The 283,350-nt window shown below is 42.0% G+C and overlaps 21 protein-coding genes across 54 annotated transcripts; 14 read left to right on the forward strand and 7 right to left on the reverse strand.

The window, feature by feature from the left end:
* The first annotated feature begins 4,901 nt into the window (after positions 1-4,901).
* zmat1 (zinc finger matrin-type 1) lies at positions 4,902-9,978 on the forward strand. Its single transcript, XM_080460960.1, has 7 exons — positions 4,902-5,054; positions 6,385-6,491; positions 6,583-6,663; positions 6,760-6,895; positions 7,027-7,311; positions 8,008-8,098; positions 8,255-9,978. Exons 1-7 carry the CDS (start codon positions 4,916-4,918, stop codon positions 9,258-9,260), a joined length of 1,845 nt encoding a protein of 614 aa, XP_080317086.1. The 5' UTR covers positions 4,902-4,915; the 3' UTR covers positions 9,261-9,978.
* Positions 9,979-10,951: 973 nt separating this feature from the next.
* cd8b (cd8 beta) lies at positions 10,952-16,685 on the forward strand (the record flags this gene model as incomplete). 2 transcript variants are annotated; one of them, XM_080460853.1, is made up of 7 exons in its annotated part: positions 10,952-12,311; positions 13,435-13,782; positions 14,408-14,494; positions 14,715-14,810; positions 14,978-15,011; positions 15,118-15,171; positions 15,338-16,685. In XM_080460853.1, exons 1-6 carry the CDS (start codon positions 12,239-12,241, stop codon positions 15,134-15,136), a joined length of 657 nt encoding a protein of 218 aa, XP_080316979.1. In that variant the 5' UTR covers positions 10,952-12,238. The 2 variants fall into 2 exon arrangements, with proteins under 2 accessions (XP_080316979.1, XP_080316978.1); XM_080460852.1 differs by lacking the exons at positions 15,118-15,171; positions 15,338-16,685 and having other exon boundaries at positions 12,175-12,311; positions 14,978-15,015.
* Positions 16,686-20,490: 3,805 nt separating this feature from the next.
* On the forward strand, positions 20,491-22,917 carry cd8a (CD8a molecule). The gene is made up of 6 exons (XM_080461387.1): positions 20,491-20,737; positions 20,818-21,123; positions 21,213-21,311; positions 21,402-21,509; positions 21,684-21,723; positions 22,234-22,917. The coding sequence occupies exons 1-6, from the start codon at positions 20,689-20,691 to the stop codon at positions 22,283-22,285; spliced, it is 654 nt and encodes a 217-aa protein (XP_080317513.1). The 5' UTR covers positions 20,491-20,688; the 3' UTR covers positions 22,286-22,917.
* Positions 22,897-56,722, reverse strand: cast (calpastatin). Of its 24 annotated transcripts, XM_080461360.1 has the most exons (35): positions 55,777-55,926; positions 55,053-55,148; positions 37,199-37,267; positions 35,195-35,320; positions 34,736-34,816; positions 33,501-33,629; positions 32,852-32,962; positions 32,551-32,592; positions 32,364-32,465; positions 32,180-32,260; positions 31,708-31,746; positions 30,834-30,920; positions 30,563-30,682; positions 30,333-30,362; positions 30,142-30,246; positions 29,912-30,028; positions 29,700-29,798; positions 29,524-29,604; positions 29,018-29,074; positions 28,817-28,921; positions 28,610-28,726; positions 28,361-28,474; positions 28,058-28,171; positions 27,782-27,886; positions 27,499-27,615; positions 26,743-26,856; positions 26,538-26,645; positions 26,334-26,438; positions 26,138-26,230; positions 25,480-25,524; positions 25,259-25,393; positions 25,030-25,116; positions 24,815-24,844; positions 24,453-24,551; positions 22,897-24,338 (listed from the first exon to the last, which is right to left on the reverse strand). In XM_080461360.1, the coding sequence occupies exons 1-34, from the start codon at positions 55,798-55,800 to the stop codon at positions 24,462-24,464; spliced, it is 3,075 nt and encodes a 1,024-aa protein (XP_080317486.1). In that variant the 5' UTR covers positions 55,801-55,926; the 3' UTR covers positions 22,897-24,338; positions 24,453-24,461. The 24 variants fall into 24 exon arrangements, with proteins under 24 accessions (XP_080317486.1, XP_080317504.1, XP_080317507.1 ...); XM_080461378.1 differs by lacking the exons at positions 55,053-55,148; positions 55,777-55,926 and adding an exon at positions 56,540-56,722; XM_080461381.1 differs by lacking the exon at positions 34,736-34,816.
* A 6,393-nt stretch (positions 56,723-63,115) lies between these two features.
* Positions 63,116-76,177, forward strand: pcsk1 (proprotein convertase subtilisin/kexin type 1; the record flags this gene model as incomplete). Its single annotated transcript, XM_080461767.1, has 14 exons — positions 63,116-63,304; positions 64,911-65,015; positions 65,100-65,222; positions 68,245-68,391; positions 69,767-69,843; positions 70,677-70,765; positions 71,404-71,576; positions 71,902-72,114; positions 72,234-72,334; positions 72,449-72,682; positions 73,721-73,878; positions 73,975-74,108; positions 74,776-74,937; positions 75,442-76,177. The coding sequence occupies 14 exons, from the start codon at positions 63,116-63,118 to the stop codon at positions 75,865-75,867; spliced, it is 2,331 nt and encodes a 776-aa protein (XP_080317893.1). The 3' UTR covers positions 75,868-76,177.
* Positions 76,178-79,012: 2,835 nt separating this feature from the next.
* LOC308109122 (globoside alpha-1,3-N-acetylgalactosaminyltransferase 1-like) lies at positions 79,013-84,165 on the forward strand. 2 transcript variants are annotated; one of them, XM_080462498.1, is made up of 4 exons: positions 79,013-79,263; positions 80,639-80,701; positions 81,017-81,197; positions 81,351-84,159. In XM_080462498.1, exons 1-4 carry the CDS (start codon positions 79,230-79,232, stop codon positions 81,967-81,969), a joined length of 897 nt encoding a protein of 298 aa, XP_080318624.1. In that variant the 5' UTR covers positions 79,013-79,229; the 3' UTR covers positions 81,970-84,159. The 2 variants fall into 2 exon arrangements, with proteins under 2 accessions (XP_080318624.1, XP_080318623.1); XM_080462497.1 differs by having other exon boundaries at positions 81,017-84,165.
* A 2,515-nt stretch (positions 84,166-86,680) lies between these two features.
* On the forward strand, positions 86,681-104,272 carry ell2 (elongation factor for RNA polymerase II 2). Its single transcript, XM_080461908.1, has 12 exons — positions 86,681-86,918; positions 89,734-89,781; positions 90,620-90,744; positions 90,865-91,028; positions 93,895-94,154; positions 94,478-94,602; positions 94,944-95,013; positions 95,096-95,762; positions 97,481-97,553; positions 98,325-98,496; positions 100,980-101,024; positions 102,414-104,272. Exons 1-12 carry the CDS (start codon positions 86,745-86,747, stop codon positions 102,528-102,530), a joined length of 2,040 nt encoding a protein of 679 aa, XP_080318034.1. The 5' UTR covers positions 86,681-86,744; the 3' UTR covers positions 102,531-104,272.
* A 5,039-nt stretch (positions 104,273-109,311) lies between these two features.
* On the forward strand, positions 109,312-117,053 carry glrx (glutaredoxin (thioltransferase)). The gene is made up of 3 exons (XM_080461003.1): positions 109,312-109,631; positions 112,947-113,078; positions 116,772-117,053. Exons 1-2 carry the CDS (start codon positions 109,425-109,427, stop codon positions 113,058-113,060), a joined length of 321 nt encoding a protein of 106 aa, XP_080317129.1. The 5' UTR covers positions 109,312-109,424; the 3' UTR covers positions 113,061-113,078; positions 116,772-117,053.
* Positions 116,793-142,329, reverse strand: rhobtb3 (Rho related BTB domain containing 3; the record flags this gene model as incomplete). Its single annotated transcript, XM_080462330.1, has 13 exons — positions 116,793-116,911; positions 118,324-118,420; positions 118,684-118,850; positions 122,832-123,005; positions 124,283-124,388; positions 125,727-125,836; positions 133,713-133,909; positions 134,065-134,260; positions 136,749-136,857; positions 137,177-137,334; positions 140,462-140,654; positions 141,531-141,762; positions 142,184-142,329. 13 exons carry the CDS (start codon positions 142,327-142,329, stop codon positions 116,793-116,795), a joined length of 2,004 nt encoding a protein of 667 aa, XP_080318456.1.
* A 4,292-nt stretch (positions 142,330-146,621) lies between these two features.
* Positions 146,622-148,943, reverse strand: rfesd (Rieske (Fe-S) domain containing). Its single transcript, XM_080460870.1, has 4 exons — positions 148,828-148,943; positions 147,801-147,979; positions 147,492-147,526; positions 146,622-147,240 (listed from the first exon to the last, which is right to left on the reverse strand). Exons 2-4 carry the CDS (start codon positions 147,955-147,957, stop codon positions 146,953-146,955), a joined length of 480 nt encoding a protein of 159 aa, XP_080316996.1. The 5' UTR covers positions 147,958-147,979; positions 148,828-148,943; the 3' UTR covers positions 146,622-146,952.
* Positions 148,944-151,348: 2,405 nt separating this feature from the next.
* Positions 151,349-153,954, forward strand: nudt2 (nudix (nucleoside diphosphate linked moiety X)-type motif 2). Of its 4 annotated transcripts, none has more exons than XM_080460723.1 (4): positions 151,366-151,469; positions 152,255-152,292; positions 152,782-152,923; positions 153,031-153,941. In XM_080460723.1, exons 3-4 carry the CDS (start codon positions 152,797-152,799, stop codon positions 153,351-153,353), a joined length of 450 nt encoding a protein of 149 aa, XP_080316849.1. In that variant the 5' UTR covers positions 151,366-151,469; positions 152,255-152,292; positions 152,782-152,796; the 3' UTR covers positions 153,354-153,941. The 4 variants fall into 4 exon arrangements, with proteins under 4 accessions (XP_080316846.1, XP_080316847.1, XP_080316849.1 ...); XM_080460722.1 differs by having other exon boundaries at positions 151,368-151,469; positions 152,255-152,318; XM_080460720.1 differs by lacking the exon at positions 152,255-152,292 and having other exon boundaries at positions 151,349-151,469; positions 153,031-153,954.
* A 7,030-nt stretch (positions 153,955-160,984) lies between these two features.
* ube2r2 (ubiquitin-conjugating enzyme E2R 2) lies at positions 160,985-169,904 on the reverse strand. The gene is made up of 6 exons (XM_080461413.1): positions 169,304-169,904; positions 168,753-168,942; positions 165,330-165,416; positions 165,097-165,194; positions 162,950-163,084; positions 160,985-162,825 (listed from the first exon to the last, which is right to left on the reverse strand). The coding sequence occupies exons 2-6, from the start codon at positions 168,927-168,929 to the stop codon at positions 162,540-162,542; spliced, it is 783 nt and encodes a 260-aa protein (XP_080317539.1). The 5' UTR covers positions 168,930-168,942; positions 169,304-169,904; the 3' UTR covers positions 160,985-162,539.
* Positions 169,905-171,321: 1,417 nt separating this feature from the next.
* ubap1 (ubiquitin associated protein 1) lies at positions 171,322-178,721 on the forward strand. The gene is made up of 7 exons (XM_080462646.1): positions 171,322-171,479; positions 172,909-172,955; positions 173,108-173,232; positions 174,270-175,088; positions 175,194-175,352; positions 175,915-176,016; positions 176,112-178,721. Exons 2-7 carry the CDS (start codon positions 172,916-172,918, stop codon positions 176,250-176,252), a joined length of 1,386 nt encoding a protein of 461 aa, XP_080318772.1. The 5' UTR covers positions 171,322-171,479; positions 172,909-172,915; the 3' UTR covers positions 176,253-178,721.
* A 1,475-nt stretch (positions 178,722-180,196) lies between these two features.
* dcaf12 (DDB1 and CUL4 associated factor 12) lies at positions 180,197-188,692 on the forward strand. The gene is made up of 9 exons (XM_080461871.1): positions 180,197-180,629; positions 182,071-182,361; positions 183,458-183,736; positions 185,115-185,175; positions 185,304-185,497; positions 186,534-186,599; positions 187,024-187,186; positions 187,549-187,727; positions 187,899-188,692. Exons 1-9 carry the CDS (start codon positions 180,570-180,572, stop codon positions 188,055-188,057), a joined length of 1,452 nt encoding a protein of 483 aa, XP_080317997.1. The 5' UTR covers positions 180,197-180,569; the 3' UTR covers positions 188,058-188,692.
* A 1,490-nt stretch (positions 188,693-190,182) lies between these two features.
* ubap2a (ubiquitin associated protein 2a) lies at positions 190,183-207,858 on the forward strand. 4 transcript variants are annotated; one of them, XM_080462513.1, is made up of 28 exons: positions 190,183-190,351; positions 192,025-192,163; positions 192,452-192,529; positions 194,025-194,135; positions 196,244-196,406; positions 196,494-196,574; positions 196,663-196,726; positions 196,934-196,993; positions 197,409-197,506; positions 197,600-197,658; positions 197,754-197,824; positions 197,973-198,135; positions 198,239-198,509; positions 199,082-199,386; positions 199,586-199,812; positions 199,903-200,188; positions 200,771-200,810; positions 200,904-201,078; positions 201,306-201,357; positions 204,462-204,774; positions 204,902-204,993; positions 205,238-205,288; positions 205,395-205,488; positions 205,564-205,980; positions 206,073-206,177; positions 206,265-206,332; positions 206,419-206,610; positions 206,987-207,858. In XM_080462513.1, the coding sequence occupies exons 2-28, from the start codon at positions 192,068-192,070 to the stop codon at positions 207,080-207,082; spliced, it is 3,828 nt and encodes a 1,275-aa protein (XP_080318639.1). In that variant the 5' UTR covers positions 190,183-190,351; positions 192,025-192,067; the 3' UTR covers positions 207,083-207,858. The 4 variants fall into 4 exon arrangements, with proteins under 4 accessions (XP_080318639.1, XP_080318641.1, XP_080318640.1 ...); XM_080462515.1 differs by lacking the exon at positions 196,934-196,993; XM_080462514.1 differs by lacking the exon at positions 196,934-196,993 and having other exon boundaries at positions 206,933-207,226.
* A 2,129-nt stretch (positions 207,859-209,987) lies between these two features.
* nop56 (NOP56 ribonucleoprotein homolog) lies at positions 209,988-214,725 on the reverse strand. The gene is made up of 12 exons (XM_080461229.1): positions 214,626-214,725; positions 213,850-213,939; positions 213,657-213,771; positions 213,264-213,428; positions 212,856-213,054; positions 212,516-212,703; positions 212,114-212,265; positions 211,824-211,924; positions 211,338-211,486; positions 211,008-211,129; positions 210,715-210,831; positions 209,988-210,482 (listed from the first exon to the last, which is right to left on the reverse strand). Exons 1-12 carry the CDS (start codon positions 214,626-214,628, stop codon positions 210,183-210,185), a joined length of 1,701 nt encoding a protein of 566 aa, XP_080317355.1. The 5' UTR covers positions 214,629-214,725; the 3' UTR covers positions 209,988-210,182.
* A 14,295-nt stretch (positions 214,726-229,020) lies between these two features.
* Positions 229,021-231,565, forward strand: mlnl (motilin-like). The gene is made up of 5 exons (XM_080462178.1): positions 229,021-229,114; positions 229,664-229,794; positions 230,994-231,095; positions 231,204-231,309; positions 231,453-231,565. Exons 2-5 carry the CDS (start codon positions 229,675-229,677, stop codon positions 231,458-231,460), a joined length of 336 nt encoding a protein of 111 aa, XP_080318304.1. The 5' UTR covers positions 229,021-229,114; positions 229,664-229,674; the 3' UTR covers positions 231,461-231,565.
* On the reverse strand, positions 230,127-241,905 carry LOC308108885 (retinol dehydrogenase 12). The gene is made up of 6 exons (XM_080462177.1): positions 241,091-241,905; positions 239,433-239,672; positions 237,441-237,530; positions 237,123-237,311; positions 234,822-234,931; positions 230,127-232,087 (listed from the first exon to the last, which is right to left on the reverse strand). Exons 1-6 carry the CDS (start codon positions 241,245-241,247, stop codon positions 231,908-231,910), a joined length of 966 nt encoding a protein of 321 aa, XP_080318303.1. The 5' UTR covers positions 241,248-241,905; the 3' UTR covers positions 230,127-231,907.
* Positions 241,906-251,640: 9,735 nt separating this feature from the next.
* aqp7 (aquaporin 7) lies at positions 251,641-256,450 on the forward strand. Its single transcript, XM_080461456.1, has 6 exons — positions 251,641-252,036; positions 253,485-253,611; positions 253,713-253,850; positions 253,919-254,037; positions 254,192-254,409; positions 254,546-256,450. Exons 1-6 carry the CDS (start codon positions 251,899-251,901, stop codon positions 254,721-254,723), a joined length of 918 nt encoding a protein of 305 aa, XP_080317582.1. The 5' UTR covers positions 251,641-251,898; the 3' UTR covers positions 254,724-256,450.
* Positions 254,880-259,238, reverse strand: tpgs2 (tubulin polyglutamylase complex subunit 2). The gene is made up of 8 exons (XM_080461455.1): positions 259,048-259,238; positions 258,871-258,950; positions 258,698-258,785; positions 258,288-258,428; positions 257,998-258,111; positions 257,748-257,911; positions 255,526-256,669; positions 254,880-255,484 (listed from the first exon to the last, which is right to left on the reverse strand). Exons 1-7 carry the CDS (start codon positions 259,121-259,123, stop codon positions 256,451-256,453), a joined length of 882 nt encoding a protein of 293 aa, XP_080317581.1. The 5' UTR covers positions 259,124-259,238; the 3' UTR covers positions 254,880-255,484; positions 255,526-256,450.
* A 148-nt stretch (positions 259,239-259,386) lies between these two features.
* Positions 259,387-275,293, forward strand: kiaa1328 (KIAA1328 ortholog). Of its 3 annotated transcripts, none has more exons than XM_080460708.1 (12): positions 259,387-259,472; positions 259,903-259,932; positions 260,044-260,300; positions 260,439-260,539; positions 260,643-260,758; positions 266,268-266,392; positions 267,926-268,302; positions 268,397-268,618; positions 268,869-268,964; positions 269,059-269,147; positions 269,358-269,457; positions 274,722-275,293. In XM_080460708.1, the coding sequence occupies exons 1-12, from the start codon at positions 259,418-259,420 to the stop codon at positions 274,945-274,947; spliced, it is 1,794 nt and encodes a 597-aa protein (XP_080316834.1). In that variant the 5' UTR covers positions 259,387-259,417; the 3' UTR covers positions 274,948-275,293. The 3 variants fall into 3 exon arrangements, with proteins under 3 accessions (XP_080316834.1, XP_080316835.1, XP_080316836.1); XM_080460709.1 differs by having other exon boundaries at positions 260,643-260,704; XM_080460710.1 differs by having other exon boundaries at positions 269,358-269,481; positions 274,722-275,287.
* Positions 275,294-283,350: the final 8,057 nt, after the last annotated feature.

The raw sequence follows: 283,350 nt of genomic DNA on the forward strand, positions 1-283,350 counted from the left end.
GTTTGGAAATTGGTCTGAAGTTGAAGAGATTGGGTTTCTTTTAAAGGGGTTGGACCACGGCATGTTTAAAAGCAGAGGGAAAGTGATCAGTGCAGAGTGAGCTATTGATAATTAGTAAAATACTGGGCCCAACCGAATTAAAAACATCTTTGAGAAATTTTGTGGTAAGAGCATCATGTCTGCCCGTGGTTGATTTCATTGTCAATATCAGGTCAAGGAGATGAGTCAGTGAAATTGGATCAAAATTGTTAAAATGGCTAAGAACAGGCTGGGTCTCATGTAAAACAACGTCAGGGGGTGTAACTGACCAATGTCATTTATTTTATTTTATTTTTAAAAAGTTTTCACACAATTCCTGGGAAGGATCAGCAAAAACACAGAGGAAGGGGGCAATAAGAGAGTTCATAGCTTTAAAGAGAAATCTGAGGTTAGAGTTACCGGTTATTGGTATTGGCTTCTTTAACTGCATATGGATAATTATTCAAAGCGTCTTTCTCGATCTAATAAAAAACAAGTAAGCCCGACTTCTTCCATTTTCTTTCCTTTCTTCTACAGTCTGGCTTCAGTTCCCATGTGGATTCATTAAGACAGGGCAGTGGGCTACTGTTGGAGACTTTGGTAGAATTGCAGTGACGATAAAAAAAAGAGAGACCAGCTCTGCTGTGTTTAGATTAGGATTAAAAGCAGTTAAAGAGGACGCCAGAACGAGCTCAGAAAATGTATCAGCAGACATGGGGTTAGAAACACGGTGGTGGACTGGCGTGCTGTGGCAGGCTGGTTAAAAAGTGATAAAACCACACTAAATAAAACAAGTTTCTCCAGAGCCCCGGAGTGGCCATAGAGAAAAAATAATAATAAAGCATGGGAATGGGATAATAAGTCATTTCCTCAAATCAATAATGCAAAAAGAGAGAATATAATTCTCTGAGGCTCCAAATCATGTATCTTATGTATCCCCTCTTTACCCATAAATGAATGAGCTTGGGGCTTATGTTTCAACATTTTGGCATTACATTGTGAATTTCTGCTCCTGCCACTTTATTTCTGGATGTGTCTGAATCAAATGCTTCAACATCAGGGAGGAATGGAGGTGTAGAATGGTAGAACGCAGCTCGCAGTTTTCAATGACAACCTACATAAACACATGCTGATTAAAGTTCTCTTTCACATGAAGCACCATTAAGAGGCAAATTGTAAAATCCAAGCATTCGTTTACAGAAGTATGTAGTTTTGTAGTTGCTGATGACGTAATTCATTATAACAATAATAAATAATAATAATTAGTAATAATTAATAACAAGTAATAATAATCTATAATTTATAATAAAACAATAATTTATAATGTCTATGACTGTAGGCATAGACATAATATACATAGACATAATATACAGAGACGCCTCATTGACTGGTGCTGCCTATCAGAGCTGACGTTGCAGCGCGACGCCATCTTGGATGGGGCACCCTGCGCCTCAAGTCCATATAGTTCTACTGAAGATGGTGCAGTCCAACTATAATAATCATCACTCGCCAAATTTCCACACACAATAATTTGAATTATGCTTCTTCACAAAATCTGACATATGAAATGACATATTTATAAAGGTAGAAATTAAGGATTTAACAGGTGGTTCTCGCTCTCTCTCATACACCTGTAAACACCAATAACACAAGTCTTCCTTTTTTTGTTTTGGTGGGCCGAGTATATTAAATTTTTTGTAACATTTTCAGGCACATGCATGGGTGCAAACCCCTTCACACATGCAGACTGCCCTTCCACTGGTCCAGTGGTATCAAATTCCACAGGAGCTAATTAAGAGAAGAAAAATAAAATAAACATGGTGAGAAAGCAAAAGATGGGTTAAAGTCTAAGTAAGATTTTTAAGATTTCAGGCTCCGACAGCAGCAGAGCCTGTGGAATCAAACATCAGAAAAGAAGGAAGGAATGAAGAAGGATGATGGGAAAGGGAGAGGAGGACGAGGAGGGAGGGTTTGTTGTGGAGGCAGGAACAGAAGGGGTGTTAATAAATAAGAGCGAGTTGGACACCCCCCTCCCTGTGTGACAATCCGTTCTCAATACTGATCAGTGTGGCCGCCGGGCGCTGCTCTCTCTCAGCACCAGGCTTCGGCTCTGCGCTGGTCAAAATCAGCGATGAGCCTCTTGATGTGGGCCAGCTTGTTGTGCAGGTATTCACAGCGCAGCTTCTCCTTGTGGTAGTTTGGACTGTGCTGTGATTAGGAAAGAAGGAAACAAGACACAAACAAACCAGCTTCAGAAATTGACTGAAGAGCAGAGATAGAAGATGCATCTCTTGTTTTCAACACATCGACGTGTTCTTCACATAAGAAGCACAAAGCAAAGGCCCTCTTCAAATTAACCAGACGATGTGTGGAAAACAAACTAAGAACCCTCAAACCTCACATTTCTCTTTTCTCACAGTCCTCGGATGAAAATCTCTGTTCTTGATGACGATGTACAAACCTTCATCCCCGTTTACTTTCCTCACTCACTGCAGATTTGCAACATGTTGATCTTTAGGGCAGTCCGTTTGTCCCATTATCCTCACTTAACTTCCCAGGTAACAGGCTAAAGGCACAACCCGAGGTCAGAGTGTTTCCACCTTTCCACATCACTTGGTTCCAAAGTCACTGGTCCAGATGTCCCGTTTCTCAGCCTCACGGACGAGTCAGAGGAAGTTGCTGGTTGTGTTGCAATGCAACATGTCCCTCCTAATGAAATCTTGTTCAAACATTGTTGCTGGACTTCCTCGAACGTTGCAGAATCTCTTCTTTTTAGTTTTCCTGGCATTTTGTTTCGTCCTCCACAGACCTGCAGCTCTCGTCTGATGGCATGTATTGAAGCTTTTCTACCCAGGACTGTTTAAATCGCCTCACTCTGAGTTGTACACACTGCACAGCATCAATCAGTACTTCAGAGGAACTCGGGATTCTTCAAAGTGACAGCAACGACACTAAAAGTTAGGATATTTTGCTCTTGAGTGAAATTTCAGGAGGAACCTAAAAAAGCACTATAACTTTTACCAAAGCCAAATAACTAAACTTTTTATAGTGTAATTTAGATATAACGTTTATTAGCTGGTAGATCCTGGTGCTTCAAATGAATTTACAAATCTTTTGCACTTTGTGCTTATTTACGTTTTAGAGCTCAAATATAACATTAGAAACTCACAAAGAGAGACTATGGATGGGAGGACTAATTTGACATTTCAACCTTTGCACTGTTTTCATTGGCTGACATCTCTGCAGGTTTGAGCTTGAAGACTTTTTTACAGAAGCTCTGAATATGAATCTCATATGAATGAGTCGGCAAAACAAAAGTACTCACCTCTTTCATCTTTTTGTACTCCTTCAAGACTTCTTCTTGCACCTTCTGTAAAAACAACAAAAAAGTCACAATATATCATTGAAAAGTGTTACAAACCACATATTCTGTCTGTGTTGGTGTAAAAACAAAAGTGCATCTCCTACATTTAACTGCACAAAAACCAAGGTGCAAAAATTCTTTTCATAAATTTGTCACTATTCTGACATCGGTGTTGCAGCTCTCAGGGAACAGATGTGGAACGTTGACAACACAATTATTTATTGTTGATTATGAACAAGCGTTCCCTTCTGTGTGGCACTACGTTCGATGGCAGCCCATTAACAATGATTCAGTTGTGAATGAGAATAAACTGCACGTCTCATTACATTATGCTGAAGCCAACTGAGGCCAACATTAGAAGTAAAACAATGGAAAGATGAAAGTATAGAAAAGATACTTTTTCTCAAAACAGTGAAACCAACATCATTTACATTTAATGATCATTAACTGAAACAATCTTTCCTCCCACCGATCCTGAGAATTTATGTCTTAAGGTTCATTTTCTGTTATAAGTGAGTTTTATGGCTCATAGATCTTCATTTTGTAGCAGAACCTTTAAAATAGAATCAATAACGTTCACTGAGGGTCAAACACTTTGCAAAGCTTATTTTGCAAGAAAACAGTGAAGGGACAAAATTTACAGAAGATAACTTACTTAATTAGGAGCTTTGTAATTAATCACATGTCAGGATTTGACATAAAGTCATTTTAATACAACAAAAACAGATTTTTGTAGAATTTTTTTAACCTTCTAATGTCAAGAAAACAATTGTTGGTTGTTTGAATAAATCCTTTGGAATTAAATTAATGTTAGTCATGTTTGTGACTTCTTGTTAAGAATTGAGGCGATACCTCGGTGTTGGACAACTGAAAATCTTTGATTAATTAAGATAATAAATTACCAGCACTACAGAAAATAGCAGATGTGCAACTGCAAGGAGTAAAAAAAAAAAGAAAGAAAGAGACAAAGACAGAAAAAAGACCGCATACTATCATTGATTTCTATATGACCTGGTGCTCTTTGGTGCAGGGTGGCAACCTCCGAATGGGCTTAAGTACTTCTCAGATTTACTCATAGAATATGAAACATCCAGACCCAGGAGGTCCTCATGAAGAGACTAACAGAGTGTTCCAAGAGAGTCAGAAGTAAACAAGGTGAAGCAGCTTTGAATTCCTCCTGACACACTCACTTCTTCTAAATGAGGATTTAAAACAATATTTTTTTATCACATTTAACTTAATGAAGCTTTTATTGTATTTATTCCTCTTTTTATGGCTTTCTTAATCTGATTGATGCTGTATAAATAAATTCGCTCTGCCTTCAACGGCACGGCTGTGCGACGCGAAAAAGATTGTTATAATATGCCACTCTGGATCCATGATGGCTCTTTCAAATAGGGTGTATGTATTGTGATGCAGCAACAAACACAAATCACGCAAACAGGTACTTTCCAAAAAGTATCTCCACATCTGCAGCGCGAGCGACGTAGCACTCTGACGTCATCACGCAGGCCCCACAGCGCTAGGGAAAACATGGACGACAGGAGCGTCTGCACTCCGCTCAGCGTGGAGTCAGACGCTTCAAACTATACTTTTAGTTCCCCTCACGAGGCCTCTGTCTCAGATGCTGACAAAGTAATAAACACTAAATCAGATAGTACCCAGGTCAAAGGTGAGTTGTGTCTAGAGCCTGAGAAATTCAGCCGTGCGTCGCCCTGACTGCCGAGCTAACGTTAGCATTTTAGCTAAAGGGCGTTTGCAAAACATTAAATATACTCACGTTACTTTAGATCAGCCTTTTTTGTCGATACAAGGTTATTTACTATAGGCCACAATACAATTGTTGACTTTTTTTTTTTTATCTTCCTGAATACTCATGAGCCATTCTTTACCTTTATTTGAATCTCAGGTAGTGTAGTTATGCAAAGTTTTAGTAAAGACACAAAGCTCAGCCGTTTGAAATATCACAGCAGCTCAACTCTCGTCTTTTCTTTGTTTATGTTATTATTATTCAAGCTTAACACATAGTTTTGAACATGACACCAAAAACAATCTGTCATCTTGTTAAGTGCTACTGTGACTTATTTGGTAAGTACACCATCTGAAGTGTGTGTTTTGGGATTCAAAATATTTGGAAGATAATGCTCTAACATTTTGACCTCTTGATTATTTAATGTAGAACCTACTTTGATCAAACAATGGTAACCACTTCAGGCTTTGCAACACATTTTTAAATAATCACCAGTCACAAAGCTGCAATCTGTAATATCTGGATAAAATAAATCAAAATAGACATGGAATGTATTTCTTATAATAATCTGGAATAAACAGCATGGTTCTTATATTTTTATTGATAGTTTTTCTCTTAAATTCTTAAATTCTCTATTGCAGCGGCAAGCCTCAATGTGTAGTAAAACTATATATTTGATTTGAAATACATCAGACTATTATCCACTACATTGTTTTTCTGAAAACATAAAATACCCCCCCCCCCCCCCCCCCCAAAAAAAATGCCGAACAAAATATTCTTAGTAACTTGGGCAGGGTTTTGTTGGTTAGAATTGTCTGTATTGTTAGGCAGTACATTTCTCAAAATTTAATTTCTGTACAAAGTGACGGCTGTTCCTGGTCTCTGAGGTGGCATGACTCGGTTACAGTGAATCAATACAGGATGGATCAGGAGTCAAGCATGACGTCCTCCTTTTTCCCCCCTCCCATGATCAGTTTGGTTATGTGCTGCTGGCTGGTTTTGTGTGTCTTTTTCATAGAATTTAAGCAGATTACAAGATCTAAAAAAAAAAAACTTCTTGATATTATTCACCATCCCAAACAACATTGTTAGTGATGGTTTACAAAAGTAACATACAATAAGAAAGTACAGCTCTTGCACACATTTCCATCAGATTACCAAAAAAAAAAAAAGGTAAAATTTGTGAATTTGTCTGAGCAGGTTAAAAATCAAACTTGCTTGAATCTTCAATTTGTTTTCTTGTGTTACGCAGGGGGTGTGAATGAGGAGGAGCTTCTTAAAGGCATCCTCACTGACAGTTATTGTCATCTGTGCGAGGCTGTGCTGTGTTTTGAATCGCAGCGCGTGTCTCACTATGAGGTGTGTGCCTTGCTTTTTACTCCCCTTAATCACATTTCATTGACCTCAAGTGAGCCTTTACATTAACGCCTGAAATCCCTGCCGTCCACAGGGAAAGAGACACGCTCAGAAACTAAAGGTGTACCTGCAGGCTAAGAGAGCAGAAATGAACAGAGACAACAAGAATCCCCAAGTCAGTATTTATTTAAAGATGTCACCTTTATACTATCAAAAATTATCTTTCTTCACCAGCTCATCTCTTGCATGTTTGTTTGTTTGTTTTCCACAGTGTGCCATGGTTACTGATAAAGACCATTTTTGTGAGTTGTGTAATATGGTGTTTAGCTCCAGCGTGGTGGCAAGATCACACTATGGAGGCAAAGTCCATTCAAAAAATCTCCGCAAACAAGGCCTTCACCTACCAGGCAAGTGTGGATTTTGGAAAAGCATCGTATTGATCCAAATTGCATTATTACAAATCCCCAGTTACTTCTGTTGACGGTGTATTCTCTGAGGAATGAGCACAGTTATTAATCAAAGGCCTTTGCTTTTACAGAGAAATGTGGCGAAGTCCATGCTTTACCAACTGATACTCAAGATCCAGATTCTGACCAGAAAACACTTTCAGAAGCGGGTGCTGGGCCTCCCACACAGCCAACTGCTCCCACAGTTCCCCCACTCCCTGAAGTTGATCTGAAAGACCGAAACAAGTACTGTGCCCTGTGTGCTGCGGTGTTCAACAACCCACTAATGGCCTTGCAGCACTACAATGGACGCAAACACCAGAGGAAGCAGGCCAGACAGGAGCTGCTCAAAGAGTTAGGCGATGAGACACAACAAGGTAACACACAGTCTTTGTTTTATCTGATATTACATAACTTAATTCAAGATTTAATGATGTGTTTCATTTATTTTATTACGGAGAGGAAATATTTGGGGTAAGACTTGAGTCTTGAGCTGCTCCTTTTCCTTTTCCTCCCACTGCCCTCTTGGACGTATTGTCGGTCGCCTCCTGAAAAAAATCCAGTTCACAACAGTTTGACACCCACATGTGTACATTTCACAGAAAAGAACCCATTCATCCACTGTATCGTCAGAGACAGAAAGCCAAACACTTAAGACATTTGCTATTCCCTGTAAAACATCGCTGGTGCTCGGAGCAGCTCGTCCCCTCTGTCAATAACATTTTATATCATCTGAAGTGGAAGTAGGAAGCTCAGCAGAGAGGTAGTTCTGTGTAAGAGTTCTTGTTTCAGTTGGTCCTAGTTGGTAGTAGGTGTTTTGAGTAATGGCATAGTAAAGTGTATTTAAGTTTGAAACGGTCTTCACTTTGTCCCTTTTAAAAAAAAGTGAATTTGTCCTTTGCTCTGTGGCATCAGCGCGTAGAAAAAGATTTCAAGTTGAGGTTGATATTACACTTGGACACGAGTTCGGCCAAATTATAGCGAGAAAAAAACAACAACCTGTGAGTGCTTCAAAAGCCACCTTTTGAATAGTTATATGACGTTATTATTATTGTAATTTCCATTATTTTCAGCCGGCTCCCTGATGTGTCGGACGTGTAATTTGCAATTTGACTCAGTGGAGATGTACCAGGCACACATGGAGGGAAACAAACACCAGATCCGGTAAGGCCAAGCATTTTCTAACAGGCACTTTCAGTCATAGATATCACAGGCCAGATGTTTTTGTTGGCAACGTGGACAAAATTCCAACCAATGTTAGTTAATTAATTAATTAAATAGAATATTGGAAGTAATTCCACTTTATGTGTTCTTCACCAGAGAGAAGAAGGTGGTTGACTTGTGCAACTCGCAACAAAAAGTCTATGACACATTTGCAGATGAGCTGGCGGATTATATTCAGGTTCAGAAGGCCCGAGGAATCGCCGTCAAGACCAATGAAGACCTCCCTGGGGGCGGTGTCCTAAAAGAGGATGAGGAAGCTGAAGATGAGCGTCAACAAGGCTTAGAGGAGAGAGACATAACTGAGTTGAAAATTCCGATGGGCGCACAGCCTCCCATCTCCAACCCTTTTTATCAGCCCCATCCAGGTTGTTATTACCCCGCTGAAACCTGGCAGCCGTCGTATCAGGGTCCACCGTGGCCAGCGTGCGGCTGGGAATACACCTACCCTCCTTCACTGCTGGCGTCCGCAAGCTCGCCACAGTTCGGAACTCGGCCAGCAAAAAGGAAAAAGCTCACCAACGACTCGAGTTCCTCCTCGTATACCTCTTCCTCTTCATCTTCATCGTATTCGTCCGATAGCAGTAGCACCAGTGAAAGTGATGACAGTGGGAAAAGGCGCAGGGAAAAGAGGAAGACTATGAAGGCGAGAAGACAGAGAGGCAGGGGCAAAAGGCATGCAGGGTCGGATAGAGAGCGGTTCAGAATGCATCGGAAGAGGCAGAGAGAGAGAGAGGATGAGTCAGAGAGGAAGGGGGAGCAATCTGTAGAGTCAGCTGAGGAGAGGAGAAGAAACAAGCCGAGACATCATGGAAAGCACAGAAGAAAAGAAAACAAATTCCAGGAAGAAAACCTTGACGTGGAAAGACCTCAAAGGGTGACGGATAAATTGAAACCAGAAGACACAATGGAGAGCAGAAGAGAAACTAAACTACATATTCAGACTGAAGCAGATGTTGAGCAGAGGGAGGGGGGGCAGGAGGAGGGGGGGCAGGAGGAGGCGTCCAAGGCCAAATATAGGAGAGATAAGAAGAAGACGAGAGAGAAGCGGGACACCAGAACAGAAGAGGAGAAGCTGTGGGATGACTCCATTTTGGGATGTTAAACTCAGTTTCCCTAGCTGCCATACACTGTCAACAGAACATATTTAAAGCTGTCGTTATCGTCCCAAACGACTGAAGAGTGGGTTTGTCTGTGGGCGTGCTAGCTGGCTAGCCATGTTCAGTCACCATTTGTAAAGAATTCATATTTATCGGACCCTGAAGTCCGTGGGTTTACTTTTCACCTGACCTCATGCATTCAGCTAATCCCTCACTGTGGTGTCGGATCTCCCGTAAGAACCTACGTTTAAGTCTTCTTGACCCGTTTGGCACATCAAGCAAAGAAAAATCACTCGATTCTCAATTGATCGTCTCAGCGGACAAGAATTGTGATTCCTTCACTGACCTGTGGTTGATGCTGTGGAGCTTCGCTCAGAACACCGGTGAAGTCAATAGACGTCTGCAGGCGGTGTTGTCCTGGCAGAAGGCTGTCCGAGAGGGGGACTCGCCACAGGTGTAGCGGCGTGGCCAATATTAAACACAGGTCATGTGCCAGTGCTTTCAGGCTGCACATCAGGAGTGTTGACACACGTGTGCCGTGATGGTGCTACACGGAGCACAATAAACACTTGGGGGGGGGGGGGGGGGGGGGGGGGGGGGGGGGGATGGTCATACAGGTGCAAAGGTTAAAAGGAGCACAGTTCTTCACAGAACCTCGAAGTTTAAGTTTAGAGTTACATGTGATGAGTTGAATAAAAAGCTTGTGATCTGGGATCAAGACATAACGTCGGCAATGCTTTATTTACTGTCAAAATATAGAATCCACTGATATGATGACTCAAATTGTGTTCTAGATAGTGAACCTATCACTAAGTCGGTTCTGACACTGGGCCTGGTTGCTTTGGTACATTTGTAAAAATGAGAGATTACTTACACCCATTATCACAAATATAAATCAAGGAAATGAGCAGCTTGCTGTGTTTTAGTCTGAATAAAAGCACAACCATTTAATTGCCTTACAGGAGCCTTGGAAGTGTTCCGATAAAATAAGTTCTCGAATTAGTACGAACTCAATCACTACATCTAGAACTCATGCAGCTCTCTCGAATGCACTGACGAAGTGTCACAAAGTGTGAAAAGGGGCTGAGAAGAACAGACAAATAGACTCAAAGAACTTCTCAGCTCGACAGAAATTTGACTTGAAGCGACGAAGCTGAGAAAAAAACCCAACAAAGGCTTCTCGGCTCAGCGAGCGTACAGCGCAGCTCCGAAGCCCCCTGAGATCTCCTGTTTTCAAAGAATCCTGTGGTCTCCTTCCTTGTCTTGGTTGAATGTTCGACCCCCGTAAAGCTGTCGGGTTCCCACATCCTCTCGCTTTCAGACCCCCACCAGGCTCTGCTCCGCCCTAAACCTCCAGCAATGTACAGAAAACAGAAATACATGTTGGAGGGCTGATGAGCAGTCAGCACTGGAGGGAAGAATAAAGTTTCTGTGGTTTTTTGGGCGTTTAAACAGTTTCTAGGTTTAAATCCTTTTTTTTTTTTTTGTAAACAATTTTAAGGTAATTTGGCATGCGTTGTATGTATATATAAAGTATATTTACTTATGCAAAGTTCCAAGAAGAGATCTGAGTGTGACTAAAGTGTCGGCCTCGCACCAAAACATTGCAAGATGTAGTTATAGTATATAGTTATAGTAGTGATCGGTTTGCTTTTTAAATTTGGAGTTTATTTTTTTGTTTATTTTTTGTTGGGATTAATTGTGATATATACATGGCAATTATTTTATGCTTCAATTTCAGGAGCTCTGGACAATCTTCTATTTTATTTATGAATCATATTGATGATTTGACACATTGGTCATGAATGAAAATAAAGCATTTGTATACGTGTCAGTCTACAATTATACCCAGTATGCCAGGGGTTTCACATTGGACAGAATTTAGACGGTTTATATCGTAGCCCCTTCAGTTGTTTATATAAAATAAAAAAAAAAGGAACTTCTTATCTTGTGTTCACATGATTTTTCAGTGGTTCGATCATCAGTGTTACAGACGGAGAAAGGATTGAGCGAGAGCAAATGTCTTTTGCAGACGAAGGTAAGGCCATTTAATTTAAATAAAAGCTGAATTTAAGGTACTGCTGCTCATCTTTACTGACATTTCATCACAAGTCATGCAAAATTTCTTATTGTCTTTCATTTTGACTGACGGCGTTAAAAGAAAATGTAATGTCATGCATCCAAATGATGGGACACATTTGGAGCCAAAACACACGGTTGTATGAACGACGCCAGCCTCACTTTGTCCTCATGCTTTCTCGACCTGTATCCCAATGCACCTTGTCCAGAACCTCATGAAGCTATGAGAGAGGACTGTAGCACCCCACTGCCCGGTGTAAATATTTAACACCAATTGAGAAACTTCTGGTGCACTGTTCGTATCTCCACTTCTTTCCAGTTGACTTGTCAACACGGTTCTTACCTTCTATGTTGGTATTCCTGTTCTGCTCTGCTGTTTAGAGCGAGGCGATGTATGTAGGACTCCGCTGTAGGTCATGCACCTGGGCAGAGACCACAACACTGCAACCTGCTTCTCTCTGAGAACACACAGCCCTCTATTGTTAGATTTATTGAACCATGTCTGCTTTCCCGAAACATCAAATTCTCCGTATGATCCCCCGAGTTGAAAGACTTTTTTTGTGTTTGCATGTTTTTTTTTTTCTTTGACCTGGATCTCGGTGGTGAAAACAACGATCAATCTTCAGCTGTATTTCAGAAGAACAGACTATAAATCGTCAAATTGTTTTTGAGTTATACACGTTTCGGCACATTTCTTTTTTCTTCTGCAAGCTGATGTTAAGTCTTTATCTTTTGTTGGCTGGAGGCTGGGCCAATCTGACAGGTCCTGTGTGTCACTTCGGGGTGTTACCTTGAAGACTCAGGGCCGTGCCTGTGCAGTTCCTCCCATCATCTCTGGCAGAAAGACAGATAGTAGGAACAGAAAGCAACGTTACTCTCCCTCGGCGACCGCTCATATTTACGCATGCTTACGCTGGAAACTGGACAAATGATCCCCCTGACATGGACACTGTTGGCAGTATCAGTCTGGACATGTGGTAAGCACGTTTACACCTTCTCTTGTTTTTAAAACCTGTAATTTGCTCGGCATCATAAGTCGACGAAGGGCCGATAGCGAGGGATGTGCTGTTGTGCAGTCAGTGATTTAGTCTGACGACATTACATAATAGTCCTACATCAATCAAGAATATCTGCCACACTTTGGGCCAAAAGGTGATTTTTCCAAGTTCATCCCAAACTTTTTAGAAAGTGTGTTGCCGTCATTTAGTTCATATATTGTTACAATATTATTCCCACGTCGGGTACAATCCGCCCTCGACTGTTAACGATTATGTCATTATCCTCACTGTACAGCTGACTTAGTTTAATGTCACTGTCCGTTTCATATCAGTCATTTTTGCTTCATTTTGGATTTATTGCAAAGGCCTCAAAATATGTCGTACTGAATAGTGCAACTCATCAGATGAAGGCTCAGCGATGATTCGTACTGTGAAATGTCACAATGTGAGCATTTGACTTGCAAAATCCTTTTTAACCTTCAATCTTCAGACAGCGTTTGAACAGTAGCTTATCTTTACATATTTCATAACACTAGTGATTGCAACATGTCAGCATAGCGGTCTTGAAAAAGCACAAAATAAGCATTTGTCTTTTTTTTGTCTAAAATTAGACAAAAAAAAGTCTCAGATTCATTGAAGGCATTTTTCAACATGGTGTCAATGTCTTCTGTCTGTCTTTGGAAAAGAAATTGAAATGTCAGTTTCACAGAGTTAAAATGTGGTTTACGACATATTTTGACTCCATTCCTCCTCTTACAACATATTTTTGTGCTTCCAAAGTTGCATCTGCACACACTCCCAACTTATGTGAACTTTTCTTTTGTGCTTCTTCACGCAATAAGTCTCTAAAAGTTTCTGTCAGTTACCCTGCGTGTCGTTGAAAATTGTGCTTCATAAAACCTGTCTTGACGCTAAATGAACATGTTGGCTTAGAGACAGTATAATGACGGTCCGTAATTTGTGGGGAAGGACTTTATTACTTCAACAAATCCCCAACCGCTATTAATCAACAATTAAAAACTGATTGTTCTGTACTATTGGTGTGTGAAGATGGTGCGTGTGCTGAAATCTTAAAACAGTCTTTTTCTTCTTCTTCTTCCAGGTTCAGGACAGACACTCCTCCAAGAACGCACCAAAGTTCTTTATCCTAAACTAAACGGCGTCGAAACTGTCGAATGCGACTGTGCTAACTTCTCCTGTAACTCTGTCATCTGGTTCCGCAGTGTTTTCAATGCCGACAAAGTAGAATTCATAGGCAAGTGCACCAACGCTGAACGTGTGGCCTATGGGGACGTGGACCAAAATCAGTTTGTACTAAACAAAAAGGGCAACTCATTTGCGCTGCGCATCTCCAGAGTGACAGAGGCAGACGCAGGCATTTATTCCTGTGTCCTAATGGACAGGAGTAACCATGAGATGTGGAAGCCCGGGACACTTCTTCGACCAGGAGGTTTGTATGCCGATTCCCTGAAACGCTTCAAACACGCCGAACGGCAGGTCGCCGCTTGATTCCAGAAGTAAACGTGTCGCTCCTGTCACTTTTAATCAGCTGTGTTATACATGGACAAATTGTACAATGTGTACAAATGCTGTAAACATGTTTAAAAAAAATTTTTATTTTACGTAATACAGCACTTCATGGTTTCCTAGTTGTCCAAAATAGAAATGTATACATTTACATTTACAAACAACTGTACTGTGCATTTGAGCGGCACAAGTATCACTTGACCTGTTGACCTGTTGTTAAAGTATGACCTCAGAGACTTTTGGCACACTTCACTTGAACAAAAAAAAAAAGCATGAAACTGATCGGCTGCTGTTTAGAGACCTGTAACGTGTCAACGGCAAACGTTGTTTTCACTCTAATTTGACAATACGTTGAGTTTATGAGCAACAAGTTATTGTTGGTCTGAACAGTAAATTCATAGATTATTAATTAGATACAGTTGCAATGAGTGAATTTATTGTGTTTCTACAATAAGATTGAACCCTCTGTACTATTTGTAAAAATGGTCATCATATATGTTTGATGTATGTTTGCACATGGTTGTGTGGTGGGTTTTTTTTTTCCACAGTGACCCCTCCAACTGAACCCCCTAAGATAAAACCAAAGCCGCCAGTCAAACCAGTCTGTCCATGCACTGGGAAAAAGCTTAAACGAGGTGAGTCCTATTATCACTATGATAAACTCATCTGCAGCAGCTCAGATGAAGCTCTCGCTAATTTCTGCGTCTTATAATAACGCAGTGATTTAATTGCCATGGAAGAAATGTTGAAGTCAAACATGACGCTGACAAAAGATGCCAATCAGTGTGCTGATTATCTTCGATCGTATCAATGAAACGTGCTGCAACATAGTAATTTAAAACACATGTGTTTTAGCGCCGGATGGCTGTGGATCGCTGGTTCTGTGGCCATCGGTTGGACTTATTACGGCCTTGGCTCTTGCTCTGCTCTGCGTGCTGTACTACTTTAGTCGTAAGTACGGTTCCCGTTTGATGCCATAAATACTTTATCGTAAGGTAGATAAGTAATTATTTCAAGTATGCGCATACTGATTGTAAAACGTAACATTTTCAGTATTAAGGGTATGAAAAACTGTTCCAAAATCTATCTTGTGAGTTTGAACGTGTTCCCCCTTGCAGGGCTTCCGAAGAAATGTCGGCACCACTTTGTGAAGTGAGTCAAAAATCACTTTTAAAGATAAAAAAAAAAAAGGAACGTTTATTTTTTTTTTAGCAATATTCATATTTATCTTCTGCTTTTCTTGCTTCTCATTCTTCAGGAAGCGGCAGATGACCTAAAGCTTTACTGACTTACGGCTCATATCTCATTTATAGTAAGTACATCATTTACGTCGCTTGTGTTGCTGTTTTTGTTTGTTATCGTGTAAAGCAATCTGTGCTGCGTTGCCTTTGTATGCTCCACAAATAAAGATTGATTCATTTAATTTGCATAATTTATGAGTTATTAGAAGTTAATCAGTTCTGCTCTTGTAATTTCAGCGACTTTGCGGGACAGAACTCACGGTGAAGAAACTTCCAGCAGCGGCAAGGCGTCTTTCTATTGCAGTGAAATGTGTCCTCGGCCACATTACCGTTTTATTCTACAAGCAGAAGGAACTTTGTAAGATATTGTTATATACTGAGAGAATTTTATGACTTTTTTTTTTTTTTTTTTGTAAAACTAAGTTCAGTCCAAAGCCCCCTGCAGTAACTTCTCATTTGTGACATTTTGATTTATTACTAATCAAAATGGATCATTAAGATTCAAGAATAAATATTGTTCCTCATGGATGCATCGAAAGAGACATTTGTCACGTCACCAAACAATTTATTTATTCAGCTGACGGTTCCAATCAAAATGTTTCAAACAGATACCAATTTATTTCAACATATTTTGTTTGTCTTCTGTTGTTATTTGTTGTCGTTGTTTATTTTAGTACTGCAGTGTATCGCTTATCTTCCCATCTTGAAGAAGAAAGTTTTGCCATGTTGATATTTCTGTTGGATCAATAAATGTTAGGATTTCTAATCGGTCGCAGTGCTCGATGATTGATAAACCAAACTGCCAAAACTCAGCACGACCTCCCAGATCAATTGAAAAGGTTGTATCAGCGGGTCACACACCGTGCGTATAGTGACTTGTACATTAAGTTTTTAGGCAGTAAGTTTCAAAGCTCCATCTGAAGATGTACGTGCTTGTGTTTGAAGAGGAGAAAGAAAGATTCTGGAGTGGGTGTTGTACTTCCATCGTCAATATCGTGTCTGGCGGAAGTCGAGTAGGTGAGCGACGGGGTTTGGTTTCTTACTTCACTTTTGATATGTAAACATGCATCGAATTCAGTTTCTGCAGAGCCGCTCCAAGTCATCTTTTCTTTTATAAGTCTGACTAACAGGCTTATTTTATGATAAACTCTCACTGTGGCACTTTTTCATACACACAAGGTTATGCACAACACACACACACACACACACACACACACACACACACACACACACACACACACACACACACACACACACACACACACACACACACACTCACACCTGTGTGACTGAGAAGTGCGAAGGCAAGACCGAGTTAGAGGTTTTCTGGTTTCGCAGGGAGTGCGTGCAGCTCTTTCCTGTGTTCTGGAGAGAAGGAACCGTGTATGCTGAGATGCTATCGCTTCGCGTAGCTTTGAGCTCTCCAACTCGTCTCTGAAACAAAACGACCACAAAATGTACCACAGACTGAACCACAAGCACTGACACTGTCGGTAAAAGACAGGACAGGAATGGAGAGACAGCCCTGGTCGTGGTGTTGTGAAATGAGGATATCGGCGAATAAAAAAATTCAATGAAACCCTTGATGCTTGAATCGTGATGCGTTTTATTGGTTATCATTCATTACAAATTTAGGAAAATATACAGTGAACATGATGAAATATATGAATACATTTTTGTGCTTTACTGTATGACAAAAAAGTAAATTTTCTGCATAAGTTCCTAACTATGGCAGTAATATTGCTAAATGAAGACAGGTACAGCCTGTAAAGCGAGTTGACACGGGGAAATTCAGTTTTACCAAATGAAAAACATACAAAATGAGTAATACTTGATACTTCAGCCTGCTTTGTTTCTCATACGCAGCAATCAGCATATTCAATCTTTACAGAGAAACATACATAAAGATTTTATTTTGATGTTTCACTTCCAAAAAATGATTGAATACAATTGACACAGAGTCAATTCCCCTGTGTTATATGGAGCCCTACACATTGAGTGTGTATCATATATTACATTGGATTACACATAAACATTCAGTGGAGTATCAGTTGTATTGCATCGTTAACGACATCGTCATCTCACGGCAAGTTACGTGAACAAAAGATGGCAAACTACACACAGATTCCTCCGCTTGTTTTTCACGAGGGTTTGTTATAATGTCCATGTGTTTATGACGGTACTGTAGATCACTTAACTTGTAAAGAACAGGAATCTGAAAGGCTTTACTACATTTTTATTATTTGTGTTGAAGTCATTAGTTAATAAACACACACACACACACACACACACACACACACACACACACACACACACACACACACACAATTACAAAAGGTGAAAATGTCTAATAAAGCCTAATAAAGTTTCACATGTAAAAAGAAAATGGCACATCTCTTCGGCTCCTCCATTACAGATCTCTTCATTTTACTTACTCGTCTCGATGTTCTCGGCTTCCATAATACAACTCCATATCCCATAATGCCTGAAACGGCCGGTACTGTGGCAGGGTGGAAAACGTGAGTCGCGAATAATAGCACTCGTCTTGATTTACAAGTCGTCAGAATGCTGTTTATTTCCAAACGGTAAGAACGTGTCCCGTGACTGCCTTTTGGTGTCAAGCTGTGCAATTTAACAGTACACGATATTCGTTTTCTCATTGGTTTCCCCCGGTCACCCACTACACACACGTTCACACACACACACACACACACACACACACACACACACACACATATGCGCAGTTTTCAGATTGGAGAACCCCTGTATGACTAAGATAGGGAATCCTATGCAGGTGTGTTTGAGTGTGACTCAGACCCGAAAGAGATATGGAAAGGTGAAGTGGGCTTATCGAGAGCGTCCTGACTGGGTCTCCCTTCCGGCACAGAGCATCAACAGAATCCCCTGCTTACTGAAAACGATGCAAAGACCTGAAACCAGCTTGGTTTCCATCTGGGTTTCATTTGAAATCATCTCTCGAATAGTTTCCGACAATCGGCACACTGAATAACTCCTCACAAGCGTCTGTATTTTTGAGAAGATCTCACAAGACAACGCCAAACAGCCGATGTCAATAAAATAAAAAAAATGGCCTTGTTCTCACTGTTATTGCTTTCAGTCTCTCGCTGTTGTTTTTTTCCTCTATCTCCTCCCACCAATGGAACAGACACATCGCCCACAATAAAACAAACGTCAGCGCTGTGGGCAAAGGCCCATTACCAAAACGTTTTTATATTCCATCACTGAGCACGGAAGACGACGTGCCTTGAATTGCACCTTACCAGCTGCATTTCAGTCTAAAGACGGTTCCAGTTCCTTTTAAGTGTTTGACCTGCGGCCATGCGGCGACACAGGATGTGGTTCTTAATTGTTGGTGTGACTTCAGCGCTGGGCTCCTTTGTTGGTCAGAGATTTGCTCTGGGTAATTATTCAAAAGTTGCCTAATATTTCAATATATTCAATCACATTTGTGTGCTCACATTTGTTGCAGGTTTCAGGTGGAAACAGCATTAAATCTTTGAACCCAAGAAGGAGATTCCCACCACTTCATTTCATTTGTAGTGATAATAACTGTATCTGAACCACCGAGTTAAATACCGCGTTGAAAGATCGAGCAAGCATTTCCACGGATCCAGTTACAAACATCACATTTGAATTATGAAGAATAAATAGTATGTATTCGTCTACTCCAACACAGCTCTCTGTGCTCAGTTACTGAAATCCTTTATAGATAGAAGCTTTAAGAAAGGTGTGACAATGCTCGACCTGACAAGTGAGATTAACCAGGTGATTTTTCAGTTTAGCAAACGGGGCCGACAATTTTTTGGGCGGCTTTATTGGTCTTTAAATTTTTGTTTGACTTTCCTAATTGTTATCAATCTTAAAAAAAATTTTTTAAATCCAGGACAGTCTATTGGACAAGAGTAGAGCTGATGACATTCAAACAACATTGCTGTGTGTTAAAAACCCATGGTTGCAGTCTGGAATGTTTATCTTACAAGTTTCGGGCAAAATATCTCCAATAGCAAAGATGTTTGAGTGTTGACTTACATTGTACCGTCACAAAGAAAGAGTTGAGAGGTGTTGAGCTTCTGCTGCTTCGCTCTCTCTGAGCATAAACAGTCAACACCAGGTGTTTCCCATGTGATGCTTTTTTTTTTTTTTAATTCTCGATTGCTGGTCTTCGCTTACAAAGCTCAAACATCCTTCGTAACTTCAATTGTGTGCATGTGTGTGTGTGTGTGTGTGTGTGTGTGTGTGTGTGTGTGTGTGTGTGTGTGTGTGTGTGTAAAACAGATAACTGTTAATAAAAATGGCAATCAACAATAAATTCATCGCTCTTAAATGAGAAAAATACAATTATGAATTGTGAACATGTGACGGCTGTGATCTAAAGGGCTGCAATGAAAGTCACATTCAGACGCCGAGGCAGGAGAAAAGAAACCACTGAGAAGGTTGATAGCTCATGCGGCACACGGGTCTGTAGACCATTTCCGCACGCCTTTGCCTGCAGATGAGAGGAGAGAGAGAAGCATCGCTAGAGGGCAAAGGCTGAAGCTGTGGTTTATTGTGTGGACCATTTCTCAATGTCCCCATGTACTCTGCGTTGAGTCCTCTCAATCAGGAAACTGAACCACATTTAACAGCAGGAGAGGAAGGAGGAACGTTATAGTGGCAGCTTTTTGTCAACATTAAGTGTCGTGTCCCACTTTCACACACATGTTCAGAATATATTGAGGTTTTTATCTCTGATCTCATTTTACTGTTCATGCTGGTCCTCTAAATATATTTGGAACTTCCGTGAATTTACCAATCTCTCAGAACAAAGTCAGACTCAAATTATATTTCAAATTGCTCTGAGAAGCTAAATGAAGCGGTGTGTCGGTCGAGGTGCCAAGAGGCTGAGAGGAGCACTGGGACGTCGTTCAGTGCTTTGGTAGTTTTTAAATTATCGTGGCCCGTGCTTGTGTCGAAGAACATGGTTGGTTTATCATATATTAATCTCAAAAACACCTATTCTATATAAGAAATAATATTTTTCCTCCCATATCCTCCTCTGCTTGTGTATTTCAACTCTCTTTAGGACTATTATATTATCTCTTAGAAGATTTAATAGCGTAGGGAGTCATTTTAGGAGCTTTGAAACAAGTCGTACTTCAAATTCAACCGGCCTGTGATCACATTGCACCAGTTGGCGGCAATTTGTTTTTTAGTTCTGACGAGTTTGCAAAAGTTTAGTATTTCATTTGTTGCAGTTTTAGTCATTTGCCCTCATCCCTCACGGCCTACATACAGTGCTCCGTACGCCGCCGTGCTTCTCTGGATGAAGTAATGCTATATGATGCGCTCAACCGGAGACAGAGGAGTGAAATTCAGGTCGGGTGGTCTCCACTTCAAAACATGATGCAGACCACGACCCTGCTGCAGCAGGGCTCTGCAACGCTCCACTGCAATGATCCCATTTGACACAGCAGAGAAAAAGGTTGCAGCTGGGGCGTGGTTTCATATCTCGCCGAATTATCTCATGACTACTTCCATTAAACACCACAAAGACGTGCTAAACAGCTATTGTCGTCGACAAAATAAAAATGAGCCAGAAATGGATTCAGATACTGGTGATTATGGCGTTCTATCAAGGTAAGAGTAAGACTGAGTAGGAAATATTCAATCTCTTTGTTGTTCTTTTGTTGAGTTTTCTCCTGGTGTCACATCTTCAGGAGCGGACAATAAGAAACTAACCAAGGAGGGTGTCCAAGTTCCCATCAGTTGTGAAAAGGTCACGGGGTCCTTGATAATCTGGTTTCGAGTCCTGGACAATTCTGGCATGGAATTCATTGCATCTTTCACCAGTAATGGCGTCTTGAAATCAAAAGGTCCCACATTCGAGCAGCTCTTCTCTGAATCAAACGGTCAGATAACGTTGCGATCCTTCAACAAAGAAAGGGACAGCGGCATCTATAGCTGTGCATCTCTTTACAAAGGCAATGAACTGAAATTTGGAGATGTCACCCGATTGGCAGGAGGTGAGTTTGGTTCTTTATTTGAGTCTGGTTTAGACCTCTTGACCAGGTAATAGGTAATAACGAGTCCCTTGCACACTTTTCTCCTCAAGAAGAAACAATTAAACCAACGGCAGCGGCACCGCAAACAAAGGCCACCAAACCGACTGTGCCTGTAACGACCACGCCATGCGCCTGCAAAGACAAGAAGGGTAAATGTCCCAAATCGTAGTGGTGATAAATACTCATCTTTACAAAATGTTTGGGAGAAAAAACGTGATGAAGAAATACATGTTTGACAGGTCCAAGCAGTCCTTCCCTGGACTGTGATCCTTTCATACTGGGCCCTCTTGCTGGAGGCTGTGGTCTTCTTCTCCTGCTGCTTATTGTCACCGTCCTGTACTGCAACAGTAAGTTCATCGAATCGATTGAGCCTAACAAAAACTTCGGCTGTGCAACCGGTCCGTGACAGACGAGCAACATACAGCCACCAAATGAAAGCTATTTCATTAGAAGCTATTTTAAAGTGAAAACGGCCGGCATTAAAGAGCTTTTTTTTGTTTGTTTTTCATTTTCTGTTGTAGAAATACGAACACGAAGATGCCCCCACCATTACAAGAGAAAGTAAGTTATTTTTTGTTTTGTTTTTCTCTGCTTTCCTAGTATTTAGGAAAAAATATTTAAAGCCGTGTTTAGTCAAAGTTCCACGGCATTAAAACAAGTGGACATATTTTCTGTAATTTTATTCTTTTTTTTTTTGTTTTCATTGAATTTTTGTCAAAGGTTAATCTTTTGAGTACACTCTTAGTCGATTCATTGTTTTTCTCCTCACAATTACCAACTACAAGTTCCAGTTTGTTCTCAGAAGAAAAGAAAAAAAATCCATTTAAGAGTTTTAGAGGGCCTAAATGAGTTTTTACATGCTTGTACAATATGACTGAAAATGTGTACCTGTGTCCTAAATACAAAAAGTTAGCTCAGTGGTTAAAACAATCCTCGTAATATACATTGTGTTCTTTATGTATCTAATTGGAAACATAATTAGATACATGAGCAGTGTATTATTTATGTTTCTAATTGATTGTAGGACTTTTTACATATTCAAAAACATATTAATTCTAATTTCTGTTTTAGGCCGCGGGCGGTGGCTCCTGAGAAACAAATGATGACCAACAGACATGCCTGAGCGAAACTGTGCAGGTTCACACTTTTAACTGGTGGTTGTTGCCGGTAGTTGTTTTTGTAGAAATATTTTTTTGTGCCGTCTCAAAATGATATGACCTTGTACGGAAGAAAGCTCGACGCGTGAAATTCTCCGACGGCACGTCGTTGGGAAGATTCAGTTTTAACTTTACGTTGCATTGAGATTTTCTGTTATATTTGTCTAAACCCGGTAATTCTTTGTCATACTGAATCATTGAATACAAATATATTAGGTCAGTTCTTTTCTGTTTATTTTCCAGAATGGATGAGACAATACATTGTACATATCGTTTTGCTTGTTTAGATTCCATTTATCATTACGATCAGTGTCGTCCCATAATTATTTCTTCGCACCAGTTGTCCTGGTTGAACCTGGGCTTACCAGCATCATCTCTGTTAATGTTTTGATCCTTTTCATTCTTATTTAATTGTTTTGTTTTCATTTATTTCTCTAAATGTAACGTTTCCCAAAGGGGTAATTAATTTAAAAGCATTTTCAAACAGATGTAAATTTCATAAAATCATTTGAATGTTTTAATTTTGTTCAAAAATAATAAAATAAAAATGTCAAAAAAGGGGTCAGACAAACAGTCATTCTGGCTTGCAAGGCATTTTATTTGTCTTTATCTTGTTTCCCCCCCCCATACACACATCAAACCCACTCATTTGCATCTGCATCAGTCATTCAGGATCCTGGCACAAAAAAAAGAAGGTTGATATGAGAAAAAGTAATTTGTGTTTTTCGAAGCCCCTCTCGAGTCAAAAGGAAGTTGGGTGCAAGAACTGTATGCAGAGTGACGAACCACAAGGCAGGAGGAGAGAAAAATACTTCGGGGAGATTCGGTTCCCGCTCACTTTAATACGTACACGTTACCCTCGCGCCTCTAAAATGCTGCTTTTGTTTTTCTTAGATCGCTTTTGCATTTCCCCCCCTCGTATGACGGCTCTTCGCGTCGGCTTTTATTTCCCCATTCTGGGCACCCAGGAGAAACCAGATGCGCTTTATTTCTTGATGCATTTCATAAACCGACCTCTACAGTATCTTTCAATTGATTCACACTCACATAAAGCCTTTGACATGAATCACAAACTCAGGGAAGTTATGGTGACTTTTGACTTTACAGCTAAAAAGCGACAGCCCTTTGTAAATTCTACAGTGTAGTTTTATATAGAGCAAAAACTTTCTACAGTATACAAACAGTGGCAGTTTACAAAGCCCGTAAACACCTTGGTTCATTAAGTGCACTTTTGAACGCCATTAATATATATATATATATATATTTTTTTCTCCTCGAAGGACAAACATATTTCTCCACAAAGAAAAAAAAAAAAAAGCCAAACCCTCTGATACAGAAACAAGCAGAAAACCTCCAAGAGATCCTCCACAAATTTGATAATGAAAACTATGTATTGTCCAAAAAAAAAAAAAGAAGAAGAAGAAGAAGCAAACTAAGCTGTACACTAGTGTCCTAAAGGCGTCTGATAGAAAACTTGGCTTTTCTGTGTACATCAACATTGCACAGACATCCCGATTCCACACACACACACACCTCCTCCTCCTCTGCGGTGCTTCCACGCGAGCTGACTGTCGCCACTTCTCCAAAAAACGTCATGCGGTTTTTAGTCTGTCATTTGAAAGAGTGGAAAGAGTCAGTTGAGATGTACATGCGCGACTCCCAGCGCCGGGGCCCTCACCCCCACATTATTCTTTCTGTCTTTCTTTATCTGGTCATCACTCATTCATGGCACCGATTATATGGTTTGAAAAGTCTCTCTCGTTTTCTTCAAAGACCGCCTCATCTTTGAGTACGAAACCTAACAAGGAAGGCTGGGTATGCAGGTGCGATCGCTTGTGTGTGTGCGTGTGTGTGCATGTGCGTGTGTGTGTGTGTGACGAGCAAGTGTTATGGGCATTTCTAAGTTTGTCATTCATCCAGTATACATTCTTGGTGATTTAGAAAAATAGATTCATTATCCAGAGATAATCTTCTCTTCATGTCGTCCCTGGGGCCTGGAGGACAAATTACACCGAAAACCTGAAACGTAAAACAATCAGAGGTAAGTGCAGGAAGAACTACCACCTAGAAAATGTTACACGCACTCACAGCTAAAACCATAGGACAAATTAAAAAAAACTAACTAAACCTCACCAAGTCCCTCTATCTCTTGCCTCCTTTCTTTGTGGATGTAGACACATCAGTGCCTGGCTGAGCTGGAAGGTCAGAGGCAGATGGCTCCTCTGCATGTTTCTGAAAGATCAGGTTTGAAAGAGTAAGCTTGAGGAAACACAGAGGAGAAAAAGCACAGAGAAGAAAAAGCATGCAGAACTTGTACATGCAGAGTGACGACAGCCTATTACATGCTGCTGGGCTATTTTCAGTCAGTTTAGTGGGGTTTTTTTTCCCCGTTTGTTTTTAATTTGGATCAGTTCGAAGCACGCGTATACAACATGCAATTATATTGTGAGTTTCCAGATTAGTCGAGGTCATCATGCAGCAGGCAATTTGCTTACTTTAGACTTTGACTTTGACTTGCTCTTGCCCTGTAACAAAGGCCACAGCTTGGTTAGCCTCGGCAGCTCTACACTGCTGCGTGAGGCAGGAAGCACAGATGACAGCTACCAGACCTCTTGTAGGAGGTGCAATGTAACACTGCCAATCACACGTTCATACTTCTGGAGAAACGTCAGTGAGGCCTCGCCTGTGAGATCAACGTGGATCTTTTTACCTTTGGTTTGTCCGTTTTTGGTTTGAACTCTGGGGCGTCTGGGAGCAGTGTGCTGGACAGGTTTTCCAGAACAGGACCAGGCATGGGCTACGATAGAAAAAATAGAATCATTAACCTCGGGACTGAGATCAGCTTGTGATAAAGTAAAGAACGCCTTCATCTGAAGTTGAATTTGAAAGCTGCCATGAGTTATCAGGTGGAAAAAGTAGGATTTTCTTGTGTCAGCTACCTTCAGGGGGTCCGAGTCCAGCGCCGGTGGTTCCAGCTTTGTTGTGACTGAACATGAAGTGGTTGATGCTGGAGGTTTGGGAGCAGTGGAGAAGTCCATGGACAGCAGATCCAAGGCCGTTTTGTCATCCAGCGTCTATATGGCAGGTTCACGAGCATTCGACTTGTTTTACACTTTCATTGTGTTGATGGAAAATGTAAAAAAAAAAAAAGAAAACCTACCGGTTTGGGTTTTGCGGCTTCTTTTTCTGCAGCTTCTGCCATTTTCTTTAAATGAAGCAGATGTAGTAGACAACAATAATATAAAATCACAAAACATCTTCTGCAAACATTCAAATGAATTTCAAGACGCTTTGATGTTTTTGTTTTGATTGCATTGTCATGTGAATAAAGCTTAAAATGTAAGTTAAATACTTGTTAGGAGTACTAATTTAAGACTTTCAAGAGTAGTATTTATAGTGGGCAATACCCAAATGGAAAAGTAATACCAGTGAAACAATATTTTAGTGCCTAGTGAATGGTAGAAAAAAATAAACCTGAACCTGTGAATATTTTTGAATTCATGATTGGCTCTACTCTACGTGAGTTTAAGTCAAATGAATACCATTTACATCACTGGTAGTTTGATAAGTAACAATTTAGAAAGTGATTATATATTTAATATCAAGCACGCACTAGGTTTAACCTCAGACCGTCTACTTTCTGTTACCTTGTGGTTTTTAAAGCAGGGCAGCCAAGTTATTCATAAATAACAAGAGCAAACACGTTTGCCCAGTAACGCCTGCTTATCTGGTTACAGCTTTAACTTTATCTACTTTTGAGTGGAGAGCAGTGAAAGTGTTGGTAAATTTCCACTTTGCACGCGCGGCTGTGGGTTCACCTTGAGGTCTTCCTCGGTGGGCCGGTACTCAGGTGGCAGTGTGTCGTCTCTCTCTCCCATCTTGATTAGTCTCTCCTCAACGGCCTTTTTCTCCTACGGCAGGCAGACGAGTACACACGATGAAGAGAGCTGAATACACTGAATCACTGCTAAAACTGTGATTTAAAATGCGTGTGCATGTGAACCATTGGCATACATTGACAATATTCTTGGGAAGAGGGGGCTCAGGCTGAGGGGTAGGTTTGATATCCTGCAAGGTGTCCGACAGAGCATCCAGGGCGCCGTCAGCTCCGGCTGCCAGCTGAGCGGACACATGCACACATCCCACAAGAACATTAAAATGTAGCAGCACAATGGGAGAGACGCACATAAAAGGCTCGAGTTGTGACTGTGCATTTACCTCCAGGTCAGCATCCGCAGGGAGGCTTGAAGCCGACTCTACTTTTGCAGCAGCGGTGGGGGTAACAAAGTCCCCGGCCAAGGCGTCCAGGGCAAAGTCTGCGGAGGACTATGGAGAGAGACACAGAAAGCCATTAAAAAATAAATAAATCTAAAAAATCCGTGTCTGCAATGTGAAACTATCAATAAGTGGACCTGATTTGTACCTGTGTAGGGGGCGCTGTGGAGCAAGAGACAGCAGCCTGAACAGTAGGAGCTGCTTTAGGTGTTGTAAAGTCACCAGACAACATGTCCAGAGCTTCATTGGTGTCCAAGGTGCGCTGAAGGAGGAAAACAACTAGCTTGTTATTACCGCGAGCCATTTCCAGAGGTACAGTGTGTCTGAGCTTTCTCAATGCAACTGCAGAAAAAGATGTTTGGAAAATCTGCAGACTACAAATTGTTGTATTTTTTTGTGAACAAATTACTAAATTAAACCACTGAGCTTTTGTAGCGACAAGCAGCTTGGAGTGAGGAGATTTCTATTTTCCCAGCATGCTGTACCCTACTATTTTTTTTTTATTTTTATTTTTTTTAAATAATGACATCATGATAAGGTTAAAAAATATACTGATACATATTATTTAAACATTTTAGTCCTGAATGTAACGGAGATTTACCAGAGACAGAATAGAATTATAAAATATGTTCTTGTGCAAAGCTACATAGAAACAAATCTAATGATGTAGGTGACTTTTCACAAGCATCTATGGCCCCCAGCAGCTGTGGACAATACATTTTATTGTGAAAATACAGGAAGTCCAGCATTACTTCCCTAGTGTGTGTGGCCTGTGAGTTTATAGTCGGCGAGTTTCACTATTGAATGATGTTGAGCTGTTAAGTGGACCTAATCACTATAAAGAAGAGATATTCATTTAGCAAAGAGGGGGTGCAGAGACAGGCGGTACGTGAAGGAGTCTGACCTCAGGTTTTGGAGCAGGTAATTTCTCCAAGTCTTCTTTCTTAAACCTGTAGTCTGGATGAATGGTGTCATCCCTCTCTCCTACAAGCACAGCGTCCTCCTCTTTGTGTTTCTTCTCCTGAAAACACACATGGCTCAGTCAGAAGATATCTTGAATCTACTCATCTCTCTCGTCAACAGAAACGAGAGAACCAGTGAATAGAATGGAAATCGGTCACGACAGTGCATTGTGCACTACAACTAGAGACTTTTCATTGGATTGTCCGTGCGCGTGCATACCATACCGAAACAATGTCTTCAGGTCTGAGCTTGGGGGATTCTGGTTTTGGCACATCTGCTGGCAAAGTGTCGCTGAGAGCACTGAGAGCGTCAAAAGACAGAGAGTCTCCCTGTGTTTAGAGAGGACAAACACGTTTTGTAGGACAAGTGAAGTCATAAAACTGAACTGAAAAGGTTAAAAACTACCAACAACTGGTGTGGTATTCATGTATTTCAGGAAAAAATAAGTTTGCTCTACAAAAATATTTGCATGTGAGCACACTGCAATGCAGTGGCTTTACCTCGAGGGTCTTCTTGGTAAAAGAAGGGAGAGATGCTTGAGCTTGAGAAGCTTTCTTTGGAGCCACAAAATCTCCAGAGAGCACATCCAAGGCTGACATGTCCTCCACACTCACCTGGAAAACAGCATGTTGTGTTCCTTTAAAGTGCTAATCTTGACTCAATGTGCAGACAGTTGAACGAGAACACAGTTGCCGCTGTCATGGTCTGTACAATACAGACTGAGCACTGCTGAATAGGTCTACAGGTATTAGTCTTATTTTCTGGTAATGTGGTGTGAAGTCGCCAACAGGTTTGTGGTGTACCTTTGCATAAGGAGCTGAGGCGCTGACGACAGGAGCCTGGACAGCAGGAGCCAAGTCTGTTGTCACAAAGTCTCCAGACAAAATGTCGAGAGCATCACCAGTGGCCATGGTCGGCTGCAGGGAGAGAGAGAGAGAGAGACAGTGGAATATGAACAAGTTTTACACTATTTTTCATCCTAAAATATATTTTCCACCCCCAAGTCATCAAAAGTATGTGTTTTGCTTTGTTTCGTCTTTTCCAGGTCTCACCTCAGGTTTGGGAGCAGGCAGCTTTTTAAGGTCTTCCACAGTAAACCTGTAGTCTGGATGAATGGAGTCGTCCCTTTCTCCGACGAGCACAGCGTCCTCCTCCTTGTGTTTGGCCTCCTGTCAGATGGAAAATGAGAAAACAAAATAAGCATCTTGTGAGATAACAATTTTATAAAAGGCCTGAGTTCTCGTGATTTGTTTTCTTACTGAGACAATGTCCTCGGGTCTGACTGCAGGCTGTTCAGGTTTCGGCACGTCGGCAGGTAACAGGTCACCAAGAGCACTGAGAGCCCCGTGAGACATGGATCCACCCTGAAATTTAAAAACGGACACGGAATTTATCTTTCACACACCAAAAACTTTTATGAGAAATGGGAGGAAAAATGTGGATGAAAGCATCTGACTGACCTTGGTCTTGCTGCCTGCTGTGGTCGGTGCAGGAGGACATGCGGAGGATTCCACTTTCTACACAAAACGAAACATAGCTGAGTTCAAACAGCGTGGCACAAACTCTCTCTCTCTGTCTCTCTCTCTCTCTAGACATATTTATTTATATATATATATTTTTTTTAATGGTACTTTAATAACCAGCCGATAATGTAATGATTCATTTAACTGTTGATATAATGTCGGGATGATATTGTCTCAAACATTTTATGACAACACTAGCAAGCCATCACACTATTGGCTTTATTACATTTGTAAAGAGCCTGAATCATTACGTTATTGGCAGGTATCGACATAATACTGTGGTAATATTGTGTGTTTAAATCTTGATCATTTAAAAAAATACAGGAGCAAAAAAAAAAAAAAGACTTTCACATTTGTAAACGTCTGCCTGCAGTCAGTGGTGCTTAACATTATGGAACCAGTCAGGGGGGGAAAGTGGGCGTGTCGGTGCTGCAGCAGTTTACCTTGGCAGTAGTAGAAGTGAGTCCAGCCTCCAGAGAGAAATCATCAGCCACACGAGGAGCTGCTGCGGAAGTCTTAACTTTCTGTAATAGTTGTGATGTCAGACAGTCAAAAGGTCAGAGATTCTTTGCGCCATTACTTGATTGAACTGACATGCTGTGATTTCTGTCTGTTCTACCTGTGCAGGAGGTGCAGGGGAGCAGACAGCAGGAGCTGCTGAGGAGGTCGTAAAGTCTCCAGACAAAATATCAAGAGCCTCGCCTGTATCCATGGTGGGCTGAAGAGGAGGTGGAGAGAAGGACATGCTGCTGTTAGTTTCACGCCACGCTACATAAATGACACACAGCAGTTCGATGTTAATAGCTTTAAAGTGTGTTTTTGTGGTTTCACCTTGGGTTTTGGAGCAGGCAGCTTCTCAAGATCTTCTTTCTTAAACCTATAGTCCATGTGGATTGTGTCGTCTCGCTCTCCTACGAGCACAGCCTCCTCCTCCTTGTGTTTGCCCTCCTATAAAAAGGGTTAAAAAGAAAAAAAACCCCACAAAGGCGGGATTTATCTGGTGCTCAAGCCCAAATGTGCCTCGAGGAAGGATGGAGTAAAGAGAAGTTTGTGGCTCATACCGAAACAATGTCTTCAGGTCTGAGTTTAGGAGATTCAGGTTTCGGTACATCTGCTGGCAGCAAGTCGCCAAGAGCACTGACGGCATCCAGAGACAAAGAGGGACCCTAAGGAGAGGAAATAATGTTTATAATGTGATCTAATCTCCCGGGTATTGTATACCAACATGAGAGGACAAAGTCACATTGTTCACCTTGATTTTCTTTTCAGTAGGAGGAGTTTTCTGTGAGAACATCACAAAACCACACACAATAAAAAGGATATTAATTAGTGAGTATAACAATATCAAGCAGCGAAATGATTGACTTTCTAGTACATTAAGCAGATTTAATCATTTTCAAATAATGTGATCAAACCAAATTTGCAAAGATTTCAACACAAGAATGCGAAAATTAAAGACACCCTCTGAACGAATGAACATACCTTGAATGGAGTCGCAGTGATTCCAGCTAAACTCCCCGTGCCCTTCTCCATCTTTGGCTTCTTATCAGCGGGAGGTTTTGCGAAGTTAGTCGGACCAGTGGAGACAGTGCAGACATTGTCCTATTGGCAAATAATTCATGTTGGAAAAAAAGAAAGTGTCAACATTAACTATGAACCCGTGGACAATTCTAACAGAGACGCAAGAAGATTACAGCACCAACACGCCAAGAAGATGAACAAGCACCTTGGTGCTACATGCTTGAAGACTGACCTTCGGCTGGGGAGGGGCAGATGGGGCTGTGGACGTCATGAAACCTAGTGAAAGAGAGTCCAGGGCTTCGTCTGTGCTGAGTGGTTTCTGAGAAGAACAAGAGAGCGAGTGTCACCACAAGATAACAACGTACAAAGCCTAAATTCCATTATTTTTTTTATTAATTTACATAATTTGATTTCAAATTCCACAAACAGCCACTCATTCCTCCACTAGAGGGCATAACTGACTGCATCAAAAGACAAAAGAAAAGGGCGAAATAATGCAAACCAGACTGCATGTACCGACAGAGGAGGAAAAGTACAGACACACCCTTCACATTCCAAGAAGAACAAAAACTCACAAATAAACCCCTTTGAGAGACATAAATCGCACAGAAAATCCTACTGAATCAGCAAAATCGGGACTAAGATGAAAGCTGCGGCTGAACTCACACAGGAAGAAAGTTATCTGTGTGGAGAGGAGCCGGTGGGAGCGCGGACTCAAGAAGCCTCCTCAGCGACAAGATGACAAAGTGGGAGTAGGCTATGATGCAAATGTGGGTGTGTTGCGGCTGAGTAAATAACACTCAATGTAGGGGTGGGTATGTCAAAGTGTGGCGTAACGAATGCATCGCTACACGCACTGCCAGCGTGTCTGCGCGCAAGTTTTCGGTCCAACGACGAGCTCAAACGGAGAAGGTGGGTCAAGTCAGGCCGAGGCAACACCCACCAGAGCAACGCAACATTCCCCTCACATCAGTGGAAAAACCGTGCCCTCCTGCATGTGTGTTTAACATCAGCTCATTTGGTTACACGTACTGAACAAAGCTAAAAAGGTTTTATAGACAGAGAGTGCATGACACAGGCTGTAGGGCAGTGAAAGCTTTACTTACAGGAACATCCTTGGGCTTCCAATCTGCCGGAGGTGGGCCCTAGAAAAATCAAATAATACATTCAGGTTTGTGAGAAATATTTCATTTTTAACTGAAAGTGATGGAAGAACAGGCGTTCAATTTCAATTTTAAAAATAATTTTATAAATCTGTCCATTTACTATTTTGTTCAGGTTATAAGACATTCCCCAATAGGTTTTTTTTGTACCACTGCAAAAACATTTAGTTTATTTTAATCAAAACTATTGCTGGAGAATGGTGTTAATCAAATTGCCTGAAAGTAAAACGTACTCAAATTGGCACCAAAACGCACAACATGCACATGAACTAAACAGAAATAAATAACAAGTTTTTATGTTCCACTCAACCACTTTCCCTAGAGACAACCAACTCGCAGAATGAAAGAGTCACAATGAGAGACGTGGACAGTGAGAAAGAAGTCTATCAGAGGGCGTTGTGAGGCTCAAACTGACCATATCTTCAAATCTGTAGCCCGGAGGCAGCGTGTCCTCCCTCTCTCCACAACGCACACCCTCCGTGGATGTGATGCCGCTCTGCCACACATGCACCACACGGTTAAACATGCCAGATCCATGCAGCTCGGTGAGGAAACTGCAGTCGTGAAACATTTATATGCACTGTGTGGCTACGCTGTACCTCTGTGACCTCGGGCCCGGTGTATACAGGCTCCGGGCGTACAACAGTGTCAGCTGAGGGTAAGATGCTGGCCAAGGCATCAAAGGGATCCGCATCAGGTGCCTGCACATGCAACACAACTCAGCACACTGCTGCAAGCAACATGCATGTATGGAGCAAATTCACAAAGTTTTCGGGAAGTCCTTACCTCTTTGACTCCTGCTGCCGCAGAGGGAACCTCCACCTGCACCTGCAACACAAGTCCAGAGTCAAAACACCCGCTGTGCTAGTGTTAGGGTTACGGTAATGTTTATTACTTCACAAAGGAAATAAAGAATATTTTACATCAAGAAAGTATCAAGAGTGTCTCCAATAGAAGAAAAACCTTTGGCCAAGTAGTAAAGGCGTCTTTACAGTACACCAATCAAATATTCAAGAGAAGTACTTGATCCAATCCGTTGGAATCTTTCCATAGAAAACAGAACAGCCTCGGTTCCATAAAGCTCTACCTTTTTTTGTGTTGGTGTCGCTTGATCTTTCCTCTCCAGCAGAGATGCGGATGTTAAAGGGGTTTTAGCTTTATTCAAATCAGGTTTGACTGTAGTGCCAGCAAGCAAGCTCTAAAACACAATGAATTTACATCAATTATAGCCAAAGTCCAATGCAACAACTGGTTTGATGTTCTGACAAACCCAATAACACACCCAGGGAAGCGAGTGAAAAACCGGAAATGGAGAGGCCAACTTCAGCAGAAGAAATCCTCCACCAACCATATGACATTCACTTGTCGGCAGGTGTTGTGCAATAAAATGGGCAAACTTCTGGACTCGCCTCTTCACTCATTTCCCCTCTGACTCACACGTATGATATATGTGGCGTTGTCAGTGGACAGCGCGAGTAAATACAACAAGAAGAGGCATGCCCAGCAAAGAGTTACGCACAATAAAAAGGACTTTTTGTCTCCAAAAGGAAGGGTTGTCTCCAAAGCATGAAATGGAACACGATGATTGGTTTCACAAGGAAACTCCAAGAGAGATCTTCGAAGCACGTACATGAGCGTTCTCATAGGAGGAAACGAAGAAAGCCCGAAAAAGAGACGCTTCAAGAGAGTCATGTGGGTAGCAATGATGGAGAGGAGCCTGTAGTGGTGGAGTCTACCTGAGCAGAGAGTTTGGGAGACTCTTTAGTTTGGGCCACTGTGGTGCCAGAGGCGGCGGTTCTCCCTGATGTTCCACTGAGAGCAGAGGGAACCGTGGTCGGAGCTCTGACTTGGGACATGGGCGCCGTCTACAAACATTTAGCCAGGTGATTACTCGGGAGCAAAAACAAAGCAAGGATTCACAGCAACTTCACAGTCAGCACATGTAAACAAAGAATCATTTTTAACTATAATATTGAAAAGGTTAGTGAAAACCAAGCAAAAGAAACTAAAACCCTGTGATTCCTTCTGATCAAAGAGATATGAATGAGATCAGTGCATCTGTAGGTGTGAAACAACCAATAATGTACAAATTCAGGCTATTTTGATTGTAATAAAGCCGTAATAACTCGCTAATAAAATGGTAAAAGATTTTCTACAACCATGACTGAGATTTTGCAGAGGATGAATCCTCAGTGGATGAATATGACGTCTATCAAATCCACTATACCCATCTTTGATGGGCAAACAAAACCTGCAAAAAAAAGGCTTTTATTTCTAAGAAATGCAGCTTTAATTATGTATTATTCCATTATTGGCTGCAGTTATGACATTTTGAAAGCTTTTTTTTTTTTTTAATGCCACTTCACATGTTATTAGTAGCAAGTTATTACATTATGGATTTTGTTACATTGAAAAAGGCCAACATTCTAACATCATTGGTTGTTACAAGATGCCAATGATTTTTTTCAAACATGTATATTTACAAACCACATAGAACATTAAAAATCTAAGAGGCAACAGATGGAAATCATAAATTCATACATTTTTTATCAAGACAATCTACAAGACTTGAAGGAAAAGTGACAGCCGAGTTGATTTCAAAGTGCGGCTCCCTTGGGGGAAGCGAAAAGGGCGGGTATAAATCTGTGGGTCAGGCGTTGCGTTTCACCAGGAAGATTAGTTTCATTTTAATTTTTGAGAAGGAATCATGATAAAACAAATGGTGAAGGGCAAAACTATTGTTGGTAGAAGCAAATTGAAATGATATACTAAGCATTGGTGTAAAGTGAGTTTTGACCAGTAAAGTACCAGAATAGTACCAGCTCTGACAAATGAAGTGATTCACCTTTTGAAAAAAACAAAGAACAAAACAGTACTGAAAGTATGAAATCGTCTGAAGAGAGTTTATACTCGATAGGATACTAAAAACTTAAACACCGCCGGGTGTCTTTGGCCTTGATGATGTCTTCACCTTTGTCATCTGTTTAGAGCCGTCCCGCACCGCTGCTGACGACATGTCAATAGCAGTGGCACCGGCCAGCGCAGTGTTAGTCTAAAACCAAGGAAGAACATGTTTAAAGAATGTCAGAATAAAAGTCATTTGATGTAGCCGGCAGCTTCCTTAAAGCGCTTTCATCCAAAGCGTGGCGATGCGGCAGCTCGCTAATGTGATGCAGCAAGCACTCGGCGTCCGGCGGAAGTGAAGGTTCAAGACAAGTGGAAGGATGAGCCAAAGAGACAGGGTGCACACAAGATGAAGGCAGTGAAGAAGAGGAGGAGCAGCCCTGGGATTTACACGCGCACGCACACGCACGCACACGCACGCACGCACATCTCGAGTGTTGTGACAAGAAGAAAAGCAGTGATTCATGTTGCACCCAGCAGCCTGAAGCGCCCAACAATCCCATTCAGACATCCACAGTCTGTCTACCTCTGGTATGCCCGCCATTCCAGCTGTGGCGCTTCCTCCCACCGTGACGCCACGGCCAGCGGCGCCACCTGTTGCTGTGGTAACCTCTCCAGGCTTTGTAGCCATGGCACTTCCTGAGGATGAAGTCTGCAAACGCACCAGGAGAATCTGATCACCTACAGCTCTGGACGCTCGCACCAAAGTGTGGCCACCATGATTAGCAATTCCATGAGCGAACGACGGGTTCAAAGGTCAGTCCTACGATTAACCTGACAAGAGGAGCAGCTCGCGTAAGTTCGATTTCATTGAGGTAAAGAGTTTCAGTTTATGTGCGATTGTGGACGTTTCAGACAAAAGAAACAATCATGACAGTATGTTGGATCGAGTATTAAAATCTGATGAAAGAAAGAAGTGGCAAACATCACAATCATGTGTCCGCAGACATCCTGATTCTATTTCCCTAACAGCAGAAGACTACACCAGCTGTAGCACATAGCAGCAGTATCACTAACAAGCAGTAGACAATAGCAGGACCATCAAAGTGATACCAGGGTTGCACCAAAACAGCAGTTAGCAGATTCATGGGAGGGTAAAATGATCAACTACGTCCACGTTCTCTGTTCAAACCAAACCCAGTCTCTTGTCACTTCTTTTTTTTCATTTCCTGAATGTACTGATGGTGTATGGCGATGAAGTACAGGATATTATTATTTTTGCAGAGTGAAGGTCTTTGCAGCAATCGTCAATTCAGAATTGGTGGAGAGCAACTGTGCAGGCAAACTTGCTTTCCTATTGAAGTTTAACAATTCCATATTGCAGCGTTGCAGCTAATAGACTTGTAAGGCTGCAAAAATCTCTGTTGGAAGAAAAATTCATGTCAGTCTACGTGACAGGATCTCTGCGCAAAAGGATGTAATGATTATTAAGCAAGTGTTATTTGGTGATTCTATTGAGCTGATAACTTTTTGACTTTCATCTGCACGATTGCACTCGTCAGGCTCTTTCGCCTCCACATTGACAGTTTTCATACATTTTTATAAAATGCAGGAAAGTACATTCAAAGTAGAATAATACAAGTAGAATAATAAAATATACTAATCCTGAAAAGTGTCTCATAGTTGGGTGAATTGCACAGCACACGTTATAGGCTGCAAAACGCCTTCATGGCAGCTGTACCGCACTTTAGAGAAGTCAACCATGAGGAATGCAGAGGGTCAAATAGGTCAAGAGCTCACCACAGGCTCTTATAGCTGAAGGTTAATGACTGTTTAATGTGAGCCCATGTTCATAAATAGCGAGGATTAAATGTAATTCAGCACCGTTTTGAATATCCTGGCATCTATTTTTGCACACATATCATGACGTATCCTACAAAAGCGGATTTTGGCAAGTAGTGAGAGTGCATCAGAGTATTCTGTTGAAACTGTGTCTGAGAGGAAAGAAAACATCGCGCTGACAGACAACCAGTCTGCAGAGTCTCAAAGAACCGACAGGCTGATACAAGAAAACACTGCTTCTGGAGAGACACGCACATTGGATGGTAGTTGACTGAACTGAGTGTTCAGTTAAAGACCAAAACCAGTCATGATTTTATGGTTTAGTCTTCATTTGTCCACGTCGTACCATTACGCATTTAATTTCCTCACATCTAGAAGGGAGTCCCATCAGCAACAAATAAACATAAACACAGGGGCACCCGCTTTCATCCATTGTTCCAGAGTGATTTTTATGAGTTAAACTGGGTGTTTCCTCTCTTGTGGTTGAATGGAAGGAAAAGGGAAATTCGCTTTTCTACGTGCTACCGAGGGCATGTCTTAATATATTCCTCCGCTCGACTTAAGAGGTTTTCGCGAGTAAAAGCAGTGCCTTACTGGAACAGGAAGGAGAGCAACAACAACACTGAGCATAGTTAAGATAATGGGGGAGGGTGGGGGAGGGGGGGCCAGGGGTCAGACCCACAGTTTCTTCAGAAAGACGGGACGAGGGTGAGAAGTGATTGGAAGTGTTGCAGAGAATAGGGAGTACCTCGAATTGTGCAGGCTTCACAGTAGAGACCTGAGCTGCCGGTTTGGGTGTGGCCTGGCCGGGCTGCGACTGCAAAGACAAAGAGAGAGAGAAAGAGAGAGGGTGTCACACATCTGAGGCAGAGATGACAAAGCGACATGGCTTAGACATCAACACACAGACGTCACAAAAACAGTGGAGACTAAACAATTTTCCCAAAAGACAGGAAAATACACACTTTTTTTCTTTTAATGACACAACTACAATGTCCTATCAGATGGGGAGACAGAGACACAAAGTGTCATGCTTCAAAATGCTCATGAACACCGTCCACCATGCTGACTCAAGCGCAGTGTTCATGGCTGAAGGGAGTGGCTGTTTTATTGACAACAGAGATAAAAGACAAAGGAGAATACGGTCACCGACGTGAAGTTTTCACTGACAGAACTAGAACCCGTGACAGCTGGTGTACGTTTCACTATTCGGTCCTCAGCTGAGGGAAACAGTGGAAAATGTATGTAATTCTCACCAACTAAACGCACAGAGGTTCGACTTCGGACTCGCATGGCTAAAGGGGAGGATGGAGGCGATCTTCATGCTCACATGTAAACAGCAGGGGTGTCCGTACGCTTCGTCACACAAGCAATATAATTCAGGCATCGTCACTGGTGCCGTGACCTTCGTCTCAGATTTCCTCTTGAAGAGCTCTTCCGAGATAACCTTTGACAGTGGCACTACACCAACAAGTTGCAGAGCTGACACCGAAATACCAAAGTATGACAAATTAGTATTTCATTTCATTTTAGTGACCCATTCTTTACTTTTTATCGTCAAAGGTGTCAACTATTTTTATCTACAAAACACGCCAAATGAATGCAGAATACTATCAAACCAATAAACAAACATGATGTAACAAGAGAGAAGACAGAGAAAGGAAACATTTGTTTTGTGTGATGAGATTATTGAAAACAAGGGAGGAACTTGAAGTAGTCAGTGTGACCTCCCCCACAGACACAGAGCCCTCTTAATACTCATTCCCCACATGCTTTGTCTCAAGTCAAGTAACTAATTTCTTGTTGGATAACAGACTTCAAGATAATGTCAAAGAAAAAAAAAATTCTTCCCCTGTCCTGCCAGTGAGACGCTTTGCAATGTCTGCCAAGTCTGCTGCCAGTATCACACTACTATCGCACTAAAGCTTGTTGCACGAAGGTTATAATGTCCTTTTTTTCCTTCACAAGTAAATTCAGTTATGAAAATGTATCTTTTAATGAAATAGATAAATGGTGCTAAAATCTGACCATCTAAATGAGCACTTAATTAGTCTGATAAAACTCAAAAGAATAAGAAAAAACAGCTAATTCTGACCTTATTGTGGTGATTATAATCAGATCAAAAGATCACAGCAGTTGTATGAGTTGGAAAAAGGAAAATAGTGCACCTTTATGAAGAACTTAAATAAATGCTTTTCTGATCCAAGCCGTTTCTATTAGAGAATAACTAAAATCCCTTTCGGTTGGCTGTCACATGTGCAGCACAGTATTTTTTGAAAGGCACAGCCTAGTATATTGTAGAGCAGAACCTCCCTAAAGCATTACCTGCTTGCGCCAATCAGTCCTAACAGAGCCTGATAGTAAATACGGGTGTGTTCAAATTATAAAACACATGGCAAGATATAAAGTCGCAAGCTGGTAAAACAAAACAAAAAAATCGTGGTAGCTCGTGGAGGGATAATCATCGGCGTTGTCCCGTCAGCGAGAGAACCTGTTGAGCCAGCTGTACATTTCAGCAAAACTGGCAGGAAGAAGAATGTAGACAAACCATGAGGAAAGTTCAATAAAACTGTGGGTGGAAAAAGAGTGAGCAGAGTGAGGTCCACCACTCAACGTAATCCGTAATCTGAGACCTCAGATTTAGAAATGACTGCATGACAGCACTGCGAAAGATTGCCTCACAAACTGCTGTCACATTCAACACAAATAAGGCCATAACCCAGCCCACTGAGCGCATCGTGTTTCCTCTGGTTTCACTTCTACTCAGTACTTCCTGGGAGAACGCCACACCTTTCGTGCACGACAGCACACCCAATCATCAATTTTAGGCGCCTTTGCATAAATTGCTCACCACTTGTATTTTACATTGACTGAGTGGGGCCTAAGAGTCATCATATTTGAAACGATTAGAGAGAAGGAGAGGAAGTGTCACGGAGGAGGAAGTGAGGTCAGGGCATCCCCTGCAGAAAGGAAGTCATGCTGTTACTGAGATGAATTTTGATCACTGCATCCCACCCTGCAAACCACATGCAGCTGACATCGAGAAAGGCTCATAGCAGAAGTTAAAGGTGTTAAGTGTCTTTTTCAGCAACTTGGAATAAATCGCTGTATTTTGTCATCGGTGAAAAAATGAGTAAGTCACACAGAGATAAAGAGATGTCAGAGGGATACCACGGTCTTGAGAGTAACCTTTCTCATCAATGCGGGAGATTGTGACATAGTTTGAGGACGAACTGGTACGTAATGGACACGTCTTTATGGAGAAAGCAATTCTGAACTTTGACCTCCACGATCTAATCAGGTTATCCTCAAGTACGGGTAAAGACATCAAAAGATGGTTACCTCCATGTTCTAGGTAGGATTTATTGATCAAAATCCAATTAGAAATGCCTTAAGCTTTCAAGTTTAATCACCACAAACATCTAGTGATTTCCTTCAGACGATGTTTTAATGGACTAAGACGGAGATGTGACCTTTGACCAGATCTTTGTGTCCGAGTTAACACGTTTTAAATTTTTCATTTAATTCTTGAGAAATTGAATAAATGATGAAACTGAATAAAATCTAAAAAAGGGGGTCAAGCTTCAGTGGTAGTTGGGATTTTCACTTTTTCTCCGACCACTTGATCCACACATTTTGAACACAAACTGAGGCTTTTTCTGCTCAGAGTTTATCAAAATTAGATTAAAGCAGTTAAAAATAACACAATAAGACACTTTTTACGGGCTAAAACATAGCTTAAAATCTGCATATTGCTTTTTTTGCATGTTCCCGAGAGAGTCTCCAGGATTTAGCTTCACTGTCATGTTTTGGCAACTCAGAGATCAAAAAGGCAGTCCACAAGTGTTGTCAGAGGTAATCTGAGGATACTTAAGGTGAAAAAAGCATTGTGAAGTATTAAAGATGACAACAAAAAATGAGCGAGTCTGTAATGTAAATACAACACCCCCTGAAGTGCATTTTTTACAAACTGAACATTAAGCAAATAACCACCAGCTTTATAGTTTCATTACAAGAAAACAAGAGTAATGTTGATAATGACGCACTATGATATTAAATCTGACCGATAATGGAGTTATAAATAGCATAGCATATTAATGCGAGCACGTTAGTTCCACATTTAGTCTCGTAGCGGTGGAGCGTGGTTGTCAGCATCTCGGTCAACACTGATGAGTCATTCAAACTTTTTTTGGTATTTAGATTACAGTTGATCAGGGGTGTGGAGGGAGTTGCAGTGTCATCTTTCTCAGCGTGACAAATATCAATATAGATGACACAATTTCTTGATTGACTTGACATTTACTTAAAAATAAGAGAGAAACCTTCTGGAAAACCCTAATCTCTTCAAGACCACATGATGTATTTTAAACCCCTCTTTTATAAAAAAAAAAAAAAACCCTGTGTTGGTTGATATAACAGGAAGTAGAGCCAGAGGATTTGTTGAGTCATTCCTATGAAGATTCCACAAAAAAAAACATACACACACAAAAAAACAAAAAAAACTCATGCAAACATGGGACCTGTAAGAACGTGCTTTATTGCACTCTGGCCTCTCTTCTGCATTTAAGCAAGTCATGCTGATGATTTAAAGTATGAGGTATCATACATGAGTGTTTGCATTCATGTCAGTCAGGAAGGATTCTGCTTTAAAGTGTCGACGCAGTAAACAAACATAATGGCCTCCCCTCCAGGCTCTGTCTGACATCAGAAAGCACATCTCAGACCACTGAACAAAGACAGGTTAAGCTGCACAAACCAACATGCTGACAAACACACTGCTTTTCAGAGCCACAATCCAACTAAATGAAACTGCAACAGAAAAGCAGCAGGTGATGTTAGCATAATAAAAAAAAGTGATACATGCAGTCACAATGAATAGATCATACATGGTCAGTGTGATCGACTTCGATTAATTCGCCATGTAAGAACACCTATCAAGGAGAAAAATGCCACACGGTGTTAAAATTCACTTTGTAGAATTCAGATTGAGTTATTGATACAACAAGTGATGAGGAAGATTCTAGTTGCTGGGTTTCGCTTCGTACTACAAGAGTCAAAGCAGCCGACAAGACTCAGGTGAGCGTGCTCACCTGAGAGCCGCTCACCACGCAACGCAGCTTTCCTGTCTGCTGACACTTTAAAGTGCTGCATTCCTACATTCCTCAGGCCTCCTGTCCTGCAGCAGCTCACAGATAACAGACTGTGCATCTTCACACACACTGCAAACAACAGCACAATTCACATATGAGGCCATTTCTACTGCCGCTTTGATTTAAAGTGAACAGTGAGGTCATGCGACGTTCAGTTTTCACCAAGTGACAAATGTAATCCTACAACCAACAGACCTGTGTTCAAAGTAAAATATTGATGCGACATATAAAACAACAAAACAACTCTCAATCCATGCCAAAGACAAATGAAACGGAGATAAACAAAGGCTCAGCATGAGCAGAATCTTTGAAATTCCTGCGTTGCTATGACTCCAAAACAAGACATTTTTAGCCCATGAACAGTCACTCCACAGTACAGGATACAGTTTCTCACTTCATCAGCAAACACAGAAGTTTTCTCACCAACCGCCAAACATGAACACATTGTTGTGGACTGTTCAAACAGGAACACCTTACAATGCGTTTTAAACCCTGCTGCCATTGCCATCGTTTTGAATCTGTGTTTCTATTGACACCGTGCCAAAGATTAGTCATTTTTTGCATCTTGTGATGCGACCTTAGTAAATAGCACTGTGAGACGCTCCTGCAGTCCTTCACACAGACACAATTAAAAGGGTGCAGACAGTAGAAATAGTCATACAGGGATACCTGGTGGAAACTTTGCTTGTGCTGTGGAAGAGGCCGGTACCTGACATGTATCTGTTTTATAAAAGAAACATTGAGGCTGTCAAGCGCACACCATGGACTCATTTTTATAAAAAGGTTGAGTTGAATTTCATTTAAACAAACAAATACATCATGTGAAAATCAGTGTAAGACTAAACAACAGCACCCAAAAACCAGATAGCAGGAGATCACTTCACCATGTGGTAAACAGATGATGCACACAATCAAACATTGTATAATACAAAAGAAATAAAAACACTGTGCCTCAGCAGCTGCAGCAGTAACCAGGAAGGTAAACAGTGACTGACCAGCTCAGAACAGGACACCGATACCAACATTGTGCTTTTTGTACTGACTGAGTTGGAAAAAGCTCAAGTGAGTGAAGTTAAAATAGACACAAGAGTTTAAGATCAGAGCCACATGACTCTTGAGCCAACAGCAGTGCAGCAGAGCAATGTGGGTAAGAGTGGCACAGTGTCGTTTGAAACCGTTCATATCCACAGGAAACTGTGTGCGCCTGTGAGATCCTGTTTCAGACTTGCACGGTAGCCAGCATGTAGGTGGATCCTGGAGACAGCTTTCTGAATGATGGTTTTGCTTGTCAGCGGTAAAAAAACAATGCAACACGTCCAGCAACTACTGTAGCAGCCGCTAGAAATTGTTATGAAAAGTGATGACTAATGCTGCGCCCCACCCGACAGGCCCCAAACACACACATGTGAAAATGGCTGAAAACGGCTGCTGAGCTCTTCCCCCTGCTGCTGCTTCAAAATACCACTGGCAAACTCTCCTGAAGGGCCAGCAGGGGTAATGTGGATCAACTTGGCTCAGAGGTGGAAATGATGAATGCTGCTGTCAGTGTAACGAGGAAAGAACGTAGAGCAGGAGTGTAAAAAGAAGCCACGAAGCGACCCAACTCGGCAGAGGGGATAAGAATTATTGTTGGACAGATGATTTCAGACAGCTGGGCAAACTCGGGAGTGCTGCCATTACATCAAGAAGCTAATATGGTGCCGTTTATACTCTTTGTTGTTACTGAAAGCTGATTTTACCGTGTGGCTTCTGTGCTGTGACCCGACGTGCACTTTACCGAGTTAGCAGTCAGTCTAACAGGACAGACACAAGTACTGATCACGAGTCCTCTCTGACAGATACAGATCTGGACCGTATGAACTACATTGGAACCAGGATGACATACGCAAAGATAAAAAAACAAACAATGATAGGACTGTATTAGTCAATAGATATCCATAGTAAACCAAGTGTTTACTGTTTATTTGGGTCGTATTTTGCTGTTACCCTAGCAACAGCTGCTTTCAGGCTTCAGAAAAGCAACAGCGACACTTCAGCGCTTTAGTGCCAGACTTTTTCAAACTCGACACACAACAGGCAACAAACTTTACCACCACACCACCATGGAGGATTGTGGTTAAAGGAGCAGTAAGGCGTCAATCCTCAGATCTGACCGACCACCCTGCCGCTCAGCTGTCAGCCATTCAAACTGATCTGACAGGTATTAGTCAAACAGGAAGCATTTCCACACAGCTCGCCTACAAAAGAGTGCACAAAAAGGCAAATATCCTCTCAATACATACCATAAGTGTGACTGTGTGTCTCCCTTATATGTGTTGCTGTGTACACGAGATGCTCTCCCCACGCGGCTTCACTTTAGAGGTACTTCAATCCACACCGTGTGTCACCGATGCACGCACGCACACACACGCATGTCAACAGACATATAAACACACACCCGGCAGGGAAAAAACCTTGTGCTCCGCCCTATTGCACCCAGCACAACAAACCCTGCAGTGTTCAGGCTCCTCCTCTCGTCATCCAGCAGGCTCAGTCAGGACGAACCGTCACACACACACACACACAATGACACACCCACTGCTGCCACGAACACTAAATAAGCCCGTTTGGGTGAAACTTTGCGCCATGTCAAGGCGGGATTCAGTGAGGAAGTCCCTTGTAGTTTGATTACAGACATGGTGGCCCACATCAGGCAGGAACAGCTGGACTGTGAGGCAGGAGTGGATTTGCTTCAGCAGTGCTGTTTTGCAGAGCCTGGGTGTGCCTGTGAGACTCACTCCTCAGGAATCTAGATTGCACAGCCACTCTAACAACAAAGACAGAGAGTGTGAGCGCAGAAAGAAAAGAGAGAGAGAGAGAGAGGGAGGAGGACGTCACATGTAGCACAAACCACACCCAAAGAGCAGCCAGTGCAGAGAAGTCAAATCTGTCAGGAAACGAATGGTCAACATTTTATTTCCCGGCCTCCACAGGTCATCAAAGTAGGAGCCGAACAAAGGATCAGACAGTAAACTCTACATCTGGACAGCAGCCAGAGGTTATGCAAGATCTTCAGAGAAACATGGCACAGTAAACTTTCCCCTCTCTGCACACACGCAGCATTCACAGCACTGCTGAGTTAAACACACGGTGAAGTTAATCCGGATGCTTTATACTTATATACCCACTCTACAAGATGTCAAAACAGGTAAAGAGAGGTGGGCTTTGAAAAAGCAGCTCCCCCTTGTGTCCAAAACTGTTCCTGTACGAACACAACGAGGACGTCTGTGTCATCTGGAACTCCAAACACTTATTGTGTCTGTCAACTGAAGGATCCGACTGTGGATTTGTGCTGAATGAACACAAGGCTGGGACGTGTGTCTATGTCGTATTTGTTTAGTCTCCTCACTCTAATACAGTATGTGAACTGAGATTTATTACAAATGTGCCATGTTTTCTTCTTTTGGCCTAAAATAAAATTCATGCCTCTTTAAGGGGATTTTGTTTTTGTTCTTATTGAGGTCTCTCTGACCTGAATATATGTGTGCTTGCAAAAGCAAAATCCTCAACATGTTGATGATTAACAAGCTGCGCCTTGAATAAAGATAAACGGAATGAGCAGGGTTGACATATTTTATTTTCCACAGCGCATGGTGGTCTGGCTTGTCTCAAATCTGTAGTGACTTAAGGACATTCACCTTAAAATAACTTTAAAAGGACAAACATGCAGGCCCCTCTGATCTCCTAAAGCTGTTGTGCAATCACCTCCCTGGTTTCTCTCTGACCGAAATATTTGAGCATGGGAAACTTCAGAATAAATCTCACAGAGTGCCGCCCCACAAACACAACAGAGCCTGTCCTCCGCTTTTGTGTCTTTGACTGCATCAGTGTTTATGTGTCAGTGTGAGAGTGTTGGTATGTGAGAAAACATGCTTATACTGAATCCAAATGCTTTGCTCAGTCGTCCCGGGTAACACTTATCTTTGTTGACAACAAATGAAGCAAATCAGACCCACCCATTGAAGGCGACTGACCAATCAGAGCAGTAATGATAGAAACGGGAGGTTTCTAGGAGTTCAGCAAGAAACTTAGGAGGTTTTATGGTGACGTATTTCTTAAGGTGGGTCTTTGATACATTGATTATGTACACTTTAATTCGCAGGAGGTTACTATACAGAGAGGTTTAACTGGCAGACAGGTTTAGCCTGAAGGCCGAGGTTGATAAAGTGTGTGAATCATGTCTGTTTGGTACTGAGCAGTGGCTGTAATACTTCTGTGCACTCAGTATGAACCTGGCATTATGAAACTTAGAGACTCAACTCATAGAAAAGGAGAAGAATCAATGTTGTTGTGGCTCTGGAAAAGTGTTGAAAATATGATAAGAGTCATCTGGAAAATTTGACAAATTGTTGAGAAATCCAGTTAAAGGGCATGTTTGTGAAAGTGATGAAATGATATGAGCAGTGAAAGGACGTTTTAAAAAAAAAAAACAGTTTGGAGAGGAAATCCAGATAAAAAGACACAAGTGAGGAGTAAAACTATAAAATAATTTCCATATAGCACATACTGCAATAGTAAATTTAATGTCGGCATCATCGAGATCAAAATATACTTTCAAAGCCACGTGATTTCAGCGCTGTGAGTGGAGCCTCATCCTCCCGTTCAGACAACCGCTGGGCTAAAGGAAGAAGGAAACTAAATTAACTGTGAATCGAGAAAACTCAATTTAAATAGTTTGTGTGAGTCTCACATCAACCTAAACTAAAGCACCTTTCACTGAGGAAAAAAAAACCATGAAAATAGTACTAAAAGAGGTAATCTAATCTTTATCAAATCGATTGAATCAACTGGTTAACAACAGTTTAACATTAAAAACACTGTCAGTCGGCTTGTTTTGGATGCAATGTGGCCAAATACACAGCAAGTCACTGGTGACAGGAAATACCTTAAACCAGTAGGATCTAGTATGGAGGCATTTTGAAGCTCTAATCTAGCGTCAGACTCGGATGTTTTGGCTTGTGGTATAATTAGATCATTAGTTTCTCAGGTGTCACTTGTCTCTTTAAATCTTTCGCCGATCTAATAAATGGTAAGTCTTCTGTTCTGGTACAAAACTAAAACCGTAAGTAGAATAAATGTTCTGGCTCTAGTAGTCGAAAAGCCATAACGCAAACAAGATTGCACAACAATTGACGTTTAATCTATAATTTGATGAAAACATTTGAACTACAAATTGTGACTGCTGTGGAAAAGTGGCCTCATTGCCTGCCACACTCCAAATGATCTATAGATGTCCTTTACTCTGCTGCATGTCTGTGAACTCTTTCTAAATTTAGCACTGCACATATTCCCTTTGCTTCATTAACCCACACGTCATCCCACAACACAAACGCCTGACTTTTACGCAACAGAGTAAATGGGTGCATTTTGGTTGCAGAATAAAGCACATGAAGAACGATAATTCCCAAATAAGAGTTGGGACTTGTCAGCAATTTGAAAACAACAATAATCACATGCTTGCTAACATGGCATCAATGACTTCAGCTTACCAGCTTTAATGTGTTTATGAGAAGCAATACCAGGAGTCTCCATCATAATATCACGTTACAATTTCCAGAAAGTGTCAGGCGCCTGGCACGTCGTTATTTATCCTTGCACATCCAGGAAAAACATCAAGTAGCTACAAATGTTCCACGAAGCATGACTGATGTAAACAAAAAAAGACCATGCCTCACTGCAGCGTGTCTTCAGGTAAGTTCACTAACCTGGGCGCATTGCCAGGGCTGGTTTGTCTTTTTTATGACTGAACTTGCAAAAAGTCTGTGAGAACAAGTCGGAGCTGAAGCCAAACTAACAATGAGGTGGGAAATCTGACGGCGAAGTCGCGACGGGAGCCGGGAAATAGCACGCGGCCTCCCGAGGGAACAAACAGCTACATTCAATAACACATTCAACAGGAAATGGAGGGATGATATTCAGCTGAGCTGGAAACATATCAACAGAGCTGGCACTATTTACAATCACACGTACACAAAGTGCTCTCCCTAACACACACACACACACACACACACACACACACACACACACACACACACACACACACACACACACACACACACACACACACACACACACACACACACACACACACACACACACACACACACACACAGCCTGGAGGTGCAGGGATGTGTCCCACAAGCAGAGCCATTCAATCAGTAAAGCCAATTCCCTCGAGCTTTCACTCTGTCTTTTAAGCACACAGTCATTATTTCACTATTTTAGATGCGCAGCCTTTGCTTGAGTATCTTTAACTATCTGGCACCAATTAAAAAAAAAAAAAAGGCAAACTTTGAGATCCATACGCTGGATGACATCATGTCAGTGAACTGCACATGACACCGGCCCTTGGTAGCTGTATCAAAAACATGGGGGAGGGAAGACTCCTGGCCTGATTTGTCAGTGCACATGCACGTCTGACTTCGGACTTTGTGTCAGCAGAGTCTAATTTCCTGAGCGTTGCACACTACTTTCTAATGTCCACTACCACGGAAATTCTTTAGAGTTTAGTATTTGTTTTCTTTGCTCTTATATTTGTTCACCTCAAAAGACAGACATTGTGTCTTTTATGCCACGTCAGTGAAAAGATGAAATCGTGTTAAAGAAGGTTGGGATTAGTGTGAGGCTTGTGATTTCCCCAACAGGAGCTGTATAGTGGAGTCATTCCATTCCATTGGAATGAAAGTTAATGAAAGTTGAAGAAGAATTTTTTTTCCCCACAGGCACTGCACTATTTCCAACAGCGTCAAAACATGCCTCATAAGAAAACTGCCCAAATGTAAACACTTTCTCAAACTTCAACTATGAAATATAACATTGAAACAGACCCAAATGTGTTTGGTTGACCACTGGGTCTGTGTGTTGGTGAATGCAAAAAAAATAATTAATTAAGTTCTAATGTGCACATTAGAAACCAACTGTAAACACAACATTTACCCGACTGATGTCCGACTATTAAGTTCATTGTTGCTTGACTTTTGGTCTCTGTAACAAACATATTTGTTGAATTCTTCATGAATTCCTTAATTCTCTCAAACCCACACCTGTATGCTGTGTGGAGCTGATAAGTGTTTTGGGAGGTTTCTGTACTACCCTGTACTAGGCCTGTACTACTTAACCCTGGGGTTTTCCGTACTGTGACGCTGGTTCACGTCTTATCGGAGTAAATCACTACAATAACTCACGCTAAACGGCTGACCTGCTCCGGAGCAGGTTATGTTCTGGAAAAGGAATCACCAAGTGTAAAAGCTTCGCCTCCTGACCAATCAAATCTCTGAACATGACCTGCCCATTTCTTAAAAGATCCTGATTGGTGCACAGACCGTGAGAGGAGTGCTTTGGGGAGAATGCGTTTCAGATAGATTTAGATTTTAGAGGGGGGGGCGGAGCCTCAAAACAACTTAATAGAGAATATAAACAAACAAACAAGAGCAATGAGGAATCTCTGCCTGACATGTCTGTGCTGTCATAAAGCGTGATTGAGTGATCAGAAAGCTGTCCAATTATATTGTCCGATGAATAAATTATCGATAATCTCAATTTTCTACCAGCATTCCTTCCAGGCTTTGGCTGCGACAACAGTGTTACTGTTGGTTATGTGTTCAAATTCTTCATATTTTTGGGGAATAATCGTCTGCTTCTCCAATACGGAAGCTGCTCTGCAGGGCTTGCGATTGGTCAGACGCCGCAAACTCTGCCCTTTTAATGTGAACCCGCATTGATCCCACTGGGAAAAGCCTGGCTTGAATTACCAAGTTGATAACCTGATTTGTAGTATTGCAAAAGTCTGGCTTTGTCAATTCAAGTATTGGAGAGATAATCCGCTTCATAGTACAAGTCTCTTGTGTGGCCAAGAAGAACATTAAGGGAGCTCTGAACCAGAAGTGCACAGTAGTGAACCGGACATTTAAAACATTGAGTGAAATATTACCTTCATACATGTAAGGAATGCTGCACATCCAAGTGTGAGTTCAACATAACACAAAAATAAATTTTCAGTAGCGTAATGTATTAAATTATATAAACTATTGATTAATGTATGCCATGACTGATACTTAATTTCTTTAGACATTACAAGATAATTCAGATTTTGAAAACATTAAACCTGTGGTTTGAAAATGTTTATGATCGGCTGCAGTGTCGCTTCAGTCAGATGTTGTGAGTAATTTGCACACCATCATGCAGGATTTAATGACTGGATATGTGGCAGCCAGGAAATACAAACTACATTGATATGTAAGTTGTTTTGACTGTTTCTGACTTCATCTGTATTAATTATGCATGTTTAGGCGAGATATGCTTGTCTGGATGGACATTTCCTCTCAGTTTAATGATAATGGTCGAGGCTGACTAACTGTAGGAGGAGGACGAGCTCTCAGCTTAACGACAGCAAGCAATCCTCCCACAAAAAACTCTCAGAGCTGTCAGCGTGCGATCCCCCTCCCAGAATTTTAACCTTTATCACATACTGACTCAGAACGCACATTAGCACAGACCTGATAACAAACGGCAGAGCTCGCTTATCGCCATGCCATCACATTCTCTGACAATCGCTTAAAAAAACGTAACAGAAGATACAGCGGGCACTCGAGCTGCAGGACGTGAGCTAAAGTCCAAGCAATTATAAGTTGTGCAAAGAAAAAAAAAAATGAAAGGCACTTAAACTTGTTCCAGCTACACACCCTTTCAGATTGCTCCATCTGTTGCTACAGATTATCACAGGAGAATACTATTAGCATGAATCTGTGAGACAAGAATCGAATTTAGGTCCCAAATGAACTAAATGTTCTTTTCCAGTGAGATGAAAACAAATTTGTCATCAGGACATAACAGACATCCAAACGCTTTTGTAGGAGCAATCTATCTATTTTCACTGTGGTTTAATTCATGTAGCAACTTGTAGTGAACACTGCAGGCCTTGTTCCTGTGTTGGTCTTAATATCTGCCAACCAAAAACACACAGAGCAAACTAACAGAGGCTGACCGAGAGCCTCAGACATTCCAGCACAGGATGGGAGAGAGAGAGAGAGAGAGAGAGAGAGAGAGAGAGAGAGAGAGAGAGAGAGAGCGAGAGAGAGGTCTGACTTGGATTAGAGCCAGGACAGTTTTCCTCCCACTGTGTGTTTCCCCTATAGGTCCTTTACTGAACATACAGTACCAACTACATGGACAGAACCAACAATAACACTGTTGTACATCAGCTTTGAAAAACATTAACAGGCAGAAAAAACATTAACTCAACAAGTTCACAGGTGGAAACTTTTGGATTTGTTCTTCAGCACGTACCATGTCACAAACACACACACACACACACACACATTTTACACACACCTGCTCCTCCACAGCCACATCCTGCAGTGTCGCGGACTCCCGCGGGCCTCGGATCCAGGTCAGTATCTGGCCCATGTTGGCTCAATGTGCCGCCGCGTGTTTGTGTGTGTATGTCTGTCAGCCTCTGCCTTGTCTACTCGGCGCGCAGCATGTTTCCAGCAGGCAGGGAAGAGACCCGGAGAGAAAAAAGAGGAGGGGCAGAGGGACTGGAAGGGGGCGTGGTGATCAGGCAGAGAAGGGAAGGATCAGATGTGGAAGTCACAAGAGGCTGGGCAGTAACTCTCTGGGCTATAAAGGGAAGGGAGCTGACCCAGGACTGACACCCCACCTGGTGAGGGGCACATCTGAACTGCTTCACAGGAAAGCAGATACAGCTTTAACACACACACACTCACACAAGGGCACACACGTGTATTAATAAACACGCATGTGCATGTGTATAAATCAACCTTTACAACAAGCCAAAAATATGGTGGGTTTTATCTGAGTCCTGTTTTCAAGCTTCTTATTAACAAGAACACACCCAGATTTATGATGTTAGTGAGGCCCTGAGCACGCACACACACACACACACACGCACACGCACACGCACACACACACACACACACACACACACACACAAAGAAATGTACACACTCCCTATGCAACCACTGAATCATCTATCATAATAAAGTACTAATACCAACTTTGGGTTCACTTTACATGATCTGTCATCTGCAGTCCTAAAGGGACTGGGCTAAGCTCACAATTATTCAATCTCCTTCTCTTACAACAATAATATAAAGTCCGAGGCGCGGATATTGACGAACATTTCATTGTGCCGAAGATATCCTGTAGGTGGAGAGAGGAGAGGATTCCTCTTGACAGCCAAAGCAAAACAAAACCAATTTAACAAGTAGGAATTTAGGGAGTGTTTCTATGAGCATATTGTGAACCGATTCAGACTCAGCCTGAGCGCAGGCTCGGATCTTTCACCTATGCAGCGCTTTCAAATAACACTTGTTCTGCTTTAAACTCCCCTCAACGGCAGAGAATATTTAGTGTCGTTATATCATTTCAGGAGCAAAGTGCGTTCCCAGCCATGTATCTGAGGCAAGACCTCACCTGTGACTTCGCGTCACCCTGGAGGAGGGGCCTCGGGTGGGGTTTTCGCAGACAATACAGCTTTTCAGTGAATCATGGCGCAGGAATCAGTCTGGCAGCCCTGCCTCTCACTTCTATTTGAAAGCTCCCGGCAGCAAAACAAGAAAACAACACACCCAAACTAATGAATTTAAACCAGCCTGACGTGAATCTCCTGTTGATGTGACACACAAGCAAAATGGTCACTAAAGTTGCCTGACCAGGTAAACCTCTCCTGGCTTAAAACCTGAATCTTCAGAGGGCAACCGTCAATGACGATGACGTTAATGACTGTGAGAAACCATGAACCTAATTGATGTCTCTTCTCCTAAATCAAAACAGATTATTAAGTGATTAGAGACATCTCCAATAGGACTGAATATTGATAGAATATTGCAAGGTTTTGGATTCCAGCTGTGGGAACAATGGACGCCACACACGTCGACTCCTGCATGAATTTGTGGCTCCTGCAAGATAAACTTGCTCCAATTAACTTCTTACTGGCTAAATTCAACCAAATCACAAAAACACACGCATACATTTTTACAGTCAGTGTGATCAACACATGCCAAAAAGTATTTCTAACTGCATACTCTGCTCAGTGTGTGGGTTGGGTTTTTTTTTTTGTTTCTGTCATTCTCTGCCACTTTATAAATCAGCTTTTCAAAATTCATGAACAAAAAACACACAAAATAAGAAAAACACAAAGGCCACCAAAGTTTTTAGCCCACAGCTAAACTTCACAGATGAGAACCTGAACCAATACAACTGAATCTCTATTCATGATATCATTTAAAATATACAGGGAAGGAGGCATTCCTGAGAACAGCCCATCATTTCTGCCCTTCCTTTCATTGTCTTCACAAATCTCACCCTGTTACGGAGCCACACACACACACACACACACACACACACACACACACACACACACACACACACACACACACACACACACACACACACACACACACACACACACACACACACACACACACACACACACACACACACACGTGTGATAGGACTGCAGTCTTATCACACAACATGAATCTCTGTGTTCACTCCTGGGCTTGTGGGGTTTGCGTGTTCTCTCTGTACCTTGATGTGTACGTTTTCTCCAGGTATCCCACAAACTAAACGCAAGCTTGATGACTCTCCAATCTCAGGATTGGAGTGATAACTTTTAAAGGCATTCCCGTGCCCAGAGCCGGCTGGTCTAGGGCAGCCGCACCCGTTGAGCCAAAATAAGATAAATCAGGTGTACTAAACGATCTATTGACATGATTCATGTTGTCTCGACTGTTCTCAGCGAGAAACCCGCCGTGTCACCCTTTGAAATCCTCTGCTGGTTCATCTAATAACCCTGCATGTTCACACAGAGTTGGAATGAAGTCACGCAAGTCTGCTGTTTGAGATCTTTGTTGGTTTTTTTTTTTTTTTTTCCCCTCACACCTGACAGCCTAAAATACAGACAAACAAAGCCTGTAAAACACATACACATGCTCACACACGTGTGTATGCATTAAACACACAGGCTTCTCCATATAACTCACCCTCTGGAATCCTCCCTGTCAGGCAGACAGACACACCTTTGTCAACGTGAGGTGCCTACCGACCGATCCTGTAGGGCAAGCTGGTGCACCATGAGAAATGAGGTGAGTTGTTCTCTAACATCTCACACGCATACTGTATGAAATCCTGCACGTTGATGGTGAATCTTTATTTTCTTGGATTGTTTTTATGAGCCGACAGTAACCCACTCAGCACACTTAATTATATCAGGAGAGCATAGAAATGAAAGTGTAATTCCCAGATGTTGTCATCAATTTGTTTACGTAGCAGCGTATAGAAATGAGTACGTGTAGGATGTGTAACAGGACTCCTGCTACACTGGTGTTCATCCTTATATTTAGACTCCTGCCGCACTTCAGTTACTAGCGGCTTCGCCGCAGACATCTACCAACCTCACCCATCACCTCTTCACGTAGCACCTCACCTACACCCTGTTGAAAGGTTCACACATGCGACTCATTCACTGTTAAAAATGGAAAAAAAATCTTGTTGTCTGGCTTAAAGTAAAATGTTGGACAATTCTCAACACAAAGTGGAAAGAATAAAAGCGTACTTTGTTGATTCTCTTAGGGGAATTAATTATCTGCATTTAACTGAGCCTATCCATAACTAACTACACCTACAGTGGAGCTATTGGGGATTCAGTGCCTTGCTCAAGGACTCACAGTTGTAACCTGTAGGCAGTACGATTTGAACTAGTAAACTTCTAAACAAAGACATTGCTTCTCTAACCTCTTTGCTGCATTTAGATGAGAATTTGAAGTTGGTTTTGGGTGTGATTCTGAATTTATGGCAATCATAGCAAATAGATAAATGTCACTCACAGGTGAGTTTTTCTTTTAATTCTCAAAAGACAACTCAGTCAAAAAAAGGGGGAGAAAACTGAGGACACAATGAAATTGAAGTGGCTCATCACAGGACACTAAATGTGCTGCAGAAGACGTCAAACCCTCTAGATTTGCAGAAAAACCAGCACTTGTGATTGAAGGAAGCAGGCGAAAAGGAGAGAATTCGGAACTGAGAATCAATTGCATCTCCCTTGATAAGAATGTGACTTCTGTGTCAGTCAAACAGGTTTCAACAACGTTTATCTGGGAAGCCATCATTTGTGGGTTTGGGGCAGGGCTGCACTCAGCAGAGGGAGACAAACACACACAGTCGCCATTGACGTGCACAATCCTGTGTAGCGCCAGCTCTTTACTTCAGTACAATATGTTTTATCTGTGATATAGCCGGTAATGCTCACTAGAATCAGGTGAAATGCAGGTTCTCGCTGCCATTTTATGCGAGTGTTGATGCAACAGAAAACTCCAGCCCACAAACAGTGCCACTGTAGAACAAAGCCCTTTAATGTATCTCCGGGAAAGCAGTAGGAGAAGAAGCAGGTACCTTGCGATAGTAGGGCGGTGCAGTGTAGAACGGTAACTTGGTGCTATGTCGGTCTTGGGTGTCAACCTTGGGAGCCAGTACTTTTTTTTGGTTTTTCTAAAAACACACACATCACACACACAAACATACACGCACACACATCGGCTTGTTATAGGAAGTGCAAATGTTTTGAAGGGTGAAATGAAATTTGGCAGTAGATTGAAAGGAAATGTCCCTACAGGATGCATGATTGCAACATCATGGGCTGATGGTTTACTCATCATCATCATCTTCAGCTTTTTTTTTAAAAATAACTTATCTCTGCACATCTAATACTATTCCTACAAAGTAAACATGCTTCGTGTGTGTGGAAAGAGACTAAGTGTACTTCAGATCATGTAGTTTTGTTTTTGTTTATTTACTAATAAATGGCACCATTTATTATGAAACGTTTCCAAAGCCTAGCTCAGGTTAAACAGTCACACACACACATCGTGTGACAAAACATAGGCAAAACCTTTAAAGATATTGATTTCAGTTTGAAGATGACTATTGTGCAGCTGGTGCCAAGAGTTAAAGGGCAGCCAACAAACTCTTTTACAGTTTCAGACAAGTCGTGCTGCTTCCCTGCAACAACACGATACAGGTGCCAAGCTTTACTTTTTTTTCTTCTTCTTTACAGTGTCAGTATACTGCCAGGGGGTTAAAGCGAAAGAAGAGAAAAGAGGGAGGGAGCGGTACTCACAAGCCAGAACGCTGCGTACGCCATGATGCACCAGGAGACAGAAAAAACCTCCACTGCGCTTAGAAATAAAGTTCAAGCTGCCTCAAACCACAGCGTGCTGCTTTCCTCACAGTGGCACCTTTGCTCTCTCCTGCCTCCCGAACCGCGTGCCACTCCCCGGACACGGTACATTGTCATCTCACACACACACACACACGCGCACACACGCACACACGCACACACACACATTCACACGCACAAACACGGATATATATGATCCACTTATTACTCACTAATTACCAGAAATTTGCTGTGTACCAGCAGGATCTCTTTCTCCTGCTTCACCAAAATGAAAAAATAACAATAATCACAATCATGTATTTCACCTCTTTAATCATTTACACCAACACACGCGCACAAAGGCGCACGCACCCAATTTTTTCCAAACAAAGAACTTCATAAAGTGCTATTGTTTTAATTTTTTTCAAAGTTACGCCAAAAAATTTGAGGTGTGATGTTTTTCGTTTTTCTTTTTTTTTCTGGGTGACGGGAACAAACATGGAGACCTCTGAGATCACTTCTGTTCATAACCAGTGATGCAGCTTTTATTAAATGGAGATGAATCCAGACAGGTCTCTGCAGTACAGGCGTCAAAAACGCCTCCTGTGTTTTCTTCTTCAACACACACACACACAGTCATATCAATGCAATTGGGGAAGCGACCCCCTGTGACACATTCCATGTGTTTGTCAATGTAATGAAAAAACAAAAATGGAGAACGTACCTCCTTTTCCTCCTTCGTCTGTTTATGATGGTGATGATGATGGCCATGGCTTCTCTTCTTGTGAGGCATCTTCAAAAGCCCAGGATGGATACAAGTTTAAAAGTTTGCTTTGCGCACTCGGTCCTGTTTAAGTGTGCACACTGAGCGTCCCCTTGGATTCCATTTGTTTGCCCCTCCCACTGCGAAAAAAATTAATTAAAAAAATAAATCGCGCTTCATGATCAAACTGGCTGGCAGAAACACCCAAGTCTTTTTTTTTTCTTTTTTTTTCTTCCATGTGTTTAAGATGCAGCCGAAGCGTGTAAGGTCATGCTCATGTGCCACTTTGGCAGATCCACAGCCTTTTCAACATTATACTGACTGATTCTAACAAAACAAAACAAAACAAAACAAAACAAAAAAAACAGTTTAAATGACTAAACTCAGAATTTGGAGATTGATTAGAGGATTGATTTAAAGGAGTAGAAGAGGTGGATGAACTGAATCAAAAGTGCATATCATCTTAAATTTGTGGGGGATTAATGTGTATTCGCAGAAACACACAACAGTTTCTCCTCGGGTTGGAGTTTTGGAGGAGACACGCCCCGCAGAGGGGAAGCGTTGACTCACAGCTGATAGTCAGGTTTTCCGCTCACTGAGCATGCTGTGTGAAGCACAGTGCCGCCCCCTGCTGGAGGAAACTGGAATTACGCCATTCAAGCACAGCAGAGGTGTTATGATGAATTCTGCATGACTGCTGAGAACTGCGTCCCTCAAATAAAGTGTTTGCGGCACCGCGTGACCCCCAACTTTTCTGTAATTACAAACAATGGGGAGAGGCATTTTTAACAGTTGTTTGGAGTGTGAGAGATTTGCACTTCCAGCTGTATCCAGACAAAAAAATGTCCCTTTAAATAAAATGTGCTCAGATAAACTCAAACAAATGATGGCAGAAACGAAATGTGTGCAGCCTAATTTGAAGTGTTTGTGGTTACATGAAATATAGGAAGTTCAATTCATTTCATATTTATATGACAAATACAACAGACCTTTACACTTTTACAGAGAAAATCAAATAATTCCATATGAGCAAGTATGTGGAATTGAAAAACTCTTTTTTAACAGGAACAAAGAGGATACGCATTAGGCCCACCTGTGGGCTGGGGAAATAATCTACTTACAACCCAGTGACAGTAAACCAGACAGCAGTAAGACCTAAAGTTATATCACTGCAGCTTCCTGACAAACTATTGAATGTTAAAAAAAAGAAAAGAAAAGAAAAAGAATAATTAAGATTGTGGAAATAATTTGTAGTAAAACTGTGATATGGAATATACAAGTGCATTTGTTGTCATTTTTATTTCATGGTTAAAAAAAACATTATACAAAGCCATAATGGTCAATATTTCTACCTTCTTCTGTATAAATATTTCAATTTTTTAGATCATAGTTTGTTTTTAGTGATCGCCATTACAGTTGCACACAGTCTTTTCTATACAATCATGTTTGCCCCATTATGCCAGTCCAAGTCATATTTCTCTTAGCATCCCCAAAAATCAATATTTACTGTGCAATTCACATCTGACTTGTGTATACTGGCATACAACAATAGGCAGGTACAGCAATGAACTGCAAAGACAGTGAAAGAAGTTAAAAAATAAAATAAACTGAACTTGTAGACTGAATATAACAGTGTTGCGTGGGCTTTATTTGATACGCACTTTCTGTATTTACAATTGTCAGTGCTGCCGGTTCTTGTGTTGATACTACAGGGTGAGTGAAGTACTGATTTCAGTGTCCTTGCGAAAGCAGCAACCACCACACCAGAGACCAAGTCTGTTTGACCTTCACGCTTCATGATAACAGCGTGCAAGCCAGCGCAGCAGAGAAGCCTCTCCTCAGTCTATCACAGGCAGAGTGATGCCCAATCGCTTTGACACCGGAACGACATTTTCACAGCATCCTCTGATAACAGATGGCATTTGTAAAATGGTTGAGATTTGGCGAATGAGTGATTCATAAATGTCTGAAACAGATTCTTCACCTCTGTTTATGTTTTCAGGATTATTTATATCTGCTGAAGGTGAAATGCCAAGCAGTAACTTACTAAACAATCAATGCAGAGGATCCGTTCCGGCTGTTTCTTTTTTCAAAATGACTTTTTATTTGCTATGAGGGGGAATAATGTACTGTATGTCTAAATGGGTCACCGATACAAGAAACGTTTTACTACATCACTACTTCTGTCAGCTTAAGCTTTTGTCTTCATCCTTCTTACAAGTACACTGAACTCCTCTTTACTGGTCGGGGGAACCCAATTATTCCTTCACTTTACCCTCTTGACAGCAGCACAGAAACAAATCTTCCACAGTGACTAAACAATAATGGCTGCGTTGACAGGATGTGTGGTGCATTAGCAGCATCACCGTAGATCTATTTGCTTTCGTCTGCCTGTCGGTAGTTTATCTCACCTGTTTTGTTGTTACTTCTTCTCGTTGTCATTAGTTGATAAATCTGCATATTTTAAGAACTGCCTGCATCCAGATCTTCCAGCTGACTAACTAATGCAACATAAGGTGAACTTAACAAGTGAGCCAGTTTTCAGACTGACATAAGAGCTAAGGTGACAGAGCAACACAACAATAAGAAAAAAAAACCTTAGTGTGCATTATTAGGACAGAGCAAGTTTCTTTTCCCAACTAAAGTTTCCCTTTAGAGTCTCAATGGTAAAAAAAAATTAAAAAAATAGTAATTCAATGATAATTTGCACAACACATGCATTCACCAGAAAAATAATGGATGGATGGATGGATGGATGGATGGATGGATGGATGGATGGATGGATGGATGGATGGATGGATGGATGGATGGATGGATGGATGGTGGTGATCTTTTATGGCAAGCAAAAACAAAGACTTTGAGTAGCCAGTCATGCTTCACATTTCTGCATGAATGAAGCCTGTTGTAGAGGAACCACGTGTCTCAATACGTCACAAAAGACATAGATGCAGCAAACAGAGAGATGAAATTAAACTCCCTCGTTGCCATCAGCTTAAGGTGTGTTTGGACTAAAAGGATGAGAATGGGGGGGGGGGGGCATATAATCTTTATATGTGCTCTATATGTACTGCATTATTTCCTCTTTCATTTAATTCTCAACTCTTCTTTCAGTTTGATGGTAGCAGTTTCCCGTCCAGATGTCCAATCAATACAAACCTGTTACTCCTGTAAGCCTCATCTTCAGGATCTAGACTAGCGTTTAAATCATAGTGCGGCTGGTTTGTGTTCTGTTGGTAAGCCTGTCACATAATTGTGCCTTTGTCTCCTCCCTCTTTCTTCTTACACATGTTGAAATTGAAAAAGGTTGAATTTAAATGTACCAGTAACAGTTACTTAAACTGGTTGAGGTGCTTGTCAGAGGTGGGCTCCACATGACTGCTCTAACGGAGGCAGTTACTATAAAGATAAAATAGGAGGGCGGTTGTCGTGGCAACCGTGTGTCCTTGTGTCACAGGTAACAGATTTCACAGGGTTTATGCCACTGGATTAAATCGATCACAATCACTGGTGTCAGTTTACCTCGCAGCCACTTGTTTTCTGATTATCTCATACTACAGTCTGCCTTTGTTTGATTCCCATTTTTTGTCATTTGCAATCAAACAACAACATATATGTCTTTACTTCATTTGCAAAACAATCTGAAATGTAAAAGTCGATAGCTTAAAGGTACAATACGCACACAAAGCCAGGTGAGTCTTGTTTCTCAGCAGCAGTGAAAACTGCAGAGAAGATGCTGAACATTGTCACCTTTAATGAACCATGAGATAAGCAGGAACTGCATTTGAAGCCTTCAGATCTATTAGTCGCGCCTAATTGATTCTGGCTGGGTCATTGTGTGCTGAGGTGGCTCCTCCAGCGTCGTCTGCGTCACCCTTCAGCTAAAAGCCTGTGCTTTCCTGCACCGCACATCCGAGGAGCTGGAAAAATAATTAGCTGACGAAATACGGTCAGACCTCTGATCTCATCTGATGACACTGGTGTGTGTGTGTGTGTGTTGGCTTTGTGTGTTGGTGTGAGTGCTCTCACTGTGGAATGCTTAAAGCAAGATGAGTGATCTCACAGCACTTTAAGGAAACATGCACTCACACACAGCTTCACAGGTGTAAGATGAGGAGAACAAAAAGTCAAAGACTCAGTGGTCTGTATTGAAAGCAGGATTGACAAGGATACTTCATGTTTCTTCAGCCGCGTGTCTCTGTGTGCCCGAGTGGGCGCCTCAGGCAGAGCAAACAGTTGTTGCTAGGTAAAGATGGATTATACTGCAGCTCTGGTGCAGACCTGTTTGCACATGGCCAGATGACCGCAGGTCTAAGTGATTATCAGCTCTGACAAGTTTAACTCATGACGAACAAGCTCACTATTACAGCCAGCGTCCTCTATCGGAATGGAAACTGAAGAGCCTTTTCCTCTGGTCGTGCTCTTGTTGTGTTTCGTTCCTCCTATTTAATACAGTCTGACATGAAGCGCCATTGTGTCTGATAGTGACAGAAAAAAAACAACCACTCTCACCACACTTTTACCTCAGCATCAATCTAAACACATAAACTCAGGCTGCTCTGATACATCATTTTCGTCAGTAAACAGCTTGAACCATAAGTGAAGTAGGCAATATTACTGCTATAAATAACCAAGTACAATCAACTATCAAAATATTTAGCGATACAAAATAAAAGAACATTTATGTTTTGACATAAACAAGAATATTCTGAATATAATTCTGTCTCTTTGCTGGAAATACATTGCCATGACTTTGCAACAGTAGTAACCCCTATCTTATCTTATCCATCCATCCTCTAAATAAAATCTGCGGTACGCAGTTATGTTCATTCTGAAAGCTTTGTAACGTCAATGATTATATCAAGTGAGTCATAAGTAATAAGGTGAGTCATAAGTCATGTTATATGTTGAACACTATGGTTTGACACTTTCGTCGCACATAGATGAAATGTCGTAGTTTTTAAACTATTGGTTTGCATACAACATCAAACATGTTGGATGTATGTCATTTCTCTTTGTCGTAATTTATTTTGTTTGCTATGGTACATATATACAATTTAATGACATCTAAAACGACTTTAACTAAAAGTCTACGCACTATATAGACACATATTCTCAGACCAAAATAAATCAACATTTGGTAGGAACCACAAAAACACACAAAATAATATTTTCGCGTTACATATTTTAACATTAGTTGACATTGTATACAGAAAAGCATTACTGATTTTTGAACGTCGTGGGTGATTAGGTAGTGCAAATTCAATAATGTTGTCATGCATGCCTTTGTAGGAGTGTTCCATATAAATCATGTATCAAACTCTATGAAAAACTACCACAACTGAGCAAATAACTGCACCATTTCATAGTAGTTGAGCGTCACACTGCTGCTTGTATTAACAGTGCAGGTAGCTGTAAATAATTAATGCTGTTGCATTTGACTGAAGCTCTACAACTGATTAATAAACTATCTGTTTACATCAGATAACTCCTTCATAAGCTATTATTTCACACAACAAATTCTAAAATATGATCAAATGTGGTGTTATATTGCTTGATAACCTTCGATACTAAACAATCGTCAGTTAAACTGAAAATCTTTCCGTTTTGGCATATATCCTGATCAAAAGGCTAAAGATGAATCATTTCCCAGTGCGGTCGATGTGTTTACGTTCACGTGGCTGTTATCTGCGGTGTGGACGGGGAGCTGTCCGCGGTGCTGAAATCTCTGTTCTCCTGTCCCCTGCTGATGGGACCGGCAGCCGGCATTACACGTATGTGATGGAGGATGAGTATTAAAGATGCTACACTGCATGGTCCTCCTCTTTCTCCTTTTCCTCAATCATAAACATAAGCTTTCCGATAAGATCACACGAGATTTATTTTACGGTTGTGCATTGATTCTTCCCGTGTCGTCTCCTCCTCCTCCTCCTCCTCCTCCTCCTGCCTCTTGCAGGAACAAACAGTGGGATATTTTTAGAAGGATCACTCCCCCCCCCCCTGCCTGTCGCCCCTCCGGGACTCGAACTCAAATCTTACCGAAGGTAGACGCCAGACTGACGTCAGAGCTCCAGTCATTTGACGTGTGATCGTCACCCCCCATCGCGAGACGCACACACACACACACGCACACACACACACACACACACACACACACACACACACACACACACACACACACACACACACACACACACACACACACACACACACACACACACACACACACACACACACACACACACACACACACACGGCCCTCCCCATCCTCAGTATTTCCTCTCCTCAGCAGAGCAATAACGCGCAGTTTCACGCTCCCTCCATCGCAGCCAGCAGCTTCTTCAGGATCAGCCTGGCAACAAACAGCATCTCTCCATTCTCACCACACACTTTATACAGCTGGGAGTTTTCTTTTTTTTTCCCCCTCTCCTTTTTTTGGGTTGCTTTTTGTTTAGTTTTTTTTTTTTTATCAAGAGGGAATCCGACTCCGTCTGTAAAAAAAACCCATTTCGTTTCTCATCTGGTTGAATTTCCTCTGACATGGAAGTGAGATGTCGTCCAGCGGTGATGTGCTGTGTCTTTGCCGTCCTCTGCTCCGTGGTTCCTCGCTCGCTGGAGGTTTCTTTCCGGGACAGACAGTACCTGAACGAGTGGGCAGTGGAGATCCCCGGCGGGCGCTCCGCGGCGGAGTCCATCGCCCGGGAGCTGGGCTACGACCTGGTCCGACAGGTAGGCACCAACGCCCCGCAGCGGAGAACCGGTTCAGCCTGCGTAGGGAAAGATGAAAACAGCCTAATACATACCACTTTCATCATTTTATTTAATGTTATGCTACGGCATCAAAGTAGAATGAACTGCACCGCTCATTTTAATATCTAACATTTAAATTCTACCGAAAACAGGCCAATATCATTCAAGAAATGTTCATTAAACCCGCAGCTAAACCGGACTTTGTTGTAACAATAGACTGCACCATAAATGTGTTAATTATTCTGTTTTATCCTGCTGAAGCCTTCAGACTGCGTGGTTTTCAGCCCTGTTAAATTATAGGAGGGGGGTTTATACTAACGATGACTCATTGTTTACACACCACCGATAACCTCCTAACTCAGGTTTTCATTTCCATCTTTTGTACACCACTAAATTACACAGACTGCTCTGTACATATTAGGCTTAGCCTGTATTTTTAGGCCAGCTCATTAATGCTTATGAAACCTGTGGCTTTGAACAGAAGCAGTCAATGATTAACTGATCCTAATGGTGTCACGAAGATACTTTATGCCTTCTCCCACGCAGCGCTTATCTATTAGTTGTTAAGAGACATTTTTATTTATATGCATTTACACTGAGAGTAATGAGCATCGTGCTTTCTTCAGCCATTGTCTGTTTCGAGAAAGGTGTGTATCTCAAAAACAGATTGTCAATGAAGAGTTAGTTATTTCTATACTCACAACATAGAAACTAAAAACCTTTCAGCATTTCATCATCAGAGTTGCGAAAATTGGTCTATTTGATTAAAAACAATTAGAAGAATAGATACATTTCATAATATTTTAAGTTTTATATGCTAAAATCAGATCAACATAAAACAAAAGAAGATTGTAAATATTAAAATTTCTAATAAATCTTAAATATGTATGTTTACATTGGATAAATAATTTTTCTAATTATATGAAGATGTATCTATTGTCCACAGCACCGCTGCAGTTAATCCAAGCTTTATCTTTACAGTCTTGAATTCAGTCCAAAAAGTGTAGAACATATGAGTCTTGAAATTAGAGAAACCTTGCATATATGTATGAGAGAGTTTCGCAGGAATTACCAAAGAGAAATTTTTAAGACTTGCGACAAACTTACATCCTCACTTCTGCCAAATAAAAGTTGTGAATTTAAAGTCATGAGCAGCGAAATGCCAGTTTTATTGATATCATTGAACTTATTATATTAGCATCTCTATCAACTGCAATATAAAATATATTATCAGCAGGCTCATAAATAAATGTCTCCCACTTAGTGATGTTCGACAGTCGATTAGTTTCATAATGGTCAGACAAGGTGCAGTACAGGGTCATAATGATTAAGAAAAAAAGTTAATATCCTCAAAGACATGTAATGCATACACACCTGTAGGCTCTGTCTATGTTTTATGGCCTCATTAAGAGCAATTCATTTAAATAAATTTAATAAATACTGAACGTGTGCTACTAAAACAATCTCCAAGGATATGCAAAACTGTGAGTCATATTGTAAATTCTGTGTGTGTGACTGACTAGTGGTATTGTGTGACTGGCTTCATAACATCGCATCTGCCCCACATCTTGTCCTTTCTCTGCAGATTGGGGCCCTGGAAGACCTGTTCCTGTTCAAACACCGCAGTCATCCTAGCAGAATGAAACGCAGCGCCACCCATGTGACCAGGCAGCTGTCTGAAGATGATCGGGTGAGTGGGCTCCTCTTTTACTTTGACCACTGTTCTTGTTTTAATCTGTCAAGGAGGGTCTGATATTTGTATTGGCCTGTGCAGGTGCTGTGGGCAGAACAGCAGTATGAGAAGCGACGCAACAAGCGGGCATCCCTAAGGCAGTGTAGAGACTGCCCAGTGGACAAGCTGTTTGATGATCCCATGTGGAACCAGCAGTGGTACCTGGTAAGTCCTCAAATTGGCTTGAATGCTGCATGAGGACACACAATCTTGGTTATATTTTCACAGCAGCTGTGTGTATATTCACAGTTATTCAAGCTGCAGAACATAATTGAAAAGATTTGGGTTTCCACCATGGTGTTGACGTGTTATTCTATTTTACTCTGGTTTGTCCGTGTGTTTGCATGCAGCCAGTCTGCCTTCCCCTGGGACATACTGTATCTAACTAAAACTATGTCAGTGCTGGACAGCTCCACACGCTCACTGCTCCAGCCTTCCAGGCTCATCCCAAAACAAGCTGTGCACCACTCTGTAAATGTATACAACGTATGGTTTGAGATGTGCCACTTACTGAGTTAGAGTGCATAAATGCCACTGTCATTGACAGATTTGCAGACACATTCTACATTGATATGAGCATCTTTTAAGAGTAAAAATAAAGGAAAACAATGAAACAATAGCATCAAGCAGTTCTCACCAAAAGGGCCATTTGCCTAATTGATTATACTGTCCCGTGCAGAGATGAAAGGGGTGGAGAGACTATAATCCAGTGGGATGGAGTTGAGCAGAGCAGCCTGCATTAAGTCTCAATCTATCCTGAATGGGATGGTTTAGCCCATTCAGGCCAAGTAGTGACAGCTTGTCACAGCTGTGGATCCCCTCCCAGATTTATTACCAACACATTAATTTTATCCTGACCCTAAGATGACCCCAACATCTTTACTCATTTAATTCATAAGCTCCCAGTGATCTCTGAAAACATGTATGTTCTGCACATGCAACTCCGAATCCCATCAAGTGCGCAAAATGTAAATAAATACAGGAGGCAATAATTTGCAAATTTCAATAAGCAAGATGTCATTGACAATAGAACATAGACAACATATCACATATTGACATTAAAACGTTATTCGGCTTCATTAATAATGTTAGTTAATTTTTAATTTGATGACAGAAACACATCACAACACAAAATGGGATAGCTTTTTGGTCGCCATTATGTAGTATTATCTCCTCTTGCAACAACAGTGTGTAAACATGGAGGAAATGAACAGACCAGTTTCTGAATTTCCAGCAGTAAAAAGGTTTTCCTGTTTTCTGATGTACAATCACCAGATCAACACCCAGACCCTTCTACTGTGAATAGATGCTGTTCGTAGCTTTTCTTATTGAAATATGAGAGAGAGAGAGAGAGAGAGAGAGAGAGAGAGAGAGAGAGAGAGAGAGAGAGAGAGAGAGAGAGAGAGAGAGAGAGAGAGAGAGAGAGAGAGAGAGAGAGAGAGAGAGAGAGAGACAGAGAGACAGAGAGACAGAGAGACAGAGAGAGAGAGAGCTTCATATTAGGCTCTCCCAGCATCAATTTTGTTGCACCTGCACTAACCGAACATGACTCACATGCTTGGGAATAAGAAAACAAATTGAGATGAATCATTTTTGCCGATGAGGGATGATGACACTAATGGAATTGGCCTTAAAGTGCCGCTTAGTGTATTTCCACATCAGCCAGTGTCTGTGTCACTTTGAGGGCTGTGTTATGTGAAGCACGGTGCTTTTTTCTCTTTTTCCATTCAGCATGGACGAAATGCCGAGATGGAGAAAACACTGGTGTCGCCTGTCACCTTTTCACATTTGCCTCCATGTGATAATGTCATGTTTCACCTCCAGTGTTTACAAATGGAAACAAAAATAAAATAATAGGGAAAATTATATGATAGATAAAATGGAATGAAAAATTGCAGTGTGGGCAAGGCAGAGAGGATGGACACGTTTACAGTGTCGGTGGCAGACTCAATGCTAACGGATATTAGAACAGAGGTGGAGCTACGTGGTGGGGGGAGGGGGGGGGGGCTGAGCTTCAGAGCAGAATAAGTGTCTTTATCTATCATGAGTGCGTGAATAACTGAATTTAATCAGGGAGTGACTCATACTTGTAGCTTGAAATTCCTATTGATTGTATGTCTGTAATGAGAACCATCAATGGCTTTGCAATTTACCGTCCGTGTCAGTTGTGTATCGAGGGATATCTTTGTGCTTTAGAGTGCGTGTCCAGCCTCACATTACATCTGCAACTGATGCAGAGAAACTTCCATAATCTGCTGTATGTGTGTTTGTTCTGGATCATTAAAATCAATGCACTGCCGCTGAAAGACCCCTTTATCTTTTACCAGCCTCAACAAGTGAGTCATTCGGTGCCACACAGAAACCTCTCAACCTGTTTGTTTGAGCTGGCCTGGAGTAGAAGCAGCTATCGTACATTACAAAGCCATGCAACGTGAGACATCTACTGTGCATTTAGATTGACTTCTATGTCACAGGTGAAATAGAGGTACAATTGCTGAAAACCTGGGGGAGAAAACAGAGGAAGAAGTCAAGGAGGGAGAAAAGGCGATACATCACAGGGATGAGTCACATCTTGGGGTGGCGTTCTGCAGTGTCTGTGCATAATGCACAAAGAGCCAAAGAGCACAGTTCTTTTTTTAGGTTTAGCCGTCTCAAGCTCTGAATCACACTCCTCCCAAGGCAAAGCAGTCAGGCAGTCTGCAGGCGTTGGTCTAGCTCGCTCACCCCACTCCGCGCTGATTCTCCATTTAAAACAGCCTTGATGCCCCCTGCACTGCGTAATATTATACAGCCTTTGAGACGGATTTCTAAATAATCCAACAGGGCAGGGGGATTGAACACGAAGGAACCAGGAAAACTCAACACAGCCATGTGTTGGCTCTTTGAGGCATCTGGATTATTTGATTAACCAGCTGAGTTGATGCACTGGGGGACACAATAGCCTGAATAACATGACCTTCTGGTGGCACTTTTGCCTGTAAGTGGCCATGCAGTAGAAGAGGACTCCTGACAAAAGCTGATAATCCAGTCATACATTTCAGTAAAGGTCAGTACAGGAACTGGCAGGTCCAGGAGGCAGGAAAACCCCATTAAACCAATCATGTGATTATTTTTTCAACTAAAGTGGCCGGATGTGGTTTTAGAATTCCCGATATGTAATTTGTGCCTTTTCACCCCCGTCTTCCAGCAAGATACGCGGACGTCATCCTCGCTGCCGAAGCTCGACCTGCACGTGATCCCTGTGTGGCAGAAAGGCATCACAGGGAAAGGAGTGGTCATCACCGTCCTCGATGACGGACTAGAGTGGAACCACACAGACATCTACTCCAACTACGTAAGACACCGTTTCCATGGAAACAGCCTCCGTCGTCTGGATCTGCCGTTGTCATAGCAATGCTGTTGGCGACACCTTACAAGGCGATTTATAAAGACATTAATAATTCTACATCTATGATGAGCTTTATGATTATGGATTTATTATACAGATTTTAATTATATATGTCCGGTAAGTGGTTACAGTACCAATAAGAACTACACAGTCTGAGATAGGTAATGAGATGATTTAAAGCCAATAAGGGTGAGGCACAACTGGATGGGAGCTCATCGAGATTTCATTTTGGCTCAGTTCAGCTTGTCGAGAGTTACTCTGAAAGCCCAATAAAGCCCCATCAGTAGTGTTGCTTCACAAAGCCCTGCTGCACTCAGACGCCAGCCACTACTCACAAGATAGAACGAATGGAAGAGAAAAGAGAGAGGGATGGAACGAGGAAATAGAAGAAGTAATGTATGACAACAAGGCGGAGGGAAACAACTCCCACTGCTGTTAAGTTAACGCCGATTAATCAAAGAGGATCATTCAGACAAGACTTTGATTATTACCAATTATATGCCCATCTGCATTATTTAATAGCAATGTGACGAGATTTAGTAATTCGCTGTTTAGGTTTCTTCAAAGGTAACCTTTTTAGAAGCAACAAGAAGCAACAAAAACATGAATGAAATAGTTTAGACAACCACTGCTTGTGTACGATTTGTAGAAGTTGTGAAAATGAAGATAATACACAACAAGACCACAGAGGGGTCCCTAATGGACAGGTCTCTGATTTGAATCTAGGTGGGAGATTTCTTTCTGATAGCCTGATTTGCTTTGGTAGAAATAATAATAACAATAATTTTATTTTGTGTTGTTTTGTTCTTTTCAAACATTCAAAAACTCATAAATTCTTAAAATCTCCTTCAAAACTATCCAACAGACAGTTAATCGCATGACTGTAAATAGCATGAAGAAGCTCCTTTTTTGATTGAGTATGATATGATTTATTTTTTTTATTTAAACTGTATTTCCTCAATGCAGTGGGAATGATGATAGAAGTGACAAAGAACAAACATGACACATGCAAGTATGGACGGTTGAACCCTGCAGTTTGTCAACTCGTGACACAGCCCTGAGGCAGCCACATCATTTCAAACAGTCTCAGTGTTTCAACACATCTCTGTCCACAACCACTCCTTCCTCAGGCTCATTCACTCTGTATGTATGCGTCTGTGTTTCGCATCACTCTCGCCTCTTAACACCAGTCATATGCGTCACTATGGCAACAGGTCAGTCCCAGACGGATGTGTGTTTGAAGCCTTCGTCACTGATGCGCAGGGACATAATCGCAGGCGTTTCAACAAGACTTAACTGTTTGTTGTTTTATTTCCTGAAGGATCCGGCAGCCAGCTATGATTTCAACGACAACGACCCGGACCCCTTCCCTCGATACGACGCCACCAACGAAAACAAGTGAGTTTGCTTAGATGTGACATCTTGCCTGACCTCCTGTAATCAACAGAGACAGAGAGCAACAAACAAACAAAATGCTTGACATCAGACAGCACGTCAATTCACTGGCTATAGACTCAATTGGGGCAGGTGGCACAGATGTCACACTTCCAGTTCCACTTTCTGAAAATTGTTGAGGAGAGAGGACCTGGAGGAGAAAGCACAGACTGCAAGAGAGAAACATATATTAGTGGCATGCACTGATGACGTACGAATGTATGAAGACTGAGGAAAGGAGAGGTGCGCCATGCATTGAGGGTCTAAATGAAGTTTCAACCGACAGCTGCTAAAATGATCCAGGGAGAAACCAGCCAGTCCTAACAATACGCAAGAGAACATTTTCAAGCACGGACTCGAGAGTAGAAGCTGTTTGCCACCATAAGTGAAAGTAGGAACTAACTCAAAGCCTGATAACTGAAAGCTTGACCTCCCATTCTACTTAAAGTAACTCCAAAAACACCCTATAAGCTGAGTTTCTAAGTCTACAAGCTGTAGACTTAAAAACAGCTGTGCTGCCGCACAGGCAGGGTTCCCAGAGAGATCCTTTCTCAGACAATCTTACAGTTTCATTTTTCTCATCTAAAGCTCCTGCTGGACATACTACTGAAAACAAATACAAGATAATATGATTTCTTCTTAAAACACCTGACACAATAGCGACTCATAAACACTCAACCATCTATCTCATATTGATCCTGTCATCATACTCAGTATGTTCGATGTGATACGTTATGTCACAAAACAAAGATAGCGAAGGTAATAGATAGCTTCACACGTCTGTCTGATTCTCTCAGGCATGGCACCAGGTGTGCGGGGGAAATCGCTATGCAAGCAGACAACAATAAATGTGGGGTTGGAGTGGCCTACAATTCCAAAGTTGGAGGTAAGCGCTTTGTTTTGGGCTTTTATTTTTCTTCTCAAAATGTATTGATAGCATATTGATTTATAGACCATGCCACATAATACAACATTTTTATGTTTTTTAATTTTAGTTTTCTTGGCTACCATCACATGGGGCATATCGTGCAATAAAGTTAATTCAAGTATAAAATTGTATTAAAAAGGGAATGGTGATATGACACCTGAAATGAGTTTTCATACTGCTGCTATGATATATTTGATCATTTCGAAGCAGAATAATTGCTTTTACAAACTGCATGCTGCACATAGATGGATTTTGATTTTATTTTAAGCATGTAGGAAAGAAAGAGTTCCCGATAGAGGTCAGATTATGACAACAGATGGTTGCATAATGTCACTCTCGAAAATTACTGAGCTTCAATCCACCTGAATAGTGCTTTTCATACTTGATCTGCAACATCTGAGGAGCTTTTTTCACAACTGTATCTGCTATCATTTTATAAGCCAGAAAAAGTTGTTGGTATGCTAATTAAGCCTTTGATGCATATATTTGTTTTGTGTGTCCTTCCTAAGGAATCAGCAGAAGCACATATAGTATATCAGTGAGTTTGAACCATCAGTGAAGAAAAATGCTTTAATATCATCTTTGGCTCCTCTCAGGGATTCGTATGCTGGATGGGATTGTGACTGATGCCATTGAAGCAAGCTCCATTGGGTTCAATCCCAACCACGTGGACATCTACAGTGCCAGCTGGGGACCCAATGATGACGGCAAGACAGTGGAGGGTCCTGGTCGTCTGGCCCAGAAGGCCTTTGAATATGGTATTCAGAAGGTAATTCACCAGAAAGACAGTTCTTCCACAGTCGGTGTGACGTGAGAGTGAGCTTTCTAATTGGAGCTATTATGTGCAGAGGTGATGTTAATCAGGGAGAACAGAATCAATAAGGACAATGCAGTTAGCTGCTAAGAATAAAGTATTTAATTACAAAATGCCCTCAGTTCAGGTTGTTAGCAGTGAGCTGTGTTTGTCTGAATTCATTTTGTGTCAAACCGTGACACGGACTAAATTAGCCATTACACCTTTGTGTTTCTGTTGTATTTTTGTCGTGCCATATTGGATATCACATTTTTTATTTTCTGCATTGTGCTGTCTGTAGGGCCGTGGTGGAAAAGGCTCTATCTTTGTCTGGGCTTCTGGCAATGGCGGGAGGCAGGGCGATAACTGTGACTGTGATGGCTACACAGACAGCATCTACACGATCTCAATCAGCAGTGCCTCCCAGCAGGGCCTGTCTCCCTGGTATGCAGAGAAGTGCTCATCCACTCTGGCTACAGCATACAGCAGTGGAGACTACACTGACCAGAGGATTGTAAGTGGCTCCACCTGTTTACATCGTGCCAGGTTGTATTATATTACTGATGCCATGTGTTTTAAGGTTGTTTTGCACAAAAAAAATCGGTTTTCCATATGTCTCTTTCTTGATTTCAGACGAGTGCTGATCTGCACAATGAGTGCACTCAGACTCACACTGGAACCTCTGCTTCTGCCCCACTGGCTGCTGGGATATTTGCACTTGCACTAGAACAAAAGTATGCACTTTGACTGCTTGATCGCTTGTTACCACAACAATTGAAATTCCAGATTGCTTAGTTTATCTTAATATCTGAAATCTCATCAATCCTTGTCTGTGTTTGCCACATCAGTCCTGACCTCACTTGGAGAGACCTGCAGCACATTGTAGTCTGGACCTCAGAGTTTGATCCACTGGCCAATAACCCCGGCTGGAAGAGAAATGGAGCCGGACTGATGGTAAACAGCCGTTTTGGCTTCGGTCTTCTAAATGCCAAAGCCCTGGTGGACCTTGCAGACCCAGCCACCTGGAAACATGTACCAGAAAAGACGCAGTGCATCGTCAGGGATGACTCTTTTCAGCCAAGGTACACATGTGAAGGTTTTATATCACCTGCCCCTCTCCACTTAGGACATGATGTATGTTGTTGGGCCGGGTAATTTTTAGGTACAGACAATATGTTGAGGATATCAGCAAATGACAAATCTAATGCACAATATGTGCACTATCAACAATCTCTTAAGATGGCTGTAACTTTTTAGAATCATTGTGATGCCAATGACCCATATTGGAAGTTGTAGCCGATGCAACATGTTCACATTTTGACAAAGTATCTCATTTTAGTGATTGAAAAAAAGGGCTTTATTTCCTCTTGCCCTGACATTTTACATCCAGCAAAACAACCAAACCATCTGCGTTCTTATTAAAGATGCATCTGTTGCTTTTTCAATGGAGTCACGAAAACAATAGGCCTTCAGCCTGGAGTGGGGATGGCAAGGGCAACCATTCAAATTTCAATCATGAACAAAAAGCACTTTGATAATTACTAATTTTTAAACAGTGGGATTAAACAGTCCCTTTTCTGCTGTTTCAACAGATGTCTAGTTTGTACTCCTTATTGAATTAATGCCACCAAAATTATGAGTGAAAAATCTAAAGTGGTTTGTCTTTGAAACTTTTATAGATACCTGGTACCACAAACAATAGCTCTGTACTTCTTTACGTGTCTTCTCTACAATTTGCTTTGGATTATGAGACTCAGTTGCACTGACACCCAGTTGCCACATTACTGTGTTACATCCCTGTTTAATCCTGAGGATTTGGCTCTACATTTCGTCAATGCCTAGTGGTATACAACCCCCCCCCGCCCCCCCCTTCCAGCTTTATGCAAGCTTGAACACGGAAATCCTTTCATTCTTGTCTGCGAGAGATGGGGATTAGTTATTTTTGTAAATGAATAATAGTATTACGCAGGTTGGCAATTGTCATTGAACAAACTATACAGTGATTTGTGATTTGTGCAGGGAGCAGTTAAATGAGAAAATGCTTGGCTGGTGTGGAAGATGTGTGTTGAAAAGCAGAGTTGTTTGTGTCTCATTCTTGGCTATTTTCATGCATCCTTCAGGGAGCTAAAAGCAGCAGGGGAGATCACTATAGAGATTCCCACTAAGGCCTGTGCGGGGCAGGATAATGCCGTCCTCTCGCTGGAGCACGTGCAGGTGGAGGCAAGCATTGAATACACCAGGAGAGGAGACCTGCACATCACACTCACCTCCCCAGCTGGTGAGAGACGTGCACACAAATGCACATAAACACATGCATATGTGAGCAATAGTAACAGTGCTGTAAAAAGGATCCATACTTTTGAATTCCCCTCAGGCACCAGTACAGTGCTGCTGGCTGAGCGGGAGAGGGACACATCCTCCAATGGCTTCAGAAACTGGGACTTCATGTCCGTCCATACATGGGGAGAAGATCCTGCTGGTACATGGACCCTGAAGATCACAGATACTGTAAGTTACTGCTGCATATTTTATTTTATTTTATTTTATTTTATTTTATTTTATTTTATTTTATTTTATTTTATTTTATTTTATTTTATTTTATTTTATTTTATTCTTTTTTTCCGTAATGAAGTCACAGCTGTAATAATAAATTAGTTTTATATTTCTACAGGACTTATTAAAACATACTTGCTTTAAGAAGTTTATTACAGGTTAAACAATCTCCGACAAACTCTAAATCAATATCTGAAGCAGACGTAGACATGAGAGTAAAGTTAGAGTAGAATCACAGCCCAGCACAACATGAAACATCAGTAAGAAATAAAGACAAATCTGGACCCCAGAATTGCTGATCCCTGTCAAAATCACTTCACGGTTCAAGGTTCAAGGTTACTTTTATTTGTACCTGTGGGTAGACTTGTTTTACAGATTTCTGTGATATATTTGGCACAAATAAAGACACACTGAACCAAACAAGAAGATAATTACACTATTAGCACATATGGCACTTTAAAAAATTAAGAGAAACTTACTTTGCAAAAGAACAATTTATCAAATTAATCTACGTCAGCGTGGTGCACAAGAATGTCTTCAGTCTAGATGCCCTGTTGTTCTGATTAGATATCGGCTAAAGTTTTTTTTCTTCCCATTAAACTAACCTTGGTGTCCTCCTCAGTCGGGCCGTATGGAGAATGAAGGCAGGATATTGAACTGGAAGCTGATTCTTCATGGGACGTCAGAGAAACCAGAACACATGAAGAAACCACGGGTGTACATCCCTTACAATGCCGTGCAGAACGACCGCCGTGGTGTTGAACACATGGACGACATGATGGAGGTGAGAACAGTGATATGACGGATGAGTGAATAATAAAGTTCTTGATATTAAATTCAAATTTTTTTAAGCCTGAAATCGCACAAGACAACAAAATCAATTAAAAATCCAAATGAAACATAATGCTGCATGAAACAAATGATGGAAAACAATAAAGATGAGAATTATCTTTAACAGTCAAGACGATTCCCCTTTGACATTTATTGACATGAACCAGATGTGAAAACCACCAGAGTCTATGGTGGGCCTGTGTTAGCATGCAAATAAGAAGCAAAAAGCAAAATACTGATGTTAAACATAAATAATGTTTGCTCTATTTGATACCTTTTTGTTATATGTTATCGATGTTACCAATATTATATGGTGTCACTTTACTCAGTAAACAGTATTGGAATGTGAAACATTGCCCGAGTTCATCTTCAGCTCAATACTTTGAGGAGGTGTTGGTCTCACAGTGTGTATCTTTAATCAATATGATGTCTGCTCTCTGTTTGTCTGGTGATACAGGAGCCCACCCAGGCGCACCCACCTCAGAAAACTGACACCGCACGAGCCTCCTCTTCTTCCACTACAGAGAAGGATCCCAACAATTCTTCAAATCCACCCTACTCCCCCTCTCTGGCCCTGCTTCGTCTCCTGCAGACGGCCTTCAACAGGCAGACCCCGGCCTTGCAGCGTCCCCCAGCTGCAGCCAAGGTCTCCCCTGCTCTGAGGAAACAGCAGCAACAGGCCCTGAGCCTCTCTCCTCCTGCAACCAGACTCCCACCTCAGAAATTGTACCAGGCCCTGGATATGATCAACAAGTTCCGTGGCGCAGAGGACAGTGTGTACAGTGACTACAGCGATGGCTTCTACCGCACCAAGCCGTACAGGCACCGAGATGACCGGCTGCTGCAGGCCCTGTTTGACATGCTGGATGACTTTAGCAAGTGAAGGCCCAGAGAAGCTGAGAGGAGGTTCGGAGGGAGAGGAGGCGTGTGATGTTGGTTTGGGAGCAGAGGAACAAGGTGAAGAGAAGAGGGAAAGCAAAGCGACAACACCGGGAACTAGAATAGAAATGAAGAAACTCTTTCGACTCACTTCTACCCCAAATGCTGCATACCTAGTCTATTTATTTTCACTTGCCCATCGTAATCATCAGCAGCATCAACATCATCATCATTTGCCAATTGATTCTTTCATTTCTTTTTTCAGCCAATCCAAAATTTGCAACTGTGATTAAAAACCCAGGCCTGTTTAGAGCAACAAACCATGTCTCTGAGTGGTGAAGGTGTAAAACCGGTGCAATCTAGCGGTGTGGGTGTGTCTCTCTTCTCTTATTGCCTGGTGAAGCATGCCACCATTAGAATCTAAGTTTTGTAATAGTATCAATATATGATCTATATATTTAACAGAGACAATGATTGTAAGATTATTTTGAAACACTTGACTTCTAAAATCTCCTCTCGACAATTCAAAAATGAAATTTCTGTTTTAGGCATTTGTCATATGTTAACATGGTAGCAGAACACTTTTTACCCCCCCCCCCCCCCCCCCCCCCCCCAAAAAAAAACAGAGCGCTAAATATGACATGAAGCAAATCAAAGCAGATTTTAAATTGATCACTTATTTAAAGTGCTGAATTTGTTGACAAAATATTTATTCTCAGGGTGTCATCGAAGCTCAAGGAAGTAGCAGACATTTCTTCTGGAGTTTTTAAAGTATTACAGACAGAAATATATGTATTGTGAACATGATTTAATTTAAGTAATATACAGACAATACAATAAGATTGGATTAGTTTTCTTGAAAAAAAGGAAAAAGAAAGAACGAAAAGAAAAACGTGAAGTCCATCAGCTAAAATTAACACAACCTCAATGAATCTTCTTGTGCAATTTGTTTAATTTTGTATGACTACAATGCTGCATTAAATGAAATATTTTTCTATGGATCCATTATAACATATGAAATAGTATATACAGTATCGAACCTTTTATTTTCTCGTGGCTCAAGTACAGCTAAGTCAGTGAGGTTTTCGTGAATACAAATGAGCACTGCCAAAATCCTGCTGTGGAAAAGCATGTATTCAGTGATTGTGCAAAAGGAAACAAGGGTGTTTTGTCATCATTTTTGCCAAACAAAGAGTTCTATAAATCACAGAGATTTCTGCATTAATATTGACAAAATGCAATGCCTTTGTCTTCTTTTTTGTTTTCTTCTTTTTTTGTCAATCGTCATATCTCCCTCTAGAGGTTCTGCAGGACAGCGGCTCTGCACTGCAGGCTTCAAGTACACTCATGTCGAGCGCCTTAATATAAGCTGTAATAAATGTGTATACTCATATCTGTGTGGTGTAGATCAATTAACAGATGCTAGTGTAAGTGTTTATGACATGAATTGCTCGGAAACCTCGATGCAGAGTCTCTGTTCTGCAACTTGCACATGCCTGCCCCACTTCTCCAAAAACAAGCTGACAGGAAAAAGATGCCGTCTGGAAAAATGCTTTACATGCACCCTGTAATTTATCCATTCTTTAGTGAAGCCTGTGCTGTTTTCTTTATGGGTTTTTTGGGGTTTTGTTTTTGGCTGATGCATCAGTCAAATGTTGTTTACACACACCAATATTTATGGATGTACAAAAAAAGAAAATCTAAGATTTATCGTAATAAATTGCAAAGTGACCTCTTGTGTCGATCTGAGTCTCTTACAGCAATATATGTAGTCATTCCTGGTGTTGGATTAACTGTGGATTGAACTATAACATTCTGTGATACACAAGTGAGACAAAACAAATTTTATTTGTCGGCCATATTACACAAGATGAATCAGTAAATGTATTGTTTCAGCACTTTTTGCAACTAATTGACCTTAATTCTGCGGCGACAATGAACATTTACTTACTTGTTAGATCCTTTTTAATGTATATAGTGCAGTGACAGCTTACAATAACATTAAAGATATGCAAAGGCGGATCCCGAGGAGGATCCAGAGAATTACTCATGTTTTCAGAATTATCTTTATTTACCGTCAACACGACTGTGCAGCAACATGAAAGTGGGAATTCTTTCTTTACTACTGTGGAAACAACTATATATGGAGAAAGGTGATGCGTGAACAAGGCCTATGAAAGTTGGAACCTTATGTGATTCGTCATGTGTTAGCAATCAGATACATTAATTGTTTTTTTATTTTTTATTTGTGTTAATACAACTAGAATGGTTTAACTCAATCAGCTTCCTCACTTTATTTCAACAGTTTGATTCATTTCATACAAGAAGACCATCACATGAGTTTCACTAACATCATAGTTTTAGTCTTCATAAACTATTCTTTTTATACTTTATTCAGAGTAATTGAATAAAAAAAACCATTTTGTTTACTTAAATGATTTAAGAAAAAAAATCAAATAAACAAACTTTGAGACAGTTTCCTTAAATGAATTGTGTTGAACCAACAGTGCAATTCTTTTTTTTTTTTTACAGTTTTTATCTTCCTGATTTAAACCATTAAACTGTCAATTGGACTTTAGACTTTTGTTTAAAACATGCGAAGTTTGTTTTTCTTTCAATTCACATGGTTTATTTCTCAATATAGTATCATGTTATTTGTTTTAACTATGCTGGTTTGGTATTTTAATTTCTTAATATACATGCAAAAGCATCTCTTGTCATACCTCCTGATGAATGCTACCACCTTGTGAAAAAACAGGGGTAAAACACCCTCCTACGTGGAACTGAAGCCTGTATTCCTCCTACTGATTCCGAGCTAAGGGAACACTTGAGCTGTGAGGAGAAGTATTTTCTGTGTGTGAAATGCAAACGGGGAGAGTAGAGGAATTGACGGTCTATTTTGAGTAACACAAGTTAATTAAAGTTTATACTCCTGCCGTGCATAGGCAAAAACAATGTAAAGCAAGTTTCTTGTGGTGGAATAACTTTACCTTCAGATGGTTTTCTGTCCTATTTTCTGTTGTGTTCTCTGTGACTTTACTTCTCCCGTAGTCCCCTGTTCCCCACACATCTGGCTGCTTTGGTTTGTCTCCAAAAGCGAATACTGCAAAGGCTTGAGTGAGAATGTGAGAGAGGGGGGGGGTGGGTGTGTGGGAAACAGGACATGAGAAGGAGAGGGAGTGGAAATAATACAAGAGCAATGAGGGGAAAGAGAAAGAAGAGGCAAGGCAGAAAAAAATCACTAGTGGAAAAGAAGTGAATTTCCAGGAAGAAATGAAGTGAGCACCAGAGAGACACAGAGAGTGGGGTAAACACAGTCCTGAGAAAAAAAAGGTTTGCGTGTTCGTTTCTGCAGGAGCTTTCAGTATGGCATTGTTTCCTTTCTGCAAGTCGCCCACAGGTCAGTACAATGTCCATGGCCTCTGCTCCACTTCTTCTAACTCGTCTCGTGTCGGATTCTTATCCTCACTTGTCATTGATTTGTGACTGCTGCATTCTAATATGCTAACGCTGAACAACTTTTACAAGAAGAAGACCAAGACAAAACCACCCAAAATGAAATGTAAACACAAAGCCTTGCAGAGATTTTTTCCAGGTTGAGCAATCTGATCCTAAAAATGTGTTCAGGAAGGCCGAAAATCTCTTCGATTATTTCAAGAGGTTTAGTTCCAAACTTCTTGGCTGCATAGTACGCCTGTTTTATCTCCTGCAATGCCGTGTCACCACTCAATCATTGCTCATAAATCTCTCACATCCATCAGTTCAGTCTACCTTCTGGTGTATTTGTGATTCAGCACGCATGAGACCCACCATTGTAGACATTGTGGTTTTCAGTTATACTGTATTTTGCATTCATTTGTCACTACTTTCCTTTTGCTGTTTCACCACACCTCATGGCAGAAGACTTGTGGCACAAATTTTGAGTGAATTCACTAAAAATCCAGCATTTGACAAGGAAAAAGACCAGGAAGTGATCCGAGCCTTTAGTAGATCAAACACACGAAACACCCTGTGCTCTCTGAAAGCAGGAAGAAGAGAGTGCAGAGCCTCTAATAACTTGCATATCAGCTGACCTCACTTGGACTTCAAACATCTCCCAACAGGTGAAGAAGGCCCAACAGAGACTGCACATCCACAGGGAGCTGAAGCTTGCACACCTTCCTCAATCTCTGGTTATTTATTTTGATCGTTGAGCTTTAGAGAGCCTTCTTACCAACTGCTGCACCGTTTTGATCTCCAGCTGTACTGTAGAGACCAGGAAAGAAGCAGAGCACATCATAGACAGTCCACTACAGCCCAGAGACAATTACTCTTACTAACTACAAAAGAAGGCCAGCTGTAGCGCCACATCTACCCTGGACATCACCTGCAGGAGATACTGACTTTTAAAAACCATGACAGCTTGACTGAAACACAAACGACATTCACAGACTATAAGAGATGTGTTATAACCCCCAGCCCTTCATTTCAGACCTTATTTGGAGATCTATTCTATTCCTATCACGATGTGGGTTAGCTCAAACTACAGCATATTGCTTTGAATAATTTTTACACTAAATATGTATGTCAGCGAGGAGTTTTATTGTTGATTATGTGTTTTATGGAGAGTAAATGTACTAGTCTGCGTCGTTTAAGTGAGCTCACTAAGACAAGTTGCTGTGTGGTGGACAAGGTATCAAAACACTAAACCTTGAATCTTCTCACTCTTTTCTAGAAGTGGTGTTTCCTTTCTGAAAGACACAAAGTGTGTGCTTCTGTTTTTGTCTTTCAAACAGGACCAGTCAGAACGACCAGAATACAGTTTGTCATGTGCTGTTTTCTACTCTCTCTTATCATATGTAAGTATACAGAAGAACATGTTCTAGACCACGCGCATGCATGTGGAAAACTGAAGTCAAACTTGGATGGCTGGTTTTAGTAACTTCTGCTGAGCTGTGTGTTGAGCTGAATAATTGTGGCTTTAACATCCAGTGAACTTCCAGTCCTGTCCAGAAAGATCTGTGTTTGCATTTTAACTTACTCATGTCATGATATACCTCTCCATATTACAGATTTGGTAAAAAAATAAAACTCTTCAGAGGCCATCGTAGATTTTGTGTGTTTCTTCATTGTAGATGTTTCACATTCAAGACATTTTCTTGTTGCTTCCGCAGACTTCCTTCATGGTCATAAAGCTCCTGTCAATGTGGAGTTCGCGCCTAATCTCTTTCAAGTCCCTGGAAAGGAACGAGCGATGACCCATGCGATGGTAGTCAAGCCTGAAGAGCAGCAAACTCCTGTGATGACAACGTGGGGTGCTCCTTTGGTGTGGGGGGACACCAGCAGCTCAGCATGGTACAGAGCAAAATTTGCACAAAAGGGAATCCGCACAGGCCTGTTGGTCCTGGTTGTGGGAACTTACACTCGCTTCATCCGACGTTTCCTCTCTTCAGCTGAAGTCCACTTTCTCCCTGGTAAAATGGTGACCTATTACATCCTCACCGACAGTCCCAGCTCCCTGGATCCCCCGATCGAGCTGGGGCCTGAACGGCAGCTGAAGGTGGTTCCCATTGCAGAGCTGCCTGGGTGGGACAGGTTGTATTATCGTCGGATGAGCCTGCTTGCTGACACCATGAAAAACCCAATCGGCAGAGAGGTGGACTACATCTTCTGTGCCGATGTTGACCAGGAGTTTGTGGCCCCCGTCGAAGAAGAAATCTTTGGGGACCTGGTGGCTACGCTGCACCCCGAACTCTATGATATGCCAAGAAATGCCTTCCCTTATGAAGTGGAAGATGCTTCATCAGCTTGTGTGGAAGAAGATGAAGGAGATTACTACTACACGTCAGAGCTCTATGGTGGGCTGGTGTCTGAGGTATACAAACTGACTCGTGCTTGTTCTTTGCTTATTCTTCAGGACCAGGCTAATGGGGTAATGGCCAGGGGCTTTGAGGAGAGCTACCTGAATCGCTACCTGATCGACCACAGGCCAACCTGTGTGCTGTCACCCGAGTACAGCTGGTGGAATTCAGCCCTGGCTGCCAATGTGCCTATCCAGAGGCTGGTTTCTTTGGGACGGCAATGTGAGGCTTACGATGAGCAGCAGAAGGAGCAGAACAGATGTTAAATTTTTGTTAAACAAAGAGGAAGAGAGTTCTGCTTGATGAACCGATTCCGGTATGGATATCGATACAACCTGCAGACAGGGTTATATTGACATATGAGGAAAAAAACCCTACAGATAAAGTACATATTTGGTTGAATTCAGATTGATCATTAAATTGTCTCCTATCCAATCACAGAGTCACACAGTGCACAATCTGAACTGAATAAAAGACCCATTGGTGCAGACAGAGCCTTTGTGTGACTATCTCCTTTGCCCCTATCTTCCACCACAGACAAAAAAAGAAATTAACCTGTCACTTTAAACGAGGCGCTGTCCTCTCCATTAATGTCAGCCCCAGAGTTACTGCTTCAGAGGCTTTGTGTTCAGTGGCGATAAGAGTCAACAGTGTAAGTGCACACTTTCCCCACATTGGCCAATCATTGACTAGAAGAGCTGCTGTTTCTCAAGGGCTTTAAAGACCAGGTGGGTGAAAATAGACCCGATGGGATGTGGACCTTCCAAATTGCACGTGTCTATATGTTTGACCTGAATAAAAAAAAGATGAGTTTTCTGTTATAAATGGCAATTGTTCTCCACGATGAGTCAAAGCAAAGACTAAAATCAAACAACATGCAGGTGGCTGTTATGTCGTCTGTGAGTCAGCCTCTGTCCCAGCCACACACACAAACACACTGCTCCCACGTTCACACTCTGCTTTCTCCTCCATGTGTGCTGTGTTTTAATGGGAGGGCTAAACAGCAGCAGATGTTTTTTTTCTCACTGCCAACACAATCTGTCCTCAGGGCCAGATCGCCACGTGGAGTGAAGACTGAAATGAACTTTAAATAATCCAGAGATTTTTGGAAAAAAAAAATTTTGGGGAGCATCCCAACTTCCCAAATATAGAACTTAAGGAGACTCCTTCTGGGTGGTTTCATGATCTTTTCAAAATCTAAACTCATTGGACAGCAAATTCCCTCCTCGTGCAGCAAAAAGGTTTACCTAAAGCAAACAAATTTGTCAAATGTACATTTATACACGGCACAAAGATGGCAAAGTGGCAATAGACTAAGTTTTGACGATGGATTATAACTAAGTGTGCAAATGTCAGACAGACGCCAAAAATGATCTGTTGAGCTAAACTCTGTCGTTCATTCCACCTTAAGTAGTCTTAGTAGTTGTTTGAAGTTATCAGACAGCGGTTGTCACTGTCTGCTACTGAGGAAACTCAGCTCTAATGTTTGCATTTTCCTGGACAGCAGAGAGCCATAAAAAAAAGCTTTGTCTTCTTTCATTAACTCAACCAAACTAACATGAGGTGCGAAAATTCCATTTTCCATTTTTAAAATATCTTTGGGAAACTACCGGTTGCCGTGGCATCATTTTTCTTGTAAATGCCATTGTTGCCAATATGAAATCTCTTTTACTTCACTTGGGTTATCTTTATTCTGTTCCATGCTGAGTAAACCTTTTCATGCCATAATGCCAAGCAGTTTAAAGAATTATTTATTTAATCTGAGTCATGTGGCTTGCGTCTGTTCAAGCAGTCAGCTGTCAGCAGTGGCAAAACCTTGAGAAAAAGCAAAAATGTGCTCAACATTTCAAAACACATCTTTATAAATATCTAGGCCTTTTATAATTGAAATCTAAACTATGAGACATACAACCATACTAAATGCTTTAAGCAATTTCCTGTGAAGGGTGATTAAAGCCCTCTTCTATTTATAGTTTAAAGTCTGAATTTCCATGTTTGGATTGACCTAATTATGCAGCAGTTTTTAATGAGGTTTACTTACAGTAGCACGGATGCGTGACAAAGAAGATAAAGGAATTATTTGTTCCTGCTTTGAAACAGTGAACCTGGGAATAATCTTCACATTGGAGGGGGGAAAAAAGGAGATCTCCTGCCCTTTTATAGTCACTCATAAGGACATCATGTGCACTCCCCTTTAAGCCAAGATGGAATTTGGAATCCACAACTCACCTGTCTTACATGTGTCTAAGCTCAAGTCGGACGTTGAACCGTCTGGATAAAATCCAAAACCAGTATTTTGCCGCAAGACAAAAGCGCTTTAGTTAATGGCAACTGTGCCAGTACTACAGCTGCTTATTAGAGTCAATTACAGTTCACTTACAGGATGGTTGGGACTTCTGGATGATGCTGCAACATGCTTTGTTATATATTCTATGCACTATAAAGTGATATGTTCATTACCTAATCATGCAAATGTCTATTTTTTTTAATGTGCTACAATTTCCCAGCAAGCGTATTGTGAAGCAACGTTTGACTCAATGTCAAAGAGAAATTTAGGGATACTCGACTCCACCTGAATGAGTCAATTCACAATGTCTACTCTGCAGTGTTCAGAGTTCAGTCTTGCTTTAAAGAGTCTAATCTAAAGAGTGCAGGTCAGACTGAATGAATTTGAGTTTGATCTGATGGATTTGGGTCGGGTAAGAGGAGTTTTTATATTTGGTCACTCAGTTGTCTCCCTCCAGACAAACACGACAGAGGTTAATTTAGTTATTGAAGAGGTACACTTTAATCCTCTTTTTTTTCCTACGAAGAAAATGAATAGATTAATAAGTCAATAGTAGTTGACTAACAAAACAATATAATACTACTTGGCATCATAAAATAGTTCTGGACTTGCGTTTGATGCGTTTAGAAATGTTACTGCTTCAAACTTTCAAACTTCAAAACACTTTCTATTGACAAATTCCAGCTGAAAAACCCACTAAGCCATGAGAGCCGTTCATTACAGCTCCTTCTTTGTCACATGACAGCGCAGACACCCTTTAAATGTGAATGGCAAGGACATGGCCCTGAAAGGAGTTCAGAATGTGTTTTCACCACTTGCTGGAGTCCCTTTCATCAGCAGTATAAGAAAAGATCACATGAGAGGGTAGGATACACTTCTGAAAAAGAAGAAAGACATTTGAATTTAAATACTATCATTTAAACAATTGGTAATGCCATTTTTTTTTTTTTTTATCAATAAGTAATGCATTGTATTTTACACAACGGACTAATTATTTCAATATGTACCCCAAATGTACGACTTCTGTTCGGTGGAATTGCATAGAGCAACAATGAAAGATAAACTCAAAAACCAAAAAGTAATGTTTGAGGAATGCGAGCATAGTTTTGTAGGTCAAGTGTCACTGAACCGGTAAGACAGTAATGTATGTTGTGTTTATTGTTGAGCCTGACAACAAAGGGTGGGCGTGTCACTTTTAACTTTTCTGTCACTTCCATCAGGTGACACCTTCAGGGTCTTCTGTAAACACAAAAGTTGAAATCGGTGAGCATGCGAGCTGTTCCTGAGGGCCGCATTTAAAGGCAGCAGGTGATCTGTCTTACAAATTGCGGCATTTCTGGAAGAAAACATCTCAAATCTTCGCTATTTAAACAAAAAAAGTCACAGCAGAGGAAATGTAATTCAGAACAGAGATTCTGTCAACACAGCATGGGCCATATCTCTCTGTTATTAGACCAATAAATTAAGCTATTGCTATAATTAAAAAAGATTTAAGTTTTGAATGTTGCAGATTCTTCATAAATGAGTGGGTTACATTATCAGAACATTTTGAGAAAGCCCAACGGGTTAGTGCCTGAACGTCAAAAATGCTGCTACACGCTTGCCTGCACATGCATACGTGTGTGTAAGTATGAATCTGTGTTTTTGTGTGTGTGTGAGTGTGAGTTTTCAGGGCAGGGGGATGGGTGGAGTGGAGAGCTATGGTAATCTGCTGGATTCACACAGGCCTTTACTCCACCCTGCCCAGGGCTACGCCACTAATCACCAGGTCAAGGGGGCTGACGCTGGTAGATAGTTTAGTTCGGAGGGGGGGGGGGCAAGCTTGTGTCCATTGTGCTGCTGTGATGTCACAATATGCAATATAATTTTTTTTATGAAAGAAGGCTAATAAGAGTGGATTAAATGAGTATGTGTGAAAAAGATTGCTTCATTCAAGAATCAGGAACTTCGTGCAAAGGATTTTAACGTATATTATCCATTCACAGACAAAACACCCAGTAATCTTTACTAAATGAAGTAAAATGATTAAACAAAACTTACATGAATGATAAATATGATAAAAAATAATTATCAATAAAGAAGGCTGTTAACATAAATCCCTGGCCAGTGAGTCTCTTTATGAGCGACCACCCAAGAAAACAGCTTCTTTCTTGATACCAAGACTCTTTATTCACTGAAGATTGCCAGCAGATGTGTGTGTGCAACCCTGTTTTATTCCACTTTTTTTTAACATATGGGAACTAATTGTAAATTATTGAAACTTTGTGTGTGTGTGTGTGTGTGTGTGTGTGTGTGTGTGTGTGTGTGTGTGTGTGTGTGTGTGTGTGTGTTATATGTATATATGTTTACACTGCAGGGTAGTCTGCTGCAGCCACCTTGAACACACTCTCAGTGGGCTAGAATTAGTTTTGGCATGTCAGCAAAACACCGCAGGCAGACACACTTCTGCCAGGAGGTAACTACATATACGTGCTTGAGGAAGAAGCTGTGAGCTTACAGGAGGAAGAAAAAAATAGGTAAACTAATGACAAGAACTCTTTTTTTATATAAATATATATACATATATAAAGTTATAAGTGAAGCATTTATTGTGTGTTCAGTTTTACAAACATTGATAATTAAAAAAAAAAGATTAAAAAAATGCAAGAGGACTAAGTGCATAAGTGAATAAACGACAAGCTGTCCAACAGGGTGAGTGTAATCCCTCCCCGGACCAGCGCGAGCTGCGGGAGCTGAGCGAGCCCGTGCTGCTAAATGCTCCAGACTCAGAGGGACGATGGTGGAGGGCTGGTAAAGATGGCGGCTCTCTCCGAGGATGGGAGCTACGGATTAAATTGTGGCCAGCAGAGCGCCGACAGAGTCACCGTATTACACGTCAAATTGACCGAAACGGCGGTGAGAGCTATAGAGAGCTACCAGAAGTGTAAGGTGAGTGAAAATGGGTGTTAATTTGCGGTGAAAATCCGCCGGGACTGCGTCGGGGCTGACAACGGCTGCTCTCTGCTGGGACTGCCACGCAAAGCTAATGCCACCGAGTTAGCAAAGATGTTGACAGAGACAATTTCTGCTTGATTTTAACCCGTTCATTGATTCCTCCCGGACATTCAATCGATGTGTGAAGCTGTATGGGCGTATTGAGCTTATTTCTGTCCAAGTTTCGTGGAGTGACATGTTTAATTTGAGGTTTAAAAGTGGTTTGATGAAGTTGGTCGTTATGCTACACGATAGCTGGCTGAACCCTCCGTGCTGTGCTGGCTCGACAAGTCCTCTCTTTTTCTGCCAAACGACCGTTAACTACCAAATTTGGAAAGTTGTGCGATCGCGTCGACTAAAACCTAACTTTTATCCCCACGGTGGCGCTTAATTCGTCTTTTGATTTTTAACCCGTTGGGATTGTATTGAAGTCAGCAGCAGCTGGGTGGAAACGTCCATGTTAATCACGTCTAATGTAACTTTGAGTACTGGTCGGTGGAGTTCAACACCGATCAGGTTACCATATGGGTAGAAGTTTTAACCAGCAGGGAAAACCTCACATAACAACCTGGCAGGGAGATGGAACTCTCACAGACAGACTCACCCTCTCACAATTACACCTAATTAGGAAGTGTTACAGTCCACACATTCAAGCAAAAAAAAAAAAAGTGAGCATATGAGGAAGGGCCTCATAGCTCCACTAAATATTGTATATATTCATTTTACACAATGGTATTTACCAGCAATAAAGGGTGAGCCAGAAGTTCCAAGTGAGTGTAATCTGACAGTAGAAAATCTATATGTCCAGGTATCACTTTATATGTTCATCGTGTTCATGTGCTTTTTGTGCCACTTGAACAATTGTATTGTATTTCATCCACGGTGTGACGCTGTCAGCATTAGAGCAGCTTTTGTAACTGTGTTTGCTACAGGGTGCCGCATACCTGCACAGATCAAATATAACTTGTTAATCTTGAACTGTACAAATGAAGTAATCCTGTCACCGTGAACATAGGTGGACTAATCTGGACGAACCTCTGCAGTCTTGAGTTGCGGAGGCCGCGAGCCAGCCTACCTGACCTTAACACTGCCAACAACAACTCCCATTACATAATACCCGGCCTGGGCCTAGGTCTCCTCTCGGGGCTGATGCACTGTGTGGCTTAGCATGGGCCTGGAGTGTTCAGAGGTCTCTGCGATGGCTTTTTATGGCACACGCACTGCACACATACCTGCCCTACTTGTGATTCTTTGGCATGAGATTTGTCGAATAAACTGTGTTTGAAATGTGGAAATAAAGCAACAAAAAAAAGACTATTTGATTTTCTGACAACTGGCAGATGGCATTATCACCAAGTTGAAGGAATTCTTTTGTGACAGCCCATGGTACAACCTTATTGGATGTGGTAATGTTGGTCAGTTCAATGTACTGAACGGCAGCCTGCCATCTCTTGCTGACTGAGCAGCCAATACTGCCTGCTTTTTGTTTCTCTCTCCCTCTCACAGTAAAGTGTGTCGTAGTTGAACCAGTTATCAAACTGTGCTACAGAAAGACAGACAGCCAGCTCTCAAAGTGAAATGTGATCCGAGCTGTGTCTGTATAAACCATATTGTAGTTCTTTTGCTCCGATAAAAGTTTTTATTTCTCATGCACGAGTTAACAGGACTGATCTGGTGACCAATGCAGGCAAACATTTGCTCGTAAAATGCGCATTCCACTCAAACCAGTCGATGCAACATTTTAGAAATCCAGCCAACTGGTTCTTCTGTGTGCTTTAGCCCTGCAAAGAAGCTGAGAATCCTGTTCCTTCTTATCCCAGCCTCCTCCATACTGCTTCGGACCAGCCACTGCATATTTGTGGTTGACAGCGCCATCTCAAGTAGCCACCAATGTAAACTTGTCTAAAACAAAGACGCTTCAGAAATAGTCAAACTATCTGCTGTGTTTCAGCCTTCCTCCACCACTGGTACCCAGCTAAAGGTCAACTTTGTTTTGCCTCCCACTTAAAAAGCAGGTATTGCTGATTTACATTTACCATGTGGCCGGAGTTGTGATACTGAACTGAGCGTCAGCTGATCATCTTAACTGGTGTATTGCTGTCTACTAATCAACATAAAACTAAACGGTTTGTTTTAACTTGATCGTTTATTGGTTTAAAACTTGTCTGACAATAAATTCATCAGACATTTTCCTTGGCATGTAAAAAAACATCCATTTACCATCTTTCTATAGGACCAAGCAATCAGCCGGGTAAATTGCAATTGCAATGCATAAATCGGTAATTCATTTAAATATAAGTTGCTTGTAATAGCCCAGCATTTTAAACAGATTTACAGCGGTATGCATTTGAAATTAGTTGTTCAGGCTCCTCGGTTTTCTTGTCTGTATTTGTGAATACATATTACAGCCTTATTTTCCCCTCACACAGAAATACTAGTGCAAATAAGACATCTTCCAGCTGTCAGCTGTAGTTTTACCACCGAGTTTGAGAGCAACTTTTAACAGAATAAGGCAAGTGTCTCTGCCGTTGGTGTTTGTCTGAGGTACTTGTGAGGTATGCTTGTCTTACAGGGCCTGAAGGCTTTTGCGGTGTCTAGAATCAGTTGTTTTTCTTCCACAAATGCCAGTCAGATAGTGCAGTGTGTTTTCAAGGATCCAAAGCAAAATGTTTATATGATTTTGTTGCGGGATCATTTTGTATGTTACTATTGAAGTTGCCTACAGTAAGCTATTTGAGCTAAAATGTGTCGTTTCCCTTTTTGTTTTTAGAATGTACCTTCTCTGCGGCCAACAATACAATTCAAAGGACTCCAAGGGGTAAGTGTTTTAAGTTTTGGTTCCAAATTCAAATTTATATCTGGTGAATTCCCAGAGTTTCACAAGAGAGAAAAATATATTTTCTGTGTGGCCTTTCCATGTTCTCTGGGCACTCCAGTGTTTCCTCCTAGTCCAAAGACATAAATGTGTCTCTTACCGTATGTTATGTGATGGACTGGTGATCTGGACAGGGTGTACCCTGGCTTCACCCATACTCCACTGGGATGGGCTCCAGCTCGGTGTGGTACAGAAAATAACCTGGTGGCCTGTCTAAAGAGTTCCTTAGTTTTTGCACCGTGTTAACTTGGGGAGACTTTGCCCCTATAACCCTATTCTAATATATAACATCTGTCTGTGGAAATCACATGTCGTCTATCATATGGAAGGCCGACATACAATATTCGCTTTCCTTTTGAGACAATATGAGAAGTAATGTGTTGGTAAGTTAAATGTTATTTTAGCAACATAATCTTCACCAATGATTTTCAACTTCATGATTTTTGAAGGCTAAATTAATTCAGGAAAAGTAAAAACTGTTAGGTTAATACAACGCTTGTCATCGTCAAATAAGACAATGCTTGTGTAAAGTTGGGTTCTCTGTGAAAGCTTTCAAACACCATCTGAATGATGGTTATGATATTCTCTTTCATGAATTAAATGTAGAAATCTGTATCCTGTGTTAGACAGACCAAATGAATGTTGTCCAATGAAAACGTTCTTCACAATAACTGCTGTTGAGTTGGAAAACCAGACATTTGAAAATGTATTTCCAGGTTTATTTGTACTCTTGGCTGCATATGGTTTGTTTAACACAATCTTTGTTTGTTTTGATTTACAGTACATTAAAATTCCCAAGACTGACTCCAACTCAGACCCTTTTCACAATTTTGATTTCTACCTGTCTAATGTGGGCAAAGACAACCCTCAGGGAAGCTTTGAGTGCATCCATCAGTATGTGTCCAGGTAATTATAATCACTGGTCAGCTGAATCAACGGTTGCTGTCTTACCACACTTTACTGGAAGGTAATCCCTCTCTCCCTCACATTTCTCTCTCACACACCCCCACCTCCTTTGTCTTCCAGCTCAGGGGCCTCACACCTGGCATTGTTGGCCACAGTACAGGACAAGGTCACAGTGTGTGCCACAAATGACTCCTACCAGGTGACCCGGGAACGTATGACCCAGGCCGTCGAGGACACACGCGAACGTGGGACCAAAGTCATCAAACCTGGCGGCCAGTACAGAGGTAAGGCCTTCGCTGCAGCCCCGCTTATCTGCAGCTGCTGCGGTCAGGCGGCAGGTTAGATCCCCGCACACCACCGGGGGCTTTACATCCTATCAACACCTCTCCTCTCTTTTCAAACTCTGCCCCTTTTGAGAGGCTGAATAGGTGAAAGCTGACAGTCGAGCTCTATTCAAAGCCATAGTCAGTCCCAATACTGACTAAGCCATTTTGCCATCTCAGTTTTTCCAGATTAGGAGTCGGACTGATGCGGCAAAAGGTGGCAGATGAAGCAGTTTGTCTGTTATTACAACTGGCCAAAATAATCCAGATTTGAACTATAATAGTTGTAGTTCTTTTTTTTTTTTTGCGACAAAAAGTCCAGATGTTGCGTTTCTCCCACGTGATCAATATTAAGATTGTTTAATGTCCATTTAAACTCTTGGGGTTTCACATAACCTGAACAAAAAAACCCTGTAATCTTACATAATCTAGTTTATCTCTTCGCTGTCTCTCTGGCCTCGTTCATTGTCTTATCCAACTTAGCACAGGTAGGGCAAGGGATTTGCAACAAAATAAACTGCTGTTGTAATGTTCCAGTTACAAAACAAACACGGACCCACAGCGCAGACACACTTATCACAAACAACAGGCACAGCCCGGAACGGGAATGGCAAGCTGACACATTGCTGAGGCTTAATGGCAATGTTATCCTGTTCTTTTTAGTGTCCGGTCAAGATAAAATGGTAAAAAGGACATTTTCATGTATATATATATATATATATATATATAATTGAGGAAAACCAAGCTTGCAAAGAGAGATTAGCATCAGTCAGTTGGGCCTTAGCTCCTGTCAGTAACTTTCTTTTTAGAACCAAATTTGGAAGTCGCTTTCATTCCACGGAATTTAAAAAAAGAAAAAGATCCGAATGAGTTATTAATTGATTTCTTGGCATTTCTGTCATCCTTCAAAACTTAAACCGCACCCTTTTCCAGTCAAGGGAAGCTTTTCTGAATGTTAAAGGAAAACAGTTACTGTCAAAGTTTTATTCTTGGCCATCCTTATTTGGGTTGGGTACTACATGGCAATCAAGTTGAAACAGTGATTCTTTCTTTTTGATTCTTACTGTTGTCATAGGGTTTATATGCCAGTGCATCATAATCCACAGCGGAGCTTATTTCCTTCGCCTGCTGATATTTGTCACATTATTGCAATCAATAAAATGTTTATTTAGCCAGAACAACTGTGCAACGACTGCTGGTCGGCTGTCAGACAACACTAACTTGGAAATGTTTGTGTGAACAACCATGTTACAAACTTTGCTGAACTGAAACATGGTGTGACCACAGAAGGCTGAAACGCAGTGCGGTGAATGCAACTTTATTATGCCAAAGCTCGACAGTAAAACCAGTTATGTGTGAATGCTGTCATTCCATCATGAGGACAGTGTTGTCATTAGCTTTGGACTTCAATTGAACAAATGACAAGCAGTGGTTTTTAATTATCCGGTATGCTTCAGTCATGAATCACCCAGCTTAGTTGTTCATGGAGGACATCATGAAATGTGAGCGTGATACAGTTTGGATGTTTTCCAACTCGAACAAATTATTTTGTATAGTTCAGGTCTTTGCCTGCGAAGATATCTCTACGATGCCTATGGCAGTTCAAATCCTTTTTTTGGAAGCAACACTTTGAAATGTTAATAACTATAGATGAAATTTAGTACATAAATTGAAAACCTCTTCAAGCCTGTGCCTCTGGGTAATATTTGCATACACTGGCTCGGATTGAAACCACGAAACGAGAGAAGCTGTTGAGAGCTGGGGGTTGGGTTAGGAGGAGTAAGCAGCTGGTTTGGAGTGAGAACCATATTTACTGCTGTGAAAGGGGCCTTTTAGATGCTTGTTTGCAAGTATAGTCTGCAACTGGTCTTTTTAAATGAACATTGTAATGAATGTCATTCAGAACGCCGAGGCATTTAATGCTATAAATGACTGTACTCCTGGCGTGTACATGATTGTGGTTGTATGAGAAAACCTGATTGCAGAAGCTTGATGCCTACAATCATTAGTCACAGTGTCAGCGCTCACTCTGCTTGTAGCCTGCTTTATTTTATTTTTTTAAATGAAGAGTGGGGGAGTTTTTCCCCCATTCTCTAATCTTTTAAAGAGCTTTAGAATTTCATAATGACCATGAAGAGGTGCCTTGGAAAAGACGAGTGCCCCGGTTAAGCACATGGCTCAGCACTTCAGAGCATTCTCTCATGTTGAAACGACCTTATGTGATAGTAAAGTAACAGTGTTGTTTAGGTTACCGGTGTCCTTTTGTCAGCTTCACGATGTTCTGTTGAGACCTGCTTGCTATAAATAAGGAATATTCTGGCTGTGTGAAATTATGACTTGGTTTTTGATGGCTCTTAAATTTAAGACAGACTGAACGTGCCTGGTAGGTTTCCCATTTATATTTTTGCTTTGATTTGAAAGGTTTTTTCGGTATAGAGCCTTTTATGAATACGGTGACCATTTGTTTTATTTTTTTTAATGTTCAAAGTTGATATAAGGAGTATTCTTTTGCGAGTTTACCATCTTCAAACATCAAATTATGTTACAGGAATGTCTCGTTGTGTCCATCTTTCGTTATACCACTGAAACACCACTGAATTCCCTCGCGTTTGACAAACATGTTCACTCACTCTCTTGAACACTAAGTTAGTGCTCAGATGATAGTTTCAACTCGTCCTGACTGGAATTGGAGAGTTGAAGATTGTACAGGGTGTCCTTCTAATTGTATGATTGTAAATAATAATTTAATGAGATAATTGAAAATGGTCATAATTCATGTGCGACAATGTTTTGACCTGTAACCTTTTCCTTCACCTTCCCTTTGTAGGAAAACAAGTGCATATTCGTAAGCCTGCACTATCGACTCCCGAGGTGGTCCCAGAGCGCAAACGGTCCACACCTATTAACCCAGCCAACACTATTCGTAAGTGCCTTACCAATAACCCCGTGTCCCAGCGGTCGTTCCGGGACCGCATCATCCATCTTCTGGCGCTGAGATCCTACAAGAAGCTGGAAGTTCTTGCCCGTTTGCAACGGGACGGCATCAACCAGAAGGATCGTAACTCACTGGGGAGCACCCTGCAACAGGTACACTGCATGTTTGTTTTTTTAAAGCCTTTTGTTACAACTAATTTTGAGATAATTGCTAATGTGAAAATGTTGTCTCGTCCTCTGTAATGTACATTTAGATATTTGGAAAAACAATGAATAAGCTTTACTCTTTTCCCCCATCCTGGTTTATGTGAATTGAGTCTGTCATTCACAAGGACCAAATCACTGAGCCATTCTTGAATTTACATGGACGGGTGTTTTATCAGCACAGGAAGTGCAAAGTTTCTGTGTGTTGTATCGTTTTCATGTTGTCCTACTTTGACTTTCAAATTCTGGTTAAATGTTTCTGTGCACAACAGGTGGCAAACCTCAATCCCAAAGACAACACATACTCACTGAAGGACTTTATGTACCGTGAGGTCCAGCGAGACTGGCCAGGCTACTCTGAGGATGACAAGACCCAGGTTGACCGGATCCTGACTCGGTACAGAAAACAAGTGTTAAGCTTTCATTTTCTTGGTTTCTGGAGTCATGCTTTATTTAGTATCGGCATGAAAAAGAACAGAAATACTGGGACAGTCAAGGCCACTCACACTGGAAACAAACCGTGGATATTGTGGCCTTGTGGCACGTGCCTCAACCAGCCAGCCAACACATGCTTCTAATCAGGCTTTTTAAATTACTCTGAGCTTAAGCGCATACTTACTGAAACACTTGTTTTGTTGTTTTTGTGGAGTTTGATATGAATACTCCTGAAAAGAGTTACTTCAAAGACTATGATTCAGGTATATTTCTTGTCTAACATCACTATTTTCTCCACTGTAGCAAATTAGGTCTTCCTACTGAGACAATCTCAAGCAGTCCTCCCAAAGATGGTGTCCCCACGTCCCCCCAGGTAGTAAAAAATGCGTGGAAATAGTTACACATCTATTCAAGCAGAGCAATACCATTTCTAAATTCTGGATGTTTTCTTGCAGAAGCGCCAGCCAGACTTCGACTTCATTGATCCCTTGGCTCCCAAGAAAGCCCGCATCTCCCACCTCAGCAATCGAGGGCCAGCCACATCTTCATCTTCCTCCGACCGCCGCGAGGATGAGGGCAGCCCCAACCGAAAACGCTCGTCCCTGCCCTCCAATGTCACCTCGGGCCCTCCAACCCCTCTTCCCATCTCCTCCCATCCTCCCGCACCCTCTCACCAGCAGCCCAGCCCAGCCTCCCACTCTAACTCCCCCAGTACCCCGGAGGGCTGCGGCACCCAGGATCTCCCCATGGACCAGAGTTCCTCCTGCAGAGACCCCCCACCCAGCCCCTTTTCCTCAAATAAGACCCTGCAGGATCACTATCAACGAGCTGAACCCCGGCCAGACGCCTCTCCCAGCCCCCCTCCTCGCACTTCACTCACAGTTACTTCCACTGTCGTCACCAGCCAACCCGTGTCTGGCACTACCAATAAAAAGTCTAGAAAGAAATCCAAGAAGCACAAAGAGAAAGATCGAGAGAGGGAGAAAGGGAAACGAAAAGAAAAGCCCAATGATAGTCTTCCCAGTGTCGCAGAGCAGCCTGAGGCGAGCCGTCGAGCCAAAAAGAAACGCAGTGCTGAAGAAGTAAAAGAAGACGTCAATGTATTTTCTCACAAAGATCAAGGTATGTTGGTGATTTGATTGTCTTCTTAACTCTTCATTAGTCAAACTTTTACTGCTTATGTGACATGAAATGGGTATGGCCACTGCCAGAAATATTGTTCAAAGTGTTGAATAAAAAAAAAGAAGAAGCAGCAAGGCTTCAGTTGTGCAGCAACACACGTCCAAAAGTGGTATACAGCTCTTAAAAGTAAACACGCTGTAAACCACGTCAAGCCATTAGATAGCAGCCATGTTGCACAAACAACTTGATATTTACACAGGAAGCGGCAGGGACACATCGGCTGAAAAAAGAAGGAAAAAAAAAACCTGGGGAAAAAATGGTTAAGTGTCAATTTCTACAGACAGAAAGCACAGAAATAAATAAACTGCTTTGTAGAGGCAGACATGCTGACCTCTTATAATGGGGGAAAGTACATGGGCACATCAGTTCAACAGTGATCTGTATTTATGTATCATGGTTGTTTTACTGAGCATGCCGGCTGTTGGTCACGTTCTGTTGGGACGTTGGTCTTTTAACAAGAGTTCATTGAACACATGCATTTCTTCATTTTGAGCATGAAAAAGCAGATCGTGGCCGAGTTTACTTCACATAAGTTAGTGTTGTTTGTCTCTTGTGCTTCGGGTCTGTGGTTGATATGAGCATATTTACATACATAGCTAATTAAACACACACATTATTTGAGCTTGTTATGTCCATTTCCTTAACTTCACGAGAGAAGAGGCATGTTTTGCACACCAAACGATCCTTGTTATGTTGGTTTGAGTGCTGTGGGATATTTCTGTGCTGTGTGGTTCAGTTGTGTGATCACCTTGCTCCTTTTTTTGACTTGTCATGGTATATTTGGTTGCATTTATGAAAAACTGAAGTGCAAGAATATGTACAGAAACTAATTTTGTTCTCTTTGGTGTGTGTGTGTTTGTTTGCATGAACAGGAAGAGAAAAGCCAATGTTGTTAACAAAGCTTCATGTGACAGTATTCAGCAGTTTGTCCCACATTGACTCCTTCCCAGGGTGAAAACCATAGGATGCAATGCTCGAATTGACAAATCTGACCTAATTTCTACCAAAAGCAAATGTCTAAAAACACACAGTGGCTACATTGTCGAGTTCTTTAAAGTATTCTGCCCCCTATTGGCCAAACTTGGCATCTATTGAAGTCTTTTAACAGTGTTGTCCTCTTTAGTTATGTTTTTAGAAGTGTGAAAAAACTCAATATAAAATGAATTCAAATATGGATTTGAAATGCTTTTCTTTTTTGTTTTGAATGAAACTTGCACATACTGTCAGGATCGTCAATATGAAACAAATATTTGAGGAAGGAACATTTCAACCACAATAGAGTTGCATGTTGGCTTGTTTTCTGTGTTTGCAAGTCATTGAACACAGTCTTATCTTTATTACACAGAAGAATTCACCTGGACATCTAAGCTCATTTTTTACCGTTTGTAAGAATCCCCATTTGGAGTCCATTGTGCATGTTTTGTCGACCTGCCTGTCGTTAATTGCTTTGAAATCTAATTGAATTGTACCTGATCACTGAGCAGGCCTTCGTCTTTTACCAGAAAAAAATGTGTTGCTGAGCATTTTTTGGGGGGTGGGGGGGCTGTGCAGTTGCCCAGTTGGTTGCGTTACATCTGAACGCTATGAGGAGTTTTGCTTTTGTGTTCTGGATTACTAATGTACTGCTGTCGTTCACATGCTTTGATCTCACTCCTCAGAATCTGCAGTCGAAGAAAAGCCAGTCCAGTCCACTGAATTCTCATCCAATATTGACATCCCTGACTATGTAGGGTAAGTTACCTTTATGTGCCTTAAAGGTTCATTTTCACACACTGTGGCCTTTACGTTTCAGCTCTCACCTTTTCTCGAATTGAATGAAAACACACATTCTGAAGTATATAGAGCGAGTGAGAAGAACGGTACATGACAAATGTGGCAGTAAATATGGATATAGTTCACCTATTCCTTCAAGGACTCTTAATTCACTGCTGCACAACAATTGAATCTATTCCACCAGCCCAGACTGGCTTTAAAATCTCCATCAGGGATGTTGAGCTCTATGGAGACTTTCAGATTAATAACAGCACTGGTTATTTCTTGGTCAATCATTCCCTCTTCCATTTTTTTCTGTAAACCACTTTGAGGACCTCGATACGATCTCCTGCGACTTCTCAATCTTCTTCCGTTGCACTAATTTTTAGCGACTTGTCAGGTAGAAGTCAACATGATCATAACTCCTCCTGTGTCGCTGATTCATTTGACCTTCTTTTCTGTGGCTTTGCGCTGCATTGCTCCGTTTTATTCGCAAGTTACTGTTACCTGATTATTGGGAAAACTTTTACAACTTTGTGGAATACAAACTATCAGCTAGTTTGTTGACCGTTAAAAGACGAGATGAAGAAGAGCCCATATCTCTTGTTTTCCTTAGACCTCGAACACTCGACAGCCTCACTTTTCTGACCTATTTCTTGGAGAGAGAGAGAACCTATGGTGCCGTATCTAAAAAGTTAAGAATAAAATATTGGTCCAATTTGATTGGCTTGTTCTCTCCTGCACTTACAGGAAGTACACACCGCTGGTGTCCACTGACCAGCGACAGACCTACAAGGATGATTTCAACGCCGAGTACGATGAGTACCGCCTGCTGCACGCCCACATAGAGAGGATCACCCGCCGCTTCTCCCAGCTGGACGCTCAGTGTCGGAAGCTGCCTCCCGGCACCAAAGAGCACCAGGTCATATTGAAATCTAATATTATTGATACAATGATAGTATGCAGTCTTTTTTCTGTCTTTCTGTCATTTTTTTTTTTTTTACTTCTTGCAGTTACACATCTGGTATTTTCTGTAGTGCTGGTAATTTATTATCTTAATTAATCAAAGATTTTCAGTTGCTCAACAACAAGGTATCGCCTCAATTCTTAACTAGAAGTCACAAACATGACTAACATTAATTTAATTCCAAAAGATTTATTCAAATAACCAACAATTGTTTTCTTGACATAGGAAGTTTAAAAAATTCTACAAAAATCAGTTTTTGTTGTATTAAAAGGACGGAGGATCTTCTGTAAATTTTGTCCCTTCACTGTTTTCTTGCAAAATAAGCTTTGCAAAGTGTTTGACCCTCAGTGAACGTTATTGATTCTATTTTAAAGGTTCTGCGACAAAATGAAGATCTATGAGCCATAAAACTCACTTATAACAGAAAATGAGCCTTAAGACTTAAATTCTCAGGATCGGTGGGAGGAAAGATTGTTTCAGTTAATGATCATTAAATGTAAATGATGTTGGTTTCACTGTTTTGAGAAAAAGTATCTTTTCTATACTTTCCTCTTTCCATTGTTTTACTTCTAATGTTGGCCTCAGTTGGCTTCAGCATAATGTAATGAGACGTGCAGTTTATTCTCATTCACAACTGAATCATTGTTAATGGGCTGCCATCGAACGTAGTGCCACACAGAAGGGAACGCTTGTTCATAATCAACAATAAATAATTGTGTTGTCAACGTTCCACATCTGTTCCCTGAGAGCTGCAACACCGATGTCAGAATAGTGACAAATTTATGAAAAGAATTTTTGCACCTCGGTTTTTGTGCAGTTAAATGTAGGAGATGCACTTTTGTTTTTACACCAACACAGACAGAATATGTGGTTTGTAATAGGGCTGAATGATTAATTGCATTTGCGATAATATCGCGATATGATAAAACGGGATTTTCTAATCGCAAGGGCTTCGATTTGACTGCTCACATGATCTGGTCACGTGATGACTTGTGTGTCCTGCGCGTGTCATGTGCCCACATATACGTCGTGAGCAAGCGGAGCAGAGCAGCAGTATTACTCCTTATGAACATAATTCGAAACGGCAGGTGGAAATAACTCGGGCCATAACGAAGTTCATAGCGAAAGATATGATGCCCATTTAATCAGCTGGACATTAAGGACTGTCCGAACGTCCGGGGCTGGTAAAAGCTTTGCTCGGGCAAGTGAATCATCTGCCCACCTTGCCCGAACGAGCTAGTGGTTTTTAGGGATGGAGCCGATCCGATCCGGGATCGGGTTCCGATATCGGCGTAATTCACGGATCGGAAATTTCCGATCCAACCTGCGGAGAGTTCTGATCCATGAAACCTCGTCTGCTTTACTGTTGCTGAAATGACTCTACAGTGTTTCCCTGCTGCTGCTCTGCTTGCTGGCTGCAAACTGGACTAGATTTCCTGAAGGGAGGCGGGTCTCAATGAGACGAGGAGGAATGAGTCAGGAAATCCATTCCACAGTTTGCAGCCAGAGAGCAGGCTAGGGAAGTAGCACTGTGCTATCCAACTTTTCATGACAACATGTCGCTGTTTGGACGGATTTTACACTCAAAGCACCACAAAGCAACACGGCAACGTGGATGTTTGAAAGGCAGTTGTGCAGCGAGGCGGTCGCTCTGTCGCCAGACGTCACCGTTTTAAAACGCCAGCTCGCTGAGGAGAACGGCACTGACCACGGCATCAAAACAATGAACAGCTCGCTCCTCTGCTGGAGCAGTCGATTCACACCTCCGTGAAGCTGCGTCCTACTCCGCGCTAAACTCCCTGAAAATAGTCCCAACCATTTGTGTTGCGTTAGAGTTGGAAACATTGTGTTTGTGCTGCGTTGCTAAATAATTTCCCCAGGAGTTAATAAAGTGATTCTGAGGTTTGAAAGATAGAACTAGATTATTGAGAGATGACGTCACGCAGACCCCCACGTTGTCCAAATGGAACAAATATAATTTGATCCCTAATGTCAAGCATTATACTGCATTAGTATAGTGACCAGGCCTGGGTTCACGGCTTTGATGAGCACAATGGACAAGCGGTTGGCTTGTTGTGGTGAACGCTTACAATACTGCAAGTCACAGTACTTAGTGAGTTTACAACTCTAATTGAAGTAGAAGATAAACTGTCTTTCATATTATTACATGCTTCATTTGACTTTATCTTAACATAAGCTGAGCCTATAAGAAAGAACAATTTATGTATAAGTCTGATATTGTTTATTATAATACACATTGATTTATTGCTTGTTAGTTGAAAAATACATGAGAAGAGGACCTTGAAAAATTAATCGCATATTAAAGCGCAATATTGAAGAAAAAAATCGCAATTACATTATTTACCAAAATCGTTCAGACCTAGTTTGTAACACTTTTCAATGATATATTGTGATTTTTTTTTTTGTTGTTTTTACAGAAGGTGCAAGAAGAAGTCTTGAAGGAGTACAAAAAGATGAAAGAGGTGAGTACTTTTGTTTTGCTGACTCATTCATATGAGATTCATGTTCAGAGCTTCTGTAAAAAAGTCTTCAAGCTCAAACCTGCAGCGATGTCAGCCAATGAAAACAGTGCAAAGGTTGAAATGTCAAATTAGTCCTCCCATCCATAGTCTCTCTTTGTGAGTTTCTAATGTTATATTTGAGCTCTAAAACCTAAATAAGCACAAAGTGCAAAAGATTTGTAAATTCATTTGAAGCACCAGGATCTACCAGCTAATAAACGTTATATCTAAATTACACTATAAAAAGTTTAGTTATTTGGCATTGGTAAAAGTTATAGTGCTTTTTTAGGTTCCTCCTGAAATTTCACTCAAGAGCAAAATATCCTAACTTTTAGTGTCGTTGCTGTCACTTTGAAGAATCCCGAGTTCCTCTGAAGTACTGATTGATGCTGTGCAGTGTGTACAACTCAGAGTGAGGCGATTTAAACAGTCCTGGGTAGAAAAGCTTCAATACATGCCATCAGACGAGAGCTGCAGGTCTGTGGAGGACGAAACAAAATGCCAGGAAAACTAAAAAAGAAGAGATTCTGCAACGTTCGAGGAAGTCAAGCAACAATGTTTGAACAAGATTTCATTGGGAGGGACATGTTGCATTGCAACACAACCAGCAACTTCCTCTGACTCGTCCGTGAGGCTGAGAAACGGGACATCTGGACCAGTGACTTTGGAACCAAGTGATGTGGAAAGGTGGAAACACTCTGACCTCGGGTTGTGCCTTTAGCCTGTTACCTGGGAAGTTAAGTGAGGATAATGGGACAAACGGACTGCCCTAAAGATCAACATGTTGCAAATCTGCAGTGAGTGAGGAAAGTAAACGGGGATGAAGGTTTGTACATCGTCATCAAGAACAGAGATTTTCATCCGAGGACTGTGAGAAAAGAGAAATGTGAGGTTTGAGGGTTCTTAGTTTGTTTTCCACACATCGTCTGGTTAATTTGAAGAGGGCCGCAGACGGTGCAGAAAACCGGATGTGCCCATCAGGTTATCTTTTTTCTATTCTGCAGTGAGTTTCTCATGATGTGTGAATCGTCCTGGTCAGGATCAACTTCTTCTTTCCACTTCAAGAAAACCAATTTCTCTTAAATTCCTCCATCCAAAGCACATGAAAGTGTTTTAATGTTCTCTAGGGAGAAAAGTGGAACAAACATAAATACTAGAAATTAATTATAGTTGTATGCAGAATGTGTAGATGTTACAGAACCAAGGGAAGTTAAAGGTGTTGCTTTGTGCTTCTTATGTGAAGAACACGTCGATGTGTTGAAAACAAGAGATGCATCTTCTATCTCTGCTCTTCAGTCAATTTCTGAAGCTGGTTTGTTTGTGTCTTGTTTCCTTCTTTCCTAATCACAGCACAGTCCAAACTACCACAAGGAGAAGCTGCGCTGTGAATACCTGCACAACAAGCTGGCCCACATCAAGAGGCTCATCGCTGATTTTGACCAGCGCAGAGCCGAAGCCTGGTGCTGAGAGAGAGCAGCGCCCGGCGGCCACACTGATCAGTATTGAGAACGGATTGTCACACAGGGAGGGGGGTGTCCAACTCGCTCTTATTTATTAACACCCCTTCTGTTCCTGCCTCCACAACAAACCCTCCCTCCTCGTCCTCCTCTCCCTTTCCCATCATCCTTCTTCATTCCTTCCTTCTTTTCTGATGTTTGATTCCACAGGCTCTGCAGCTGTCGGAGCCTGAAATCTTAAAAATCTTACTTAGACTTTAACCCATCTTTTGCTTTCTCACCATGTTTATTTTATTTTTCTTCTCTTAATTAGCTCCTGTGGAATTTGATACCACTGGACCAGTGGAAGGGGCAGTCTGCATGTGTGAAGGGGTTTGCAGATTATCTTCAAGTCTTGTAGCCTTTTTTGAAGGACTTTCAGAATAAAGAAAAAAAGCATTTTTTTGGAGCATCAGAGAAAATATTAACATTTATTTAAGAAGAAAAAAACGAAAGAGGGAGATCTATTTATTTTAAGACTCAGTCCAAACGATAGTCAACAGATGATATATTGTTTAATTTCTCAATGCAAAAAAAGAAGAAAAAAAAATACCGTTAGCCTTATGCGTTTTGACTTTGTGAAGCCACCTTGCACGCACGATCTATACAAGATCCATTCTGGCAAGTCTCTCTGGCGGCCTGAGTTCCTCCCTTTTCTCACTGACCTGTACTGGAAAACTGGGCTGGAAGGAAAAAAAACAAGTTTGAAGCTGAAATGAGAGGAAATGAGGCCGGACAGAGAAGCTGCAGTACGTGTGCATGGCTTCTATATTTAGTTGTAATGACCACACTGAGTGGTGAGGTTGGGGTAATTGAAGGAGTATGATCCCCTATCAGTAGGGGGCAGTATTCCACACACCGGACAGTGATTCATGTTCACGGTGTGTTATGGGTGCCTTAAGGTGTTTACATTCGGGAAAAAGTAACTATACAAAGGCTATACAAAGGAACTACAACTGCCTGGAAACAGGTGTGTGTGTGTGTATGTATGTATGTATGTATGTATGCGTGTGTGTGTGTGGAGAAAAAGAAAGGGCGTCGTCTGGAAGGAGTGTTACAAACTGTATGATTGTTCATCACGTGGAGTGTCGGATGAGTGTGTGATGTGAGAAATATGAAAAACAAACAAAAAAAAAGCTGCTATAGTGTTTGACCAGCCAGAACTTTGAGGATCGCCCTGGCTTGAGTAACAATACCTGATCCTAATCGAAGAAATGCAGAAGATCCTTATTTTTCCGAACTTCTTCCTCTCCGGACTGCGAAAAGGAGCGCAGCCACCTCTCTAGCGTTTATCCTGAGGCAAACAGTGTTTCTGTTCTTGAGATGAAGCGAGCACTTTTCATCCACCGGAGGACTCGTCTGTACCAAGATGAATTTATTTGATTCTCAGTTTGACTTTTATTAAGGGGGGGTGAATTTCATTTTATTTTCTTTCCCTCCCCATCACTGATACAGATTTAGTGTCGTGGATGGATGAATGGCTTCTATAAAATTCTGTATTTCAACAAGGGAAATATTGTTTACAAGCTTGTGTTGGACTGTTTGCCAAAAGAAAAAAAGAAAAAAAATGAAATGCCTTTCTGGTTCTGCTTCCACCGAATAAGATTTCTGATTTGGGGTCTTGAAGAAGAGATTGATCCTGTTGGTTGAACTCGACCTTTTTACAGTGATCAGTCTTTTCTCAGGGGTCAAATCAAAAATAGTGTGTTTATGAAGAAAAAAGAAAAAAAAAAAAAAAAAAAAGGCACAAGCTTTTCCCCAACTCTGGAGATGAAAATAAATACTGTGCAGTTATTGTGATTGTGACGTTGGGTCAAGCGGTCGGTCTCTGCAGTAGACCGGCTGTGATTGGTCGACGGTCAAAATCCATTTAGCGTCATTCAAAACTTTTATTTGTCGTATCTGGACTTCCTCTGGACAGAAAATCAGCACTTGTATCTTTAAGGAGTCACGACAGCGGACGCTTGTCCTCAGAGCTGTGGGCTACAGGGTCAGTGTTTTTAGTTTATCCCTCTCCCCCTTTTCCTTTCACATTTATCATTTGAGTTCCAACGGGCCACTCTAACAAACTGAAAGTTCTTTACATGTGTGGTCTTGTTGTCCCTCCTCTCAGCCCCCCAACGATTCCGCTCATTGTCACACCGGAGTTTGGTCGGAACAATGTGGATTAGCGTCATGCGACTGAAATCTCTGTGTGGTGGGAGGAAGCAAGGGGGGGGGGGCTTTGATCAAGAGTCTTAATGAGTTAATGAGAGTATGAAACCCCCCCCCGCCCGCCTGCCCCCCGGCCCAAGCTGTGTTTGAATAGGAGAAACCACAAGACATCAAGTAAAGTTTGAGTGTATTCTGATCCTGCCCAACTGAAAATGTACGAGACATTTCAATAAAAAACAAACGTAGCTTTACTTGGGAGATGTGTCTGCCTCTTATTGATTTACATCCTGTTTCCTTTTTGAGTTTTTGGGTTAACACTTTATATAAAAAAAAATATTATTACACCCGGATAATGTGAAATGTTGAGGCAGCCAATCGGAGTCAATCTGGTTATTCTTCTCATGAGGCGAGACCACTATCCACCAACTTCACCAAGCAACCCACTTGTGATTCAGTCGCTTGTAAAAAAAAAAAAAATTACAAAAACCATTCACACACTGAGCCTGCTTTGACAAACGGTAACTTCCAGAGTTTCCCCACAAAGACTTTGTCTGGTCCCAGGAGTTTGTCACATGCCCGGAAGCCTTCCCAGCATCATACAGGGAAAGGTTGACCAGACGGCTGCGTACATCATACGCCTGCAGGCAGCGTGCGGTCTGGGCCTCTGGCTTTGGAAAGCTGGCGTTCACGACGAAATGGGTGGCTGAAGTATTTGGGACTCTAAAAAGCTTATTTTTGGGGCTGTGGATGTTTAGGTGACTACAACCCACAAACCCCAGAGACGGCTAAAATAACTCCGACTAAAAATGTCCCGTTTCAGTTGGAGTCGGTAACTGAGAATTAAAACGGACAAAGACCTCCATGCTCTGCAGAGTTTACATTTTCTACCATCATTTAATAGAATGATTCACTGTATCTGTAAAGGTTTCTAATCCTAGTAAAGTAAACACTTTCTCAATTTTGATCAGCTTTTTCGCTCATTTAAACGTATTTTGGGGTAATTGAAGGTTATTGTTAGTTGAGCCCAAACAACGCATGAACTAGTGATTCTTATGCAGCTGTGACCGCCGGGTTTTCTACCAAAGCTCATTTGATCATTTTAATTTCTCGAGTACAGTAACAATGAATGGTTTCACCCACTTTTTATGAGGATTTCTATCCATCTTCTATCGTGATTTATCCTCCTGAGGGGGTCACAGGGTGCTGGAGCCTTTTCTGGTCGGGGAACCAGATTCCATCCATCTTCATTACGCTTGAACCTGTGCAGAGGCGCAGGCTGCTGAAGCCAATCCCAGGGTGCATCTGAATAGTCCCTCCTATCTCCTTTCCTATTTAGTTCCCCTTAACCCAGGAAGTGTTTAAGTGGTGGCCATGGGGAGGAACGTTTGAATTCTCTCGTCTCTAAGCTAAGGACAGGAGGCTCAATGTTTCCTTTATAACCTCCTTTAACATGGGAAACGCTGATGCATCCTTTACCAAAGCAGACCAGATCATGCTGCCCCACAACTCCTTGCGGCGACAACATTTAAAGGGACCCGCTCATCCGAGTGTTCAGGGAAACTCACGATGACTCAAGGCAGATCATTTTAAGTTACCAATGCAATAATGTGCCGTCAACAATTTTAAATAATCTTAAATCCAGATCCCAACTATGAATGTTATGCGGACGTTGTAAAAGAAACATGGGGATGAATGCGCTTTTTGTAGTCCATTTTTAGACATTTGTCGTTCTTTCACCACGGCTGACGTCACTAACCCGCGCCGCCGTGGCATTACTACATCACCTAGTGAAAGTGCGGTCCGACGGTCACAACAATGTGATCGCCTTTCACTAATGCCTTTAGGAAGCCTCCTGACACCTTTCCTTAACCCCGTGACATCATCCAGGGGGTTTAGGAAGAGAAGATAGGAAAGGAGAAAGGAGGGACTAGTTGAATGTTCCCCCCAGTTTACTAGGGGGCAGGACACACCCTGACTCCTCCTCCACTGCTGGGTGTAACTGCAGTTTGCATCCATAAAGTTGCAAGACTGCCATCTGCTGGTTCTATCTATCTATCTATCTATCTATCTATCTATCTATCTATCTATCTATCTATCTATCTATCTATCTATCTATCTATCTATCTATCTATCTATCTATCTATCTATCTATCTATCTATCTATCTATCTATCTATCTATCTATCTATCTATCAATCATTGCTTCCTGCAGCTCTCGTCGTCCCTGATGACCATTTCCCCCTCCCTCTCGCTTATCAGCAACTTTTCCATCCCTGATGACTGTTTCCCCTTCTTCTTCACTTTGAAGTTGCACTACTGCCATCTGCTGGTTCCAGCTGGTCCAAAGCATTCCTACAGCTCGTAAAACAAACAAATAAATCTATAAATAAACTGACTCACTTCAACAGCATGGCCTTGAGGCTAATACTAATTTGTCATTTGCAGTGAGGTCGCTATTTGTCATGGCAGCATCACCGGTATCTTGGCTCAGGTATCAGTGTTGTGTTATGTCCACAACTCAAAAGAAATTTGATAAAAAATGTTTATAAAAATAATACAATTCTTCGAAATTTTAAAATTTGCTTGGTTCAGCAAGCTGGATTTGGCCGGTTTTGGCCCACGGGCCTTTTGTTTGACACCCTGGATGTAGCCCACTCTTTTTTTTTTTAAACTAAGATTCTTTGGATAAAAGCCAAACTGATTTTCTGTCGGCATTCATAGGAGCATGCATTTAACACTTAACGAATCCTCTATAGATTATAGTCAAAACAAGCATCTCTTCACAGATTTCTTTTTATTTACAAAGTGCAAGTTTCTCGTTCAATACAAAATTAAGGTAAAAGACTAAACAACACATAAAAGTGGGGCATACTATCAAAACCAGCTGGCTTGCCCATGTTGTATTGACTATATTTCCCATAATGCTTTGCGTCTTGACAATGTAGTCCCTGGTGTTGATCACATGCTCACGCAATCTCTATTGATCCTCTGAGGGAAATTCGATTATCACTATGTAAAGCGCTTTTGGGCATTTTACGCAATCTACCAATTGCGCTGCACAAATAATGGATCCGTTAACCGCGCTGCCTAACCAGTCGGTAGATTGTACCCATCACCCAAAAGCGCCAGACGGTTCTATAGTTCAGTTTGGGTTTTGTAATGAATGAAATGCTGCTGCAGTTCTTCTCAGGTTTCAACGTGCATTATATAATCTTTATGGCCGACACAGGTCCATATAAAACAAGAACATACAGGTACATAAGTAGAAAGAAAAATAATAAAAGATACAACACACTACACTGTGTATATAAATCAAATAAAAAAAATTAGGTTTAAAACATTTTACAAATAATTAATTGTCTGTTATTTGTTAGCTTACCACCGGTGAACTGGCCAGCAAATAAACAAGGGTCAGTCTCTGCCTGTACCTCCAGCTGGCTGTTTGAAAACTCACCCTCACCAGGACCGGTGGCGGTGGCCAGCGTGACACTCCTCCAGCAGCATGGCGTCTGGCAGGACGGTGGTGGTCCAGTTCAGGCTGGCTCCAGTTGCTTGTTTCGCAGATTTGCCAAGCACAGGATCCAGCAAATTCAAAATGGGATCTCTTTTTGGACTGAGCCCCGCTGTTGCATACCAGCTCCGTCTTGTCGTCTCTACAGTCCTCTTTCCAGTGGAAACATACTACGAACCGGTGCTAATTAAAGACGAGCTCTGAACTGGGACTGGTGGTGGGTGGATCGATCCAAATATCGATTATATCGATACCTACACTGGTATCGATCTGGAACGATGCCAGTGCAATAAGATTACTACATAATTATAGTTTCCCATTCTCTCCTGTGTTATTTGCTGAGCATGTCCCTTAAAATGTCGAGTGCATTGTGGGAAGTGGAGTCGTAGCATGGGATGGTTTTAGGAAGTGTAGTATTTGTTGGCCTGCTGCGTTCCAGTGTTCTACTGCAGGTGTTTGTGAAATGACGTCTTAGTCCAGCATGTGTTATAAAGAAGAAGAATTGACCAGAATTTTGCAACCACTGGCGTCCTCCCTTCTCCCTCCACCCAAATCCACATCAGAATGGCTAGACAGACAGCTTTAATTACGAGCAGACACGAGTCTGAGATTCACATGAGTGAGTAAATCTCTGGAGGAAGGTACTACCTGTGTGCATGCTGCTCCATCCTGAAGACTCTACCTGGAATTTTATTGTGCCTTAGTTTGTTCTGGAGTGATAGTTTTGTACGTTTTGTTTATTTAAGAAAAAAAAATCCAGACATCACTATGTATGGGAGAATTTCTTTTTTTTATTATGATAAAGTGTCTGTTTACCTATAAAGTTTTTCAAAATACTGTTCTGGGTTCAACTAATTAATAAACCAAAGGAAAAATCCAAAAAACACTTAAAGGTCATGGTAATCATAAAACATCCAGATTTAGCACTTTTATTACACGTTAACCTTGAATTTTAAAAAGCATTGGTATCGGCTCGGTATCGGCGATGCTGGCCCTGGATTTACTTGGTATCAGATCGATATCAAATCTTTCGAGTATAGCACACTGCTGACTGAAACCACCTCGGCGGAAGAAGAGTGGATGCGCGCGCAGACTGTGGGCGGAACCCTGACGTCAGCGGGCACTCGTATTTCTTTTCTTCTTCTTCTTCTTCTTCTTCCTCGTTCACGTCTGTCTGTTTGACCAGAAGTAGCGCTTCAACATGGCTCAGCAGTTCGTGCAGGCGAAGATTAAAGGCGACAAAGTGGTGCTGTTCATCAAGCCCACGTGCTCCTACTGCATCGTAGCCAAAGAGGTCTTGTCCAAGTACAAGCTGAAGCCCGGACGTCTGGAGTGTGTCGACATCACCGGCCGCAGCGACATGGGCAGCATGCAGGACTACTTCCAGGAGCTGACCGGAGCGCGCACGGTAAACACCTCCTCTTCGCTCCGCTCCACCGGGGACTCACCGCGCCACACACACCTCGTTCAAATCACTTCTTGCACGTGCACCTTTTTTTCTAAAGCACTGACATTACAGACATTTTATATCGGTTTTTTATTTATTTTTTTACTAACGCCAAATACCTTCTAATTTAGTTTGTGTTCTGAAATCGGTGAAAAAGACAAAGAGATGCCTATATAAGTGTTATTCTTTGTGTAACGTCTCTCTCGATAACTATTAATGATCATGAGGATTATTATTTTTACTCGGTCAATAATGTGGGATATTGTGAAAATATACACATTTATCATGACATACTTATGAAATGCTGAGTCATTATCTGGAAGCACAGTTATCAGACGCTAGATCATTGTGACAAGCCAAATACCAAGTCTATATTATGAGATGTATTTATTATAAAATACCTACTTTGTGTTAGTCAATACAAGCTCTTTGTTATCTGTTGAATATTGAGGTGTGTTTTTTTTTTTTAATGTGACACAAAGACATCATTTTGGAGAGCGACATCATTATTGTCCGTTTTTAAATGTAACATAATTGTTCGGTAATAATTATAGACAGGCTGTGGTGGAGTTTTCCTGGGTGGATCGATCGACTCCAGCCACTGCAACTCATGAAGAAAGTGGTGTGGAGGATAGATGATATACAGAGCTGCCTGCTCAAAATAACGACATCCAAATAATTATTAAATAGTACATTTCAGTAATTAATAAAGTAGAATAGAAATGCTTAATGAATCCCAGAGGGGAATTCGTGAAACACCAGGACATAATGGTGAGACACAAAGAGCTGCTCTGTCATATTTTGCAATGTCACATTCATTCATTGACCAGAAAACCTGATTGTCCAACTCCAGGATCAGGTTACCAAACTCACATCCCATCTGCAGACAGTGCAGAGTCATAAGTGGCTTACATGCATGCTTTTGGACTATTAAAGTAACTAGAATCTTTACCAGAAGTTTTTATGGGAAGTATATTTTAAAGATTTGTTCTGGTAGAGTAACTTTTAACACAGTTTCTTCCTTTGAGGCCACTACGCTGGAGGTGTTTAGAAACCGGCACGCCAGAGGGTCTAATCCAGCCATGACATTTCCAGAATTCTTTTTTCTTTAAAAAAAAAAAAAAAAAAAAAGATATTTACTGGGGCTGCAACTAACGATTATTTTGATAATCGATTACTCGGTCGATTATTTTTTCGATTAATTGATGAATTGGATAAAAAAAACAAAAAAATATTTGAAATTGTAGGACCGTTTGATATTGAACGAACCAAACACCAAATATGTAATGGTTATTTAAAAGCACATAACAACCAATACAAAAGATATATATATAAGATGTATACAAAATAATTATTAAATAAGATTTAATTTACTTCAGGGACCACATACAGTCCAGTTTTATCCTGAGTGGACCAGACTGACAAGTTATTGCTGTAATAGCCTTTAAATTTACACTTCAAAGTTTTTCTTTGTTGTGGTCACAGTGTACGCGATGAAATCGTCTAACCAAACAGTTAGTACTTAAAATGACTACAATCTTAACATAAAGTCCATTTTAATGACATATTGTGGTGCAAAATACAGTGAAATGTAAAAGAAAACTTATATAAATCCTCTATAATCTCCTTGCTTGGTGGGAGCACAACGTCTGAATACTCCAGTAATCGGGTCCAACCCAGGTTATGTTGGCCGTTCCAGTGTCGCTAAACTTGAAATTTTCCAGGAAGGCCTGTCCGTTGTCCTCGTTCGGCAGGTTGTCACTCACTAAGGCGTGTTAACAGTTAAATATGTGTCCGTGCACAGTGACGTGTCCAGTACAGGGTGTGGCTCTTACCGGCTCCGCTCCTCACGGGTTCTACTGTACCGCCTCCGCCTCGCTCCGTTCAACTCGCTCTGCCAGGTTGAGGTTCTTTTTTTTAAACTTTATTTCAGTCAGCCAGCACTGATGAAGCTCCGAAGGTGAAGGAAACGGCTCCGCAGCATGGCGAGTGGCGCATACATCACGTGGCACAACGAATATCGATGACGAAATTCGTTGCCAACACTTTTAATCATCGAATTTTATCGATTCGTTGTTGCCGCCCTAATATTTACTGTGATTTCTCTGAATAAAAGTGGTTTTAGATTGATTTACTGAGGATTGCACTGTTTCGGTAGGAGGCAGAACACGACGCTGAGACCTGAGTTGTTACTGTAGTGATGCAGCGGTGTGAGCTGCGGGGATTATGTGCATCGAAGCCACAGCTGGAGGGCGGATTTGTAAATGCATGCTGAAGGCTGCAAAATGCTGCAAATAAGGGGGGGGGGGGGGAGGGAGAGTATTTTTAGACAGAGAGACACTCAAACTTCAAAAGCATGTCTTTGGAGTTTTTATCTGATTCACACAAACATTCCAGTGAAACCAAAAAGCTGTAGCGCAGCGTCTTTCTTTGTTTGTGTATCAACAATTTATTCTCTGTTGGTGTCAGGCGATCGTCCTTTTGCTTTTAATGATGCCAATTTAGGCCAGGTCTCGCTTGGAAAAGATCATTTGATCTCAAGCGACTGCCTGGAAAAATAAAGGTCAAACATCTCATCTACATGCAAAAAGCAGGAACTCTCAAAAAACGGGTTTTTTCTTTTGACATGTGCGGGCAGCCTCTGGCCGCCCCTGTGATTTCCAGCACCACCTCGGGGCATCCTGCCGCTTCACTAGTTTCAGCCACCATGAAATGTGGTGCTGGAAATATTCAAATGTGGGATTCTAAATGCAGTGAATCATCTCCACTCTGACCAAGAGCGAGTAGCATGCCCCCTCCTCAAGAGACGGGCTCCGCGCTCCGGTTTGCATCCTTGTCGTTATGTAGTCACACTGCTGCAGGAACATGAGCCCAAACTCACCTCAAAGCTTTATGTGAATGATGTGAAGTCCAAAGAAAACCCGTGACCACTGTCTGATGGAAGGCTTTTTTTTTTTCCCCCATCAGCCACATGCCCTCAAACAGTGAGTATTTCTGGAGGCTCTGGCTGATGTGAAGGCCAAACATTCCCCACATATCACAGGAAGCGCTTTAGTACATAGCCAGACTGTGCTGGCAAAGGATGACTCATCCGCTTTTGGAGGCTTTAGTGAACACAAGCCATTGAAGTGAAAGGACAAAGTTTTTTTTTTTTTTTTCATTTATTTTTTTAACCTTACTCTCTGCCTGAGAGTATTAAAAGAAAAGAAAAAAACCCTGTTAATGCACTAGTTGCATCCACCCTCCCTCCCTCCCTCTCTTGTTTTTGACTTGTAGGTCCCACGGGTGTTCATCGGTGAGGAGTGTGTTGGAGGTGGCAGCGAGGTGGAGGCCCTGCACAAGAGTGGCAAGCTGGAGGGCATGCTGCAGTCCATCGGAGCGCTGCAGTGACCGGCTGTGGAGCTTCAGGTAAAGAACAGAGAGCAGACTCTCTCACTCTCTCACTCTCTCACTCTCACACAGAGTGAGCCTTGAGTGTTTGTGTTCCTCCTCCTCCCGGGAGTCAGTTTCTTTGACCGGCGGTGATAATAATCACTGAGAAGCTGGTCAGCTGTTGTTTCTATGCAATGATGAGTTAAAAGTTTCAGGCTCTTTTCTTCAGCTGCTTTTGAAATGGCTGTGATTATCCTCTCCCTCTGCCGCTTTTCAAGTTGACGAATGATTTATTCAACACCTCGTGTCCAGAAAGCGGCAGAAAGCCCTTATACATTTGTACTGTAAAGTTTCATACTGGTTTTAACTTTCCCCTTCTCTGCAATCACATCTAACGCTTTCACACAATCAATCATATTGCACCTTTGAACACAGTCCGAGTATCGATGACATGGCCCACATGTTGTAAAAACATGATTGTCATCGGTTTCTTCACATTGTCTGCTGTACTTTGAAGTGCAGCAGCCACGAGGCTGGTGCTAAATTACCGATTTTAGCTCGTCGACAAGGAAGCTTTCTAAAGAACAGGTTATCAAGGACAAGGGCCCTCAAAGAACCGGTGGCACAAGGTATAAATCAGAAGAAAGACAGAAATTTACCGTAAGTTTGTGGAAAGAGTGAAGGAGGAGGAAGTGAGCAGCAGTGCAGACACCCACTGAGTCCAGGTTCATTCTAAAACATGTCTTTATTTAAAGTCAGACGGCATGGTATCTACAGTCTGTACAGCGCTGCGCCTGCTGCGAGTGTCTCCACGGCCTGGGTGTGGAAGCAGCACTGGGACACGCCTCTTGTTTACAGTCCACAGTTTCGCCTGCTTTTCACTGCCTTCGTCAGTTTGGTTGGGATTCGTGAAGATTTAAAAAAAAAAAATGTTTTGTTTTTTTAAATCAGACACAAACGTTTGATGATCGTTGTGCTGCAGAAGGTACACCAGCTGATTACACGCGGTGCCAGTTACCATGCACACGGTCAACAATCTGACACTTCTACAGTAAACACACAGATCTCTGGATAAAAATATGGTTACACCGTTTGTTGACCGCTATATTTGGATTGATGGAATCAAAAACTGGTTGAGAATTCACTCTGGGTTTGTTTGTTTGTTTTATTGTTTTTTTTATTTACTTTTTTGATTGTACAAATTAGGCTGATCAGATACTGTTTGTTTATAACTGAGAATTTATTTAGAGTAAATAGCAGTGAAACATTAGACTGTAAAGTAGTGCAACCCTGTTTTCTGATTTCTCAATGTAAATAAAAAATAAATAAATAAAAAAAATAATAAATGCTCACATACGTCATAGTTTACAAAAATAATTGCAGCACCAATAAATCATAATCTCATTATGATTGAAAACAATTTCTCCCAAAAAAAACAAAACTGATCATAAATAAATAATAGTGTGTCCATTCAGATCCACACACACACACACACACACACACACACACACACACACACTCCGAAAGCCCCCCGCCTTATTGCAAACCCACAGAAACCTTCTGCATGACTCCATGTCATCCTCCCCCTGGATTCAGGTACAGAGCACGCCATCTTGACACAGGCTTGGAGTTTTATTGAGGCTTTCATTATAAGTCATGATATCTTGTATTTCGCCGTGATTTGGCCTCGTTTGACCCCGACTGCGGCCAGAGCGAAGTCCATCCCGCCAAAACTAGCCGGGCTTCAAGATTCTCACAGACGTTGCATTATAAATGTGAAAGAATCTAATAAAAGAATTTGAATTAAGTTGGTCCTGCTCATATTCTAAACTGTCTGATATATTACAGATGAGAATGGGTATGCCGGTGGTCTCGACTGCGTTATCAGTTGCCTTTTTTTAAAAAATTTTTTTTTTTTGAGGGGGGGGTTTGATGATCACTTTGCTAAAATGTTTGAGCTACTGAGTGGTTAGATTCTGTTAAGCTTACAGTTAAGACTAAAATGTATTCATACACATGCCAAATTTTGATTTGTAGTCATTTTCCGCAGTCTGGGACGTCGTGACATAAACAATGTGACGAAAGCAGGTCAGATTGTACCGGATATGTATGATATCTAGAGGAAAAGAGTCCATTTCTTAAAAAATAAAATATTCCTTCTGATCACATTTCGCATTTACTAAGGCGGGATACACACTTGTGGTGAGGTCCAGACCAAAATAGAAAACGACCCCCATATAGTCTTGTTTGCGTCACACTGGCATTTTAATATACTAGATAAGATGTAAACTACATCTTAAATTCCAACAGAAGGCTTTGTGTGGCTGGGATTCTCAACTGGAAACTTAATAAAATATATCGGGGCCCAGGATTTTGCGCCGTTATTCGTATCAGTCACGGTGAACTTTGAGGCTGCCGCACTTTTAAAGTCCTCGGTGCTCCGTTTGGTCCGCTCACAGCTCGTTGGTCAGTGCAGCGTTCAGACTCGGATCAAACCCTAACTGAGTATGTCACTTAAATTCTGCCTTAGTAATCTGATTACCACTCCGGACTTTAGCTGCATTAATCACAACCCAAATTGTTTGCGTAGAAACACTTACTTTTGCAGTCAGTCAGAGTGCTTTAATAATTTGGTGGTTACTGGATAGGCTACGTTCAAAACAAAACTTTAGCTTCAGCCAGAGTATCTGCTGTGTCTTTACATATGATCTCTTCAGAATCATTCGACATTTGGTCTCCCAGCTTCTGGGGGTTTCCTCCGTACAGCCCGTGGTTTCAGCGTTTAACAAATTCTAGATTTTTAGAGCAGCGGGGTTGAACCTTGGTCCTGGAGCTCCACTGCCCTGCATGTTTTATGTGTCGGTACCACGAGACACGTAAAGCATGCAGGACAGTGGTTTGGATCGAAGCATTTTCTCCAAAGTTTCCCAGGTCATGAGTGACTTTCTATTGATGTTCCGACACCCGTCCACGGTATTCCCATCACTTGTTTATATCATGTCCGGCCGGATGAAACTCTCTGCTGCACACAACAAGAAAATGTCTCCAAATCAGAATTTTGTGTGGGTATGACTGACTTTGTCTGTGTGTCCACGTGTTCACAATCTTTAGAGCCAACAGGATACAAATGCGTCGTGAGCCGGGATGGGTTTAATAAATGTCGGGAGCAGTTCTGTGTCCAGAGTACAGAGGGTACACAGACCTGGCCAGGGGTCCAGTCGAGAAGGAAGGCCCTCAGTGCTGTAGTTTCTCCTGCTTCCTCCACCTGAAGTCACATTTCAGCCTGAACCGGGCCGCGCGCCGTGCCGGCTCGTTTCCCAACTTGACCCGTGCGGTCGCGGTCGGAGCCGTTTTGCGTTCACCTCCATCCCGCCGTTTAGAACCCTAATCGGTCACAGAGCCTCTGGTCATTTGCTGGACAGCCGTTTTAAAATCGTACCGCGTTTCAAGGAATTGTTCATTTTGTATTGCCCATGATGAATTAGTCATTGTGGAAAGGACGCGCCGGTCAATCCCTGCAGGAGACGTGTGTCGATGACACCGGTCCCGTTCCTTAAGGAGTTCAGCGACGCGCTCCTCGGCAGCGCCGCCACCTCACAGGCGGCTTTTCATCCTGCAGGATAAGTAGAAAAAGATGTTTTTTCTATGTCTGACGTGTGGATGACCGCCCTCCTTTGTGGTTTTTCTCTCCTTGGACTCCTTCCTCGTCTCCTTCTCCATCTTCTGCAGGGATTTGGCGTCCAGATGTGGTCACATGACTATGCAGCGGGACTTGCGGAGTTTGCGCCGCCGCTGCTGGTACTCGCTCAGCTCCTGCAGGTAGCCTCTGGACGGCCAGCGTAGCCTCTCCACCTGCTCACGCTCCTCATCTGTAACGCACACAATCAGGACTTTTATCCTCTAATATGCTGCAAACGACTACAAGCGGTTTTGCCGATCTAAAAAAAAAAAAGTCAAAGGAAGCCTTGCAGACAAAATGTGTGGTGATCCTTTCTTGGCTTGTTGCTGTAAGTGTCACCAAGAAAGCCGAAATGTCTTGTTTCTACCAAAAAGCAACTGAGGACCAGTGGCACTCAGTTGCTTTTTGGCTTTTGCTTGTGCAATTCACCTCCCGTCCAAAACCCAAAACGCTATTAAGAGCGAAAGCAACGTCGGTGTGTATTTTCCCTTTAGACTTACGCCATGTCTGCTCAAACATCCTTTTGAGATTTGCTCGTGAAAGTAAATTTAGAACCGTGTTGGAATTCTGAAGTGAAGTGAAATCTGTTTTTATGTGACTGTAAAACATTAAAATGTCCCTCTGGTCTTAAAGGGGCCTACGCACTGACGTCGCAGCAGGTCTTTGTGGCTTAAATACATTTTCTGTATTTGACCAACGATGATAATAAAATGTGCTTCTGCTATAAAACACTGCTGTTAATTTGTGCTAAAAGCCCGCAGCATTTGATGGTAAAGATCATCAAAGAACAAGATATAAGGAGACGTTATTCTGAGGAACTGACAACCTGCCATTTCTTCTCATGCATGGCAGCACATAGCAGAATATCTGTGTACACAGAATGTGAAGTATTCTGCATATTTAATACATGCCAGACATGTACATATTTAAGCTTTTCCTCTGTCACTACCCCCACTATCGGGCCACAGTGACATGTATATTTAGGGATGAAAGAAAAGACAAAACAGCTGGGAGACTGACTAACCATGTGACTTGGGGCTAATGAAGCATCATCGTGGGCATTATGCTTCTTTTTCAAGTTACAACTAACCGCTGGGCACGTATTTTACAACTGAGTTGTAAAATACATAAAGTCTGCCATTCATCTCTTAACATCATTGTTTTTCTCCCCCACTGTGGGAGAAAACCAGAGTACAAGATGGCAACAAACCAAATCCACTGAGCATGAATCCGGGATGTTGTGACTGAGGCCAGAGCACGAACCACTCCACCGCTGTCTGTGCAAATGCTCTTCAGCTTAATCCACTTACACGTTCTGAAGGAAGTGTAACCATGGTGTTAATCATTATAGTGTACTTTATTTCTAGCCCAACACCATTGTTTTACTATTTTTTGGCTTCAGAAATCATCTGACGGTTATTTAATTCCGAGGATGAATAATGTGTAGAAATCTGAAAAGATCAAACCGTTTCCAAGGAGAATCCACAAACTGTTTTTTTGTTTAAAAACCAAAAAAACCCAGGATGACCTTACAAACAAACCATCCTTCATGTGGCTTACCGTGGGACATTTCTGTGTGTTGGTTAAAGAGTTCAAACTGACCTGAAAGCTCCAGGAAGTCTGGTTTATGACTGAAGATCAGGTAGTTGTTGGCGATGAAGTGGAGGAGCCAGACGTACAGCTGCTCTGCGTTGTGGCACTGAGAATCGATGGGGGAAAAAAAGAGATGCTGTAAATAATGAGCATCTTTAAGAATTTATGATGACTTTTTATCGCCGTTGGATCCACAAAAACTCTTGATTCTATTTTCGGCATTTCGTAGTCTGTGCGCCATCGCCACAACGAGCAGCCAGTTGTCTAATCACTATAGATTGTGCTTCTTAAATGAGTTGATAACGATATTTCTAGATGTCATAGTACAAATGCAGGATGCATTCTCTACTCACACACACACTCACTGACCTTTGCTCTGCGGAGTAGACGGACCACGCTGATGCCGGTCGACGCCAGCTCTCTACTGGGCATGCTCTGAAGGTAAGCGCACACACACACCTCACACAGGTGCTGCAGTCGCTTCACCTGGTACATCTCCGCACACACCAGCACGGCCATGGCCTGCAGCACGCTGGCTGGACACACAAACACACAAAGGCCGCGCTCATATACTGCGAGGGAGTCGAAAACAATACACACACATTTGAAATGATTGAGATGACTTTTTAGGACAAAGCAGCAGTTTGACACGGCGTTTTTGTTGTTTTGTGTTAAAGTTGAACACACATCCTCTCACCCTCACTTTATCTACTCTTTAAATGCAGATTTTATTTGATCCCCAGCTTAAGCTGCAAAAATGCTTTCTTCTTCTTGAATGATCATATTAAATTCTACTCTTACTCAGATGTTTTTTGTTTTTTTTAAATCTAAATACATTTTTAAAGACCAGTGAAGTGGATTGTGATCCGCAATAAAAGGTAATCTAACGAGGTTGGGATGTGAAGATGTCTCCGGTCTTAACTCCGGTCTTAACATGATAACGTTTCCAAGCGTCCAAAAAAAGCGACGCATCAGGTGTAAATACTGGCAATAAGTTCATCGGTTCATCAGCGATCAATGATTTTCTTTGGTGTCTTTGGGCTTGTCGTTCAGTTATCTCTCTATGCACGTCAAATAATATGTAAATATTTTTAACAAATCTTTTTTTTGTCAGTGGAGTCAAATTGCGGTTGACTCACTGTTTTTCACGAAGAGAGACTCTTCAGCACATTAACCTTTGGTCTCCTCTCCACCAGCAGCAACAGCTTGGAACAAAGTGTTGCTGGAAAAAGGCCAAACTCAATTCAAATATTTAATATTTGACATTTATTTTTCTTTTCTCCGATGAAAAAAAGCTGTTATTGTTCATGTTCTGTATTCATGACAGATAAAAGAGTTTAAGTGCCTGTTAAAATGCTGCTGCTTTGTCGGACTGTGGCTGGAAAAAACAAACACTCCTCATATTAGGAGTGAACACGTGTTGTTTGTGAAGTTGCCTATAATTATGGGGTGTGTTCAGGTTGGTCATAATGGGCTCAACAGAGTTCAACACTGTTAGGCGTGCACACAAAAAAATGTTGTAGTAGCAGTGTGAATATAATATACAGCAGGTTTATGAAATGTCTCATAAGTTTTGGAATTATGGTCGAACGTCATCTAAGACATCATCTCTGTACTACGTCTTTATTACCCCGTTATATGCGACACATGAGCTCATGAGTTCTAGACGGCTCTCCACGCCTCAGAGACCGCTTACATGTGATCGTCAGATACGTTAAATGTCGACCCGGCTGTGATCACAGATGAAGCTCGATAGTGGAGCCATTTGAAATATTTACCCGCTGCTCCTCTGATGCTGTCAAATGACATGCTTGCGCGCAATAAACGTCAGGAACTACTGTCGGTCCTATTATGTAATGTCAAAATGTCACATCATATTAGCGCTAATGCAACCTGATTCCTGTCAGTTCCGTCAAGCCCCCCCACCCCCACACTCCCTGCATGCCCCTCTGCTGCACCACCAGCTGAGCGCCAGCGGTACACATTTTGTTTTGTTTGACTGCACAATTGCAGAAATGAGCCATAACCACGTACCCCAGCCGATGCATTGTCTGCAGCATATCTATTTATTTCGGCATTTCGGAATGGGACGCCCCGGTCGCGCTCCTGCTTTGATTGCGCGCCCCTCCGTTTCGGTTGCTGCCGATGGAGTCACCTTATGTTGACCTTGAGTGCTTACATAACGACAGGGTGGCTGCAGCCTCCCAAGCTGTTTCATGCCTTTAATTTCCTGTTTGCCGTGACTCAACCTGAAGCTGTAACTCTGGGAACGGCTTCATCCTACCTGCGCCTGAGCCGGATCTTAAGTACTGCTGGTAGACGCTTTCCCCTTTATTATTTCATCACAAAGATCTTGTGGCACGAACATAATGAGATTGTCAGCTGCGAGGGAGCTGCTTATTCTGAACTGATCGTTCTGAAGCTTTGCTTTGTCTATTCAGCAGCTTTGTGATATAACAAAGCGGGCGAAGAGTCACTGTTTTGAGTCGCTCGTTCTGCAACTCTACATTACAGAAATTATAAGTATTATTTATAATTTATGAACATAACACAGTTTTGTTCTCTCTGGATCTGTAATGTTCAGAAGTTAAAAGGCACGTCAGTCAGAACATTTTCACGGCTGTCACGAAACGGCGAGCACAGGAAGCTGATTTAGATACTAAAAGAATGTGCAATTCAAAGCTGCTTTAAGCATTTGTTACTAGTTGGAAGCAGTAAAAACACCTACAACAAAAAAGCCTTTATGATATTTCAGCTGATTCAGTCGTGTTGGCTCACGTTGAAAATGTGATAATTACAGAGAAAAAGACTTCTTGCATGAATATGAACATACAGTCGGCGTTTAAGAGACTAACAAAAGCTGTGGAAACCTGTCGACTGTTTTTTTTTATTCCAATATTATTCTAAAAATGGTGTTATTAAGGGGAATCGGTTCTAAAAATACATCTACATGCAACCTTGAGTTTGTAAAAGCACCTCAGATGACTGATGGCTTCACGCTTGTGATGTACTGTCGCTCATGCCATCACCGGAGCGAATTATCAGGACTAATTACTTTGAAATTGTCGCACGCAACGTGTCAGATAGTGACAGCGGAACAGCAGCGGGAGCAGCGGCAGCAGCAGCGTCTCTGGGACAGCGATTTGGCTCTATTAAAACCAGATGAAGCGCTGATGCCACGGGTTGATTTTTGTCATCACTAAATCTAATTTCATTCTAATCTCGGTGCTGTTCTCCCAGCGCCTCCTGAGACCGACACTGGCAGCGTGTCGCAGTCACACAGATGGTTGATGCGACTTGTCATCTGTGCTTTTGTTTTGGGCCGTGAAGCCATGAGGAAAACACTGATGTACTCCTCTGAAGTGCTTTTTAGATTTGGAGACTAGAGCTTCCGCGATACCTTAAGATTACATGAAAGGTTCATTGTGCCTTTGTGAACGAGTGTCATTGTGTCAATCACGTCCCCTGAGCATGAAATCACCCAACTGTGTTCCTACATCCTTGAAACAGATGTGTATTTAAAGTTATATAAGCCTGTTTGTTTAACTGTGTGTGTGTGTGTTTTCTGGGGGGGGGGCAGGGTCAGGGGATTCCTTTTAACGCCAAAAACAAATGCAAGGTAAAACTATTAACTCAATCATTAAATCACACATTCTTGAACGGCTGAATATACTGTAAGTGGTATGAAGACTGAAGGATATTATTCAGAATAACTTGAGTGCAAAACCACAACAGTACCAGGTACGACTGAGCAGATCAAATCAAATGTCGTAAATTGTGCGAGGGGGGGTCACATCCTTAAGCACCGCTGGTGCAGACTGAAACAATGAGCATACACTCACCGCACGGTTCCATCCCTAGAAACATTTCCAAGACATTCTGGATCTACACACGTTCATTTTTACATGAAAACTCTGCTGCACTTTGTTTTTACTAAATGTTTGATACAAACCATGTCTAATAGGTAACAGATTTAAATTTAAAAAAAGAAAAGTTTGGAAAAGTAGCACTGACTTATTAAAAGTACATCTGGTTTTACAACTTTTGAATTGAATTTTCCACGTTCAGCCCTATCAAGATGTGTTTTTAAAAATCCCCTCTCTGTACAAACGTAGCTCTTGAAACACGGCGTTCTCTGAGAGAAAGACAAATACTGAACGTGAGCTTTGCCACATCAAACTGGGCTCACTGAAACAAAAAGCTGAGCACAGCTCCTCTCACAGACAGAGGACCTTTGATGGTTTTGGATTTTAATTATTTTTACGAGGGTGAAAATGTTCTGTTTCTTCTAGAATTCATGGGGGGGGGGTTACATTTATATAAATATACATTCTGTGGTTATAATAAGTTACCGAAATAAACTATTACGCTTAGAGATGATTGTCATGAAAACCTCTGATGACCTGAAGTGAAATCAAACTACAAACCTCAGGAGGATGAATGTTGTTCTATAGTGTCACATTCTGGTGTTTCTAATGAGGTGTGGCTGAGCGCTCCACCGCATGCAGTGAACTCACCAGGACAACAGGAGTCAGTGTAGAGGTACTCCAGGAAGGACAGGAAGGTGTCCGAGGAGACTCCGTGGATGGGCACCACTCGACTCCGGGCCTCGGCGTACTTCCCGCTGAACATGGCCGCCATGACGTCACAACGGGCCACCAGCACAGCTCGGTGGGCCGGCAACACGCTCCCTAAATCAGAGGCAGGAACAAAAAAAACAACCCTGAACTTGTTGTAATCTATAATGTAGTCCCGGCATCAAAAAAACCTCAATGAGAAGAAAGAACAACATTAAATCACATTTAACTTTCCCCAATTAGACATTTCTAATATCACTAATGTGCTTTTTGGCGTTATCACAAAATTTGCAGTGTTCAAGCGTAATTCAATCTGTCTTTTTCAGCCTAGTAATTAATGAAATTCTTCCTTTTAGACTAGAAAAATGTAAAGACGTGTGCAATTTGGGCAAAAGTCTTGATGTATCGATTATTGATGTAGTTAATAATGTATTTAATCTTTTAAGTTTTACGTTTTATAAACTCTTGATTTGTTTATTTATTCAATACTTCACTTTTAATTAAAGCGGTATAGATGATGGATGCATTGATTTATTGTAATGTTTTTTGTAGATTAAGTTAATGGGTTTTGGTTTTTTTTTCTTTTAGCCTGCATTCATTTCTTTTGATGTATTGTGCAGTCTCTTGATCTTCAGTGACAACGTCTCTGTTATTTTGAGCCCTGAGCTTCTATCCTTGTACTCCAGAGATTTGATCCACTATTTTGTTCTGATATTTTCATGTACTATTCCAGCATTCCCCAGACACACATAGGGTTGTGATAGTGTTTTCCTGCGTGTGTCTATGTGTGCATTTTGAGCTTTTGTGCTTCTGTTGGTGTGGGTGTTTGACTGTGCGGCTCAGTTGTGTTATTCAGTGTAAACCACTGTGTATTTCCTCCTCATCTTATGTGAAAACTGCTATAGGAACAAAGTTTGTTTGATTAATTGACTACGTGACAATAACCACTAAGTGCCATTAAGGAACATTATTAAATATGAATAACTGTTCGTATCGGCAGGTTTGAAGACTAAACAAATATATACATTTTCCTTTCTTGACCTCCAGGAGTTTAAACTCACAGCTCAGGAGGTGCACGGACAAGAGATGAGATAAGTATTGATTTGAAGACGCTTGGGGCACTGTACCTACACTGCTCACCATGATAGAGAATTGCTAAATTCAGGTCATAGTTGAGCTTCTGTCAAGATGAAACATGGCCATCAAGGAGGAGAGCGCTCGGCTCCGTTTGGACCGCTCCGTTCTATTTTGCCTTGAAAAGGGTTGACTGGCCCTTGGTGGGGACCGAGCTCATAACTCAATCACAGCGAATAAAGTGTGACCTTCCTCTGGTGTGTGATGCTGCGTGCAGAGTAAACGGGCGTAGATCAAATGGATCGACTGGAACCCACCTTGCACCATGAAGATGACATCAGAGTAAAGAGGAGAATTGAAGAGGTTGACAAGAGTCTGGGGGCAGAGCTGAGCTGCACGTGCACTCGGCGTGTCCCTGGGGCCCTGTGCGCGCGCGCACACACACACACACACACACACACACACAGCGGGGAGAAAGCCGACACACACCAACAGTTAACATTCCTCTGCTGCCTGTCAGGTAACGGTTACGAACACAATTGCCATTCAGTGCGTCTTCCCCACTCCCCTCGTCGAATACAAAACAGCTCTCTGCCAGTCTTGCTTAATGTTACCCAAACAAACTTGAAGTGCAAAAAGGAGAAGACAGACCTGGCAAACCACTGAGAACAGAGGGGAAACCAGACGGCCGTCCAAACAGTCTATTATCAACTCATTCGTGCTCATTTTAGGCTCTTTAAAGAAAGCACGATGCAATCTACGCGTCTTCGGGTGTTCGGTGCTGCATGAGCTGCAGCTGCAGACTGAGAAAGGCTGTCGGTGTGCACACAGGGTTTTCTAAAGCCCCCAAATGAGCGTCGTCACATCCTCTCATTACCATCACCTGACCTTTCTCAGTCAACTGAAGCACAAAGAAGTCCATATTCTCAGGCCGCGCAGCTGCAGGGAGAGCGCTCAACAAAAACACAACACCCTTCAGTGGGAAACGGCCCACAAGTTGAGCCTCTTTTGATCTTGTAAGTCGATGGAAAAGCCTGTGGGAGAACGTATGGAGAGAGGCCATTTCAGCCGCTCTCACACAAGAGTCACACAACCCGGAGGTGTTTGCAGAGGACGGAATCAAATCGTGACAGGACATTAGGGTGTCTCATCGCGTTACAGTGAGCCTGCCATCTCAACGTGTCGGCTCCTCTCAACACAGCCGCAGGTACGAGACCTCGTTCTGTCCAGACGGGCTGGTGGACCATACATGGTGCCAAGAGCTTGTCAGACACGGCCACGTCACATCTAGCGATCCTTCTCTAAATGTTACAGTCTGCTGCCTATTATATGGAGCCACCTCACGTTCTCCCAACAGACGCAGTGCATTACATATGTCACACTGTCGTTTTCAACAGCATGTTGATGCTCATGGCTGGGGTTGTGTTCTTGCTCCTTGGAGAGGCTCCCTTATTTATTCCGTGCTAATTGTCACAGTATCTGTGAAGTGATTACAGAGAGTAATTATGTAAATATGCTAATTATAGACACATTATTAAGGCACTGTTCCTAAACTAGGCCTGGCTAATTAAGGCACTCTTAGTCTCCAAATACAAAAACATGTGTTTATGCATTCAAACAGCAGTTTGGAGACTGTCCGTGTTTAGCCTCTTTTGTTTAGGGAGGGCTTCAGAGATGCACATTTCATTTGCAAACATAATTACGTGTCTCAGATTTGTCAGAGCTAACAAAGGCGCATACATGACAATTTGTACACCTCACCTTGTCTCTGCCGATGAGAGTTCGTATGCGCTCCATAAGCTGAGCCACGGCCAGCGAATTCTTCAGCTTCTCTTCCAGGGCCTCCTGGAGGTGATCCCACTCCCACGCTCCTAAAAAAAACATCCCCAAACACTCTGATACTATGGATTCACAACAGTTTACACACACAGGCAAACTCCTCAAGCAGGCATTGTGCTCAAAACCACCCACATACACACATAGAACACTTGGATCCTGTTTTGGTCCAAGTTGGTTTGTTCTAAATATTGCTCGGTTTACGTAACGTACAGTGGTTAACGGGTGGGATACTTTCACGTCTTGACAAATCGTGATAATGTCAAACAAGTAGAAGAGTTATGATTTGATGTGACACAAATCATAACTGGTATTACCATTGTGTGATCTGTTTCAGTCTACCACAGATATTCAGCATCAAACATTCAACAAAAAAAAAGTGTAGTAATCAGTCATTTCTGTCAAAAAAGAATGAGCTGGGGCTAATATGCAGCCGATTAACATCAAGAAAACATCACTAAAAATGAAATTCTAAAAAAAATGTTGTATTAATTACACCCTTTATGCTTTGCAGAGGTGGCAAGGAACAAAATATTCGTAATTTGTTAGTGTACCTAGTGGATAACTTTTTAATTTTCACTCTGAAACACAAAGATCTGCTTCTTTGTGGTTTCCTGAACAATGAAGCTGCAGAAAGTCCTGAATTTAAGTGTGAATAAGTTCATATCAGTCATAACTGAATGCTAAGACTTCCTGTGTGGATTCATAGTGTTTTAGATAAAGTCCGGCCAGGTTATTACCCGTTCTTTTCAAGCTTGAAGAATAAATTAGTTTTGAACTTATGTTGAATCAAATTAAATTGAATTGATTGAGTTGAATTATCGTCGACCAACATTTATATTATTTGTCTGTACATGCAGATGACCACCAGCCCCTTAAAAATGAAAGTACTGTCTTGAATAAAGCTGTAATTTCAATGTATTAATACACTGTCATCCTGTAATAATCAAGACAGTATTTTCCTTAAAAATTAAAGTACTGTCTTGATTATTACAGGATGACAGTGTATTAATACATTGAAATTACAGCTTTATTTACATTTATTAATGGACAATTAGACAATGTACCATTGTTTGGCATTGGATAATATGAGAAATATAGAAGCATTTTACTTACAGAAGCAGAAATATGATGCCTCTTCTCTGTGTTAAAACAAGAATCTAACACTCCAACAGAAGTGAACTGAACACAGCGGTGGTAAGAACGAACATGCTCACCATCACCTAGTTTAACATGTTGATATAAACTAAATACAGACTGCAGATGAATGTGATCATAATCACTTTGATTGTTCAGGTTGTACTGACCAACTCGGATAGTCAATATCAGCGATAAAGATTTTAAAAAGACACAAAAGTGTTAGGTCTGCTTTTCAGAAACTTGGACACACGGGTCAAACATATTGCAACTCTCGGTCAACCATTGATGGGACATCCTTCATCACTAACCCCTCGTATCCGTCTCCGTTAGTTATTAACACTATGTTACAGTCTACCAGGAAGTTCCGATATACGTGAGATGGGAAAAGTCCAAAACAAACAAACTAAGAGGAAGAACAAAAACTTTAAAAAAATAAAATCAGAAAAAAAGGACAGACGCTAGCCATAAAACACAGAACAGACAAACTGACATGGTAAGTATGGTGCAAACAGACACACAATGCATTGACAAGGACACAATAGACACAGGTGCAGGTGGATCCATCTGCAGACAGCAAGATTACAAAACACACACCCTCACCTAAAAACAGACAAGCACTTTATCAAACACAACAGTGAGATTTCATCCCAATTTCAAAGGTATTAAGCCAGTTCATGCTTATTGGGCATTATGTGACCGGCAGCAGATTAAGGATTAAAAGCAGTCAACGCAGACAACACACACAATCCACAATATTCCAGCAGAAAATCGCTGTGTTGAGTTAATTGCAATTCACTGAGTGAGTTCACACACAGCATCAGTCTATCATCATTCTCACAACTAGACGCCAAGCTGATATCAATACATCAGCCATGGATAATATAAACCAGTTATCAGCTTCAATACTAGACAATTGCTGTATATATAACCTAATACTGCTGTGTTATTGTCATCAGTCATATTTAGTGTGACCTGAAATGAAAAGAAATGCTTTGTACGACAGACAGCGCCCTCCTCACAGGTACAACACATGCCCCTGGAGCAAACAGCGAGAAGAAAAGAAGATGGGAGCTGCTGACAGCAAGAGACAAAAGTGCATTCAAATTAAATTAGATTGCACAGGACACATTAAATATAGGGTAACACAACAACTGGAAAAAAAAAAACCAAGCATCAAAACAAGGAGGAGGACATTCATTACAAAGAATGGGCTGACCCTGCTGTCACAATCCCATCCAACAACACAGATGATCATCCGGATGTTCCTGCACTCTTTAGGTGTTATAGATCCAGATCGCCCCGTGATGGACTATCCACATGTGCATGGTGTCCCTGGTTTCACCCAGAGCCAGCTGGGATTAGCTATAGCCCCCCCCATGCGCCTCATTAGTGTAGCCTGGCATAAAGATAGATGGATAAACCAACATCTGGCAGCAATAAACATCCACAAAAAGATTAAATGGCACCACATCGAATTATATAGGTTTTGCATTCTAGATCTGAGAAATACTTCAAACAGGCAAAACTATGTACATTTTAGATAGATATTGACCGGTCAGTGTGTTCTGAGCATGGCAAAGTCACAAAAAAGAATCAGTTACTATCACTAAATATAGAGAAAGATAAACCTAAATACAAACCGGCACAAAATACTGCATAAACGTAACCGAGAAAACATCTGGATTAAACATCTGCACTTCAGCTCTGGCATATAAACCCCGCACAGCAGCTTGATTCAGGCAGCGTACTCTCTCTCTCTCTTACGGGGACACAAACAGACCATCAATGAGCGAGGGGAGCTGGACTGGGCAGGATTTAGCTCATCATTAGTTTATAACGACGGCATTTGAGCTGATAGAGGGATTACCTCAACGCACGGCGCTCGGGTAATAACGCTGCGCGGAGCAGACACCTCCAACTCAGGGCGAGAGATTAGCTTCAGCTCGGGAGCTGTTGTGCTGAGATATGACGCAGCCAGACACCGAAAAACATACCGAAACACACCAGCTGCTGGAGGAGGAATGCATCAAATGGGACAGGATACATAGAGGAAGCAAGAGCTGCAAAAGCGCTTAAACCTCTGCTACGTCTATCAATAAAAAGTTTCTGCATCAAATGTAACTCCGCTCACCAGCGTGTGAAACGAAATAGGAAAAAAAAAAAAAAAAGCTGAGTGTTTTGAATTGTGTAGATTGGACTTCTGTAAATCTGCTACTGTCTTTAATAGGAAGAAAAAAAAAATCTATCGTACAGTTGCAGCTAATGCTTGAATTCAAATCAGTTCAGGTGTTTCTACTCGAGTCTCTGAATGTTTTAGGCCCAGTAAACATTCCTGTTACTCTGCTGTTATGGACCATCCATCCGGTCATCAAGATCGAACCTGCTTTCTGCTGCCGACCTCAACACCAAACACGCAGAAGCTGCTTTCGGCTTGTTTTCTAAAGAAGCTCGCAGACACTTGCGGGTCGGCTCCGACAGCTGAGCTGTTTTGGTTGAAGAGGTTTAACATCTTTATGCTTGCAGCTTATTTTAGTGAAACAGACGATACTCTTAAACTGCACCGCCTTGCATTTTCTTTTCATTCTGTTTTATTAAGAGGTTGGCTTGCCTCGCCTGACCTCTCCTAAGGTGCACAAACAAAGTAAGTCCAAGCGAGCAGGAGAAACCAGTTCACCCATCCATCTCGCAAACCTGTATTTCTTTTTTTCTGACTCGGGTCACAGGGGTTTACAGCCTGTCCCAGCTGACCCCAGAGTGAACAGAGTGCGAACAGAAAGACAGATCATCACACACTTACATGTAGTGGTATCATGGATTGACTAAAATAACCCCTACAAATGCCATTTACACCGAAATAAACTGAACCCGAGTCTTCATGTTGTGGGACCATGGAGCTGACCGCCACAACATCTTGCAGCCATAACCCAGTTCAGTTCAAGGACAGCAAGTTTCAACATTTTATATTTATCCAAAGTTAGACAAGCTGCCGTCACAACTTCTGTGTAGTCCAAAATAAGACATAAGACCACAAACACACTGAGTTTGTATTATACTGATGATGATGCACGCACACACACACACACAAATAACAACCAAGTGACAAATTCAATAATTCAGCAGCACACTACACAAGGAGACACAGTCTCACAGTGTTAATGTCACACGAGGAAAGTGGTGGCCTCTGTGACTGTCCACACACACACTCAAGTGACAAAAACCCAGAGCGTGTAGTTAAGGCACGAGTATGACGCCGCGTGTGCTCACACAGAAAAATCACAATGTGGAAATCTGCTCTGCCATGCCAGTAAAAAAGGACCGCAACGATGAAGTGAATTAAATGAATCTCAAGCAGGAAGTGTTAGTTGTGCTTCCACTCGTACAGCGTGCAGCTTCTTATGGATTTTCCTATAAGATTATTAAACATTAGCTCACTGCGTTCTGAATGTTGTTCTGAACAAAGAAGATGCCCACTCACGACTGATTAGCCAATTCAAAGAACATACAGATATACTATATATATATATATATATATATATACTCGCACACCGGATAGGAAGTTAGCTGCTTTAAACATACAATCAGATCCACCATGTTGAAGGTTAACATTTGTCGTTTTTCACACGAGACTTCACATTTTATCCCTGCAGTACTCATGAAAACATGACATTTGTATTGAACTCAAGATTCACCTTTGCGCTACACTCCGTACAGCACACACTCACATATATTAACAATATGCTCTCTCCCACCCCGTTACTGTCACACGTTATGACAGGATTGCAGAAGAAGCAGCCCCTTGCTCTGTGGCCCTCCGGCTCCCCGCCTCCTGTCTCACCCTCTCATCCCGCCACCTTCATTTGTCACCACAGTTTTCAACTTTGTGCTGTTTCATCTCTTCCCGTTGCTCACTCGAGAAGAGAAACGGGCAAGGACTTCGACGAGCGTGCGTGAAAACACACGCTTCTCATCTCTCCACTGCTGGCTCTCTTATCCTTATTCACGCAGTCACTCACAGAGAATCAGTCTAACCCGATAATCTCCCCTTCTCCGCTCAACCTTCACCAGCTTTGTGCATGTGTTGTGTGTGTGCCTCCAGTGTTTACATGCTCATTGCCTTTCACCTACATGTTAAAAGACCTCCGTGAATCAGATGCCAGCGCGGCTTCTTTTGCCAAAAGGATTAATGCACGTGCATGTGACGGGACTTCCTGCATGCATCGGCGCCGTGATCTAACGGTGCAGCAGGCTCGGCACTGCAGATTCTTTGAGCTGCAGACCGAGACGATTCTTCATTAGCACATTAAAGAAAATCTCATGCCTGTTTGACAAGGCTTCGTGAGCGTCTGAAGAACATTTTGGATGCAGGCGTCATTTTCATGTTTTAAGCTTGTATGCTTGTTAGGTGAAGCCGATGTGTGATACAATTCATTATGGGGGACTATTCAACATGTAGACGTGAGACTGAATATGACAGTGTAACAGGTTGGTGTGCGACACTCTATCTCCAGCTCCTATTAGCCATCGAAAATGAATGTCGGTTTCTTCAAAGGCTTTCTTCAATATACCCATCACCCCAAGCTGATTTTCATAATTTCTTTTGTAGAGCTGAGCTGGGAGGAGACACAGAAGGTACGAGTGACTGCAGGCAGCCAAGTGCAAATGTAGGCTTTAGAAAAAAACATTGAGAAATCAAACAATTACAAAATGAATGGTCAGATCCAAGATTAAAATACTACGGTTGCTTATTATGAAGTGCTTTCCATTTGACTGATTCCTGTTCCTCGGTGTAATGGATTACTGAACAAGACCCAATAGCAGGCAAACTGCTTCCAACTGCCAGGGGTCATTAATCATCACATCTAAGTTATAAGAAAAAGAGGACCTGGCAATTTTAAAAATGGAGTTTCTGTACAGTGAAAGCTGGTCCAGCTCTGTCAGCTGTATTTAAACTGCAGGCCTAGAGGTGTCTATATAACTAAAACATGAAGCTTTGAGGCTGAAGTATATAACCAAACTACTCCTATTTTTGTCTCTTTTTAATAAATAAATAAATAAATGTATATATTTTAGAGCTGGCACAAGTAGCAGGAAATAACAGGTTTTATTTTTTAAATGCAACTCTTCTTCCAGAAATTGTGTGGTGAGAAGACCAAGCCGAGTCGATAACAACCAGTTTGGGAGATGCCTTTGTCTTTTCTGATTTCCACTTTGTGTTTGGCACTTTCTGTGCATCTGATCCCGCTGCCAGAACGTCCGTTTGGGCAACTTTATCCTGGCGAAATCACAGGGCTTTAATCGTTGGGGACAGAATGTTGTTCTTCTGTGCTACAGCCTTGCTGTTGTAGTTCAGGCTGGTCCAGGCTCTTAATTCAGAAATAATTCAGCTGCATTCACTTCTGATTCACTGAAGGCTTCAGGACAGAAGTTCTTACTCGTAGATTTTGCAGCGTAGCATAAGTGGCTCATGTTTTTGGAGGATTTAGTCTCATAACAACGTAAATAGTTGAGTTGAAATTACAGGCACATTATCAAAAATGTTTAATTTATTGTAAAAAAACAAAACCTTGGTGGGGCACTTGTCTGAAATTTATTTAAAAGAGCCAATCATTACAGTAAAACTCCACCACTGTCTTTTCTTTTCAAATTAAGGCATTCTCAAGTGGATGCACACACAGTACAGTATTTCAGTGCTAAAAGACACCTCGAGGAAGGTTAATCAAATACAGTACTCATTGAAGAAAAAGGTCTCTTAAGATCGTGTATATTCCAATGCAAATGAGATAAAATATTGTTCAAGATTTGTTGAAACTGGAGTAATCTCTGCAAATGATGTCGTGGGTCAAAAAGATAACACTGGATGGTGTTGATGTCTGGGCCTTCAGGCAGCACAAGGCAACAATATGAGGTTGAAAACACAGCAGTTGTCTGTCAACCCAGGTAATCAATCACTGCATCCCAAAATGTCAATCAGAAGTCAGTCATGCATGTACAAACAAGCTGCAAATATACTGTTGTCTTCTCTGAGCTGGGTTCATTTAAGACAGACTGAGGTATGGTATGATACACATGCAAGACCATTCTTTTCAACGAGAGATGCTGAGAGAACGTTGATGTGAAAGTATCCTGAAGTCACAACATTTAAAAACATTACGAGATTTAAAATGAGCTTTTAATTTCTGTTTAACTGCACTGAAATGTCTGCGTTTCAACATTTGACGTGTGCTTTACGACATTCAGTCAAACACAGACTTTACATTGGCACATTTGTAGCACAACACGATGTAAATGTCCCTACTTTTTTTTTTGTCTTTAATTACAAAAGATCTTGAAAACCACTTCAGAATGGAGTAACTGCAATTAGACTCTGAGGATCTGCAATGGATAAATATTTCTGCTTTTCTACAAAAACTCCCAACATCCCAGTCATCCTTCAGCAACAGCAATGCCAATCATGAGCCAACACTCAAATAAGAGGGGGAGCATTGTAAACATTGCACCTGCAAAACAGCAGCGACGGCACATCATCACTGAAGCTTTTAGTCAGCTCAGAGCAATGCCTCACAGAGCTGCCAACATCTTTTAATGTGAGAATTCACAGTTTTCTTTGTACATCCAATGCCCTCTGTGATATTGTGGAAACATTAACTCAAATTCCTGAGACATATTTTCCCTGTCAGAAGTAGAAATTCCTGTTTGTTCTCTCCGTATGAGCAGTGTGGAGCTACAGTGGTGACATGAATGCTCCTGAGAATTGTGTCTGGCGGTTTTTACCTCTGTAAATAAACATGAGCGTCTCCCAAAGGCACATGCACAGGAGGGGGTCCTTCACTACCAGACGTGTGAGACGTCCTGTCAGGTGTCCCTCTGATCTTGGCATGTCATCAATGATGCCGCCGTCCCAGGTAGAGAGCAGCGAATGAGGGGCGCCGTCTCGGTCCCTGCACACGCATCGTGACTGCGGACGCTCCCTGTCCAAACCCAGAGGCGAGCACAAAGCTTCAGAGTTACGCCAAAAAAAAAGAGTTTGCAGAAAAATCAGAGAGCCGCTGCTGCCGGCTGCAGGCTCAGGTGGTGAAGAAGCTTATTAAGCTTTATCCTATGAATAAGTTATTATCCCTCCTACCTGGTCTTGGGCCCCAGGAGCAGCTGTCTGAAATACGGGCTGACGGCACAAAGCACAGCGGCATGGGCCCACCCCAGCTCTTTTCCAGAATCCCCGGCATAGAAGGCCACATCGGCGAACTGCACGCCCCGCTCCAACAGCCACTGCATGTCCTGGGAGAAGCTGGACTCCTCCACTCGGATCGGGGGAAGACGAGCTGAATGGGAGCGGCAGCAAAGTGGATTACCAGAAAAGAAAGAGGAAGATAGAATGAGTTAAGATAATTAACAATTACTACCGTAATTACGCTTGACCCCAAGCCACGAAATATAAAGGCAATCCGCCGCATTTGTTACGTTCAAAGCCTTTTGGAAGAGGTATAATACAGACTTTTGATGTGCCCATTATTTCTCTATCTACCTAGTTGACTCATGGCAGTGATTACCCCCCTTTAATGGGTATTCAGATTTGACAAGTCAAAGAAAAATGTAGTGCGCGCTGCTCGGCGCAGGAAATGATTTTGACCGATTTTGTGCAGTTGGAGTTTTCATCCAAGGAAGAGGAAGCTAAAAGTGGCCAATGTCAAGCTGCCCTGTTGCCTAAGTTAAAGAGAAAAAAAAAATGCTTCCAGATATGTTTGTCTTTGCTCTCATGACAGCCTTGAAAAGATGCACGCTCAGACACGCTGCACTGCGTTCTGGTCAAGCTCAAGGAGCACAGAGCTCGTATTCGTCTCTGACACAACAATCTTAGATATTTCCCGGAATAATGAGAGCTGCTTCCTCTTTGTGATTCATGGATTCACAAAGTCGGATTAATGGGGTGTGTAGTTGGTGGTGGGGTCCACAAATCATCGTCCAATTACATTCCTATTCATGCTTCACACACTCACAGCACCTCTGTGGACTTCATCTCCCTTTTTTTTTTTTTTTATGGCTGCTCTGATTTGGCCGGGACATCTATGCTGTTCCTGAATCAGTGCATGTCATATTTAATGCAAGTTACTCTATAAGTAGAGTAAAGTAGTGTTGGACAAGTACCAATAAATTCACAGGCACCCATTGCCATTTTTGGCCGGACATAAATCTGTCAGCCATCAGACTGAAACACACACAGCAGCAAAGTGCTCAGATCAATAGTCTACGCGACTGTATTGAATATTTTCAGGTAGTTTACGCTATAAAGACGTAAGCGTTCATGTGGCAAAGCACGAGAGTGGAGTGATATGAAATTCGCAGAATACCATTATGGACTCCTATTTTTAAATGAAACTTGTGCCGCTAGATCTATTTATAGAGTGGGAGTCCGGGTTTCAGGCTGTTCTTTTTGCATTTTAATGCCATTTCAATTTCAACACACGGAAAGCTTTTAGGTTGTGGCAACATCAGGCCATTAAGAAAGGCAGACACTTTAATCACACTATCTTTTATCAAATTAGGAGAGAGAGAGAGACGCCCAGTCTGAGAGAGGAGAACATTAAGACGAAGGAAAAGCAACCGAAGAGCAGCCGTCAAGAGCAGCTCCACAATCTCTGTTTTCGTTGAAGCTCTGCTACAAGTCATCAACTTGCAGTGTGCGAGTGGCTCTCCTAGTCAAACTGTTTGTGATTCGGTGGGTTTCATCCTCTCTTCATTAGCATGGCCATTCATCTCCTCATAATTAGTCTTTTCACTGAATCTGATTGGCTCAGAGGCTGTTAAAAGTCTGTATTAAATCTGCGAGAGTCTGGATGATACTGCCGGAAAGTAGAACCCCTCCACGTGAGAGGCTTTTTAACTAATTGTGAGCTCTCCTTATCCATTCATGAGCTTGCTTTCATTGTCATTGTTTTAATGGCAATTTTTTATTGTGTTAAATTCATTGTACATCTATGCCTTTGTAAAGTAATTTTAAGCGGCTTGTGGCTGAATCGTGATATAAAAATACACTTTTCCTCCCTCATTTTGAAGGTTAATTAATATTTTGCCAGAGGTTACAAAAAAAGTGAGTCACATCTTTAAACATTAATCAAAAATGAACAAAAACATTTTTTTTTACTGTTTGTGTTTTTGAGCGGTAAAAAAAATGATATTTTCTGGTTTCAACATCTGAAAGGGGAAGAATCACAACAATAGCGTACAACTCTTTTCTTTGTGATATTGTGAACTAAATACCCCCCAAAAAAAGCATGGTAAGTCTTTTTGAATGCTCTCCATGCATGGACGCAAATGTATGTCAAACACCTGAAGTCTTCTCCAGAATGTCCTCGATGGTTGAGGATTAATCCTCTCCAATCCCACAACAGAGCTGCTGCAGCTCGAGCTGCTAAACTCAGCCGTTACTGCATGTTTAGCGGAACAGAGTTCAGTCTAAAATTGATCCAAACGTCGTGGTATAAAAGTAGTCTACCGAGCTCTTTGTCTCTTTTCTTGTTTCCAGGTTGGAACAGAAGATATTGATCCAGATTAAACCTTTGCGCTCAGCTCTTTTTATGGCTATGTAGGCTTGAGTAGAAACAATCTACTCAGTGCGCTGAAAATTTGCCATTAGATGGGTTAATATATCTAAACTTTAATTACCTAATTAGGTGTAAATGAAATAGCTATGTAAAAAAAAAAACAATAGTCCATTAAAAATAAGCAGAACAAGAGGAGCAAAGACATAAAAAGCAAGGTGCTCCAGTAAAAGAAGTGTCTTTCCATTACATGCTGTAGTATTGGTCTGACCTGGTTGTTCTAAGTGAGGGGGACGGAGCTCATTCACTTTATTCCCGCGCCTCTTCTCTGGCCTTTCTTTGGCTTTGTGTTTCAGACACTGAATCATGAAGTACTCCAGCTGAATAAAAGAGAAATGCACACGTTAGTTCAGACACGGGCAGCAAAAATAGTGGCGGTTACATCATCGATTCTTTGCTTTCGAGATGAATCCCTGGAAAGACCAACCTGTCACTGTTTCCTCTACTAAGCATGGTATCTCTCGAGAAACACTGAGTTAATCTACTACTGCAAATATGGCGAGAGTGAAATCTCGCAAGAGCAGGGTGAAACAGAAAAAAGAAAAGTAAAAGGGAACACAGTCAGCGTCGATGACAGTTTAAGCTCCTAAGCTTATTCAAAACTAGATCAGCTGGTTCCCATATCGCCTTAACACTCACCACGCTGCCAAAGTAGCGGCCCACAAAGACGTGGTTGAGCGAGGGCAGCTCCAGGTAGGTGGCCCCCAGGTCCCGGGACAGCTGCAGACCTTCACTGTGAGGCACACAGCTGCTCCAGTCCGACGCACACAACGGACACGTGCACGGAGGCCCTTCATCTAAACACAGAGGAGAATTCAGCTCCAGGATGAAGCGTCGCACACCAAACACGCAACAGAACCGTGTAAATAATGAACAAACGGGGGTATGAGGGGAAGATTGTGACCTATCGGTATTACACTGTGTTTTTTAGGAAGCATGAGCCCCGGGAATAATTGGACAGCTGATGTTAGCAATACTAGAGCTGTGTCTGACTGAAGGAGCCGCTGCTCACAGTAAATATGAAAAGAGCTCAAGTGTGATCAATACTTGTCAAAACCCTTCGGTCACTGCAAGAATGTATCCGGGCAGCCTTCGAGCACAAAAAGCTCAGCGCTCATTTTCATACTCAGCATGGATCAATACACATTTAACGAGAGCAGTGGGACAAAAATATCTCACAAACTGCACAATGCACGGCAGAGCTCTCTCAAATGAATTGGGACATTTCAAATCAAATGAGGGCTTGTGGTGAAAATTCTCTGTCAGACAGGAGGGTGCAGCCGCATTTCTGTCTACTGTACGCCAAACCTCGGCACTTTACAGGGACACATGCGGCTGCTTCGCTGTCCCTGACCGGCCTGCAACGGACCAAGCAGAAATTGTGAATCAGATGTCCATGGAACATGTAAAACGACTGCTTTACTTTCATTGTGTTTTACCAGTGGAAGCCGTTCATGCGGCTGTGCATTCACCCAGCTTCACTGGGTTCAAAGTTTAAAACTTGTGTAAGTAATACTGAAGAAAACGCAAAGAAATAGAAATAACTTGAACTTCTTTAAGGCCAGATTGGTATACATTTGTTATTAAGCAGTAAAAGGTGCTTTTATGTGGGGAAAAGACTTCAAATATCAATTTGACTTTTTTATATTCAATCGTTTCATTGTATTCTCATTATTTTCAGGTATATTCAGCATTTTGTGATTTTGGTGAGTTTGTAGCTCTGAAAACTGTAATGAAATTAAATAACACTAACTAAACAAATATGGACCTTTCAACCACAAGGGTAAAAACGACCATCAAACGCTGAGAATATAATCCTCTTACTTTTGAGGGTACAACCGCAATGTGAGAGGATGTTTAAAGAAACCTTTTCTAAGAATGTGATCAGTCACACCCATCCATCATAAGAGTTGTGGCCTCGAAGTTCTCCTTGCTGTTCAAACCACACTGTACGACACTCCTCGAGGAGGCAACATATCCATAAATGCCTCGATAATTGCATACTAGAATGCAGCGTCGTTAATATAAAAATCCTTCACAATCATTCGCCCCAAAATTTGTAAAAACGTTATGCACCAAGCTAAAAACACCAAGTTAAAGTTCCCCTATGTGAAGCACAGACCCCGGTAATACAACATTGTGCAAGCTATCCAAAAATAGAACATATATTCCAGAAAACCCTGCGTACAATCCAGATGGCACAGCCACATGTGGTTGTATTATGCAGACTCGCCCTGTCTTCTCATTGCTCCTACTCCTACTCAGGGCCACTGTGTAAACAGGCAAAAGGAGCTTTAAGAACACAAGCCATTAATTTATTTTATTTTTTTCAGCTTGTGAAATTATCTTGTTTTGCTGGTTTGGAAATTTAAGCACAATAAATAAAATAAAATTTGAATTTACTTTAAGATTGCCCGTTTCGCCTCTTGGCCAAACCTTTAGGTGGGATTACTGTACTGCATAGAAGTGAGACCACAGTAATGTGTAAAATCTGCAGAGGCACGTGTGCCGAGACCAGCCGCGCAGTGGTGTGTGTGCATGAGGACCACAGAGACAGAATCAGACAGAAAATTAGAGGGATTATCTTGAAGGAGCAAAAAGAACTACAGAAAGGCTGCACAAAGGGAGAGAGAGAGAGAGAGAGAGAGAGAGAGAGAGAGAGAGAGAGAGAGAGAGAGAGAGAGAGAACGACAGAATGGGCAGGACGAGCAGCCAAGTGCTGAGGCATCGGATAAATCATACTGCTAATAACCTACAGGCATGACACAGAGACGCACGCAGCCAGGCTGAGGATGTGTCTGTCTGTGTGCGTGTGTGTGTGTGTGTGTGTGTGTGTGTGTGTGTGTGTGCGTCTGACAGGCAGTGACTTGGCATATCCGTGGTATGTTTGTGTGTTCGCGTGTGCGTGCGTGCCCTTGTTATATCTGTCTGCGCTCCTTCGCTTATTGCTGGTTTAATGGCTGCGTTAATGCACGTATGGTAGCGCTCCCTGCCACAGCTGTGCCTGAGGTGGTCGAGAGTCGAGCAGCAGGAAGCGCTCAGAGCTCAGCCGTCATTCTCTGCAGTCATGAGGGGATGGCATGAAAATACTCACAGCAGCCACAAACAAAAACACAAACAAAAGCTCTGGTCCAGAGCGACCCACTCCTCTCCTCTCCTCTCCTCTCCTCTCCTCTCCTCTCCTCTCCTCTCTCTCTTTCCAGCAAAGACTTGGCTTCCACTCTGATCAGTCTGCAGCAGTGCTCTGACAGGATCCCAAAGTATGTTGAGCAGGAAATCTAAAAATACAACCTGGAGCATTTGATGGGCTTGTTTATAGAATGTGGATTTCACAGGGGGTCAGTGTGCTTGTGAGCACATGCACCTCGCTGAGGCACTGACGCACATGAAGGTATGTTAATGCATAATGAGTGAAATAATCTCCAGCAAAGCTCCACCCGAATGCCTTAACCCCGGTGAAGTGACATGTCACTCACGACTGTGCCATGAAAATGAACCCTCGCCTACTTGCAGGGCTTCTGCTGGGCAAAAACTAGCTACCTGGAGTTTTTGCTTTTGTGTTTTCTGCTGAGAGGCATGTGAGCCGACAGCCTGAAGGCAGCCAAGGGGAGAATTTATCGTGAGCGTCCTCCTCGTTGCTGAAGAGGACACACCAAGGGACACAAGACTCTGACAGCGATCTCACTTACCCAACACGAGAAGCACAGCTTCACATACTCCCACAACCCCAATTAAGCAGCGAGGCAACAACAATCGGACCAGCAAACACTAAAGTATCCTGCACGGTGGCGGACTTATGAAGACTTGGCACTATGGATATCTCCAACTGTTCACACAGGACATTGGCATCTTGTTAGAGGATCCAGTAATTGAGAAGAACTTCCTCCTACTTGTTAAAAAGAGACAGATCCAAAGCGTTCTCACCATTCAGACGTGCACCAACAGCAACAAGGATGACAGGGACACCCCAGTGCCTCAGGAGTGGGCGGAGTCTCGGGGCGTAGCCATTCCTGACCTGCTGGAAGGCCAGCTTGTCTGTGACTGAATATTTAATGACCAGGATGTCCGCCTGCTCAAGAACTTTCCGTACGCTGGACCAATCGCTGTCCAACAGGTCCTAGAGAGGCAAGAAAAAAGGTGACAATTTTGTTTCACACGGGGAAGTCAGACAAGGACAGACGCTTGAGGAATGCTTTATTCTAAACGGTCTGCATATCCAACCTGTAACCCGCCACAAGTCTCACCTCGCATAACCTCAAACCTTTCCCTTTTAAGTATGAATACCTCGGTGTGGCTTGCTACTGGGACTTTACCCCTAAGGACCCTGTTGAGACTAGCTACTCTAAACCAATCTGATTCTACTCATTAGGTGTGTGTGTGTGTGGGGGGGGGGGGGGGGGGGGGGGTGACACACACACTAAAGAAAGCTTTGAGCAATCTGAATAAAAAAAGGACAATGTGATGCAGAATTAGACTGACAGATTTTTTTCCAAGCAAACACCGATGTCAGGCTGCGACAGGCTGCTAATAGGACCCATACTGCATCTATACAAAGTCAAAACAGAGCTTTCATTTCAATTTCATATGCTATTAGGAACAAAAGTTCTTTCATCAGATTTTGGGTCGTGCAGTGCATGCTCAAACAGCGTTCCTCCTAAGAATAGAGACGTTAAAAAAAAAAAAAAAAAAAAAAAAGCCTGCAATCAGTGCTTTAAGGCAGGCGTCCTTGGAATTTGAAATGTTGTATGTTTTCCGAGAGGCACATTGAGAGGTAAATAGTAAATGAGTGAGGCGACGCACACCTTCTGACAATGGCCGCGCTCAAGCAATATTCCACCACTTTTTCAGAACATGTTTTGCCATCTGAAACGGTCACTGCTTCCGTAAATGGAGTCTGACAAGCTGAGGTGCAAATAGCAATGTTGGGTTAAAACGCCACAGAAACAAATTGAGATATGTCTTTGCATTGCTCCCACACGAGCTTGTCTCTTACCCAGCTGGGACAATCCCGGACCACTACAGTGACATCCCCAAACACCCGTGAGGTGTACTCCATGAAGGCCGGGTTGTGCAGGCTGCTCTCCAGGTCGCAGGGTCCCACCAGTGCTCCATGACCCAGGTAACTCCACAGCAAGCCCCCCTGCAGCTGCCCCTGGCCCAGTATCTCCTCCCCGGTCCCCACTCCTCCGGGACACTCACTACCCAGAGCCACTATGTGGATGGACCTGCGAAGACAGGGCACACAACTGTGGGTAGAAAGTGGAGGGAGGCGTCGCAGGGATGGCTGATGTTCAGGCTTTTTGGAGACACCTCTCTTTACGCCGGTCCTTATTAGTCATGTCTCTCACGGAGACAGTGCATCACCGTTATGTCACTGAAAATGACTTGAGAAGGAGCTCGCCAAGGCCTTTTTTAAAAAAAATAAAAAAAAATTAAATACCTGAGTGGGCATAATGGTGCAATAAATCAAGCACTTTGACAAATCTCCTCGGTGCTGATTTTATGTTTACCAAAGCAGTGATGTATGGACAGAGAAACAAATGAAGCATGCAGCCCCCTGGTTTTTTTCTTTCTTTCTTTCTTTCTTTCTTTCTTCCTTTCTTCTCTCACGTCTCCCAAATGAGTTGCTGCTTGAGAGGAACTTACATTGTGGTCACGGCGGTTTTTATTCCGCTGCTGTGCGCCGCGGTGGAGCCCGTCTCTCCACGCTGCGTCTCCACGCCAGTCTGCAGCAGCGAGGCTCGCTTTTCCGCAATGAGCCGCGGCTCCGCTCCGTCGTTAATCCCTCTCATCGGCGGCTGGCCCCCCGGGAGCGCGGCTGCAGGGGACTTTCGCTGGCATGCTATGATTCCCCCACCGCCTCTCGGCTCTCGTTATTCATTCATGAAAAAAAAAAAAAAAAAAAAAAAAAATGAAAAAAAAAAACCGGAGCTCGATCCCGTCCCGAACCGACCGCAGGCTGGAGACGCGCACCGGGACAGCCCGGACCGGGCGGATCTCAACGGCAGCAAGCGGTGGAGAGGCGCAGCGGCGCCCGTGGACCGGACACACAGACAAGTTGTTAGTCCGTCGGAAACATGATGACGGACAAAGGAGAGGGCAGAGAGGCGCAGCACGGCGTCCACACCGCGTTGAATGACGTCTGCGGGTTAAACAAAGTCTCAGAGGCAACAAAATATCTGGAGAGGGAGAGAGAGAGAGGGGGAGAGGGAGAGAGAGAGAGAGAGAGAGAGAGAGAGAGAGGTTGAACTGTGACTGACTCAGCACCACTGCCGCGGTTGACGCGCCATCCAGCGTGACAGCGTCGTTCTGTTCACTCAGATTTACACCTTGTTGGCTTTTTCAAAGCTCTTCACCTTCACTATGACCGACACAAACACCGTTTGTATCAGAAACATGCAACATGTTGTTGTTGTTGTTGTTTCAATGCTACATCGCATTCACCCATTCACACACACACACACACACACACACACACACACACACACACACACACACACACACACACACACACACACACACACACACACACACACACACGGAGGTGAGCAATTTGGAGTTCAGTGTTTTGCTCAAGGACACTTCAACATATTCCAGCCTGCCAGAGGATCCAAACTGACCAACATGATGACTTTGCAAAGTGTAAAAACAAAAAGGAAGTCATTCATTCAAATGTTTCTGTTAATATAACTGCTGTTTTCAATAGATTCAGTAACAGGAGCAAACATAATGTAATACTGAGACTGAAACTAAGAGATCAGTGATGCAGCTGTGAAATCGACTGTTTTTCTTGTGAGACCTTTCATGCATAATGTTGCAAAAATGGCTTCTTTTGCCAATATCAGCCCATGACTGTGGAAAACAGGCTTCCCAGTGTTTCTGCAGACTTCCATAATGAAGCACAAGTTTGGGTCATTTGTTATATTCCGTAATTGTTGTATAATTTTAGAAATTGCAAGCATTTTTTGATCCATGCATTGCCCCGGGTAATGAGAACACTAATTGTCATTCAACTGATGATTGTGGAACAAAGTAGCTGGCTATCTGTTGTTGTCATGCGGACGTTTCTAAATGGGACTTACCCTGCTGGTAATGTTTTGAGTTTCCAGCTGCTGAAATGTCTCCTTGAATCTTAAAGAGTCGCATTTATTACACAAGGTCAGTTAAAAATGTGAAGGAATTACCACAAAGGCTGGAAAAGTTCATTGGCGCAAAATAACTAATGAGGTAGACAGAAGAACATGCAGAAGAAGTGGTTAAAAACTAAACCGACAACCCTCAGCACTGACCACACCAACACAAGGGAGAGATAAGTTAATCAGACACAGGTAAGCACAATCATTGCAGTGACCTATAAACCACATGTTGAAGACGCGTGATAGAAAGGAAGTTAAAACATGCGACGGGAGGATGCAGTAGGCACACAAAACATGATTCAATCGGTGTTCTTCAAAACAAACATGTGACCTCAACACACATACCGATCTGAAACCCAGTGCTATTAAAGTACTGACCGTTCACATCTATCACTATGTTCATGGTCAATTCTATTGCTGGTCGAGAGTTAAATAGCTGAGGACTGAACCACTTAGGGTGGGGTTTTTCTTTTTTTTTCGTGGATATGAGTCATCCATCTTTCTGTCCAAGTATCCATTTATTTGAATGATAACATGAATCATGATAATGATAATATCATGATTGAATCTTAGTTATAGGGTACTGTTCTCGGTACACTGTACCTGAAGATCCAAGATAGGAGATCTCTTTCTTTTTGTGTAAGACACTGTGATGAATTTTAGCTCTCCCACTTCTTTGCATCATATATTAAGTTCTTGCACCGGATTTCTGAAAACTACAATAGTTATTGGTACATTTTCTCACAGTGCAATCATATATTTTAAACCATGTAGGTCTGTTTGAATGTCTTCCCCGTCTGTGAGGCTTTTTTTAAGCATGATCTGAAGGCTTTCAGCTTTCAAGTTCTCGGCATGTTGACACCAAATACAGTAATAGCAAAGAGACAAGCAGAGCTTAAATGTCGAATGTTTAAATAAAACCGGATGCACCTGTCACGCTTTGAACTTGCTCTGATACTCTGCTCCTAATCTGCTGCTTTTTTATTTTGACGATAGATTTTCTGGTGTGATAACTCGAGGTTTGCACTTACTAGTGTGTCTATTTTTTCGAACGTGAAGCAAATCAGTGTCTCTTATGAGCAAAGTTGAAATTGCAATAAACACTGTCACTGAACCATTTGGGAGTTTGATTTATAATCAATGTTTATATTTATGTGTCAATTGTAAAGCTGTCTTGTCATATCAGATTGGCGCGTGACTAGATGAAATAGCGTGCTCCTCTGAGTGACACAGGGGTGCGCTGAAGACGTGCAGCAACTGAGAGAAGTAGATCGACGGAGTAGCAGCTCATCTGCACAATGGCAGGCACCTTGTGTGTACTTTAGTTTTTGATGTAGGAGCATTTGTGCATTGTTAATGATAGAGATAACAATAATGACAGCTATAATGAGCGATTGCTGACACAGCAAGAAACTATAAATTGCTTAAAGTTGCTTTGGGGGTGTTGTGGGAGGAGTAAATAAAAGGTAATAATGAGATCCGGCGGTCCCTCCTGGACAGACTCAAGGGCCTGCAGAGTTATTGGAGGGAAGGCAGTCTTACGGGTTTAATCAGCACGGCCTGTGGTGTCATTCACAAGCCCAATGAATAATGCAACCCCATAAAAGCAGGCTTTGAGTTTGACTTCATTGCAACATTGTAAATCCATGCTGCTTACACGCTGTTACCGTCTGTTTGGTAGATGCATCAAGCCTACTTAGTACTTTCCCCTACAGTCTGCCCTTTATTTTGACAAACAGCCCTCCAATTAACCTCTCGCAAATGGCCACCTGCTGATGATAGACGCTGCCTTGTATAAAGATTCCCAATTTGATTATATCATCATATTTTAATGTTTAATGAGGAGCACTAAAGAGCCCCCTCATCCCATGTAACCCTGTGCCTTTCGTGATTGTATTTGAAGCGTCACGTAAGCCAAAGCCTTCCGAGCTGAGAGTTCACTGCATGCCAGCTCCAGAGACCAGCATCATTCATGCACAGAGGCACATTGTACCCTGTAGCCTTTGTGCTCTCAACCCATGGTATCTGCAATAGTGGGGCCAGAAGTCTCTGTTGTGGGTACTGAAACAGAAAAATAGCTCAATATGACAGCCTGTCTTGACTTTTTACATCAAGTGGTAAAAAAAATATGATGTAATACAATTGTTACACGTGTAAAGTACAAGAGAGCTTTAAAAAAGAACGAAATACACACTAGCAGCCACGGAAATTATAGAAAAATATTGCTTTGGACAGATGTGTTTGAATGAAGTCTATTGTGAACTACCATATCATAAAGTATGTGATATTAAATGTTTCTTTATGTTCCCATGGTTATTTTTTCATTTTCTCACCATTATTATTTTTTTGCATCAGCTCTTTTAAATATGCTACGTAAAAACAAAAATGTCTTCAGCAAAACTAGTTATACAACCCAGTTATTCACCTGGCCCTGCATTGTGACGAATGTACAGCATCTTCTCACTGTCTTTCTGGCCCCAGACAGCTAATTCCAATGACTGGCACATCATGAGGATCAACAAAAGACTGAGGATGACCTATTTGTTCAAGTCAGGAGTGTTAGAGCAGGGAGACATGTAAAATATGCACAGCACGGATCCCCCGAAATGTGAGTTTTTGAAACAGTGCTATCTGCGCCCTCGGGGACCCATTAGGAGCCGGACTGGACAGCTAGAGTACCTGTTTCAAGCTGTCTTACACAACTCGACTAGCCTCAGGCATTCGGTCCTCGGTAAAGTGTTGTCTTCAGTGGTTCCAATGGGAAAGATTGGAACGAAACACCTGAATAGGAAAGGAATACGTGACAACATAATTTCCAAATACAGAACTTTTTCCAGCCTGATAGAATAAAATGGACATTACCGAGACCAGCAACAATTGTGTTGTTACCTTTTCAGGTTTTATATTAACAGTTAGTCACTTTTTATAGAATCCTCTGGATCAGTATTGTCCTTATTATCTCTGATTTTATTGGAATGCGTCTGGACACACTGCCCAGTTTGACAGGACAAAATGAAACAATGAACCTCAGATCTAGAAAGGTTTATTTTCTAGAGCAAACACACATATCAACAAACAGAAACATGGCAACGGGTCTCAAATCTACCTGTGAACAGTAAGCTATGCTCTTAACATTTTAAAAACACCAACCACTCTTTGAAAACCACTTTAAGATATTTCCTGTCCACCTGATTGCTTGAAACATGTTTACTGAGAATGCAATGAACACGGTCATACAGTCGCTAAGAGGAGATGGGACGAGGCAGAAAGACACAAATGTCAGGATTTGGCCTTGTCTGCTTCCTCCGCCTTGGCTCTCTCCTCTTTGCCCTTTTCTCCTTGATAGAAGTCTGATTCGACCCAGCCGGGGTTCTGGGACAGCGTGACGTGGACTTCCCCGTCGGTCTCCGTGACCATGTGGGTCCGCTGCTTCACACCCTTGGAGAACCATCTGGCCACAGGCGGGTTTTCCCTGGGGTCGGTGGCTTTGTACAAACCCTCCCCTTCGGTCAAAGAGATCTTGTACTTGTGCTTCGGACAAATTATGCACAGCTTGCCATTAAGTTCCTACACAAATACACACACACACACACACACACACACACAAAACAAAATCAGGTAAACAGCCTCACGTGGGTGGAGTGTCGGTCATTTAAGCCCTTTAGCACTTCACTGTGATATTAATGTTATGCATCTTTTACCAAATCGGGTAAAATCCAAAAACACACAGTCCTGTGCCTTATTTTAAATTCTGTTTTGGTTTATTCATTTCATCACAATCACAACTTCTACTCTGTTGAGTCAAAGATAAATCTCACCTCAATGTCTCCATTCTGTAGCGCTCCCCCGGCATCTGGCGGGAGGAACGAGGATCAGTTTATTGCAGGATAAGCATTTCATCACACTAACCTTTTGCTGACTGGACACACTTTTGATGGGACAAGCATTAAAATGTTGCATGCATAACAAACTAAGGCAGCCTACAGGCAAACGTCTCATCTTAATTGTTATTCACGGAAATCATGGACCCTTTTTATGGCTGGATAAGATCTAAAGGCAAACAATGCAGCTATTAGATTTATAGTGCAACTTTTATAAGTTCCTTTAACTGGAAGAACTGTACTCACGATAACAGTAGCTGTCTAAAGCGTAGAAGGCTCCTTGCTGGTGGATGATCAGTATATCGCGACCCTCTATTGTTCTGAAAGAGCGCTTCGCTTTGATCAGTTCATCTTTTTTGCCAACAAAGTGTGGCCCTCCTGTTGGCTGTTCCTCTTCTTCCATGGCTCCGTGAAGTCCTGCTTCACTGTAAGGCAGGAAATACCACAGAGTGTCACATTAGAATGCAATACTTTTCTGAAAATTGGGGTAAAATCTTCCAAAATGTAGCAATGTATCTATGGTGTACAGTATTTGAGGGCGAATCCTTAACTTCACATGAAAACTGCAGCTTTTGTGTTTTCCACTAGGATTATTGTGCTGGCACCTCAATTCACCGTTGTCAGCCTAAATTAAGTCAAAAGCGTCTCTCCATTCAAGCAAGATCAGCACTACTCTATGCAAAGTATGAGATGTTGCTTACTTCCAAAATATCAATTATACCTATTATTCAGTAAACATGCTCTAAAATAAGAACATGCTGCTACTACGCGCCTCCAAAATTCAAAACAGTCGCTCATTCAATTGCCCAGTGATTGCAGCTATGACTTACACATGGAGTGGCAGATATAGGCTAAAGCCAGAGACAACACTGCTACATCATCCCCACGTGGAACTGCGATTCAGGCAGTGAATGCCAAAAATATCTGAATACAACTATGATTCATGTATAGCACAGTGGAGTAATGGGCACCTCAGTGCAGGCTGAGTAAGCACAGTCGTAGTAGAGTTACATATCCAGGAGGCTGTGGCTATAGCACAGGCCGGGGATGAAAAAAAAAGAAAGGAGCAGAAATAAATATTTATGTCAAGAACAAGTGCATTCATCCAGTGAGCCGTTCAAGACCATAGGCTAAATTTGTCCTATTTCTTTAGAAGTGGGGTAAGTTTATGCATTTCTCTGTCAGTCTGCCTGGATGCCTCTCTTTCTCTATACGTATATATTTTGGGTTATACCTAAAAATGACAAAGCACAATTTACGATTTTTACGTTACCTTTAAATCCAGTGGCTGTGCCTCCTCCTTCAAGTTGTACAACTGCACTGGTGACAGCTCAGGGCTGCGTGGGAAGAGGGGTCCATCCCTATTATCTTCAGACACAAGCTGTCTTCAGTTGAGCCCTACCTACATGTGTGTTTACTATCTGTCCCTCACAGCCACAACAGCAATATGACTGTAAGGAAGTGTCTACATTTATCATGAAGCCATTATTTAATTCTTCATCATGTCAGATTTACTGCTGACTGGTTTGATCGATCTAAATGTAGTTAGGTCATTCTCATTTCATGTGTAACAGTGGTTGTAGTAGTAGAATGATGCTTTCACTTTATTAGAGCATTACAATTTCACGCTACTTTAACACTCGCGGCTTTCAATTTAATAACCTGGCTTTCATTTGACATATCGCGATTTCATATGCAGTACATTTTATATTGTAATTTAGTTTTTATAAATTGAATTTAAATACACAGTACAGTCATAACAGATACATTTACAATAATAAGTTAAACCATAAATCTTGCTAGGTGGATTAATTTAGCTGATTGTTTATATATAGCATTCGTTACAGCACAACATCAGGGCTGAAAAATAGTCACCATGGTAAGAAGCTTTGGATTAAAGTGAGAAACCTAAATGACCTTGTTAACCCCTGCTTTCAGTCCATTACCAGCAGTTTGTTCTTCCCTCCATTTAACCCTTTCATTAGGGATGTGTTGTCACCAATGTGTTTGCATGAGCGTATTTATTTAATTATCATAACCACAAAACAAATATGCTTTTGAAAATAAAATCCACCAGTTTTTAGAAAAATAACAAGACATAGAAATCAATGGGAAGAGTAGAGCAGAGGGAAATCACCAGCTGACAGACATTTGTCTCTTCAAGAAAGAAAAGAAGCGCTGTATAACGTTGCACGAAGACGCTACATTGTTTGTAAAAAATTTTTTATTATTTGTGCAGGTTGACTTTCAGTGTGGTAAACTTTTCAGAACAGTGCACCAAGCTGTGGTTGCACTTTGCAGCGACTGTAACTCGCTTCGTCTTCATGTTTGAAGGCTGTGATGAGGAGCAACCATCTTCAAGAGGTTTGTGTCCAGGAAGAGGGTGAGGCTGTGGGAAAGCTGGAGGTGGTGACGAGGAGGTGCCACTCGTCACATTCAGAGGTGGAGAGGGAGAGGAAAAGGCCATGAGGATGCTGGAGAAAGATAGATAGATAGAGAAGTTTTATTATCTGCCCTAAGCGGTGACAAGGCCCCAAACAATACAACACATATTTTTAAAACACACTTAAGACACAAGTAAGACATAAAGGAAATGTTCAACAGAAACAGGAAACTGTAGCGAATAAAAAAAGAAAAAATACATGTACATATGTGCAGTCCGGTTTCTTATTTCATTTTGTTTAGACGGTCTATTGCATTTGGAATGAACAATTTTTTGTAAATGTTTTTGCAGGCCAGAGGGACTTTGAAACGTCTACTTGATGGGAGTAAATGGAAGGAGTGACGGAGGGGGTGAGAGAAGTCCTCTGTGATCAGGGTGGCTTTCCTCCTCACAGAGCGGTTGTACAATTCAGGGATCTTAGTTTGTGGTGAACCTAGGATTTTGATGGCCTGTTTAACAATACGGGAGAGTTTTGTTTTGTGTTTAGTTTTCCTTTCATCACCAATTACCCCCCCCCCCCAGTTTACAGGTAGTAAAGTGGAAATAACGGTGAGATATAGAAAGAACGTTGCAAAAAATTAGCAAAACACCTTGCTCATGGGATGTTTTCTGACCCTTTTGTAGGTTGTGGTAGTGATTATCCTCATTTGATGGGTGAGAGATGAGGTCAACAAAACAAACAGCAAAGCATTCTGTAGACAACAAAGATGTATCTCTTATCTCTCACATACAGTACATACATTCACATTGTGCTCAGTTCCCCCTTCACACGTAAGAGAGAGATCTGTGGGCATGGGGGGGGGGGGCATTCCACTGCTGATAAGAGTACGCTCTTTACCTAACAATAAACTTCCTTTCTTTTACGAGACCCGTAAGCAGGGGGTAACCTCTGCATTTGAGAGCAGCCTAACATCAGTCACATTTCTGAGAGGTGTCACTTCCAGCCTCAGTAAGGCAGCTGAATACAGGCTCCATAAATTTACATTACAAGTCATAATAAGCACAAAAAGTCCAAGTGGGCATTTCCAGGCTTTGATGTGAGTTGTTTATGCCCATTATTTCTATGTTTTGAGGTATTGGTGCATATTTTATATGTGGCAAATCGTACATAAAAAGCTATAAATAAACAGGCGTATGGTCAAACAAATACATATTTTTTAAATATTCAACAATATGATACACCCCCCACCCCCCCAAAAAATGTTTTTATTTAAAAACCTTCATTGGAATTTTCTAGAATATGTGAGGGACTCTAAAATAATTTCATTTCAGTGATAATCGTGCCAAATATGTTGTCGACCCAAATATCACAGGAAAACAAACAAGCGGAACTATTTCATCACCTCGACAAGGAGACGGAGTGGTTTCTCGGTTGCACCGCTGCAACCTGGAGAAAGGAGCCTCAGCCTTTTCCACTGCAGAAAGCAAAAGCCCTTATAGCTCGTTTACAGGCGTTTCTCGTGGAGTAGACAGTAAGTCTGAGACATTTCGACATAACTGAGTGTCTGAAGCACGAGAGCTGCTAATCGACAGCAGTAGATATACAGCACTCTCGCGTCACGAGCGAATCAATTGTGCAGCACGTAAGCTAACGTGCTAAAAAACACACATCTTTATGTGTCTGTGCAAACTATGAATCCGTCAATGAATCTCCACCACGGATCACTTTGACCTGCTAATATCCTACTTACTGTGATGATTGTCTTCGTTACATCTAAAATGGTGACATTTTTCACGTTATTAGCCATTATTACTTTGGGTCGAGCACCTTGGCTAAACAACAACAAAAAACTGCTTTTTCAATAGATAATTCTTGTTGCGCAAAACTCATGTCAACTTTCAACTGTCTGGGCCTTCAATAGGAGTGCTAATTGTTCATGTGGCCCTTTGGGTAAATGAGTTGGCCACTCCCACTGTAAACCATTTAACAATAAAATGAGAAAAAAAGTGATATTAGCCTTTATTAAAGGACAGAGAACAGGAGAGAATAGATAAAATAAATTAGTTTACTGCATTGTTTCATTTGGTTATTTGCGAGTGGTACTCTTTATCGTATTAATGACTTTCACTTTGTGGAATTCGTTTCTATTCTCCAATTTGCAGTGTTAAAGGAGGTTATTGCTTGTAAAACTTAAGAGCCATTTTTGTGACTTTCTTGCAACTATTCACTGTTGCTTGGGTGGTCCTATGGCCTGCCTGAGGCGTTTGTGCTGGCTTGTCCATCCATCTGTCTTCTATACCGCTTTATGTTGTGCAGGATCGCAGGGAGCTGGAGCTGATCCCAGCTAACTGTGGGTGAGGGCAGGATACACCCAGGGCAGGTCAGCAGTCTATCACAGGACAAAGAAAGAATCGGACAACCACACACTCACATTCATACAGAGGGGCAATTCAGGGTCACCAATTAACCTCACATGCATGTTTTTAGACTGTGGGAGGAAAGGAGGAGGCGAGAGGGCTAACCACGGCTCGACTGTGTGGCCTGTGTCGGGATGGGCGGCAGGTTATTTGGAAGGGGCACAGTCGATGGGAGATCACATGCTTTTTCATTGCAGACATGCCTGATATTTTTCTACCACAAGGGAATATAACCTAACTGCTACTGTTGGGTGGCCTGGGTCATTTGGCTCACATTAAGCACTGAATCTTCTGATGGGCTGATTGGGGGTCAGGATAGCTGCTGCACTTATAATGAAGGCTGACTTGTTTTTTCTTTGCAACGTTTCTTTTTATACAGATTCCAGCTCCAGTTCTGAACTCAATACAGAACCTGTTTGTGTGCAGATTTGCTAGTGGAAGATGGCACTGCGAGCTTGTGGCTTCATAGTGTTTCGACGTCTTGGCAGTGCCACCCCCCCACCAGGAATCATCGAGTACCTTCTTTTGCAGACGTCCCATGGAGAACACCACTGGACCCCACCCAAAGGTGCGCCAAAAACACTACAGACATCAGTCGGTCGGACACAAATAAGCTGAATTCTCCTATTACAGCTTTAGGTGGTTATCATTGATATCTCATTCGCTCACCGTCAGGCCACGTGGATCCAGGCGAGGACGACCTCACAACAGCTCTGAGGGAAACCAAGGAGGAGGCGGGGCTGGGGACGGAGCACCTGCGGGTGATGGACGGCTTCGTCCAGGAGCTGCGCTACGAGGTGCGAGGCAAACCCAAAGAGGTGCTGTACTGGCTGGCTGAGCTGAAAGACCCGAGGACGGCGGTGACTCTGTCTGACGAGCATCAGGACTACCGCTGGGCACGGCTGGAGGAGGCCTGCTCTCTGGCCCGGTACAAAGACCTGCAGGACACGCTGAGGGCAGCCCAGCGGCACTTAGAGGCTCAGCAGAACAAACCGTGACGTGTCCGGGCAGTCACTGCCACGAGAGGATGAATACAGAAGGGAAGTAACTGCTAACGGTCGTGGAAGCACACATTTTTGTGGGAGCGTCCAGTTTGGAAACACTGCAAAGAATTTCTCCAAACCTTTTAAATTTTTCTGAACTCCAAACTTCAAATATTTATCATTAATAACACATGTGAAGGAAAGTATGTTGCAGCTCCTAATCTGCTTTGTGATCAGTGTCACCTGCTTCACTTTTATCAATGTAGCTGCAAGTTTAGGAATCTTTTCCCTGTGGCCGTGTCTGCTCCATTAAGCTTTGTGTCCATCTCTTCTGGTCTTCTTACATCTGTAATGTGATTGTCCCATCCACTTTTTTTTTTTTTTAGTCTTGAAGCTGGGAAGGTACATCTTATTGCAAAAAAACGTTCTACTGCACAATCTTGTGTCACTAGCAGATTTCCATCTATCAATTCAAATGAGGACACAATTTCATTAACAGTAACAAACTGATGTGATCTTGTTATTACACAAAAGCAGTAATGTTTTATGTTGTAATACTTTTTTTTTTTCCAGTGTATTGTCAATAAAAATGGATCCAAGTTGATATTTCTTGTCACATCTATTGATACAGTCTCAATTCTGTAGTATTAAAAACTCCAATTCCAAACCGGTTGGAACAAACTACAAATGTAAATTAATCAAGAATGCAATCAATAGCGTATTTCATGATTCCATACTTAACTCACAATGGAACAAAAAAGAACGTCTGATGTTAAAAGTAAAACTATTTGATAATCATGTAAAACAGGTGCTCATTCTGAATTTGAATAACAGTGTGAAGTAAAGCTGGAACTGGTTCAAGCAAGATTGTAAACTGGAGCTGTCGCCACACGGTGGGGACAAAAACTTGATATCCATAAAGTGACACGCCAACATTGAGTTTCTGGAACATAAATGCATGTCTTCTGAAAGATACTTATGTATAGGACTTAATTGTCACAATGACGTTTATTACGTCATTATTTCACATGAATGTGTTTAGTATCGTCTGTCCAAAACTGTGAACCTCAGAAAGGTCATATTTGATCCGAAACTTATAAAATTGTGTCGGACATTGTTAAGTAACGGGCTGTTTTGAATTGTAGACACCTGAGATGTTCAGTGTTTTCTGTGCGTCACTGGAGTTCAGCTGTGGACCCGACAACTTTCCAAATAGAGAGAGTGAAAAGAAAGGCGGCAGCGTGAACGGCAAAAAAGCAACTGATGTCTATTTAATCCGAAGCATCCTTTTGTTCTGCTGCACTGCTCCCTGCAGGTACGGGGCTCTGCTCCGGACTTCAGGCGGCAGGATTACATTAATAGCCTCTGCTGAAAGATGGCCGAGGAGTCATTAAAGAAACGAATGTGCTCGTTCAGCTATTACAGTAGAATGGAGGAGCTTGCGTCAATTAGCTGTCATTTTTCATTAGAAGGACACGTGGGGGAAAAACTGCTTTGCACACTGATTATGAAAGGGGGAAGGTCAGTGAAAGTTCTTGGAGTGACCTCTATCATTTTGCCGTCATCAGACACATAAACTGTCGGGGGGGGGGGGGGGGGGTGAAGAAAAGAGCTGGAATTACTGATTAATTTCATGCCTGGCTGAGCACACAAGCTGCTCGCTCTTTGATAAAAGATAACTGAAGCTCCTGAACTGAACTAACCCCCATGATTAATTATTTATTGTGTGATTCCCTGTATCATCCTTATAAGATGCATGAAATATTACAGTATCACCTGCACACTATTGAATCAGTGTACCGATGCATTTTAATCAGAATGCAATTATGGACAATAATTCAGCTTGTTGGACATTTGACCATGAAGTGGCTGTTAGCAGTGCAGCAGAATCAGGAGAAAATGTGCTTCTTCTTTTTTTTCCATGGCGTCCACTTACAGCTCTTATTAAGTTGGATTTATCTGCAATCTGAAGAATTAATTTTAGAGGTTCCTGTTTCCACACTGGGACACTGGAGAGGAATGAATTCTAAATGATGGTGCCCTAAGATGTCAAAACAATTTAATAGTTAAAAAATTACAATAAAACTAATGTTCAGACTGATTCGTCAGTGGAGACCGTTAAGGATTATACAACGCTCGGAGTCTGATTGGACGAGGGACTTTGTGTGAGTCCTGGTCTTCAGTATAACAGCATCGGGACACGTCACAGCTGTATCACGCCACATTGAATGTGGAGCGATACACCGTTCCCCATGTGATGGTGCCACACAGTGGAGCAGCTTGTAATTAAAGAAATAAAATGTAGTTTGTTTCGAGTTATTTTAATTTGGAGGGAAAAACTACACTTTGGTTCGAAAAGGAGTTTGGAGGAGTGCTGAACCACATGCAGAGTTTCTATGCATTTTACTGTTCTTTTTTTAAATTTTCTGTCCACAGGACTGGTCAAGCTTTGTGAGAAGTGATAAAGCATCCATCTATCATTCATAACATTTCATATAATGCACGGCGATAGGGGTGCTGGAGCTGATCCCGGGTGACTACCGATGAAGGCAGCGAACACCCTGAACAGGTGGACAGTATATTACAGAGCAAAGACAGAGAGACAGAGTCACCAATTAACCTCAAACACGTTTCTGGGCTGCAAGCTTTACACTGAAAGTCCTCCAAGCCTGGACTGACGCAGGAGCTCTGTGATGAAACCCACTCAGACGGTGGTTCGATTTCACAACCACCTTCAACGTTCATCTCAACAATCAGTTCATCGTACAGATCATGTCCACGCAACAATCTTGGTAAATATGAAGGGCAACCGGCTCGGGTAGGCAGGAGACTATCCACCACGTACAACCTCGCAAACCCTCAGTGTCGGCAGCTTAGAACAGCAAACTGAGGTCACAGCTCACACAGTCTCACCAAACCTGGACGGCAGGAAGACGAAATATTTCTTGGTCTGATGGAAATTGATTTCGGCTGCGACATTCAGAGCGTAAGGTCTGAATTTGGTGGTAACTAGAGAAAAGTTTTCCTCTATTCTGGCGTTTGTTTGACGTGGTGGTGAATCTGTTGCTGGTAGTGGTATTATGAGGGAAACCTTCTAGGCAAATGTATGGCCATCACTGAAATAATGTTTTTATGAAAACAAATAGATTCTTCTCCATCAATCAACTTCTTCTCATACTTGTTTCTAGAACGGTCGTGCATCACGTCCAGCATTGACCCATTCTATATATTCTAGATATCCACTCTCTGTGTAATTTAATGAACAATTTCAGAATGTCCTGCATGAGACGAGTGCCAACATTTACGGCGAGACTTGCAGGGAACAATATATGATTAACTAAAAGAAAGCAGAATAAAGTCTGTGTGTCCCTATATTATGTCCAACTAACTGCTTCCAATTGAGTAAAATATTACATTTCCTCCACTTCCTGTGAAGGAATGTATTGTATTTGTATTCTCTTTCAGTTACCAATATATTAACTTCACTACTCCAGTATTTAAAGCCATTGACTGTCATCAAGTATACATTTTAAATTACTGGTAAAATGACATCACTGCGAAAAAAATTAATATCTAAAGCAGTCACTACAAACTGAGTGTGATGACATTCTCATTTTCACTTAATTTCTAGTGTGTGTGTGTGTGTGTGTGTGTGGGGGGGGGGGGGGGGGGGGGGGGGGGGGGGGGGGGGTCTAAGTATTGTATTAAGCTCGGGGTCAGAAGAAAAAGGTGAGCCGGTTCCACCTGATACCAGATACAACGGTGTTCTTATTGAGGCCGCCGAGCGCAACGTGGACCCAGAAAAGGAATGATCAGATTGCAGCAAACCAAAGGTCGAGTTCACAGGGAGCTAATCTCTGTCCCATTGTCGTAAACACAAAACGTCCCAAAAGCCGACACTTAATACAACTCGTCACGTTTGTTTAAGACCTTCGCTGCAGGTCTATTATGAAAGAGTCGGACTTTATTTTAAAATGGAACTTTGTTGAGTTGTAATCATACAAAAGTGACTCAAATGTTTGACTTAAGTCACTTTCCCTCCCCAAAAAACCCTATCAGAAAATAAATTCCAATTGCAATGTTGTTTTTAGATCCTATTTGTGTTAATCTAACCCTTAAAGACAATACATCGCCAAACAAACGTAACTCCTGTTAGCATTTAGCATGCAGCGATAACCAGCAGCATAAAGTGAGGTGAAACCCTTTCAGCAGGCTTTATCGACATATCGTTTTATTTTGAATAATTTTCCAACTTAACCACAATAACTGTCCATTTGCATATCACTCCTTTTTTTTCCTCTTTTCTTAGTCCAAACCCACCGTGTCTGTTCTCCACAGCATGTGAGCATAGCGACACACATCGAAGCCAGACCGCAAACAAACCCAACAAATGTGTTCTCTTTTTTTTTGTCGTACAATAGAAACTTTATAAGTGACATTTTGCATCCTCACAAACACAAAATGGTGTGGAAAGAAAATGAAAGAAAATCAAACATGAAACCAAGGAGGACAGCGTTTACATCGACAGGCGTGGACACATCGTGGTATCATCGTGGACGCGAGAAGGCCTCGGGGGAGGGGAGGTGGCGGGGGGTGGGGGAGGGGCGGTGGAACCTCACACACGGTCAGCCCACACTTTAAAAACAAAACACACCTTTATGCACCCACATGCTTACACGCAAACACACACACACACTCAGAGTAAATGAACTATTTCATTCAGTTTTTGTAACGTGTACGGAATAACATCTCAACATCTGTGATCCTGGATTGTGACTTTTTCTTTTTAATAATAGTGTTTCTCTTATCAGTCGGCTCTGTGGATCTTTTATTCCACCTCAAGTACAAAAACCGAGACGTGCACTTCTAAAGAAGCTGAAATTTCTATTATTAGAAGCTACACTACATCTAACCTTTTTTTTTTTCTTTTTTTCCTCTAATGAAATGATAATGTTGTTTTGGATTTCTAAATTTGTAATAACGTGGCTTTGATGCAACAGTTTGACCTCTTGGGAAACTTTGTTGGGGACAGTTACAGAGACATAGATGGGAGGACTGACCGTGTCTGTTAAATACGGTCATACACTGCAGCACAAAACCAGGCAAAACCCATTTTACTTCACACGGCTGTTAATGTTGGATCTCTGGAACTTGTAGAGACTTCTTTTTACCTGGCACATTTCACCCAGAATGAAAAAAATCGACTTAATCTGCTTTTGGTGGCCAAAGATAGTCTGAGTTTTTATGAATGAAATCTCTCAGGAAACCTCAATACAGTTCCCATTCTTACCTTGTATCTATGTGCTCATTGTCCATTCATCTCTAGATCTCTGCCAAATAACTATCTATGAATTATTAATGGAGTACATCTACCTCAAATTGCCTCTTTACTTTCTCCTGTAAATGGGTGTCAAATGTCAGATGGCTTATCTTGCACTGGAGGGGGTTTCCTAATTCAGGAGCCATGAATAGAAAGAAATGCCTACACAAGTTGGTGGGGTCTCCTCTGGTACCAACAGTGCCGACGATGGCATCCAATGCCCCTCTGGCCCCCCCGACATGTCAATGAAGCCCCTTCCACTTTTCACTCGATATACAAAGACTTCATGTATTCTTGTTAACTTGATATATTCCACCAGAGGACGCGAGATTGTGTTTGTGAAGCGACTGCACCAACGTCAATATGCAGTTTAACTGTTCTGGCTTTCAGGGTCAACCATGGGACAGTAACTGTAATTTACACATATTGCCCTCATTTGTAATTTTAGGGAGAATTTTTTTTCTTATTCCAAGTTGTAGTCAGAACTAGCTACACTGCTGCTGGTTTGAAACACATTTAATGACTAAGCATTGCAGGATCAATGTTCACATCGAAGCCTCCATCACAAAGCGTGGCTTTACCAACATATTCCATTCGCACGCACGCACACACACACACACACACACACGAGTGATTCCTTTCATTGCCCACTATGGATCTTATGTCGGAGCACCGTGTGGGACGGGCGAAACTGGAGACAACCTAAAGAAATGTTGTGAATTTCAGGGATCTTTCTGCCTTCTATGCTGTGTTAACAAATCCAATAAAAGGTCCATTTGAGAAGTGGATTTTCCCTCTCCCTCAACAGAATCCAGTCCAGAGCACAGAGCCAAGAAAAAGTGTTTCCGAAATCCAAAAGGAGTCTCGTGAAGAGTTTTTTTTTTTTTTTCCCCCCCGTCTTCTTTCAAACAGCAGTAAATCCACTACATGCATCCATCGCTCTGCAGTTTTGAAAATAAATGGTGATGTGGGGTCATACTTGGTTTCCTTGGCATAATCTCCATCCACTTGAGTCGCCATTTGCCCCAGTGCTTAGGTGTGTCGAGGAGGACAACAGACTCATGAAACAAAGCTCAAAGTGTGTAGGTAACTAGATGCAGCACAAGTAATAATAGTCCCATTATGCTGTTTGGTGTGTTCAAAAGCTTAATACTCACAGAGCGAGAGTCTTTTCAATCAGTCAATTCATTTGCCAATTCAGGCATTCAATAAAAGCGCTAGAACAAGGAGCGAACACACTCAATGACTTCTCAGCTGGACAACGTCCAAAGGGTCATTTGGGCAAACTAAAATCTGCACTGGCTGCACAAAAACAAAAAAACACACGGAAAGCCCTGACATCATAGCCAATGTGAATAGTGAATGTCAATGCACACACGCGCACAGAGGTAACAGGCAATCAGTGTCATATTCATTCAAATGTATTTCTAAGCTGCGTGGTGGATCTTGTCCCTGTGGATAAACAGACTCGACGTGGCGTAGCACAGTAACGGCGTTCAGAAAGCTGCGGTCAGCAGGTGTTCGAGTAACGGATCAAATCTGAACACTTCCCCATCTATTGCGACATAACGGAAGTGATGCCGAGAGGAAAGGGTACATTTTGAGTTTTCTTTGTTTGACTCTTGCCTGCTAAAAAAAAAAGAAAAAAAGAAAAAGAAAACACTCTTATAAAGGACCCTAATCTGGAATAATAGCAACACTCAGTCATGTGTAAACGGCAGGATCAGAGCGAGCGGGAGCACTCCTGGCCTTCTAATAATACCCAATGACACAGAAAGTAAGAAAAGGAGGTGGAGGTGAGGAGCAGTTTGCGTGTTAAGATTCTCGTCGTCTGGCTTTTCTCTCTCAGTCAAAGTCTATTCAGGCCCTGAGGTTTAAGAGGCAGAGAGAGGCGTGGGAGGCGATGTGGGGGAAAAAAGAAAAGAAAAAGGTCTTCGCCTTGTTGTAACCCCTCACCTAATGATGCTGCTTTGTGGGGGTTTAGGAGGGAAGAAGTCATGACGGATACCAGTGAACGGGTATCCAGGAGGGGGGTGGAGTCACGGCAGAAGCCTCCGTTTGCAAGTTGAAGTTGATTGCATCAAAGTGGAACAAGAGACAGGCGTGAGGGGACAGAGACATTCCTCCTCCGTGGGACACACTGAGAGACGGAGACGGGACAAGCCGACCAGCTCATCGACCAGGTAATGAGTCAAACAGCGAAGTGACCGAGCCATTCCACAAAACACCAGGAGAGACAACGCTACAAAACAAAATCCCCCCCCCCCCCCCCCCCCCGAAAAAAAACCCCAAACAAACAAAAGAAAAACCAGCAACAAGGGAAGACACAGTGGACAGAACCAATCTTTCTTTCAGCACGAGAACAATCAATCTGAGGTGGAGCTGCCAGGCGGGGAGCTGGCCAGCCACACCGGGGTACAAGAGACCACCACAAGGGCAATTTGTTTTCATCATTTAAAAAAACTAAAACAATCTGTTTACTTGGATCGCCCGGAACTGATTGTTTTATCTTTGGGTAAGGCCAGGTCAGAAAAACAAAGACTTATGCCTCTGAAGGTTTTCTTAAGGTGAGAGAAATGAAAAATAAAGTAAATGAAATTTACATCGAGTTCAATTCTATTGACATACATTTTGCCATAATTTGTCAGAATTTTCTTGACATTTGCAGACCTCTGTTTACATAACTATACCTCCGGAGAGGTCACGGAGGGAAAACATTACGGTGGATTTCTGTTACATTAACAGATTGTGTGAACGGTTTTCTAAAAACCAAGTTGTTGCCATTGTCGCCATCCAAACAAGGCGCAGAGTTGGAAAAGGTATTACAATTTAAACCGCTTTCGAAGACGGAACTGTAGCTCAAAGCTAATGTCTGCAGACCAAAAAATTTAAAGATTTGGTTGCCGTTATCAAACTGCTACCTTTAAATATGGGAGGCTCCGTCTATGTCAGTCCATTAATCTTTGTTTGCAGCGTTTGCAACGCTTCTGCCTCCACAGCTGGATGAGGCGCGTTTCTACGAAATACAAAGCAAATTGGCCGTGGATTATTATTTTTTTTTTACAATGAATGCATCATATAAACAATCGCGAGTGAGTTGCATGCGCACTTCAGATCTACGGCAAAAGGGCTAAAGGCAAAAAAGTCTCAGCGTGAACTAAAGGAGACTGACGATTCGGTCTTAAAAGTGCAACCGAATGCCTTGGTTCGTAAGGAACTCGGCGCATGAGAAGAATATACAGCATGAAGTTTAAAAATGACCCTAAAGACGAGTATATAGTCCGACGTGGAGGTTTTGCTCGCTCTGCAGTTGTTCATTTCTATATGACGTTAATGAGGCTTTGCAGATCCATGCCGTCATTTTAACGCGGCGTGGACGGGGGAACAAACATTCATGGAAAAAAGAAAAATGCTAAAGGTACTCTCAAAAACACTTTTACTGTGCTCGCAAACAGTGCAGGGAAAAAAATTTTTTTTCAATCTCTCTAAAGCTCCAGAACATTTGATGCCGGACAGAGTGCAAGCTGTAATTAAGGCAAACGGTGGAAAGACCAAAATCTGACTTTCAGTAAAAACAGTACCGACAAACTTTAGCTGAGATGCTATGAAACAACATTACGCTGACAAGTGGGAAGTAATCGAACACTTGCATTAGTTTGATAAATGATGAAAGGTTTTTGGCAGTAGACTTTTGACCCCACTGCATGTGCAAACGTACACACGCAAGACATAGACACACACACGCGCGCGTACGCGCTTGCACACACACACACACACACACACACACACACACACACGTTGAAAAAAGAGGGGAAGGGGGTGGTGGTGGTGGTGGTGGTGGTGGTGGGAGAGCTGGCAGGGAGGAGTTTTCATCTTGACCATCATGAGTCTTCGTTGCCAGAGTCATCCTGGTTGTCGTAATGTCTGGTGGACGTCCCGCCGTCCTCCGCAGCGCTGATCGCCCCGGCCTCGCCTACCGACTCCATCTCGCTCTCGTCGTCCTCGTCATCTTCCTCCTCCATGTCGTCGTCGTAGAGGTCGTCATAGAGGAGGTCCGAGCTGCTGTCCTGAGAGGGAACCCTGGTCTGGACGCAGTACTCGGCCAGCGTGGTTGGCACCTTGACGCCGTCGCGCTCTGCCTCGGCTGCGGTTGACATCACCTGTTTCCTGCGGGGAAGATGGGAACTCAGTGGGTCACAGCACAGCAACTGGGAAATTGTCAGGGTCAGGGGGAGCCCAACAGGGCCCGTCCTCCTACGCCTTGAAATACTCTGCTGTCACTGTGAATTACCTGATAATCTCTGCATACTCCTTATCCTTGCCTTTGCTGTCCCTCCATTTACGAAACATGACGGAGGCGTCCACGTTGGCTGGAGAGAAGGTGTTGGGCTCATTGAGCAGGGAGATCACACTAAGCAGGATGGTCCTGATCGTGGAAGAACGGCGCAGGAAGAAAAAAACAAAACATGCATACACACAAAATGAGAAACATCCAAAATCGTGATAGAAAAACTTCAGAAGCTTCAGACAAAGGCGTCCCCTCACTTCTATCGCCTGGTGGCTCAATTACACGCCTCACCCAATCTGCTCACACTTTCAAATCCAGACTCAGCACTCTGCAGCGACTATGCATCTTGCTGACAAGCCAAATTTAGAAGCTATACAGTAAACTACCCTGCAGCAGGGTCGTCTTCAGAACCAAGAAATGCAACTTGTTTCAACTTCACGTGAGGCACAGACAGTCTGGTTCACAAACATGTGGCCATCTGGATTCTTGTCATGCATTTTCATCCTATACAACACCACAGTGGTGAAAGTGCAAACTAATAATCATAGAATAATACATAATGTCAAATCCAAGGTGGTGGTGTCCAACTCTACATGGACCTGGCCTTTTGTTTGTTTTTTTAATTGTCAGGTCTTGTTCTACAGTGGACAATTAAATGTCTGCATTGTCTGAAATCACTGGCTCAAAAAGTGTGTGTCTGAAAGTTTACTGTACCATGTTGCTTTGATAAAATACCACAACTACAGATCAAATCTGATCAAACATAACATATAGCTGTATTTCCAGGAAGCAGAATGGTGCATGGGGACATAATTGTTGGTACCCCTCGGTTAATGAAAGAAAAAACCCACAATGGTCCCAGAAATAACTTCAATCTGAGAAAAGTAATAATAAATAAAGATTCAATGAAAAATAAGCAATGAAAATCAGACATTGCTTGGCCTGGACAAAAATGATGGTACCCTTAACTTAATATTTTGTTGCACAACCTTTTGAGGTAATCACTGCATTCAAACGATTTCTGTAACTTTCAATGAGACTTCTGCACCTCTCAGCAGGTAGTTTGGCCCCCTCCTCATGAGCAAACTGCTCCAGTTGTCTCAGGTATGAAGGGTGCCGTCTCCAGACGGCACGTTCCAGCTCCTTCCACAGACGTTCAATAGAATTTAGATCAGGGCTCATAGAAGGTCACTTCAGAATAGTCCAATGTTTTGCTCTTAGCCATTCTTTCGCTGTGTGTTTTGGGTCATTATCCTGTTGCAAGACCCATGACGTGCGACTAAGACCAAGCTTTCTCACACTGGGCAGCACATCTCTCTCTAGAATACCTTGATAGTCTTGAGATTTCATTTTACCCTGCGCCAGATGAAGCAATGCAGCCCCAGAACATAACCGAGCCGCCTCCATGTTTCACGGTCGGGACGGTGTACTTTTCCTTGGTATGTTTCATTTTTGCGTCTGATGTGACTTGCCAAAGACTTTCAGTTTTGTCTCGTCTGTCCACAGGATATTCTCCCAGAAGCTTTGTGGCTTGTCAACATGCAGTTTCCTATTACGGCCACATCCAGGGAGGTTGGCTAAAGTCCTGCGGATCTTAAATTTTTTGAATAATTTGTGAAACTGCAGTCACAGGAACATCTCGCTGCTTAGAGATGGTCTCATAGCCTTTTACCTTTAACATGCTTGTCAGATGATTTTTCTTTCTAATCTCCTGAGACAACCCACTTCTCCGTTTCCTCTGGTCCATGTTAAGTGTGGTACACACCATGTCACCAAACAGCACACTGGCGACTCGCCACCCTTTAAATAGGCCAACTGACTGATTAGAAGTTTGTAGACTGTGTGTGATGCGAATTAGAGGACACACCTCAGTTGATAGTGAAATTATTTTCTAACTTTTCAAGGGGGTATCATAATTTTTGTCCAGGCCTGTTTCATGAGTTTATTTTTATTTTTTTTAATAATTCTGTTGAACCACAATTCAAAATTAATGTCTGATTTCCATTGCTTCATTATTATCGAATTTTTTATCTATTATTACTTTTGTCAGATGCAAGTTATTTCTGTGACCGCTGTGAGTTTCTGGTACCAACAACTTTGTCCATGCGCGTAAAAGTTAGGAGAAAAGCAGAGGTTGTGTTTGATACTACCTGACATTCTGCGTAGGATTCCACCTTTCAGAGGGCAGCTCCCCGCTCTGAGGGTCATCGACAGGGGGGTGCAGGATGGAGATGCACACGTCTCCATTCTAGAGGAAAAAAAATCAAGGCTCATGTTAAAAAGACAAGAGTGTCTGTATAGCCGACATTCACAAATGGCTAATGGGGACATTTGAAAACTAGAGAAAGAGGTAATGAGGGATAGAAAAAAAAAACATTTGTACCTCATAGATATTGGGGTGCCACATCTTGGTGAGGAAGCGGAAGGTTGGCGGGGAGTACGGGTAGTCCACTGGGAACTTGATGTGAGCCTGGAAGAACAAAGAGAGGGTTATTTCCTCAACGAGTTTTGCCTGCCGTCGGGCCTGGAATGTATAAGAATGCGTTTCACTTAAACCAGAAACTTATTTTGATTAACTTCAACAAGTCTGACAAGGTTGGGATGATGTTTAAATTGTGAATTAAAAATAAGACGGATCAATTTGCAATCCTCAAACACTCAGATTTGTTGCGCAATATAACATAACCTTTTTTTTTTTTTCTTTCATTCAAATGATCTAATTTTGACACCAGCAACTCAAAGAGTTGGGGCAGGAAGGTGATATCACTGCGTGGTTCCTGGATTCTCATCTGGTGTTAAATTCTTTCACCTCAAAAATATTCATCTTTTTCATCCGAGTTCTCATGGAGAGAAAAAGGTTTTTTTTTGTTTGTTTTATGTTTTAATTAGTGAAAGATCAGGACTGCGACAGGCCAGTTCAGCACTCGGGACTTTTCCACTATGACACTGTCCTGCTAAACTATGCCAGGCCTTGAAAGGAGTATTTGTGATTCTAAATCCTCTTCAGCGTTGATGCTTTCAGTCCAGATTATAGGCACCAATGTATCCCCACGCCATCAGAAATGAAGGTTTTCAGACTGAACGCTGAAAACAAAGTGGATGATTGCTCTCCTCTTTAGTTGGCAGAAAATGACTATTTGTGGTTTCCAAAAGCAAACTTTTGAAATGTAAATAATTTGACCCTGTACTATTTAATGAGCTTCACATACAGTGACTTCTGGAAGCGTTCCTGTGTCCGTGCAGTGGCTCCAGCCTTGTTTTTTTTTTTTTGTTTTTTTTTTTTTAAATCATGTGAGGGCCTGTTGATCATGAACATGCAATATTAGCCTGTGGCTTGTGTTCCTCATGCAGAAGGATTCATCAATCGTGTCTGAATAAGTTCATGTTATTATAGGATACTGGTGAATGCTTTTAAAGAATTCCCTCTGGCATTAATAAAAACAAAAAGTCTATTCTATTTTATAAGCTCTCTATTTACTGACCCCCAAGAAAGCAGTATAAACAAATTGTAAATGTTTGTTCAATTATCACTGTTGTGCTGCAGAGGGACTTGAGTTCACTTTAGGAGAAACAGATGGCTGTGAAGGCCAGAAAAAAAGGAAAAAAGATCACCAACCAACCAGACCACATTTTATCTCCTGATTTCTCCCTCGCGTTTTCAAGCAGAACATATAATATGTGCTAAAGCAGGACACATTGGAATCCTACACTGCCTGTGCTATGAGGCCGCTTAACATAAGAAAATTCAATTTTAAATGAATTTTATGACTCGATTGTTTCCCTTTTTTTTCATGACGTCCTATTTATTTATTTGTTGTTTTGATTGTTATAGTTTTCTTTGTTTTGGATAACTTCAAAGATAATGTATCATTTAAAAAAGTTCTTAGTCTTTTCATGTTTTATTGAAAGTGATTTGCACTTGATTTGCCCATAAGGGACAAATAAAGATGCTGTGACAGCTGCTGGTTGATAAGTTAATATAAGTAAATAAAGTAATCTTTTTGTGTTTGCCGATTTTATTAAAAAAAAAAAAAAAAAGTGTCTCTTTAAGTTTCCTTACAACTGAAAGGTTTCTAAAGCACGTACAAGTTACTCTAAACTTTAGACTTGAAGGAAATTAGGATTTTAGAAGCTGCTTTATGCTTAAAATGCATGTATTTGATATAGTCAAAGAGAAGTGATACAGAGTTACTAGATGGCACATGCTCTCCTCAATTGTTTGAATAACAGCAAATATTAAACCGGAATTTGGGGTCCCGTCTACATACATCTTCAACAATACATGACAACACATGCAATCAGTCACCGTCACCTACATTCAGTGGAAAAACTGCCAACATGTGAAAAACAAATAAAAACTGATATCAGCTGACAGATTATTAGGTGATCGTGGCTCTGTGTTTTATCTGCAGTAGTACCAAAGAGAAGGACGCAAAGTCTTGGGTGTGTTTCCAGTCAGATAGGACTATCATCACGGCACAGCGAGTCATCATGCAAACATGAAACAAACTAATTTCATGATGCCTCGGCACAAGTGTCCACATTTGATATTCATATAAAAGCGACTGTCTGACTACCGAATCTGAATGCAACAATGAATTTGATGTCTGGGTGTGTCAGGGCGTAAATGTATAGAGAGTAATGGTGAATGTACGACTTTAGTCTTTTAATGACCATACATAATACAGGCGATTAGAAACATTTCTTAACGTTAAGTCAAACACTGAAATCTGAACGTTATCTCTTTTATAAAAGCAAACTAGATCACATTAGTTTGTGGCCATGAAGGTAGCAGTAGTTGCATGTCTGAAAGAGTAAAACAAAACACATTTCATGATGGAGCAGATCCACAGCAAAAAACCTATTCCTTGTCTTTGTACTTATTTCTGAGAAATGTTTCAAGTTCTTTAAAAAAAAAAAAAAAAAAAGAGATGCTCATTGAAAGGTCACTGTTTAATTTTTGTACTTATTTTCAATTTCTTTTTTTTTTTTGTGCATTTTCTAGAGGAAAATGTGACATTTCTATTTCTACATTCGAATTATCCATACTCCGAAATACTCTTTCTACTTAGGGCTATTTGAGTTTTGCTACTTCTGCATGTGGCTGGTTATCCGATGTGAGTGAGGTCGGAACTCTGGTATCTATCAACAGCCTTTTCTGATAGTGTCACCGTTTACGGTACATATATACACAAAGTACCTGACTGGTTTTAACCATGTTAATATGACGGAGGTGGAGGTGGAAACCAACTTTGCGATCACAAACTGTGTGAACGTGTGACAAGTGAGAAGAACGCCAATATGTTCGCCGCATTATTTTGGAGTCCCGGATAGGTGACAGTGCACGATGATCACGTGCACGAACTGAAGACTGAAATGTGCCCTCGCCGTCGTGTACACTTGACACGGAAAGAGTAACATGAAAGCAAGGAAGACGAGTCTGATCTTGCCCTTCTCTCTTTCTCTGCGCAGAGGTGCCATTTATATCGGTCTCATAGCTAAAAATAGCCATTTGAAGCACAACCATAGTACAGTGAAGGGGGTGAAGGCTGGGCAAGGAGAAAGTGGTGGACAGGGGGGGAAAATGACCGGGAATGAATAAAGTATAGAGCGAGCTGCCTTAAAAAAAAAAAAAGAAACCAGGAAATGTGAAATGTATTGATATATTTTTACTACAGTTTTTCAGAGTATGGACTACACGTATATCTATGGAGAAATTTGGCATAGAATAATAACTGTGCCTCATTCGGTAAACTTGTTTGTTTTCACGGGTTTTTAAAGCATTTCGAGGAAGGATTTGCCTCACCTTAAAGTAGCCGCCCTCATAAAGGGTATTTGGGGGTCCAAAGATGGCCACTTCCCAGTTGTAGAGGTCAGACTCCTCCACCAGAGTGATGCGGAAGCCCTCCACAGGCTGCTCCTGCAGAGACTTCAGCTCCATCATCAGGGCCTTCTGGGAACTAGGGGTTGCCTGGTGGGCCATGGTAATTCCACTTCTGACACAGGAAACGGTGTTCAGGGGGTAGAAAGTGAACACAAATGGTTAGGGTCTTCGTGAAATCGTCTTACATGTATTTCTCACTCAATGATCACCCAGCAAAAGACACCTACACACTCTCAGCATTGTTTGTTTAGATATTTGCCTTTGTTAAAAAAAAAAGAAAAAAAAAAAAAAAAAAAGACGTTAGAGCAAAGGAAAAATACCAGATAACGACTGCGCTGTTAAAATGGTAGCAGCGTTAATATAATACCTCAAACACAAACAGGATATGTGGCGGCACAGGCTAGCTCGGGTCAGTGGTTTAAGTATGCGGGCCCTTTATGAGGGAAAAGCAAAGTTAACAAAAAAGTGTTTACCTCCGTCTCCTTGCACTGTAATGTGTGTTGGTGTCGTTAGAGCTGAAGCCTGGAAGGTAAACTCATTGGTCGTCCAAGCTAACCTGGCTTTGCCTTGACAGGGAGACAGTGACAGGAGCAGTGGATTTTCTGCTAAAGCCTATGGCTGCTCCTCGTGTTGTGTTCCCCAAAAATTCTTTGTGTTGACAGTTGACATGGAGCAAGTATCAGTACAAGTCACGGTCTCCCGAGGATCATTCTCGGGCTGAAAACAGTAGTCTGGTGGTCCCTGACATCCCTCCGTGCTGCTGGTTCGGTTCGGAGAGGCGCTCAGCTGATCCCTGCTTGTTTGTGTTTGTTTATCTGCTCTCAGGCAGTCTCAACTTCTCCACACGTCAGCTAAACCCCCACCGAGCAACTTCCTTCAAATGGAGCACATTTCCAGCTCCCTACCGGACCCTCCAGCACAGCCGCGGTGTTAGAGACGGACAGAGTCGAGCCCGCGGTCGCAAAACGGACAGTAACTGAGAGGTTTACACTCGCAAATTACAGTGAATTTCATCGATTTTTATTTTCCTCCCATCGATGCTTCCGGCTATCATTGCGCGTGTCTGAAGAACGTAAAGCGCGTACGGGTCTGTGCGTGACGTGCGCGCACTCGATTCTAAAAAAAAAAAAAAAAAAATGTGTCACACGCGCGCACTCGATTCTGGGGAGGAAAAAAAAGGATATTCACGCGTGGAATACAATATTGGCGTTTGGAACAAGACTAATAATAATAATAATAATAATAATGATAATAATAATAATAATAATAATAATAATAATAAGAAGAAGAAGAAGAAGAATGATCTCATAATCTGTTTAGATTATGAGTATTTACTGTTTAATGTTTGAGAGCAGTTGACAGCTCCTTAGTGTCTCTCCATTGCTTAGTATGCTTACTTACTGCTATGTTTCCTCTGTAGTTCTCAGTTCTCCAGGTCTGGAGCAGCTGGGCCCAATGCACCAGAGACGTTTCTCCCTCCATGAATCATTCTCATACAACCACTATTCTACCCTGATGACAGAGACAACCAACCTCTGCCGATGGGCTTCTAATTAGCTCATACATTTAAGTTCAAATAGTTTACAGACCTAACACGGAGAAGGTGATTGGTTCAAATACTGGCCAGGCATTTCTGTTCTCTCCATGCATGTGTAAGGTTTCTCTGAGTAACCAAGTTCTCTCCTACAGTCTGAAAACATGCATGTGAAGTTAACTGGTGAGTCTAAGTTGCCTCTAGGTGTGAATGGGAGTGTGTGTGGATTTTTGTCTCTGTGTTTGTCCTATGATGGACTGAAGACCTGTACAGGGTGTGTCCTGCCCTTACTCATAGTTAGCTGGGATTGTCTGCAGCAATTCAATTCAATTCAATTCAACTTTATTTATATTGCACCACATACAACACAGTTATTTCTAGGTGCTTTTAACAGAGAGAAACCCAACAAATCGCTGGTATCCTTCTGTGTCCCTGCAGAGGATAAACCTGTATAGAAGACTGGTGGATTGTATCAAAATGCACAATAAACATATAGCAATAGACTGACTGAACTGTAATACATTTTCCCCGTGCCCTTTGCATTCATGCACTGCAATTTCATAACTTTTGTAAAGAAAAGCAAGAGTTGACCAAAATGACCAAAAAGAACAACAACAGAAAAGAGGGGAAGTCAGAGCAAGTTTGGGCACAGGAGTCAAAAATATTCTATTTGTTATTTGGAAGAACAATCTCTAAGTGAAGATGCATTAACATTGTATTTTACCAAATATCACGCTGCACAATCATTGAGGAATACATGTCACACAAAAAGATAGCGTTCAACCAAAAAATGACACCAACAAACTGCACGTATTAAATTTTTATAATTAGTTTTAATAACGATTTAATTTACGTCGCATGGGCTCTCACTCATCCTGATTGCATCGTGTTCTCGTGCCACCCGGCAGCGCCATCACGCCGTGACGTAAGATAGGTGAGTGACGCCAGACAGGAACCAGAGGAAGGGAGCTTCACAAATCAAGATGGCGACCTACGCCGAAGCAGGAAAGGGGTTTCAGTGCAAATAAAGCTCACCGGGAGAGCACCCTACGCTGGAGTGACACCGCGACAAGCCGTCATTTGATTTTTGAGAGGACAGGACGGAGCAGATACTGGTGAGCGGGCTCTGAATTCACATGTTAACGGGAGTTTTCTGTGAGGGGCGGTGGCAGCAGCAGCAGCTCTCTCCTATCCAGACACATAACGTAGTAACCAGGCCACCGACGGAGCTAAGAGTGTTAGCATGAGCAGCCCGGCACCAGAAACCACCGGGCGCCGTGGCTCGTAACCATCACTGTATCTGTTAGAAAGTACAGGACGCCTCGAGGAAACGTCCCAGCGAACGCCGACTCCATGAACCGCCTGTACGCCGACTGGGAGCGGCCGAACTACCGTCAACCCAACAAAGTAGCAGCTTATCTTGAGATGTGGCGATCACAACTTAGGTGACAGTGCTTAAATCGAACATCAGGGTGTATGTCGGGCCAAAAAACATCGGTTTGAACACACACGTGATGGACATTGCGAATAAAATCGAGAATTGTAAATCTTTCGTGTTCGGGATAAGTCAGATGTGTTTTTTTTTTTTTTTTTATCTCTTTCCGTGTTCTTGAACTTAATTAACGAGTTGATCAGCACTAACGTGATCGTCCCGAATCTCGCACTCTTACCATCATTACAATACCTGACTTCTAGCTGCACACTTGTTGTGTCTAAGTTATTTAACCTGAAGTGGAGAGCCGTTATGTAGGTCACTACGGTGTACCTCCTGAGATAAACACTGCACGATTAAAGTTAACACTGCGTAGATCCGATGGAGAGAGGTGCGAGCAGACCACGAGAGAGCGAGCAGCTGGTCATGAGTTTGCCACGCAGATAAAATGAGCCGCTCTTACTTTAAAAACAACTACACAAACAAAGAGGCCAGAGTCTCACAAGGGCGCATGGTTGTTATGGTGTTTTTGTGTGTTTTTTTTTTTTACTACTATCCTGGAGGGTCACAAACTGCCATGAGCCAGTTCATATCAAATGTGCACCATTGGGGCTTTGAATACTGATTTTGCCAAATCAGCCATGGAACTGGAGCAAATCGCTCACATCTTCTTTGCGGGTCCAGTTCAGCACACAGATCAATGAGCAGATATGAAAACAGTTATTTCTCTGTGCTGATATTTACAGGCATGTGACTTCAGATTCAAGGGAAATTGAGCAATTCTGCTTTGGATGAAAGCTGGAAAATTTCAACTGGCACAAAATTCCTTTTTAGCTTTGATTAAAATAGTTCAACTGAACTGATTTAAACTATCCATCAGGTCGCAGCCAGTCACTACTGGTAAAAGACATAAACAATCACCCACATTAAAACAGTAATTGTGTGAATGCTGAAGGCTGTCATACATTAGTGATCCAAATCTATTATTATTATTAGTATTATTTCTTCCGTGCCACGCTATTTCTCATGCTAGCCTCATACCTGTGCATGTATTTTGAAATAATTTTATCACTGTTGCTGCTCGCTAGTTAATCCTCAAATTCTCATTTCAGAGACTAAATGGCTGCGAGGAAGTCTGGATCGGATGCATACAACAATGGCAAGCTTTTATAACTCTAATGATCGACTGTAAAAAAAACGAAATTAAATACTTATGTGTTTGTGTTGAGTCTCTTGCTGCCTGCAGGCTCAGCATTCACTTTTCTGACGTGTGCTTACTTTGAATTTCTTTCTGTGGTATTTTGCTTTCAGGGCCCGTCAGCTACCTTGATGAAGTTCCTTTCAAGATAAATGAGAAGTTTCGCTGTCCAGCAAAAGTGGGGTTGCCTGTCGGCTTCTGTGTGAGAGACTGTGGCTCGCTACTTCTGGAAACGCAGGTTAGTTTAATGTTAGTTGAGTTGTGACATCTATACAAGCATTTGATATCAATTTGTCTCGGGTATATTGTTTTAGAGACTCGTGGTAGTGTCCTCAACCCTGATGCAGCGGTCGGGGGATCTTGTATTTCCGGGCTTTAAATTTTGCGGCACTTCCCCCAGTTTGTTTCAAACTCCCGAATGTTCCCGAGGCATTGTGTGCAGAAGATCCCATTTATACGCTCGACCTCACAAGATCTCGATTTGCAACTCGAAAAACGATCAGTTTCACAACATTTAAAATAATTCTTGCGGCTTAAATACTCTTTCTTTGAGAGAGTCTGGCTTTTTTTTTCAGGTTGAATTGGTCAAGTGTTATTATGATATTTTAGCATGAGCTGCTGATATCCCAGAAACCCATGTGTGCTTGTTTCTCAAAAGCGCAGTTTGACGGCTGCAAATTCCGGTTCGTTTGTAAACATAGACTTTTGTGTGATCAGTTCTGGCAACTGCGGGTTGGAAGTTTGGGGAAATGAGTGTTAAATGTCTTGTTTTCGTGTATTGGTTTATTCTCTATGCAGAAGTGATGACTTTCATAGGAAGTATATTTTAAAGATTTTTTTTCTGGCAGTTACTTTAAGCTATATGTGTATTTACCTTAATTCTTGCCCTCCCTTTTTGACAACAGAGACATTCTAGATGGATGTAAATGATTTTTAGGTGCTCATAGTAGTCCAATGTTTGCAATATTAGTCTGCTAAGAGGTGGGCTGAGCCAGTTGTAGATGTCATCCTGAAAGTACGCATGTGAAGTAGAGAGCTGTAATACTAAGGTGTTAACATAGTTACAAGATTACATGCTGTCTGACTAGTATCACAACACAAGGATAGTATCCTTTTGATATAAAAAAAATACAGATTTACTGAAATTCAAATGCTTTTTTTCCAAATAAAGCCGGAGTTTCAGTATTATGTGAATGTTGGACTGATTATTCATACAAGTTGCTTGACTCTGTGCCTTTTGTCTTACTACCTTTCCTCGTGTCTCACCCTCAACAGTATGACTTTTCTCTGGAGAGGCGTAGTGTGCGCTGGGGGGTAGAACTGGCCGAGGCTCGGGCAGCAGAGGCCCGAGCAGAAGAGGCGGCAGCCAAGCAGGAGGCCGAGAGCAGGGAGTGTTTGGCCCAGGCTCAGGACATTGACCGTGGTGGCGGGACAAAGCCCAGGTCCTCTGCAGAGGACCAAGATCTTCCACCACCAGCGCTAAACCCTGTTTTGGCCGGTCTGAGCCATAACGCCATCCTCACTCCACTGCCCGCCCCAAGCTTCGGCCCCAGGAAAGCCCAACCCAGCATTCCTCAGCCACACAGTCTCAATCTCGCCGACTTTGAGCGGGAAGAGGATCCCTTCGATAAGCTGGAACTCAAAACTTTGGACGATAAGGAGGAACTGAGGAGCATTCTCCAGAGCCAGACTCAACCTCAGCCGCCTCCCTCTATGTCCCCACCAGACGTCTCTCAGCAAGGATCAGCATCACGTGGAAGCAGCCCATCTCCACCCAGCACCAACACCGGCCTATCGGCCAAACCGAGCTTTACCCACAAACCCAATGGGCTGGTTGCCTTGCTGGATATGGACAGAGTAGGGCATCCTGGAAGAGCAGCGTTTGACGCTGACGATCGACCCTGTAACATCCGCTCTCTGACTTTTCCTAAGCTCTCTGATTCTGGTGACCCAGAGCCAGTGAGGTACAGTCCAGTTCCTGCCCCTGCTCCCCAACAGAACCTGCCGAATGGCAGTCCCCCGGCCCTTCCCAAGACCCAAGTTATTGTTGCCCCTGAGCCACCGACTTTCACCAAGAGTGGCACACCAAAGCCAGTGAGTATAAGAGTACACCCTGCCATGTAGAGAAATGAAGACTGACTTGAGATGGTGAATAAATATTTTAGCCGAACTGAGATTTATTTGTGTTTCTAACACTAGGCCAACCCAGGGTCAGGGCCTGCTGGGCTGCCGTGTGGCGGGGCTCTTCTCAGCATGACCCCCAGTGAACGTCAGTGTGTGGAAACGCTTGTAGGCATGGGCTACTCTTATGAAGGTGTCCTACGAGCCATGCAAAGACAAGGACAGAATGTGGAGCAGGTGAGAACTCCAGATACCTACACACATTCTCTGCCTGGTGCTCGGCGATCCCAGTTCTGAATGTGTGCTTTTTCAATTACGGTGCGGTACTAATGCACAATATCTGTCCGTGTATATTTAGCCTTAAATTAAATAAAGGTTCTCCATCGTCCTGTCTGTTATTGTTTATTATTGTTGGTTTTGTACGGTTGGTATGAAATACTGAAAACAATGATGTCCTTGTCTAATCAGGGCCAGCAGAATATTTACGAATACAAGGGTAACTGGTATTATGCACTGACTGTTTGAATAGCTCACAAACCACGATCAATAAATCCTGGTTCAAACAAACATGATTTATTACTCTAAATATGCTGGTAGTGTAACATGTAACCCTTTTTGTCTCAAATTCAAAAAGGCTGTCTGATCAGCAGGAATAGAACCATGCCTTGCAATTACTGTAGATTTTTTTATTAAAATTTTTTCCAAAGGGAAAAACTAATAAGACATTGTCCTTATTGTAAAGGGATTTTAAGCCCACATGTTCATTTTAAACACACAACCGCCTCTTTGCTGGTGTAAGGTACTGGACTATCTCTTTGTCCACGGTCGTCTGTGTGAGCGGGGTTTTGATGCAACTGCGGTGGAGGAATGTCTAGAAATGTACCAGTGCTCAGAAGAAAAGGTTTGTGCGTTAAGTTATTTCAAAAATCAAAGTTCATTTCAATTACCTGGCTGAAGAAGTAACTTTTCTTTCTTTCTTTTTTTTCCCTGCCGTAGGCTTTGCAGTTCCTTGAGCTCATGTCAAGATTTGGTGAAATGGGTTTTGAGCGTGACGCCATCAAAGAGGTGCTGCTCGTCCACAACAATGATCAGGACAAAGCTCTTGAGGACCTGGTGGCTCGTGCCACGGCCAGCTGAGTCAAGAGAGTCCGCAAACCAAAGCTCTTCACGGGGCACGCCTCCCTCGACCACCCAACAGCCCCGTTTCCTTCTGCCTCTCCTGTTACATCATGCCCTGCTCCTGCCTCGGCTGGAAGGGACAGCTGGGAGACCCTTGTATTTCTCTCTGTGCTAAAATGTATTGTGTCTCTGCACTTCTTAAAAGACTGTGTGCCTAGAGTGGAGGGCGTTAAACTGCAACGACATTGGTGGTGTTGGGTTCCAGGATTTGGTACCGTTTGGATTTTTTTCAAGAAGAAGCAGCAGCGACTGAAAGCAGCGCAGAAAGCGCCTTGCTATTCCGATGCCATTCTAATCGGACTGCGGGTGGAACTGCAGAACAGAACAAGGAGACGCTGGTGAGCGGCTCAAGAGTGCATCAGTGAAAGGTCATTGAACTTTGGAAACTCCCAAACAACTAAGCTGCCATCTTCCACTGCTCACTGCAGACCCAGATGGCAGCGGCAACGAGAGAGGACCTTGTGGAGGCTCTCTTAAGACTGAACCTTCTATTATTAAAAAAAAAAAGGAAGAAGAGAAAAGGCAGAGAATTAACTCATGAAGTGCCCTCTGTGCTGTGGTGCCCTCCACCTCTTTGTTTGACTTCATGCTTTCTCTCGTCTGTTTTTCTGTTCCATTTGGGCACTTTTTTTTTTCACACTTTAAGGATTTTCTGTCTTCGCTTTCTGTTTCAGGAACTCCGTATTAGGTAATTTTGTCATAACTCGGAACACAAGCGCATTGCTTGCGCTGTTTGGTCTTCAACCTGCACTGGAATAGCTTCGCTAAAGAAGTGGGGAGAGGCAGAACCGCTCTTCTGGCGGAAGTTTAGGATGACGCCACAAATCTTTGGCGACACACGTTTCATACTTGTCATCTTATTTAAACTAGTACACTGACACTTTGATTTAAAAGAGTTTGATATGGCAACGTAAGATATGTTAACCGACAAACGTGACGCTTCTGACTGTCAAGGACTTTTGCTTGCCGACTGGGAGAGCGTGAGTGGTTTAATCGAAGAAGAAAGAATTGAATCACAGTGCAATAGACTTTTTTTTTTTTCATTTTGTGTGACTGTTGATTGGCACTTTGAGCCTCAAGTAATTGTTGGGAGGTAATGGATGGTCTTTAAGCCTTGCTGGAAATTTGGATATTGATACAAAAAGTGTTTTGTTTTTTTTTTCCCCAAAATTAAAACAAATCTCTCAAATTGTATAAAATACTGCATCTTTTAATTGCAAGTGACTTTTGATTTGACTTGTCCACTAAATATTGAAATTTTACTTTAGCTGGCGTCTCTGCAGTCAAAAAAGGTCAAAAGCATTTTCCAACCTGTTGATTGGGTGCATTCATTCAAAAGAAGGCTCAGTGTAATACTTTGTTTGTACGTGTGATGATGATGATGATGGACCATGTTTGGAAAACAAGTTGCATGATTTGCAAAGATGGCAGACGTTTCCCATAATCTTGAGCTGTGTGGTTTTGATGGGGATTGTGAGAGGCATGGTAACAGATTAAGGGCTTAAAGCGAGCAAAATGTGACTCAGAGAACTGGCCTCTGTTCGAATGAAAGGAGGAGATTTCTGATCACCAATCTGTTTGAAAACAAACTAGTTGCAGTGCGTTTCGCTGCAGACATGGACATGAGTTGTTTTTTTCCCCCCTCGTCCGTTAGAAAACATTTCAGAACGGCTATGTGCAGAACAAATTGTACCAGTGGCGTGCACAAGTATGAGCTTGCAGTGAATCAACTTCCCGAAACCCGCACACGTTGCAGTGTTTGCTTCACAAGTCATTAATCGGTCAATTCAGTCAAACTTTGGCTATTTCTGTCGGTATGCCTTGCACTCCTGCTGCAGGTAAGAAACCTGTCGTTGGCACAGTTTCGGTGAAATGACTTGAGCCAGCATTTTAAACTCCCACGATGTGATGGACAGGTAAACGTTTTCACTTAGTGTTTTTGAAATTGCCTTCCTTTTTATTTACCGAGATTAAACCGAAGCATACACTTACCGATCACACAGAAACATAAGTGGTATTATTGTCGCCAGACTTGACTCGAGTGTGGTTTAGTTCACCAGAGCTAAAGCAAGTTAATGTCCACTTGCTTCTGCTCTGACGGCCACTCAATGTGAAGCTGATCATAGTGTAGAAAGTTCAGGACCTCCTCCGGTTCCTGTCCGGACCTTCGAGCTGTGCGGGGATGCGGTGCAACCGGATTCTCATTCTTTTCGGGGATGTTGTTGTTGAGGGTTGCTTTTTCAAGGTTCACATCTAAGTCACTGCATAACGGATCTAATAAACATTGAAATATTTTAATAGTATAAATAAAGGTTGGTGAGCTGAGTGTTCTTTCCCAGGCTCCTAAAGTGTGATTCACAAACTGTTCACTTTCCTCTTGGATTATTTGCAAAATTCACATGATTAAATGTTCACATCTTTTCAGTGGTGGGACTGCTTTGTGATTTCTCGAGCTCAATGTGATAATGGCTTCCTTAGGTGTGATCACAGAAGACGGATTGGGGTTTAGAAAGCCGGTGAGGATGTAGAAGTCCTCCATGCCTCATTTCTCTGTTTTACTGCAAACACATTTTAATTCTTTCAGTCCTGTTGACAAGACAATAGCAATAAAGATTGTCTGGGAACATACAAAAACAAGGTTAGGTCAGTACAATATGGAACAGAGTAGTGGTCTGCCTTTAACAACCAGTATAAATAAGCTGAGGAGAATAGAAAGTCATGTTGAACAATAGCTAATCTGAGTTAAATTCTTACATTGTGCAACCCAACTCTATGGTATCGTACACCAAGGCTACCTTGATCTTGTAAATCCATCTACCCATCTTCTACCCTGCATTACCCAGGTGAAGGTCGCTGGATCCCAGATCCTACCACTATTGCTGATGTTAGATAACAGGTTACACTCTGGATCAGTCGTCTGTCCACAGGACAGAACAGGAAGACATATGCTCACATTCACACTCACACATATGAGGGAATTTGGAGTTTGCAGTTATCCTCAAAGTCTTGTTTCTGAACCGGGAGAGGACTCACACGCAGGTAGAATATGCAAATATCACATAGAGGAGCCCAAACCAACTCGAAACCGAGAATATTTTCTCGCTGTGTGATGAGTGCTCGCCTTTTACCCCACTGTGCAGCCCGGGTCGTCAAACTGTGTGGGAGGATTAGTCCTGAATGCTGGACTGTTTATTTTTTTTACATTATGCTCAACTGAACTTCATATGCAGTGCATACATAAATACATAAACATAAAAGTCTAAAAATTATAACATATTAGGGTTTATTTGTGTTGTGATCCATAATCATCAAGAACTTCTCATGCTGCTACTGAGATGCTTTTAATTAGCAATCTTTTTGGTTTATATATATACGGTCTGCAATTTCCCCCCCATTTTTGAGGATGTTTTTTTGCTATTGTAATTAGTCCCTGTTACACTTAGAGCAAAACCAGTCATGAATTTATATATATATATATATATATATATATATATATATATATATAATGCAGATACTCAAGGCATTCCCTCAACCCCCACAGTTTTCACAGTTTTCTTGTATAAAAAACACAAACTTTTTTTTACGGTTTTTTTACATTATACCTGTATTATAGAAATATTTCAATAGATTTGAATTTGTGTATTTGATTTCATCACTTCTGAAAACCTAATTGGAGCGAGACAGAGAGAGAGAGAGAGAGAGAGAGAGAGAGAGAGAGAGAGAGAGAGAGAGAGAGAGAGAGAGAGAGAGAGAGAGAGAGAGAGAGAGAGAGAGAGAGAGAGAGAGAGAGAGAGAGAGAGAGAATTTGTAATATCAACACAGACGTCACGGCGTTTCCTTTACGCGTGTGACGTGAACGCGCACGCACAACGCTGCCGTGCACGTACGACCTTGTTTTTGTTGATGATGTTTAATTTGAGTGCGGCTGCGCGCGGCTCAATGCTTCTCGCCGTTGCTGCTGACGCGACTTGGCAGGAAAAAAAAGAGAAAGCGTTAACCCGCTGACTTTTATTATTGACTCTGGCGAAACTGCACACTCCGTGTGGCCCAGGCGTCGCGTTATTCGGCCGGCGAGGCAGGAAGACATCGATTGGAATTTTAACGATAATCTGAGTCTGGGACTAGCCAATCTCATCCGTATGTGATCGCCCTTCCTCGTCGTCGGACGCTGCCAGGGAGGGCCGAGCAACAAAATAGCTTATCGCCATTATATGATCCAGTGTCCAGCGTCGCTTTTACCCTCCATGTGGGTGAGGGAGCTGTGTGTGTCAGATTATGGCGAGAAAAACAGTTAGCAGGAAAAGGAAGGCAGGAGAGCCCAAGGACCAACAACAGGTAGGCGGAAACCGGTGCGGCTCCTTATTAGCTCGGAATGCTAACATGCTAACTAGCACTGGGCTCGCCAGTTCGGGCTGATATGAGATATGGCGATTGAAGAATATCGGTGACATTTCAACAGAATAACAATTAAATCACACGAGTCCAAGATGCACCAGAATTACCGACGTGACCGACTAAACGGTGTTTTCTCATGTGAATGTCAATATTAGCCGTGGTTAGCATGGCGGTAATTCGTTGTCATTACTGCTAACATTAGCCACCTCGTCTGATCGCTGGGTCTGTTTTCCACCAGTTATAAGACTTAAATGAGATTGTCGTTACGAGCTGAACACAAACTGACATACACATAGCCTCGTGGGTCCTCACTAATGAGTTTGTTGATTGACACCTGTGCCGTTGATGACCAGTTAAAACCGTTTCCCTTTTAATGACGAGCTAACGTTAGCTGGATCATGACCCAGACAGGCGACCACTGATCGATCCAGGGGAATGAAGTGGGCATGAATCGACTGACAGCGTTACTCATCATTAAGATTTTGCTGACGTGCGATGACATGACATGACACACATTTAGGTTGTTGATCCATTAAAAGCCACTTTTGCTGACTCGGATAACCACTGTGTCAGTAAAGCTGCCATAACGTAAACAAGTTGAAATCGACCACATCCATATTCACAGTAAAAAACTTTTTTTTCATGTGTTACTGTCATTGGGAGAAAATCTATTTTAATCATAAACTAATGAAGGCATTTTGGCTATGAGCTTAAGTATCTACCTCAGGAAATTCTAGTTGCATGTGTTATTCACATCCCCAATAGCCTGTGTGACTGCAACTGTTCACAAACCAATCAAGTAAATTAATCATCCAAGTCCTCAGAAGGATTAACACTAAACACCACCACAGCTTCATTTGCAAAGAATAGTGTTCACAATTAGAGGAAACATAATTTTTCCCTACTCTGGTTTAGTGTAAATATTCAGCTCTCATTTAGTTACAGAAATTGTACAATGAAAGATATAATCTCTAAAGCATAACTCCCCCATATGTTCCAAATTAAGTGATAAATGAGTTCCTGATGCAAATATCAAAGCTGATTTTTGTTCTCCATTAACAAGCAACAAATTGTTTCAAATGTGAAATGATGTGTACAAATCAATACTTTTCTCCTTGTGTATTTTAGTAAATGAGATTTTCTTTAAGAAGGCTCTGATAATTAGCAATAGTTTGCACTGACATGGATCGAGTGAGACGTGTCGAGTCACTGCCTCGGCACAGTTGAAGACTATTGAGTTGGCACTTGCTCGATTAAAAAAAAATCTTTAATCTTCTAACTTGAAGTAGCACTATTTTCCAATTGGCAGGAGTTGTGGTGTTTTCCACGACGCAGTTAATTTATAGGTGCTTGACTTTTCTCTCCCTCTCTTCCTCCACAGCTGGGCTGGTGTCAGGCGCCACACAAGCGGAGTCGTGTTTCCTGTTCATCGCGTCATGCCCAGCAGTGGTGGTGCAGTAGGCACTCCGTGGTCTGTGCCATCCGGGGGCGAGAGTTCAGACCTCAGCAGCAGCACGAGTTGCGGCTGCAGCGAAGCCTGCGGGGCTTCGCGGCTGGCAGGCTCCCCGGCATCCTCAAGGAGAAGGAGTTCTCACTGGGACGACTCAATAAGGTGTTCGCCTCGCAGTGGCTCAACCACCGGCAGGTGGTGTGCGGGACCAAGTGCAACACGGTGAGATGCACCAACATCTATTCCAATATCGCCTTCTTAACTTGTACACGTATGATTATTTCTCTGGATATCGGAGTGCAGGGTGAGGTCTCCAACCCTGTAGTAGCGGAACAAATCTCTGCGTCAGGGGAATGACTTTTCCCAGCAAGAAATATAATTTGTGTCGATGCTCAGAGGAATTAATTAAAGGATACAAGTAAGAACATTAATGCTGAATTTGATAGAGTGGTAATGGAGATGGATTAAAATCTTAAAATACTGATGGAGTTTTGCATTTTATTGCCTGTTGATTTCTACAGCCATTAATATCTAATGTTGTGATTAGATATTAGGGGCAGTTTAGAAACATTTCTGGAGGAATCCCACTGTATATAGTATTATAGTTGGAATTAAAAGGATTTTGTTGTTGATAAAGTTACTTTGAGGGAGTTCCAGTACAGACGTGCAGTCCAAATGAAACAACTTTAGACATTTTGTATGGAATAAACACGCATTGCAGTTTAATCTTTCAATTGTACTTAGTTGATGCTTATGGGGAAATTAAATCCTTTGCATAAACATTATTAGGAGAATCACCGTTAACAGACAAAACCAAGAAATCTAACTGGACTGATGGGGCGCAGGAAGTGCCACTGTAAAAACCTATTTATAATGTCAGTCCCATATCGTTTGAAGGAGCTTGCAAATAAGAGATGTTTGCATGGGTGTTGAGACTTTTACTGTATATTTTTGGAAAGTTTCACTTTGCAGTGATGCATGTTCTTGTCTGAGTGTTAGGAAATGCAAATGTGAGTTCAAGTGAGTAAGTTGAGGTTGGTGAAGATTGTATTTAAAGCTTTACTTTAATCATTTTGGATTAGCCACAAACTAATTTGTCTACACATCAAGTTGATTCATTTTGTGTTTGAAATAATGACTTCACACTATTTTAGTTGGCTTTCAATAATACTTTTGGCTGGGAAACATCTTTTATTATCAGTATTTTTCAGTTTGCTAAGTGTCAGTTTAATCTCCGTACAAACATAGTTGTTATATTTTTGGTCGTAGTGTTGTGGATGCACGTCTAACCGCTGTTTTGCTCTCCCTTCACCTCCAGCTTTTTGTCGCTGATGTCCTGACGGGACAGATAACGCGCATTCCCATGCTGAAGGACAGGGAATGCCGTGACGCTGGCACCGGGACTTTGGGTGCGGTGGTTGCAGGGCGACATTACCACACCACCGGAGGCTCCCGTGCACGGCTCGACCAGCAGGGCTGTGGGATCCACGCCATCGAGCTCAACCCCTCAAGAACTCTGCTCGCCACCGGAGGAGACAACCCCAACAGCCTGGCCATCTACCAGCTGCCCACACTGGACCCCGTTTGTGTTGGAGACGTAAGATGCTTGGTTTTCTTGACATTTAATAATATCTCGATGCCATGGTGTTGCATATGAACTTGGATTTTCAGCCTGAATAGTGAATCGACGTGATTCGAGGCTTCAGTTTGGACTAGTGTGTAGTAAAACTTGGGGACTTCTCCCTCCTGAACGATCTTCATGCATCCGTTGTGAGATGGAAAGGGCTTCATGAGCCGAACAGTACAAACTCGACTTTTCTCTTTAGAAAGGGGCTTTTTTTTTTTAGGGGTGCTGATAACAAAACCGTGAAGTCCCATCATGCAGTGCATTGATGCCCGCAGTTTAGATCAAGTGTAGGTTTCAACGCAAGGCATTGACAAGTGGGGCTGCTTTAGAGGTTCAATCACATGTTCGTGTTCAACAATCCATTCTCAAACTCATTTGGATTTGATTTTTTTTTAACCTATTTTACATTGTTTAAGTATTCACCACTGCATGAGAGATGCAGACGATCAAACCTGTGGCCAATTTAAAATAACCAGTCAGCCTGATAGGAGAAAGTTAAAATCCTCCGAAAGGCCAAAGCTTAGATTCCAACCTGGACATTTTGGCTGTAACAATTGTATTATGTTCATCAATACTACAGGTTTTTTTTTGTTTTTGTTTTTTTTAAAGCTAACATTTTGAGCTCGTTAATGAGTGATGTATCTTAGCAGTCAAGTTATTTTTGCCTTTGGCCTCAAAGATGTTCACATTTGTTTATCCAAGCACGAATCGTCTCCTTAAGTGCAGGATTAATTTCCGTTGGTATATCTTTTAATAATCCACACAGAATACACTCAAAGAAGTACTGTGATTCCTCAGCCCCCATTTTAGAGCCAGAATTTCAGGTTCTTGTTGAAAATCTTTGATGGCAGGTTAGGATGCTGCTCAGCTCCAGTCAAGCCACATAATTACCCTGGAAGTGATTCAGAGACGTGCGTTGTTGTGTTTACTGACGGTGTGCCCTGATTGGAGAACAGCAGGGCTGTCCTGTTCGAGCATAACAGTGTTGTTACTTTTGCTCGAGTGGCAGAATAGGTGACAAAAAGATTATTAAAATGGCTGTGTCCAAGTCAAATTACAGTAAAGAGACTTTTTTTTTTATTTATTTTTTTATTGAATATCGTCTAGAAAATGTAATTCCTCCTCGGAATGGTAAAATGATTCTCAACTGGCCCAGAGAGTAAGGTTAAGTATTTTTACTGGGATGTTTCTCTTAAAGTCTTTCCTTCAATTACAAAAGATTGAAAATTCCACTGTTCGTATTCACCTTGATAATGACTTGTTAGTTTTGTCTTGCCAGGCTGTACAGCGTTCATATTGACACACGCATTGTTTTACAAGCTTTACTGAGCAACTATTTGTTTTTCAGGATGGTCACAATGATTGGATATTCTCCATCGCATGGATCAGTGACAACATGGCAGTTTCTGGTGCGTTTTCCTGAGCGTTTGCTGAATGATCTGGAAATTACAGAGATGCCGTGATGACGAGGATGCCACTTTTATGTCAAGTAGATGTATATTTAGAAATGATAGACACTCTCGTCGTGGTTCTGTAGGGTCCAGAGACGGCTCCATGGGGCTGTGGGAGGTCACGGAGGAAGTGATGAGCCAGGCTGAGAAAAGTCAGAACGAGGAAACGGTACCATCATACGCTCACATCTCCCACCGTGCCCTCAAGGACATCCCCAAGGAATACACCAACCCGTACAACTGTAAAGTCCGTGCTCTGGCCTTCAACAACAACCACAAGGTGAGTCTCAAGCTCAGATTATGTGCCTATAAAAATAGTGGAAAGAGCTGATTTTAGGAAAACACATCATGTAGTAATGTCAGAGTTTGATCTTTACAAGAATAACTCATTATATATGCAAGTATTACAAATAAAACTTAACAGTTGTTCCAAGCATGTGTTGGCACTAGGTGCACTTGCACATCACTTCTGGTGTAATCCAGTGTAAAGAAAAGTCTTCACCTGTTATTGGGAATCACATTTGTGGTTTCATTATCATGTTTTAATTTATGGACATCAAATGTGGATTCAGCTTTCGTTCCATCACCATAATGTCTTTAGGATATTGAGTGAGGGTGTCAAACATACGACCCGTCGGCCAAAACCAGCCCACATAAAGGTCCAGTGCAGTGCCCGGGATGAAATTGCTTTAGAAAAAATAAAGAAGCCATTCATTTCGTTCTTTTAATTCAAATTTTGGCAAGATTACCAGTCATAACAGAACCAGAACTAAAGATCCAACTGCAGCAGGTTGCTACAGTGAAGGAACGCCACCTTTTTTTGTTAACTGGAGGGACATATTGAACGTCAAACGTTTCACAACATAAACCTACTCTTTTTTTTTTTTTTTTAATTTTAAATTTTTTTGTAATAAAATATTTTTATGTATTTATGGACTATAATAGTATTTTACAGCACTGGGGTAAACTATGAAATTATGGGATTCTCAAAACATGTATATATATATATATATATATCTTCTCTTTATCCTTCCATTATTTAACTATCAAACATTTCATTTTGTGCCTGTCATGTTGTAGTTGAATAAACATCGTTAGATATTTAATTGGCATTATATGGTATGAAAAAGTTGGTTAACTCTTCTCTCTTTTTGATACGTTGTTTGAAACCAGCACTCTTTATTTACCTGTTAACAGGTAATGTGGATGGTGAAAGAGCTCTAGATGACTGCTGTGTCACCAGATTGTGTGTTTTGAGATGTAGGTGAAGTTGCATTGCATTCAATTCTTGGTTTTCACTCTTTTTGTCTTTTCAGGAACTGGGTGCTGTTTCCTTGGATGGCTATTTCCACCTGTGGAAAGCGGAGCACAACTTGTGCAAGGTACAATGCAGAGATGGATTTTGTCCTGTGGGTATTTAAATGCTTTGCGCCGTCCCCCTGGTGGTGCATTGGGTTGTCTTGACCTTGAGCGTAGGTCTCGGTTACTGCAGGAAGGGCCGACGTATTAAAAACTGGTAGAGTCTACAGTGCGACTTGCTGCAGAGGCCCCTGTAAAGGGGAGCCGCTGAATCGACACCGACTCTTCCAATTGTATGCATTGCCAATTCAGTCTTTAAGTTTTCCACCATAAAAGTAGTCGCCCTTCATTATTCCTTTATTTCTTGTTCCTCTTTTAATGTCACTTTATTGTCAAAATATTCATAATAGTTTCTCAAACACCAGTCAGGCTTTTCATTTTTCAAACACAAAAAGGTTTCCCACTAAGAAGCCCCCATCTTCCAACCTGGTGTGTCTCTCTTACCAGATACTGTCCACCAAGCTGCCTCACTGCAAGGAGAATGTGTGTCTGGCATACGGACAGGACTGGTCAGTGTACGCTGTGGGTTCTCAGGCCCACGTTTCCTTTCTGGATCCACGCCAGCCGACACACAGCATCAAGTCTGTTAATTCCAGAGAGAGGGGGAGCGGTAAGTGACCTAGAAACTTTCATACAAGTTGATAAGACTAATGCTGACAGAAGTACCTAAAGCACCCGGATAGCCACAAATTTAAGTAAACCTAGAACCTGGAGTATTCGTAATGCTTTTTTTTTTTTGTGTGGTTTAAATAATCAATTTTCACATAATGTGTGTTCTTGGTATTTTATAGCATTTGCCGCACACAGTGTGAGGATGAGCTGCTGTCTGTGTGTTTAGGGTACTGTAAAGCACGGGGATCTGTGCATGATGATTCTCAAAGGAGTAACGTTTGGAAGTTAAAACGCACAAAGTAGATGACCGAGATTTACTCATGAGTATCTTTACATTGACGTGTCTGTCTGCCCGTGCAGGGATCCGTTCGGTGAGTTTCTACGAGCACATTGTGACGGTGGGCACCGGCCTTGGTTCTCTTCTCTTCTACGACATCCGGGCTCAGAGGTTCCTGGAAAACCCTTTCAATCCATCCGGAGTGTATCGGAAGTGTCCTGGAGATGGCATCCTCAAGCTCACTACAGGGAAAGGCTGGCTGGTATACAGTGTTTGTTTCCTTCATGAGCGTGCTGTGAATGTGATCACTCCTGTAGCAACACAGCCTTCAACAATGTAGATAAATGTTTTTGTTGTCGTTTGTTGTTTGTTGTTTGTTTTTTTTTTTAAATCTGCTGACACATCATTTGCCTACTCTCTGCCTTGCTTTCAGAATCACGATGAGACGTGGAGGAGTTACTTCTCGGACATTCATTCTTTCCCCAACGCGGTATACACCCACTGCTACGATGACTCTGGCACCAAACTGTTCGTAGCAGGCGGACCACTCTGCTCGGGCTTGCACGGAAACTACGCGGGACTGTGGAGCTAGCTTTTCTTTTTCTTTTTTCTTCTTCTTCTTCTTCCCTCCACCTCCCTTGCTCTGCCACGTCATCGCTGTCCGGATCTTTGCTGAACCAGCGCCACCCCCCTCCCATTTCTCTCTTTCTTCAGGTTCTTGAACATAGCCGTCACCGGTGTCCCCCTTTGGTCACTGAACCTCATTCTGTTTTGCTCACACATGGACTCAGGAGCATGATCTTCCCATCACGGCTTGCAATATTGCTGTTGTGTATATTTGTGTCCATAAACACACATTATTTTCTCATCCATTCTACTTTTCCCCCTCCAGTTTATATATACATATATAAAAATGTACAAACAATTAACCAATAATTTTTCAAGAGCTGCAAAGGCTGCCACCGAGGAACTCAAAACATGATCTTTTTTTTGTTGTTGTTTTTAAATACCATCAGAAAATGATCAGTCCTACATGTTGTCACCTTCTTAAGACATTTTTCATTCAACCTGCAGGGATTAGGCTGTGGTGTTTTGCTGGCTTGTTTTTTAATGTAAGGATAGTGTCTAATGCTGCTTCCTCTGTGATAAATAACGGTGTCTTTGTGGAAAAAAAAAACAAACAAACAAAAAAAAAAAGCCTTGTGGAGTTTTCTCCCAAAAGTTCGTTTTCATTGTCTCACTATAAAGGACGGGCAGTAAAGGAGAAGAACGGGGGACGAAAGACCAGAGAGACAATTTTCAGAGACTGATCTTGAGTGCGGTTCTGCATTTGATGGGGGAAGATTTACTGGTTGGGACAGCCAGCAACAATCACAGAACTACTTTCTTCTTTTCGCCAGAAGTAAAACAAAGAAGCCAATCAAAATGGGACTTTAAGGTCATTCGATCTTCACTGAGATGATGTAAAGGAGACGCGTTAAGCTTGATAAATGCAGTGTTGTTATTCTGCTCTGATTAATCCAAAAGAAATGCGCTTTTTATTTCTCCCTCTTTTTTTTGGCTGCGTGATTTGACAGGCGTAACCTGCTGATATTCAAATTTACTTCATTTGTATTTATTTTTCTTGTCTTTGTCACTTTTCCTTTGTTGGTAAGGAGTGTTTATAACCGCTTCTTTTGAAGGATGTATCGGGAAAGTTTTTTTTTTTTTTTTTGCCAGTTTGAGTTTGTTCTTGTTGTTTTTGACCAGAACTCCTTTATCTGATAGTTCTCTCTCACTCTTGAACACTGCTCCCAAAGGAACAACTAAATCAAGATTTCTAAGCTTGAGTAATACCTAAAATGCATCAAATGTGCTCATTAGTAGGAGTCTGTAGTGACTGGGTTAAGACCCCTCAGGTTACTGGAACTCCTCCACAGGACTTTGGGGGGGGGGGGAGAGAATCTACAGTAGCTCTGTTTGATCTTCTCAGCCATCCGGCCAGACGGATTACAAGGAGAACTAATGAGGAATATTCAAACTCTACCCTGGAAATAAACGCTGCAGGCACGTACATTTGCTGTCACAGTTGTAGAACTTCCTGTACCCTCCTCCCCTTTTCTTTTTGTACCAAGGAATAAGAGATTCTGTGCTTTTCTTTGTTTGGTAGAGGCAGGGTAGGCATAGGTTACATTGTTGGCCTTCCTCGTGTCTTTCTGTGAAAGACTGCCACAGGCGATCATAGTTTTCCTTTTCTACATGGAACTTTTCTCCAGTTTTCATGAGTTTAATGACATGTAAAAAATAAAATGAAAATTCCCAACTACAACCACGAATTGAACAAAAAAACACCTTTAAAGTGTTTTATATATATATAGGTATATATATATATATATATATCAGTGTATGTGTAAAATACATGGGGATAATTGGATACCTTTTTATGTCTCAGAAAGTGTGTGGATTGAGCTGTCTATTTAGTGATGCCCTGTTTTTTTTATACACACCTCATGAATGTTTTTACAAATGACTGAATCTGATAATATTGTAAGATATTCACGGGGGGGGGGGGTATTAAATCTTTGAAAAGAGTCAATAAGACAAATAAAATGTATATTGATGTAACATGTCTTGTTTGTTGTTGGAATTATTTCTCACAGTGAAAGCCTCCACCGTCCGGATGAAGCTGCGTGCGCCTTTAATAAGCACGAGCTGTAAAAGAAACGTGTTGAGAGGGCATTGTAAATCCCATTTTAGCAGAGTGTATTTGGCAGTGATGGCGTGTAGTGTGTGTGTAAAGCTTCAGCTGTGACCTGGAGACTCGAGGGGAGCATCCATCCACCGCGGCAGCGCGCGTCACGTGACCACCCTGTCTGCTGCTGCTGACCGACTGAAGCGTGTTAGCAGGTAATAAAAACACACAATTCCTTACGTTTTCAAACTTTTACTTTGTTTATCTCGACACCTTCCAAACCCCCGCGATTGTTCGCGTTGTCGCGCAAGCAGTTGGTCGCGGGGCTCCTTTGTGTCGCTGCCTCGGATGTAGGATGTGTTTCGCAATTTTTTTTTCTTCTTCTGTTGTCTTGTTTCCCGGCGAGCAATGTCGGTATGGGATTGGGCTCCGCTCGCGAGGCCTCTCCTTCACATTTCAGACACCTTTTGTTGTTAGCGGGCTGTCCCGGGGTTCCTGTGTCGACGGCACGTCTGATGTAACCGGTGCCGTCGTTAAATAACGGCTCGGACCTTAAAATACCCGGTTAAGACTCCCGGCAAGGCTGTTGGCGGTGGACTGTGAGCAGATTGAGATTAGCATCGCTGCTAGCTGCGCTCCCTCCGCATCGATGTCAGTTAGCATGTCGGTGGCTAACTCCGGTCGGTGCTAGCCGAGGACAAAGGGGACCCGGAGTACACCTCCAGCAATAAAGTCGGTCAGTGTTGAGTTCGGGGCCGTGAGACTCTTGGTTTGTTTTCGGGAAATGTTAATGAGCGGTTGGTTGTTCCTGGGTGGCTGAAGGAACGAGTAACGGGCTAACATTAGCTTCAAAATAACGCTCCTCCAGTGCTACAATAATCTGTGACCTATAACCGGTCAGTCAGCTGGAACGAGGCTCAAGTGACCCTATATTGTGTGTGCGCATATTATTAAAATGCCCCCAATAAGTATAACGTTTGAGACGTGCAGACTCTGAATGATTGTTTTGTTATTGTTTATGTCTGAGCTTGTCCATACTTGACATTGCACTCTATTGGGGAGATTTGATTTATTGCTAATAACCGAGGACTATTGCTGCGGATCATCAGCCGTAATTTTTTATTGATTCTATTTATTTTTTGCGTTTTTTCTTTTATATGAAAAAGGTATCCTCGTCCTTGTGCATTATCTTTGTTCAGTCTTGCAGCCAATGGCCGCTTTGTACGTGCCAGCGTCACTCAGACACAGTAATCTGGATTGCTATTGTTCTCTGACATAACTCAAATGGGTCAGTGGGGATAGATCCAGTTATTTTAGTGATGGACACCATAGCCCAAACTGTCAGGCTCAAACTGAAGTACATGACTGATTGTGTGCATGTGTTTTCATACTTTTGCAGGTTCTGAAGGACATGCTGTGACAGATGTGGTTTTAATACTTGTTCATTTCATATGTGGTTGCAATGTCAGTGCAAAAGACTTGTTTATTGCCAGAAATAAATTCAGGGTTTTGCCTATGAAGTGTGAGGAAGCTGCCATTGCTTCGATACTGTCGAGCAAGTAGAGGGGATCTGGGGTGAGGGTGTGTAGTGTTTTTTCTTCTGCATGCACACATACCAAAGTACTGTTTGTAAGAGGACACTAAGTTGCATTCCCTCCTTGACCCAGATTTTTAGCGAAGCTGTTGCATCACTGAGCCAACTGTGTGTCTTACAGATTCATAAGGCCAGTATTCATCATTGTGCAATGAGGCTTAGCTGTGGTCACAACCCATATTTCTGCTATAAAACACCTAACTACTTATTTTCACTCTCAGAAGCCAAAGTCTTGGTTTACAGAGCTGCAGGTTGATGTCACTTCTTTTTTTTTTCTCTCTCTCTCTCTTGCAGATTTTTTCTATTTTGTACATACAGAGTTTTGTATATACTGTATATGATGAGCTCGCTGGGCAGCGACAAGGCCCGGGGCCCCCGGGAGAAAGCGCTGCCAGCTGTCACTCACACATCACAACCACAAAAACAGATACAGGTGAGCAACTCCAACCACATCTGCATGACAGGTGCTTCCTAAACCTGCACCCATCTCAACCCGAGACGTTTTTACTACAAAGGCCAAATTTCGTATTACTTGCTAACACAACCATCATACACACGTTAAGTAACTGTGGGTGGGAAAAACACGACACACATTTACAACTGGAGGCATCGACCAAGTGTAAATGCCTCTGTTATTGACTCAAGTTAACGACGTGTACCGATATTCTTTTTTTCGTGTTAACTTAAGGTTTGAAGTTGTCTTATTGTCTCTGTGTCGCAGGCTACTGCTGAACAGATCCGACTTGCCCAGGTGATCTATGACAAGAATGATTCTGACTTTGAGGATAAAGTTAACCAGGTAAGAAGCAGACAAATCGATCTAATCAACATTTATACCTATTCTATCAGACAGTGGGTCAGTGCGCAGGCAGGGTAAGTTTGAGGCATCCAAGGCTCATGGCTGCTTGTTTTGGACGAGCAAATTTTTTCAGTAATTCTAAAAGTTTGTTCCAGTTGTTTTTGTAACTCAGAATTCCAAGTTGTTCTTTGTTCGGGAGCAGAAGTTGCAAAAAAACTAAACAAAAAAACTTTTTGAGGATAAAATGCCACACGATTTGGACAGATTCAAGGACGTCCAGTTGAAATTACAATGTTACTGTTTGGATTATGCAGTACAAATATTGTTTTAGTATTGCTTTATAGCAGTTTTTTATGGTACGCGTTTACAGTGTTGTAGTTAACTGGATAGAGTGCAATGCTTTTCAAGTTATAAGACAACTGCAATGCAGCTAAAGACCCTTTTACCTGCGTTAACCAATACATTTTTTCCAGTTGCTTAGTTTTTGTTTCGTGAGGGACGGTTCAGCTTTTTAGTTGCCAGGACTCCATTTGGAGGAACATATTTAGTCCATACTCCTGAATAGGTTATTGATCCTTCTCTCTGCCAAGTGGTTGGCTGAACACATTAATGTAGCATAGGCAAATGCTAGGTACAAAATGTTATGTAAAAGAGGTGTCTGAGTTTGTACTTCATATATTCCAACTGTTTTCCTCTTGGGACACCCAAGACGTTTTTCATGTCCCTAGAATTTTATAGTCGAATTTGAAGCAGTTTCCCCTCTAATAAATGTTCTCCACAAAGTGTCAAAATCCTGATGTCAGCCTCCCGTTTATACAGTCTAGCATAATACAGTTTCTTAGCATGTTTCCACCGTCCAAAAGCACACGTGTTATTCAAAGTCTGAAAAATGAGCCATGAAGTCAGAATGTACCATCCAACAGGCACATGATTGTGGCATTAACTGACAAACTGCAGCAGCGACCGACAACAAAGTCCAGGCTTTGTTGAGGCTTAATCCGTCTGGGTTGATTCAGCGTGACTTCAGTCCAACAAAAAGAAACATAAAAGCCTTCTGATACTGATAAGCTGTTTGCACACTGTGTGACATGATTTTGGAGTCCACTTCTGTCTGATTGCAGAGAACACTCACCTCTTTTCAGAAAGATCATAGAACTGTTTTATTCTAAATCACTTACTACCGGATAATGTCAATATAGATTTATTCCATGTAAGAGTTGGCGTTCTAGGCTCAAAGGAGCCTTAAGGCATCAGGATAGATTTTGTGTCACTTTCTTTCAACCAAAAGATACAAAGGTATTTGTGAACACCTTGTTTCATCATGTTATGCTATTTCCGAAGACATAAAAGAGACCCCAGAACCTTTCAAATCAGTGTCACTATTCGGACGATCCAGACATGTTGCATTATTTCATAGCTGCATCACTGTCGCTTTAAAAGACCTAGTGCCGGTGACCCATGTACATGTCTAACATATGTCTTTTTACCCTTCCAGCTGATGGAAGTGACAGGGAAGAATCAGGACGAGTGCATGGTGGCACTCCATGACTGCAATGAGGATGTGAGCAGAGCCATCAATTTCCTTCTGGAAAGCACCTCGGACATGGTAAATGACAGCCTGTGTTATTTTATCCCACCAGTCGAATGTATAGACACATCAGAGACATAGCAGGACCTCAATTCAATTCAATTTTATTTGTAAAGCGCTAAATCACATCAACAAACATCTCAAAGCGCTCTAAGCGTCAATTAAGAGTGTCTTTTTTTTTCCTTGGGGAAATATGAATATGAGAAACTTAGATAGTGAAAGTGGCGGCAGCCAAACTGAAGAATATAAAAAAAAACATAAATGATTTCTAAGCTGTTATCTGTCATTTACAGCATCCATAATGCTGAACGGTATGCACTCTTCTATTTGATGAAAACAGCTTAAATGGTTAAAATCGCTAAAATGTCACATCGTCTAAAAAAAATAATAAAAAATGCAGGAAATGGAGTTTGAAACATCTAAAATCAGCTAAAAATTTAATGAAATGGGTACCATCCTAAATTGCAATTGAAACTTAAGTGCAGCATAAGACAGTTAATATTCATATATCAGAAATCGATATGAAACATTAAGAGCGGTCTTGGCCTCATTTTAAAAGTTAAACCTTTAATGACTCCAGTTAAATCTTATTAAATATTATTCTGATATTTTACTGCTCCACTCGTAGTCAACTTGAGCTGGACGTCCCTTCCATGCAGTGAAAGCAGCCGCTTGTTCCACCTTCATGTTTGTGCTGGCCGAAAGCAAAATATCAGTCATTGCACTCTATTTGAGGCAGCTGTTTTAATTAACCTTGTTATTTCTTTGCTGTCAAATATCCGCATGACTGGAAAATAGAGAGAAGTTGCAGACTTTGTAGACAGCTTCCAGGATGCATGTCCTTTTTAAAGGGCAACGAATCGAACTGAAAATAAATTTTGTTGCGTGTATTTATTTAATTTGTAGATGTGCAAAATGTTGTAGAGAACATTTAGAACTTGGTGACTCTCTTCAAGTTGAGTTTCAGTGTTTGTTCTTTAGCCTGTTGACTCCTGGCCTCTTGTAATATCAAGCCCTCTTGGCCTGCTATAAAGACATGCAATTGTACGTTGTTTTTTTAGTTTTTTTTTTACCCCCTCACTTCTGCACAAAAGTCAAATGAGGTCTGGCAAAGACTTGAGTGTTGTCACCAGTGCAAATGCACGTCCAGGCATTTCTGAGGCATACCAGCCGGCACAGATGGAGAGGGGAGGCTGTAGGCGAGGGCAACTGGCCAGAGAGCGACCCGTGCTGTCGTTTCATGGAAGTCCAAAAATAGGAAATAGCTGGTTTATCTCAGCAAGACTTTTACTATAATAGTAAACACGGGACTCTACTGTTTCACCTGCTCTTACTGTACTACTGTACACTTTTAAGGTTTAGAGTCTTGAACAAAAAATGGGTAAAGTTCTGCTACTTTATATATATATATATATATATATATATATATAATTTGTACAGTAAGACTTGGTGTAGCAGAGGAGAGTGGACTATTGTATAATCAACACACTAGTTTATTTTGTAAATATATTTTGTGTCTTGATCTCAATGTAGGCCATTTACAAACCCGCCTTATTCTATTTGTTTTTCTTATGTAACACATACGGAACCCTTCAGTACAGAAGTTGGTCAAAAATAGCTGCATGGAGGACTGTGTTTATGGTGTGTCGTTTCTTTTAAACCTCTTGAGCCAAATGCTGTAATCGCCTGATACCAGAAGAAAGAACAACTCCACACACTTGCATAACATTTTTCTTTTTACTCTTAAAGCTGATTTGATCGCTAGAACATTTTTTCAGTTATTGATGCTTGCTCGTTTTATTTTGAGCTGGGTGTATTCAAGGAAGCGTGGTGACAAACACATTTAAAACAAAATTTTACTGCAATAAGCCCATTAAGAATGCAGAGCTCCCTTTTCAACGGCCATTCTAGGGAGGTCTGGCCAAATTAAGTGCAACATGCATAGCCGTTCTCAGCCATCAACGTCTTTCAAGTAGTTGATGATCACCTTTTTGAGATTTCAATTGTTCAACAGATTCGACCTCTGGAAAGCTGGAAAGTCAGACTGTTTCTAGTTCAGAAATTCATTGTTTTACATTGACATTATTGTAAATTTTGAAATAATTGTGTCGTATCTTTACGCCTAGACCTCATGGGAAACGGTTGGGAAGAAGAAACCGCTGATAAAGGAAGGCCCGTCAGAAGGCAAAGAGAACAAGGAGAATAGGGAGAAGAAAGGAGAGAGGGAGGCGAGCAAGGCTCGTCCCCCTGCCAATCGCAAAGGCAAGGGGGCCAGCCGGAGCCGACAAGGTGAGGAGTCTTCACCTTCACATGAATTCCTATCCGGTTTACAGCCCGTTGTTCAGTTCCGATAGCGTCACGCTTTGACTCATACAGCCCGTCCGGAAGAAAACGGCGTGGAGGTGACACCAGTGGACAGAAGTTCGGATCGTGGCCGAAGGTTAAAAGGTGGCAGAGGTGAGCTGATGCCCAGTTTCTCACGGGATTCTCGGTACACTGAACCCTTGGGGTGTAGGTTGCTGACTGTTGTTTGGATGTAACACAGGAGCTGGAGTTCGAGGTCGGGGCAGAGCGCCAATAGGGAGCAGGTTCTCAGCCCAGGGCATGGGGTAAGTGTTGGGCACACATCCACAATACGTTTCAGGTTTCAGGATTCGGTTAATGTGTTTATATTTATGTAAGGAACGTTATTTTCAGTTTTCAAATGAATGCCAATGATGTTTTTCATAAATGGAACGAATAATATGCAACTTATTAATATGTCAGTCACATTTAACAGAATACATACTCAAGTTTCAACTAATATTTTTTTAAAGGAGGAGCCTGGGAGGAAACGGCAAGATATTGTTCTTTGGTTCCCTAGCAACTAAACAAAGGTGGTTGTATAAACACCATAAGTATGTTTTTGTAGTCTTACTGTGAATTTGTTTTCTAAATGATCATCTGCCTTACTTATTGAGATGGCAACCTCTTAAGAAATATATCCTTAAAATCTCTCCACATGCAGATAAGATAACAATTTACACATAAAACTTTGTCATAAAGACTTCAAGTGGTTTACTGGCCACTTACAGCGTAAAACCTAGTAAAATCTATGATGCAGGCTACAATGACTCGCTCTGACGGCATCTGCCAAAGGAAGCAGCCTGATAGACACTTACTGTGCAGCATAATAAAACATTAAGACTTGCCTAAAACTGTCAACACTTTGCCTGATCTCACTTAATGGCAGCTGCACTTTCCAGTAAATATCGGAATAACCGACTGCAGCTCTCTTTGAATCCTTATCAGGACTTTCAATCCTGCTGACTATACCTCAGAGACTGGAACAGGGACCACGCAGGCAGAAGTTTGGGACACGGTGACCAACAACAGCACAGATGGGACCGGTGAGTTATAGCGTGCACACATGCAGCTTACGTCTTGTTTACCTATTCAGTGGGAAACCTGAGTTTTGTCACTCATCACTGGTGGTTGTCTAGTTGCCTGGAGAAATACTCTGGAAGACTGGGCTCCCGAGGACTGGAGTGAGGATGTTAGTGTGAGTTGAAACGACAGCAAAAAAAGTCTTAGTCACAGTTATAAATGTTGTTGGTGCAGCAGTTGTGCCTCATTTGTCTTTCTGTGTTTCTGCAGCTCTCAGAGACCAAAGTGTTCACTTCCTCATGTGCACCTGCTGCTGAGAATCACATCACACCTGGACAAAGGTAGTAACCTCAATAAGGAAGAAGCAACTCTCATCTTTCTCATATTTCCAAATGTATTAATGAGCGCTGCAATCTTTTTTTTTTTTTTTTTTACAGTGTTGAAGTATTTTTTTTAATTGACATTTATTAACTATTGTTTCTTTGTTAGTCTGGACCTTGCGTCTCTGCTGCAGAAACCTGTGGTTGGAGGCAGAGAACCGCCTTCCTCCTCTTCCCCTCAGAGTCTGGTCTTCACCAACTCTCACCATCACCAGCAGTCGCCCCTCAGTCGCAATGCCACCAGTAGCACAAGCTATGCGCATGCTGCCCTGGTACAACCACTGCCCGTCTTTCCCTGAGCATGCGTTTCTTCATCTATTGCTTATGCAAAAGAAATGAAGCTTGACGAATCTCTTGTCTCTTTCTCTGTGTCAGTCATCAGTTCTGGGCGCTGGCTTTGGGGATTTGGGCCAAACCAAAAGGGCTCAGCCCAGCGCTGGAGCTCAGATACTGGAGCAGCTGAAGGGTCCTGGTTTGGGTCCACTGCCGTCATCCCAGGCTGCTCCTCCTGTCAGCACCCAAGGAAGTAACGCCTCCATTGGCAGACTGCCGGGCCTGGGAGCATCCGTACCTCCCCCCTCCTCTTCTAGCTGGGATATGAAGGCTTCAGAATCAAACACCACCTCACTGTCCTCGCAATTCAATCGTAAGTTTTTCACGCGACGTGTAATCTTCCTTGCATATGTGATGGAAAAATTATTATATCTAATTATATGTTCCTCTCTGTATCCTGCTGAAATGTTTTTTATTTTTGTCTGTTTCTCCAGCCTTATAACCTTATCTATGGTCAGCAGACATGTGTTCTTTTTGCTTTAGTTCAGCGGCCACCAGGACGGTGAGAGCGAGAAAGGTTCCTAACCCACAGGTGTGGGAACCGAATGATGGTTCTCACCCCTGTGTTGTTGACCTCTTCGTCCTGGCACGCTCCCCTCTCCGTCCCTTAAAAGGTCAGCTTGAAGATAGCACAGGTCACATGCCCTGAGCAGATTGACGTGTGGCGTCTGCATTGTGTATGTGTCTATTGAAGCTTCAGTAAATATTCCTGATGGAAGAACGCTGTTTCACAACTTTATTCCAAGAGCAGCTATAGAAGAAATCCACAACACAAATTTGTCCACAGAATTGTGGCTGTTTTCAGTATGTAAGCATGTGTATTTATAGGGTATATACATGAAGTCATTTATCATTTGTGTACCACCCATGTATTGGATTGTGCAGGTGAGTTTGGCCTGCAGCCAGAGCCTTCACTAGTGCTGAGCCAGCTGGTTCAGAGGCACGCCGGCCCCTCCTTGCCACTTGGTCGCCAGCCGAGTCCTCCATCGCAGCAGCAAGCACCCTCCGCGTCAGCCTCGCCTGCTCCCCCTCACGCCATCTCATCAGCACAGACGGGCCCAGTGATGGCTCCTGCTGGTGCAAAACCTCCTGCCCCCAGTGCAGGGCTGGACCCTCCGGGCAGCAACACACCGCAGCAACAACGGGCACAGCTGAAAGGCCAGAAACGAAGGATACCTCCGTCATCCAAGGTGAGGAACATACTGCTGCGACTACAACTCAAGATGTGTGTTTGAATACTTTAAGGTCATGATACGTGTCTGAAAGTTTAAGTCATCTTTGTTATTCATGTAGTGTGAAACATACATATTTTTTTCATGGTTGTTACTTCGGTTTTTTTCTGGTATGTTATTGGAACACCTGATGCTGAAGTTGAGTGTTTTCCTGCAGATCCCCTCTACCGCAGTAGAGATGCCAGGCTCGGCTGACGTCCCTGGGCTGAACCTCCAGTTTGGAGCTTTAGACTTTGGCTCGGAGTCGGCATTGCCGGAGTTTGGAGTTGTGGACAGTTGTGTGGGTGCCGCATCCAGGGAGTCGACGCCAGCCCCGGCGCCGGCACCACCTGCCCCAGGAACAGGAGCTCAGAGCCAAACGAGCCTGTATTCCAAACCGCTCAGGTATGTAACCGACATGATAATTAAAACAGTTTATCTTCTCTCAACTGACTTGATCGAACAAAAAACCGTCTTCCTTGTGGTGTGTTGCAGTGAGTCATTGGGCAGCCCTCTCTCCGTCGCGCTGCCTTCTCCTCTCTCCTCATCAGAGCCAGTATATCACACGTCCACGGGGGCTTTGTCCAGTCTCACTCCCTCATCCTTAGGGACAGCCAGCTCGACCAACCCCCCTCTCTCTTCTACAACAACCTCAACCACTTCCTCTTCTGTACCCTCCTCTTCTCCCTTCTCCACGGTGGGGGGAGGTTATGATGGGACCATGCCCCCTCATGCACGGCTGGGCTTCTCCCAGAGCAAAGATTCTACGGGGCCTGTGATGGTAGGTCAATTAATCCAACTTTATTTATGTAGCATGTTTAGTGCAGGTTGTTACATTAACTGGGCAGATGCTTCACAGGAAGATCTATACAGTAATAACAAGACAAAACAAAGAAAAGGCAAACAGAATGAAAATGATTCCGATAAAAGCACAAATCACATAAGTTATAATGTATATCAGCTAGATTAGTGGGTTTAACTAAAGATAAAAGGGTTAGGTGAACATTTCAACTGGTTTTGAATTAATGGTTTATGAGATGAGGATCATCGAAATTCAGTTAAAGGGGACCGAACCATCAGCTTATTGCCACATAGATTAACCCACATTTTCTGCTTCAGCTATAAACTTATTTTTTGTGTTTTTTCCGGTCAAAGCTCATTATCGTTCACAACAGGTAACCTGAGCTGTGAAAACATCATCAATTATTAAATGTCGTCGGTGACTCAGACTCTTACTTCCAAGAATAATAGCAAGCCCATGTTGTGCTCAACTGAAGTGTTGTCAACACTATTTGGCCATTGACCTGGTAATATTTTTTATGAATATGTGCTAACAGGGCTGTTTTTATTTCCTTCTATACAGAATGGTCTTAACGGTGTAAGGACCTCTGCAGCTCTCGACAGTGAGTTTCCCCAGCATCTGATTGTTTATTAAATTATTCACTCATTTTGTACGTCATCTTTGTCACTTATGAGACATCTCATCCTTCTCTCAGCCTCCTCAGCTTCCTCCACACCAAAGCCAGAGTCGCCGTCGATGTCCATAAGCACCAATGGCGCCTCAGCACCCTCGTCCCACCTAACCTCCTCCCTGCCTGCACACAGCTCCAGCACGCTTTCCAACTTGGCACAGGACCTGCCCTCAGCAAGTCCACTCAACTCACTCAACAGGTGACTCATACAATAGAGAAATGATCATTTCTAGAATTTGCCTTCTTTGTCCTAAACTCTGAATTGAACAGTGGAATCTCTTTTTGTCATTTACGTCTTACAACAAGCAATTTCTTTGAGTCCTTTTCTTTTTCTTTTTTTTTTCTAATGCGTCTAGGGACGTTTTAAAGTTGTAATGTCTCTTTACATCATTGCTGATGATAGGCTTTGGCTTCACTCTTTTGCAGCCACGCCAGCAGTCATTCTTCGGTTTCAGCTCTGGGCTCCGGTTCTCTCACTGTAAGTACCAGCTTGGTCTGCCACCAGCATGAGTACTTGTCCTGTTGTAATAATACATATGCAAGCAAGCTGCTCTGTGTAAAGCAAAGTACAGACACCTACACACCCATATACAAACTCGGTTAGACGCTCGATCAAGTGGCTGTGCACAGATAAAACAAGTGTGGAAACACCATCCCTGGGACGGTCAGCACCAGGAGCCAACATGGCTGCCACGACACAACCTCTGGGACCACCCCGACACGAGCAGGCAGAGGAACCCACACCACGGCTGCCCGGCTGTAATATTCGTCAGTCAAAGTGGGCAGGAGAGTGGTAGCTGGTCTGTGCTCCCAGTGGACCCAACTGAGAAAAGGAGATTTAATCAGAAAATAGTAAAGGCAAATATTAAGTCGCTATGGTGAGATAAAATGACTATACAACAATTGTTTAAAAAATCTGAAAATCAATAGTAAAAACTCACTTAACCCTACTGAAGTTAAAAACATACATGAAAATGGCATTAAAACATCGGTACGCTTACGGGAAATAAAGAATCTTGGTTAAAAGACTCATTATATGATATTTGAACCTGCTTTTGAAAATGTTGATGTCCTCTGTAACAAATCCTCTGGCAGGCTGTGACAGCCGACGACTGTAGCAGTGAAACGATGCCTCAGTTTTAGAATCTTTAAAAGGCCATAGGACCTCAAGGTCCTCAAATATTTTTGTAATATAAGCAGTTCTGAAAGATAAGAAGAAGATGTTCTTCATTTAAACATTTAAAAACCAGTCAGAGAACCTCAAAAATCAATGCAGGGAAGTTGAGCTAAGCTCTGTAAAAGCTGAGATGCTTTTTTGGAAAAGACCTGGAAGCAGGGCTTTACATTGATTAATAAGACTAGTGATAAGCGCAGGCATCAGCATCTCTGAGAGAAATGAACTGATCCCTGTAATGTTCTCGGGATGATAAAATCCTTTTTTTTTTTTTTTTTATTACATTCTTTATGTGAGGAATATAACTCAAAAATGACACCTATATTCTTAACTTGTTGCGATTGGTTCAATGATAATAACATTGATACCTTTGATAAACATTTCCCTCTGAGCCTCAGAACCAATGATTTTAAAGTTCTGCTTTGTCCTGGTTCAGCGCGAAGACATTTCCTGTTGTCCAATATTTAATGTCTAAAATCCAGTGTAAAGGAGCAACAATGAGTCTTCAGTCATCCACAGATGTGAGAATGTACATGTGTGTATCTTCAGCGCGGCTGTGAAACTTGAAACCGTCTATTCAGATTCAAAAGTAGGAGGGGGGGGAGACTTATAATGAAGACTTGAGGCCCACCACACTTCATTCCATGGATTCTTGAGGAACAAGTGTCTTTACTTTAAATAGTTGATCTGTGAGATAGGGATTGACCCCCTTCAGGACAGGACCAGAGAGGTCAGCCATGTGTCCCGGTCTGTTAGACAGAGCACAGCGATCTACTGTGTCAAAGGCTGAACTTCGTCCCAGTAGCACCAAGAAGCACCACTGGCTTGTTTATGTCCAAGGTACACCTGAAATCATTAACAATCTTTACCGAAGCAAGTCTCTCCGCTGTGATTCCTACATTCAGACCGATACGTCTTAAAAACTGCTTTGGCCTGTAATTACCAAGAACATGAGGATCCAAATGGTTCAGAAGAGGTTTGGTCACTGCAGTTTTAAAAGCAGGGAATGTGACTGTTTAAAGAGTAGCTTTTTAACCACGTTAATAGTTCCCTCCAAACAATCCGCACTGGAAAAACTGATGTCGGATGGACTTCTGAGAAAACCTGAGCAAGAGTCTCTGAGTAACCCGGGACTAAACTGTGTTTGATCAGATTAATAACAAGTGTTCAGATGTGTTGAGAACCGTACTCTGATTGGCTGAAATAAATGTGTCCAATGAAATCAGTCTGGCTTCTAAAGTGTTCTGAACTGTTCTCACAGAGAAAAACCGCTGAAGTATTATGAGATTTAGGATTCTTAAATTGACAAATTTGCAGAAAATTGACCTTCAGAATTATGTCTGTTGTGGTACTATTCTATTAAAATGGGGTTTCTGCCATGTCTTGGTGCCAAATTGGAAATGTAATTTTCCTCTTCTTCCAGCCATCCTGCAGTTTTTCCAGTTTTTGATTTCCTCATTTCTCCATGGCTTTGCCGGCTCAACCTGTAATATATTATTACATATTATATATGTAATGTATTACCTTTAATGGCTCTACTGAATCAAAAGAGGATTTTTAGTCTACTGATAAAATCAAAGGATGGAGGTGGATTTGTGACTTCTAGCCTAAGCTAGTATTTCCTGACTGTTTCCTGCTCAGTTGTTAGTCATCACACAGATCATAATTCAACCTGTAATCATAGTTTTAAAAAAAAGACCTGTGAATTACTGTTCAGCTACTTTGGTTCTTTAACTCTGGGAAGGAGTGCTTTTGACTTCTTTTAACGTCTTTGGATGATGATTCAAACACGGAAATGAAGTAGAAGTCTACCAGAAATCTATTCGGAGAGTGAGAAAATAAACTTCATCAATTGATGACAATTCATCCTGTTCTCATGTGCGTCGAATGTCTTGAGCACGTCAGTTGTTGGCCAGAAACTTAAGTCATTGAGAAGAGCTTAATATGAAGCTCCTCCAGCGGAGGGTGGTTCCCTCTGTGTGGTTCGGTTTTCTCAGCACAAATGAATCCTTGGAATGTGATTATAGCATTCTCATGGGAAAAAAATGCACAATGCATTGTTAAACTACTTTGTCATGGTAAAAAAAACAAAAAAAAAACTCTTAATGCCATCTTTGTTTATTCTGAAGTCTCTTGAGTCATCGCTGCAGGCGTTTGATACCTGAACAAAAGGCTTTTTGTTTGTATGTGAGTTTTAATTTTGTTTGGCGTCGTCACATGATAGATGAAAGAATCCCAAACTTAAGGAACAGTTTAGTCAAAGGGCTACAGGTGAAACTTTCTCTGAAGGCTCGTGGGTGCAGTACTTAGTGTTACCGTGTAAAACTCAACAGATAGCCTCGGTTCACATTTAAAATCTGGAACGATTTCCAGTCCAGCTTTAAAATCTTTGATTTCTCTCTCGTCAGTACACCAGTGGTGACAGCAGCAACGTGAGCTCTTTGGCGCCCTCGTCTGGCTACACGTCGTCTCAACCCACGCCCTCACAGCTCCATTCCACCCACAACAGCAGCAACAGTAGCAGCAGCATCAGCCACCTGGCCAACATGCCCGGCATGGGCAACAACATGAGCAGCACAGTGGGTGGCATCGTTGGCTCGAGTGGACTTCACTCTGCTGCCACAGTCGCCTCCAGCACAACGCTGGGACTTGGCTCCAATGGAGCCACTGCCACGTCCAACCTCTCTGCACCAAGGACCACACCCCTGCTCTCCTCCACCGGTACGAACCCAGAGATAGTTGGATGTGCGAGGGGTCACCTCCACTAATGCCAATGAGCTTCCGCTTCAGATTGCAGCGTATGTTGAATATCTGAAATTGATGTGCTGTTTTATTGTTGTGTGTGCAGGTAAAGGTCCCCCCAACCTGTCCCAGGGAGTGCCCCCCTTACTGCCCAACCAGTATATTATGGGTCCAGGTGGACTGCTGCCTGCATACCCCGTAAGTCAAACGAGCTCTGCCACCACTTCTTAATGAATTAACATCACCGTCACTTTCCAGCTGTGATGCCATCCAGGTCATGTTTCTTTATTGATTTTGCAAAAGATTAGATTCTCTTCATCACATTTAAAGCACATCAGAAAACATAGCTGCGTACAAGCTTTGATTTTCTTAGCATTCAGTGGCTGTTTGTAGTGTTTTCAACTATTCTGCAACTAAGCGACTTGTTGCTTGTGTCTCACAGCAGATCTATGGCTATGAGGACCTCCACATGCTCCAATCCAGACTGCCAATGGTAAGTTGGGTTCCTTGTCTTGCTGTGAATAGCGGCGCTCTGCGTCCGGGCCTGTAGGTTTTCTGTGAGGTGTGGATCTTCTCCTGATCCTCTTCTCTTCATTTAGCCCTCTTTGCAGGATTACTATGGAATCACATTCCCCGGCCCCACAGCGACTCTCTCTGGCAGAGACGGGAGCCTCGCCAACAACCCTTACTCAGGTAGAGCACTCCACCCGTAGCAGGACCGTCTACGGTCCGGTGAACGTTGTCACATGGTCCCATTCTGTTTGTCAGGTGAAGTCACAAAGTTTGGCAGGAACGACTCCACCTCCCCGGCACCTCCGACGAGCCTCGCGGCCCCGCAGCCTCCCCAAGCTCAGAGCCAAGGTCAGAACCAGGCCCAGCCTCAGCCTCCTCAGGCCCAGCCTCAGCCCCAGGGCCAGCCGCAGCACCACAGCAGTCAGCAGGCCTTTCTGCCTCCAGGCTACAGCTACACAGGCCTGCCTTACTACCCCGGAGTGCCCGGCGCTGTACCCAGTGCTGCCGCCTTCCAGTACGGCCCCACTATGTTCGTTCCTCCTGGAGGCCCGGGACCGGCTTCGGCCAAACAACATAGCATGAGCTTGGGTCTGGGAAACCCCTCGGCGAGCCCTTTCCAGCAGCAGACGCAGCAGCAGCCCAGCGGTTACGGCCAGCACACCTTCAGCTCAGGTTTGTGACGAGGGCTACAAAAACAGAGGTCCTGTCGCTGGAGAGCCGGCGTTCAGTGTTTCATTCCTGAAAGTTCATTTTTTTGCTTCCAGGGTACGAGGAGCTGACAGCAGGGCCAGCAGGAGTAGAATACAGTAAAGGGTACAACTCCTCATCACAGGCACAAGCCAAATCTGCTGCTGCTGGGCCTGGGAAGGGTAAGAAAAGCTGTCTCTTCAATCTGAAATTTGCTTTGTGATTATGGTTCCGATTGCAAAGAGTAAATGTTGGTCTCCTTCTGCCAGTTGTCTCTGTGACGTCCAGTAACTCCGGTGTGCCAGACATCAGTGGAAGTGTTTACAATAAGACCCAGGTGAGGCCCCGATATCTCCAGCTCCTGATCACTCTGTTCTCCTGTTCTTCGCTTCGGAACTGTACTGACGATGTCCTCCAAATCAGTCTTTTGATAAGCAGGGTTTCCATGCGGGGACCCCGCCTCCCTTCAGCCTACCATCAGCGCTGGGAGGTCCAGGGCCTCTGAATCCTGGAGCAGCTCCTGGAGGCTATGCACCTGCTCCATTTCTCCACATCCTGCCTCACCAGCAACCACATTCACAGCTGCTGCACCACCATCTAGCTCAGGATGGACAGGTAATGCACTCCGCTCTCCAAGTCTGTCCAGAAAATACACCAGCCTGAAACCAGTGATATGGCAGGAAGGATCCATGCATTCATTGTTGTTAGAAATCAATTCTGACTCTGCCATCTGAATGTGGCTGCAGAAATCATGACTCGTCAGACCAGGCAATGTTTTTGTCTGTACAAGCTGCAGCTTCAGTTTCCTCTTCTCAGCTAAAGTCAGAGATGCATGTTCCGCATACTTTTGGTTGTAACGCGTTATTTGGGTTACATTTTATCCTCTGTAATCACTTGTGAAACACTGAGTTGTATTTCATTGTCTTAACAATTATAGAAACACCGGTCGATTTTTGTTACTGACTCGTCGATTGGTCGGCTGTCTCTTCAGGGTGGCCCGAGCCAGCGCGGCCAGTCCAGCAGCCTGCAGCAGAAGAGCCAAGTCAACAAGTCGAGCTACGGCAGCTCCCCTTACTGGGCCAACTGAGACGGCTGCGTCATTGATGTTTTTGTGTGTGTGCGGACGGGCGTGTGTGTGTGTGTGCATGGACGGATACCAACACACAGCACCACACCAGTGGATCGGTCAGACGAGATCACAGAGGGACAAAAAAAAAAAAAAAATCAATTTTTCAACACAAGCTAAAACACACACTACCACCCCCTTCCTCTTTGCTCTGTATATCCCCCCCCCCCCCCCCCCCCCTTTTCAAATTTATGGCTGTTGTATGTAAAATATATTTATGTATGTATTTATACAGTATATATGTATTGGTAGGACATAAAATGTGGTTTTCTGCATTTTGTTTTTATTTTGAAGGACATTTTTATTTCAAAAAAAAAAAAATGTGGAAAGATGAGAATGCTAAATCATGGAGATGAAGGTGGTGAATATACTTGAACACAAGCATCTTGTGATGTGGATTATTTTTTTTTTTTTGTATGCATACATGAACTGAGAATGGTGTACATAGACGATACACATCATTTTCACGGCAAAGGCCTTTTTTTTTTTTTTTTTATTTTACAAGAAATACGTTTTTTGTAACTTCAGTCTCCCACATCTGTGAATCTTTATATTGAGGGTGACTTGAGTTGATAGCTTGACTTTTTTTCTTTTCACCCCCATTTTCCCCTCCATCCGTCTCTCTCTCATTCCTCAACTCTAATTAGTTGGTTGGTTCAACCGGCCAGGCCTTGGATTTGATGTCATTTTAACATTGGTTTAATCCTTGTTGTCCAAATTAAAAGTTATGAACTGTTTGTAAGGATCCGGCATTAGTGTTTCTGTACCGCGTTGCTTCATCTTGGATTTCAGACCCCCAGTTTTAAACCAGCCATGGTTCTTAAAGTAAATAGTGGACAAAAAGACATACTGAAGGCATTAATACTATATATTTGTATGGAAATCAGCACTTATTTTTACTGTTTCAATTACATAATTTTACACCCAACAGATTACTTTTAACTTCTTTTTTAAATTAACGTTGTACTGAATAGCAGCGGTTTACTTATTTGCTTCCGTGCGCCCAGTATAAGTTAAGTTTCTTATTCCTGCTACTCTGCCCAAGTGTGTCCCTGAGGACTGATCGACAATGACATTGGGTCAACTGCACATGGGACTGCTTCGAGGAGCGAGTCTCCTCTCATTGTTTTTGTAAGACTGAAAGGTTTTAGTTTGATATCACAACACAAAGAAACCTTAAAAATAAAAAAAGCAGTAGTACCAGAAGAGATTCTGGTATTCCTGAAATAATTAGTAAAAGAATCAAAAGTAACATACAGTCAGAAAATAGTTTAGAAAATAAGTAAGGTGGTATAGAACCTAAATAAACATGACTGTAAGCTTTCAGTAAAGTGTTAAAATGTGAAGTTATTGCAGTGATTTGTTTGAGTATTGTTGCAATACAATCTCGCCGGGACAGGACACTAAATAATGGATAAAACCACCTTATTGCATGGAAAAAATAGTGAGTCATCATTTGAATAGTTTCCCTTTTTCAGGAAAAATAGTAAGAGGAACTAGTAACTAAAACATGTACTTTCAATAGTTTAGAACAGAATAAACTGAAACAGAAAGGAAACTTCACAGCAAACAAGACAAAACACAAAGTGCTGCTGATGTCAAACCTGGTATTTTTATACGGACATCTAAATGTATTGCTATTTATGTGTCATGTCACCATACAAGTGGTTATCTGTCCTTTTAATGGAGGAAATCTGTACTTTTCATAACTTTAGACACTTAAAACACAAGTTGGCAAGGAGCTGTCTTAATGGCTCGTCTTAACCTTTGAATGACGGCTTTGTGCTCAGCACTGCCCCCTAGAGTGAGAGGAGGTACCACACGTGATTCAATCTGAAGAAAATTTGGCAAATTTCGCATTTAGTTTGCGTTGCACACGCTAGATTTATCAGTAAAGAAATCAACTGATCAAATCCCTTCACTTACACCAGTCGGTAACATCGTAACAGACTTCAGATCAAGCGCCTCAGCCAGAGAGAAGCTTCATCAAATCCAACAACAGAGGGGACAAAATAAAAAACTCTGTGAAACTTATCAAAAAGCTACTAACACGTTGGAACAGCACATATGAAATCCTGAAGGATGAGAAGTTTGATTTTTCAACTTTACTGACTGCATATTTTAAATATATCAAACATATTTTGATATAAAATACCAAAACGTAAGATTGAATATACTACGCCACTGAATCACTGTCATTTCGGTCTCTCAACCAGGCTTCCTGCAATGATTTATAAGATCCAGCAGGTGTCAGTATTGAGGCGCACAGCGATACAGGACTGACTCAGTATCGATGGCTTGGGTAATGTGTCGCAACGCTTCACGAGGCCTCATCGACCATCGATCACTTGCAAATCAGCATTGCCAAGCATCTTATTTGCATACAGAAAGCTTGTTTTTATTAGTCTTGACACTTGCATGATGCAACACCTGTGACTTCCAACCAGATCTGTGAAATTGCTTCAGTGCCTTAAGTTACTTTCCATTTCAACCCTACTGAAAATCTTTTTTGATGCAACACCATACTACATAGGAAACTGAATTTTCCACGGGTGTTTCAGTCTAACATTACAGCCACCATTGCTTCGTCTGAAATCTAAAATGTATCCCTATTCAACAAACATGGATACTGTATCTTGTTCTCGTCTATGCTGTAAAGGTTACTTATAGAGGCGTGTGTGGCAGCTTCTCAGGCTGCCCTCATCTATAGTGAGGGTGAAAATACTCAATACACAAGCAGCTAGCCACGGTGACCACCTGAGTATTGGTAAGTCATCTGCCTTCAGCAGCCTGAGCTACACCAGACCAGTGATGCTACGACAGAGTAAAGAACCCATTTCCCCCCCAAAAGACAAGCTGTTCTTCACAAGGTTGGTTTAATTTATTTACACAAGTACAGGTAAAATCATAAATGCAAAGGCACAATTCTACGTGTTTGCCATCTATCCTGCCGAGAGGCTGCAAAAGAAAAAAAAGGTTTGACAGACTAATGGAAGAAAAGTATAAAATGGAACAAAAACTGTACAAAAATATAGGTTACATCTCTGTCCATAGTTTGTCTTCAGTCGGCACTTTTCTTCTTTTTTTTCTTTTTCTCAGTCACAGGTGTTTCAGGGCTCTCCTCTGCGGGCTCGGCCTCCACAGTCTTTATTTTCTTTTTCTTCTTGCTTGGTGTTTCCGTTTCTTCTTCCTTGATGTTGGGGGCTTCTTCGGTCTCTGCTTTTCGTTTCTTTTTCTTCTTGCCCGGAGTTTCCCCGGCCCCGTTTTCTGCAGCAGGTTCTTCTGCCACAGTCTCCTCCGCTTCTCTCTTCTTTTTCTTCTTCACCACTGGGGTGTTGACTTCCTCATTCTCCACCTTCACCTAGACAAAAGAAAACATGATTAAAGAGGGCAATGCCTCGCTGTGGAGCTCCATTATGAAACTTTGGAAAGGAAGTGTGCGACTCTCTTCAGTGATCAGATCCATTGTTTTGGACCAGCCAATGGTTCGGAGTCGACATCAATGTTGCATGTCGTACACTGAGGTGGGACCACAACGTGGGTCAAACCTCAAATCAAAACATGCAGCAGTCGCATACAGAAACCAACCGTACCTCAACTTCGCCATTTGTGTCCCCGTTCTCCTCAAGCTCTTTCTGCTTCTCACGCTTCTTGCGTTTCTTCTCTTTCTTCTCCAGTTTGCGTTTGACCTCAGCCACAACGTCAGTAGCCTAGGACGGAACGACACCGCAGGTTTAATCAAAATCGCAATTATCACAAGAAAGAAAAAGGTGCTTCTGCGTCAGGCTCATTAAATCAGTAAAACCCTCACCGTGATGTCAGGGAAAATGATGTCATCATTCACAGTGTAAACATGCTTTCACACCAAACCCGTCCAGTTTCTCACCTCTTTGACAGCTTCTTTCATGACATCCACATTCTTGCGCGGCAGCTCGCCCGTCTCATAGAAAGACAGTCGCTCCTCCACCTGCCCGCGAAGCTTGTCCCCGTAAACACTGGTGGGAACCTCTGAGGAGAAAACCACAGGACCGATCAGCGAGATGCCAGCGGAGCCTCACAGCGGGCTAACCCCGCCCGTTATGTTTGCTCAGGAGATTACAGTTTCAACATCAACCCGAGGGATGAATGCTGTTGACGAAAAATATCAACATCATGGCAATAGTAAAAGCCAATCCAGACAGGAAGTGGCTCCACAGCACTGCTTTCCGTCACTCACCAGAGAAGCAGTCGATACGCGAGGCGATGGTGCACTTGTTGGCAAGGTATCTGGAGATGCGGCCTTTATTCTTGGTTGCGGCTCGTCCGATAAATGTTGAGTGGAAGATGAGGCCATATTTGGGCGTGTTTCCACGAGTTTTAAGGGCTCTGGAGAAATAGTTGCATTCACATTTCAGACACTGTACTAACAGTCGGTAGTGGGCTATTAAGAGCAGTAAGGAACTGAAACCACTGAGGTCTACAAGTTTCTAATGCAACTCCTTCAAACAAAGTCAGCATCTAAAATAAAAGAATGTGAAACATAGCCTGGTATTCTACCTCTGTACTGTGAGTGGATGCTCAGACTGTGGGGGTGCTTTAGAACAAGAGGGGGAATCAGTCCAGAGGAGACGTTGTCTCCTCCAGTCACTGCTCTCTGCTCCAGCCCAGCCCTGCCATCACTGCAACCACTAGTTTCCCCAGCAGGGAGGGGGCGCCCCAGTACCTGAACAGGGCCTTCTCTGCTCCCAGGATCTGAACGGTGGACGCCGGGTACTTGGCCAGGTTGGTCAGACTGCCAGCATGGGAGATGAGACGTGCGCCGACCTACAGGTGAGAAGGCGGCGTTAATCTCACTGCCATACACAACTGGAAGAGTCGGGGGGCAAAATTTTCAGAAGACCATCAGCACCGGATATATTATTCAGCACAAATGTTCAGAGGATTGACAGATTTTGGTATAACATCATTGGTCCCATTTGTAATGCCACTGTTAAAAATGAAGATTTCACTCACCACTTCTCCAATCAAAGCCGCCAGGTTAGGGGCGACCTGCGACATTCTTGAACGCAGATACTCCTGCAGCCCCAGACGATATTCAGCCAGAGACACGACGCGAGTGGAGAACCTCTCTATGTTGATCAGGTCAATGGGAGAGATATCCATACCTGAAAGAAACAACAGGTACTTGGTTAAGAGATCCTACATCTTCTATGTTCTTAGGTGTGTACAGTGAGTTTGTTTCTCCCGACAGGATCCGCAGCGAGGAATTTGTGCCTTCACTCCAGGTTTATGAGAGAGCTGCTTTACCCCCCTGTGTTAGACACCAAGGACAATTATCGGTCCAGGGTGGGCAAAAAAGGGGTTGAGGTAAAACGAAGAGGAAAAAAGTGCCCAGGTAGGTTGTGTCTTGCTGACCCATAGAGGAACGAGACGCATCCAGGATGGCCTGCGCCTTGGCACTGTCCATCACCACCTCCTCCAGGCTTTCCAGACTCTCCTCTGACAGCTCCTTCCGGTTTCCAATGAGCTGCGCCAGGCGGCAATACATCGAGTTGTCAGACACAATTTTGATCAGCTCCGGAAAGTGGTAGCCATACCATTCACTGTAAACAAAAACAACAAGTGTGACACATGTGCGCACATAGCATGATGACAATGTCAACATGCAACAAGTACATTGATCACCAAACAAGTAAAATTTTGTTTGTGGTATTGTGCCAGCAGAAACAATCTGATATCATAAAGAGGACCTTACCGAACACGCATGGAGAAGGTGTTGATGTCCTTGTCCAGCTGATCCAACAGGGCAATGGACTGGATTATCATATTGTCCGCCCTGTTGACGTTGAACTTTACTTTGGCTCTGGAGTAGCTGTGGCCAAGACCCAGCTGCGCTTTGGACGCAGCCAGGCCCGTCAGGCCCTTCACCAGTGAGTGGAAGTGTAGACGCAGACCTAGCAGGAAGCAAAAAAAAAATTTTTATTTAAAAAAAACTACTTCTGGGGTGTCCCATTATTAAATAGACAAAAACACGGCTGTTCAGATTTTCAGTATGAACCTTCACGAGTGTCAGGAAAACATATCGCATCATGACAGGCCACCCTACGTAGGATATACCAACTTCAAAATCCAAAACCCAATCACAGAATAATGTGGTCCTCACCTCTGGTAACCTCAGCCACCACACCACCAGTCTGGATTGAAACGTCAAACTCTTCCTGTAAAGCAGCGCCGACCTTAGAGTCGGAAACTCCCAACACGGCTTTCTTTTTCCCAGAGCGAGGCAGGTTGGTTTCCAGAAACAACTTTAAGTCAGCATGAACCACACCTGCAAAGCAAAGGAAATGTTAGTCAAGTAGACACCACTGATGTGGGGTTCCTCCACTTAAAAGAACATTTCAGGCTATCCTCAGATGTTCAGGGTTTACATAAAGATGTCAACACAGAAATTCAGTGGATTGACAGATTTTAAAACATCATTACAACTGAGGACAACCACACAATTAAAAGTTAAAAAAAAAAAAAAGAAAAATCTGTAAATTGAAGCATATCTTGCCTTCGGAGATGGCATTCATGTTCTCCAGAGCACCCTGGGCCGACTTGAACGGGAAGAAAGCTGCCAGGCTCACCATGCTGTTAAACTTCCCTACGTTCAGCACACTGGCCTCAACCTGAAAGACATTTTTGGGGAAAGTGTCAATTCTCCTCCAATGATGGTACAGATTCATGAGTAAAGTCAGATAGCCCACCTGAGGCAGCAGCATGCCAATCTCCTCCACCTCTTTGACTGCAAACAGGGCATAGCCCGCAGCATGCTCGAACAGCACGTGCAACACCACCTGGAGGACACAAAACACACTAGAACGGGGAATAGAATCATACGTTTAACAGATTTGACATAAATTTGAGTATTAAAACCCGTCTGGGGAAGAACAGGTTTGTAGATACACACTGGTAACGTGTTGCTTCTCTAAAGTCTGAATCAAATCTGCTCGCACGTGGTGACCAGTAGAGACCCAACCCTATCTTTCGGAAAGCCACAAAATTCTTCATCACGGTTGTGCGTTTCTTACTTTAAAGCACATGTTGCTCAAAATGAGCCATTTTAACCCAGTAATCATATGGACGTTTAAAATATTAACACGTGATGGCAGTAGTCCGAGCCCACGTGTTAACTGGGGCCCACACGGAGTGGACCGTAAAGCTAACTTGTGCTAACTGAAAAAAGGCGATGTAATCGGGACATCTGCTAAAATTGCCATCTTCTGCTTTTAAATCTATGGCTGCGACCACAGCTGCTCGTGCTCCCAGTCCGAAGGGTTACATGAAATGACATGATTATTTTCTGCTCTATGTTAGCCGCTAATGCTAACTCGCGCCAGTGGACAGGCCTTAACTTTTAGTAAGAGTAAACGGACGGAATACTACTCTTACAAGAATTGTTCTCAAAACAGCATTCTGTCGTATAACATAAAAAAGAACGCTGGTAGCCAATCAAAAAACCGAAAGTGCACATTTTTCTCACCATGATTCGAAAATCTGCACAGCTACACGCAGCGCGTGTGCTCTGCTGCTGCTGCTCCTGAGGAAAGACACAAGGTACGACTCGTGTCGTTTCAAGCAACTGCGACAGCGCTCCAAATCCCGCGATACCTGCTAACACCGCACCATTCCCGCGAGATCTGCTCACACCGCTCAAATCCCGCGAGATCTGACGTCTGAGCCATGAACTCATAAAAGGGGGCCCTGCAACCTTAATGTCCAAAAGAACCAATTTTATTTTATTTTACACCAACTCAAATTTATCTGGAGTCACAAAACACGTTTAGATAGATAGATAGATAGATAGATAGATAGATAGATAGATAGATAGATAGACAGAGAGATAGAGAGAGAGAGAGAGAGAGAGAGATAGAGAGATAGATAGATAGATAGATAGATAGATAGATAGATAGATAGATAGATAGATAGATAGATAGATAGATAGATAGATAGATAGATAGATAGATAGTTTTATTTCGGTTGCATTCCTACATAGCAGCAAACAAGAAAATGGCTTATTTTGCCAATCCTGTACCATGAAAGGATTTCTACAAACAAAGATAAGTAATCAAATACAAAACTAAATGACAGTTTAAATTAGAAATCACTTTCCGAATAAACAGTAAATATCAAATTAACAATTCACAGCATAACCTTTAATTATTTTACATCTCGAACTATTTTTGAAAACACAGAGAATTATACCTTTAACCTTTGCAATGAGACTAACGCAGCTTATAAAGTCTTGTATATTCAGTAGTTTTGAAAATAGAAATGTTGCATTTATGCAGTTCACACTACCATTTAGAATGGTAAATATTTATTTATAATTCCAGATGTTTTTGAACCTTTTAGTGGTTTCATTCTTTTCCAACATTTTCCAAACAATTTCGACATTTCCGAATAGGATAGAAACTCACGGGGCCCCGGAGTGGCCATTGAGAAAAAATGATAATAACGCGTGAGAACAAGATAATAAGTCGTTCCCTCAAATTAATAATGCAAGGGAACGAGAAAATTTAATCCGTGGCCACGAGATATTATCTCGTTACTTCCCTCGAGTTATACTGTAGCGATGGCGGAGCCGGTGGCTGTATTGAATTTTTGTGCTGCAGTTCACATGCGCTGTCACTCAAAGTCAGTTCTTTATGACCGCAGACTGTGCGGAAAAAATCACTCTCATAAAGATAGATTTAGTTACACAAAGCCTTCCGAATTCCAATTTAAAAGGAAACCAAACAATCTATAAAAACTCTTTCAAATAATAACAAAGCTGCTAAAACTCTTGAGTTATATACTTTGGTTCACAGTGCTCTATATTTTTTTAAATGACAACTCCTGCTGGCTGCAATGTTGTTGTATATGAATAACTGTGTGTTTGTGATATTTGATTGTTTGATTGTAATGTTTCATATTAGATAAAAAAAAAAATAAAAAATAAAAAACACCCCAGATGGACATTTTAATGTTGATGCTTGTCTCAGCAGGTAGTCAGTTATTGTCAATTTATCTGCCAGTGGAGACCCTATTGGAATGCAAGGAATTATTATTATTATTATTATTATTATTATTATTATTATTATTATTATTATTATTATTATTATTATTATTACTATTATTATTATGATTATTATTATTATATCTAATGTGCAAACTGCTGCATTTTTGATGGCCTAAATGTGCTCAAAATGACATGTAAATTTATGCACACATCAGAAGAGGTGAACCATTTTAAATTTTACGGTCATTGCCCATGTGTCTGGCAAAATGGCTCGATAGCACCCCCTACATCGTTTTCACATTTGTAACATCTAAAACGGGCAACACGTTTAACATGTTTCACCTATGTCCAAGAAATTTGGTCGACATACAGTATACAGTGCGCTGATCCTCACAAAAATTGTTACTGACACCCAGACTCGAACCCATCAGGAAGCCTGCCATTTTGCATTATGCATAAAACGTGTGAAGCGCAATCCTCCGAGGTGGTAAGTTCTAGGAACCTGAAATTTTGGCCACCATATTGACCTTATTCGGCACCACCATGTTGCATCATTTAGTCAGACAACTTTAGGTGGGTGGGACAACTGTAGTGTTGTGTCATTGTTCGTAGTAGCAGCTCGTTCTGGACGGTGAACGGGGTTGACAATCCATCTCCAAATTAAGAGTTTTAAACTGTGTGTGGATTGGCACACCGTGTCTAGCCGCCTCTAGCTGTGTGGGTTGCTGCTCCAGTGCTCCGTAGCTCGCCGTGGGCCCCCCGGAATGGTCTTCTATGCGTACATGATGTTGATGCCATGCCCCCGTGTCCATCTTCCCTGCACAGACAGGAGGCAGGGGTCACAAGACCGTATCTGAGCTGGATCTGTGCGTACTATGAATTTGAATCCTGGCGGCGCCACTGATCAAATGTAACTATATTCTCCAAGGGCGTGGCCATGGCGCTCCAATGAATATCTGGTGGTTTGCCATGAAACAGGAAGTGATCTGCTCTACATGCTGCGATCTGCCTGAAACTTCACATGTGTCATCACAGCGCTGCCCTGAACACATCCATATGCTATTGTGTGTTCGGAGCCAAAGCACCACCTATTGGTAAGAGGAAGTTTAAGGAATTATATTTTCACATACCATGGCCCCAAACTTTGTGATTTCATCCTTGAGAATGGTCGGGATATGAAGCACACCAGGACACACATAGATGTACCAGAATAACAGAGGATTTATTTTTGACAACAATGAACCATCCGAGGTGGATGTCATTCAGTGAGCTGAAACATTACAAATACTCCAGCAGGTAACGTCTATGTTTATGCATTACTGTGAAACTTTAAGTACAACTTTAACCACTTTCATCTTATTTCCATAACTTGAAGTTATGCAGAAATACACTCTGTTGCATGTTTTGATACTAGAATGGTCAAAACCAGACAAAAACTGTGGGAGAAGAAGTGAAAAAAAACCCTAAAAAAAACCCACAGAAGACTGAAAAATAATTGTGTGATTTTTTTCCTGAGCATATGACATCACAGTGTGTGGCTAATTTGCATATCTCAAGACAAGGCTTAAGCCCAAACGTGAAAGGTTGATGACATCATGGACTTTGTCTTTGATCTTAAATAAGGAATATCGGAAGTTTCACAGCAACGTCACATTCACAGCAAGTTCACATTCACAGCAAGTTCACATTCACAGCAAGTTCACGTGTACACTACATGTTAGATTAGCTTCTTGCCTTCTTACTGTTTGTTAGAATTTCACACACAAATATCTCATCTGTGCGGCTACAGTGACAACTACAGAGACAAAGCACCTGCAAAAGCAACGAGGTTAGTACTTTTCAACCCTAGAACACTAACGTTGGGAGATTTTCATTTTTCTCTGTTTAATTTCTTTATTGAAGAAAACACGTTTTACAATTGATCACTGTTCCATTTTCATAACATAATTCTGCCACAAGTTTTCTAGCTTTGAACACTGATAAAACAAGTGTCTTAAATTGCATGGTGATAAATCTGTTACGCCTGTCTTCCACTGTAGAGAACATTTCAGAAAGCTTAGTTTTACAAAAGTGAAGCCTATTTAGGACTTTATATCGTACAAGCCCAAGTGGAGCACAGAGGGTACTCTAATCAGTTACTTTGACAGCCCTTTGCCATCATTGCTCTGGAAAGGTTATACCCAGCTCTCGCTCCCAGGATTCTCATGATCTTGTTCTGGAATCTTTCTCCACTGATAACAAATGACAAAAGATCTTTGCGATTAGTGACTTCTGTCTGGAATTTAGCTCTCAGAAATCCTCTCATGGTTGTTTTGACGGCATCAAAGGAAAATTCGGGAGATTGGAAGCAGCACATTGTCTTACTTGAAAAAAGCAAAACCGATGAGTTGCTGGCAGTTCAAAGTCTTCAGCACTGGTTAGCAACTGCTGAAAATCTCTTGAAGCCTGAATATCCGGTCCAATCTTGGGCCATCGAGCCCAAGAAGAAGCTCAGGAGGTTTTTTTTCCACCTTTGTCTACTTTTCCTACATCAATTTGAGCATCCCCCCGTTCTTGTATGGCTGTTTTTGTGCCCTCCCGAAACAAATGTAAATTAATAGCTCCACCATTGAAAACAAAAAAAGAAGGGAGGAGAAGTACTCTGAGTTTTCTTGGTTTTTGATATACAATTGTTTTCTGTCATCAGGGAGAGTTCTGAAGAAAATCCACTTGGTTTAAAGTCCAGAATTCTTCACGGTGCCACTAAAGTCACACACCAGCAGAACCATGACCAGCCGCAGAGATGACTGCTACTTTTTCTATTATTCCACCTGCACTAAAGTGAGACAGCTTCCTGTTCATGCACACTCAGCGGTCGGACAGCGAGGGTCTTAACTGTGATTTGTCTTGCAGGGAGACGGCTGTCTTTTCAGACACTGCGAAGCTGCATTGGGAAACGAGACAATCTGCAGCCTCTGGCGAGAGGGACAATGCTTCACAGCTGCATGCAAGTTTCGCCACATGGAGATCCCAGTAAGCTTGTTGGATATAATTTGGACACAAACATCAGTCAGACATAGAGTAGAGGTTATTTTATACTTTTCACTCTTTACAAATGTTCTTGACTCGCATCCATTTGAGAGCAATGTGTCCGTCTCCTCTGTTTGCAACAGATAAATCGGAAGGAGATCCCGTGTTTCTGGGAGAAACAGGCGACCGGGTGTCAGAAGCCACACTGTCCCTTCCTTCACCAAAAGCCGTGCTACATGAAAGAAAATCAGGAGCTTGTGCCCTGCCCCATCCACCCCCCGGTGGTGCTCAACCTTGCCGATGACTATGATGATGACGATGACGACGGTGAGTTCCTTCGTCTCACTTATCCTGCAGGATGTTCCTCAGACTCTCAATGCTCATGAAACTTCTGTTGCAGGTCAGTTCTCAGAGGACGGAGAAGATGGCAAGCTCGCTCCTTCTCCCAAAAAGCTCCACAAGTCAGGTGAGACTGCAGACACACTGAGGTGGAGACGTCTCCGTCCCCAAGTCTGTGTGGGACCTCTGAATAATGATTGTATGTGTGCAGATGATTCCCTGAACACTGGAGTGAGCACTGGGGAGGAGATCCAGCTGCAGAGTGCCCTGAAGGCTGGCATGACCAGAGCTGATTGTCCCATCCAGAGCGCAGAGGCTTCGGTCGAGAAAGAAAACGTCCGGTCGTTGATCCGGCCAGCCCTCCTCAACTCCAGAGATGGTATGAAACAACAAAGTGTGAATAATCCCTCTCAGATTCTCAGACCTTTTCATCCATCCATTGATATCTAATGTCATTTAAAGCTGGGAACTTCAGCCCCTCTTTACTGTTTTCTGATTACTGCTTCAAGTTTTCAAAAAGTAATTTGTAAATGAACATGTTTAGCTTGTTTTTAATGTAGAATTTATTCCTTTTCTTGCACCTATGACTCTTAAAGAAAATAATTATTTAGTAGTTTTGTCACAATTTTCCATAATGGTGAATACATTTTCATGATAAAAAGTCAAGTTCATGTTTGCATCCTGGGGTCTGAGTGGACCCTCTGATGGGCCGGTTTTGGCCCGCAGACTGCTGATTTCACACTCCTGATCTTGTTGAAGTCATTTCACCTCGTTCTGTCTCTGAACACCTGTCCTATCACTTTTGTTTGAAGAAGCCGGGAGACCAAGAGGAGGCGTGGCTGCAAGACACGGAGGGAAAATTCTCACCACCGGTAACATGACAGTCTTATTCCAGATTTGATTCCACTGCTCCCTGTCGTGATAACGGAGAAGAACTGAGATGTTCATGATTTGTCTCTGCTTTAGATGTGAAGAGAGAAGGTCTTTCCCTGAAGAGGAGTCTGGCAGAGCGTCTGGGTGGAGTGGTGGATAATGATCTCCCATCGGAGCCTCCTCAGAAAGGTGAGTATGGGAACAAACTCTGCAGGCTTTAACTCTGAACTCATCATGATGATCCCACCGTCTTTTTTTCTGTCCTCAGTATTCAAAACTATGAAGGAGCGACTTGGCCCGATTTCTGTTCAGGTTGCTCCTGCTCAGCCAGGTAAGGAGTCCGAGGAGTCCGAGCAGCTACACGGTGTGTGTGCGTGGACTCGCATCCCTCACAGAAACATTCTATCATCTATTGTCTTACAGCTGATACAAGTGAGGCTCCACAGAAAGGTCCAGAGCAGATTTGCATTATAAACTTGGAGGGGATCAGACAGGAGAAGGCTCAGCATCAGAGCCGAAGGGTTCCTGCGTTGTTGCCAACTCCAAAAATCACCAGAACCAGAACCAGCACGGTCAAAGGTCCCAAGCGAAACAAGCGGTTCGTCACCATCCAAGATTCGTCCCTCAGAAATGTCCAAATAGTCTCAAAGACCCTCCCGGCCAAGAGGAAGAGGAAGAGGGAGGAGGACGAACCGAACCAGAGCCCCAGCCCAAAGAAGGCTAAAATCACCGCGGAGAGCCAGGAGCTGTCGGACACGGCAGCACCTCCTCAGAAGAGCCCAGACATGGAGGGGGTCCGATTCAAGACCCTGCAGGAGATCCACAGAGAGAAGGCTGCAAGACTTCAGGTCCAGCAGGCCGCAGATTCTGACGTGAAGAAGAGCTCCGACTCCAAGGAGGAATCCATCAAGAGGCCGCTGTCACTGCACCTCCAGAAGCCGCCAGGCCAAAGGAAACAAAGTAAGTCTCACTGTGCCGAGGCCGTCTCCTCAAAGAACCGTCACTCTGACTTGGTGTGCAGCTTTTTAACTTTCATCATCTTTTTGTGTAGCAGGCAAGGTGACACCAGAGAAGACTGCTGATGAGACGATGAAGCCAGTGAAACCTGCAGCTCCTTTAGAGGTACGATCCCGGACAAAAGCTCAGCCACATGAAGTTAATAACCTCACTCCTGGTGTTTTAACTGAAATAGCAAAGTTTCAGTCTCAATAACAACATGAATAATTTTACTCAATCCTTGTAAAATTGACCCCTCTTGTCCTTTTCGTGGTAGAGTTGCACAGTATCCACATTTTCATACTGGTAATCACTCCCTACATTTCCCCGGGCTATATGGCATTACTGTCACTGATTAAAAATCACTATAAGTTTTCAGGGTTTTAACTTTTAAATGACAGGTAATCATAGTTTCTGTTATCCGCCTGAAAAAACAAAGGAATGTGTTTTTCCATGAAATAGTAGTATTAGGGGGCTTTGCTGCTGTATTGTTATCTCTTCTTGACCAGAAATGTCCCATTGACTTCCATTAAAACAACTTTTTTTAAATCTCTCTGCCGTTACAGTATAAAATTATGCCTTTTGCAACGTTTGAAGAAATGCATGGAAACATGTCATTTACTATCGTGGTACTCCATAAGAATTAACATGATTTTTCAGTTGGAGGAGAGGGTGGTAATGAGGAGAACATTAAAGTAAAAACTGTTGCTCAAGACAATTCCTGCAGAAATCCTGCTTGAAGCTTTAAAACAGCATAAATGATCACCGAGTTCATCAGGGTTAGGAAACGTGTTCAGTCCTGACCTACTAATGTAGTATGTGATTATCTGTCCTTCAGACCACTGTCATGGTGAAGGTGAAGAGCTTCGAGGAGATCATGCGAGAGAAACGCATGAGAATGCAGGAGGCGCAATCCAAAGGTGCAGCAGTTGAGGTCTCGCGTCAGAGCGGGACTCCTGCTGCTCCTCTGAAGAGGAAGCGTCCTGCTCAAATCGTCGTTTCATCAGCGGGATCCTCTGCAGCTCCGGTCCCAGGATCCTCCCAGAAGAGCCCAGCTCGTAAACCTGCCGTCAAATCAGAGAGCGCTTCTCCGTCAGCAGTTGCCGCCGTGGCCTCGGTCCCACTGAAGCCCAAGTCTTCTCTACAGACCTCTGTGGACACCAAAGGTATTCTTTTCCATACGACTTCTGCAACAAAGACAGAGAGAACACTTTCAGTGTACTGACAAATCGTCAGCTGAATGAAAAAAAGAGATATGAGATGTAAAAATGAGATGGGACCCTTGCATTGCATTGTTGGGGTCCCCTCCAACTACAACAGCTAATCTACCTGTGACGAAGCTCCGTCTTCTCAACACGACTGGCCTGAGGCCTTGTCTTGCTCAAATGGAAACATCCTCTCCCTCCTGTACACAACAACTGGCTAAAGGAGGTCCTAACCCACATTAAACTGGAAAAGATTTGATTTTAACTCACAAATTCTGGTTCTGTTTACAATGAAACCTGGCAACCCTTGATAAATCACCTGTCCAACACTATTATTCACCCGAAAACTAACTAGATGCCCCTCCACCCCCCACCACGCCTGTCTATTTTCTGTATGTCTCCTTCCGTTGTTTTCTTTTCTTTCTCTTCACTATTTATGTCTTAACTTCTCCGTCCAATTCTGTTAGCTTTTTTTTAGTTTTTTGTTGTTTATTTGTGTTCCTTATTTAGTTGTGTCCTGAATAAAGTTTTCACTATAGGATGGGAAAGGACAAAGGCCAATCATGGACTTTACTACGGATGTAGAAGCAGTTGGGCTCAATTGATACTGTCTCTATGTTTTTATTTTTTCTATTCCCAACATGTATTACATTGAATGACCGTCCTACTTTTCAACCCATCCGCTCATACACATTTCTCCTTTGTGGAAAAAAAAACAAAGAATGTGAAAACGCTAATAAAAACAAAAGATGTAAAAAAAAAAAAAAAAGAAGAAAGAAAAAATTAGATAAACTCTGCTTTTATTGTCCAGTGCAACCCGAACTGAACGTGAAGTCTGGGAAGCAGATGAGAAGAGCCAAACGATCTACTGTGGCTGTGGTGAAACCTCTGAACAGCTCCTCCACGGTGCAGGAGACGGCATGCGGACACTCTCAGGTAGGGCCAGCACACTTTTCATTATTTACTTTTCTGTGTATTAGTGCAGCAGGTTACTTATCAAACGCTCTTGTTGTGTTGTCAGGTCCTGGAGTCCTTCAGTGTCAAGGCTCAGCTGAGCTCTGCTGTACCTGGCAGTCCCAGCAGCCTGCTGGAGGCTGGCTCCACCTCGGGCCCGCTGAGAAAGAAGCTCCGAACCGTCTCCATCTCCAAGGAGAGTCAGAGTCAGGAGAGCCAGCCAGCCGCCAAAGAGGCCTGTGCTGTCCCCCAGAGGTACGAGTCCAATACCTGTTCAATACCTGTTCAATACCCATCTTATACCCCTTTAATACCCGTCATTCCAGCTCTGCTCTCAACACACTAACAATATTAATAAGAGTACTTATTTAAAAGCACACAACGTGACCCAATATAAACATGTTTACAATACATATTCATATATATATATACATGTATTAAAAATATAAAAACTAAATTTGACTTCAGGGGTCACATACAGTCTAGTTTCACCTTGAGCAGCAGGTTATTGCCATAATAACCTTTGAATTTACACTTGAAAGTTTTGCCTTGTTGTGGCGCCCAGTGTACGTGATGAAACTGTCGGTTTTGGCCAACGGGCCTTATGTTTGACTCCCCTGGTTTAAAGTGAAAAGTGAAACTTTAGCTGAAGAGGCATCACAGCGCAGCACCGCGCTGCGAGGGAGGCTGTGTGTTAACAGTTATAATCTGTCCATGCACCATGATTTGTCCGCACGTCCGAGGTTCGACTGTACGTATATTTTAGAGGGTTTTCAGCAAAGAGTCCACCATTTTTTCAGCCGTCTTTTTCGAATATTTACCGTCCAGATGACAGTTTGACGGCTCGCTCCCTAAAACTGCACTGGAATGGAGCTGCTGCTTCTTTAATTGGCTTTAGCAGCCAAACCACCGGCTGTGTTCAGTCTGATCCACTGAGCGCACCCCGACCCTATCAGAGGACGTGCTGTGATCGTGAGTACTAGGCCCAGTGCAGGACTCTGCTGTGAAGGTGGAGAAGGAAAACAAAAGAACGGTTGCTGACACCAGCAAGCAGCAGAACAAATGTGTTTGTCAGGACATGTCATACTCCTTTCATACTGCTTCCTCACTAATAAATGCTGTGTGTGTTTTCCAGTCCGGTCCTGAAGTCTCCCACTCGGCCAAAGTCCAGGAGATCCACCGTAGACGCGTCTTGCTCCGCCTCTACCGGCGTCTCCTCTTCTTCAGCTGAGGATGACTTCGAAGAGCTCATGGAGTTCACGGACGACGACCTGGAGGACTACATGGAGCTCAGTGATGGAGAAGACGACATGGAGCTCAGTTTTGGAGAAGACGACATGGAGCTCAGTTTTGGAGAAGACGACATGGAGCTCAGTTTTGGAGAAGACGACATGGAGCTCAGTGTTGGAGAAGACGACATGGAGCTCAGTGTTGGAGAAGACGACCTGCTGCAGGACCTGTACGACATGACTGACTGCTAAGAACTGCCTGGAGCCCCCCTCATCCTTCTGTCCATCCACCCATCGCTCTGTTTGGTGCAGCAGAAGATCCCAGAGTCCGGAGACAACCCCACCTCTTGAACTCTGAGAAGACAGAGTCGACTGTCTGATAATATGCAGAGTGTGCATAATAAATACTTAAAGCTTTTAGAGGTCATATCTGTGGAGCGGAGGTCTCCAACCTCGATCCTCGAGAGCCCCCGTCCTGCGTGTTTTGGCTCTCTGCCAGTTACAACACACCTGATTGCAATGAGGGGCTCGTTATTGGACTTTCTCACAACCTTGGTGATGACATCATCATTAGCTTCAGGTATGCTGAAGCAGGGAGAGAACTAAAACATGCAGGACAGGGGCCCTTGAGGACCAATGTTGGACACCTGTGGTGTACTGTGTGTGCAAACGGGAGGCGGCTGCCCGGGTTGGTTTGAATGTGAGTGAATGGGAGAAGACGCCTCAGAGGAACTGTCCACAGCTGTTTTCAGACTGTCCTGTGGGTCTGCTGTCTTTATTAATGAACACCTCAGGGACTGTTTGGGCTTTTTTTAGAGCCTTCAAAAGGTTGAAAACAACATTTTCTTTCAGCACTGTTGTGTACAGGACATCATTTCCTCCTTTGTCCTAGTATATGTTTATTATTGTGAACGCTGAACTTGCTTTTATGGTCAAGATCTTAAAAGGGAATTGTTTGAATGATTGTGTAAATGAAATGCTCTTAACAACCATCTGCTTCTGCTTTGACTTAATTTGGGATCAACTGGGCTTCACGCGTTCATTCTGCTTCTTCCTGATGGAAATATGTCAACCCAACCGTCAAAGCCCGACTGTCCATCAGACTGCCAGCCATAGAAGCGTGATCGGTCCCTCCAGATACCGGAAAATACTTTTCACATTATAGTGTGTGTAAATGTAGACCTGGGCCCGGTTGTTCAAAACTGGGTTAACTTTAACCGGGTGTTATCTTGACGTTAAAGTTAACGCACCTACGGACCGCCGCTAACTTTTTAACAGTGTGGTTAACGCTCACGATGCCAATTCAGCAAAGGAAGGATAGGGTGTACCGCGGACTTAGCTTTGATATAAGTCAATACTCTAATGAAGAGTTACGACTCTACGGAGCCCGGGAGTGGCCATAGGGGAAAAAATAAATAAATAAATAAAAATAAATAAATATATATATATATACACACACGTGGAAATTAGATAATAAGTAGTAACCTCAAATTAATAACTCGAGACACCAAGTTACTATCTCGTTCTCTTGCATTATATTTTTTCACCAATGTCACTGCCATCGCCGTCATATTTGCTGTTATGGAGCTTTGAGATCAAATAATGCGGACCACATTAGATATGGGTGCTTTCTAACAAAACCATGTGAAATACAGACATGTTAAACTCACGTTGGTCCAAAAAGAAAGGATCTAATTCTCAGCAGCTCCGAATTATGTATGTTCCTCTTTACCATAAAGAAATGAGGCTGGGGCTTATTTTTCCAACATTTTGGCATTACATTGTGAATTTCTGCTCCTTTCAGTTTATTTCTGGATGTGTCTTAATCAAATGCTTCAACATCAGGGAGGAATGGAGGTGTGGAATGATAGAACGCAGCTCTAAAGCCATTTCCAGGAGCAACCTATGTAAACACACGCTGATCCACAATAAAAGTTCTCTTTAACATGAAGCGCCATTAAAAGGCTCATTTTATGGCAAAAAAAAATCATCCAAGCTTTCATTTACAGTAGTATGTAGTTTGTTTAATAGTTACTGATGAACCAAAAGTATTGCTTTATTATAAAGAAGTGCTGTGGAGCATCTCATAGTGGAGCGCAATTTTATTTGAGTGTGTGTGTGTGTGTGTGTGTGTGTGTGTGTGTGTGTGTGTGTGTGTGTGTGTGTGTGTGTGTGTGTGTGTGCCCATGCATGTTGTGTCTGAAAATAGTTACATGATATAGTTTTTTTTTTTTAACTCTTCTCTATCCCAAAGACAAAAGTCATTATTTTAAAAATGACTCTGGTGTGTATATAAAATAAAAATAAGATATCATTTTTATTTAGGGATAATTTAGTGAACGCTTCAGAGAGCCACTGCAGAGGAGTTGAAGAGCAAACATGTGTGACCCCTGCCCAAAAGAATATCAAAATATGTCACTGCGCTTTAGTTTTTCCCACCAAAATTTAGGCTCAATCAAGTATTATTAATTGCACTGTTGGCAAGTCAAACTTGTTTATACAGCATCCTTCAGACAAAAGGCAATTCACAGGGACTTATAAGGAAATGGACGAAATACATTAAAACAAAGAGATGAGGGATCTTAATCTTAAACGATTATAAAAAACATTAAAGCAAAGCCAAGATGAAAGTCATATAAAAGGACAATAAATAAAGTAAAAAAAAAAAAACATTGTTAAAATGAAGGTAGTAAAATAATCTACACATAAAATTCATCTCACTTTATTCATCCCACATTTGGTCATCACAGCAGCTCCACATTGCACAAAAGATATATACATATACGTATATGTATATATATGTATATATATGTATATATATATATATATATATATATATATATATATATATATATATATATATATATATATATATAAAATAAAACAACCTCTGGAATATTCCAGAATAATAAATGTTGCTATATTAATAATATGTTAAATGAAGATGTAGGAATAATAACCGTTTGCAATAAAGATAAGAGTCACTGTAATTTTGTTTTTGATCACTAAGCCTGGAGTAAAATGCTGTTTTTAAAAGGGGTTCTATATATAAGGTTGCTGATGTTGACTAGTTACTGTTTTTATTGTCTTGATGTCACAGTTAGTTCTAACAGAATTGAGGGCCAGGAACTGACTTATATTACCTGCTGTTAACATCTTCACTCAAGTGTTTGTTTTGTACTCTCTGTAGACAACTGTAAAAAAAAGGAACAATATCATAAAAAAGTTTCCTTAAAAGAGTTAGCATCATACAAAGTGCTTTAGTATTGCAGTTGATGTACTTTTTTCTTCAGCATTCAAACAAACTGGTTATAGAAATCAAGGCAAATTTTGATTAAAAGGCCCATTTAAAATAAGCTGTGCTTATGTTGATATTTCACTTTAATATTGTGGTTTACATGGGCATTGTAATTGCACAATATAATAGTGTTCTTATCCCAAATATTAGAAAACCAACTGAACATTAAAACTGAACTGAACTGATGCTCGGAGACTGTGTTTTATTATTAAGATCAATATGTATGGAATTGCCACGTATTTATTTATTATTCATAAGCCCTATTGCGAAGTAACCGAAGAATGTCAAGAGAGCTTTTGTACATAATTTTGGCGGTGTTACACCAGGTGCTGCAGAAGATGGAACGACAAATACAATAAACCAAACACAACAATGGCAATACTTTATATTTAGGTCAATAAAGGTCTTTCACTTCATCGGGTTTCCAAGCAGCAGATGTATGTGGGTCTGTACGTGCACAAAGACACATTGTGGACACGTCATAAATGTCCCAGAGGGTTGAATAATAACTCAGAACAGAAAAGATTTATGGCTGACCTCTCTGGACACACGACCTTCCTGCTGAACCCCCGGTCAGTTTTTCACTTGGTGACCTAAATGAAAACCATGTGACTGACTAAGCATACGTTGTCAGGAGTTGTTTTACAAATGTCCAGTGCTTGTTTACGTTAAGATTCCGTCCATTTTGAACAAATAAGTCCAAATACGTTATATCAAGCTTATCCACCATCAAAGACACAAGGTATCAAAAAGAAACTGCATTTGTCGTCTGTGTCTCAGTTGGTCAATCTTCTTAAATACCTGCATACATGCAGCACGTTGAGCTTGTGTATATTACCCCAATAAAAAGGCCAGATTCCTGAGCAATGTCTGCGTTTCCAGGAGCATGAAGGAGAGGGCTTGAAGGAGCCTGTTGTAGGGCGGATGTGAGGGAGGACAGTAAAAAAGCTGAGGGATTAGAAGGCTTGATATAAAGACTGGCTGGACAAGCTGACGCTCAGAAAGGTGGAGCTCTGTTCATCTTCAAGCACACTTGCCCAACGCAACTAACCAAGACTGACAAAGCACGTGAGTACCATATGGCTTCTATTGCTTCTCTGTGCCTCTTGTTGTCTCTCGGACTTTCGCCGGTGTTCCTCTCGTCTTCTTCCCCTTTGATGCGCTATCTTCATTTGCGTACAGAGCCGCCCTGCTGTCGTGAGTACGACTGCTTCACTCCAGCTTCTTATCTCTTACTTCTGTCTTGTTCTGCCGTCAGACCTCCCGCACTCCTTCTTTATCTCCTATCTGTTCAGTCACCCTATCTCCTCTTGCATAAGCACGGGATCTCTTCCGTCCTTTCACGCTGCTATTCTCAGTTATTGTTTCTGGCTCACACGGACACACCACATGTCAAATGTTGACCTATTTTTACTGTCACATATCTCCCACAAAAAAACAAAAACCACACTAGAATTTCAGCGCGAGGCCCGACCTGTGAGCCACTCACCCTTGTTTGTGTGGAAATAGGCTGCAGTGTACGTTGATGAGAACCTTCTGTTCTGCATGGACAGTGCACCAATGTGTACACACACGTGTGCTGCCAATGTGTCTGTGTCTGTGTGTGTGTGTGTCCAGGAGAGAGCAGGATGAGCATGCGCGGAGCAGTGGCTGGTTGTGTGGCGCTGATGTGCCTGGTGGTGCTGCAAGTGGAGAGGACAGAGGGCCACATCACTTTCTTCAGCCCCAAGGAGATGATGCTGATGAAGGTAAACATCACGTACACATGCAGGGCCAAACCGGGGCCGAAAACAAAAGAAAGAATAATGTCCAAACAACAAAAGTCACAGAAAAAAACAACAACATTAATTTGACCAGCAAGTTTTTTGGAGTACTAGTGTATTGCCGCAGTAATTATTTAAGCAATGTGGAAATAATTTACTCTGACATATAAGAATAATATCGTCAAATACTTGACGGTTTGAATCAACCAGAAACAAATTGTTAAACTATAAAAACTATTTTCTTACAAAATAATCAGACTCAGTCAAAGGACTCATTACAAAGTCTTTTAAATAGTAAAATATGAAAAAGATTTCTTCAGGTCTGCATTTTAATGGGTAAATTGAACATCTTCAAAAGGTTCAGAGGGAGAACAAGACAACTGTAGCGTAACACAGGGTGATTTCATCAAAACACTCTTATAACCCGAAATATCAATTGTGTATTGATCTTTCATTGTGATTTCAAGTTTTTTAATGTATTATTTTATCATATTATTACCCTGACATTTTAATTAAACATTTTATTATGTTTTACTCCAAGATTTTGATACTTTACTTTCGGTACTTTTATGAATATAGTTGTGTATGTCTTATACATGAATCTATGTATGTTTATTGCAATTTATTGGATCATAACATCTTTCATTTAATATTTCCAATCATCATGTATTGATTTTGTACATTCAGCCATTTCAGGTGTGCATTGTTCTTCATATTGAAGAGAATTGCTCTTTGTATTTGATTTTATGTGTGTTGTATATGAAGTATTGTATAAATAAAGATTGAATGATTGTTATTCACCGGTTATTCATTAGGGTATGGTTGTTTGGTGCGGTGGTTAGTAGTCACCTCTCCACAAGAATAATCCCACTTAAATTCTGAGCGAGGAAGCCTTTATGTTCTCAGCGTATGTGGTATGTTTTTTTTTCTGAGTAATTCTTTCCGTCCATTGTCCAGAATCATATGTTTGAGTTGAATTACTGACGATAAGTTGTCTGTAGGTCTTTATGTGAGTGTGTGTCTGTCTCTCTCTCTGTGATGAACTGGTGATCTGACTGGTGATGTTCACTGTCTGAGCCTGTAGGTTGGAAAGAGCAGCCGTAAGAGATCAGTGGATGGATGGAGATTGCCTCATATGTTATACCTTGTTTTTATGTCTGTTCTGTTACGTGTCGGCGCTGCAGGAGCGAGAAGGCCGGAAGGATATGGAGCCTCGATCAGAGGACGGTCAGTTTGACGAAGTCACTGTGCAGCACTTTCCCGAGGCGGAGCGTGCTGGAAATCCTGTAAGTGTCAGCTCACACAACACGTCCTTTGCTTTCAGCCAGACACTTCTGTTGCTGTCAGTCACTCCTCTGTGGAACATTACTACTTCTTTGTGAACGTCTGTGCAGGATAAAACCGTGGAGATCGCCCTCCGCCTGACGCCCAAACAGCTGGATCATGTTGCTCCCGTGATCGAGGAGATCATCCATGAAATAGCGGAGGAGCGTCAGAAAGGTATCCCACACTGTATGAAGGCACGCTGAAAAATCTAACACAGCCTCAAATGTCATGTCTCTCCTGATGTTGAATAACACAAACAGTGATAATGCTTTGATTTTGGTAACCACAGCTTTTGGTCGCTATCTCTGTCTCCACAGCGAAATAACCAGGTCGAAGGCACAAGGAGAAAAATGCTGTATAAAGTCTTCAATGCTCAAATGTTCTATTGTGTTTTTAAAGGAAGCGCTTAATAAAGGGAAGTGATAGCCATACCTTTTGGGACTTTTGCAGTAATTTACATTGCGTCATCTTTAGAAAACTCTCCTTTCTTTGTCTCATTCACACACCTCACCAAAGAGTTCCAGGAAAATGGCTTCCAAATTGAAAATCATTCCATCCAACATAACAATAACATTTTCAGCAGGGGTGAATTGTATTTAAAAAATGAGAAAAGCACAAAGATGATTAATTTCAGTGAATTATTTAATTCTTTATCAAGGTACTCCTCCAGCCATGTGCATTCTATAGATATAAAAAAACATTACACCCTGAGTTGGGTCAAAAATTGGAATTTGAACTTTTTTCCTTTTATCAGCCAGGACTGATAGCCGTTTTAAAGCTTCGAGGTCAGTCTTTCACAGACTTCAAAATCCTTGACCGCGAGGGCGGTGTCTCGAGCTAAAGGGGCGGGGAGGATGAGCGAGCAGTCGCTGTCAAAATACTTTCCAGTTACACCCTCCAGTTCTTCTGCCACTGCACAGTAGATGGGACTGACTGCACCCTCTTCTGGAGACTGACAGGGAGACAGGAGTCAATCTGTGAATGTGGACTGAAGAAACAAAAACTGTGCAGACGAAAGTTTGTGTGAGCGCTGTCTTTGGTGTCTGATACGGCCGGACAATAGCCAGATAATAGCCCAGAAATATATAATACAATAAATTAGACACGTCTAACACCATCAGACAGCAGCCTGAAATATGCAGCCATATGTCGAAGTTCTCACAACTAAAACTAAAGCGTTTAAAAAAAAAAAGAAAGAAAAAAGCCAGAGGGCTCATTTAGAACTGATGTAGCTGAAGTACAGAATTCAGTTGGTGGCACAGCATAGATGAGCTGCAAAACATGTGGTTCTATTTCAGCTTGTTTCCTAAGTGAAAGCGATCAGACATGTGAACACGGGCCAAGTTCTGGCACTGAAAGCAAATCTTGAAACAATCTGGGTTGTAATTGTTGTTTTCCTGCTTCTCTGCTTCTCTGCATCTCGCGCTCCTGCCGCTCTCCTACTTGTAGCCTCTACTTTACATGCTACGTTCCTCTGTTTCTTTTCCACTGCGTTCATCTGTGTGAAATCAGTCCCACGTTTTCGACTGTTCATATATGAAGTTTCTTCACATCTTTCTGAGTTGAGCACTTGTACACATTTTCTCAGTGATATAAAACAACCCATCCCAACTATGTACTCTTACACGTACAATTTATATTGCAGCTGGTTGTTTGGAACATGATAAAAATACTTTTCTCATAATATTCTGCAAGAATATGAAATGTCTCAATGTGGCTTTTAAAGCAGTGCATTTGTGAAAGAGCACAGCTGGTTTTCCTGGATTCCAGGAATAGTAGATGTGAATCTTATGTTGGCGGAAACCAGAGGACCCAGAGGACTGTCTCACTGAGCATGCTCATCGTTGCAGTGGCAGAAAAAGACGAAACAAAAAAGCAACTATGATTGTCTGAAGCCAGTTCCTCAGTTACTGAGTAAACCTGGAGCAGTCAAAAAGTTAATGTGTAAGCAAGAAGGAAAAACAGTGATAAGAAAAAGAAACACAACCTTAGGAATTTGCACTTGCAAGAACAATTCAAATCTAATAATCCCTCATTTGGTCAGTGTTTATAATGAATCCTTTTTTAAAGACAGACTGCCCCCAACCCTGTCTGAAGCAAACATTTCTCTTCTACTAAAAAAAGACAAGGGTCCCCTTGAATGCCGTAATTACAGACCCATCTCACTTTTGAATGTAAACCAAAAGATTCTTGCCATGGTCCTAGCCACACGCCTACAGCGAGCTCTGCCTTGTCTTGCACTACCTGACTTTATACAGTACTATTGGGTATGTAGTATTAATAAGCGCTGTCATTGGCTGGACAAAGACGCTGACACAGGTCCTTCATGGGCTCAAATAGAACGACGATCTTCAAGGTTCTCTCTACAGTCCCTCCTCACCTCTCTCCTCCCTGTTAAGATTCACAACATCTCACAGAACCCCGTTGTCAACAACTCTTTGAAAAGCTGGCTGCAGTTCCGTAAACATTATGGCTTGAATTACCCTTCAACTTCAGCCCCGATTGTTAAAAACAATCTATCTCTGCCCTCCCTATCAAATCCTGCATTTCAAAGCTGGCAAAACAAGGGCCTGCTACTTGTCAAGGATCTTTATAAAGAAAACATATTTACTGATTTTACGGAGCTTGTAACCAGGCTTGAACTACCTCACTCTCACTTCTTCATATTTTCTTCAAGCCAGGCACTTTGTCCACCGACCCCCACTTCCCTAACCACCCACCCGGGTCTCTGATTGACTCACTGCTCTCTCTCAACCCGGTACAGAAACGCTCCATCTCAGTGATATACAACTCCATTGACTCCCTCAACCCAAACCAGATGACCAAACTGAAACAGACCTGGGAGGAGGAATTAGGAACATCAATATCAGACAGCCGATGGGACCAAACTCGTGTGCTACTCTTCCTCAATATGTGTGAGGCACGGCTTATTGCAATGCAAGGTTCTCATTAGAGTGCACTACACAAATGTACCCAGGCACCAGTGACAGTTGTAATAGATGCAAACAGCCACCCGCCAACCATACACACATGTCCTGCTCCTTTCCAAACCTCACTGGCTTCTGGCAGTAGATTTTTGACACCCTTGCTACAGTGCTTGAGATGGAACCTTGCACTGCACTGTTTGGGTTCCCTCCACCTACAACAGCTAATCTACCTGCGTAATCGCCTCCTCAACATTACTGGACCAACGCCTTGTCTTGCTCAAATGGAAACATCCTCTCCCTCCTAAACACAACAACTGGCTAAAGGAGGTCCTAACCCACATTCAGCTGGAAAATATTCGGTTTTCCCTCACAAATTCTAGTTCTGATTTCAAAGAAACCTGGCAATCCTTTATAAAACACCTGTGCAACACTATTATTCACCCAGAAACTAAATAGATGCCCCTCCCCCTCTGTATTTTCTGTATGTCTAATTCATTTTTTTTATTTTTTATTTTTATTTGTGTTCCTTATTCAGTCGGGTCTTGAATACATTTTTCATTAAAGGCTGGGAAGGGACAACGGACAATCATGGACTTTATGATGTAGAAGCAGATTGAGCTCAATTGATACGGTCTTTATGTCTTTAGTTTTCTTGTTCCCAACATGCGTTACATTGAATGACCCTCTCACTTATACATTTTTCTTCTATTGTGAAAAAAGTGAAAATGCTAAAAAGAAACACGAGGAATGTGTGCTTACCTTGAAAAAGAAAAGCCCAATGAAGTTGAAAATACATTGGAGCCAAAGAGGATAGTGTCTCATAACTTCTGTCATGACAATTCCAGGGTGGACGGAGTTTGCAGTCACACCTACATGGACATAAAAATTCAGAAACACATTAGACATTAGAGTCAGTGCGAAAGTCCTACCTCTGTAAATTTTTGTCTGGCATAATGGAAAAAGAGCTAAAAGTCTGCAGCATGTAATCAAATCCCTAAAATCATGAGAAAAGAAAATCATAATATCCATCCAGTGTGAGGATCACCTTTGAAACTTTTTATTTTTGTTTGAAATGAAGGAATTTAGATGATGAAAACTGCTATTTACAAACTGATTTATTTGATTTAAAGGATAAAATAACTGATTGCATAAAGTACACATTCAACCCCTTCAGCTCAGTATTCGGTAGACGCACTTTGGAATGCAACACTGTGAACCGAGTCTGGACAGATACTGTGTGTCTCAGACTGGCACAACTGGACACTAAATGTTTTTCACCAACAGTTCTCAATTTTCTGGAGTACCCAGAAAAACATGTACAACAAGAATGCAGAAAGACACTAGAGGCCTGTACTACGACGCTGGATTTTCTCCAAGGATTAACCCTGGGTTAATCTTGTTCTTGACTTGTTCTACAACGCTTGATCACTTGTCACCGGGATAAATCACCTAGGCCACTTAAGCTGAATGTCTAACCTGTGGCACTGAGGTCTGCTCCACGAGGTTAATAATCACACCTGACAGAACTGCAGAAACATGAATTTATGGAACACAGAACTACTCGTGCCGTCGCGGTGATGAATTAATATTCCAAAACAAAACACTCTCACAAGAGAAACTCAGCCTCAAATCAACTGGATGAAAAATGTTTATAAAGAAGAGCAGTGAGGAAGTTCAGCCCGACACGTTTCTGCTGTAATAAAGTGAAACTGAGTGATTACAGTGCCGTCCGTTTATATCACAGATGAATGAATATCGTATAATCTCACAAAGTCACGCATTGACAAGTCAGGAATGTTCTGGCTTTGGCTGCAGCAGCATGGATGTGTTTGTTTATGAGAGGATTTCAGAATTATTTGTGAATTAATAATTAAAATTTTTTTGGGCAATTAGCTATTTCCAGATTCTCTGGTGGTGCCCCTTTTCTTATTAATGAATAAATAACCAATGTTTTAAAATTAATAATTTAAATAATAAATATTTTTTTAAATAATTTATTAACTTTAAGTAATTAATCAATTACTTTAGGAGTTGTTAATGAGTAAATGACAGTTAACTTCGATCAATAATGTCAATTTTTCATAAAATTGCTTACAGTGATTTATTACTTTCAGTAGTCTATTACTAACAATTAATTAATGCTAATGACCAACCATAAATCCCGACACTAAGCTGTGCAGCCTCATAAAGTCAGTTTCTACTTAGAAACTCACTTTTATAGGGGTCGACTGGGCTAGTATTATACGCTGCAACCATTTCAAACCTTGGTGCCCCACAGTCAAGGTCAAGATTTAACCTCACTCCTCAAGGTCATTATTACATAATTACAAGCAAATAAAATCAAATAAAAATAGCAGATTTAATTGGTGTAAAACAGGCAAATTACTGATAAATACAATCAGAGACAGTGATTACACAGAAGCAGTTCTCATTTTGTAACATCGAGCACTGAAGTTAATCTCTCATGGTCAGAGCTAGTGATATAAGCTGTCACTGATCAGCTTTGTCCCCTTAAGCTGCTTGCATCTGCCTCTGCAGTGATCCCTTTACACTGAGATGTTTCACAAAAAGATGAAATGGATACACATATTCTTGCTGAATTAAGAGCCTCCATTGTCACCAGGTTTTGGACCAGGACTTAATGAAATGGTTTTGATGGCATGGATGGATTCACACTTGTGAGCAGAACTCACATAGCTATTTAAAAAAAAAAAGAAGTTTGGAAGCACTTCTTGGCATTACTGAACAACATATAGTTTTCTCATTTATAAACACTGACCTTCCACTAATCTGTATGTGTTTTTCCTCTTCGTAAAAATTGTTTTCGGTTTTCATTCTTTTTTCTCTTTAATGTTTTCAACGATGTTTGGTGCATTGTTTTAATGTCCACCTTTTATACAATTGTACTAACTTACAGGTAATCATATTGTTTCCTGCTTGCTTTATTGCCAGGATCATTGCTCCGACATTAAAGACCAGCCAACATACAAGGTAACACAAAACCAGAAAATTATAACATTTCTAAATTAAGTAGTCATAAGAGTCCTACTTTGGCCTCACCTGTTTTCTGGAGTCTGCGTGCCAGCTCATTGGTGCAGATGATATTGTGCAGCTTTGTGTGGTTGTAGACTTGATCCATGTGGTGGACAAGGTTCTCACCGCGAAAGTGGGAGAAGTCCACTTTGCCCTTCTTATGGTTCGCTGAGCTAACAGTGACAATACGAGCTGGAGCTGAACGCTTTATCAGGTCTGCAGTCAAGCAGCAACATGCGACAAGTAAATGACAAAGGAAGGGAGCAGAGTAAAAGTGACGTTAAGACATTAAAAGAAAATGCAAAAAAATATATGCTGTAGCAACGAGTGACCAAAGAGTCTTACCCAGCAGCAGGCTGGTGAGTAGGAATGGTCCCAGGTGGTTGGTTGCAAAAGAAGCCTCAAAGCCTTCCTTGGTGATCTCCCTGGGCAAACCTGCGAGTTTTGATCAGATCTTAAACCAGCCAAAACAAACCCATATGAGAGCCTTACTTTCTATAATCTGTCTAAAACACCTACCACACACAAGTTGAGTATTGAGTGCAATGTCAATGAAAAAAGAAGAATACTAGAAAATCCTGTACGCAGGTCATTTGGACCAAGCTCATTAGAAGGCTTCACATAAAAAAAGAAAGATAAAATACAGTTAAGATGATGTAAAGATATGGTTGTGTTCTGTGCATTCTGTTTATTTCAAGGCAACTCAAACTGTGACTGGTGGCTAAAGGCCAATTCATACTCCATAAGAACAAGAAGAAAGTTCGGCAAACTTTTTCTTTTATTACTGAAACACTACAGCAAAATGTATTTCTGAAAAAATTGGAAGCGTGAAACTAAACTGCAGCGCTGCTTCACAGATGTGAGCCTGTCGTGAGGGGGCGTGGCCTATGAGTTTGACAGCTTCTTCACGGAGTATGAACAGCTAGCTGACGTCACAGCCTAACTTTTCTTCTTGTTCTTATGGGTTCTTATGGGAGTATGCAGGGGCCTTTAGAGGTTAAAGAAGCAAGCCTATGATGAGAAGCTCCTTGGTTTGATTCCCATGTGCAAATAGGGAAAGTGGGACTTGGAGCTGTCAGGCCTCTGTCAGTCTGCCACAGTGAGTTTCCAATTAACCAATGGCCTTCCCCCTCTGTGTGCTCCCATCGGTGTGAGTTCCATCTGTGCCTCCCTTTCCCAGTTTATTTAAACTCCTCTCCCTCCATTGTCTTGTCACTTATGTTTCCTTGTGTTCCCTGGACTTTGCTGTAATAAACTCTGAGTCTGCGTTTGGGTCCATCCGCACTCGCCCTGACAGGGGCGAGGCCACTGACTCCCCAACGACAAAACTTGGCTCACATCATCCGTGGAAGAGAGACGCTCAAATGCTCCCAGTCAGAACATCTTAAATAATGAATGAAAAATGAAATATTATGTTATTTTTGCGACCATATCCTCCTCACCAGTGGGCGTGGCAAAATTTATTTACACATCTACGAAGTCTTTATGAACACCGAAAGATTTTTCTTTCTACCCAACACATTTGGCACATTAAGAAACAAAGATAAGACGAAAGAGAACCCTGAACTGTTAAGCAACTGAAATCTAAACTAAAATGGAAAAATCAAGGAAGACTGAAAAAAAATCAGTTGGAAAAGAGTCAATTACATGCTCTAGTTCCAAATGTATTGAAATGATGAATTCATCACATTAAAATGGGCCTATATCCCTTAAGAAAAATATAATACATGTTGGAACATATTATGGTTTCAAGTTGATATTTTTCCCCCAAAAAATATTTTGCATTTACATATAATCACATCTGGTTTTTACTCTACATTTGACTGACCTTATGTTTTGATATTTTCTGGGAGTTTTTCCTGGTATTTTTTGAAAGGACAACGATACCTCCAACCTCAAAGTTTCAAGTCAAGTTGCATGATGTTCAGCAAACAGGGTTATATTCCGTTTGTCCTCCGCTAGGGAGATTTAAGTGTTTGATGTGGAGCCCTGCTGTGTGCTTGCCAGGTCTAGGAGACAAAGACGTTATTACCCAATATACAGCAAATGTTAGTGTGCTGGAGTTATTAATTCTCTAGCTTTTCACTGCAGCTTGGAGAATAACGCCTTGGTTTTCACCTCCAGATGTGCGACAGATGGGAAATTATGAAAGAGGCTTATGTTTTTTTGTAAACTACTTTATAATTGTTATTTCACTGATTTATTAGCTCAGGTGAAGTTTAACTTGACGGGACCTTTTTCACCGGTTTAGGGTTGGCATTGAGAAACTTCAAGGACAGCTCTGTAAATCAATCACTAATGCAGTTGCTGAATTTCCACAGATCGTTGCCAGCATACCTGATACAGCAGCATTGTTGACGAGTATATGTAGGGCTTTCTCCTCCTGAAGAATCCTCTCGGCAAATTCTCGGACGGAGCTGAGCGAGCAAAGGTCCACGAGACGTAAATGGACGTCACCGTTTCCTGTTTTCTCCCTGATTTCTTTCACTGCTTCGGTTCCCCTGGCTTCACTCCGGCAGGCCAGGATAACTCGAGCCCCACGGCGTGCAAGGTCCATCGCAATTAACTTTCCAATTCCTGTCACAGTAGAGAATGCAATGGACTTGGTGTCATACTTATTATTACATGGTCATAGTGCCCTTGGCTACACTCAGTCAATGGGTGACTTTCTGAAACAGGAGATATGTAAACACATTTCCTATTTCGCCTGCATGTTAGAGTCATCCTGAGAAGTTTGGAATTTCTATTCTGTTTGTAACGTGACGTAGTTCCATACACTTTCAGGTAAATGCCATTTTACTCCCCCAAGAAGCCAGAAAAGCTTTTGCGTCAGATGCCGAAAATGAAACGATAGCTGCGTATATTTATCGTCCGAAACCGGTTACCACAACCGAGTGTGACTGACCTCACATCAGGAATGCAGAGTTCCATGTGTTTTGAAGGTTTATTCCTGCTTTTCAAGCTTGACAAAAAGGGCTCATTAAAAAAAAGGCTTTTTGTTTAAACAAAGCACTTTTTTGACAGTTTACAGTTTACAAGAAAAGAAAACAGAAAAAGCAAACAGAGGATAGTAGCCCAGGGAAGACAAGTTAGGGTAGCTTCTCACTCAAGAGAACAGCAACGTCATTGACATGCCAGGATCTTCATCCAGTTAATTTGGAACACTGGCCTGTGCACAATGTAGTTACAATGCAGTGCATTTCTGTAATTGTAACTATTTGGAACCTTGTGTTGCAATGTTGCCGATGCTGATCTTAGTTGTAAAGAGCAGGCTACACCCTGAATCTGAAGTCATGAATGACTTCAGATTCAGTTTGTTTATCATGGGGGGTGGGGGGTGGGGGGGGGGGGGGGGTGGGGGGGTGTGGGGGGGGGTTGTTATCCAAACAGTAACACAGACAAGTAATGTAAACAGAAACTGATCAAAAGTCAAGATGTCAACATACTAAAGAAAAAAGTAAATTAATAAAACAGCACCTCAAACAAAACGCATGCAGGACCTGCCTTCACTTTGGACAGTTTCACAAAAACAAATACTTGTCATTGCTGTGCCTACCCTGAGCATTTTAAAGTTACAATTTACCCAGATTATAACCCCCGCTCATGACTACAGAAAATCAATGAAATAGTTATTTGCATTATTATTTTTTCCAATTTGGAAAGCCATGTCATTGAATTTGATTAAAATTCAAGTTTGGTGTGATCCAGATATCCAACCTTAGAAAGTATTTTTGTTTCCCTTTTCTTTTGATTGATTAGTGGATGTAATTAACTTAGTATTTAGTCAGTATTACCGGAGAGTTCACGCCCATTTAACTGATTTCAAATGAAATGCGTTTAAGTCCACAGGCGGACTTTGCCCACTTACAACAAAACAAAACAAAATGAAATAAAAAACCAATCATCTGAATGAATGTTCCTTCACATGCTGAGCTCATTTCTGCTTCGGTCATTTTTGCACATTTGCCCGTAGGTTAGTCAGTGTTGGACCCTACCTGTGTTGGCCCCTGTCACTATGGCGGTCTTCCCAGTCAGGCGCACTCCGCAGGCTCGTGGGTCCCAACTGCCTCTCCGCTGTGCGCGCACCACGAAGGCCAACAGCAAAGTGGAAATAGCCCACACAGGGTGAGAGACGAGATCCAGAAGCTCCATGTTACCATCAGCAGGTCCGCTGGACAGAGAAGTTCGTGGATGACAGGCGCGCCACTCGCGCAACCGTGCGCCTCTATGAAAGCTGGAGAACCAGAAGGAGGTGTGTCCGTACTACGGAAAAGTTTTAGGGCCCCTGAAGAAGAAAAAAAAAAAATTCGGAGGCTGAAAAATACCCAAAACCCTCCATGCGCTTCAGAAAAAGACGAAAATCAAAGTCGAGATTTTTTTTTTCACGGTGGAAAAACCAAGTCAGTCCATCCACATGCCAGCGCGTGTGACTGCTTCCTCAAAATGCATCACAGGCGGTTTAATGAAGTGATGAAAAGACGCTTCAGGACAGAATCTAGCTCATAAACACGGTGCAGTTATCATCAGTATCAGGACTAGAAGAGACAGAGCAGCCTGCTGCCTTGTTCTGTCGTGGAAGTTCGTCAAATACGAAGGACAAAGGCACGGATCCTGGGCTGCTTATTTAAATTGTTTTCTTATTAATCCAGGAAATCCTGTGTAAAATCACGTGTCCATAAGCAGTAACCAAACCGATATAGTCACAATTAAGTGATTTAATGTGAATTCACATCTACGGGCAAATGATGAGGGATGGATAGACTCCGATTTTTTTTTCTTTCTTCAGTGGCCCTTAAACTCTTCCGTACGTACCAAACGCCCTGCAGCTGTGGACTTTTTTTATTTATTTATTTTTTACATTTTTATTGAGGCAGTGGTTAAACCCTCCCATTAAACGAGATACGCTCTGAATTATTATTGTAAGAGCTTTTCTCATTACTTTGGTCTCATTCTTTATTTTGCTGGTTAGTATCAATACCTCCGCCTCCAAGGATGTTATAAGATCACATGCATTTATATGTCTGTTTGTTTGTCTGCCTGTTGAGAAGATGTCTCAAAAACTAATGAGTGGACCTAACGAGAGGATGATAACCTCTTAAATTTTGGTGGTGATGGGGATCAAGTCCTGGAGCCGAGATGTGGATGTGGAATATGTGCCATTGTGTCCATGTCTACCCTTGGCAGAGGAAAGAAATCTCTGATTCCTCCTGTTTATAATACTAAAACTAAATTAATCATTCGTGGCCCGAAAATTGTATTTCGTGGCCACTAATTGGTATTTTGTGACCATTTTGGAGTTCTCATCCATGTCCCAGCCACTGGATTTATACTTACATCTAAGTGAAACAGTTTACCAACAATTATTGAAGCTAAACCAAAAGGGAAAATAAAATACACAACACAAAAGAAAAAAATCCCATCTTAGGCAGATTTCTACCAATTTCATGTCATCAAATATGCTGGTAAATAATAAACAAATATTTAATAAAATATCTGTGATTCTAGAAAATCTTTCAGGACTAGACTTATATTACATCATGTTTATCCATGACACACACACACACAGACACACACACAAAGACAGCAGTGGCTTATAGTTACTGGACCACATCATCTTGTACTTTGTGTTTGCAGACAATATCAGTGGGTGGGCCAGAAAAGCAAGTTCATCATAATGAGTAACAAGTAGTGCTTGCTGTAGTTCACACTAAGTTCATTCTCAGAAAAGAACATGTGTTCTGACACTGTTGTGAAGATTGTACTGGAGAGCTCTGTGCACTTTTTCTGTGCTATGGTTTTTAAGTTCTTATGTCTGTGCTGACATGACTACTCAGCGTGGGCTGTTTTAAATTGCCCCTATAGGGGATAAATAAAGTATTTTGAATCTTGAATCTAACATTTCATTTCCACCACGAGATAGCTCTTCTGAAAACCAGATCATATTTATTCAGTGTTCATACAAGTGTCAGTCTGTCCATCATAAAACCAACTCATCCAGGTTTAAATTGTCTGTCCGTCCACAGAAATATAAGTTCGTTTTTGCCGTTTCACTGATGTTCAATTAGTATTATGCTGCTACAGTTTAGGCAACGAGATCTCGTTTGTAATGTTCGCCTACCTGCTGTCAGCTCATGTCGGTCTGTGCTAATGTTTACCTTCAACACCTGAGATGTTGTTGATGAATACAAAGTACAGTTCTACAGTAACAAATGTGCCTTACACAGCCGCTGTTCTATGTGTGATCATCTATTGAGGATAATATTCTTTTTGGAATGAGGATGATATTCTGTGTAATGAATATTTCTGACCTTTTGGTTGCAGAGTGTTGAGGAGGTCGACGTTCTCATTTCTACCAGATACTCCAATCGTCAACCTGATTCATACATGGCAAGCTATTCCACTGTCTGATAAACATACAATTGTCATCAGTAAGTTAATAAATGGGAGAAAGTGCTGTGAAATTACACGACATAAACATATATGTCTGAATATGTTGTAAACGTCAGCCACTCTGTTGATGTTGCTTTATTGTGAGTTTATGGTCAAATATTCCATCCGTCCGTCCAACCATCCATCCATCCATCCATCTTCTCTCCTGCTGATCCTGTTCACCGCAGCTTACTATGGGCAGGATACACCCCGGACGGGTCGCCAGTCCATCACAGGACAAACACACAGAGACAGGCAACCACACACGCTCACAGTCACACTTTGGGGCAATTTAGCGCGTCACCAATTTTCTTGACATGCATGTTTGATCTACCGATTGTCTTTCTGCCACTCGCATAGGTGCACCAGCAACACAAGGTCAGGGTTCAGGCTGGACAACAGACTGGATTGCGGGCAATGCAGAATGGACAGCACATTGCCTCTAGGGCTGGAGTGCAGGCTGGCTCGGGGGTGGCGTGAACCCAAATGACTGCACGAGTAGTAGTAGTGCCAAAGGCTGCCAACTTTTCAAAATACTTTGGAGTGAGATCTTGTTGGGTTTACCAAAATGTTGCCACATACAGCACACATTTGTTTTTGTTCGCCTTATTCATCCTCATTACCATACAGCAAAATCATTAGTTATAAGATTTACAAAACATCAGTGGTCCTCAGTGTAGGGTCCAGGGTTACAAACCTGTCATCACTCAGAGGAGTGATGACAGGTTTGTAACAGAGTTGAATTAAAAATGGGGCACTTCAGGGATCTATTAGGGCCACTGAGATTCTAGACTCCAGAATCTTGAGGCTGAGAAACACCAATTGAATTAAATCCTTATCCTGACCAAACAAAATAAACAGAAATGACCATTATTGGATGACAGGGGACACTGGTGGCTCGAGACCAACCCTCATCATTTAAAAAGATGAAGCAAGATTAGTCAGGGAGGGTACTTTTACAATCGAGGCCCTTCCTCACTACAGCGCTAAAGAGAAAACTGACATGGAAAGCAACCAGCAGTGAGACACAAGACACGGCATGGCTCATTTTGTACATGCTTAATTTGGAATTCTGTATAAATAGAAAGTGCTTTAACAGTAAACAGACATGCATGATGCTGCAAGAAACATGTAAATAAATAAATAATTATTTTGTTTAAATGCTAGTGTAAATACTATTGCTTATGTGCCGTTCAAAACACACAACATCAAAAAGCTCTACAGTTATTTTAACATTTTTGAACACTCCTAGACTACATGCAGCTGATAATTTTAATTAAATAAGTATAACTGCTCATGCAAACAATCTTGAAAATTCCCAGACGAAGGCTGCTCCAGTCAAAGTGCTCAAGATGTGTGTGCCTTGTCTTGGCTTGTGGTCTTCTTTGAGGCCTTGATGATTCCTAGGGAGGGCTCCCACTTGAAGCAGGGCTACAGGCCAGCCATCCTTTTTTTTTTTTTGTAATTGTATCTTTCATTTAGAAAGGACAAAAACATCAACATGACATCATTTGCATAAACCAGTACATGTGACCATCCGGTTTTGTGAGTTTTGAGTCCAAAAAGTGTGTAGCACCATCCACCTGGGGGCGTGAGTGCAAATATAATGTTCAGTCCCAAAACAAGGGTCAGGTTTCTCCTGTCCTGTGGTGGACCCCACTCTCCTCTGATACATCAAGCTTCACAGGATTTATAATAGAATCTCTTCAGTGGAGAAAAAGGAAACAAAAAAGAAGGAACAATCGGCCACGTAAAACCCCCGTCGAAGAGCTGCCTGGATTAAACGGGCCAGGTCGGGCTCACAAGCTCACTTAGGGAGAACTCTAATACAGCTCGATGAATGTAAGCACAATTAGAGTGGAACTAGATACAGAAGAAAAAAAAAAAAAAAAAGGAAAAAAAAAAAGAAAAAGAAAAAGCGGGGGTGGGGGTGGGGGTGGGGTGTCGCTGCTGTTGTCTCAAAAATAAACAATAATAAACAGTCACAACATAAATGAGTAACTTACAGCATGTTTAGACCAGTGGTATCAAATAAAGTCTGCCCTCGTGGTAGCTATATATGAAATCCAGTTATTCCAGATCTGGTAAAATGTCTGCTTTTGGGTTCTTAATTGATATGACCTTTGCATCCTAAACATATCCAGAATGATTCCAATCCAATCTTCTCGTGTGGGTTGTGCAGGAGTTAACCGTCTTCTTGTAATTGATTTCTTACTTGCCACCAAGAGTATTTGTAGCAACTTCATCTCTCTCCTGCGTTTCAAAAAAGGAACCAGACCACGGTATAGGACATCACAACTTAAGGGTATTTAAGTGTTAAAGACTGTACTTAATGAAGACTGGATCACCTTCCAGAAGGCTTTTAACTTGAGACATTCCCAAAAAATATGACAGTGGTTAGCAGTTGTTGAACCACATTGTCTCCAGCATGCCATCTTTACAATTTTGTATTTCTCCTGATATGGTGTCCTAAAATATCTGACAATGTTCTTCCAGCAATGCTCCTTCCATACCATGGAACTATATGTTGTCCACTGGAAGGACCATATATTGTCCCAGGCCTCCTCAGAAATCTCAATCCCTGATTCCATTTCCCATTTATCTTTAATGTATAGAGTGGAATTATTGTTGGCAGTTGAGAGGGCTGAGTACAACTTTGAAATGGATGTGGCGGGAACAGTAGTCAAGGAATTTTTCAGAATGTGGTGCAAATTGTAATTCAAAATCTGATAAATCAGTCAATTTGCATTCCTGGTCAATATAGGAGAGTAATTTCAGGTATCTGGAAAAAAAGTTTTTATGCAAAGCCATGCTTGTCCCGCAATTCCTCAAAGCTGCAAACAGTGTTTCTATGAGTGAGTGAAAGGAAAGCTGTGAGACCAAACTCTGTCCCTGATTTAATCATTGGGTAATTTCGTTCTTTAGTCTTCTCCCCACAAAATAGTTCAGTCAATCTGGATTGTGATAACCAACAGGGTGATCAGGCCTGCCCAGTTACCCTAATCCAGACGATGAAACGGTTTCTTACAGCATCTATATCGTTGATTCTACATAAACAAACACACAAACAATAAACAAACGGACAATTTGCCAATTAAAATAGAAAAATCATCGAGGGATTAATTAATATTTAGTATTGACAACAAATTATCTCATCGGAAAATGATCTGGTTTCTCCCTCCTTCTCCTCCATGTTTAGGCCCATGAGCCAAGACATGGAGGAGAGAACCTGAACAGACAGGACGACCACCAGGGTGAAGCCACAAGCCAGCCCGTGGGTCTTGTGCACACCCCTTTACATATCAACAATATCTTTGTACTTTTACTTTTGATACTTATGTACATTTTATATGAGGTACTTAAAGACTTTTACTCAAGTAATTATTTTATGGATGACTTTTACCATTACCCAAATGGATTTCAAGCAAAGTGTCTGTACTTTTACTAAATGGCTTTCGATTACTTTTTACAGCACTCGGACAAAGTGGAAATAATTTAGAATGCAGTTTGCCGATTAGGCAAGTAAACCTTTAAATAACGTTCATTGAGCGCTCGAAATGTCTGAAAGTTTAAGAACATAATTACTCAAAACATACATGGAAATGGCAAAGGGCTCAGCTCTCCCTCCGGCAGGTGGACCCTGAACGTCTGTTGCTCTGCCATCATATGTCGGGCTGATAGCAGAACAACCTTATCCTGGAATGAACTGTCAGATTTTCAGTATTTAAGCATACACATAAGCAGTGATCATAGTATTGCTAATGTAATATCCTTCAATCGCTTGTGTCTGGGTAAGGCAACCCAGGACATCAGGGCAACCATCCACTCACCTTCTTGTTTATGTACGTATTTTGTTACTGTCAACACCCAACAAACTCAATCAAGGATTTGTGGCACAAGTTTGAATCTAAAGTTGTTCTGTTAGGGTTGTGTTGTTTCTATTTTAGTCACTTCTTGAAGAATGTTTTTCAATCCCATCCCGGGACTTTCCAAACAGGCTTATCGCTGAGAATGGAAAATTACTGAGTCGGTGTTCTGCTGCCCCGCTGAAGTCTCATGAGATACCTCTCCATGGTGTGACTCATGTTGTGTCAGAGTGTATTATGAGGTAAAGTATTTACAGTAGATGGCCTATCAGCAGATGCTCCCTCATCAGAGGTCAGGAAGAGGGACGTTTTAGGGGAACTGAGCATAATGAACATACTGGTGTCTACATGAAAAAGTGCTCTGCTCCTTTGTCGGTGGGCAATCATCCACTATTGTTTGGAACTGTGCGATGGCCTGTCGTCTTCTGTGCAGAATGAAGGGAACAGAACCAACGCGGAGTCTTAAACACTTTATTTCTCATCTCTCACCCATAAAACAAAGGAGAATTTCCACCACACGTCACACTCAATTTAAAAGAATTAGAAGATCAGTGAGCCTGCCTAATGTCCTCAGGCCCAAAACCCCGATAGTGAACGGAAACTTAAGTTATTACAAAAGCTTGTTGATTTGTTTTAGTTACCAATGTCACTGTGATCATATCCACTGAATAACCAGCAACAGTTTGACAAAGCGCGTGATCACTGGTGGAGGAATATGACGCCGCTGAACTTCTGGTTGGGATGTAGAAGACGTTTGACTTCTCATTCAACAGGCTTCTACGAACTGGAGGGTAGTTTCCAAGAAGAATTCAAAATGTGTGATCAGAAGTGAAAAAGAATCTTGCATGAGGGAAGTGAATCATTTTACACTTGAAAGAGGGGTCAGTCTAAAGTGACTCATCTTTAACTTTCAACAGCAGACAGTTTGACGCAGATTCCACTTTGAAAAATTACTATCACTTGGATAAAAAAAAAACAACAACAACCCAGCAATAAAAGATTTGCAGTCGTTAATAAAGGATGGCTAAAAAAAAGAACAAAGTCAAAACACTTCCAGTTTTAGTTTTGGGAGAGATAGCTAATCTCCTGTTGCTCTGAGAACTGCTATTTTGCAGATTTTCTATCTTCGAAATTAACCCCTATCTTAACTGGTCTGGGATGGTTCACTCAAAGCCAAAACAGGCAAATAAGTTGTACTGGTATAGAAGTAACGTGTAAATTATATGTAGTATGCCATTGTGGCAGTGATGCACGCCACCCTCGGGTTCACCTAGAGAGGGTCCAGCCACCATTCTTTTATTAATTTAACTAAAACACAACTAAACTCAAACACCAGACATACGCACACAGCTCGTCTCGCAGGCTCTGCTCCAGCGTGTGTCTCTGGGCAGCTCCTCTTTCATGGGCATGAGAGGTGATTAAGCACCGGATGTGAATCGGGTGAGCTGACATCACCTCTCTACCACAGTCATATATGACTATTTCTTCCCCACTTGCTATCACCTGTACATGTTAGGCAAAATACAAAGTGCAAACAAGATTATACCAAATGGTTTTTGGAGGAGGTATGTTTGACATTGGGTTCTTTTCAGTGTCAAAATAGGATGACAATTTATCCAATTTGTACTTTGAGCAATGGAACATGAATATCCTCAAGTGTCTTACCTGAAATAGCAAGAATAGAAAGATGATTTCAAGGTTTGAAAACAATTACTTTTGAGTTATTTATTTACATTTGTCCAAAAAGGCTCTTCATTAAATAGCAGCAAAGTGACAAGAATTATTTGGCTGTGGAATATGATCATCACTATTGAAAGAACCGGGGTTACAAATGTTCTCATGTAACTCCCTTAACAGTTTCTATATTTCAGAGGATCCTCTTCATGGGAATTTTCTAACCAGGTTAATACAACTGTGATAAATTGAAACGGAAAACAAAAACCAAACTGCCAGAAATGTTTCAACAGTGCTTCATGAAATTAGTGTCATACAACAAAAAAGTGGTGAATGGGAATATTTTTTGTTGTTAAGTAAATGTAATAAACATTGCCTCCAATAATAATCCAGGATAAATAACAAGAAAAAACTAACTTTGTCAGATATGCAGCACCGAGAATGGCATACCTGACACCTGAATGTTCCACAGAGTACAACATTGGAAACTACATCAGTAAATCGTTTGTTCCTGTTTACCAATTGACCTTTGGGCACTGTTAAAGTGGCACTGCGTCATCATCACAACATGACATATTTATGATGACGTAGCGGAATGGCGCAAGTGCGCTGAGCCTCTCGGTCAATGGTTTTCTAAAGTGAACATTTTAGGCTTCAAATCGCGTTAATCAGCCGAGTAAAACAAGAGCTATGATAAATAATAAACGCCATGTTTTGGGCCACTCTCGGTGAGCGGTTGGAGCCCTTAAATAACCGTTATTTTGTTTATCTTGAGCATGATCGTTGGTTAAAAGAACTTCACATGATTTTTGGATCTATGATAGTTGAGTCTATGTATGTAGATCTTTGTCCCCTTGCCTCCTCGCCATTTTGATTATGTGACCCACGACCAGCCATTATAAATGTGATGTGATGATGATAATGACCAAAGATGAACGGATCATCACAATGATTGCAATTAATAAAGTCAAAAAAGCTTTTTGCAGGAGTCATTCTTAGGGTGTCAACTACTCATATGGAGGAATATTATCTGTTGACAGACTGGCGACCTGTCCAGGTTGTACCCTGCCCTCGCCCAAAGCAAGCTGGGATCGGCTCCAGCACTCCACCACCCTGAACTGGATAAGCGGGAAAGAATGGATGGATGGATGGATGGATGGACAATTATCTGTTGAAAAAAGATGGTGTGTTTTCAGCTTATACATGAGAGGAGGACTAAACAGGGCACATTGTAACTCACAGTAATGTTTTCGAACCATTCCTCTGCTAACGGCTAACATGAGCCTCTGGGTGGCACCAGAGGAACAGTTTCTAAGGTTTTATTGACTGACTGAGTGGTGAAACTCAGACTCGGAGGGATACAACCTTTTTATTGCAGCATTTTCATAGACACTGCAGATGAATGAAGGTGGTGCCCACACTAGTGAAGCAAATATAGTCTTTGGATCTTGAATCTCTTCCCCCGTGGTCTCCACAAAAGCAGCTGTGGCTGAATGGGGCAGCAGAATCTCACCCAGTAGATTGCCTATTAAACCCATTGTAAGGTTTTCGGTTACAGTGGTGGCATGTGTTTTATGTAAAGTCCATTCACTATATATTATTGCACCTTAGAAATGAAGATTTCTGGAGCTGATATCATCTGATGTGAAAGGCTGATTTACACCCAGGGCTAAAGCAGAGAGGCACAGTCTAAACACTCACTTCTTAACTCAGCCATAAGTGAAGCCCGAGCACCATGATTCAAAAAAAACGAATCAGGCACAGACAGATCATGGAAACTCCACACAGAAACAGCTGCTAGCCACTACAACAGTGTGAAACACATTGAAAAAAAAAAGTTTTCTGTTTTTGAACACAACATGAACATAGGTGTTATGACAATACTCCAACGGGAAAGTGTGAAGTATAGCAAAAGACTAACAACTAACTAGCAGCTGGGGTCTTTTGTTGGGGTGGGGGGTGGGGGGGTGTTGGACTGATCAGTGAAATAAAAAGTGGAAACTTAGTGGCTTTGTTGTCGGTATTATATTTCCTTTCATTTGGCCAAGTAGAGGGAAGTTTCATTATAAATCAGTATGAATTACAGAATTAATAGTTTAAGTTCGAGTGAATTCTTTACTAAATATATCAAATTGTTCATATCTGAATACAAACGTTAACTTACAAGATGCTGAAGCCCTCCAGAGTGGTTTGATTAAAAAACAAAAACAAAAACGAACTACCAACACACCTCAACTCCTTTGGGAGATTTTGTACCAATATGGTAAATATGTGCACCTTATAATTAGAATAATGGATGATAAAGCATATTTTGCCGGTATATCCATTATCTCTCTACCCACCTTCCAAAGACATGAAGATGCAATGCAAACTGTTGTTTCTTTGAGCTCAAACATAAACAATCAAGCCTTTCAATTCAAAACTTGTGGCCTAGTTTTGTTTAAAATGGTATATTTCGGCTCAAAGAATCCCATTTACAGTTTTGTTTGGCACAATTTTCTTACCTTTCTCCTCATTGGTTGAGCACTTTAAGATCAGCTGCTCTATTGGAGGATGGGTCTGACCGTGTGTGTTTCAGTATGGGAAGAGGGAGGGTTAAGCGAAAGCAATGTGGGCATGTGTGACCGAGAGAAGATCAACAGACGGGCACACAGAGTGTGACCAAAGGATAGGAAAAGTTTGAAGGGAAGAGGAGAAACAGCCTTGTTTATGGACTACTGTGTAGGATGAGAACCCCCCCCTATGAGGTCGTTCTATGTGACTGACCTTGAGTGAACTTTAAACTCATTAGCTGGAGAAGAAGCCAAAAACAGAAGCAACAACGAGGAGAGGAGATGAAGGACCTGGCACAGTCAGTAGAACTCGGGGTTTCTCAGCGGAGAGCAGCGAGTGTAACTCGACCCAGGCTCTGGCTCAAAAATGAATTTGTTCGTGTGGGACTTGCTGAAACCCTTTGCACTTTTGTCATGATGGTAAGAATACTCTTGCTGAAGCTGTCTTTATTTCAACACACCTTTTACGTCCTTCCTTGTGGTGACAACTTCACTTTTTATTTGGAAATGTTTTGCTGGCTTATCTGTGACAACCATTAATTATTAATACACGCTCTGTACTCTTACATCCCCCCACCCACACACAGACACACAGAAACCCTTCTAACAGTCACATGACTGGGGCAAGTAGGTGGTGATTGGTGGGTGTCAGGGGGTGAACCAGGAAATCTAGTGTTACTCTAGGAATGCTCAGGCAGTGTACCACATGGAGAGGGTGACATAAGTCACTTTATCTCTCAGCTGTTACAATAAGCTGATACAAGAAGAATCCATGCAAGAAGCTGTGAAAACACCCTGAATATGGCACAATGATAACCAAACCAGCATTTTGAAATTCAAGCAACTTAAAGATCAGAATTACTCTCCACCGAAATACATGTGACTTTTTTTTTTTAAAGAGGCCCAGCACTTTTTCCTGCTTCCTGAACAAACAGCTTCAGTTTAGCAATGTCAGCTTGTTTTTTGACTTCCCTTAGACCACAATGACATTTCACTGAGTTAAAAGTTCAATGTGTCAGTTCAGTGTTTATCCTAGATGTTTGAAGCACATTGTGAATTCTTCGTTTAAAAACCCAGCTCTCTGAATGATTCGCTGACTTTAAAGGTACGTGATCTTGATGTAAAGCCTCCACTGTCACATTACGTTATGAAGTTGAGTTATTAAAGCATCCAGCCTGTCCTCTTAGACTTCAACTCCGCATGTTAGCAGTACAGTTTTTTGCTGCCCAAAGCTTCAGCTGTTGTGCTGGCTGTTCCATGTAATAGTGTGGACACCTGCTCCTTTTCCTCTTCAGAATCGACTGAGGACAGACAAAACACAAGGGGCTGTCTTTCAGGGTCAAATCCTTGTGTACTGCTTCGTCCTACTCAGGATTGTAATACTCTGGAGAAAACACAGACGACTACACACACTAAGTTCACACTTATATGCAATTTACAGTCACCAATTTACCTCAAACATGTTTTTGTTGGGGGGGGGGGGGGGGGGGGGGGGTTCTCCATGAATACTGGAGTACCTAAAACCCCACACTTGCACAGAGAGAACATGCAAACTCGTTGTAGAAAGGCTTTTAAACCCAAACTCAAACTAACCACGACATCATCACGCGACCTCTGAAATATATTTATTCTGTATATTATTTTAGGTTATTTTTAAGAATTACAATAACAAATGTTGCCTTACAGCTTTTAACAAAACACACTTATTGTACCTTTAACGATTTAAATACTAAAGTACCCATATTCTTTTTGTCCACCCCTTTATTTTTGTTTTCTGGCAGATTCAAAAATGTTTTGATGTTGTCTTTCACCAGTCCACAACGGTCAGTAACTTGTCTCAGTAAATTCTGTTTCCTCTTTCAATACAGGCGTTTGGCCTCGGTTCTGTGGCCCAAGTAGTGACCGGACAGGGTGCATTCGGAGAGTACCTCAGCATTAACATTGGCTTTGCACTGGGAGTCGCTATGGGGGCTCATGTCGGAGGAAATGTCTCAGGTGTGAGGGTGTGACCGTACCGAGGAGAATTCCTAAAAAGTTTCTCAAAGGTGTCGTAGCAGAGACGTTCACCACACTTTGTTTTTTTTTGTTCTCACCAGGGGCTCATATGAACGCTGCAGTGTCGATCGCAATGTGTGTGTTTGGCCGACTGGCTTGGAGGATGTTGCCCCTTTACATATTTTCACAGTTCATAGGGTCATTTCTGGCAGCAGGGAGCATCTATGGTATCTACTATGGTAAGAATTCACTACAAACCAGACAATCTTGTGTCTTGAGTGTCCATTAATGTTGTTTTCATGTGTAGAGGCTATTCATAACTACTGTGGGGGAAACCTGACAGTAACTGGAGTGAAGGCCACAGCTGGTATCTTCGCCACCTATCCTGCACCGTACCTCTCCTTGATGGGTGGATTTGTGGATCAGGTAGCTATAAAACCAGATTAAAAGACTTACAAATCACAGACTGGATCCTCTGACACATTCTGCTTGAACCCTTTTCTTTGTGTTGTTTTACGCATGCAGCTGTCTTCTTTGTGTATCCATGTGTGTGCTGTGTGTGTGTGTGTGTGTGTGCCAGGTGTTTGGCACGGCAATGCTGCTGCTGTGCCTGATGGCTCTATCGGACCAGAGGAACAAACCGCCTGCTCCGGGCAGCGAGCCAGCCTTGGTGGGTCTGCTGGTGCTGCTCATTGGCATTTCTCTGGGCAGCAATAGCGGCTATGCCATCAACCCCACTCGAGACATTGCACCCAGGGTCTTCACTGCCATAGCGGGCTGGGGAGTCGATGTATTCCGGTACGCAGGACAGATGCTTTGTTTTGTGTGGGGTTTACTATTGCAACATGTTTCTAATCAGGGGCCGGTCATGGGGGGAAAAAAAAAGGTTCTTATTGTATATGCATAACAACTTAGCTTTTTTGTGTGTGCATAGGGCTGGAAATGGCTGGTGGTGGGTGCCTCTCGCTGCTCCATCTATTGGAGGAATCCTGGGAGCAGGGCTGTACAAGGTCCTGGTGGAACTGCACCATCCACCAGTGTCTGAAGAGGAACGGGCGCGAGCAGGGGAGGAGTCGGTGCCTCTTGAGAAAGTGCAAAACGTATGCGCGTGACTTATCAGCTTTGCAAACACAAAAGTGTATGTACAGCTGTGTGCACATGTGTATGGAGCTGAACCATTCCTCACTGATGAAGTGTTAAAAAGACCAAAACCATCCACTTCCATGTGGACTGAAACACTTTCAAGCAAAATGAGATGGGCTTGAATAAAATCTTAAACTCAACTTTAATTTATTCATATAATTCAGGCTGCAAAACATTTAAAATATGCACTTGTAGACATTTTAAATGAGCATACTGATCTTTGCTGTTATAAATTAAATCCAAACAAAACTACAGCAGTTTCATTTATGAAAGATGAACAAAGCCATACTCGCTGCCCGACATTCTGGGTTTATATTATCAGGGCAATAGCTAGTGATTTAACGTTCTAAATGACCATAAACACTTTTCATTACAACGGTCAACAGGGGACCACTTACATGATCATGGAAACTTAAGGGTATGTACAGAAAACTACCCCTGTCCATTGTGTTGAAAAAATAAGTATCATTCTGAAAAGAAAACAAACAGTGGGCCCTGCCTCCCCACAGCTTGAAAGAGCAGCACAACCGACGAACATTTTCGACAAAGGTATTTTCACCAATCCGGCACACGGCAGCCTAAACGTAAAAGAAAGTACATGAGTCCTTCCAAGCTCCAAATTGTTTGAAGCAAAAACCTGGTCCAGGATGGTTCAACAAGTCGTCTCATGGAAAAGGATGCTGGAATAACCCCCCCCCCCCCCCCCAAAGTATTTCACTTATATGAAATACTGAGAGTATACTAGAACAGTGTATCTAAACTCTAACATGCGTATTTTCACATTTGTTTGGTTTACATTAAATGTATGAGGCACTGCAGTGAGAAACTTGGTGGGATTTGGCTTTACAGCCTTTGGAAATGTAACAATCCATGCATCACTGTTACACAGGTCATGTAGTGTTTGGATCTGAAGCTCGAGGGCAGAAGTTCAAAGCTTCAGCTGATGCTCCAGGCTGCCAACGTGTTCAGTGAATTGGTTTATTTTTACAGAATCACATGATCACTTAATTTTCTGTGTTAAACTGAGGTTACTGTTCTGTGGTCATAGAGATAAAAGTGTTGTTTTTTTTCTCTCCCCCCTCCGGTTGAAGGCTTAAAGTTATACGGGAGATGTGTTTTAATGCATTTGAAGATGACCAGCAAATCAATGACTGGATTGACAGACTAAAAGTCTTCCTATTGGGGATAGCAATGCTATGCTTAGAAACTACTTGTCAGTATTATCTGTGGTATTATTGCAGTATTATCGCGCAAATTATGTTTATAAACTGTCTGATTCGAATGATCTTCACCTGGAGGTGACACTATTGAAAATTGTATTAAAAGAATCTGTGCTATTGCTAAAACAACTGCTTGTTGGGTCCAAGTTGTATTTTGTAATTACTAACAGGCTTAACATGCTTAGGTATTTAAGTTAGTAGATTATTTTGTTTAAAACCACTAATGTTATAATGGCCTCAATCAAAAGTTTTCAAAATCAACATAGATTTTTATGTCCCACATTGATTGTATTATATTAACACTATTTGCTGAACCAGCTTTAAACCTGGGTATGTATTTCTTTAGTCATGCAAGGGACAACCTGTTGTGCAAAGAGATTCTATCCGCCCCTCTGTAGCCCAGGAAAAAGCTGCACGCTGCTCTTTTATATCCACGATGGTCATACAGACATTAAAGCGCTCTGATGAAAACATTCTCATCGCTTTACCCCAGTGTGTCTTGCGGTGCTGCCCTGGCCCTTTGTCGGTCCTGTTGAGCTGCACTGTGTTGATTGCTTCTTCTTGGGGGCCGCTACTTTAGCTTTGCCTTTGAAGGCCTTGGTAGGATCCAGCTTATTGATATAGGAATCTCCAGCAGGATCCGCTGGGCTGAGGTCACAGCTGAAGGTCAGGGGCTGGTAGAGGGATGCCCACTGCTGCGAAGAGAAGCAGGATTCTTAGTAATGTGGAACCAAACAAACAAACAAACACAATCTGTCTGTAGTAGGCTGTGTATAACAATACACATCTACACAGCAGAAATTAACTTCAAAATCTTCATCCTGACTAAAGCAATATTCACTCTGGTTTGACAGTCTAATTAACTGGAGGTATCTGAAAGTATAATGCTGTTGTAGTTGGTGCTCTGGCTTCAGAGAAATTAGTTCATGTCTGGGCTTTGAGGAGCTGTATGGAATGGAGCTTGCATGTTCTCCCTGTGCATGCATGGCATCTCTGTGTACTCCAGTAGCCTCTCACAGTTCAAAAACATGTTTTTGAGGTTAATTGACTGCAAACATGTTTTGTAGGCATACATCTGAGTATCTGCAGTTCTTTGCCACTATGTGTTTGCCCCTGCGATGGACTGGTTCGCAGTGTACCCGGGCTTCATGAACAGTCAGCTGGGGATTGACTTCAGCCCTGAGCCCCCTCAGTGTTATAAAGCGTTGTGGAGGATGAATGGGTGGACAGCTAAGGTACAACACATAGAAGCTTTTTATCTCATATGTTCATCAGCCAAAATTGTAGGTCGCTATAAGTGTAACGCATTGAATAAAAAATATATTTGACACATGACATTCATCATAGTAAGGGTCATATAAACTACATCATCCTCTCCTCCTGAGGTCTGGTACATGACTGATCACGTCAAAAATAAGGATAGAGGATAATATTTACTAACTTAAAAATGCTATATGTCTAAAAAGTAAGTGATAAAACAATATCATGCATTTGTAATTTTCAACTGCTAATTCACTTAATACAGATCAATTCCAAGTAATATCTCTGTCAAATGTTATGAAAATTACATTCATTCTCCCGTTATAATTAAAAGCAATATTTCAGAGGACTTTGTTGCATTTAGATTAAATGAATCCAGGGGAACATATCTAGTCTGGTTACCCATGTCTGGTATACAAGAAGAACCAATAGATGGATGATGGATTCCATTTACATTGCACAGTCTTCCAAAAAAAACAAACAAGAAACCAAGACACTCAGTCATTTTGGTACCTTAGCCTGGGGGCTCGGGCCATACGGTGTGAAGACATACTGCCACTCAGGCAGACCCAGGTGTGTGATCATCAGTCGGTAGTAGGACGTAAATGTTGCAGTCAGAAAATGCCAGCACAATGAGCGATCCAGGAACCAGATTTCACTCTGCTGGGCTACCACAGCTGGAAAATACCAACATTAACATTTAGCATCAACAAGGGGAAGGGTTAGGGTTGGAAGGAAAACATTATATTATTAAACGGAACACCTGGAGTGCAGTTTTTGTAGACCAGACACACTTTTCCATTCCCACCACAGGAATCCAGCTCGAAGATGCGGCTCCGGACATCAAAATGGGGTGCGGCACGTGCAGGTTCGAGCCCTGACAGATAGCATTTATGAATCTCAAATAAATGTTTAGAGTTCATTTAACAACTCATTCATTAGCCTGCTTTCTGCACAACTGGGCATGTGTAAACAAACATAATTGAACTTGACATGCTGTAATTGTAGAGTTAAGCCGCATGAGGATCTGACAGAAAATTTTATTTTGTTTACCTCTCTCCGTGGTGCTCTCCTCCCAGTCCAGGTCAGCCAGAGAGGGCGCATTGGGGAGAGAGAAGTGTGACACCGGTTGGAGCAGAGGGCCCAGTCTGGCCACGCTGTTAATCATCATGCATCCTAAAGGAACACACTCATCTGGAAAAACACGTGCACCAACATAGTTAGAAGAACTATTTTAGAGACGAAGACTAAATAATTCAGAGGAGAGTCAAACTAATAATTATTTGGTTACAACACACTATATTATCAGTGAATTTAATGATGCAGGTGTGATGGAGACAACTTGAAAATGGTGCAGTGGTGTAACAGCAGTTGCAGACTTTATATAAAGACCTACATTTGACAAATAATGACACACTTTTGTGCGATTCATAGTATTACAGAACATACATAAGAACACCCACCGTCTAGTTTAACACTCCATGTTAGCGTGAACCCATCGGTTGTAAGATAGAAATCTCGCAGGTCCTCTGGTAAAATACAAGTATTTTTCTGTGGGATAAACCAAACAAATGCATTGCATGTTATCACAATGTCAGTTCACATCCAGGTTTGTCACAAGAAGACGTGCATGCACCTGCTCCCATGTCAGCAGGCTCCTCTTCTCTGCAGGCTCCCTCTCTGCAAAACGGACGTCCACCACACCAGGCATGCTCTCTGGACCAAGAAGAACAAAAATATTCAGATCCTGACTAGATCTTTTTTATTGCTAGCTAGCCAGACCTTCAACATGTGCAAATACAATCATACACACCGAGGATTCGGGTGATGCCGAGTGTCAGTCTCTCAGCAACACCCTTAAACGCCAAGATGTCTTTGGTCTCCTCCATTGCGGCGAGATCGGTTTTGCACAAAACCCCAGATGCACCTTCAGTAGAGATCTTCCCCACAGAGATCTCTCTGCCCTGCTAAAGTCTGCCCAGCATCCTTCACCTTGCCTCGTTGACAGTGCACGCACAGGAAGCCACAAACAGTAGCATGACGTAGGAGAGACACGCAATTCAGCCAATAAGACGCCGTCTTTCTACCTGATCAACCAATAAGATTTGAGTTCTGAGAAGGGGGCGGGACGATAATTCCCTAGCAACGCTTGGCTCCCTGGGAGTGGTGGCGGTTGTTTCAACATGGCGGCAGCGGCTAAAAGAAGTGAAAAGTCGGGGATTAGCTGGATAAATAGCGGTATGTTTACTTCTACTGAACAACATCCGTCCTACTAAAGTGATTCCTTACCGAACCCGCGCCGTGAGAAGGTGTATAACATCTCTGAGAGAGTCGGAGAGATTCTACTTGTTTGAGGAAGTCCCACTGCTTGTCAGCTAATTACTTTCCTTTAAGTTTAGTAAGACAGTCTTTAAAAGGTGGACTAATGGGATTGATTTATAGCAAACATAGTTGTGTAAATACCGAGCCAGTTAGGTTACTTAATGCTTCCATAAACATAACACTGATGTGATTTGCAGTCTAAATCAACGCCGACGTTTCTTTTGTGAGCACGTCGCTTTAGAAAAACCGAACAAATCGGACATCTTACAGCAGCATGCAGTTTATTAGATTTATTAGAATGATGGAATACTTCAATAATCACCTATTTTCCCATGTTCGGTGTCAGAAGAGGAGGAGCCTTTGGTGTTTGTTTCTGGTGAGCATCAATAGCACTTTTTTTTTCACAGTCCCTGTGAATAATGTCATGGATAATGGTCTCATAGTGTTCTTTTTCCTTCTGCTTGCATCCCCACATGAACCGCTTCAGGAGTCGACGGAGAGGTGAAGACCCGCACCTCTTTCAAGATGGGATCAGGCAGCACCGGCATATACAGTAAAAAAGGCACAAAGACACGAATCAAGCGAAACTCTGACAGCAAAACCCTGGACACAAAAAAGACAAGAGGCAAAAGCCAGGTCCACCTCCAAAGTGATCACTCTGAGTCGTATTATGGAGAAGAAATGTGTGATCGCAGAGCTGCTGTGTCTTCGGTGTCCACAGATTCATTTATTCCTTTTTCTCAGGTTGGCCAGCATTTCTTTGGGTTGTCTTCTCTAGTCTTCCAGAGTTACTTAAAGTATACATTTTTGTCAGATAATATACATGTTATTTAAAGAAACTCTGCCATTAAGACACTGGTGTTGTCAACTACTATTCGTCAGGTGGTGTCAGACAACTGCAAAGCTAAGAGTGACATCTGTTTGAAAGACCTCTGTCCTGAAGATAAGCGACGGATTGCAAACCTCATTGAAGAACTTGCCAGGTAACGAACACGATATGCTCGTGGTATTTATTATTACACGTTATTTTTCCTACATGTCTTGAACTAACTTTTCTTCTTCATGCTGCTGTTTCCTGTTTTTCAGAGTGACTGAAGAGAAGGAAGAATCAATGCAGCGTTTGAAAGACGAACAGGGAAGTTCTGAACGTAAGATTCAGCAGTTGGAGGAACAAAACCTGACCATAGTGCACGAAAGAGAAAGTATCCTTTTAATATGTGTGTTGCTTATAGCAGTAACTATGTTCTTGGATTTTTATTTTAATGCTGAGAATATCGGAATAGATTTCCATTTTTAAAGAAACAAACAAATGAAGGATCTGAGATTTGTCAGTAAAATATTATAGTTACCAGTGAAAAGACTATGGCAGTTTCAATCAATGGACAGGATACTGAAAACTTCTATTGTAGTACAATTACTGTTGCGTAGCTTCAATTGCAAGTAAAAGTACTCAAATAAAAATACATGGTACTTTTTCACATGCTACATAAAGTGCATTTTATTCACTTGCACCAATTCAATATACCTGTATAAAATATCTACATTCAAAGTACTTTAATTAACAACACGTGTATATATAAAGGTTACACAATGGATTTTTCTTTGAGCAATAAATGTGAATATAAAGCAGGAATTTGACACTGTAAAATTAATAAAATTTGTGACTACAAAAGTGCAGAACAGAAGATCTGAATATAAATTCCCATTGTTGCCATACTCGCCAGTGGATTCAGATAAGTAAAGAATACTTTGTGAGAATTGTACATGTAAAAGTGCAGATAATAAGACTGCTCTAAGATGAAATCCTATGGTCCAATAAATATGGATTTTCAAAGCGAAGAATACTCTGCTGAAATGTACAGTTCATGTCAGTGTAGTGCAACTTCAGCATTGTAACTTCAGTTACGATGCTCAGCTTTTCTGGAATAGGCGCTTTTAATACGAAGGGATGGTTAAAGTAAGGCTGTGGTACATTTTTTTCTAGCTCATCTCGGTGTACAATTGTAAAGTAATTTCTAAAATCTCAATTTGTACATCATGGGTTGCATAATGATGTAATCCTCAGCTTCGCTCAACTAAGCTTAGCCTTAATATTGGTTACACAACCAGTGATTTTCCTTTTTTATCGCTGTAATTGTATCTCACAAAAATGACTTAAGAGGAACATTTCAATCCTAAAGATGAGATTGCTTCTTTACGTTTTCAAAACAAAAAAATGATGCCATAATTATCACAATAAAAAAAAACAAAGGCTTTTGTTGTAGTTTATGTGTTATGAGTGCAGAAATGACTGTGGAACAATGAACTTTTCCATGGTCTCAGTTTTATGTGCTATGTGAAGAAAACGTCTGTAGGGGGCAGTGTTGTCCCATGTAATGCCATCCACAGCCTTTGGCAAGACTGTTCAATCTGTTAGGAAAGTCATAGAAATAGAGCAGATGCATTTGAATTATTTGATGCCTGCTGCAGTTGTCTTGTAGCTTATCCGCTGTTTTGTACAGAATCAATTTTATGGTTGGAGCTGTGGCCCGAACCGTCTAAATCATCTTATCATCCAAAGATGAATTTTGATATTTACTGACAAAACTGCAGCGGTTGCTTTTACCGTCTGCTTTTGTAGCCAGTCCTGACTGTTGAATGGTGAGTCGAGAGTTTCTCTCAGTATCTCCTTCAGAAAATGAGATCAGATGGGTCACCAGCTGATTCCTGATCGTCTCTCCTGAGGCTTGGTTTTAGAGTCAAATGCCGAATCCCACCTTCTGTCTTCATCACAATTCTGCTCAGGTCGGACTACGGGATGGCCAACAGTCAATTTAGGTTAAAAACATTGCGAAATATGAAGAGTAATTGACCCGGCTGCTAAATTGCACGATTGGCAACGGCGGCGAAGAAAATTAGGAAAGCACAACTCAATTAAAGACACTTTGGCTTGGAGACTTGGCATTTACACCAAACTTCTAAACTCCATTAAAAAGGTATTTGAGAGAAAAAAGTGTTCAGATCCAAGCACCTCAGGGGGGGATAACATAGTCTTTTAAAGTGTGTGCTAGAGTCATGAAGGCCCTTCTCAGGCAGGAGGTTCCGGCACTTCTCCGAAAGGTTAAGGAGACACCAAAGGCAAACACACTGAATGAGAGTCTTGTCAAGTTTAATTCCATTACTTCTCAGCTTATCTTATCGAACCAAGATTCAGGGTTGTCGGGGATAAAGAATGTACGGCTGTACCTTAGCCCCAAGCCACCGAGGATGAGAGGGAAAAGTACCCTTGATATTTGGGGTGTTCGGCTGACATTTGCAACTGACTGGCACAGGACTGAATTTGTGTTTGAGATAGAAAGGAGGGCTTTTGTACTTCAAGGCATGTTGGCATTGGCAGCAGTCAAGGTGGCGTTACTAACATGGTACATTTGTTGTATCCAAAGCAAGGCACAGCAGGTGCCGCAGCTAATGCCATTTATTGACTTGAAACAATTGCGGGGAATCCTGAGGCCATGGAGAGAGAGAGAGAGAGAGAGAGAGGGGGACATAACAGCCCATTACCATGCGTTTGGAAAATGCTAATGGTGCGATACAGGAATGCCAATGCTAAATCCATTTTCACCCCTCCAAGTTTCGGATGTGTGACATTTACAATCTGGTGCTCCTCCAATGGGCTATTTCATGATAAGCCTACATTAGAAGCAATTGTTTCGATGATTATAAGAACATTGTTCTCTCAGGCAGACTAAGCTTAGCATTATGAATATTTTCACAACTCAGTCTTGGTGTTGTGAAGTTTTACCTTTTTCATTTATGGGCCAGTTGAGCGGTTTGGAGGAGCCCAGTGTGTGGTCATTGTGGCCTGTCTGAGTTTGCATGTTCTCCCTGTGTTTGCAAGGATTTTCTAGGGTTTACCGAGGGTCAACTTCACAATCCAGGAATATGCGATTTCGGTCATTTATTGACTCTTGCTAACGTGTGGTTATCTGCCTCCGTGTGTTTGCTCTTTGATGAACTGGTGACCTGTCCAGAATGAACCCTGCCGTTTGGCCGTCGTCAGCTGGGATGGCTCAGGATTCTTGTGACTCTAAATTGGATTAAATAGGTATATAAGATGAATGGATTGTGGGATCTTGTGCTTTAAATTATGTTCTATGTCTAAACCACATAAAAAAAAAAAAAAAAAAAGCTTGTTTTACTGCTTTTTTGTTATTTTTGCTGCGTACCCTGAGAGTATTTAAATTAACTAAGCTGCTCTTATTTGAGACTAAAGTTTATTTGAGTATATAGTGTACAAGTGTACATCATGCGTTCCGCTTAACTGAGAAAAATTCATTGGCGCTTAATGATTAATGGACACAACTGTGAGAGTTTGCTGTAAAAGTTGTAGTTGGAAAAAGCAGTTTTTAGCTCACCGTAACTCTGAATATCCAGTGTTTTGGCTACAAGAAATGTGGGTTTAATCCTCCTGGGTAGTTGTACAACTGGCATATCTCAAAGACAGATGCAACCTAACCAGTATGCTCCCAACTTTCCTAAGCTTTGATGAGTTATTGATTTGGCATGCTTTTGATGATAACTGATTTTTTTTTCATGTTTAACACTAGAAAAGTCAAAGCAATTTGCTAAATAATCGTTGGCCGGTGTGTGGTCCTATTCATTAGCTTATCATCTGACTCTTCTCACTATTCTCTAGTATTGATGCAGTAATGTAAGCTGTCTCCTTCTATTAATTCCCTGGCATCTCTTCCTTGCACACACACTTGTACACATTCGCACACATCCACACATCAGTCTCCTCCCCCATTCCTCTCACAATCCCGCTCAGCCTCAATCTGTTTGGCACACTGTGCTAAAGCAGGTTTTAAAATATTCCCCCCTCCTGTGCAAATTTGTTCCACCTTGAAGTGGATTTCATTATTTCATTTGAGCCTCGGCCTGACAGGGAAGTGAATCATTTTGACAGGCCCCGTCTGAAGCCTCTTCAACCCAAGCCCTTGATTCTGAGTATTTTTGGAGCAGGGGGGAGGAGTAAGTCATTGTTGGCGCTCTGCAGCTCCATGTAAACCAGGGGCTTGCCGAACACTTGGCCCCCATTGGCTGAGGTCCAAGGCTGTGGAGGGAGCGTGTTTAGTTTGGAGACGTACTGAGAGGTGGAATCTTATCAGCGTTGCTCCACTCAGTTCAGATTACCTAGCACTTGCTGTCCAGGGACTGTGTCACCCTGTCAGCACATTAACACCTTACCTTCAATTATGCACTGGGATGCTATGATGCTGCAGTCTTGTTGGGCTCCATTTGTGCATATAGGATTGTGTGTGGTACCATTACTATTTGTCCTGAAGCTGCATATTATGTGTATTTATCTGGTCTTAGCCCTTATATAAATCATAAATTGCTGCTCTGTATCTTGGATTGCGGTGGGGTCTGGCTATACGAGTGTATTCAGCGTCTCCCCTTCAAGACCCTTATTTATGCTGTATAAATAAACACCCGGCACAGGCTTACTTGATGTGATGTCCTTGTGATGTCCTTAAGTTTTCCATATAGATTTGCTTCCGTGGACATCACTGCATCAGTGGAGGAGCCTTAGTTTGATGACGGGTTCAATCAAAGTGTTTCCTGACATTTTCCTTGTGTTTATGGAAGCTGCTGTCTTGCATTTGTCTGGCGTCTGGTCCTCAATTCAAAGTCATCCCCACTCTCTTCTGCCTTTCTGTTTCATTTCCGCAGCCTGATTGAAGTCTTCTAACAACCAAAGTGTTTTCTTATGGAGTGTTCCGCCAACTATTCCTTCAATAAGACTCCACTTTGAACTTTGATTTTCTCTTAAAACGGGGTCCTTTTTTCTTTTTTTTCCCCCCCAAATGGATGCTGAGAAACTCATCAGCTGTGAGAGCTGGGCCACCGTCATAAAAAGATATGGCCTGGAGGAACAGACTTTACGGTCAGCCCGTGTGGGAGTGTGTGTACTACCGTTTGTGTGGGTTGCTCGTAGTGCAGGTGGGGATTCTGCACTCTCACGTCTTGCTGTTTCTGTGTGTGCCGTAGAAAGTCAGAGAGAGGTTGATTATTGAATTTGTGTGACTGTCTGTGTGTAGTCTCTCCATTCTCATGCTCATTATCTTTGTGCGTGCTGGTGTGTTGTGGTGCTGCCACTGTCATTAGTGGGCCCCTGAGGCGCAGCAGTAGTCCCGCTCCAGATTAGTTTTCTCGTGGCTGCCAGCTCTCCGTCTGGCAGATAGCCTGGCGTGGCACTGTCCAGCTCGGCTCGATACAGCTTGGCCCGGCACAGATGGTGAAAGCTCCGTGCCACAACAACAACTTTGATTTTGCTGGACTCATCTCCCTCTGTTTTCAGCTCTGCCGTTCCCTCCACTTTTCTGGTCCAATGTGTAATTGATTGCTGAAACAAGGTTTTAATTCAGATTGTCAATCTAATTCCAGCATCTATCTTTTTTTTTTTGTTTTTTGTTTCCCAGATGAAACCGCACTAGAGAAACCTTCTTTTTTTTTTAACAGCCATTTTGGAGGTGTCACATTTAAAATCTGTTTATGTTTGATTTGGAAAACGTTAAAACCCAAACAATCCTTTTATCCTGTTACCATCTCTCTTTGGACAATTATATCTGCAGACTGCAAATTCCTCTAGTGATGGCACATGTTGTTTTTTTTGTTTGTTTATTTTGCTGTTATTTTACTTTGTTAGTCACTTAACTGTTGTTGCTATAGGCCTGCATCAGCAGTACAAAGAGTGCCAGGAGCTGCTTGCGCTCTACCAACAATACCTTTTGTTGCAACAGGCGAAGCTCAACCAGTCCATTCCTCAGCTCAGCCAACCAGAAGCCCACAGCAAGGTAAGCAACTGGGCAGTTCAGAAAAATAATTGCAGAGGTCTTATCACAATCATCACGTCTGCTGTTATCATACATGGTTTCACCACAATATTGTGACAATTCATCAATATTCAAAATCGGCAAACGAATTTAACTTTGTTAAAGAAATGCAATAATAGTAGCACTTTATATTTTCGATTACTGTTCTGCTAATGTTTGAAAAGGCTTCTGGCATTGGGAGTTTCCTTCAGATTGTTGTTGTGTACATTGAAATTCTGAGTGAAGGTGCAACTACATACACACATTCTCTAAAAATGAGAGGAGTGAGAGCAAATCTTGTTTAGTTTGAGACCAACATTTAGGTGACAGGTACAGTTTTTAGAAATGCTTTTTTTGAGGCAACAACGCTGAGCAGGTTTTATCATAGGCTCTGTTGAAGAGACGAAATGTTGAAGAGTTTTAATTATGATTGATATCTAATCATTTGTTGTGGTTGATAAGTTGTCGTTGTTTCAGTTGCTTCTGTGATAGTTTGTTTACATAATTGTGGTTGTACCGATACAGTGGCCAAACAATAGTGAAGCTTTTCATGTCGAAGTTGTTGTGGCCATGCTTGTCACCGTCATGCATTCGTGAGCCAATCTATGGAAACACATTTGACATCCAAATCTCACTGATATGGCCAAGTGCCAAACAGCAATGGACTGTTTCAGGCCAGAGGTAGAGCCATCTTTAATCGTGAAAAATGTTTCAAGGTTACATTTCAGAAACAAAGACATCTCTCTGGCCATTGCATCTGTATGAATAGATGACTTGGCTAACCTCATTGTCCCACTGCAGCTCTGAATAATGCGTGTTTGCCTGCTCCCTGACCCGCAGTAAATTAGTCACGGAATCTTCCCCGGTAAACCAAAGGATGCTCTCCTCCTCATGTTTATCCCATAATGTTCCTGACCTTGGCTTTACCTGCCACTTGTGCCCAGTCGAAAAAAGTCCTCTTAATCTTGTGGCCACTGTCCAGTTTATAGTTGGGAAGGATCGTTTGCAGATTTCCTGCTGAAAACCCAAGCCATGGCTCTCCACCACGTCTGTGCAAGCCCCAAAGTCAATTCAGCACGTTGGCATCAGCAGCAACGTTAGCCGTACATTAGTGCCTACACAAGACGCATTCTGGTACGGTTGTTTTTATAACCTGTATTTAGGCTCCACTTGTAGCTCGACGCACAATCGGTGTAGTTATGTGAACAAAATGGAATGAAATAGACCAGGAAAGATGCTTTGGGTTTCTCCAGCACACATAAAGTGCTGGTGAAACGAGTTCTTGTGGAACAGCTCCTGTGAGCAAATAGGGAGCTTTTACTGCACATAGCAACACGAGCAAATTAGGTTGCTGAGTCCTAATTCAGTATTGGTAAATTTCCGTTTGTATTCCAGGTCCGAATTAAAGTTTTATGGAGCAGTCTAATGTTTTTGGCTGAATAAATGCCATCAGCATTTCAGAGTCTTCCCAAATTGGCCAAAATGCCTTCATTGTCCTCTTTGTTCTCTGTCCAGGTGCTCAGCAGCGAGGAAACCCACAGCAGGACGTCCACAAGCAGGGCTAATGGCTCACTCTTTGATGGCTCGTACCTCAGCTTTGCCGCCACGGAGGCACAACAGTCACAAGTGTACAGGAATAATGACGGGCGAAGAGGAGCGGCGCACACATTTCAGAATCCCGCTTCTCTTTGCTGTGACTTGAGTCCAAACTGTGGACCATTCAAACAACATGTGCCGCCGAAAAGGGAGTGCAGGGAGCCACATTTATGCCGCAGATGTGAACATAGCCAAAACAGTGTCCTTGACGCTGGCTATGAAACACAGCGGCAGAGAAGCGACGCTCATCAATGGAATGGCAACCATTATATTCACAACAAAGAGGAGATTGAAAGGTACAGTAATTTTACTATCCCACATCAAACTTTATATATCGAAACTTGTCAAGCCACAGGAATGGCTAAGCATGGAATGTGTATGGACACTTAGGCACCGCAGAGGACAGATCCTGGGCACGGAGGCGAAGGAAGCTCCGTCTGCGTTGTCACAGTCGAGCCATGAGGACTGGGGGGAGAAGAAGCACCAACTACTTCTGCAGAAAATGCAGTTAGAGATGGAGCGAGAGAAGATTCAGGCACGGCTGGCTGAGCAGGAGGAGAGGTTGAAGAGACAGAATGAGCAGCTACGCCAGTCCCGTCTCGATTACAGCAGGTAAATACAAAAGACTCAGAGAAATGAGCCATGTCTGGTGACATTATGAGGTTATATTTGGGGGCGTACGTTGATCGTTATTCACATCTCAGATTAACTACCTATCCATGAACAGTCGTTTTTCTGTCCGGTGTTTGTCATTGCAGAAATATTAGAACTTCACATTTTCTTTTTTCCCCTTCCTCCCTCCCTCCCTCCCTCCCTCCCTCCCTCCCTCACTTCTTCTTTTTTTTTTTTTTTTTTTGTTTAGTTTCCAACAAGCTACTCGAGCTGAGCTCAGCAAGTCAAACACAAGGGAAGGAAGTTCAGAGCCTGGAGGACCTTCTCGAGAACATTTGCCTCCCAGGTAAACGCTATCAAAGTCGTTCAGTCAGAGACATGCTCTCTCGCTCTCTCTCTCGCTCACTCACTCACCAGTACATTGTTTCTACTGTCTACAGTGTATCTGAAGATGTTGGCACACCTCCTGCAGGACAGACTGGCCATGAGAAACACTCGCAAACTGTATCTTCTCTTCAAAATCACAGTAGTAAGTCTCCCAGAAAACATTCCGTAACGCAATACACCCATCAAAAATTAGATTCCCTCAACACATCTTATTCCCTTTGCACTGTCATATATATGTCAAACTGGTTAGGTATATCTTGTGGGTTATTTTTCCAATTACGTGGCCTGTCCTGCTCTTTGCCTTGCGGCTTGTGCAACTGATATAACTCTTATCTCATTTCTTTAACGACAGATTCCTTTAAACAGTCCAGAAGGGACATGGCCACCTCTCCAGCAAAGCCCCCCACTGGACTCACCTCAGTGTCTGCAGCTGAAAAGACCCCAGAGGCCAGGTAGCGCATCCTCACTGAACATCGGTGAAGCATCTAAGAAAAATACTCACCATTTGTTTGAATACTTTTTGCTTTCTATAAGGCTTTACGGTCCTTTACAGCCTTTGCACACTTTATGCTGGATAAACAGCAGGACTATAGCAAATGCGTTTGATAATCTCGTAGCGTTCATTTACACACAAACAGCCCGCATGGTTGATTTCAGCGGTGCCAGCGAGACGTGTCAATTGTTCATCGAGCGGCGATGAGAAATGGCAGGATGAAGCATCGACATGATGCAGTAAAAAGGTGTGAATCGCTTCTGGTTTGTAATTGTGAAGTGAGCTACTCCCAGGCTCGTGTTTCTCCGCTCCTCTTGTGATGGAGGAAGTTCTGTGAAGGACACTGGGGAGATCGCGTGCGTTTTTCCTATTATCATCATGAACGCACATCGCAAAGCGTAAATCTTAAAGCTCATTTTGCGTTTGCAACTGCCGCAATGCTAATGAGTAAACGACGGCTTCTCTTAGTGCAGCTAAATTTTTGGAGCTGCAAGAAGCTAAATGAAGCTTTTTACTGAGCGAGCCAGTGCTGTGGCCGGCCTGTCAGGAGACACGCTGCGTTCCATTAGTCGGCCTAGCAGGGATCCTGCAGCAGGTGTAATTGAACAGACTTCTGGATGCACATGCTGCCCTCCCTTCTCTCTCTGCCACAGTAATGAGACAGAGAAAGCAAGAGTGAGGGAGAGATGTTAAAAGTGTGTTCGAGGGTGAGAGCATTGGATAAAGTGAAAAATGTGAGGTGAGGAATGTTCGAGTAGGCCCAGATGGATCGCAGTGGAACTGGTGAGAAAGGCGCGAGAAATGAAAAGAGGTTTTGAGGACAGGGCATGAATCACTAAGTGGAAGTGACAAAAAACCTTCCCCAAAAAACCAAATTACTTTTCGACATGAAATGGTAATTAACCCAATTCCGTGTGCGTGTGTGCGCACTGGCCGGTGTTTAAATATAAGGATTTTAGATTTTGCCTTTGACATTTCACTTGCTTTGTGTCTCCGCAGACATTTTTGTTTGAAATTCATTTTATGTTCCTTTACTTGACGAATTTCTTTGTATGATGTCAGATTTGATTTTTCCCCGACCCCTTTTTGGAAACGCATTGATTGACACGAGCTGCCGGACGGCTTCCCTCCGTCAGTTTGACAGGGTAGTTTTTCAAAACTTTCCTTCTGCCGATTAACTCCTAAACAAAGCAGTGCGCGGTCCAAGTTAAACTGTGAGCGCTGGCAGATGCCCATTAATTCCAGCAGGGGACCCTGGGCATCACATCTTATTAGCATCCATTTTCACCTCCAAAGCCTTTTAAAATTGTCGGACTCCAACACACTTCTTTTTTTAATTATTTATTTATTTTTACTGCCAGTAATGAGGAAGTCTGCCACTCAGATGCCTTTTGTGGTTTGTTCATGTTCATCTCTACAGGTGCTTACAATCCTCTGGTAATCTGTTGATATGGATCAGACAGATTGTTGTTGTTTTTTCTATAAAAATTGACAAGACAATATTACTTTTAAATAAGGTGACAGGGGAACAGTATCTTGTTACATGTTGTTTGGCAGGTAAGCCAAAGACCTGGACTTGACTTTTAACAAACATATTCATATTTCTGTGTGCAGATTGAGAAGCCATCAGTGCCTCATATCAGTTTTTTCGACATATTGCAGCATATATTATGTGACTACCACCAAGTGTGTGGCGACCCCTCCCTGCCCTCCCTTGGGGGGGCACCAGGGCGCTTCCGGCGTTGCAGCAGCAGGAAAAAAATTTGAGGTTCTCGGCGATGCCTTTTTGCCATGTTGATGATTCTTTTCTTTTGTTTCAACATAAAGAATTAAGTGGCTCGTGAAACTAACAATTACGTTATTAAAATGCCTATTTTCAGCCGAGGCAAATTTATTTATAGAGGACCATCCAGACACAATTTACAGTACTTTGCAAAAAATAAAAATAAAAGAAACACTTTAAAGCAAGCAGTTAGGAATCCTAATCTCAGCAGTTAAGAGTACGAAATACTTTAAAGCGTCCTACATTCTCTCGCACACGTTCTCATCCTTTTCATGGGTATCAACTTAACTGGGGCTTTTCCTATATTGGTATTTGGCGTTCCAAATCATCTACAAATATTACGTCCTCTCGTCGGAGAACCCCCACATGTCACATTGCTCCGGGCACCTTCGCGAGCAACGGACTCGCTCTTCCCGTCAAACATAGAAATAAAACATTTCTACAAGAGCGGAGTTCACTGCATCACTTCTAAATTTAATTTGCGATTAAAATTCAATGCAAATGTTGATTTAAAAAAAAAAGTGTCTGTGCAAAGCTACAAGTGTACAATAGTGGACAATATATAAAGCTAAATCTAAATAATGTAAAGTTTTCTTGTGTTCAACAGTGATATCTTATAACATAAAACACATCAGAAGTCTGGCATTCCGCTGAAAATGACTGCTGTTTTGGAACTATGGAGGACGATTGGCTCACAGTTATTAGGAAATATTTGATACCATTATGTAAACAAATCTGCTGAGGTGGAGAAATGCTTTGTGTTCGTAACGCGGATCCAGCAGCTACACTGTCTCACCAGTTCGATAAACTGGGAACGCTTCCTTCAGTAAACAAACCTCTTCCTCTCTGCAGGATTTGGCACGTTACCTGAAGCCGTCTCTTTCATTTGGCAACAGCATGCCCCTTGTGGCCATCTAATCTTAACCAATTCAATCTTGATGTGCAAATTGCGAAACCAGGCTGGGGTTAACATTAAGTGACCTTCTTAATCCTTTCATGAATCCTGCGCTAGTTAGTAATGAGACAGTTCCAGCGCACCCCGCCCATCTCATCTCCATCCTTCCCTGCCGCTGCCCGCCTGCTATTGATTGGTTGGAAAATTGACATGCGGGATATATGCAGTGGCCATTATAGGTTTTTTATCTTACTGTTTGGACTGCAAATGAAAAGGGGCGCCAGGGCGAGACGGCTATCTTTAATGAAAGCGAGGAGCCAAATAAGCAGTGAAAGTTATGAGCGGGAAGGAGGCGGCGGGGAGCGAATGCGGAGGAGTTGTGTGGAAATCTTTTTTTTTTTTTTTTTTTCTTTTTCCTCCCTGGCCACAAAGGAGGCGTGCTGTATTTGCACACTGGGAGGAAAAAAAAAAAAAGTCCACCTGCTTTTATTCTACTCAAGGATTCACTTCCATATGTCCAAAGAATTTGAAAGGAGACTCGCGCCTGGCTACTGTTTGAGTTAGTTCATCATGGCACCTTTTTTAAAAATGTTTACATGAAGGTAGAATATTGTGGAGAACCTACTTTCTGTAAGTCCCCGAGGAGTTCTGTGTTATTGTTACTGGCACAGAGGATGGAAGTACTCTACTGTTGGCATCGCTGTGTCTCCAGATGCTCTTAATATGACCCACCATGCTGAGCCAGAAGCTTTTCTTTTTTTCTTTTTTGCTTTAAAATAATAACAAAAACTTGTGTAGCTGCTCCTGTCCATGTTTTCCTTGCACGCGCATACGAGTAAAGTCGAGAGAATATTATTTAACAGTCGTTCACACTTTAACTTTGGACAAACAAAGCCAACAAATGAAGTTCTCCATCGCACTGAAAATGTATTTGCATGCTTCACTCCAGTCCTCGTCCAATCTCCATGCCCCCCCCCCGCCCTCCCCCTCACACCCATCCACCACCATTACCCCGCCGTTCCTGCCCAAACTGTACCCCTACCCCCCACGCCAGTCTTGTTATAGATTGTGACCGCCGGTAAGTGATGCATTATTCATTACCGACATGTCGTTTGTTGATGGATGGCTGTTTGAGAGCCCTGTCCGTTAAATAAATCAACAAATAAAAATGCAAATTCTCACATTTCGAGTGAAGCGGCCCAGCTGAAGCCCCCACCCCCCACCCCCCACCCCCCACCCCCCTCCACGCTCCCTCTCTGCCTTCCTCTCTATCCACAAAGCGGCACTCATTTCCAGTCTCTCTCTTACAGACAGACGAACACTCTCCCTCTCCCCTCCCTCTCTCCTTTTCTGTTGACATGCAGAAGACTAAATGAGGGAGGCAGATTTACTTAGTTGAGCTTCAGTCTCTTTTTCATCTGTTATCATCCCTCAGTTGACTTAACCCTCATTCACTTTCTCCCCCTCCCGCATCAAACATGTGCATATATTAGTTCACGTTGCTCAGGCAAAATATAGCCTCTCAAAGCGGCCCGGGCTCACGGTTTGTGCCGCCTCAAGTTAGTTTGAAAACATGACATATCAAGGTCCACGGATACGTGTGGAGGAGCACAAATGCGTCCTGATTGGAAGTTCCACCAGTGTGTCTGTGTGCCGACCACCCGCATGCATATCAACAAGTACATCCCAAAGATCGGCCTTACCTGGGAGAGCTGTGTGCCGACCCGCGCGATGCAAATCGATGCAGCTTTAAACGAGCAGAGAATTATGTTAGCAACATCAGCGGAGCGTGCTTTAAAGAATTCATGTTTTGTATCTGGAATGGCCGTCGTTCGACTGTGTATACACTGAATAATTTATCAAGCCAGGCAGACTGAGGGATTGAATCTCTATTAGCTTAATCTCCCCCGTTTTGGTTTATTTATTTCACTACACATTCCCTCATTTTTATTCTGAGGGAAAAAGCACTGGGTTCTCTCCCCCCCCCCTTCTTTTTTTCCCCCGCACCTGCAAGGAACTGTGTTTCTCTGCCCGGGACGCCCCAGTGGTTCTGACTTGTTAACGCTGCTTGTTAGGGTTCAGTAGACACTTCACCAAGAAAGATTTTGTTAACACATGGACGAGAGTTTTCACTTTCATATTGTCTGTGTTAACAAGTGAAAGGTGAATGACAAATATTTCTCCGAGCCGACTTTAGCCTTGCGCACGTCTGGTGCTGGTCCCTCGGCTTGCTACCTTCTCTGCTTAACTTTGAAAGCACGTAGCGTAACCGTCGGCCTTTGTGTGCATTTCTCCGCTACAATGAAACGGCACAAGGATGCTCATTTACAGCAGTGCGTCTCCACGGTGCTCCGCGGGGCTCCACGGGGCTCCGCGGAGCTCTGTATTATAAACATAGCCTGCGCCGGTTCAACCTTTAAAACAAGCTGAGGTCATACATGGTGAACAGAGAAGAACTAAATTGAATCAAAACAACATTAAAAAAAAAAAAAAACCAATAATCTTTTTTTTTTTTTTCTTCTTTCCTTTTTTTTCTTCCCTTCAGGTTGGACTCATCTGCGGTTGAGTTATTGGATATCTTTAGTCCTGTCTCGGCACCCGAGCCATACAAGCCAGCAAGTCGAAGACACAAAACATCACAACGTAAGCCGGCCGTCGCCCCCAAATCACTGAACCATACTTTACTCACTCCTGGAGGGTCTTATCCACGGAGCAGCCAGCAGGACCTGGAAGAGAGCCAAATACTGGAAGATATATTCTTCATCTTCTAACAAATGGGAAGAAGATGGAAGCGCAATAAAGGAATCCATTCACTCTATTCATGAATATTTCTGCGACAGCGTTTATTCATTAATTACTGATGTACTGAAATTTGAGTAATAGTCATGTTTTTGATTTTTTTTTCTTGAGTAATACTGTAATTTTTTTTTATTTCTTTTTTTTACAAATAAATTTATCATGAATTAGTTTTACTGTTTTTCATTCGGACGTTCAGGAGAACATTGATTTATATTAATTACCTATAAAGAGCTGCACGTTCGAAATCTCATCATACACATCTGACAAAGAGAAATTCACCAAAATAAATTATTTAACCCCGTTGGTTCACTGAATGTACAGAGTGAGTTGTTCAATGCTGTTCACATCCCATAATTAACCTTCATCATGGGTAATACTGATAGCTGGGTAATTATGACACGACACAGAATGCTTTATTCTAGACTGTGCTTTATTATTGGGCTAAGCTGAGACGCATCATTCATTTAAAATTACAAAAGAAGAGTCCAGGGGACCAGAGACTGGTGCAGTCTGGAGAAACGGGGGGGGGGGGGGGGGCGGGAACCTAAAGCGCACTGCCCAATCAGAAGCTTAGCTCATCGGGAACCTGGCAAAGCTCAATATGCAACATTCATTTCCCCCTCCCTCCATATGTGCTGAAATTGGGAAATAGATTTCCAGAATACTTTGAAAACCACATGAAGAAAAAAAAAAACAAATGTGATTCTAGCGACACTACTGAGCTTTAGAAATAAAATCACTGATAACGGCACTGAAAAGAAAATGATAAGAACTCAATTTTGTTTCGATGAAATAGTGCAGTTTCCATTGAATTTTGTCCTCGGTAGAACAGTTCAGTTGAACAAGATCAGAGCTCTGTCGAATGGCACAAAGCAGCGTGGGAGAATAGTGAGGAGGGTAATAAAGTTTTAGCAACCAAAAACAGTTGTTTTTATGTCCGCAATTAATCAGCAATCAACAATAAATCAGACATCGGCTAATTACACATTAGCAGCAACTTACAGTGACCTCAAGGCATATCCTCTGTCGTGAATACATATCTGATTGAACAGTTGGTCTGAGACGAAGTATTTAACCAGGGATTACACCTTATTAAATCTCGTTTTCAAGGTTCTCGGAGCAGGAGCAAATGGTGCTTGAAAGGAAAGAAGCATCTTTAGAAATTTGGCTTTTTTTTTTTTTTTTTTTCTTTCTTTTTTTTCTGGACAATCTCACAACAAAAATTCTTTTTTTTTTTCCTTTTTTTTTTAAGAAGAGAACAGCATGAATTGTTAAATACAAATATACATAAGGCTTTAGGGTTGTATACTGCATTATTGTGAGTAGTTTGCCAGCCACAGGAAAATGTCTTCGGCGTTGGGTAAGTTCAGTTTCCCCAGTACTTGTAAAACGGATGATGTCGTGATAAAGTAGCACTTACAAGCAAACAGATCAAATGGCAATAATAGAGCTCAGATCTTGAATCAAACAGCACAAATAAATAAAGCAAAAAAAAAAAAAAACAACCAAACAAACAAATAAATAAATAAATACATAAATAAATAAAAAGGCATAAATAAACAAAGAAAATCTGTCTTTGACATCACTTGGTCAGTAGGAGCGTTTTGTCTCCGTCATCAAAGAAGTGCTGAAGGCATGGTCCTGCACACAGGAACAATGATCATCTCTGAACCACAGCAGTGGCCCATGCATGTCAATATAAAAACTATTTGGTCACGTACCAACTCATAGAAAAATAATGCCATGAAAGCATGCATATCATCTCAGACATGACTTGTAAATAAATATCTAAACAAATAGATAAATGAATAGAACCCATTCAGAATTGTTTTTTTTTGTTTTTTTTCTTATAAAATAGGTCAATATGTGTCTAAGCTCTAACTGAGGTCAATGCTCTCCCTGACTGTATTCTGGATAAATGCCTTGGTCAGGTTCTACAGTTTTGTACCGTATCCTAGCGTTTAGTTTTTTTTTTTGTTGTTTTTTTTTTTGACTTTTTTGTACCTGGTTTTAATGAGCATTATCATGTTTTCATTCATATATTTTTTTTTTTAAGTATTTAAAGTACTTTATCCAGTCCTTGTAGATAGAAGTAAAAGTCCTATAAAATATGCAAACCTATGTACAGAGGAAAACAGAGCAAAAAAAGGAAACAATTTACAGTATATTCATCGGTTTATGTATATATTTATATATTTATATATATATTTATATTCAAACTTCTGTTCTCTTTCTTGATGTTTTTGAACCACTACTCTTTTTTTTTTCTTTTTTTTTCCCCCTTGTTTTAGTTTTGTAAACTTGCAGCTTAAAGTCGGAGCGAATGAGGATGCGGTGCTTGGCATTCTAGTTTGCGTTGGTCGTTCGGCTTTCTCTCGTTTCACTCGACATGAAAACACGAGTGAGAGACATGGGTGATTGCTCAAACAAACCATTAGAAGAGCACAGACCGTGTCTACACTTTTTTCTATTTTCGTCTTTTCTTTTTTTTCTCTTTTCTTTTTTCAATTCTCACGGAGCAGCAGGGCAGTCAGAAAGGGCACACAGTGTGGCAATCGAGGATACCAGACATATGACATTTAGCTTTAGATGTTATTGTTAGACAGAGTGAGTTCAGGTGGATGTGCAGGAGGTTTTTGTACTTATCCGCCGCGGATACTGTGAGAGGACGGAAACGAATTTAAAAAAAGAAGAAGAAAAAAAAAAAAAAAAGGTTGTGTTGGTCATCTGTTTTGTACGGTATGCCAGTCTCAGGAGACTGCGATGTGGCACACACAAACCAAGGCATCCTGGGATGTGTCGTGGCATCTTTTAGCCTCTCTGGATTTGGAAGGTAAATGTTAAATTATTCAAACTGCTAAAAAGGTTAGACACAGACGCTGGGGAAATGGCATAATGAGCAGTTTATAGAAAAACTAGTAACTGCACCCAACAGGAAGCATTGTCTTCCAAAGTGTCATATAGCCTTATAAATATTCATATATATAAATATTCATTGAGTAATCTCCACCAGCTCAATACGTGTTGAATGCGGGGTCCAATAAATCCAAGTCTGTTGACCTTTTGCAGGTGTATAGTAGGTGTTCGTACCATTTTTGTAGACTATTATGAGAAACTGTACGCTAAAGCAATGTGAAGTCAGCCTCAGTGACGGAGCAGTTAAACGCGTGAATGGCTTCCCACACTTATTGCTTCATTTTACAGTTTCATCTTAATGTTTAATTGCATGGTGACGTCTAACATAAGGCAATATAACATCTTCTAAAGCGTATGCTTCATGTCAAGTATGTCCAGCGGAGAGCCACACATTACCTGCCGGGGAGGAAGGTATACAAAACCTTTTCCCTTTTTCCGTTCGGTGGGAAGTCTGCTCTCTTTAACATACTCATCAATATTACATTAGCTCGACTGCCATGAAAATCCTCGGGCTTTGTCCAGTGAGCTCAGTCCCGTCTCCTATGAAGCCACGTCATGTCAGACGCCATCCCCAACTTTCTTTTGTTTACTCCAACCAGTAGAGCGTCGTCACAGGTGCCCTGCTCACAGCCTGGATAGTTAGTGCCCATCTTAACAGGTTACCTAATGCCCGCTTGTGTTTGAAGTGTAACCGCACGACACTACATTAGTCCTAAATGTGTTTTCTCTTGTTCCGAAGACGATGACGAACCAACAGTTGTCTGGTTTGATATATTGGCCATGCACTGAAGCTCTCTACGCGGCTGAGGAATGACATGGATCTGGCTGGAGTTTTGACATCATAATAGCGAGTTGGCTGCTTGCCGTAGTGTGTGTTTAGTTCCTCTTTTTCCTTTTTCTTTTTTTCCCGTCTTTGTTTTCTGAGAGCACAGTGCTTGATGGCAGATTCTGCAGGTGACAAGGCACACCCTGACATGGTGACAGCCCATTCGCTACATGCACTTTACTGAATGCAAAAGAGAGCAAGGGTTGTGAAACGTATTCATTTTGGTTCAAGTTTCAAAGAGAAGTTTGTGTGTGTGTGTGTGTGTGTGTGTGTGTGTGTGTGTGTGTGTGTGTGTGTGTGTGTGTGTGTGTGTGTGTGTGTGTGTGTGTGTGTGTGTGTGTGTGTGTGTGTGTGTGTGTGTGTGTGTGTGTGTGTGTGTGTGTGTGTGTGTGCGTGCGTGTGTGTGTGTGTGTGCGCGCAGTGTGTGTGCGCGTGTAAGCACAAAAGATATGTTTGGAATAGAGTCGAAGATAATTGTCCTTTTCCTCTAAAATCATTGAGCCTGATTCTCTTAAAGCCTGCTACTGAGATGTGGCTTTTTGCATTTTCAGATAATATTTACACCATATGTGTTTTCTCACATGTGTATCTTTTAGCATTATATTGTGTGTCAGCATATAGGTAATCAGAGATAGGAATGCCTGCAGTTTTGGGAGCTGCCAGATTTGCGATTCTTCCCAAGCAGAGCAATGCTTCAAACTCCAGCTAAAATCTACAAAAAATTACAGCTCAATGTAGTCAGTAGCCGTTCTATATACAGACACACATATATAAAATATGTGCATATAAATACATATATTTGTGATTAATATCTATTTATCCATATATACTGTATATATGAATACATTTGCTTGAATGCTTGTTATACATATATATGTACTGCAAATATAAACAAGTTCATATATTTCAAACGTTTCAGATGTTATTCTATCTATGAGGTTAGGATGTCAAGTTAAAAAAGATAAGGCTGTGATACGGAGCAGCCCCTCCCATGCACTCGCCATCCCTCCCAAGACAAAAATGAGAAGAGAAAAAAATAAACATTTTGAGTAATTGTAAACTAGCGAAGTGAGAGACCCCATTTGGCCATCTGAAATAGTTTTGCCTGTATTCAAAAAGCATATCAGCAATATATATGTATATATACATGTGTTGTATATATTCGAAATGTACACTTCTTTTTAAGTGCAACTCCCCAACCAGCTAACACTGACTGGGAGAGATGCAGTGGTCCGAGTATATTAGAGCTACAAGTCCTCAGCAATAAAAACGTTTGGTCTTTTGGTCCCTAAAACAACTAAGGAATGACAGATAAGACTTCCTGGAGACCGTTGCTATGGCTCTCCTCGGCAACAGTATCCCCTGGAAACGGACAGGCACTCCGAGCTAAAGATGGCCATCCCAAAATCGAAGCCAATTTGTGTCCTGAAAATATCACATTCCCTACTTAAAGTTCTCTCTCCGAGAATTTGTCCCTTCTTGTTTCAAGTCTTAGAAATTGGTCTTCAAAAGTCAAATGTCCCAAACTCGAACCATCTTACAGAAAGATCTCCTATGGCAGTCCAATATTCAGTTTTTTAAAAAGTTTGTTTAGTTCTTGTTGGACTTTTGACATCCATATTCCCTTTAAAGAGTTCAGTGGGATTGGTCATTGTAAGTAGGTTTGATATTCTTTCTTTCACTTGGTTTTCCTCATAGTTCAAGTAAAAGTTTTCTTGTGGTCCAGAAAAGGTAGCTGTCATTCAAGCAGGGTTTTGTGGGTAAAGAAATGTGTATATGTGTGCAGAAGAAAACAAGTCCCGGGGCTAACCAGGCCGGTACAAATTCTCTCTGAGTTCCAAAGTTTTAGTACATCCAAAACGAGGTGTCCTTGACTGGGTCTTCACTCTTCCCCCTCTCCTCTGTTTCAGAAGCAGCCTCAGTGGTCCAGATGTTGAGTTTGCACTCAGTGGTCGGTCAACATGTGATTCAGCTCAACAAAACCTGGAAAAAACACACAAGAAATTGGAATTATGTACAAGGACAGGAGAAAAGTTGATACACAGTACATCATTTCGGGGGGGGGGGGGGGCAGATGGTTCCAGACTAAGGACTAATCCCTCAGTTTTTACCTTCCGAAAGCCTAAATATCAAGATACAAGCACTTCCTTCTTGTATTATTCATGTCATTCACAACTACAATCTGCACTCTAGTTTGAGTCACGTTTTGGTATGAAAGTAGTAACTACATCTTTCAGTTATCAGCCACAATATTACATTTTTCTTCTATTGCATTAAATAACAATTTTTCTTTATTCATTAAATTCTTTGAATAATTCATTTCAGACATGTCAAAAGCATCTCTGCAAGCACACACACACACTGATACACCTATATAAACAGACACATACATATATGTGTGTTTATGTATATACACACATTTAATTATTCATACAATCTATCTGAATAATTAAAGTTATATTCTATAAAAATATCTTTACATACTAATATACTTAAGTTATATATCTTATTTAACATGCTTGAAAAGGTGTAGGCAGAAGTAAAATTTATTTACTCCTCCAATTACATTGAAATCGATGAGAATAATAACACAGAGGAAACAAAATGCCATGAAACATGTTTGGGGAAATGACACTCCTCAGCCATAACATTACACCTCAGTTATATTGTAATGTTCAACCTTTATACAGCCATATACACAACAAACTGTTTAATTCGATCAGGCTTCACTCTCAATGCAGGCAAGAAGTGAAGAAACTGGAGCTGAGGTTTTGGAGACGCGCCGACTCAGTCGTCTTGCTCAAGTCAATCTGCCTGCCCATTATCCTGCTTTTAACGCATCGACTCGGTTCCACAATAAAGCAATAATCCGTATTATTCGCTCTTCGATGGTCATAATGTTAAGGCTGAACCAGTGTACGTTTGGAGTTTTGTTTGGCACGCATGCCTTATTTATGCGCTTCGCCACCAACAACCAGATATTTCTTAGCTTTCCTGCTCTATAGTTTGTGACGTGTGATCAAACGGACACTTTTCAGCAGCAGGTTGTGTTGCCATCAGATCATCAGAATTCTATGAATCGTGGGTTTTTTTTGGGTGGGGGGGGGGTCGCCCATTTCAAGAACTATTAGTGTCAAGTGTTGAGCAAGACAACTAAACATCTACACGTAGATTGCGGTGATTTATTCTTCCTTAATGTTAAACGGAGCAGCTTGCAGGGCTGTAGCTGCCATGTTGCCACTAAAAGTACAAACATTGGTGTTTGAAGCCATCCTGCAGCTATTTGTCTAATCTGGAAGCCTTTATGGAGTTAGGTCCATTTATTTTGAGATTTCTGCTCGTGACAAAAAGTTTCCATCATGGCACTCAGGATTGCGTCCTCCTTTACCTGCTTTATTTACATGCAAAGGAGGCCGTGCAGAATACTTAAAGGACACCTGCCTCTCAGTTCTGGTATGGATAAACAAAGATCCTTTTGCTAAGAGAATTTTGAAAACAAATCAGTGCTTCTCCTGCAGTGAATTAATCTTCCTCCCTGGCAGTGACGCCGTGGTAATCTTCTATGTGATAAAACAATTAAGTTTTGTTTTCTATTCAAATCAAACGGTTTAATCTTGCTTTTGATACGATGAAGGGATTTTAATCAAGACACACCTGAAGCCTCTCGTGTCATTGGAAGTTCGGCACTCGTGCTCTTTTTCAAAACTTTTTTTTTTTTTATAGACTTACACATTTTCATACTAAAAGTGGGTATGCAGGTGGAAAGTACTTTGTAATCAGGCAACCTATCAGACACAGTAATAACTCTTTACCAAGGAGGACAGGAAACATTCTGTTGAAAATGTTTTGATACATCAAAAAGAAGGATGCCGCGTATTTTGTGAAAAATTCCCGGGGAATTGCAGCCTTCTACCTGCAGTGATTTGCCTCGGGACACTGTCTGGTATGGTTCAGTTAGTTTGTGAGTGGGTGATAAGTTGCCCTTGAATGAAGTCATCAGTGGTGAATGAACGACGCCGCCTAAACTCTCCATCACGCAGATGAAGGGAGGAGACAAAGAGGAACGGCACAATTACCCGCCTGAGGGGTAATAAATGCCTCTCCCTCGGAAGCGGCGCCTTCCCTGTGCAGCGCGCTGTAGCATTTACCAATTATCTTTTACCTACAGGGTAACACACAGGGTCACTTACTGTAAAAATGTTCTACAAATAGAGGAGGCTATGTGTAAGTAAATTCTTATGCAGCTTTTGTTTGTTGCGGCGAGCCATTAAAACTGACTGATCCCTCCAGTTTCAATATCGCAGACACATTAGAGGGCACAGATTTTCATAATGCAGCAATATGCCGGCATCATAACAATTCTCATCCCTAATATACTTGTGAACCTTCAACTTTCAGAGAATGCTTAGAGGACTTTCTGGTTTTGTTTTTATATAATCTGCTTTCAAAACTTTTTTCCCTTCAAGTGTGTGTGTGTGTCGGGGTGTTCCACTTCCGCATGACTTGTCGTCTACGAGATAAGTGAATTAGCGGGGCACCGCAGTAAATCCTGTGCAATAATGAGTAATGGTGACACTCGGACTGTCTGTGGCGACATACAACTCTATCGCTATTCTTTACAAATGATGAGCTG

Source organism: Lipophrys pholis (assembly GCF_963383615.2).
Source record: "Lipophrys pholis genome assembly, chromosome: 4".
NCBI lineage: Eukaryota > Metazoa > Chordata > Actinopteri > Blenniiformes > Blenniidae > Lipophrys > Lipophrys pholis.

Coding starts and splice junctions, on each gene's coding strand:
- zmat1 (XM_080460960.1), top strand. CDS start 4,916: ATGGACGACAGGAGCGTCTGCACTCCGCTCAGCGTGGAGTCAGACGCT. Junction 5,055..6,384: donor AGATAGTACCCAGGTCAAAG/GTGAGTTGTGTC, acceptor TGTGTTACGCAG/GGGGTGTGAATGAGGAGGAG. Junction 6,492..6,582: donor AGCGCGTGTCTCACTATGAG/GTGTGTGCCTTG, acceptor TGCCGTCCACAG/GGAAAGAGACACGCTCAGAA.
- cd8a (XM_080461387.1), top strand. CDS start 20,689: ATGAGCCAGAAATGGATTCAGATACTGGTGATTATGGCGTTCTATCAA. Junction 20,738..20,817: donor GATTATGGCGTTCTATCAAG/GTAAGAGTAAGA, acceptor TCACATCTTCAG/GAGCGGACAATAAGAAACTA. Junction 21,510..21,683: donor CACCGTCCTGTACTGCAACA/GTAAGTTCATCG, acceptor TTTCTGTTGTAG/AAATACGAACACGAAGATGC.
- cast (XM_080461360.1), bottom strand. CDS start 55,800: ATGGCGTACGCAGCGTTCTGGCTT. Junction 30,247..30,332: donor CTACTGAAAAGAAAATCAAG/GTGAACAATGTG, acceptor TCCTCTCCTTAG/GGTCCCTCTTTGTCTCTGGA. Junction 29,075..29,523: donor TCACTTCTACTACTGCCAAG/GTAAACTGCTGC, acceptor CGTTTTGTGTAG/AAAGTGGAATCCTCCGCATG.
- LOC308109122 (XM_080462497.1), top strand. CDS start 79,230: ATGGCATTGTTTCCTTTCTGCAAGTCGCCCACAG. Junction 79,264..80,638: donor TTTCTGCAAGTCGCCCACAG/GTCAGTACAATG, acceptor TCTTTCAAACAG/GACCAGTCAGAACGACCAGA. Junction 80,702..81,016: donor TCTACTCTCTCTTATCATAT/GTAAGTATACAG, acceptor TTGCTTCCGCAG/ACTTCCTTCATGGTCATAAA.
- ell2 (XM_080461908.1), top strand. CDS start 86,745: ATGCTCCAGACTCAGAGGGACGATGGTGGAGGGCTGGTAAAGATGGCG. Junction 89,782..90,619: donor AATTCAAAGGACTCCAAGGG/GTAAGTGTTTTA, acceptor TTTGATTTACAG/TACATTAAAATTCCCAAGAC. Junction 95,014..95,095: donor GTGTCCCCACGTCCCCCCAG/GTAGTAAAAAAT, acceptor GTTTTCTTGCAG/AAGCGCCAGCCAGACTTCGA.
- glrx (XM_080461003.1), top strand. CDS start 109,425: ATGGCTCAGCAGTTCGTGCAGGCGAAGATTAAAGGCGACAAAGTGGTG. Junction 109,632..112,946: donor AGCTGACCGGAGCGCGCACG/GTAAACACCTCC, acceptor TTTGACTTGTAG/GTCCCACGGGTGTTCATCGG.
- rfesd (XM_080460870.1), bottom strand. CDS start 147,957: ATGGAAGAAGAGGAACAGCCAACAGGAGGGCCACACTTTGTTGGCAAA. Junction 147,527..147,800: donor TTTAGACAGCTACTGTTATC/GTGAGTACAGTT, acceptor TCCTCCCGCCAG/ATGCCGGGGGAGCGCTACAG. Junction 147,241..147,491: donor TACAGAATGGAGACATTGAG/GTGAGATTTATC, acceptor GTATTTGTGTAG/GAACTTAATGGCAAGCTGTG.
- nudt2 (XM_080460720.1), top strand. CDS start 152,797: ATGGCACTGCGAGCTTGTGGCTTCATAGTGTTTCGACGTCTTGGCAGT. Junction 152,924..153,030: donor CCACTGGACCCCACCCAAAG/GTGCGCCAAAAA, acceptor GCTCACCGTCAG/GCCACGTGGATCCAGGCGAG.
- ube2r2 (XM_080461413.1), bottom strand. CDS start 168,929: ATGGCCCACCAGGCAACCCCTAGTTCCCAGAAGGCCCTGATGATGGAG. Junction 165,195..165,329: donor GGCACCCCAATATCTATGAG/GTACAAATGTTT, acceptor TTTTTCCTCTAG/AATGGAGACGTGTGCATCTC. Junction 162,826..162,949: donor GAGTATGCAGAGATTATCAG/GTAATTCACAGT, acceptor TCTTCCCCGCAG/GAAACAGGTGATGTCAACCG.
- ubap1 (XM_080462646.1), top strand. CDS start 172,916: ATGGCTGCGAGGAAGTCTGGATCGGATGCATACAACAATG. Junction 172,956..173,107: donor ATCGGATGCATACAACAATG/GCAAGCTTTTAT, acceptor TTTTGCTTTCAG/GGCCCGTCAGCTACCTTGAT. Junction 175,089..175,193: donor AGAGTGGCACACCAAAGCCA/GTGAGTATAAGA, acceptor TTCTAACACTAG/GCCAACCCAGGGTCAGGGCC.
- dcaf12 (XM_080461871.1), top strand. CDS start 180,570: ATGGCGAGAAAAACAGTTAGCAGGAAAAGGAAGGCAGGAGAGCCCAAG. Junction 182,362..183,457: donor GCGGGACCAAGTGCAACACG/GTGAGATGCACC, acceptor CTTCACCTCCAG/CTTTTTGTCGCTGATGTCCT. Junction 183,737..185,114: donor ACCCCGTTTGTGTTGGAGAC/GTAAGATGCTTG, acceptor TTTGTTTTTCAG/GATGGTCACAATGATTGGAT.
- ubap2a (XM_080462513.1), top strand. CDS start 192,068: ATGATGAGCTCGCTGGGCAGCGACAAGGCCCGGGGCCCCCGGGAGAAA. Junction 196,575..196,662: donor AAGGTTAAAAGGTGGCAGAG/GTGAGCTGATGC, acceptor GATGTAACACAG/GAGCTGGAGTTCGAGGTCGG. Junction 205,289..205,394: donor TCCAATCCAGACTGCCAATG/GTAAGTTGGGTT, acceptor CTCTTCATTTAG/CCCTCTTTGCAGGATTACTA.
- nop56 (XM_080461229.1), bottom strand. Junction 213,772..213,849: donor TTGGCATGCTGCTGCCTCAG/GTGGGCTATCTG, acceptor AATGTCTTTCAG/GTTGAGGCCAGTGTGCTGAA. Junction 212,266..212,515: donor TGCGTCTCGTTCCTCTATGG/GTCAGCAAGACA, acceptor TGTTTCTTTCAG/GTATGGATATCTCTCCCATT.
- mlnl (XM_080462178.1), top strand. CDS start 229,675: ATGAGCATGCGCGGAGCAGTGGCTGGTTGTGTGGCGCTGATGTGCCTG. Junction 229,795..230,993: donor AGGAGATGATGCTGATGAAG/GTAAACATCACG, acceptor TCGGCGCTGCAG/GAGCGAGAAGGCCGGAAGGA. Junction 231,096..231,203: donor CGGAGCGTGCTGGAAATCCT/GTAAGTGTCAGC, acceptor ACGTCTGTGCAG/GATAAAACCGTGGAGATCGC.
- LOC308108885 (XM_080462177.1), bottom strand. CDS start 241,247: ATGGAGCTTCTGGATCTCGTCTCTCACCCTGTGTGGGCTATTTCCACT. Junction 237,312..237,440: donor ACTCACCAGCCTGCTGCTGG/GTAAGACTCTTT, acceptor GCTTGACTGCAG/ACCTGATAAAGCGTTCAGCT. Junction 232,088..234,821: donor TTGGGCTTTTCTTTTTCAAG/GTAAGCACACAT, acceptor TCTCCCTGTCAG/TCTCCAGAAGAGGGTGCAGT.
- aqp7 (XM_080461456.1), top strand. CDS start 251,899: ATGAAGGACCTGGCACAGTCAGTAGAACTCGGGGTTTCTCAGCGGAGA. Junction 252,037..253,484: donor TTTGCACTTTTGTCATGATG/GTAAGAATACTC, acceptor CTTTCAATACAG/GCGTTTGGCCTCGGTTCTGT. Junction 254,410..254,545: donor TGGGGAGTCGATGTATTCCG/GTACGCAGGACA, acceptor GTGTGTGCATAG/GGCTGGAAATGGCTGGTGGT.
- tpgs2 (XM_080461455.1), bottom strand. CDS start 259,123: ATGGAGGAGACCAAAGACATCTTGGCGTTTAAGGGTGTTGCTGAGAGA. Junction 258,429..258,697: donor ATGGAGTGTTAAACTAGACG/GTGGGTGTTCTT, acceptor GTGTTTTTCCAG/ATGAGTGTGTTCCTTTAGGA. Junction 257,912..257,997: donor CTACAAAAACTGCACTCCAG/GTGTTCCGTTTA, acceptor GGTATTTTCCAG/CTGTGGTAGCCCAGCAGAGT.
- kiaa1328 (XM_080460708.1), top strand. CDS start 259,418: ATGGCGGCAGCGGCTAAAAGAAGTGAAAAGTCGGGGATTAGCTGGATA. Junction 259,473..259,902: donor GATTAGCTGGATAAATAGCG/GTATGTTTACTT, acceptor GTTCGGTGTCAG/AAGAGGAGGAGCCTTTGGTG. Junction 260,301..260,438: donor CATTTATTCCTTTTTCTCAG/GTTGGCCAGCAT, acceptor ACTATTCGTCAG/GTGGTGTCAGACAACTGCAA.